Source organism: Lissotriton helveticus, chromosome 5_1 (assembly GCF_964261635.1).
Source record: "Lissotriton helveticus chromosome 5_1, aLisHel1.1, whole genome shotgun sequence".
Taxonomy (NCBI): domain Eukaryota; kingdom Metazoa; phylum Chordata; class Amphibia; order Caudata; family Salamandridae; genus Lissotriton; species Lissotriton helveticus.
This window is the reverse complement of record NC_136065.1, coordinates 1,883,095,545-1,883,383,902: the sequence shown is the minus strand read 5'-3', so window position 1 is coordinate 1,883,383,902 and position 288,358 is coordinate 1,883,095,545. Positions and strand designations below refer to the sequence as shown.

The 288,358-nt window shown below is 45.8% G+C and overlaps 1 long non-coding RNA gene across 1 annotated transcript; it reads left to right on the top strand.

Moving 5' to 3' along the window:
• Nucleotides 1-60,524: 60,524 nt before the first annotated feature.
• Nucleotides 60,525-192,827, top strand: LOC144753857 (uncharacterized). The gene is made up of 2 exons (XR_013594569.1): nucleotides 60,525-60,700; nucleotides 190,463-192,827. It is a non-coding gene; the product is annotated as an uncharacterized LOC144753857 (long non-coding RNA).
• The last annotated feature ends 95,531 nt before the right edge of the window (nucleotides 192,828-288,358 follow it).

Sequence of the window (288,358 nt, the reverse complement as noted above, 5' to 3'; positions counted from 1 at the left end):
GGTTACCATTGACACAACTTCAAAGTAGGGATTTTGGGTGAAAGTGACAATAAGAAGGGAAAGGAGAATGAATGGAGGAGACTGGGAGGAAGGAAGGGAGCGAAGGGTGGAGGACATAGTTCAGGGAAGACATTAAGGGGAAGATTAGTTGCCAGAGGCGAAGAACTAAAGTATGGCAATACTGAGAGAAAGGATGACCGTCAAGGGGTCAAAGAGGGAGGATTTAGGTTTGGAGGGAGGATAACTATCTGTATGGCATGAATAGGATGGTTCAAAAGGTACAGATTTCATGCTAATAGAGGCTGGGATAAGGAATGTCTGTGTCAAGAAGCATCAGTACTGCATGGAAAAGACAGGTCAGAAGTATCACCAGAAGCAACTTAAGAATCAAATACAGCCCAGATATTGAAACCCTAATCACTTTAGTAAATTGCAAGCAAGGCCAACTTACCAACCCGGACCAGGGAATCTTGCAAACTGTAACCCACAAGATGAGATGATCAGAGCAAGATTTTTTTTTATTGTTTACAGATTGTAGAATACTTTTTTCTTTGTTGTAAATACAGACCTGTAGTTCACACTTTTGATCTTGGTAGATGAAACCAACAGTTTGCTCCCCTGGAGATCGTTTAGTTGTTGTGGGTGCCAAAGAAATATAGAAAGGGAGGTTGGGTTCCTCCTTGGGCAGAGGAGGAGAAGATTAGGTATTTTTTGACTGATTTCTGCTGTGTTTTGATTAGAATATTTGTGTATAGAAAGGACCTCTGTGTGAGGAGCAAGAGTGTGGTTCTTAAGGTTTTGTAGAAGCATTCATAGAGAACTCAGAGAGGTAGACAATGTTGAAAATATTACATCTAAGGTACTTAATTTTGATGGCAGAGTGTTTGAGCTCGTTACATCTGAGTGAAATAGTCAACAAGGGTGAGGTATGGTGGGGAGCTCAGATGTGCAGTATGGTAGTGAGGTCAGGAATGTAGAATTTAAGAAAATGATCTGCTCATCCAAAGGAGGGGGTGATTCAGAGGTCTACTGTTCCTGTAGAAAATCCATTTGCTTCTGTTGGTGCCATGAGGCAGGTGGGAAATTATGCAGCATTCTCATTATATCATAGATCCGATAATAGCTACAGTGATTATGCCAAGGCTCATATTATATCAGAATTTGTATTCTGGCAAGGTCCTCATTTTGGCACTTTTCCACATATCTATATACATGGCCTAGAAGGAGGCAGGAAGTGGTAGTTCAAGATTGGAAAGGCCTGTGAGTTTGAGTGCACCCACAAATAAACATGTTGTTTAGAAGCTTGTGAAAAAGATTGAAAATAACAGACAAAGGCAGGAATAAAACATTTTTCATGACTGAAAAAAGGGTGTTTGTATGGAAAGTGATTTTTCAAATGCTCAGCAAATTTCGCATGAGAAAATATACTTGCCTTTGTGAAAATTCAAATCACAAAGGTTTGCTAGTTTCCAGACCTACTTCTGTAACCTCTTTAATTTCTGAAAGTCATAAATTTGCATCTATACAGTGTAAACTCTGTCCATAGAGTAAACATTGTTTACAGTACCCACTTTTCTACTCATATCAACTCCATTTCGCAATTTAAGTTCGGTGACTGTGAGATGAAAGCCATCTGTGGTAGGGCATACATTTTGGAACAGATGTTGAGTATCTTGAGGAACTTCGTTTTCTCTGAACAGTTGTATACATATTGAACATGGTGTGCAATGAGGGTTTCCCATATATCTGTGGTTGTTTGTTAATGTGAACAAGGCTACCGTGAAGTGTTTGGTATAGGGTCATTGTTGGATGGGGAACAGCCTTTACGACGCGGCTGTTACACCGCGTGCCGTTACAACGCGTTTTTTCCAACGCAAGTCGTTAGCACGACTTGAGCTGGAGGGCGCTGCAGGACAAGGAATTTTTTAATTTACTATCCAACACCTTCCCTACTGTACGTAGGCTGGTGTTAGAATAGTAAATTAAAAAATTCCGAAGTCCGCACCCCTCCAACGCAAGTCGTGGTAACGACTTGTGTTGAAAAAACCACTTTGTAACGGCACGCGGTGTAAAACCACTCGTTGTAAAGCCGTACAACCGTGCATATAATACATGCATGCTACACCTAAGGGAGTTGTATTTGTGATGGCATTGATGATGCCTTATATTATTCTGAGCTGTTTTGTACTTACTTTCAGCAGGGACGGACTGGGACCCAAAACCGGCTCTGGCAAAGTGCATATCCAGCCCCCCCAGGGGTTTGGGGGTGCAGCCGAGCTGTTTACCAGGGCCGGTTTCTGCCATTTTCGTTACAGCAGCCAATATTGCAGCTATGCTGCAAAAACAGCCCTGTAACAAAATCGGCCCCCAGGGGCCCACAACCGGCCCCCAACCCTGGTGGCCCACCGGGGATATGCCCAGTGGCCGCTATGTCCAGTCCGGCCCTGACTTTCAGGCCTCTCTTTCCGTAGTTTTTAGTTTATAGAGTAATGTGTACAAAAGAAAATTGGATAATGTAATCAGTGAAGCCATCTGTGGTGTCATCAATTATATCGTTTGAGATATCATCAGTGATGTAAATGATGTCATAGAACTTCTCATGAGTGATGTAATATGTGAGGTCATAAGCAGTGCATGGCGAGGATACAAGTTATAGCTAGCTCTTCTAAGTATAACTGTTGAATTTCTGTGATTTTGTGAATTCAAAATGTTAATGCTGTCAATGATATATTCACCTAAGTTAACCTTTGTTTTTTTCAGTGGATTTCCAAGGTCTTTTAAATGTAAAGTAATATTTTTTACCATACGTAAATCCTTCGGCTGCACACAGTGGGGAGCTGGCCCATCCCTGTGGCCAACCCAACCGGAGGCAGTGAACCCCTCACAGACAGTCAACCGCATGGCCTTCCGTCGCGTGGGGTTGACCGCTTCTAACTCCCTGCAGGCAGCCACCCAGAGGCATCCAACCCCACACCATGCAATGCCTTTGGTTATGCATGGTCATGGGATTGGCTCAGGGCTTGTCCTGCAGTCAGGCCTTTCTTGCAACACCCCGCAGGCAGCCAACCCCATGCTGTGCACAGTCTTTGGCCGTACATAGCAGGGATTTGGCCACAGGGCTTGGCCTACCGCTAGGCCCTCTGGCTAAACCCACAGCAGGCTGCCAATCACCCACAGCCTAGGCATACGCAGCATAGGGTTGGCCTTGTGGACCCCATCCTCTGGGGAATAAACATATATATATATATATATATATATATGCTCCCGATCCCGCTGACAATCCGAGGCACTCGCGGGTGGGTGCGGCCTACGGTAGTAGGTTCCCGCAATATCACAATGCTCAGCTCCCAAGAATATGCTCAGAAGAACCGCACTCGTAAACCAAGTAGATGCTCACACTTTAGTTTTTAATTTCAGAGACAACAGACGCGTTTCAGCATCAAGCCTTCGTCAGTGTTAGTTGCACTGCGCAGGTTTGCCAAAGGTATTAATGCAGTCACATGCTTAACTAAACATTAATGATGGACTACTTACAATGCAACTCAGCGCCGCGCCATCTTTAAACATATAAATATATGTTAAAGCCAACAATTTAGGTGCATATTTCCATCTTTGCGGTGCGCCTACTCAGTGCAATTTAATCGGACGTTTAACAACATCTCGCCGTGTATCGGCGTTTCTCCCCGGGTTGTTACCTCCATGGGGAGTCTTAGGGAGCGCAAAGCCTCGCGCCTCCTTTTCAAATTTCTGATAGTCAATAGAGCCATGGATTGGCTTAGTTCCTCAGTTCAGCCAGCAGGTAGGACATCCATTGCATTATACCACATAGATCTTCTATACAATCAACATAACTAAATTTCTCGCAGTTCTGCGCAACGTGTGTTCTCATTCTCATTATAAAATACATTTCAGAATCAAAGATTGTAATTGCCATATATAACTCCATCTGCTGGGGCCAGTTCCATTAAAAAGGGGAGGGGTCCATGTGGCACCCCATTTCTAAGCCATAAAAAGGCCAGAGCTCCCTATACCCTGGGGCCAAATATAATTAAACAGGGGAGGAGGGCATGCAGGCCTTCTCCACAAGCCTTAGTATGCCCCGGGGAGCATATCCCTGGGCCAAATACAGTAAAAAGGAGAGGGTTCAGTGTGCCTCCCCAAGCCTTCTTGGGCTCCGGGGACCCAATGAAGTAATGAAATTTACTAGTAAGTAATGGTTTTTCTACCCCCTCACTGGCCCCCACCATCCCAGTGTTAAGAATATGAGTATTTCATAAGCTGTGACAAAACTTCTGTGCCTTGTCAGGTGATGGAGCTCAGATTTCATCAATAGATTTATGTATTATGAAATGACAAAAAGCTGCTTTAAGTTTCAGCCACAAACTGCATTTCAAAAATGGCACGCAGAGTTTTGGTGCAAGGGAAAACATGAATGAGGCCTGCTCAAATGCTTAATGAGTCATGTAAAACCATGCTCAATTGATTAATCATGGTTGTTTAATTGTGTTTATTTTAGATTTAATCTTACTATAGAATGTACATTTAATTTTAAAAAATGTGTTTTGAACTCTCAAAGTAGCATATATTTGTGCTGAATTAACACGCATTTTACAGTGTAAAAAGGCTGAATTTACTTTGGTAGGCTCAGCTTACTGCGGCCTTGAGATGGAATCTGCTCTTTCCTCCCTATTCCTCTCCTCTTCATGAAAGACCTTTCTTATAATTTACGCTTCCTGTTTCTGTCTCTTCAAGAATAGACTTTCGCTTGTAGCATACTTTTATCTCCATGCAGTTTGTTTAGACAATGCTTTATTCACTTCATAACGTGTAGTGAAAAATTGCAAAGCACACATATTTCTTATAATGTGTATTCTCTGTTTCCGCATAATTAATCCTTTTGGTGCAGAAAATATAATTGTTTTTAGGATGTTAGGAGATGAAATAATTTAGTACAAGACTCAAATGTGTTATAAGAACTGACCTGATTGATGACGTATCCAGTCAGCCCATAGGGTGTCGATGTGTTCTGAATCTCCTATTGGACAAGCTACGAAGAACAAGTCATGTGTTTTTGTGTTAGAAATATTGGTTGATAGTTGAGAGGTGTGTTTTTTCCTTATTCTTACTCTTGCAGAAAGACACTCTTTCTCAGAGTTCTGCGGAGAGAGAGAGAAAGGAGGGGCTCATTTTTGGGCAGCTTCTGTGTCAGACACAGAGAGGCTGAGCTGAACAACACAAAGCCAGAGAGAATCAGCTGAGAGAGCAGGACAAGCTTAGATGCTAAAACTCTACGTTTTAAGCGTTGGCTAACTGGCTTTGCAAAGACTTTTTTGTCCTATGGATTTTATTTTTCTTTGTGGGAGGTTTTTGATATTATTGTTTTATCTTACTCACTCTTGCAATTATATTTTCTTGAAACTCTTTATGAGTCCTGACCGACATTCCATGCCTCATTATCCATCAGAAATAGAGTTTTCCTCCTTTATGGGGTACTTTGTAAGCAATCTATAGTATGTTCAGTATTAAATCTATTTTTCCCCTATTTTTCATTTCTGTAAACCAATTGATATTTGACTAATGAATAAAGAGTCAGATGACCTTGACTTTTGATTAGAAAATAAATATTTTTTAAACTACTCACAACTCTCATTATTGCCTTAAATATTTGTTTGCAATTGATTTTTTATGCTTATGCAAAGTCTCCTAATGGTGATCACACCGTGGCAAAGTTCCATCGCCTTAAGCGTGAAACAAGAGGTAATGATGTTTTGCATTGAGAAATTACCGTGACATTTCCGCTCCATCAGTTTTGGTAGCAGAGTTACTGTTAAACACCATCACCAAAAGGAGCATAGTTTAGGTTAATGACTAAATAGTGCTACAAAATAATTGCCCAAGTTAGATATGTCTATATCCTCAAAAAGTCCTTATTCCTGATTCCAATGCTCAGAACATGAATACTGGCAAAGCAGTACTGGAAGGTAAAGCGAGAAGGCGGTTGCTGGAGTGGTGTGAGTATCATTAGGGTTGTGAATTGTTGTTAATGTGCTAGAAGGTATTATTGGTAGTGTTGAAAAAAGAGGAAGGTTTTGACTGATGATGACATTTTGCTTATTTTGACTAGATGGTTTTATGGATTATATTGGTAATATATAGGAAATAATTATTGATTTTTTGATACTAATATGAAAAGTTAGTGTTTTGTTTTTATGTAGTCTGGAAAAACAGGTACGAAGTTGCCTAAGATCTCGGGATGTTATTTTAAGCCTATGTGGTAGTCATAGTGTGGTGAGAAACCACGCTGAAAGTCACAGTGTAGAGAAATACTCCACTGCTACCGTAGTTCTTTGTCTGCTGTTGTAATATCAAGCGGCGAAAAGCTGTTGATGTTATTTTAGGGACTTACTCTGTTGTAAGAAGAGTGTATGTAATAGTGGAAGGTCTGTTTCTGAAACTCTGGCCTTATACCCAGGGGAGTACCAAGACCTCTTTTAAATAAAAAATTCTCTTGTGAAACTTTGGCTTTATCTCTAGAGGAGTACCAAGACCTCTATTCACTTGTTTGAGGGTAGAGTAGCATTAGTTGTTATTCTGCTGGAAGCAGAAGAAATCTTTGAGTAATTGAACTTTCCTTTACTAGTGGAGCAGACAAAGGCACTGTTTTGTGTCATTTTTAATCTGTATTATTTTGTGAAGGGAGGGTCAGTAGTAGGAGTTAGAAATTGTCAACTGTGACAGGATTGGAGAAAATAAATTACATTAAAATATTGTAGAAATTAACTTGTTTAAATGTTTTAAGAAACTGTTGGGAGGTCAAGTTAAAAAATTGATTTTTAATTGATAATGCTTCTGAAGGAACACCTGTGCATTTAATGTCTACCAAATTGGGACAACGTGCATGTATGTGGGTTCACCAATGGTGAAAGATTATTAAAAAAGAGGGTCCATTGAGATTTTCAAAAGATGGTACTTTTGAATTGCAAATTATTGACAAATTAAGGGAAGTGTTATGTGAAATAAAGACACCATCTAGAGCTGCACAGTTTGAAGCTTTAAGCATGTGGCAAAAGACAGCAAGAGACAAAGAAAGTGAGGATAAAAAGGTAAAGCACCCGATACAGGAGAAGGGAATTAAAGATGACAAAAAAGCTTTACATGAATAATGATTCAGGGGATGAAATATTGGATGCATTGTTAACTGAGTGTCCATCACTTTATGTGGTCCCCACTAAAAATACTGATAATAGTGTACCAGCAAGTGCTACAGTGTCTACTGCTTCTGTTGTACAGAGAGAAATACAGATTGAGAGAACTGTGCAGACATTTCAGATTGACACACTGTCTGTTGATTCAGCACTGACAGCAACACCTCCAGGTGTTACCTCTTCAATTGTGACACATTCAGTACAAATACTATAAACTGCAGTTGGACAGACAGTGCCTAGACAAAGGATGACTGTCCAAATTAATATGATTCCTGCTCAAAAAGTTCAAAGTGCTGCAGAAGGAGTAATTATGTCAGGGTCTATTTCAGAATCTTAGAATTCACAGATTATTGAACAGAAACTACCCCAGACAGTCCAAGCATTGAAAGGTGGGGGGGAAATGGTCTTTACAACCCCCACAGCTCAGGATAAAACGAATATATTTGGAGATGGTATTTTTCAAACCTGCTTTTAGGAAGCAGCAGTAATTAGAAAGATTGAGAGCATGGGGGAACAAATTAACCCAGACCCCAAAAAAGAGTAACAGCTTACTGTTTCAAATTCAGATATTAAATATGAAGAGATTATCAGGTACTGTTTAAATAATGAAAGTGTGAACAAGTGTCAGGACGATGAAGCAAATAAGACAATGAGTTCTTCAGGAATGCAACTGCACATTGCAGAAATGGTGAAATATATTTTCAAATGCAATGGGTTTGAGAAATTAGTAGAGTGGGCAAGAAAACATGAGAAGAAAAAGAGACCTAGCAAGGAAACTGGATAAGAAAAAGAAAACACCAGACCTTACTGAGGGAAATATTAAACAGGACCAGTGAGACGTTGTCGCTTACTCATTGAGAGAAATGGTGGGAGAAGTGCATTTTCATGTGCCATGGAACAAAAGTGATCTTGCAGCATTTCTGAACACATTCCCAAAATTGAGAGACATGCATATGCTGTGGTACCCACAAGTTGATGGATTTGTTGAACTTTTCAAAGAGTTGCATATTGATTTGAAAAAGTTCTTTGACACTACCTTGCAAACTGAATTGTGGTTTGAATCTAAAGTTGTTGTGCAAGGGCCAGATGAGGAGACAATGAAAAATGTTTGCATGAATGCACCACCATTTGCTGTTATGGAGAAAAACGAAGTAGTGATTCCTTTCTCGAAGGGCAGAGTGCCAGCAAAAGATGTTAATTGGGTACAGATTAAAAAATCCACACAAGAGGTAAATTAATTGGTTCATGAGTTTTGTTAAAGTGTGTGTCTGGAGTTTCAACAACACAGTGGGAGAGAATGTCCTGATGCCAATGGCATGAGATTCTTTGTGACTCAGTTGGTTATTGGATTAATGTTCTCTGATCAGATCAGTGTGCACATGCAGAAAATATTGGTTTGTTTGCAAAGAAAGCTAATAGATGGGATTCTGAAGGATTAAGGGCACTATAGTGCTGGACAAGGAATGACGCAGAAAGAGTTTGAGGAAAAACCTATGATGGTACAGAGGTGGTTTGCTCAGAAATGCTTTCAGAATCAGTTGTTTGCAGTGAATGGAAGTGCGTTACAATGCGTTGTTTCACAAGCAGAAATAATAGGTGCTTAAGCAAAATCTGGGGTTACACAAGCTAGAGGTAGAGGTGTTTTGGATTGTGAAAATTCAGGTATGCATGTCACACTGCTGTAAAAAGTGTCCTTTTGCCATCTTTGTAATAGATTTGAGCATTGGTAGAAAAAATGTAAATGTAAACCTGATGCAGTAAATGGAAATGCGCAAATACAGAGAGAAATGCAGGTGCAAAATGTGCCAGCTCAGCAAATGCAAATTTCATTTCAGAAAAAGGTACCAATGACAGGAGTTTGCAAGCTCAGATGGTCCCACAAACTATGGAAAAATGCTTAAATTAATTTAAATCAGTTGTCCAGAGCTAGTGTGAATTCTTTCCAGAAACCAAAACAGAACGCATTTCAATAGGTTACTGTATTTTCAAATGAGAGTTTTAGCACTAACAATTCTGAAATTAACAAGTCCATTGTGAAAGCAGTGAAAGGTGCAGACTTAGGGCCCGATTAGGATTGTGGTGAATCCGCATCCTCCGGGCCGGCGGAAGCCACCGCCGGCCCGGAGGATGCGGATTCACTGCTGCGGTGAGAGAAAAGACCCCCCGCCAGATTAGGATGGCAGGGGGGTCATCGACGGACGGGGAGACCGTCCGCTGCTTTATCCGCCATGATCCCCCGGCGTAAAAGCTCTAATATGGTGGCGGTGTCTATAAGACACCGCCATCCATATTAGGATGCATGGGGAAACATGCTTTTCCACGGCGGGTTTTCTGCCGTGGAAAAGCATGTGGTCTTTGGCGTTTGGGGGCCCGTTGTGGGCCCCCAGGGTGTCGGGGGGTGGGGGGTGCACATGGGGGGGTACCTTTGGTACCCCCCAGCCTTTACATGCACAAAGCGACAGGCACCGCGCGGTGCCTGCCGCTTTGTGCATGTAAATGTTAAACATGCATTTTTAACCTTGCGGCAGGTGCTGCTTCAAGCAGCACCCGCCGCAAGGTTAAAGATACAGGATGTGACCGCCAGGGTGGCGGTCACATCCCAATTGCACTGGAGGGACCGCCGCTGCCCCTGCGGACGGTCCCTCCACCTCGGGGGTGGCGGACGGACGCAGGTCCGTCCGCCATCCTAATAGACCCCTAAGATGTAGGAGTTTTAAACAGTGAAATTACAAACCCAGTTTTAGAGAAAGTTGTAGCAAAAACAGGCCCATTGGACAAAAGTTACCAATTTGTTGTTTGTGACTTAGGCCTTACAGGAAAATATTTGTTTTGCGTATTAAACAGCACAGATTACTGTACACTAGATGATGTTTAATATCAGATTGCTGATGAGGATGTACAGTTTAAAATGGTCCAACAAGAGATAGCTGTTGGATTGTTTTCAGAAATGACAGTTGAAAAATTACCTTCTGATTTAAAAGAAATAATAAACACAGAAGTAAGGGAGTTCACAGAGAAAAATATCAGAATAATAAAACGTGCAGAACATGTCTTATTCAAATTAGAACCAGATGACATGTATTCAAGAACACCATCAATTGCAGAAATGTTACCCATAATTGGAGATAAACCGAGTAAAAGATTTTTGATGGAATTGATTGGAAGTTTATGTAACTTTCTGATTACAGGTTTACAGAAACATAATGAAAAGAACAGAATAGTGCAGGAGATTAGCAGCATAACTGTTCCATGTTGTCCAAATGCACCAAATCCAGCCAACAAATTTTCTCACATTTCATGTGCTGAAGAATGGCTTACTGGTATTGATTTTTGTCAAGTTCATGTCATAGTGCCATTGCATGAGAATAGTCAGGAGTATACAAAAAAAGAAGCTGAATGTCTGGGACACATAATTGGAAAAGGAGCTAGAAAGGTGTCACCAGAGAGAGTGGAATTAATTTACCAGACAAATCCACCTCAAATAAAGAAAGAAGTCGGGATGTTTTTGGGAATGGCTGGCTGCTGTAGTCGGTGGTTACCAAACCTTTCCCTAGTTGCTAAGCCTTTACTGAGGCTGACACAAAAGGATGTGTCTGATCTGCTTCCATTGGACAACAATTGTACAAAAGTATTCCTTGAGTTGAAAGAGAAAAAGTGTTGCGCCCTGGCACTAGGGATGCAAGTTTATTTAAAAAAAATATATACCAATGTGCAATGAGAGGGAGGGCTGTACTCTCTCAGTGCCTGTTGAAAAACATGATTGTGTTCAAAGGTCTGTGACATATTTCCCAATGACCCTTGACCCCAACGTCACAGAAATGCCCAGCTGCCTTAATTTAGTAGCTGTGGTAGATGTCAGTCATAAAAAGAGTGAGAATATAATGAAAGCATTTCCAATTACTGAAATGGTTCCTTCCTTTAAGAGTTGTTTTGGGAAAATACTGTGAAGTGTCTAAATGCAAATGTATTGAGCTAACTGCCAGCGAATGAAATTGTTTGTGATGAAACTGAAACTGAATATCTCGATATCATGAATTTATGCATGAAACCAGGGTTAGACTTTAATGATGAACGTCTGATTGAGCCCAACAATATCAATTTTGTAGATGGCTCATGTTTGAGAAGTAAACATGGCACATTAAGAGCAGCACATGCTGTGCTCTCTATACATATTGGGGCCGATTCACAGAACTAATCTGAGACAAAATCCTAAATTTACTACTTTTGGTATTCACATAAGGCATGTAGTAGTAGTAAAGTTAGGATTTTGTGCTCCATCACAGTCAGGCATGATTTTTTACTTTGCCCTGGTCTCGCTTGACTAGATGCCCGGCGTTGATATTTTTATCTTTTAGGCGCTATTTTTGATTTTAAACTTTAAAAATTCATAACTATTGATTTGATCATTGGCATTTTGGTGTCAATTAAATTGTTACTTTGTACTCTGTTTTTTGACTTGCTGCAGGAGTTTTCTAGTGTTATGTTTTCACTTCATTACTGTTCGAGGGCTGCATAAATACTTACAAAATTGCCTCCAAGTTAAGCCTCACCTACCACAGGGTTAAGCACAAGTTAATTTGATGACTTTTGTGGTTCACCCTGACAAGGACTGAGACTGTTGTGGGAAAAGGGGGGCTCACACCTCCTCAACCAACTACCCCCCAATTTCTCATAGGCAGCATATGTTTTCTTTACTGAAGACTCAATTTTTTTATGAATGGGGTCTGACAAAGAGGCCTCTTCAGATGATAGAGATGACAAGGATGCCATCGTTGATGGAATATGACTGACTTTGTCGGCACTTGGGGAAACTGACCCTCAAAGTTCTCAGTGACATATCTCTTATAGAGACAATAGGGAATTTTATGTTTATCTACATCCTTCTATTCTTTCAAAACAATGTCCTTTAGAACATCAGAAAATGGAATGTCATGCACCACAGTCCCACTGTATTGGGCATAAAAATCTTCTTCATTCACAATTTGTGCATCAAACCCCAGTATACCTCTTATATGTGCCAGCATGTCAGAAAATGATTTTCCTTGCACACATGTTCCTTGGGGAGAAGCATCTTGTCTACTATCCTGATCCAACTGTTGTTTCTTTGTTTGAGGGTCATTAACCGCTCCAGGAAAGTGCCATTTTTGTAAGGTCTCCCACTCACTTTTTGCTTCTATACTGATGGTTATGACTCTGAAAGTGCAACGGAGTCAGCTGCCCAGACTCCTGTGCTAGTGCTCTATCCCTAAAACTGTCATGTGTAAATTAGCAACCCATGTTTACTAGGACTTTACCCCCTTATCAGTCCCTAGTATATGGTACCAGTGGTGCACAGGGCATGGGTGGTAGAGGCGACCCTCGGGGCTTGCAGCACTGTTTGTGCCACCCTGAGGGACCCAAGTAAACCGTTGCGGAGTGCAATGTAAACAGCTTAATTTCGACTTTTCCCTCACCATGTGTGTCACAGTCAATGAACTGCTTATTAATATCTGTCAGACACCCCTAAAGAAGGTCTCATGTGCGCAGGAGGCAGGGTGCCTCATATTAAAGGTGTGGGCATTTAAGTGCATGCTTATGTGCTCCTATAGTGTCCTTTACCATTAAAGCACACTATAAGTGAAAGGCGGTCCATAGGATAACATAGGCTAGCACCCTGGCAAACTCGAGGTCACTAACTCCATTATGGTACCAACTAAATATGTCAAGTTAGTATCAAACAATGTCCTTTCTCACCCCTGACACGAATCTTGAGTCGAGGTGATGCAACATGTACTCTAGGTGGCTACCTTAGAGGTTGACCACTGGTTGCTCCAGATTCTCTGTTCGTGCTCTGGCAAATCTAGGATTTTAGGGGCATCCCTGACACTAGAACCTCAGTTCTGAAACAACCTGCATCGAAGAGGACAACAAAGAGACCTGTGTCTGTGACAACAGGACTTTGCATAAGCAAAACCAAAAGCGGGATACTTTGTCCCTTTGGCAACTCTCCTGGAACTGAGTGATTGAGATTTGTCCAAACTAAAGCACCTTTCCCCCAGACAGGGAGACCCCTGAAAAAGCTTGAAGTACCCTCAGACTCCACTAGACTAGTGGCACATGTCCCTTGCAAACTTCAAGTAAAGCAACGCTCCAGATCTGAAGAATTGCTAGCCATATGGCCCTTCGAGGGATCACTTAAATCCAGATGGTCTAGCGCATTGTGGGAACTGTAGTCCTGCCTTCCATGAAGTTTCAGACTTTTACCATGTTCCCTGGGACCACGGGACATCAAAATAATCGTCTGTTGTGCTTGTCGCAGCCAAGGATTGTTGGCCACCAATACGGCAACCGACCTCCACACTTGACGCTGCATTTAGATGGAACACCATCCAACCTTCAGCAGCGACACCACTTTCGTGTTTTTGCATCTTATTCCCCACAGCACCAAGTAAGCGGTAAAAGCAGCTCCCCTGCTGCTCCCGTTCAGCACAAAGGACAGCCAGGACAATTCTGCACCTGGTCTCTCTGGGCCAGGTAACAGTGAAATTAAATAAAATGTTTTGTAAAGCGCTTTTATGCCGAGGCGTCGTTGGAGCTGTCATAACCTGAGCAGAGGAGGTGGACTGAGGTTAAGAATTGGGCCCAAACAACCGTGTTTTCAGCGCCTTTCTGAACAGTTTTTGTTGGTTTGGCATCTCAAGGTAAAAGGCGTGACTGTGCTGATGTGAAGAGAGGGGCCCTATCTGAAAGTGTCAGCTCTTCTGCTCTCCTGTCTTTCTCTCATCCCAAGATGCCCGCCCCTGCAAAGATGCTTCACCAGCAAGGGGGATCTACAGCGCCTGTAGTAGAACCAGTTTGTTCACACGCTACTGCCACACACCTCATCGACTCAACTTATTACATGATAAATACATTGAAAGAATGAATGAAGGGAGATTTATACCGCGCAACTTAGCCGAAGGGCATCAAGGCGCCAAACAGGTCGTCCAGTCTGTAATTCTCCTAGTGCACTACTACGGGTATGCCTCAACAAGTTTTTAATGCTTTACGGAAAAGCACAAGGGAGGGTTGCCCTGCAAGTTTCTGGGGAAGCGAGTTACATATCCTAGGTGCTAAAGTAGAGAAGGCTCTACCTCCCCATGTTGCTTTTGTAAATTGGGGAACTGAGAGAAGATTTTTGTTAGATGAGCGGAGAGCTCTACTGGGGGAATAAAAGTGGAGGAGGGACCTGATATCTTCAGGATCAGAACCATACAGAGCCCCATGAGCGAGACAGAGGATCTTAAAAGAAATCCTAGACTGGATAGGCAGCCAGTGCATGTCTCTTCTGGCCAATGATGCTGAGGAGAGCCTGGGGAGTTTGAGGACCATCTTAGCCGCCGCGTTCTGAACAATCTGCAGGCGATGAATAAGGTTCTTATTGATACCCACATAAAGTGCGTTGCAGTAGTCCAGTCTTGAGGAAACGAGTGCCACGGTGGCTTGCTTCCGGCATCAGGGGAGAGGTAGTGAGCGATCTTTCTAAGGATCCTGATGATACCGCAGCAGGTAGAAATAGTCCTGCTGACTTGACGGTCGAAAGAGAGTGAGGTGTCTATCAATACCCCCAGATTCCTAGCAAATTGAGAGGGAAGGGGACAGTCCCCAAGGGAAGCTGGCCACCAGTCACTTGACCAGATGTCCTGATTGCCCCCGAAGATCAAGACCTCTGTCTTCTCCTCATTTAACTTCAGGAAGTTCTGGATCATCCAGTGTGAGACCGCCTCCATACAGTTCCTGAGGTTCAGGGCAGAATCACTCACAGACTGTGTGAGAGAGACCATGATTTGGGTGTCGTCGGCATACAACAACACCTCAAGCCCAAAAGATCTCACTACCCTGGCAAGTGGGGCCACATAGATGTTAAAGAGAGTGGGACTTAAAGAAGAGCCCTGGGGGACCCCACACTGCACAGGTTCTGGGGGAGAGAGGAACTCACCCAACTTCACCCTTTGTTCTCTTTGGTTGAGAAAGGAGGCAAAGAGGCTCAAAGCCGGACCTCTGACTCCTATCTCCCTGAGACGGGTGACCAAGATAGAGGGAGACAGGGTATCGAAGGCCGCCGTGAGGTCAAGCAGGACCAAGAGGGTAGTATAGCCCTTATCGACCTTCGAGCATATGTCGTTAATGACCACAGTAAGGGCAGATTCGGTGCTGTGGGATCTTCTAAAGCCATGTTGTCACGCATCTAGGAGGGTGGAATCATCCAAAAAGGAGCTGAGGTGGCGGTTAAGATGTGATTCAAGTATTTTTGCAGGGGCAGGAAGAAGAGAGATTGGCCGGAGGTTTTTCAAGACCCCCGGGTCAAGAGTGGCCTTCTCCAGGAGGGGTTTGACGACCGCCATCTTCCATGAGAGAAGGAAGATTCCCTCCATGAATGCGGAGTTCATCACCTCCAAAAGGGGAGGAATAACCACTTTCCTACACGCCTTCAGGACCTTAAGCGGACAAGGGTCCAGCGGGGAACCAGATTTGGTGTTATCGAGAAGCTGATTGATCCGTTCAGGGGTGAGGAGAGGAAAATTCAGGAGGCTAGTAGAGGGTCCATCCGCTTGACACCCCACTGTAGGAAGGGTGGGGGGGAAAGGGGAGCCTAGCTCAAGGGTAAGAGATTCAAGGGTGTCATAGATATCCACAATTTTAGCATGGAAAAAAATCGAGATTCTATCACACACCTCCTGGGTTTCCACTATAGGACCAACTGCCTGAGGGACGGAAAGGGAGTCTATAATCTTGAAAAGGTCTCTGGGGGAGTTAAGGGAGGCAGTCAAGTTAGCAAAGTGGGCCCGTTTTCCCTCAATAATGGCTAGTTTGTATTCTTTTAGGAGAAGTTTATGTTGTTCCTTCTCAGCGGGATCGAGATGAGCCCGCCAGAGCCTCTCCTGTTTTCGGCATCCCTGCCTCAGCAGCCTAAGCCTATCTGAAAACCAGGGGGCCGAGGGGCTCTTTCTAGCAGAGTAGTGCTGCTTAGCGGGGGCCAGGATGTCCAAAGCCGCAGAGATGGTGTTTGAAAATTTAAGAGCAGCTGAATTGGTATCCCTCATTTTAGTGGACCTTAGTCTATTCATGAATGGAGAGAGTGCTTCGTTATTAATCCCCTTAAAATTCCTCCTAAGTTCCCATTTCCTAGCATCCGGAAGGGAAGGAGCAGTGTGATGGTATTTAAACTCCAAAGGAACGGCCATATGATCAGACCAGGCAAGCGGGATAGGTGTGCCTGCCTTCAGTCTGGAGTCATTGGAGAAGACTCAAGCGTGTGGCCCGCCAGATGTGTAGGGCTAGCCACAAGCTGTGTAAGGCCGCATGAGTCCAGAGTATCCACCAAAGAAAGGGTGTCCCTTGAGCTCATGTTTTTTTATAAGGTGATTTAAAGCCAAAAGCGCTTGTGTAGAGTAATAGGCCCTTACTTGAGGGTGGGCAGGGAGGAGCCATTATCTCTGGGCCCTGGCCCGGACTCAGCGCGGACGGGCGCAGACGGGCTGGACTCAGGCGCGACTTCGGCGCGCGTCCGCTGAGCGCGGAGGAGAACATGAAGCCTAAATAGGGTGGCACCTAAGTGCAGAGCAGCGCGTGACCCTCCGTGACCAATCAATCAATCAATCAGAACAATTTGTAAAGCGCGCTACTCACCCGGTAGGGTCTCAAGACGCTGGGGGGGGGGGGTCCGTTACTGCTCGAAAAGCCAGGTCTTGAGTTGCTTCCTGAAGGAGAGAAGGTCCTGGGTCAGCCGTAGGTGGATGGGGAGGGAGTTCCATGTCTTGGCCGCCAGGTAGGAGAAGGATCTTCCTCCGGCGGTGGCTCTGTGGATGCGTGGTACGGTGGCGAGGGCGAGGCTGGTCGATCGCAGCTGGCGGGTGGGCGTGTAGAAAGTGAGGCGGTTGTTGAGGTATTTGGGGCCCAGGTCGTGGAGAGCTTTGTGTGCGTGGGTGAGGAGTCTGAACGTGATCCTCTTGCTGACGGGGAGCCAGTGCAGGTCTCTCAGGTGGGCGGAGATGTGGTTGTGGCGGGGGATGTCCAGGACGAGTTGTGCGGAGGCGTTCTGTATGCGTTGAAGTCTTTTCTGTAGTTTGGCAGTGGTTCCCGCGTAGAGGGTGTTCCTGTAGTCCATTCGGCTGGTGACGAGTGCCTGGGTGACCGTCTTCCTGGTTTCGGTGGGGATCCATCGGAAGATCTTACGGAGCATGCGCAGGGTGTTGAAGCAGGATGACGATACGGCGTTGACTTGTCTGGTCATTGCGAGGTTGGAGTCCAGGATGAAGCCCAGGTTTCGTGCATGGTCCGTTGGCTTGGGGATGGTGCCCATGGCAGGGGGCCACCAGGAGTCGTCCCTGGCGGAGGGGGATGATCCCAGGATGAGGACTTCCATCTTTTCTGAGTTCAGCTTCAGGCGGCAGTTCTTCATCCATTTGGCGATGTCCTTCATTTCCTCGTGTAGGCTGGCTCTGGCGTTGGCCGGGTCGTTGGTGAGGGAGAGGATCAGCTGGGTGTCATCGGCGTATGAGATGATGTTAAGGTTGTGTTGGCGTGCGATGGCTGCCAGGGGGCTCATGTAGATGTTGAAGAGGGTGGGGCTGAGCGAGGATCCTTGAGGTACGCCGCAGATGACTTCGGTGGCCGTGGAACGGAACGGGGGGAGGCAGACTCTCTGGGTTCTTCCGGCTAAGAACGAGGTGATCCACTCCAGTGCTTTCCCTTGGATTCCGATGTTGCTGAGGCGCTGTATTAGAGTGTGGTGGCAGATTGTATCGAATGCTGCAGAGAGGTCCAGGAGGATGAGGGCAGCTGTTTCCCTGTTGTCAAGCAGGGATCTGATGTCGTCGGTGGCTGTGATGAGGGCGGTCTCGGTGCTGTGGTTGGATCGGAAACTGGACTGTGAGGGGTCGAGGGATCCGTTCGTCTCGAGGAAGGCGGTGAGCTGTATGTTGACGGTCTTCTCGATGACTTTGGCATGAAAAGGGAGGAGCGAGATGGGGCGGAAGTTCTTGAGGTCGGTGGGGTCCGCTGTCGGTTTCTTTAGGAGGGCGCTCAGCTCGGCATGCTTCCAGCTCTCCGGGAAGGTGGCGGTGTTGAAGGAGATGTTGATGATGTTCCGGAGTTGGGGTGCAATGATGGAGAAGTGGTGGGGGCAGGGGTCGGAGGGGATCCGGAGTGGATGGTGTTCATCATGCGGGTGGTGTCTTCGGTGCTGACCGGGGTCCAGTTGCAGAGGGTGGTGGTGGGGGGGCGTTGTTTCGGTGGTTGGGTGCGTGGTTGGTGCGTGGAAGCTGTTGTGTATGTCGGCAATCTTGCGGTGGAAAAAGGAGGCGAGTGAGTCGCAGAGGTCTTGCGAGGGTGTGATGTCGTTGTTTCCGGCGCTGGGGTTGGAGAGCTCTTTGACGATGCTGACGAGTTCCTTGCTGTTGTGGGTGTTGTTGTCCAGGCGTTCTTTGAATGATGTCCTTTTGGTGGTGCGGATCAGCTGGTGGTGTGTGCGGGTGGCGTTCTTGAGGGCGGTCATGTTTTCTGTGGTCTGGTCATGGCGCCAGGCTTTTTCGAGGGTGCGGCAGTTTTTCTTGGATGTTTTGAGTTTGTTGGTGAACCACAATGCTTTTTCGCTGCCGTGTCTGCTGGGAGGGTTCTTCAGTGGTGCAAGGTCGTCTGCGCAGTTGATGAGCCACTGTGTGAAGATGCGGGCTGCTTTGTTGGGGTCCGTCGTGTTGGTGGGAGGGTTCTGGCTGAGGGAGGTGGTGAGCTGGTCGGTGGTGATCTTGCTCCAGCTCCTGCGGGGAACTTGTTGCGGGTGGTGGTGGGTCGTGGTTCTCTTGAAGCTGAAGTGGACGCAGCTGTGATCGGTCCAGTGAAGTCTGGTGGAGTGGCTGAAGGCGATGTGCTTGCTGGAGGAGAAGACGGGGTCAAGCGTGTGGCCGGCGTAGTGGGTGGGGGTGTTCACCAGTTGCTTGAGTCCGAGGTTGGCGAGGTTGTCCAGCAGGGTAGTGGTGTTGCTGTCGTTGTTTTTCTCCAGGTGGAAGTTGAGGTCCCCTAGGAGGATGTAGTCAGAGGAGGCGAGGGCGTGCGGGCTGATGAAGTCTGCGATGGCTTCACTGAATTGTGTGCGTGGTCCCGGGGGTCTGTAGATGAGAGTGCCTCTGAGGGTGGTCTTGGGGTCGGTGTGTATCTGGAAGTGGAGGTGCTCAGCGGCGGCGAGGTGGTCGTCGGAGTTGGTCGTGATACGGATGGTGTTCCTGTGGACGATGGCGATGCCTCCTCCGGGCTGGTTGATGCGGTCCTTCCGGGTGATCTTGTATCCATCCGGGATGGCTATGGCGATGTCGAGTGCTGAGGAGGCGTTCATCCATGTTTCCGTGAGGAAGGCGACGTCTGGAGATGTTGAGTCGAGCAGGTTCCAGAGTTTGACGGCGTGTCTGTGGACGGAGCGGGTGTTGAGCAGGATGCACTTGAGGTGGTTGTTGCTGGTGCCTGGCCTTTCGGGTGCGGTGATGGTCCGGAGGCAGGTGAACTTGCAGGTTTGGCAGTTGAAGGGTCCGTGGGTGCGTTTCGGTGTGGCTCGGTAGCAGGTGGGGTTCCGGTCGGGTTTGAGTGCATTGAGGGTGGTGGCATCGTACGTCCATCGTGTTGGCTGGCATCTTCGGGGGCCAGGGGTCCTGGCGCTGGGCACGGTCCAGGCGCAGACGGGCTTGCCTTTGGCGCGCCTTCGGCGCGCATGCGGCGCGCCCGTTGCGCAGTCGGTGCGCGGTCTCCATAAGTGGGAGGGGGAGGAGGGGTCAGCTGGAAGGCGGGAGGGCAGGCTGCCAATGGGCATGGGGGCGGGGCCGCAGGGGGGGTCAGTGGCGGAAAAAACTGCGAGGGTCAGTGGCGGGAAAAGCGGTGGCACGGGGTCAGGGGCTGCTGGCACACGGGTGAGGTGCAGGAGAAGGCTGGCAGGCTGAGGAGGCAGCTGGCTGGCAGGCTGAGGAGGCGCTGTAGCGGCGGGGAAGCGACCTACCCGAGGGCAGAGACTCTGAATGTTTGCCGGCGCCCTCCACAGCAAGCGGGAAAACCCGTGGTGGACCGAGGCGCTGGCACAAGTAGCGAAATGCGAGGAGCGGCAAGCCTCTAACAGGTAGGAGCCAACAAAACAATGTGCAAATATAGCAGAGTTATTTAAAAAACGACAGTTTTAAAAGCGAGGCATCGTAATCATGCACTCGACAAATTACAGCAAAACATTCATGAATATTGCTTGAAAATACTGTTATTTGGAGAAAAAAAAACACACTTTGAGTATGAGATCCCATTTTAATACACTTTTAAGAGATTATCTTCTGTGGTCAAAGTGCCTTAAAAAAATAAGGGAACTGCGATCCTTACTAGAATGGAGGCGGAGCCAGTAAATGTGGGGCAGGGTTAAAGGCGTGGCAAAAATTAAAAAATATTCTGCAACTATTTTCTTGATTTTTCACTTTCAGATAACTGCTTATAAAATAATGCACACACAAAGGAAAAATAAACACAATTTAACCTAATCAGTGAAAAATGCAGTATTTTACATCATGAAACCTCTGTTTGTTAATGCAATCACTGCGGATGTCTGTGTGTGTAACCAGAGAGCCACAGAATTAAATTCTGGCTGATGCAGCGCATGGTCCCAGCCTATTACAGAAAGCACTGTGAATATGTAAGCCATTATTTTAAACTTGCAGTATAAGATATGCTGGTGAAAAATGCTCAAAAAGAGTAAGGTTTAAGATAAAGAAGGTGTTTTTGAAATATAGATTATAGTAATACTCAGACGCTACCTACTGCAAACACGTTTTTTATGTGTCTATTAAAATGATGCACTCAATATAACGTACATCGTTGTGATCATGAAGCTTCAAGTGACTCCATCAAGTAAAGCCGCCACTGGCTTCCAAGAAGCCTTTAAATTTGCAGCTGTTCCAGTTGCTCACATTTACATTTCTTTGAGGTCGTAGACATCTTGGCAGGAAGGCTTGTTTCTTCTTTTAACTCTCTGTCTCTCCCCTGAGCTCCCCACTGTCCTTCCCTTTCAGCCAAAGGATCTCAAACATCAGAATTCACAGTTCCAGGATGGTTGTCTTTTAACATAAAGTAAAGGAACTCTTATGGGTACCTCCTTACCCACAGATCCTGCCCACTTGACTATTGCACTTCAGTAGAAAGGTTTGGAATTTAAAACTATTTTAATTTCAAAATTCTGCTAATGGGTTGAATTATTATTTCTGAATGCATTGGGGAAATTTGTAATGAAAAGCCCAAAGGATTTACTGAAGTTTAGAACACAACAACAAGAGATAGTTACCAAAGGAAAAAGCCAGAAGAAGACGTATGAAGGTTCACGCAGACAAGGAATCTGCAACAGAAGAGCTGGGGTTTACATGCAACTAGTGCCTAATTTGTAAAAAAAAAAAAAATAAGTGCAAGGGCTGTCGTCAGGAGGCCACTGCAGCTTGCACCACACATTGCCCCTGCCATGCTACCAATCATTTTAACAACAACATTGGTAACCATCACACTCCTACAAGTGTGACAATTAGGACTATTTCAGGACCCAAGAATGGCTTGAGCAGCAGGTAATATTAGTTCAATATACATAAAAAAATTACTAACGGTTGTTGTGGTCTTTCCTAAATTATCCAGGAAGCTCCACCTTGTGGCAGATCAGGTTGACAATTATGTGCTTGAGCTGAGAACCGCAAACCACCGGCTCAACTTAAGCACTGCATGCAACATCAGGGCTGGACTGGTCATTTGTCTCAAATGGTATTTCCTTTGGAGCTATTTGAAGACCCGCGCCCTCATCTACTCTCTTCAGCTCCCGGAATTTAAATAGTGAGATCGAAAGAGCGAGAAAGGAGAGGAGGGTAACATCATAGAGGTGAGGGAAAGAGGGAGAGAAGAGTTGAGCGGGATCAGACTGAGAGAGGGAGGAGAGGGAGAGTAAAAGAGACAAAAAGAGCGGATTGAAAGAAAGTTACAGACAGAAAGAAAGAGAGGGGGCTGGTGATTATTGATACCAGGGCTGCCTCGTGAAAGAGAGAGTGTTTACAGGCGTCTGTCGGCTCCATGGTAGAAATGCATCTGTTTGTTTCCTGTTCGAGAGCTTTGATCCAAGTTGGCCAGAAAACGCTGATTCAATACTCTGTGAAGTAAACATGAATAGTGAAAACAGATGAACGCGGACTGCAAACTACCCCAGATAGGAACCACCACGACCTCCAAGTCTGCCAGTCTTTCATCCTTATGCTTCAAAGCTGGACTTGTTAAGCCTTTGGCTTTTTAATTGTTAACCCTTTCTCAAACAAGTACTGTCTCGGGGCAGAGCCCCATATCTTCAGTTCAGATGCTGTCTACATTGTTCTTTTTGACCAGCTTCTATGCACAGATTTATTTTCAGTGCACTCTTTCCGTTTTTTCGAATCAAATCCATGGAATGATTTTTTTTAGAGCAAAACACGAATCTCAGTAACCACTGGTTAAACCACTAATCCCGGGTTCCAGAGTAGCGTGCTACTCATTTGAACGCCTCGCCAGGAGTAGTAGGTGCTAAATAATGCAGTTACATTGTCATGTTATGTAAAGGGTTTGTGACCGGTGAGTACCAAATAGGCGCCATGATGCCTAATACACCAACAATAAAAAATGCTTGGATTAAGCTTCAAAAAGTTCAGGTTTGAATAGTTTCTGAATGTTCGATGTTCTCTCGTGAAACAAAAATAAATTTGGGGAACATTCAACAACCACATAGCCGAGTAGGAGAATGCCGCTGCCCGCGTCCCACGGAGGGGACATCAGCAGGGCAGCCCCCCTAGTGGCCACTAGTCGCAGCCCCCCCTTTCTCCAGGGTTAGGAGGGGAGGCTCTTGGAGCATCCCAGCCCCTCCCCCGGGGGACAACACCAAGGGCGCACTTCCGGGGAGGGCCCTCCAGATCGGCCTCTATTCGATGATTCGATTTCTCGGGGACCGACCTTTTTTTGGAGTACCGGATTTCCCGCTCCCGCCATGGCGCACGTCGGCGTTGCAGCCGGAATGCCGGACATCAAGATGGGCAACTGATTTGGTGACTCGGACGTCGGAGCTGTGTCCCGGCCGCCACTTCTTTCCGGATTCCGATCGAGACGGCGCCCAGAGGACCCGATTTGACCAGCGGATCTTCCGGAGCCGATGACTGCTTCAGCTGATACCCGAGACACCCGGTAGGCGTCATTTTCTGTCCTTTGTGGTAGATCTGGCCTGTTTACACTGCTTGATCAGCTTTTTACTGAATTTTGGTCGGAGCTTTGCTCTGCTTAGTGCTTGTTGATTGTTATTTTTGCTGCTACTGATTGCAATTTGACTTGCTGAATTCTGCCTGACTGACTAAATTCCTTAGCTTGTTCCTGTGCCCTGATTGCTTTGGCATTGCTGCACTGTGTCCAATTAATTTCTACAACGTGATTTTAATAACAGTTTGCACCTTGTAATTGCGGCGCTCTGCTCATTGAACCATTTCCACTGCCAGATTGATTTTACTTTTCAGATTCCAATTGCTCACCTGCGCTCTGCTTGTTGAATCTTTTCTGCTGCCTGATTGATTTGCTTGATTTATCTTGATTTATCCTGCACACCGACACTCGGCCCGGCCCGGCCCGCTCTGCCCTCTCTCCCGCTCCTCTAAGGTGCTGGGCCTGCGTCTCCCTGGCTTGACCGGGGCCAGGCTGCGCGCCATAGAGGGGAAAGAGAAGAGCCCAAACCCCTTAACCCCCCCCACCCCATCCAGCTGCATTAAATGACCACGGAGGCAGACGCCATGGCTCAACACAGCACCGCCGCCGAAGGCGACAGGGAATGGCAGATTAAAATGAAGCGGGGGCGCGAAACGTGCCCAGACTCACCAGAGAAAGCAACAAAGCTTGCCCGCCCTCCCCCCGCAAGCAGCGCAATACCAACCTCAAACCGCTACCTGACTCTCCAAGATACCCAGGACGGTGACGCCCACCCTCAAGACAACACCGCTCCTGAACCCGAGACCTCCTCAGGTCCCACCAAGCGACTAAGGATCCCCCCATCATCCTGAAGAACCTAGCCACTCACAAGGACCTCGTGGAGATGCTGGATGAACACTGCAACTCCCCCTACACGATCAAGCCCAGGCAAGACCACGCCAAGATTATGCTCACCACCCCAGACAACTACAGGAGCGTGACCAGCATACTTACCGACCAGAAAATGGAGTATTACACCTTTCCAATGACCACTGCAAAAGCCCAGCGCTTTGTAATACGGGGGCTCCCAGCAAATGCATCACTTGAGCACATCACTGGGGACTTAGCTGAACGCGGGCTTCCGGTCAAAAATATCGCACAGATTGCCTCTCCAGCAGACAAGAGCAAGAAATTTCCCCTCTTTGTCGTAACCCTGTCAGCAAGCCACGACTGGAAACCAGCAGACCTCTCAGCAGTCACACGGCTCTGCGGCTGCATTGTAACCACAGAAGCACCTAGAGGGAAACGAGGACCAGTCATGTGCTACAACTGCCAGCGCCTGGGGCACACCTCTGCTTTCTGCCAACAGAAGCCAAAGTGTGTACGCTGTGGAGGCGAACACACCTCTACCCAATGCACAAGGAACTGGGAAACCGAACCAGCAAAGTGTGCCAACTGCGCAGGACCCCACCCAGCGAGCTATCGTGGCTGTCCCTACCTACAGAATGCAAAGAAGGTTGAACACCGCAAGCCACCCCCACAACCACAAAGGTCTTCCCAAGAATCATCAGCAACAGACCAGCATCAAAGGAAGACCTACAACCGCAGACCTGCATTGGAACACAGGATCCCAACCCCCAATGCAACCGACAACAGTAGAGATGCACACGTGGATGGAAGGACATACGCGGACGTCACGGAACCGAAACAAGTCAGCTCACCTCCAACAACCGCACCGGGACCATCCTGTGGAACAGGCTCAACCAGCCCACCTCCAACAACTGCACCGGGACCATCCTGTGAAATAGGCTCAGCCATCAACTGGCAGGAACTCATCGCGAAGATTGCAAAAACAGTTGCAGACATGAACATCCACCCGGTGGTGACAATGGTGGCGAATCTTATCGCCTGACTTTTCCAGGGCGAAGAAAACACCAGCAATGGCAGCAAAATCTAAAAGAAACTCCCTCTTCGTGATGTGGAATGCTAATGGCATTCAGAAGAAAACTGCAGAACTCCTGCACCTGATGGAAACCATGGACATGGGTATAGCGCTTATCTCCGAGACCCACCTCCAAGGAAGCCTGAAGCTCAACATAGCAAACCACAGGGTATACCGCACAGATCGCACCACTGGAGCCAAGGGCGGAGGAACAGCGGTGATCGTCAGCACAAAAGTGAAGCACCACGAGATCTCTCTACCACCAGTTGGGAGCATTGAAGCAACTGGCATACAGATCCAGACATCTGCAGGCCCGCTGCGGCTGATCGCCGCCTACTCACCCCCAGGCAAGCTAAGCCCAAAGGACCTGGATGCTTTATTGGACCCCAGCATCCCAACACTAATTGGAGGCGACCTTAATGCCAAGCACAAATGCTGGAATTCTCGGACGGGAAACAGCAAAGGACACGCCCTACTTGCCCACTCAAAGAAGGAGGACTTTCTAGTGGCCGGCCCGACTCAACCAACACACTATCCAGGCTCTGCACTGCATAAACCGGATGTTCTGGACATTGTGGTCATGAAGAATCTCTCCCAGTCTATGGAGCTTGAAACCCTAACAGCGCTGACATCCGACCACAACCCAGTGTTGATCACAGTTGGAGACGTACTTGAAGACCAGCAGCAGGGCATCAGGCACAACTTCAAGAAGGCGGACTGGTGCCTATACAAGAGATGCCTGGAGGAGACACTGGTCCCTGGTCCCCTGCGAAGCACTGAAGACATTGACCAGGCGATTCACCACTTCACAGCTTCAATCCACACAGCTATTGAGCGCAGCATTCCAGAGCAGAAACTACAACGATGCTCTATCTACGATCTCCCGAAGGGCATCAAGCAGTCAATAGCTGACAAGAACAGAGCCCGTAGAGAGTGGCAAAGGAACCGCACCCCCGACCTGCTGAAGAAGTATAATGAACTGACAAGACAGCTGAAGATGCAAATAAGCCAGCACAGAGGCGAAAAATGGGAAGCAGCTACAGCTAACCTAAAGGACTCAGACAACTCTCTCTGGAGAATGACCCGCCGCCTGACTGGGAAGAAGGAACCAAACCCACCGATACAAGGGAGGACTCACCTGGCATGCAGCAACAGGGATAAGGCTGAGGTCTTCGCTGACACGCTGGAGGCATCCTTCAGGCCCAACCAGGTAAGCAAACTGGCAACAGAAGTCAAGCAAGAGGTCGCCAGGCATCACCGGGAGCACCCACCAGAAACAGAAACTGCACACATTGAAGAATGCTCAATGGGCGAATTACTGGCCCTGGCAAAAACACTAAAAAACGGCAAGGCACCAGGGAAGGACCGAATAGCCAACCAAGCCATCAAGATGCTCCCAGATACTGCAGTGGATCACCTTGCTGAGATATTTAACGCATGCATGTAGCACCAGTATTTCCCAAACGCCTGGAAAGAAGCAAGAGTCGTCGTATTCCCCAAGGCTGGGAAACCACTGCGAGATCCTGCAAACTACCGCCCCATAAGTCTGCTATCTGGCCTATCAAAACTCTTTGAGAAAGTTATCCTCGCCCGTCTCCTGGACTTTGCGACAAGCAACAACCTCCTTGCTAAAGAACAGTTTGGGTTCCGGAAAGATCACTCAACCAATCACCAACTCCTCAGAGTTGTGGACATCATCAGCCATGGATTCAACATCAGCAAGTGCACCGGAGTAGTCTTTCTGGATGTAGCCAAAGCATTTGACCGAGTATGGCACGAGGGACTGCTTTACAAACTTATCAAGCTCCAGTTTCCCAGCTACCTGGTCAAGCTACTGATCAGCTACCTGACAAAACGGACCTTTCACGTGGCAGTGCGAGAAGAATGCTCATCGCCACGCCCAATTCTTGCTGGAGTGCCTCAGGGATCAATCCTAGGACCATTCCTCTTCAACATATTCACAAACGACATCCCCACGGACCTAAAGAAGACTGATCTTGCCCTTTACGCAGATGATGTTGCAGTCATCTCTCAATCCTTCAGCGACAAAGAAGTGGCTAAGAACCTGGAGACATCGCTATGCAGACTCTCCGAATGGTACAGCGACTGGCAGATCACCTTAAACACAGGCAAAACCACTGCAACATTATTTACCAGGAAGCAGAACAGGAAACACCCACAGATCCTCCTCAATGGGGACGAGGTCAAATGGGAAAACAGCAGCTCCTACCTGGGGGTGACTCTGGACTCTAAACTCAGCTGGAGAAACCACATAGAGAAGACCTGCCAGAAAGCAGCATCCAAACTGGCTGCATTATACCCACTCCTGAAGACTAAGTCGATGCCCATGCAGAGCAAGGTGCGGGTAGTCACTGCAATAATTCGACCAACTATGACATACGCTTCACCAGTTTGGAGTGGCTGCCGCCCGCAGCTTCAGGAAGACCTACAGAGACTACAGAACAAGGCCTTATGGATTGCAGCAGGTGCACCTATGTTCACACAAACAGCAGACCTCCACAGAGACTTCGGCATTGAGATGTTGGACGATCATCTCCTCAAACTCAACAGGAAATTCTACAATGGACTGGAACAAAAAGAAAACCCACTGATCAGGAAACTTGCAGATATCTCTACAAACCCATTTGACCGCTACCCGCGTCCCATTGAAGCGCTAACCTTGCGAAACTGAAACAGCAACGCAGCATCCAAAAACTCATCACTGCCTGAAGGCAAACACCGGCAGATACACATAACTCACCGCTGCCCTGATGGCATAATAGCCTCGGCAAGCAACTAAAACCCGCTCACTGCCTGATGGCATAATCGCCGCGGCAGGCACCCAAACCTCAACACTAACAGAAGGTTCTAGACGGACAAAGACGAGACTCTCTGAGGAAACATGCTGACATATCTGCAAACTCTACTGACCGCTACCAGCGGCCCATCACTGAGCTGACCATGTGATACAACCTCAACTGTGACAAAGCGTCACACACCAATAAGAAAACCTAAACAGCGACTACAAAATTCTAAATGAATATGGAGTAATGAGGCTACTGCCTCGGTATCCAAAAACTCATCACTGTCAGAAGGTATCTGACAGGAGAAGACATGACTCTGACTCAGATCGGCCTCTTTTAAAAATGTTGCCCCGTGGAGGTTCGCTGCCTGCCTGCCGCGCTGCACACCCGAGGTGAGCCAGTGAAGCCCCCCTTGTGCCCGCTCCCCCTCTTCTGGGGGTTGCAGCTAGGCCGGGCGGACCGCTTAGCGCGGGCCGCTGAGGCTGGTGGCAGGCAGGTCTTATACTGGGCTGTGCCTATCCCCCTACCGCTGACCGTCTGTCGCTCTGTGGCGCCAGCCTGCCATCGTTTTGCCGGTAAATGCCACGTTCTGCACCCCCCCTCTTGCCCCGCCCCCGGGTTGAGGCCAGTTGGCACAGGGGTTTGTGGTCCGAGTACCACGGGGGGGAGAGGTGGCACATTGCATGGTGGGCAGGTTTGGCTTGCGGGGGGCAGGGCGCGGTCGGGGCGGTCGCATGGAGGGAAAGAGAGCCGCACAGGGGTCGGGCGGACAATACCCCGTTGGCGGAATGTCAGCCTCCGTTGCGTCGCAGTTTCCTTACAAATACCCCCCTTTGGCTCCTTCGGTACGCGCATTCTAGCTTGGGTGGGCCCTCGTTGGCCACACATCCGCCCCCCCTCCCCGAGGTGCTAAGGCTGTATGCTGAGGGGGAAGGGGGGGCATTAGGCCTCCGTTACATTAGGCATTGGGGCTACCGACTGGCAGGGGAGCACCGCAAAAGTGGGGGTGCCTGGAGGCGGGGCGGGCTCCCGTCCTCCTTTCGTCACCGGGGCTCCCCCTGTACAGGATACCGCATCAATCGCGGCGCGTGGAGCCGGGGTGGGCTCCCGTCCTCCTTGACGAAGGCACCGGGGTTTCCCTCGCTATACGGGAGCCACGCAACATTTAGGCTGCGTAGGCCTCCATTACAATAGGCTGGTGACATTGGGGTTGCCTCGCTTGGAAGGGCCCCCCCCATGGAGGCGGGGTAGTCTCCCGTCTTCCATTATGAGGGCACCAGGGCTCCTCCCTTGTCATGACTGGTTAGCGCCGTGTGGTTAGATCGCGGTGCTAATCACGCCAAGGGCGGCGGTGCAAGAACCGTATTGGCCAATGCTGGGAGCCTCGCAACGGTCAGGCCATGTGGAGGCCGGGGGGCTCGTGTCCTCCATTGCCTTGGCTCCGGGGCTTCCTCCCTGTTAGGGCCCCTCATCGCTCGCGTCACGCGGAGGCGGGGTGGGCTCCCGTCCCAGATGAATAGGCCATCAGGGTCCCCTCGCTTCAGGGGGGCCCCGCAGCATACAGGGCGCATGGTGGTGGGGTTGGCTTCTGTTTTTTCCTTTTCGGGCACCAGGGCTCGCGCTGGCAGGGAGCCCCGCAACGATCGCGGCACGAGGAGGCGGGGTAGGCTCCCGTCATCCATTGTGAGGGCAGCGGGGCCTCCTCTCCCTGGGGGCCCCTCGTCGCTCGGGTCACTCGGAGGCGGCGGGGGCTCCATATTTAACAACCATCCCTGCGGCGTATGGTGTGTTTAGCATGTAGCGCAGCATTCTATCCGGGTGGTCCAACCTGAGATCGGGCAGATATGGACAAATATTTACGAATATAATAACGAGCAGCTGCTACTACATACATGTGCATTAATTCGGAGGCTTAGTAATGCGTTTATCTCTCCTTAAGTTACGAGTGGACTAAAGGGTCCTTACGGATGCCTCACCCCTTCCCAGACCGAACCCCCTCATGGTAGGGGGCGGAGGTTAACATAGAGTAGGCTGGGGATTCAATTCCTGGGATAGTGAATTGATTCATCATACCACAGATGTGAGCAGAACATTATGGTCACATGGTTCGCTGGCGGTTGAAAGCCTATCTTTGAATGTGGGAAGGCAATTAAAAGTCAAGTAAATCTCTATTCTTAAGCAAACTGTAACTTGCCTGTTTGGTAATTCGCCCCATCCTCATCTGATAGTTTGTACGGACAGAATCGTACGTGACGCAAATGCAGATGTTTCAGGCATGGCTTGTTATTGCCGCAGTAAAAACCTATTCACATTTTCTGCACAAACCCCCCCTGACGATGATATGAACCAAATACAAACGTCAAGGCCAGGTGCCGGGAGCCGAGAAGCTTCCACCGATGCCCGCGATAGAATTCCAAATGTCGTGTTAAGGGACCTGTGCTTGATTGCTTCTGCTTTTCTTAGAGAGCTTAATAACCAGCTTCTTGGCTGAAGGTGAGTCTGGGGTGCCTGCCCAGACATGCTCGACTGCTTCTGCTTTTCTTAGAGAGCTTAATAATCAGCTGCTCAGCTGAAGGTGAGTCCGGGGTGCCTGCTCAGACACGCTCTCGGTCACGTGCGTGTCTTGCAAAGGTGTTTGTTATCCTCACTGGAGCTTAGAAGGCGGATCCGCGACGGGGGAAGCTTGCTTGGCCCTGGTCGAGTGAGACATCACATTGTAATGAGGCAACATATAAATCTGTTAGAATAGCTGCAGCCTCTTATCACGCACACATCCAATTCTAAAGCTAGCTGCGTATGCGCTACTGTGAACTTTCATTTAATTGCAGAGCTGTTATAGCCCAAGGAACCACGAAGACACAACACAAATAGCAATATAATGCTGTGGGCTAAGTACTAACAGCCCCTGCCAAAAAAGCAAAGACTGTATTGTAGGGTTTACTTGCACCAGGAGAAAGATAAACAATTTGCAATGGATAAATACATATGCACCCATGTCCGGAGCTCCTCTAAGACAGACACCATCAGGCATTCCTCTGACAGCGGACCTGCTATCTTTATGCCGAGCTAGCAGGGGCAGGGCGGGTTCTCCTCTCCACACAGCCCCCACAAACCACTAACTTTACCGAACCCACCTGCATTATGATTCCCATAGGCGGGACGGTTAATTAGGGTCATGTTGCCTATAACATGTAGGGTGCGAGTTGGCCAAGTTCTTGACAACAGTGTGAACGGACAGGTCATTTACCAATCAACATAACCATACATGATGGATGGAGAGCGTTAAATTTGGCTTACTGAAGCATTTCTTGGGCAGATCGTGACACACGTGTGTATCTTTGGATGCAAATTCTCATCTAGTAAACTAGACACAAGGGGATGATGGGCGGAGCACTGAAACTTTTCAGACACTCACCCCAGTCACAGATCTGGGTTGAATTCATCATCGTTCTTTAGCTCGCTTCGCCAACTCAGTCCAGACACAGCTATATGCAAATCAGTCTTGACCCTGTTGCTCATGGGAATAGTCCAGCCCAAACTGCCAAGCCTGGCCTTCACTGGAGCGGAAACAAGCATCCTGGGACCGGTTTTGGGCTAACTGCCCTCACCAGCCAGGCTACCTTGTAGGTGTATTGTTACTTGATGTATTATATATCTGGATGAAATGACAGAAAGAGCAAAATGCCAGTTGGGCGGCACATTATGGCCACACCCTTAATCGTATATGCCACGTCCCTGTGAGACACCCAGCTAATTTTCATCCCATGTGTTGCATTGTGAAAAATGAGTAAATCTAATCCACAGACTTTTGTCAGAAGTAGGTCGCATGCTTTACACATATTTGAATTATCAAGCTCTTACGACAAAAGATGCATGTTTCACTAAGCCCTTGCAAGGCCTGGTGAGGATTCAAGTGAAAAGGCTTTGCACACCGGTGAGCTAGGGTTTAAGAAAGCGTACTGGCATCAGAGATCTTACCTCCAGTCAAGGTCTGACTGCACATGCCTGCTCTCCCTAGAGTACATTTGAAAATTCCCATTCTTAAGTCAAAAGCGAACACCAATCCTTCCATCTTGTCTATTTGGTAGATCCATCTCCATCGCAGACTCAGATCTCTGCGCTCATTCAAATTGATCAGATTAAATAATTCAATGGGCCTTTTTAGGTCAAGTTAGACAGCTCAGCTGTCTTTTTGAGACCTGCTTTGATCAGTCTGTGTGTTTAAAGTCCATCCCCCCTTTCATGCTATTGCTTTTCATTTGTCTATGTCAATGCCTTTAAAAATCCCTGCTTGCAACTGTTCAGTGTTGCCTCTTTGTCCCGCCTTACAATTGAGTACCAAACTCAGGGTGAAGGACCGCACTAAACGATGGGCAAGCTCAAACCACGGGTTCACACTGGAGGGACTCTCCCAGAGTCAAGGAGATTATAATGTCCAGTTGTAATGTCTTTCTTCAGATAATAGAGAGGACCCGTGTTAAAATTGGGGATTGTGAAGGTAATGGAGACAAACAAGTCATCAAACTCCAAACAGGCTTGGCCTGGTCAGCGTGTGGGGCATTATGGGCCCCTGTCGCAGTGCAAAAAAAAGAAAAGATTGGTAGATGAGGGGTGGGCAGGCCTTCTAATGAATGTTTTCTGTCTCTAATGCAGGAGCCACGCTGGAGAACCGCCCTACTAGTTTACTGATGAGTCCGGACATAGTAGGTAGCCCCGTGGAAATATTGTGATGTTCTCTCTTCAAAGATCATCTGTTGAGCCTGGACATCGGGTGGTTTCACTGGGCAATAATTGGGGTGTTTTTCCCTGGAAGCAGTGGCAGACCAAGGGTGATTAATGCATTCCTCCATGATAAATCGAAATGCGTTTTACTTAAAACAACTGGCTGATCAGGACGTATTATGCATCCCGTGTGCTTTATAGAATGTGTTGTGTGGGACAACAGCTGGTGCGCAAATAAGGGGCCCTGATCCTGGCGATCGAGTGAGCGATAGACGTACCTGTCATCACGGGTTGAGGGATGTTTTCGTGGATCTGTGCCTTCTCCCAGAAACGCGCGGGTTTGCCCTAGAATAGCAAATCACGCCTAGCCGGCTGGCATGCCAGGGCCGGGAGTTGGTACACGGGGAGGACACACTGGGGCCAGTGTGTTGGGGCTGAGTTAGAACGACCGGGATTGGATTTTAACCTTTTCTAAATTGCAGGACAAGCGGATGAAATACGCAGGCACCAATCTGAGAAGGTCAGGTGGTAACGTAAGCAGGTATAGCCAGGGCGTTCTCCGAGCTGGGGGCCTGAATGCTGTTCCTGGTTAGGGGCTCCAGGGGGCGAGGTCATAACCAAGTTCGGATTGCTGGTAGGGGAGTATAGGTAGTGTTAAGCATAGCGGTTGCGCAAACGACCATGACATTTGCCCCAAGTGTGCCCAAGTACGATAGGCAGCTGCTGGCATCTGCACATAGGGGACAGGAGGAGTAACCACAAGGGTAGATTGTCTCCCTAAATATTGTATATATGTCTGTCTCACGCATTCACACCCCAAGATCGGGTATCTCACAAAGGCTGCCCCATAACATGGTCTTCTTAGAGTTCCTTGCTGTTCTAAGGGGAGTAATTACTGTAATGGGCTCCCCCATCCTCATTGTTTAGTGCCAGCAATAAGTGTAATTCTTAGTCGTTGTCACCTCATAGTGCATCAAAAGGCTGGAAATGTCACACAGGGCAGTTGATACCTGGGCAGACATGGATGGGGGTGGTGAGCTCTCAGCTGGCGAGGCGAGGAAGCTAAATGGTTGCTGAGTAGTTTATGCAACTAGTAAGCATGGACTAACGCAACAGCTGGCCTGGTTTCAGATGGAGTGCTCCTTTTGTAGATGTGGGCAGGTAATAACAACAGTCCTAATTCGAACTGCATTGTTCACAACTAGTGGAGGGCCCTGGGCTGGTGCACTAGTAAGCGTGCGGCCTGAGTCAGATCTATTTAGTGGTTATTCAGGTTCTGTATTCAGGTTCTGAGGTGGGGAGCTCTTAGGCAGTATTTCCATGCCCGAAGGTGCACAGTGAGAAAGCTAGTGTCCCAAGTTGCCCAACTTGATTTCCATTTGGATAGGGTGCTTGTTAATAGCCGCCGGGGCCCAACGAATGCCCAACGGGGATGACTGGTCATGAGATAGTGGTAGTAGTTACCCTGCAGAGGGCATTAGAAGGGGATTGCTAAGTAGGTCTCTAAATAGCGTCAAACGCATGAAGGAGACAATTAGTGACAGGCCTATAGAGGTAAGCCTTGGTTAGGGACAGGACGCCTAGTTAGATAGCTGGGTCGGCGTACACAGGCAGGTGATTTCAGCAGGGGCTTAGCTAAGCTTGCGACAGGCAGGGGCTGGCAACCAAGGTGATCATTTAGGTTGCAAGCATGCACCTGGAGATGGAGGCCCAAGCCCATCCAAGACAGACAATAACACCTGTGCTAGAGCCAGGAGCTACGCAGTGGTGGTAGCTGCTAGTTGATTGTGGGTTGTGGTGCAATAACCTGTGGAGAACGTGGTGTCAACAGAATTTGGCCACAAGGATTGCAGAAGGTTTTTCTGGTGTTCCGACTGCCCAGAAAGGGATGAGTGTTTTGCGTTCAGGTGTCCCACCCCCCACACCCCTTTTCAAATATCAAGGACTCAGGGACACCCGTTTCTAAGTCTCTTATACCATGGCAGGATAGTCCCCAAGGTGGGATATGGCCATTGTTGTGCCCCGCCTGGGCAGGGACAGCCGCCCACACCAGCTGGAGCCGGTAAGGGAGATAAAAAGGTTAGACACATAGACTGGGGGTGCGGGGCCCATACCCCCCTCACAAGGCCAAAGTAAGGAGACTTAAAAGCGACTGGCTAGGGCACCATAGGGCTGAAGGGGGTGAAACAGCTCCAGCAGGGACACAGATGGGTCCCCAGCGAATCTTCCAAAAGGACTATAGCTAAACATGTGACCCGCTAGCGTGCAGTTCAACACCTTACTGGTACAAGTATCAAGGGCCACAGGTGGATAACAGGGCCCAGCCATCTGCAGGTTGGCACTTCGCAATATGTGCAGTGTCTAAGGATGGACACCTCACAATTATTCCCTCTTACCTGCTGTGACACATGGGCACCAGGGATAATTTGAACATAATTACGAAGTTGTCTGGTCAATATGGCGAAGTCGGGATGGATAAAGACCTCCTTGAGGTGCGTGAGGCACTGAAGCTGCTGGAAGGAAGTAGGTAACTCTGAGGTGGGGGGCTCTGTCATCGACGGCAGCCACCTCCAGAGCTGTGGCGGAGTTACAGGGCGATCTGGAGGCAGACGGGTACAGTAAGGGTACCTCTGCGGCAGACTGGTACAGTAAGGGTACCTCTGCCTGTCACAGTAAGGGTGCCTGAGCCAAAGACCTGGAGCCGCAGGAGGTTCCGGGAAAACCGCGATGGTGCCCCGTTAGTCCTTCAGGCGTTTGGGGGGCCTTACCAACCGGGGTTGTGCCATACCGCTCCGCACTGAAAGGGGCGGGAGTATAAGACGCGATCACGTGATCCGGAAAGGGATCTACAAAGGTGCTGCACTGTCCGGGAATCAACCCACCTTGCTGGCTGGCTCATTAGGCAGGCGGGGCGGCGAGGGGCTGCCGCCTTGTATCGCCCGTAAGATAACCCATGAACGTCATACTGTGTAGTATGAAAATAAACCTGCAGCAGTTCTTTACCCAAAAGATCAAAGTAGAAGGAGAAGGAAGACGTGATTCGTTCAGCTTCCTTAGTTTCAAATTAACAAGATCAAGTAGGGAAGGATCACTTGTCCTGCATAACCAGGGTATGCAGGTTGCGTACCGATATGTCCCAATGTTTGGATCTTCTCTCAGATCGAAAATTCTATAAAGTAATTACCATAGACCCCACACCGAGACTACAGAGGACAATTGCTCTGATGGTAAAAGAGGCAGAAACAAACAACTGGATCTCAAAAAAGGAGGCAGAGTTTCTGGAGACCAATACCCCGAGAATTCCATATTTGTACTCCCTACCAAAGACCCACAAGGCACGCAATCCACCACCGGGAAGACCTATAGTCTCCGGCATTGGCTCTGTACTAGAACCGCTGTCACAATTTGCGGACCAATACTTAAAACCACTAACGCAAAAGATGCCCACTTACTTGAGAGACACAAGAGAGCTTTTGAACCTCTTACGGGACATCACCTGTTCTAAGGAGAAAATGATTTTGGTGGGGCTAGATGTAGAGAGCCTTTATACTAGCCTCCCCAACAAAAAACGCTGGACACTCTGGAAACCCTGATTTTTGATACTGATTGGAACTACAAAACTCCCAGACATTTCGAACTTGAGTGCTGCAGGCTGGCCCTTACTGAAAACTATTTCCTATATGAGAATATCCAATACCAACAGTGCCACGGAACATCGATGAGGAGCACGTTTGCTCCAAGCGTAGCAGGGCTCTACGTCAGCAATTTTGAGGAAGAGCACATTAACAACCCCAACAACCCCTACCAACAAAAGGTTTTATTCTGGCGGCGTTATATAGATGATATCATCTTGATTTGGGAAGGTGACATGGAAAGCCTCAAAGACTTCCACTCATGGATCAACAGGAGAGATGAATGGCTCAAGTTTACCTATACAGCTGATAAACAGCAGCTCGACTTTTTGGACATCACCATCTACGCTGAGAATCAAACTTTGTAGACTAAAACCTATTACAAACCGACAGCAAAGAACAGCTTACTCTCATTTCAGAGTTTTCACCCTCGTCCCCTCAGGGAAAATCTCCCTTACAGTCAGTTTTTAAGACTACGCTGTAATTGCAGCAAGACTAAAGAGTACAAGAAACAAGCAAATGAGCTATGTGAAAAACTTCAAGACCGTAACTATCCCCAAAGAGTCATTGATAAATGCAAAAAAAAGGGCAAGGAACCAAAATAAGGATAGTCTTCTGGAACCAGTACAAAGGCCGCCAGATTCAGATCTAATGAGATGCGTAACTACATACAGCACCGCAACCAACAAGGTAAAAAAGATCATTAATAAGAATTGGAGAATTCTCACTTCAGCTAACATTAATTGGCCAAAACCACGGTTCACCAATAGAAGAACCCGCCACCTGAAAGATATACTGGTCCATACAAGACCACCCCCAAAGAAATCCACAGCAGGAGCCTGCCACCTATGGGACCTCCATCCAGTAACAGGACACTTCCCTTGCGGATCCTGTTCAGTATGTCCACTAACAAAGACAGTGAAAGAAATACAACTGCTACCCGACCTAAAATGGACAATAAGGAATCATACCAACTGCAACACCAGTCATGTGATCTATATGATCACATGCCCCTGCGAGAAGCGTTACATAGGTATGACATGCAGAAAGGTGAAACAGCGCATCTGCGAGCATCGCAGCAATGTCCAATGTAAAAGGGGCACCACTAAGATGTCAACTCACTATCTAGAAGTAGGACATACCACTGAAGACCTTAACTGGATTGTTTTAGAAACCTTAAATTACAAGGACCATAATGCTGAAAAAATCCGCTTTGAGAAAGAGCAAAGGTGGGTGCACAGACTCAAAACTGACTCACAAGGATTAAATTATAACATCCCCTGGTTAAGTCTAAATAAATAGAAAGTGAACTGCAGGAATGTCTATTTTTCGGTCTTCATTACTGTGCACCCCATCAGAATAGAAACTACAGCGATAGAAGGAAACTTACTTATTGACAACCCCCTTTTTTGAACTACAGAGGTACACTTTACATTTCTGAGTGTAATTATAAATCCATATGAAATTATTTTTTACCTCCGAAAAAAGACAAAAAACTGAGAACAGACTTCCGTTCTCAGTTGTGAGTCTTTCCACTGTGGCTAACTCCCTTCCAAGATATCACGGCACCCGGAACAGTTTTCGACATCCGGGCCCAGAGTGGTGGAGTCAGCACAAGTTGTGACTAGAGAGAGACCGCAGGTAGCATTTGGACATAACAATGCCGCCTCAAAACCGTAACGTATTACCCCAACCCTTGTATTTCTGAAACTGTAGTATTGTTTTAGTAGGCCTCCTTGACTCACTGGGACCCCGATGAGGCACTATATTTAAACCACGAAAGGTACGTATCCACATCGCCTTTGTCAAAACTGTATGTTTAACCTAAGAGTGAACGCATGGTCGCCTCCATTTTTCCTGAATATCAGATCACTAACCAGCACCTAGAATCTGGGGCTCAAACCACCGAATTAGATTCCCTGTAGGTTCCGTAGATATTCACAGTGTGCAAATTAACAATTGAGAGTGATTGATAACATAAGAATTGAAATGCATAGCTGCCTAGATAACACCGTACAACCTATATTGCCCTTCTGAATACTGGTATTTCACACATGAAACCCATAGAATGAGTAGAGAAATTTTGCCATGTTTCCGACTCAGAATAATTAGTGGGTGAGTGGATCTTTGCCATTATTGTGTATGGTCTTTTTGAAGTATTGCCAGTCAGTCAAATACACTTTATTCGATTTATAAAAAATCATAAAAGGAGATAAAACATTTATATACATACATAAAAACATTTATATACATGCTTAAAAAACACATCTACTTCATAGGTTACGAACACCATAAATTGCAAAGACCATACGGGGACATCATGAATAAATAAATGCAATACACCTGATCCTAATGTGCACAAGCATAGATAATACATTTCAGTGGTAAAATTAAAATTCATGATACTGAATTGAGGGACGCTGTATTTGCTTTAATTCTGATTGCTACCACTAAAAAACTAGCCACGCAAAATATAGTGCGGGTACTATTCAAGGACTGAAGGTAGACTAGGGCAGGCCTCACCTGAGTGAAGCCAGCCTCCCTCAAAATTGGTACCAGATGTTTTTGCCTGATGTCCGAATATAACCCGCAAAACATAATGAAATGCATGGTATCCTGTGGTGAGAATTTGTCACAACTACAAGGTGGGCCCTTATCCGGTTTGGCCCATGTTTGATAACTGCCCAAAGAAAAGTGGATCAAATAGGTGTCTCTGGAGGGGCTTAGTTACAATCATGAGGTATGGCTCAAGTGAGGGTGAAATTGTTAACATATAATGTGCTCTTACTAGGGGTTTTATCAATTCCTGCTCCTCACGAGCCAGTCTTGCCCTCTCCATGAAATGTGTTTTAATCCAATTATTATCCTCCCTCCTGATACTAGATGGTAATAGGAAGAGTTCAGGGCGTCCTAGTTGTGCGAAGATGTTTCTCAGATATTCCAGCCAAGGTATTTTCTTTACATGATCCAATGACATAACGTCAGTCAGAATTGCATGATTGAGAGATAACTCATGGTTGAGCCAGGTCTTTGCCCAAAATATTAAAGGTGCCAAGTTAAGCTTGTCGGTTACGTAGTCCAGGCCGACCTCACAGTGAATTGAAAGGGTAGGTGTGGACTGCGGAACAGACAAAAGATGTCTCAGAAACCTGTTCTCCACTCTTTGGATCAATTCATTTGACGTATAGCCCCATAAAGGCATAAAGGTGAGCCATACGTGGCAATAGGGATACATTTGGTGTTGTAGACTTTTAAAAGGGCCTCCATGGGCCTAGCCCCTAACCTTTTTGAGAACCCCATGAGAGCTGACGTGGATCTAGCCATAGATATACTCTTAACCTTTGCCTGGGGACCTCACGTGCCCTTCTCATCAAAGAGAACCCCCTAAGTAGGGGAACACAGCGACCCTGGAAACTACATCGCCCTTGCACGTGAAAGATTTAGATTTACACTTTTTTCTATGGTGACCAACTACCATCGTGTGAGATTTATTAGCGTTTACTTTTAGGTCCAGCCGATCCATAAAAGCACCAAATGAATCCAGCAAACGCTGGAGATCCACCCAGGTGCGGGCTATTAGAACTACATCGTCCACGTATAGGAGAGCCAATATTCTTGCTCCTCCTACACGCGGAACGTCCCCCTCCACTGACTCTAGATGGTTGCCCAAGCCGTTGCTATAAATAATAAAGAGGAGGGGGGCCAAGATACAGCCCTGGCGCACTCCTTGCATGGATTTAAAGCGACTTGTGCACCTCCCCCCTTAGTGACCCTAACTGTGGCAAACAGGTCCTGATGGAGCGACGCCATAAAGTTTACCAGTGACTTATCGATCCCAATCTCCAAGAGAATTTCCCATAATTTGGGCCTGTTCACCAAATTGAAAGCTGAGGAGAGGTCCATGAATGCCAAAAATAACGACCCCTCCTTGGCTACCGTGTATTTGGAGATTAACATGTGAGGTTAGAGCATTGATCCAGGGTGCCCCTCTTGGCTCTGAAGCCATACTGGATGTTTGATAAACCCCCACTTCTCTCGATGTTATCCCTTAATTTAAACAGTAAGACTCTCCCTAGTATCTTGATCGCAGAGTCTAGGAGAGAAATGGGTCTGTAGCACCCCGGGTCGTCTCGCTGCCCTTTTTGAAAGATTGGCACGATAATTGATGTGGCCCGAGTAGGTGGGGTGGTGATTCCATTTGCAGCCGTGAAAACATTAGTGAGCACCTTAGCCCAAAGCTTTGGGGAGAGTCTATAAAGATCGTCCGGAACACCGTCCGGTCCCGGGGCCTTATTCTTAGAGGTCTCTAAGATGACTCTCTCCACTTCCCCTTGAGTGAAAACAAGAGGGGCAGACCCGACTGCCACCATCGGGCTACATTGTACTCCAGAATCTATGTCACCGTACACCTTTCTAAAGCGCCGAAGCCATATGCCATCCGGGATCACACAGTCCGTATCTATATTATCTAGATCTGAGAAAAATGGCTGATTAATTTTTGACCAAAATTGATTGCTATCACGCAATACGTCAATAGAAAGTAATTTTTCCCAACCTGCGTGTTTTATATCGTTCTTTCTCCTGTTAGTTATTGCCAATAATGCCCTGTGGGCTCTTGAACAATCGGAATCAAACCATCTGCGGTGTTTAAATCCCCCCGAGCCTGATTTAGTGGTCAGTGCCCTAGAAATTTGTGTACATATGGATTCAAAGGCCCCCATAATTTCGTGGTTAGTGGCATTTTGGTCCTGGCAGATCAGCATATTTGCCTCGATTTTGGGGAGTAGTTCTTCCATAAAGTTTACGGGGATCACCTTTGTCCATTTTAGCCTTCTCCCTTGGTCAACAGGGCGTATGACCGGCCCTGATTTTGCGGGGCAAGACTTGGTGCCCATTGAAACTCCCCAGTACACCTCAAGCAACACGGGATTGTGATCACTATATATCGATACAATAACTCTATAGGACACAGCTCTGTGCAGGATGCCTGGGGTCAGGAAAATATAATCTATTATGGACCCGTGCTCAGTACCTTTAAAAGACATTTTTCTTACCCCCAAATCAGTGTTAATTGATTCAAAAAGGTTAACATTGGCCAGCATTTCCTCAAGAGCCTCTCCTGCCTTTGTGTGCTCATAGTGTGGGGCCATTGAGCATTTTTGGCCCTCAACTTCTCCAATGTTACACAGGTCCTTGCAGGGGTGAATGTTAAAATCGCCCATTAAAATGAGCTCAAAAGTAGTATGGGTGTTTTGACTGAGCATAGATAAAAAGTTTTCCAAGACAACGATGTGTTCGTTTCCGTTGTCCCTATCCCATGAATTATAGAAATTAATTAGGATACTTTTGCGGCTAGGGGAAACTATCCATTCCACAATTAAAAGATTCGGTGAGCATACTTTGACCATATTTAGGGTCCCCTTAAGTTTTAGTGAAAAAAGAGTAATAAGACCCCCCTTGGCCCTGCCAACAGTGTTTGGGACAGCCGGGATAGCAAAACTAGTAAAGCCATCCAGCCAAAAATTGGGGCAAGTATCCCAAGATTCCTGAAAGTCTATAATATCGTGGCTAGTAACGAAATCGACCCAGGCTGCATCTGCCCTCTTTGCTCTGATTCCGGCAACATTCCAGCTAATAATTTTACAAACTGCTGGTACATCGGGATAGGTAGCATTGGGACTAGCAGACGTGAATGGAACTGACTGTCAATCTATTTCCTCAATTTGTCTGAGAGAGGGGCAAAACAGTTACTCAAAACTAGGCCCTCACCTCTTGAGAATATGGGTGCTGACCAGTGGCGTCACTAGGGGGGTGCGGGGGGTGCGGACCGCACCGGGTGACACCATTACATGGGATGACACCGTCGATGCTCTCTGGAGGGTCTCCTGCCTAGCTTACAACCCGAAACGCCTATGTAAATGTACACCACCTAAAAACAGGGAGGCAGAAAAAGAATGATGTCCCCGCCATGGTTCAAGTCTAGTGCTACGGACGGAGCTCAAGTCAAGTGTAGCTCTCTCTGCGCAGCTCGCATCCGATGCTGACTGCTCGGCTCACATCCGAGTCTGGAGGTGAAGCACCTGCTGTTGGTCTCAGGGCCGGGCCGACACTGCGCGCTCAGCAGTGGCTCCGGCGCTGTGAGGCTCAGGGACAGCTTCTGCGGCGGGCTTCGGGCATGATGAACTGTCTGTGTTATATAACAGGCCCAGGGCTAGAAGAGGAAGAGAAGGCGTGCTAGGAATAGACACAAAAACCGGCCCGGATTACAAGTTATACACACTTCTATTCAGCACAGCAACCTCCCCACCCATTCCTTCCTTCTCATTGTAGGGATTGCATTTAGATGTTGTTACAAAATATAAAAGTTGTGTTAAGTGTGCGCATAGTGGACTTCGATTAATTTACAGTGTTTTTTTTTATTTAAAGAAGATATTACTGCCTTGAGAAATGTGGTTATAACTGTTTTCTGCGCTGGAAAGCGATTGCCTGTTATCACTTGCAAAAGATGCATACTTTTAGGAGCTCATAACAAGTTTTGACATTAATTCATTTGGAATTACCAATACCACATTATTAAGTATTTACCCATTTCAACATTACCTCATGGTTACCAGGTGGAGAGATAGAAATCGGACCTTACAAGCAGTGTTGAAGTGTGCACAAATGTTTATTACACACGTTCTACTTTTCTGACCAATTTTCCTGATTCAAACTTTAAAAAAAATTCTTGCAAAATGTGCGTGGTGAAAACAATTCAGGTGTTTGGGAACTCCACAAAACGTGTAGTCCGACTCCCGCTTCAGGAGGAAACCCTTTTCCACAGGAATTGGGAATAGAACTGGACACGGAATATGCCCTAAAGTCGACTCTCAAAATCCTGATAGCTGAAAGTGCAGCAACAACTACTGAATTAATAAGATGTTGTACCGCCCTAGGAATACATACACAGCTGGTGCTACAGGGGATTCACATACCACCTGATAGTTAAGTGGCATAGCAGGGTGCCAGTGGCCCTATTGTGTGAATGCAAATGGGCCTCCAGACCACTGCATATGTGGGAATATTCTTCATTATTCAGGATGCAGTGGGCGCCTCAGGCAAATGGCCCTGGTGCCACCGCACCTGCTGCGCCATTGGCAGATTGCTAGCTCATGTGAGAGGCTTATGTCAATCCTGCTCTAACAACCAGCCTCCTTATTCGTGTAGGATAATTCATGTGACATTACATTGCTCACTAGCGCCTGTTTAATTGTAGTGTGTAGTGTAATATCACATGCAACAGTACAGCAAAGTTTCACACCTTGGAGAGCAATAGGCCCTACTTATTATCCACGGGGATATATTTACTCTTACTCTGCCAACTGCTGCCGCCTATGCGTAACTAATAGTTAACAGGTGCAATATACCACATTCTCGCTGCTGAGTGAAGCAGAAACACCTTCATTTCTTAGGCACCCTCAACAAACAAACATCACAACGCACACAGTTGACAACACACAAGTGCTATTTCATTCAAAATAAGCATTTACATCTATGTATTGCCTTTGTGAATGTTTCTTTATTATATTAGTGTCCCCTCCCACGAGTTCTGTCCCCTGCTGCAATGGTGCAGCAGGTGCATTGACACCGATGCTCAATGTATGATGGACTCAGTTCACCCTTATTTATTTATTTTCCAACAAAACAGGAGGTGGGTGTGGTAATTTTACTTCTTACATTAGGGCACCCAGTGCCCTTGGGAGCCGCATCTCTGTTGTATGAAGGTGGTACGCTTGGAAAACTGATCAAAACTTTCTCCTAATAGAATAAACAATACTGCTGCTGACCTCACGGGAAAGAAATCTTCAGAAACATGCATTTTATAACTGAATGTTTTTTATAGGAAAAAGCCGATTTCAAGGCGGGGAAGTGATCGTAAAAGGTGCCTCAGACTCTGGCCGGCAGCTTCTTCCACTGAACCCCCTGTGCCAATTAAGGAACCAGTGGCTCCGTAGGGAGTAGGGGGGCATTTAACTGGAATTGAGCCTGACAGCTGTGCACGAATCTAAAAACTGCCATTGACAAAACACAGCTCAACAATGGGCGTTTTCTTCTCCGCGAAGTGCAATCATTGGCACTGGCGGACTCGAAGGAGGTCCATCATGGATTCGGGATAAGTCGTGAGGGGGTGACACCATGAGTTACCCGCACTGGGTGACACCAACCCTAGTGACGCCGCTGGTGCTGACAGAGGAGAAGATACTGCCCGTAATCCTAGCCCTCCAATAGGAGGATGTGTTTGTATGTGCCCAATTGCTCTATCCCCTCCCACAACCCGATTCGGGCTCCTCCTTACTGTTGCAGGGCGATGGGCCCCAAGATGGGTTGCTGAGGGCGGGTAGAAAAAACCCAGGGAAACCGGTCTCATGTGGCCTGAATGTATGATCTCCGAGCCATCCCAGAATAGTCTATCGGCCAGATCATGGCAATTAAAGTTTACAATCACACAGTCCCCATGAACAATCTTTGGGCGCTTCCCAATCCAACCCACCCTTCTAGCCATGATAATCCTGTTTGAAATGTGTGTCCCACCGCTAGTAAATTCGTCACACCAGGATCTGGCCTTATATAAAAGATCCAAAGTAGACTCACCTTGGCCTTCATTAAGTGGGGGTACGCCAGTAAATATGGCAACTAATGGTGCTGCCTCAGGGGGCAGATCTAATTTTACTTGACAACCACTTGCCCACTTACTTGCGACAATACTGGGGGGCTGTAAATAACTACCCGGACAGCATAGACTTGGATATATTGCCTCTGTGCTAGGGGGGGCTATATCTAGGTCCCGGGGCCCGTTTTTGGCTATGGCCTCCTCTTTATCACACCGCAGCGGGCCAGGTTTGCCCACAGCCTTGCTAAGGTTTATGGCCTGAGTATCCGTGTCCGCTCTAGGTAGTTTCGGGGCTAATTTATGGTCATTTACTATTTTATCAATGAGTGAACATTTCTTTAACAGACCAGTGAGACAGGTATTTAAGGTTTTAACAATGTCCTTTGCAATGCCCACTAACATAGGCTCGATGCGGTTTTCCAGTTTTTTTATATTCTGCTTCAGTTCTGGACGGGTCACATGGGTGCTCTGTCCCGGGATGTTACCAGAAGAGGGACCAAACGTTTGTGCAACAAGCGAGATGGAATTTACCACGATCACCTCTGGTTCAAGGGGGATATGCGGTAAATGTGCAATGTCAGCGGAAATGTCAGCGGAAATGGGGCCCTTTGTTGTCATATCGGGAACCAAACTCAGCTCCTGTTCAGCACTCGCGATCTCTTTAGTAAGGGCTCCCACAGCTGAGGACAGATAGGAAATAATAGTCTCAGAATGTCTTGGGACCTTCGCGCCCCCCCCCCCCCCATAGCATGTTGGGTTTTTTGCGCTTACCCATGAGACGATCGATGTCAGAGGGGTTGGCCCAGCCCTGCCTCCTCCTGCCCCGGACGGCCACAGATGGCCCGCGCGCGTCCGCGACGCGGAGGTAGCTCCTGCTCTTTATGCGCCTCCGGGCGCGCTGTCAGGCGGGAGTGGGGACAACACCAAGGACGCACTTACGGGGTAGGGCGCTCCCGTGGGGGTGGGCGGGCCGGGTACATATGCCCCGACCGCCTCCATATCGGCCTCTTTTAAAAATGTTGCCCAGTGGAGGATCGCTGCCTGCCTGCCGCGCTGCACCCACCCTATTCTTGTTCCCAGCAGCTGGGCAGGCGGCGCGCATATGGAATGTTTTTATTTTTTCTCTTGTGTTGCAGGCGGAGTTACAGGGCGATCTGGAGGCAGACGGGTACAGTAAGGGTACCTCTGCGGCAGACTGGTACAGTAAGGGTACCTCTGCCTGGCACAGTAAGGGTGCCTGAGCCAAAGACCTGGAGCCGCAGGAGGTTCCGGGAAAAGCGCGACGGCGTCCCGTTAGTCCTTCGGGCGGTTGGGGGGCCTTACCAACCGGGGGTGTGCCATACCGCTCCGCCCTGAAAGGGGCGGGAGTATAAGACGCGATCACGTGATCCAGAAAGGGATCTACAAAGGTGCTGCACTGTCCGGGTGTTGACCCACCGTGCTGGCTGGCTCATTAGGCAGGCGGGGCGGCGAGGGGCTACCGCCTTGGATCGCCAGTAAGATAACCCATGAACGTCATACTGTGTTGTATGAAAATAAACCTGCAGCAGTTCTTTACCCATAAACAATGTGTCCTGTGTAGTCATTATATGGACAAAATGTGTAATATGTTTGGTGGGAGCGGATGACTGTGTGGGCACTATGAGGTTCCTTCTTGTTAGATCTTTGGAGGGGTCGATGTTGCAGAGCCTAAATTTCGAGCAGGTGAGGAGATTGTAATTAAACACAGAGGCGCAGCTACACCCGAACTATGGGTAGGTTAACAGTCATACACAGTGCAACAGTCTTTTTTGGCACTCCCTCCCCCATTTCCTCCTTCTCCATGAATGCCCTCACTACCACTCGCCAACAATGCACCTCATCTCTCTATAGCACCTTTCTGACAAACATTTAATTTTGTTTATAGCGCTACTCATAGTTTACTCACACTCAGTTCTGTGATCAGCAATACGTTCACCCCTCTAAGCTGTGTGGGTGGCAGCTAAGCCCATGTGAGTGCACAGTGAGTGGTGCAACAGTTTGAGAGTAGGGCAGGAGAAGTGACTGCAGGTCAAGTGAGGTGACCATATGAATTTGGGTGCGGATGTAAATGCAGAGCGGGGCTAATGAACGCATGGTTAGTGATGGGCTTGTTTGATTGAGATTGCAGATTGAGCAGCGTGGGGGACAGGTGAGTGAAGTGTCACATGAGTGCAGGGTGAGTAGTGTGTTCATGTGACTGCAGGGTGAGGTACAGGGTGAACAGCGCAAGTGCATTGTGAGTGCAGAGTGATCACTGTGAGCGCAGGGTGAGCAGGTGAATGGTGTGAGTACATGATAATCAGTGGGAGTGCATTGTGATCGCTGTGAGTGTAGGGTGAGTGTGAAAGCGAGGGGCAAGAATGAGGAGTGATTTGCCTGAATGCAGGGTGCATTCCTAGACACTTGAAGTAACTCAGCATGTTATTGACGGTGGCATATGGTTTCAGATATAAGAAACTATTGCTATTATGGCATTAATCAGGGATCGAGGGTGGAGTAAATAAATAATATGCTGATCCTGAAACAAACTTCCAATCTTATGATTATGTAACAGTCACCTTAAGCCCTATTTTCAGCATTTATCTGTGCATACTTTGAACAGCAAATATAAATAGAAAGCACTTTTAATTGTGTTCTAGGGCTACCTAAATGATCCATGACTGATAATTAAAGAGAGCAAACAGTGACAAAAATGTCACATTACAAATGAATAAATACTTTTTTATTTATAACCCTATTTAGTGTCAAGACCAGGTCATTGCAGGCTTTTTAAACAACGCTTCACAAGGTATTCATCACGGTAAAGAGAGCCAGTTCTGTGGGGAAACATCCTTTACAACGCAACTTTTACCACGCAGTGCCTTTACGACGCAACCATTACAACGCATTGCACTGGCAGGTGCTCTAGGTTAGGGAATAGGTTTAATTTACTATCCAACACCTTCCCTACTATCCACGGGGACTGGAGTTGGAATAGTAAATTAAACTATTCACTATCCAGCGCCCCAAAGCACTATGCGTTGTAAATGCATGCATTGTAAAAACAGCGTTGTAAAGGCATGCGTGGTAAAAGCATGCATTGTAATGTCATACATCCGTTCTGTGCCCTGATGAAGAGAAAATCCTACCTGAAAGTTCTTCCATTGCCTATTATCATTGATGAATTGTGAGAGCTGATTGTTTAGAATGTTCTCTTTAGCTTTGGACATAAATGGTGAAAAAACAAGATTGGCCAACAATTACAAGTAATTTGGAGGCATATTTATCATTAGGTTGTGGGCTCCCTTGTGCCATGCATTCGGGGGACAAGGGCGACACAGCTACTAAGTCAGAATTATCGAGCCACGCAAGGCCACCTTGTATGGGCCTGAGTGGCTTGATAAATATGGAGTAACGCAATGCATGCAAATCGCTGCGTTACGTTATTCAGCCCCAGAGAGGCGTTCCATGGTTGGAGCATGGGTATTCCTGTGCATCCACCATTCAATTTTGGCGCATTCCCAGATTGACCATTACAAGTAGACCTGGAAATTCTTCAAAATGCTACATCTCGTAGTTGAGGCATAACAAGGAGAAATATCTTTATTTTTCCTCGTTTTTCCTCCTTCTATGTGTGCTGCATTCTGCCGCACACATTGAATGAGGAAATTGCCTCAGTGGATTGTTATTGTGCAGCAACATGCCCCTTCCTGCACAAAAACAATCCTACCTGTAACACAGGCATCCTTGCACCATGACGCAAGGGTGCCTGCTTTGACACAAGGCGGCACATTGTGCGACAGCGCAAGGAAAAGACAGGAATGTGCCATCCAATGTTAAATACAGCACATTCTTGCCCCTCCACGCAGTGCAGCAAGAGGGCTTGCTGCATTGTGCTTGGTGAAAGTTTGATCAATTTGGGCCTAAGGGACCAATTGATGGTTTCTTCCTTCCAATATGGCACACTCTTGTGGTCATATGTGATTGTGCCTCAAGGCAGCTGCCTCAATGACTTCAGTGTTAGCAGCATTTACTGCCTGTTATTTCTGTGATGACTTTGCAACCTGTACCAATCATGCTTTTTGTGAACAGCGCTCCCACAGTACAGCCATGGGAAATGATGGTGCAATCCTTACATATTGTGCACATGGTTAAAAACCTCAGTCACTTGGGAAGATTGGAGGAAAAAGGAAGTGTCGTTTTGCATGTTATTGAGTCTGTTATTGAGTCTTCATGTGCATCATTCATGCCTTCGAATCTCTGCTGTTAAGGTATCTGGAATGAGCCTACCAGGGGCAAAAAACACACCTACTAGAATAATGCATAGGATGAAAATTATATGAGGGGGAATTCTCATGGATCCCCATAATCATGACTAGCATGGCCCTGGCTCGTTCCCTTCTTTTGATGCCTTCAAACAACATTGAGTCTGGTCCCTTGCATAACATTTCTTATCTGATGATATGCCACTATGTTCCACTGGAGTACCCTCTCCTGCTGCTCCTCTCATGATCAGTCACAAATAGCGCTTAAAACTGTTGAACTTTCAACGCTTCACTTTCTTGGTGGTCTCATGAGGCAAACTAACCACTTTTGCCTTTAACCCTGCACCTCTTCTGAATGAATGGATGTTTGAGCACTCTCATCTGAACCTCAAAGCCCTGTGCATTTCTTAACGACGTTTCTGAATTGGAAATCCGTCAACACGTGAACCAGAAGCCCTTTCTGTATCTCTGGCCTTACTGTCAGATATATCTTCAAAGCTGTCAATAGGCACCTCTCTGATCCTTGTTTCTGCTCTAAATGACCCACACTTCTTTACCAGTCTGAACTATCTTTGACATTGGAATTCTAAAGTATATCCTGCCATCCTCCATCCAGCACTGAGTCCTCTGCACCACCCTAAGGGCCTAATTACAAGTGGGTCTTTGTTTTCTGACAACCTACATACACCCCTGTTTAGGCAGGGGTCGGAATTATGACTTTGGTTGTTTTTAATGCATCTGATAATTATCAGATGTGTTAAATACCTCAACCTTTGTTAAACTTCAGAGGTCAAACCAGTCAAAAGCTAACGGGAGAAATATGTACAGTATTTATAGTACAATGCAGATTTTGGTACGTTAAGCACCAAAATCCACATGTTATTCCCAAAAAACACATAACAGGTGCTATTTCTCGCACCCAAAAATAACATACCCCAGCGTATCGTTATTTATGAGGTCATGTGATAAATAGTGTCTTTACAAGTAATCAGGCCCTTACTGTTTCTATGCCTCTTTTCTTCACTCTCAACTCACTAACTTAAGCTTCTCCATCAAAAGTGCATTTATGCCAAACGAGGAACCCAGTAATGTTACACTCAGTAACTCTCCACAATAGAATAAACTATGTTTTTTCTTGTAAAACCCTCACCCACCAAGGTTACCCTTTGGTGGCATATTTCCTCATCGGGTCCATCTTGATCCACTGCGGATCAGGCGTGATGAAAACTACGAACTATGTGGGAGCACTTATTGATCTTTATGTGATGATAAACAAGATGTTATAAGTGGGGGAGAGGGGGATAGTGTAGTGCTATGGTGTAGTTTAAAAATACTTGTCTAGTGGGTATATCTCATTTTTATTCCTGCCTCTAGTCAGTATGGTTAAAGAGGGTTTATTTTTAGGAAAACAAGGTTATAATGTACCTGCAATCGTAGAGGTCAACATGTTTCGAGCCGTACCCTTATTGGCTCTTTTTCAGGACTACGAGAACCTGGTACCACTCCTGTTGGTTTTCTCAGTGAAAAACAGACTACTTGCATGCAATATCATGCCATATCACAAATGTAACATATATGTGTTTACCACCTACTTGGTGTTCCTTATTTGCTTCTCTGTGAAAATCCACCCTGTGGACAATTTTCACGCCTGAGGAGGAACTGCAACAACCTTATTCACTACGATCGACAAGCAGATGATCTGAGTAAAAACCTGAAGGCCAGACAATATCGTACAAAGGTGATCAGCAGCGCGAATAAGAGAGAGCACTTTACAACCAACGTGAAGCCTTACTAGAAACCTTTACAAACCCAAAGATTACACCATGACATGTATAACAACCTTTACCCCGATGTCTAACAAAACTAAGAACATCATCTTGAAAACACTGGAAAATTGTCAATGCAGGGGAGCTTAACTTGGAACGCACTAGATTTGCCCTCAAAAGAACCCAAAACCTAAGGGACCTGCTAGTACATACAAGACTGCATCCCAGACCATGACACAACAAACCACACTTTGGAACTTACGAGAGGTGAAATGTCACTATCCATGTGGCAGCTGCAGTGTCTGTACCTCGCCAAGTCATACTAAAACCCCAGAGATAGGAAATTTCAGATGGACACAAAAACAACACGCTCATTTTAATACATAGAACTGTGTTTACCTTATCATTATCATCAAAAACTTTATTGCGGCCATTACAGCCATAAAAGCACATATAAGTTTACACACATTAAAATTCAAGTCAAACGAGAGAAGACAAAAGCATCAAATACACTAGGTGCGCAGTGGGAAGTAGTGATATAAAAAGAGGCCAACATTGTGGGAATTTGAAATTGTAAGATATAAGTTAAAAATATAAATTAAACAAAAAAAAGATTTTAAAATAAACAATTCATATTCATATTTATAAAACACCCAGGATCAATATAGCAACAGATTAACAGGTATTGTTATTTACCCCTAGCTTAATCAACAATTACCTACGCATAGTAGTTACAGAGTACATATCACAATGTGACAAATAAATAAAAGCTGGTATTGCCTAAAATCATATAATCATAGGAACTACTTTACTAAATACCTCCATTTACACCACATAGCAAAGAGAAATTTCGAGACTGCAACAACATAAATCGGGTTAGTACCTGATTTTAGGATCCTATAAAATTCTATATAGTCCCTAATACCCAGATTTCTGCAGAGTTGGATAACCCACTTGCGCCTCCCCTGCTTATATGCCTGGCAGAAGAACAACACATTAATTACTTTTTCTTCCTCCACCAGGCACCCAGGACAAAGGCAAGTGGTTGCTCCTATCCATTTATTCGTTATTGTGTAAAGCGGGAGCGACCCATATCTAAATTGCAAAAACAATTTCTTCGCTAATGGCGGCTGTATTGAATCCAACACCAGCTCAAATTTATAATGAGCTTTAAAATCCAGAAACCCGTAGGTTAAACTAGAAGGATTTACTGTCATGACAATGCTTGTCAATTTGTGCTCTTTCCAAGCAGTGGTTAAAGATTTCTTTGTGGTAGCTACACACACTCTTCAGGTGTGGACCACAAATCCTCCCTCCCTATTGCACGAAAATTATCCCTGGTAAAAGACAACCAGGGTATACTACCTACCCCCATAGTCGCCATTACTACTTTTAATTCCTCCCTGTAGTGGACCAACTTCGGAGTACTCCATAACCGACGCCAGTATAGCAATGGGTGTAAGGAGATTAGGTCCGCAATTGGGAGGATATCCAAATCCATTCTTATTGGTACCAGAGGTGTGTTTTTGGGTAGATTCACGATTTGTCTTAAAAAAAAATCTGTTAATATAAGGGGTTTTGATAGGCTATGACCCCATAGTTCTGCCCTATAAACAATTGCCCCTCTAGCTTGGACATTATAGATTTCTAACAGGGGGGGCAATAACCTGTGATGCACAACTCTTATGAACTTTTAGAATCCCCCCAATGGCCTGACGTAACTTTAAATTAGCTTTATTGATTTGGGGTCCCCACCCCATGTTATCATTTAAAGTGAGACCCAAATAGTCGAAAATAGGACCCCTCACCAATGGTCTGTCATCCATTCTTGGATGTGGACAGTTTGTGGAATTAGCATTAAAGACCATATATTTAGTCTTTTCGATGTTAACCACCAAGTTTCTTTTTGTGCAAAACTGGCTCAATTCTTTCAACACAAGCTGCATCCCCATTGGTGTTTTCGAGAGGAGCAGGGTGTCATCTGCAAACATTAGTGCAGGAAATGTACGATGCGCTAGCTCTGGAGAGTCAATATCCTTAAGGGCAAGTAGGTCTGCAATCAACCCGTTGAGAAAGAGGGAGAAGAGGGTTGGTGCAAGCACACAACTCTGCCTCACCCCCTTCTCAACGGGAAAGGGGGTCGTTAATTTTCCATTCCTGCCGAACCTTACTCTAGCATATGTTCCCTCATGGAGACGTTTCAGCTGATAACAAAGATATGGTAGAGCACCCATGTCCAGCATGATACCCCACAGGTTGTCACGGACCACCATATCAAATGCTGATTTGAGATCCACGAAGGTAAGGTACAGGCTCCCTCCCTCCAAAACTACATGCTTCCAATAGATGAGCTGTAACCTAAACAACTGCTCGATAGTAGACGTTTTGCATACAAAGCCAGCTTGCAAGGGGTTAACATGTCAAAGTCCTCCATCCATTCCTGGAGTCTTCCCAGTAACACTCTTGCAAACATTGTGTTACATCAATAAGGCTAATTGGCTGATAGTTTGCTGGATCTATGGGGACCCATTTTTATAAATAGGGATTATCTCCGCACCGGCCCACGTCAAAGGTGCTGGCGCGCCATAAAGAATTGCAGTAAATAACATAAGGAGGTAAGGAGGCCACACATCTTGTTCACTTCTATACAAATCCCCAGGGGTTCGATCTAACTCCGGTGCTTTATTTGATAATAGCTTGGCTAGGGCAGATAATACCTCAGCCTTGGTACAGGGTGGTATGTCCCGTGAGGGATCAATGGATAAACTGCAAACCACAGTATCACTCGCATTTAATCCATTCAATGGGCTTGAATATAAATCCCTAAAATGAAGGCGCCAGGCCTCCTCTCCAACATTAGGCTCTATGGCAGTCCTACCCTCAGTTTTACCTGTGTGGACTAAATTCCAAAAGCCTTTAATATCTTTTGAGTCTAATGCCTTCTTAATAGCCTGCCATCTATCAAATTCCCATTCCATTTTAGCTTGTAAAACTGTTTTTTTTTAAAACCTCTAGCTTCCCTTATGAGCAAACTATTACCCACCTTAAGACAACTCAACAAGGCTTTCTTAGCATCCTTACACTTCCTATTATACCAGGGGTTAGTTTTGCTTTGGTAATTACTCTTAACATTCTCAGTACTGTAAAAGAAATTCCCCAGTATAGTAACCATGTCCTGGTGGATTTTCTCCATGTCATTACCAAAATCTGGATTAGCACTAGTTCCAGTGACGGAACTTGCCATTTCCAGAAGAGGAATAATGCTATTATATAGGTGTGACATTATTTCCGGGGATTGGAGTATAGTACCCCAGCGAATGTGTCTCCCACCCTCGACCACGACTAAATTATCTAGTTCACAGTTATCGGGGCCTTGTTCTATTTCTGCTAAGTGGAAATCCAGCAATACAATTAAAGGATTGTGATCACTTTCTTCTCGCGGATTAACGTGAAACTTTGCGACATTGTGCCAGGTTTCAACACTTAATAGAATATAATCAATAATGGATGCCTGGCCCAAACTCTCAAAGGTTGAGTGCCCAGGGTTATCATCGGGAAACCGACCATTACAAGCCCTCAATGAATAAGTGAGGGTAAGAGAGGTCAGTTGCAAGACAAGTGGGGTCCACCTCTTTATAGGATAATCGTTAGACGCAGGGATTAACCAAGCTGAATCCTCATCACTAGTGATCGGTGTTATGAGCCCATTGAGGGGTTCGAAATGGCAACTAAAATCCCCACCAATAATAAAAAGCACTTTCCCTGTGAGTGTATTAAGAAGGCTAAACAGGCAATCTATTGTCGGAGATGTCCCCCCATGCTGTACTGGTCGAGAATAAACATTAATAATCGCCAGCTTTGGGAGATCTCTGTGGGTCAAAAGAATACATAGGATGTCCGGTGAGTGGGTTTCTATTCTCTTCACCGTTCATCCAAGATGGTTTCCCACCCATAAGCATAGACCCCCCGATGGTCTCCCCCTAGGTCCCTTCACTGCTGCCTCACAATACGCTGCATAGCCTACTCTATAAGGTGAACTTAATGCCCAGGTTTCCTGGAATAGGCAGATCTCGTGGGAATCCATAAATTCAAGCCCATTCTGGCAGGTCTAGTTTCGCCACGAGTCCTGCAACATTCCATGACAAGATCCTTGGGCCATTGGTTCTTAAATCCAGCCCACTCTCTGCTACTACCTCTATGCCACAACTAGGTCTGACTTCAGTAATCTCAAGATGAGTGTTGGCAATGACTAACTTTTGTGTGTTAGGTCCAGCCTCACATGGTACAGGATTGTTTAAGATGGCATCTGTACGCTTGCCCAACTCCTTAGCCTCTATAGAGACTATACCAGTTTCAATATTCCCTGGTGCCTCACTTATCACAAGATTTTGTTGAGTTACCCCGACCCCCAGGGACAAAATATTGACACACCGCTGTTTTAGCGATGTAAGTGGGCAACAGTTGCTTAGCGTCAGTCAGTCCACCTGATATAACACTCTGAATCTGTTGCTAAGTGGGACACATGATGAAAAGGCGATATTGTCCATCCCTTCTCTGTTATTAGTAAAGCCAGTTTGGGTATTCCAGACACTATCCTTTTCTTGATGTCTATATTTAGTCATATGGTTTGGAGGGGAATAAAAATATCATAGATCGAGAGTGTGTATATTAGATCTCGTGGTTCCATTATGCCCCTCACAAACATATTGAACCACCCTACGGTCTCTGAAGTTACTAAATATACAATCACCCACTATGTCCTTTGGTCTACGTCCTACCCATCTCACTCTGCGAACAAACAGGATTTGGCTGTGTACATGTGGCGGGAGGGGCCTGTTATTATTCAACCAGTGAGTCATTTTATTTTTCAGTTCAATTAAAAATTCAACTCTACAAGTTTCCAGTTCGGGGACCCCAGCCAGAACAACAACATAGGGTGAACAATCAGGGGGTAAATCAATCAATGGCAAAGTAGTCCGAGGCTCAATAGAATTGTGGTTCCCCGTAGGGGTCCCATTACGATTTTGTATCAACCCCCCCCCCAATGGTTGTTTTGATACTCTGTCACCCTGGGTGCGGTCTGTTTTCCGCTGTGCCTCTACCCCACCAACGTTACTAGGACCAGGTACGTCGATCCTACACGCCATAACGTCCGTTAAATTTGGATGGGGGAGATGAGGCATTAGAGGGTTGGTATCAGTGGCGCCCTGAGGACCATTCATCATAGAATCCTTCAATTGGCTGCCGTTCGCCAACACTTTCTTAATACATTCCAAATTGATGGAGGTCAAATTTTCAAATTTTGATAATCTATCCTCAATTGCCAGAAGCCTTTCAAGTAGGGGCTGTAAGGAACAAGTATCTTGGCAAATGGTGTATCTTCCGGATCTCCTATGGATCCTTTACCCCATAGACTGTGGAAGATGTTTCGAGAGGAACTGTTTCCGCCTCTGTTCTTCATCTGCTGTCAATCTCTTAACACGGCTACGGTCCCGGACAGTTGGAAACTTGCCGTGGTCTCTCCTCCCCTGAAGAAGGCAACATTGGACCCCTCCTGCTTGGGTAATTATCGACCAATTTCGTTGCTTCCTTTCCCTATTAAGATCCTGGAAAGGTGGGTCACAAAACATCTGTCCAGCTTCCTGGAAACGAATTCCTGGCTGGACATGGCCCAGTTCGGTTTCAGGCCTGCCCACGGCACTGAATCTGCGATTGTGGTCGTCCTGGACGATCTTCGTTCGCGGGTCGGCTTAGGTCATGCAGCATTTTTAGTGCTGCTTGATATGTCGGCCGCGTTCGACACGGTCAGCCACGCTATTCTTATCAGCAGATTGGAAGAGGCCGGGGTGGCGGGTCTGGCCAGAGATTGGCTGGTTTCCTATCTTCGGGATCGACATCAAGTAGTGACTCTACCGCCTTTTAAATCTGGCACAAAAAGAGTGGGGCAAGGGGTACCCCAGGGGTCGGCCATCAGTCCCATTTTATTCAACCTTTACCTCCGTCCTTTAGTTAAGCTGATAAAATCATTTGGTGTCTCGGTCATTAACTACGCTGATGATACTCAGCTTATCTTTTCACTGGAAGGTAAAGAGGCTGTGTCTCAGGAGACGTTTCATAGATGTATGACATCTAATGCGAATTGGCTGCGTACCAACTCCCTTCGTTCAATGGCTCTAAAACTGAGGTGTTGCACTGTTCCCTGGATCGCATTTCTTGGCCTTTGCCGGTGGATTTTTGGCCTACTGCTTTCCAGGGTACAGTTGCGGCAGCAGATTCCGCCCGTAACCTGGGCGTTATGATTGGATCTAATATGCAACTGAATGTTTTTGTAAATAAAACCATCGCTGCTTCGCATTCTGCGTAAAATCCTCCCTATACTCCCGGCTCAAGCTAGACCACAAGTAGTGCGTAGTTTTATTCTCAGTAAGCTTGACTACTGCAACGCACTGCTTCTGGGTGCCCCAGGGATTCTGATCAGTAAACTGCAGCGTATCCAGAATATGGCCGCTAAATTGGCCCTTTCTCGCCTGCGCTCGTCCTCTTCATCCCTGGCGCTTAAGGACCTCCATTGGTTACCTTACCTGTCTATCAGCGTATTTGTTTTAAATCACTGTGTATAGTGTTTAAGGCCCTCCATGATCAAGGCCCTGTCCCGTTACAAAAGCTTTTCTCCTGGTACTCGACCTCCAGAACCCTGCGTTCTTCATCTGCTTATTTAGCCACAGTCCCAAAAATCTGGAGGATTCGGATGGGAGGCCGTTCCTTCGGATACACTGCGGCCAATCTCTGGAATTCCCTGCCAGTGACTCTAAGGAGCACGGGGGAATTCTGCCCATTTAAAAAAGGTCTGAAGTCCCATCTATTCCCTAGGGCAGTGTAGTGAGGTGTTCCGTGTTGGTCTGGATAAGTCAAAGCGCCAGGATACCCTTTGGGTGACAGTCTGCGCTATACAAGTACGCAATACATACAATACAATCTTTAACCAAAGGCCCTCTTCCAAGTGGGGCAATGTATCCTCAATGACAACTGTCGACAAGATGTTAGGTGCAGAGGCAATTGACCCAGAAGCTTCAATACTCATGGTAACTATATTCGCTAAATCGTCAGGCTTGTTGAGTTTTGGCATCTTTGTTTTTTTCCCCCTCTGCAAGGACCCTCCACGCTTCCTCTTCGGAGCCGCTCCCGTGATATGCTCAGGTGGTTTAGGCAGATCTTTTGGTGGAGACCCTCTGCAAGTATCTACCGCTGGTCATGATTAACAATGAGGTAGCAGACTGGTATGACTCTCTAGCCGAAGGTGTACTCCCTATATCATGCGGCAATTGGCTTTGAGTCAGTCCCAAAGTTCCAGGATCAAAATCTGTGCGCACATGATGTTCCGGTGTGCGTGCTTTCATCAAGCTTCCCAGCGAGGAACGTTAAGAGAAAGCCGGGTCCTGGCAAAGGCGACGTTCAGTAATGGCTATCTCATGCTCCAATACTGAGGTAGCCCTAGTTATGAATTCATCCAGTGTCCCGGTTACATACCCACCCGTGGCAACTTTCCTCCCTTTTCCCTCGCGTCCAGGCATAGCTATCAAAAAGTGTCACTATGTATTACCACAAGAAAATAATGATAATGCTGGGAATTATAGGGATGATGACCAACCTTATTAACTCGGAAGTTAGAGGGGGGGCCCGGTCTGGTCTCCTCCGGTCACCAACGGGCTCAAGCGGGCCCGCCCTTGGCCCGGGCTTTGCCTGGCGCGCGCCCGCGTGCGCACCGTGGAGCGGATGCCGCAAACAATTAAATACAGACAGCAGGAGGGGCTAATGCGCCTCAGGTGTTGCTGGCGCAGGGCTCTTGGGACATGTAGTCCGTCCCTCACGACAGGCAGGGGAGCAAAGTGGCAGTCTCTCATGGCAGGCAGTGGAGCAAGGTGGCAATCTCCCTCGGTCTTCCACGGCGTGCTCTATTTACAAAGGGCAGTCTCCCTCGATCTTTTCCACGGCGAAGCAGCACTCGCAAGGCGGGTGCCGCGAGAAGTTAAATGCTGGAGGGGTTAATGCACCTCAGGTGTTGCTGGTGCAGGGCTCTTGGGACACGTAGTCCATCCCTCACGGCAGGCAGGGGAGCAAGGTGGCAATCTCCCTCGGTCTTCCACGGCGTGCTCTATTTACAAAGGGCAGTCTCCCTCGATCTTTTCCATGGCAAAGCTTACCTTATCACTTATCCATGCAACCTACAGTATGTGGGCATGACCACAATACCAGTCAAAACTAGGATCAGTGAACACAAAAGCAACATATCCGCTGCGGCCGCAGCGCTACAAAAATTTGCAATTTGAATCCCAACATACCACTGATTACCTGACCTGGACTATTTGGAGGCTATCCCAACCTGGAATACCACTACACTGTTTGGAAAGAGCAAAATTGGGTATTCCGCCTTCGTACACACATACATGGTCTGAACAACGATATACCTTGGGATGAATTTCAGTAGCACTTTCCATATGGGTGTATCTGCATAATACACCATATTGCTCTATACTCGATCAATAAATGTCTCCTCACTCTGTATATCACTTTCCAGACTACACAGAGTCTTTCTTTAACATATGATAAAGATAGACCCTTTAAACTTACATTGTGAAAGCACATACAAATTATTTCGTGAATACTTCTTGAAGGAATGGTACGAGCCCACACCGTAGTGATGTCTGTTTGTGGGCACATTTTGCCTTGCACACACCCACACACAGCTGGACTCTTAACTATTATGCCCCCAACCAAACTTGGAACTGGGTTCTTTCATATGTCAGTCTCCTTTTATGACATCATTTCCATCTTAACATGGCAGCCACCCTTTACCGATTCTGGTGAGACTGTGTAACCAGCCACTTTTTAATTTAATTGTCCGTTTTTCTCACTATCCCTCATTACATCTTTCACTGATTATAAATTCTGTTTGTGAATTCCCAACTTATTGGACTGAGAAATTAAAGGCACTTTGGCATCTTGATGCGGCATCCTTACCACATCAACAGGGCATTAATCCTTTACCAATCCTGTCGGGCCCACGCGAACAGCCACCTTTTTATTTAATTGCCCGTTCTACTACACCCTATTAAATAATTCACTGACTACAAATTCTGTCGGTGAATTCCCAAATTTATTGGACTGAACAATATGCATTTTTGTTTCCTGACACGGCACCAGTTTACAGCTCCAAGATGGCGACCTCTGACTTAGCTATCACACCCTCTCTTCCGGTGACGCTCGAAGCCGTGCACTATAACACACTATAACACCGTGAGGCAATACGCCACCAAACATCTACGGGCGCTTCAGAGGATGAGTAGGTGCAGCCGCTTGTGCCTTTTACCGAGACTGTGAGTACTTTCCTGGCTTGACGATACAAGCACTTCATGCGCCGAAATGTGCACAACAGTAACTGCCTTTTCTCAATACAGATTGTAATGAAATGCACCCTCTCGTTTGACTCAAAGGGACTAACAACTATATCTAATAGGTAAGAGGTCCCTCCTTTTCCTCACTCCTTCCCCCCACCCCTCCACGCCTGGGCATGAATTCCCTTTATGTAAAGGTTAATGGGACAAATAATGATAACGCTTGATTTACAATTACTCAGAGCCTGCCTAGATTGCAAAACTCTGAACTATTTTGATATTTCTTACACATTATGCTGGTATATGGCATATGATTTTCTACAGAGTTGATGTGAATACTAATCATTATGATATACACAACTAACTATGATACCGTATTGGGGTACCCATACTCTTATGCTTGTTTTTACTAATCATGACTACCTCCCCATTGGTTTAACATTATGCACAGCATTCATATGGCTCTATTGATCAGTCACCTCAGTGACTGCATCTGGCCACCTTTCAAAGACCAGGAACATTAACATGGTCCACATATAAGGTGTAATCTGGTTGTATCAGGATCCATACACAAGAAACATGATTCTGTTTCTATGTACTGTCTGTGTGGACCCTCCTCCCCTTTCCCTCTTATCATTTTAGATTGGACCACCACTAGGGTCCTACCGGTGGCACCTCTTCAATTTGAAGAGGCCATTGGCAATACACCACTATTTTGTCTAACTTTTCACTTTTTACTTTGGTCCTGAAGAAGCGCTAAGGATCTCCTCCAGAGATCATCAAGGGCGCGAAACATGTCGACCTGACCTATACACAATTTCATTCACACACTTATTTATCATAGCTACTTAGGGTCATCATAACCCTCCAACAGCCATAACCTATTTGTTTTTTTTATTTATGACAGAGGAATCTTTTCATTAAATTTGACGAGCATAAATATCCTCTAGCCATTTTAAAACTAATTTACCACTACCTCGCACTCATCATATGGCGTACATGCAAAAGATCTCCACTAAAGTGATGCTTCTGGGGACCTGTAGGGCATTGCAGCGCCGGCCAGATGAGGAGCACCGCCCTATGATAAAGCATGACTTCCCTTGAAATGTGTGAGGGCACCAAGTAAAAGTCACTTTGACTTTCCTTCTCATTTTTCTGAAACACCTCTTGTTTTCTCTAAGGAACAGTGGCCCATTGATTTGGTTTGTTCATTTCCAGGGGGCACGGGCACTGGACTTTTATTTGGCTCCTTATCCCTCACCTCCTTTATTTAGTGTTAGTTAAGCACCGTCAAGTAAAGGTCTTCAAAGGTTAATTTCATCCTTCGCCAATGAAAATAACAGAACTAAATGGAATTACAATTACAGCACTTGTTGAAAGCAGAGTTATAACCAGGAATAAATTGCACTACCAGAAACTCAGATTTGAGGTTTTGAGAGATGTTTCAAAGCACATCGTAAATAGCAGAGTTGGTCATTATTAAGAGTTTCAACAAAGACTGCAGAGTGAGAGAATGCCTGAAGAAACTGTATGGTACAATGGGAAAGCAGAATATTTAACTTTATAAGATCTACAAGAGTCTTCAAAAAACAACTTTTGTTAATTGTCAGTTTTTGTTGCAGCTGTTACAGATGGAAATTCACTTCAATGCAGTTAGTAGTGGGGAAGTTACATTGCCCTGCAAACTGGGAGGGGTGTTGGCGAGACCCATGTGGAGCCGCACCTATTCCTTTGACTCGATTCCAAGCTGTCTCCACCCATGTGTTCTTGTCTGCTTTTTAGGTCTTGCTAGAGCCAGCGCATGCGCTAGCCTGGAGAGACATTTAGTAGCTGGCTTTTAAAAGTGCTACTTTTGCCGGCCACCAGCTTGCTGTCACGAGCACAAGTGCGCGTGACGTGCACAGCTGCCATCTGACTTTCGCGCCACACGGCCGTGTCCGTTTCACGGCCGCGCGGCCATTGCTTGTTCTTGCAGTTCCATGACGTGCTCTCCGGCCGCGCGGCCATTGCTTGTTTTCTTTTCCTTTACTTCCCATTTCGCATTTTCAGTACGTGTAGTATTAACCACACAAACAGCCTACGCTCAAGCCATGAGTCGGATATATCAGGACAGCGCCCTTCAGAACAAACCAGTGAATTACCACTGACTTCCAGCTCAATGGAATCCCTCCACCAACCAACGGTACGGTGGTTTGTAAGCCAGCCTGACTAGTTTTCGGTATTTAATATTGAGGGCCGCTGTTTATGTTGTGGGATGGTGCTCTCTGTGGGTCGGAATGATAAAAATCATAATAAAAGAAGCGGCAGCCTTCACAATATAAATCTGCCTGCGTGTGCCCGTCTTATTCCTTGGGCATGAATCTTTTCAAGCATGGAGAACAGTATTGTTTGTATTCTCGTCCAATTTTGTCTGTGTTGGGGTTCTAGAACTGCCAGAAGCTTGCGTTTCCATATTAATAAAATCGCCTGCCATTTGTACATTTTGCTGTTCAGGAACAGCAAAGAGCTGGCAGATGGAAAAAAAATTCAAGTAAAATTATCAAAATTAATTTGCTAAATTACCATTATCAATCTATTTGGTTTGACAGTTATTGTGTAATGATTAGACCGTTCTCGAACACTTTTTGTCCGATTTCTTCTTTTTTTTTTTAATTTTAATTTTTTATTTCAAAAACTTTTATTCACTTACAGAGTATTATACACAGCGTGTAGCCTACAACCCTGGGGCCGGCAGCGAGTGTTCGACAGTTCATCCGCATTGTGCGAGTACATTGTACACAGCCCTGTAGCCGGCATCCCGGAGGCCCGGCGGCAATTGGTTATGATGTAAGACAGTGATCTCCAGTGGCACAGAGTACTAGCAATTATATGAGTCACAAGCACCCTAGACAAATGCGTATTTCCACACACATGCAAGTATCATGCCAGGCCCAGTAAGCCGTGTATCAGCGAACATATCATTATGCAATACAATCCTAAAGTCCTACCCCAACAAACCCCCCCCACCCACAACACGCCAACCGTTGCACTCCCAAGTTAATTACCTAGTAGCTGCCTATCAGCAACCCCCCCTTTTACATTAGGAGGACGAGATGTCCCGTGTCCGGGCCCTACTCCACAGTGTCATGTATGGAGAGCTGATCAGCGTTCTCCTCCGTTATGTCCCTCACCAATTACGTAGGGAAATTAAGTATCACCAGTCTCTACCTCCCCCCCCCATTGGGACAATATCCCTCCCATTTCCACAGTACTCAGTACCTTCTCTTCGTGTGGTAAGGACCCCCATTAATCAAACTCAGCAAGTTCCTCATGAGTTTCAAGTGGATTAATCGCTTCAGTCTGTTCTATCTCCTCCTCTTCCCCAGAGCGTGCATGCGTCTGATACAGACCCCAGAAATTTTTAGGCCGACTCTTGGGTGGAAGCAATTCACTGTATATTTCCGACTGAGTGCAACAATATAACATGTCTCTAGCCCATCTCTTCTTGGTTGGCGTGGACCTCTCATCCAACAAGTAGCCACCACCCTCCTGGCCATCAACAAAGCCATATCTGCCAATCGTCGTTGTGCAACCGGCAGGGGCTTGGAGTATCCCAGGAGAGCTAGCGCCGGGTCGGCAGGCATCTCCGAGTCCAATATTAGACCGAGTTCCGAGAAAATCTCCTCCCAGAACTTGTTGACGCCAGGACAGTTCCACGCCATATGGATAAAATCTGCAACTTGCACATGACAACGTTCACACTCAGCTGATTGTCTAAGCCCGTACCTATGCAGTCTCTCTGGAGTATAGTAAACACGTTGCAGAAATTTAAAATGAACTAATCTGTGCCTACGTGCCTACGATTGAGAGATAGTTTCCTAGTGCTAGTACAGCAATATTTCCACATCTCGTCAGTAATTTGTATTTGCAGATCATTCTGCCAGTCTGTCCTAGCCTTGGAGTATTGGAACTGCATATGTCGGGGTTCCAGTTTATTGAGATTGGTAACTAGTTTGCGAGATGACATAGACTTAATCACATACGTAAATTCTGGACATCCGGCGGCTCCGCCATGTCCGGGCCTAAGAGGTCTAGCAACGCACTACGAACCCTGTGGAACTGGAAACGTAATAGAAGCGAGGCCTCTGGCTGCAAGGGGGGAATCTGCTCCCAGGATTTAACCACCCCATCTATGAACAGGTCTTCCATCTTCGTGATTCCCAGGTCATGCAATGCTCTCGTGACTCCTTTCTCTTTCAGCGGCGCCAGCCATACCCCCCAGTCTATCTGCATAAGTGGGGAATACAGTAGTTCACAGCCTTGCGCCTGTACCAACGCGTGCCAAGCATGGTTCGTAGCCTTGATCGAATCTAGTCTACCAATACTACGGTCTACTGGGAAGCAAACAGTGGCCGGTAGGGGGGAGGGGTCCGCGAACAATCGCTCAAGGATTACATGGGAGATATCGTGGTCTCCATGTGTCCAGGTATGCAGGTGAGCTGCTTGCGCCACTCTATAGTATCTTTCCATGTCCGGTGCACCCAGTCCCCCCATTTCATGGGAAGCATCAATATCGTCCACCGAACTCTGGGTTGCCTGCCTCCCCATGCCAGCTTGATGAGCACCTGAGTCAGCTGTTTAAAAAAGGCCTTGGATAGCACCACAGGGATGTTATTAAATAGGAAGAGGAATCTTGGCAAGACAACCATCTTCATAATGGCTATCCTGCCCATAAGGGACAATGGGAGCTTGCACCACACATCAACGTCCTCCACTAGTTTTGTGTATGCAACCACATAATTTTCCCTTACCAGAACATCTGGGTCCGTGTGAAGTTGTATCCCTAAGTACCGTACTGAGTCGGTAGACCACTGCAATGGGTATTCCATCTCAAATGGCAGGGTTACAGGTGTCAATGGGAACGCAACCGATTTCGTCCAATTTACTTTCAGCCCTGAGAGGGCCCCAAATCGGACTACTTCTCTTAAAACTGAGGAAAGGTTAGTTTCCGGGTCACGAATATACAGCAGTGTGTCATCAGCGTACGTAGAGATTCCAATTTTGTATGTTGGAAAGCTGATACCCTCCAGGCTATGGTATTCCCTGATCGCACATGCCAGAGGTTCCGCGACCAGTGTATATAGGAGGGGTGAGAGGGGGCACCCTTGCCTAGTTCCCCTACTTATTTCAAAGGCATCTGTGACCTTGTCCCCCATTCTTAGTCTCACTGTGGGTTTGTAATACAAAGCCCCCAACATCTGTAGGAAAGGTTCTCCTAGTCCCAGCTTCCGTAAAACCCTGAGCATGAATGGCCACTCCACAGAGTCAAAGGCTTTCTCCATGTCTAGAAAAATTGCCAACGCTTTATTGTCTTGACATACGTGTTGCATGGCACATAGCACCGTTCGAATATTGTACGTACTATCAGGTACGAATCCGGCCTGTTCTGGTGCCACCAGCACCGGCACTAGAAGTGCCAGGCGCATAGCTAGTACCTTAGCGAACAATTTGGCATCGACATTTAGCAGGGATAGTGGTCTATAGGAACTGCATGCATTGGGAGGTTTCCCCGGTTTTAAAATGGTAACAAGCATTGCTTCCCTCATAGAGGGAGGCATACTGCCCTCCTCACAGATGTCGTCAAATAGGGTTATCAGGTGTGGGATCAGTTTGTCTTTAAATGTTTTATAGAAGCCCACAGTCAACCCATCTGCCCCAGGGGCACTGCCAGATCGCATCCCCTCCAGAGCCTCTAAGATCTCATCTTTCTGTATGGGCGCCATTAAAAATTCCCTTTGTGAGTTGGGCAAGAAGGGCATCTTAATGTAGCTAAGGTAATCATCTATTTCCCCCTCGACTTGTGTGGATCTGGACTTGTAGAGACCAGCATAATACTTTTCAAACTCTTGGAGGATCTCCACCTCGTCTGTGAGCACCTCCCCTGTGGACGTTATCAATTCGTCAATTACCAGAGGCCGTCTGTCGTTGCGCATCATTCTCGCCAACAGAGAGCCAGGCCTCTCCCCTTCTCCATACGTGCGCGCCGTAGAGTACTTGCCCATATGTTGCACCTCCCTGTCCGCCTCCTCATGATACTCTGCTAGTAACCTGTTGATGTGCGGTGTAGTTTCAGCATCGGGTCGGCCAGTAAGCGTCCCTCCAGGTCCGACAGTTGGGTCTCCAGCAGCCTCAATCTGATTTGTATAGATTTAAAAACACTCGAATGTTTGGACATAGCCATACCCCTAATATATACCTTAAACGTGTCCCATATAGTCTGAAAACTATCAACAGAACCCAAATTCGTCTCAAAGAAAGTGTCTATGTCCTCAGCCAATTCTCCCCTGAACACCTCATCTAATAGGGAGTAAGGAGGGAACCGCCATGTAAATGGGGGGGATTCTCTTTGCCGGTACCTCTATAACCAAAAGTAGAGGGGAGTGGTCCGAGAGGGTGCGCGGCAATATCGCGCACCGTTTTATACTATTGAGCAGTGTCTGAGACGCCAGCCAGTAGTCTATTCTCGTGTGAACATCATGATAGGCCGAGTAATGTGTGTAACCGCCTTTCATGGGGTGTTTATGTCTCCAGATGTCCACAAGATCCAACCTAATCAATTCCGCCTGCATATGTAATGCCGAGGCCGCTAGCCGACGTGCCAGACCCGCAGATCTATCAAGGTCCGGGTCGAACACAAAATTGAAATCACCCCCCCACAGCATCCTAGAGTTAACATACGATCTGCAATTCGTTGCCAGGGCAGCGTAAAACTCGGGGTCATCATAGTTAGGCCCATAAACATTCACCACAATAAGATCGTGCCCTTTGCCAACACATCTGGCAATTAAGTAGCGGCCTTCCGGGTCAGCCATAAGCTGTGCTAACTTCAGGTTTGATTTGGGGTTGACCCACGTGACCACTCCTCTGGAGTGTGTAGTGAACCCAGCCGCAACACTATTTCCCCCTAACCCCTTAGCTGTTAGCATTTTACTTGTAAGTGGGAGTTGGGTTTCCTGGAGAAGGGCAAGGTCAATATGGTGCCTGTGTAGATAATTCAACACCTTCCGAAGCTTGCGATAATCGTTAAGCCCTCTCACATTCCGAGATAGTGCAGTCAAAGTATCCGAGTCACATATTGTATTGACTTCGCCTATATCAGTGATCCCAGTAGGGTGAGTAATAGGCAACCGACGGAGTACCACCGGTTCTGTAGGCTAGTCTCTGTGAAGTCGTATCTATCGAGAGACGTCCACAATAGGCAAAACTGGGCAACACAGTACTTGGCGTCCCCTTGAACTTCCCCCTCTCAAAACCATACCCCAACCACCCCCCACTCCAAACTTCCCCTCCCACAGCTGACCTCCCCCAACCTGGCCTGGCAGCACCCTGTCCCTCCCCCCTTTCACCCCTCACTGAGACGAACCCGAACAGCCCCTAAACTGGCCTCCATAGGAACCATTATAGCCGAGGGCACCCTCGCGTCCTACATCGGCGCTGGCTAGCTCCGCCCCCCTTTTGTCCGATTTCTTTAAAAGTTTGGTATTTTAATTTTTTTTTTCCAGAAGATAAAAAAAAAAATATGTTTATTTCACGGGTTTCCCCAATATTTCCAGTGGCCTGGATCTAAAATTGCAGGCCAGCTGTTAAAATACTGGCTAGATGGCAGTGGCGCTGGAACAGTTTTCAGAGTGGGGGTGATGTCCATGTTATAACAATGGGGTTGTGAAAATGATCCATGTGCTATACAAAGTGTAGCGAGTAAACCACGTCCATTCGGCAGAAGAATGATTGGAAAGTAGTCCAGTGATACATTTTGAAACACATTGTCATAAATGTATTACTAAAGCATGGCGTGCTACATTGCTGCCTTTTACAGAGCGCACATTTCCATTGAAATGGCCACTTGACTTTGATATGACCAGTCATACATATATGTACTATACATATATGTACTATAAAACCTATTTGGAGCGCAACCGATGAGTGTGTAAATTGAACTTCTGTGCGTATTTATCATTTGTACATAACACATGTAAAGTGCCTAGGTATGTTTTAATCCTATGAAATCTTTTTTCACGCTTCAGAATTACCTCTCACCTCTACTTCCAGCGCCCCATGCTAGATGTCAATCCTTCCAGTAGCCTATACACGAATAGAAGGTTGTTTAAAATCACCTGCATTCTTTTGTCGATGCAGCAACTAGAATGACATATAGGCAGAACTACCAGAGTCACTAAAGGTAATTCAATTAACATATCTTTCTCAATGCATAAAGTACCAGCGAGGTCTTACTCGGTGGTGTGTGATGCTACCAGATGTTCGCAAAAATATCCATGCGAAAAGTGCCATAAGGCGTGCATTGTTGCAGGGTTTCTGTACTCACACAGAACTGTGCACAGAGGAGTGGAACCTCGGCAAATTAGGGTGTCCCAAAACTTACCTTAGCAACCAACTCACCCCTTACCGAGCTAGCTACAGTGTCTCATTGGACATATCAAACACCCAATGTTTAGACAAACCAGAACATGAACTTACAGTACCTCAGGGTACGTGGGACTCATGAACACTCTTTCGTTATATTATCATTACAAACCAGAACATGGAGTAAAGAAGACACATGTGCATTTGAAATGTTTATTTACTAATGCCGTCTTCTCAGGCGCAGTATCTTAGATAATACAAGTATACTTATTATCAGTAGCAAAATTATCAGCATAGTTACTAAGACATAAAAAGCGAATGGTGACAGCATGTTAACATGCTGTAATGAATAAGAGTTAACAACACTTATATCTCACCCTCCCTAACACATATATTATATTATTAGCTAAGAAGGTCTCTTTGGGTTGTTTTAGGGCGGGCCCATACCTTAGTGTCCTAGCATGAAAGGAATCACATCAGCATACACCAGCTCTCTCTGCATGTGCACCGCATCAAGTGTGTTAACAATTCTCGTGCAAAGCAATATCAATCCCGCCTCAAGCCCAAGTTGGCAAAGGCTGCACTTGTGTTATGACTATGAAGGCGTGGAGATCAGACCTCATAACAATTCCATATCGTGTTGCTCCTGAAACTTCAGCACTCTCCGTGCAGACATGGTTTATTAAACAAAACTGATATCAGAGCAATAACATATTATTCTCACATACACCACGGCAAACCACTAGGTTGAAAGCTAAGTCAACAATTAAGGGTCGTGTGCAGAAGTTGCAAGAAAGGAAAAATGGCGTTTAAATCTCAAATGTACCTATGCTAACTTAACACGATATAAGGATATATAGGAGCTATACAACACCCCCCCATGATCCGAGAACGGACTAAATAAGATAACAGAAGTGCCATCACATGAGAGCAGAATCCAATTATAAACGAGCATGAATAAAAATTCAAATATAAAAACTAATGCCAAAAATTAGCCCACAAGTATAATGTGGCTCAAGCCAATAGGCAAGCAAAAATAAAAAGTCTTGACCAAAAGTCAATAAAATCAAGGAAATGCTATCAATCAGCATGTCAATTTGAGGCATTGTCTATGATAAGACTGTATATGAAAAGTAAGCCGCAACAGCCTCCAGGAGGAAGTCACTGTCCTCATCCGAAAACAGTTCAGCCATCCAATTTAAAAGATGAAAGGAACATACGTGATCTTCCAGCACCGGATCCTCTATAACCATCAGAGGACAGCTCGGTGGGTTTTCAAGAAAACTTCGTTCCAAGAAATTTCGCGCTGCCGACAACACATCCCAGGGACTCATTAGTCCATGTGCCACCGCCAAGGCCATAATCCTTTCGTCAGAACAAACCAACTCGTGAGCAATGATAGGACTCATCAGTTGATCAAAATCGACGTCAGAAGATATTGGTCCGCAGAGACACAAATCAATGGCCCAAAGGAAATCACAGGTCAGGCAGCGAAATACAGGCTGGACACAGGTGAAATAGGAGAACCGAAAAGATAATCCAAACGCCGTGCTTAGAGTCGCCAACGGCAGTGTGCCATAATAATCAAGCATGCGGTTGCGAAACCGCGTCAGTAGCAGCTGAGCGTGGTCTTGCACAGGAAGGGCATCCATATTTAAAAAGGCAGAAAACCACCAAAGCGCCAGCCGCTAATGCAAGTAAGAACGGGAACCCTCCAAATAAGGATGAAAAAATAGAATGGAAGAAGGCAGGGATGACTCCAAAAATCTTCTCAAAGGAAGTCACGAGACCACCGCTAACAACTTTAAAAAAATGTGCTAGGCCCGTTGTGGAGGATGCGTTAAAGATAGAACGGACCATGGCTCCGAAATGCAAAGGCAAATCAGTATTTAAAAGAGCCTGAACCTCCGTACGGGTGTTAGCAATGTGAAGCACGAAAGTTTCACGGGCCGAGCTCAAGGCCACCTCTTTCTGGGACAATAGAGCTCTTATTCTAGCCATGCCGCTGAATTATGCTCCCAAGGTCGGTATCTGTGGCCAAATGGAAGACTCCCTATGTTCACGTGTGGGAGGATAAAGAACATTTCTGCAGCAAATAACTCGCTCACTAACTGTTACTATGAAAGCTATACCTTTAATTAAACCACAACAGTTTTCATTATTGAGCATTAAATAACTACCATTCTCTAACAATTTAAACGTGGGGATGATAGCAGAATGACCTGGCGTCTCAGTACACTCATCCCCTGTTAGATAAACTTCTTGTTCATCCTTGAAACATCTGTATGTGTATGGGAGTGACCAGACCTCATGAAGAAAACCGCTACCTAAGGGTTCAAAACGACCTATTGGCACATATTTCATACAATTTGAAAACTTATATAAAGCAAAAGGCAGTGTTATTAAACCGTGGATAAGCCACGTAGCAGTAGTGGCTTCTGCCACAGAAAAAGGTAAAGACTCCAATCTTTCAATATGGAGCATAGAAAAGGAAGCATCACGCATTGAAAGCAAGCGTTGTTTGTCTGTCAAATTAAACGGGGAAAACAAAGAGGAAACGTTCATGTATCCCCAGGGAACTTTACCCATTTTCAGAGTCTGAAGTGTCCATGCAAACTGCATGATTGACCGTAATTGATTTTGACCATGGTATAATACTGACACTTCATCATGCACAATATCAACAACAGACGACACAATATTATCTAATGTGTAAATTCTAGAGGAAAGCACGTTAATGCTATTGTCAACAACTGCAAGCACTTTCTCAAGATTCGCCTGATCAATAGCCCTAAGGCGCGAAGCGGCCTCAATCTGTGAGAGTTTCCAAATTTCATTGTAAACCCCATATAACCACCTTTTTGACCTGCCACTTGCTGGGCCTTTAATGAAATCATTCAAATCCACGTCTGCATTCAGTTTGGAAAGGTGATACTTAACCGCAGGTAAAGTTGAATGTTTCAGCCAAGCTTGACACAACTTGCCCACAGAGTAAGAGGTGACAGTATGACTCAAATCAAACCGGGGATCAGATCTAACAGTCTTAAAACCGTTAGATATATTCAAAAATCTTTTTTGGCAAGAATCAGCACTACGGTGCCAAAGCAGCCAACCCTTGGGATTCATACTGGAAATGTTAAAGGAGGAATTAAGAAGCAGAGCCTGTATATCTTTAATGGACAATTGAGTAAAATTACTCCAATCCTCATATTCCTCCAACTCCGGGAAAGACGGGGTGTTTAACCTTTTAGATGTAGCCAATCCAAAGCATGTGGTCTGGGAAATTGTTTCATTTAAAAACAACATATGATTCGGGATGAGACATGCACGGTGCAAAGCCTCAGTGCCTCGTACCTGCCAGGCCCTAGAACCCCAAACTGATTTAAGGTCTATTGTTTCCTTCCATAATTCATAGCCCCCAGTAACTAATTGATCTAGGAAGGCCTTCGAGTACAACAATTTTGTATCGGTAAGTCTAACCTTGGACAGTGGCTGTTTGTGAAATTTAAAATAAAAGGACTCGGGATTGGACTGGTTAAAGTCAGTGAAATAAGTATACTTTTTAAGAAACGTTTCTGAACTCCCTTGTGTAGGAGCTGGGCAATGTTCCCACTGAGTAAAATTAACAGCCACCCTTCGGGAAGATGTTTTGTGTAAGAAGTGATTGCCATAATGTTGGTAACAGAACAATTCACCATAATTAGCAGATTCTAAATATAAATCCTCAGCATCAAAAGCAGCATAGTATTTCAAATCAGAAAACAAACTATCCACAGCATTAACATCCCAATCATCAGAACGAATGTTTTGTTTCACCACATCCCCCATATTAACTCTTAGTACATTAGGAACATTAACGACTTCCGTTGGGCCATGAATCTGAAAACGAACTGCATCCCACGCGATTCCATCCAGAACAGGCCATGCTGTGATGTTAACCAAAGTCAAGTCTCTTTTTAATCTGTGTGTAGAATGTGAAGAGGAAAGTGGGGCCAATGTTCCATTTAAATGAGTAATGCAAGTTCTCTCCTCGACATAATGTCCATTCATAATCCGAAAAAAATAAAACACAAAACCAATTGACATAAAAAGGTAAACCGAAAAAAGGACCAGCCAAATGTATATCCAAGGAGGAATCAAAAAATGTTTTTTAAATAGGCTAGCATATACCGCAATGTGAGAGGGTTTTTTCGAGGCAAGGGAAGCAGAGTCAAATGAAAATCTGGATTCCGTGGCTAAACGAGCTTGCAGGTCAGGCATGGACAAATCAGTGGGGTATGTATAGTCTGTCTCATCCATGTTAGTTCCGGGCAAATTATTTAATAATGGACTGGAAACAGCAGGTAATTCGATGGCCACTTCAGGTTCAATATTAGAAGCAGTGGGCATAATTGAATTTCTCACAATGGAAGGACAGGAAACAGCTGGTGTCATGCTAAGAAGAATCGGCCACTCTGTGTATCTTGACATTGTCAATAGAAATAAACCTGTTTTCCTTACGACCTGGAAGTGGTGGTAAAATGACTGTTCTTGTGCCCTTCACTCCAAGCACTGGGACTGGAGCTCGATAGGAGGGACCAAACTCTTTCTTGTTGACGATCTTCTCTCGAACCAGTTCTCCAACTTGGGGTAGCCAGCCAACAACCGGGATCTGCAACGCATCATCCGATGTGGAGGGCAAATGTTCCTTTGCAAGACTGTCTCTGGTCTTTTGTAGATTCTGTAAAACATTGCAATGTTCATCTGCGTCAAAGGAAGTGGCGCGAACCACAGAGTCTAGACCGTCAAGGTCAGGGACGTACATCTTGATGCCAAAGAGCATTTCGTATGGGGTCCGCCCACCCAGAGACCTTCTAGGGAGATTATTAAGAGCACGCTGCACGCCATAGAGGTGAGCCAGCCAGTTTCTGCCAGTGCCTATAACTCGGGCTGTCAAAGATTGCTTTAAATCACGGTTCATTCGTTCAACTACACTATTACCCTCAGGTCTGTAGGGTGACGAAAACTTGACTTGGACCCCCATCGAAGTCATGGCATCCTTATACGCCTTAGAGGCGAAAGCCGGACCCTGATCCGAATGGAAGGTACCACAGGCAAAAATCCCTATAAAGATACGCAAATCTCTAATGACAGTCCGTGAATCAGCGCTGCGATGTGGCCATACCCACACAAAGCGTGTGCATGAGTCAACTGCTACTAAGATGTACTTATACGCAGTATCAGATGAAAAAGGACCGCAGTGATCTAAATAAACACAGCCTAGTGGTTTATTAGAAATGTACAACTGAGTCTGTGGCGGACGCGTAGCAGTTGAAGGTTTAATCTGCTGGCATATGTCACAAAGAAGGACATAATCACGCGTCTGTTTGTACAGTCCCCGCCACCAGAAACGTTGTTGTAGTTGCGTTACAGTGGCTGAGACGCCCGCATGCGCAGACGCCACACCTTCATGAGCCGCTGTAATCAAGTCTGCTCTGCGATCCGAGTTGGGAATCAGCCGTTCCCCAACATCAGGAATTGTCACAAAAGGAACCTTTTCGGGACTTAAGTGGTATTTATACTTCGAAGGGAATCCCGCAGGATGTTTACTTCCCTTCTCAGAGGCAGCAATCGCTGCCAAGATGTCGCTATCAATCTTGGTTTTAGACCTAGTAACTGCTGCAACTAAGTATGTAGATACTGCTGATTTCGCTGCTTCATCAGCAAGCGAGTTGCCAACAGCGTGAACTCCTACGCGCTGATGACCGAGAGTATGAATCACATAAACGAGTGGCAACATAGCCTTAAGCTCTGCCACTCGAACCCAGATCATTTTATGTTTTATTGTGCTACCCTTGGAATCATGAAAATCATTTTGAATCCAAAAGAACAAGTTTTCATTGTAAGACTGGACACAGTAGTAAGAATCACTTACAATTAGAGTAGTAACACTTGGATCTGCGTACTCCAGAGCTAGTAAGAGAGCACGAAGCTCTGCCAATTGTGCGGTGCAATCGCCCAGGGGCAACGTGTGTACCTCCCTGGAAATGAACTCATCATTCAACATAGCACCGACCACAATGGCGCATGCGGAAACGTAGGCATGTTTAGAGCCATGCGCAACCTGCGCCGACCCATCAGTGTAAATGATGCAATGGAAGTAGTCCTCCAAAGGTCGCATCGCCAGAGGAGCAGGATGAACGAATTCATACTGCAAGTACTCTTGCGACCGTAAGGAAGCGTCAAAAATAAACATGACATCCGTGGATGACAATGACGCAGCCCACTGAATCCACCGAGGGTGCAAAGCCTTTGAATTTGGTACACTGGCTTTCGTGACTGCCTCCAAATGAGGACAGGGTGTTACCACTAGCATGCGTTTCCCCTGTGACAGAGCTCGTTCTTTTAGAATTGCCATCTGTACAGCAGTTAAAACTTTTTCCACTGTGGGAAACCGCATCTCAGCCGAAGTGTACAAGTGTGACTTGTAAGCGATAGGTACTGTGTCACCTTCATTAAAAGTGAGGTATGTGAAACCCACCGTCCCGGGAATTATTCTTATTACCAGGTTGGTGTGGTTATCACGAGTCAGTAAATATTTAGAAGCGAGCAGATCAGCCTGCAAGGATTGCAAAATGGCTGAATGCTCAGGCAGCCAGCATGATTTCGAGAAAGTTGGTTGTATCAAAGCATACAAAGGCTTGATACGCTGGGCATAATCCGGAATGTAAGTTCTGCCGAAATTCAAAAAGCCCAGTAAAGATTGTAATTTTTTCAGTGTTGTAGGAGCGCGCAATTGTGCGCACTTCTCTAAGAAGTGAGGAGCCAAACCTCTACCTTCATTGTTGAGCTCATAGCCCAAAAACAACACTGTGTGTTCAGCAATGTGCGATTTTGCAAAGTTAAATTTGTAACCCATGTCTGCGAAGTTGCAAATAACAGAATTTACACGACACAGATGCTCCCAAATATCGTCGTCTGTGAGATATATGTCATCCACATACGAAAAAGCATCAGGGTCGAGTGCCTCCAGAATAGAGACAATACGAGCGGTAAATATACCAGGACTATTCTTGTAGCCCATTGGAAGACGCCGGAATTGCTTTTGGACTCCAGCGCTCGTAAAACTGGTCCATTGGGAGCTAAAGCTGTCCAATCTGTGGGCATAAAAACCATTGGATATGTCAAGCGTTGTCTTGAAACGCTTACGCACGAGACTATCCACTAGGGCAGAGCCGTGGGTATTCTGTACAGCACAGTTACGGCAATGCGAGTTTAAATGCCGGTAATCCAAAACCAAACGATATGATCCGTCAGGTTTGTTCACAGTAAAAAGGGGATTATTCATCGGTGACACACACGTTTCAATAACTCCCTGATATTCCAATTGTTCAAGGATTTCTGCGACGGCCGCTTTAGCTTCACGCCGTATGGGATATTGAGGCTGAGGCTGCGGCTCAGACCGCAAAGGAATTTCGTGGCACGGGGACAATTTGTCCCAACCACATTGGTTGCGGTAGAGAGCCGGTGCTAGAGCACGAGCCCACTCTTCTGCAAAATGCTGCGCATGCTCAGTTGAGACAGTGTGCGCGAAACTGGGAAGGATTACCTCCTCCCCTCGCGGCGCTGCGAGCACAAAAGGTGGGGGCCAGTCAGCCTCGGAAAGCAAAATGTCGTACGTAGACGAAAGGTTCTCCCAAAATACCCCTCTGACAGTACGCTGTATGTCACCTTCAATTAACAGGACAATTTCAAAAAGTCTTTCAGGGGGAGCCAATCTCGTATCGGCTGTTTCTATAACAACAAAAACTTCAGTCGCTGTCACCCTCAGTAGTGGACGGAGCGCCTCTCTGACTATGGTAATCTCCGCCGCGCTGTCCAGCAAGGTCAGAGCCCACGTCAGATTCCGAAGCCGCGTTCTCACTATCTGTGGCATATCTATGCGCTGTTAAGGCCGCGACTTTCTTCTTCGCAAACTGCGGACGCTTAGGCGTAGAATCCTCCTGCTTCACTGCGCCGTCTGTCTGGCGGGACTGACCACGTCCTTGCTGGCCACCACGTCCACGTCCACCCCCTCCTCCACCACCGGTCTTCTGGGCCGTTGTTTCCTGAAAGGAACGAGGAGAGCGTTGATCAGAACCCTGAAAACGATCAGGTGATTTAATCATCGCGCGATCGCGCAAATCATAAACTCTGTCTGCCGGCGCAGGAGCTTGTATTGCAGGAACAGGATCCAGAGTTTGCCTAGTCTGCTTCCCCTGTGTCTGTTTTTTAGGCCAATTCTGTTTTTTGGACTTGGGCTGGACATCTGTCACTGCAGATTGTCCCTGAGGTTGTTTTTTATCCTTCACTGGAAAATATTTCAGACCTCTACTTGTGCGGCCAATTGTCTTATAAGCGGCCACCACAATCTTTGCTAACTGGCGGGGTTTGTCGGCATCGGGCAGAGCAGCCAAAGCATTCGACACCTGAAAGTTAACTGCATCTCCTTTAACATTGGAGAGAATGAGATCACTTACAATCTCAAATGAACCACACAGGCGCATACCCAATTCCACCGCTGCCTCTGGACCGTGATCATTCTGAACACGTCTAATGATTTCAGGCAGGGCATTCATAGACGGGGTGCCGAAGCACCTCGTATAAACTGCCGCAAAAGTTTTTCCCCAGCTTTCACAGTCAACAAGTTCAGGAGTTATATCCTTCGGTAGAGTAATCGTTAACATTCTATGTTTATCAGCAGGAGTAGAATTCGGAAAAACCGCCTCCAGTTGATCAAACTTCTCTGCTAGCCAGAATGGGAAGTCATCGTTGTCAACAGGACGCGCACCAAAAACCGAATTAACCATCACTGGATTGAGACGCATTCCGCCTCGTTCCATGGGAGCGGCCGCACCCCCCTGGGGACCACCAGGAAGATGACGACCGATGTATTGCACTAAAGCACGAATCACGGAAATGGAAACTACATGTAGCCTGCGAATTTCTGCCAGGGTACAAGCCCCGTGATTCGGGTGCGGGGTAAAGCCACCCAACGCAGGCCAATTTGTACCTGGAATTGAGAGTGGACCTAACCCCGCAGGGGACAAAGAGTGGGGGAGGGCGCCATCAAACCAAACTCGATGCTGCCAATGATCAATAGGTATTTCCAATGCCCTGTACGGCGTATATTCAGCCGGGACATCCGAGGCGGTGTAGGAGCGGAACAAACCAGAATTAGCGTCCACAGCCGGAAACGTAACCCAAGAGTAAAACAACTCGTAAGGAAACGCCGGACCTGCACATACCACGAAAATCACAGCCATCCCATCTACTGGGACCTGGTACGTCTGAAGATGGTTGCGTACCGCTACGCGACTATGCTGCGCAATAGCCACCGCCGCCATGACAACACTGGAAACAAGAACACACAAAGAATACTTTGTAGCACAACTGGGTAGTAATTCAAAGAAACCGTTTAAGAAAGAATCAAGCTTGAATAAAGACCTATTTCAAAAAATAGGTAGGTTTCACCGACACCCCGTTTTCCGGAAACGGATGTGAAGGGGTTAAGGCATGAACGATAAACTACTCGAGTGTCATGATATAAGACCACCGAAACCGTTGGGCGCCATGTTGCAGGGTTTCTGTACTCACACAGAACTGTGCACAGAGGAGTGGAACCTCGGCAAATTAGGGTGTCCCAAAACTTACCTTAGCAACCAACTCACCCCTTACCGAGCTAGCTACAGTGTCTCATTGGACATATCAAACACCCAATGTTTAGACAAACCAGAACATGAACTTACAGTACCTCAGGGTACGTGGGACTCATGAACACTCTTTCGTTATATTATCATTACAAACCAGAACATGGAGTAAAGAAGACACATGTGCATTTGAAATGTTTATTTACTAATGCCGTCTTCTCAGGCGCAGTATCTTAGATAATACAAGTATACTTATTATCAGTAGCAAAATTATCAGCATAGTTACTAAGACATAAAAAGCGAATGGTGACAGCATGTTAACATGCTGTAATGAATAAGAGTTAACAACACTTATATCTCACCCTCCCTAACACATATATTATATTATTAGCTAAGAAGGTCTCTTTGGGTTGTTTTAGGGCGGGCCCATACCTTAGTGTCCTAGCATGAAAGGAATCACATCAGCATACACCAGCTCTCTCTGCATGTGCACCGCATCAAGTGTGTTAACAATTCTCGTGCAAAGCAATATCAATCCCGCCTCAAGCCCAAGTTGGCAAAGGCTGCACTTGTGTTATGACTATGAAGGCGTGGAGATCAGACCTCATAACAATTCCATATCGTGTTGCTCCTGAAACTTCAGCACTCTCCGTGCAGACATGGTTTATTAAACAAAACTGATATCAGAGCAATAACATATTATTCTCACATACACCACGGCAAACCACTAGGTTGAAAGCTAAGTCAACAATTAAGGGTCGTGTGCAGAAGTTGCAAGAAAGGAAAAATGGCGTTTAAATCTCAAATGTACCTATGCTAACTTAACACGATATAAGGATATATAGGAGCTATACAACAGTATGTATGTACGTTATTTTGCGACTGTCCTTAGGGCATACATTCCATGCATGCTGTGCAGTTTGTTTTTCTAACTTTGTAGAATGCGAAGTTTTTCCTGAAATACGGAGAGAAATTTCACCAGTCTAATTTTCAAGGCTGCATGTGCCGGTTTCACGTCTGCACCTGCAGGTTGTTTAAAAAAATATACGCAATAACTGCCTGTGAACTTCTAAGAGCAGGGGACAAAGGCATACAATGTGCACAGAAGTTTATTTTCCTGTTTTACACCATGTGCAGGTTTATCTCCACGTGACATAGAAAGGGTAAGGTACATGTGCGCACATGAAACATTAAAACAATACAGATTAAACACACACAGCCGTGTGTGCAGTCAATGCGAGCATTTTGTCTGTGAAACTCCTGCACCATTAACTGTGCTGCAGCGCACAGCTCATAGCCGGGGCAGACGCTATCTGTACACATAACCAAGGGCGAGCACATCATTGCTATTGAGTGAAGTTCAGGGGTGACTAAGAGTCTGGGCCACAGCTGCTGACATTGTGCAATGTCGTCTTGGAAGTTCATGCGAGTCTGCTTGTCATGTCCTACTTTAATGTATGTTTGATTACGAAGGGCCTGTGCACAGGGTGCTGATTGGGTGGACCTTTGCTCTCCTACAATATGGTGCTTGAGTTTTTGAGTTGCATTCTGCTCAGTCTGATCCTTCTCACAATTATTCCCATGCCACTTAACCATGCAGGATGTTTCCAAAATGATCTGTGGCAGTCTTGAGTATCCTCCTAGCCCTAGTCTTGTTATCCACTGTGCCAAGCTCTCCTCTTCCCATCCACTCGTACACAAAGTCCAATCCCTTTCGGGGAGTAACAAAGTAGGGAAGGAGTCTTTGAACTGCAGGACATGACATCCAAGGAGTGGTTCCAGGCCCCCCTCCTCATGGTGCTGTGTGGATTCCATGACCATAGTGCGATGTGCTCGCACCTAACGTGTCCCCCTGCTAGACTGCCAAGCTCTTGGCCCCTTGGTGTCCTCAGCAGTTTTAAGGGGATTGAGTGATTTGAGGATTTATATAAAACACTGGTACCCAAAACAGGAGTCCAGCTGCTATGAAGATGTTTCCGGTCCAGGGAGGACCTGGCTTGGCAGTTTGGTCTGGACTGTTCCCATGAGAAGCAGGGTCAAGACTGATTTGCACATGGCTGGGTCTAAACTGGGATGACTTGGTCAGCAAAAGAACAATGGATTTAACCCAGATCTCTTGACTGGGGGTGGATGTATGGTTTATTCAGCATTCCGTCCATCATTTGTTTGCGTAGCACTTCTACCCCTAAGTGGGATGGATATGCCCAGATGTGGATCCCTTGCTCACTGTGCCACTGAATTCAAGCTAGCCTAGGTCTTGTGGGTACATGACTGGCGAGTCCTCCACGGAGGTCCCGCATCATCATTTTGGGACTCAGTAACTACTACAGTCTGTGTAGGAGGAACCCAGAGGCTTCTGCGGTCTACATGGCGTATTGGGTACTGCAAAGGGTATAATAGGAGCGTAAGAGCGCTATGGCCTGTGTTTTTATGGTGATATATGCATTATGATTCAAGTGTTTTTATTCCCTAAACTGCTGCATCGCATCCCCTGATACTATGGCGCATATCGTTTTGATTTTTGATTATTCAGGATAATGAGTACCATTTCCGGACCTGCACTGTACTAATAATACATGGTGATTTATATGTTTTCTGCTATTATTATATATAAGGTAACAAAAATGCTTATAATGCTTTTTATTATAACGTTGCAACATGCTGCACAACAGCCACCCTACTCTACAACATAGCTTAAATACACTGGCAAAGCCAATAGCTCTGACTAAACACTTATAAGATCCAAAAGGTGAGACCTATTGGCTATGCCAATGGTTGTTTTCAAAGGCTTGTGGATGTGAAGGGTGGAGGGCAGCACGTCAACCTTCCCACACCAGAGCAAGTGGGCTTGACAGCTTTTATGCAAAGGCGCCTCCTCTTCTTGGGTCAGAGCAACCACCCCCCTTCCTCGTCCAATTAAATCCTTAAATGCCCCCGTTGCCATAAAAGTTTCACCTGGGAAACAATGATATCAACACACCCCTTGGAAGCGTATGGAGAAGGAGCAGCCCAGGTACATGTTGCAGACAAAGCCCCAACTTGCTCATTGCCTCTACCTCAGGTGTATGCTTTTTGTCGCTGGGCATTCTGCAGGCTGTGCTGCTGAAGGGGTTACCCAGCCCCTGGATGGTCACTTTGGGGCCTAATAATTAAGGTATATAGTAATATTTTTGTATTACTCTTTTGCATACTCTTAAATGCCTCAGTAAATTGTCACTAAAACATCAAAAAAGACTAAAATCTGAATAAAATTTACGTTTTAATATTCAATTAGTATCAATAGAATTAACTGTTCGGTACCAACATCAACGTCATGAGTGGCTTACAGACACATCATTTTAGTTCTTTTGCAAATGCATTAGAGGTTCAAGATTAATATTGACTGCTACAGAAAATAATAGGAACTTGGAAGTAGATAAGTGCTTGCTATAAAGTAAACTCTTAAGCGCCCACTTACACCTTTTATCTCACATAGTTTCCCAATACTGAGAACCCTAGGAGACAGTAGGCGAATAATATGGAGTTGTTACAGACAATTCAGGCAAATCACATTACTGTACTGTGGGGAGTCCCCCAGTGTTATCTTGCAAAGGAAGTACAATATGAAAACCATATGGTACACTGTATCGTGGGATGTTCTTCAGTGTTATTTTGCAAAGCAAGTACTATATGAAAACCTGAACTGCATTGTTCTGAACAAGCAAGGCTTTGCTTTCTATATTACTATGGGGCACATGCATCAAGCTAGGCAATTCCGATTCCTTAATAGCGAATATTAAGGAATTGCTATTAAGGACTCGCAATTGCCAATGCATGTAGGTTTTGCAAAAATATTTGCGATTCCTACACATTCCCTAATTGTGAATCGCAAATTGCGATTCGCAATTAAGGAATACCTTCCAATTTATTCCTCTGAGCCTAGAGGCCAATAGGAATGAATGGGAAGCCATTCGCAATTTGTGAGTACCAAATAGGAATTCGCAAATTGTGAATGCAATTTGAAGGGTGCTAGGGGGCCTTAAGGGCCACCCTGAAGCACATCCAAATTTAGCATTTATGCTCATGTGGCGCACACATATGCCCTAAGGGCATATGTGTGTGCCACATGGCACTTCGAAAAATGCACTTTTGTGCATTTTTGAAAGTTTTTGCAATTTACCATCAACTTGCAGTTTATGGTAATTAGCATTTCCTAAATGCGAAGTCGCATTTAGGAAAGGCTTTGATGCATCCCAAATAGGGAATGACAATTTGTGATTCCCTGAAAGCATTCACAATTTAGGTAATCGCAAAATTTGCGATTACCTATAGTGCGAATGGGTTTTAGGTTGATGGATCCCAATTGCCTAAATACCGGACGCAAAGGGGATTCTGTGAATCGACCTGTTTGCGATCGTATTTAGGTTGATGCATGTGCCCCTAAATACCTTAGTATTGTATGCCACTGTACCATGATAGTCCATTAATCTCGCACTGCAAAATTGCCCTACCCCAAGATAACATATACTGGTGATTAAATCCATACGTAACGTGTATTCAGAAAGGTAAATTACATAAGAGGTAAATCTAGATGTATAAGTATACTCTTTTTGTAATTATTGCTTTTAACAATTCACCATTTAGGAGTGTGAATTTACTACAAAGTGCAGACTTACCTGTGTCTCACCACTGAAACCACTTCTAACATTTCACATGAAGGCAGAGCTATCCGCCACTGAGGCGCAGAGCTCTCCATTGTAAAGTATAGGGAAAAGTTAAAAAGTTTATGGAATTGAAAAAAAAAGTAGTAAAGATATTTTATGTTAAATATTATTGTAATCTAATTTACTGTTTATTTTAAATGTAGAGCAAAATACAGAAAAGCTACAGTAGTATTGACTTAATCGCAAATCAAATTTGACATTAATTTAAATATGTTAAATTAAAATAACTAAAGTACCTAAAGTAAAATGTTTATAAATTATGCATTAAAAATGACTAGACTTTATTCAAAATTTAAAAAGAGTGTAAAAATTGGTTAAAATAAAAACTATTTTATTTAAAGTTTTGATTTACAAGTAGAAATAAGTTAATTCATTTTAACATTATTTTCTCTCCGTTTCTAGTTTGTTTGTACCTCCTTTCAGTCCACGTTGAAGTACAAGTGTCTGAGAATGTGTTGAACTAGACTTACTCCAGCTCTGAGATGGAGAACATTTGCGACTACTATGGGTGCTTTTTGGCTGCATCGATTGTGAATAGGAATGGACTCATTTGTAGATGGATGCATGTTTCTCCCTAAACCCTGCCCTAGTCCTCACTTAACCCTCCTTACTCCTCTCTAAACTCTTCCCATGTAGTCGTAAATATTACCCATGTTCCAGCCACTCCTCTCTACTTTAAAAAAAGTATGCCTGTGGTTGCGCAGATCTCCGCAGACTAATTGGATATCTCTGCAGATAAAAGGTAGGAGAGGCTCCACATGTAGGGTTGTGGATAAAATGTTGTTGTATGTGAGTACCACTATTGTAGTACTACTAAACGTACTATAAATAGGCTCCTACATGTATAGGGAGTGACTTTTTAATGGCCCTCTTGCACCTCGCAGAGCACTGGACCACACTGAGAATCATAAAAAAGTAATGTGTATATGGCTTCTATTTTGCTGAACTTAATACAACTCAGAAAGCTCCTTTTTAGGGCTCGCCTGGCGTTGGAGCGCGAAGCGCTCCCGCCAGCGAGTTCTATAGTCACTATCCTCCCTGCCAAGGGAGTGAGAGCTGTGAACGAGCAGCTCCAGACCTGTGAACGAGCCGACTCAGGTCCGTGAACGCGCGGGAACGTCAATGTGCACGTTCACGCGCGTCACGCTCCTGTCCTCCCGCGTCTCTGCCGAGGCGCGCTCCAGGCCGACTTGCGGTGTGCGTCACAGCGTGTTCCAGCGGCCGGAGGTAGGTAAGTGAGGGCCGGGGGATTTGTTTGCTTGTTTGTTGCTAGCTTGTGATTAAATGTACTCGCTGGCCTCCCTTGCCCGTTTCTGTGTTTCCCGCTATGGAGTTGCTGCCACGGAGCTCGCAGGAGTTCGCCTCGGCCCAATACTGGGAGCGATTTTTCCGTCGCCGGGGTACACGCGCCTTCGAGTGGTATGGAGGCTACACTGAGCTTTGCGGGGTGCTGCACAAGTACATCAAAACGAGGGACAAGGCGTGTTCCTAACCCCAGAGACTTTTGCTTGTATTCTGTCATCGTGTGCTGTCATTTCTGTTAAAAATCATGATAATACTATGCAAGCGCTACTCACTTTTCCTACCACGAAATGGTCCTGTTGACACATTTTTCTGCCTCAGGTGTTTTACGATCTCCCTCAAACCCAACAGTCCCTGTTTCACGTTCAATACATAGTGCTATGCGCTGCCTCAAGGTTTCCTTCAGTGCGCTGCACAATTAAAAATGAAAACCCAGAATTGTGAAGCAGGAATCAAGTCACATTTGCGGCCGGATCCCCCTGTCTGATGTTTCTTACTCTCTACCATCAGTTCTGTGGTCTAGTCAAAGGCTAGCCTGTCCTGAATAACTCATTTTTATTAGATCGAGCGTTACAGAAAATACAGCTGTCTGTCAGGTTTCAAAAGGCATATTGCAGCGGACTTACCAAGAATATACAGGTGCTTGGAGGCTGCTCAATGCTAAACATTATTTGGCTTCCCAGACTCTCGTATGCCGGTACCTTATTCGTGTCACAGTTTGTCAATCTTGTGTCGGTCCCTCTCATGGAGCTTATCTTCTTAACCATCTCTTTTGATTGGCTGGCTTATATGCCTCCGCTTCTTGCTTTTCAATCACTACTTTATTCTTTTAGGTTTAGCAAGCCACAAGAGTGCATGTGTTTTCAGCTGTCTCCCTCATGTACTTCTCACCTTCTGCACTGTCCTTAAAATGAAAATGCACTTCATTAGAACACCTTTTGTTTGGAGCTTTGCTTCCATGCCACTTCTCTGCAAGTCACTGAAGAATGTGCCAGGATAACATAAGAGAAATAGATAAGTAGATAAGAAATAGATAAGACAATAGAGAAATAGATGAGATGGTTTAAGGTTTTTAACTGCGTTTTTCCGATAAAATGTTGTGCACGCAATTGATACAACGTTTGGAAGCTCATTTATGTTGGAGGTAGACTTGTTTGTTTTGTGTATTTTATGCCCCTAAACTAGTTACCATGTGGATGCATTTTAATGCATTTAAAATTTTCAAGGTATAAGTTGACGTGGTGTTTAGATCTGCCACCTGATAATTTTTCATTTAATTGCTGTTTATTATTTTGTCAATTCATTACATTGTGATGAGTTCTAGTGTAATTCTTATATATAATTATATATGACTGAGTGGTTTCTTTAGTCCAAATGCATTAGATGGTGTTTGTTACCAATTAAAGTAGAAACGCAATGGAAAGTTTAGTGACCGACTTAAGTGGTTGTTTCATGCCTGCTTGAAATGTGTGAGGATTACTGATGCTTGTCCATTTGCATAGCACAGCTAATATCTGCTACTGTCTGTGATGCTTAGGACACCAGCTAGTATAGGCAATTGCTAGGATAGAACAACTCTCTAAAATTATACTGGATTCCTGGTACGTTAGTGATTATTCTTTTAGAGCGAGCCTGGGCAGCGCATGCGCTGCTCTGCGAGGCATGCTGTATTCAGGTATGGACTTGAAACTCCGCCCACGCTCTGGCATATTTTTCATTGGCTTGTGTCGTCCTTTGGAAACTGTGGCTTTTCATTGGTCAATAGGCTTAGTCGTCCCTTCTAAGTACTGCCTTGTCTCATTTTGTAACCTCTCATGAGGATACCCCCTGTTAAATGTGTTGTTACTCAGTAGGCTTTAATTACAGCCCGAGCACTATTTACTTAAATGGGTTTTAAATAGGACATGCACGCCCCATTGCTTTAATTTTCTTTTTTTATAGCACAGCATCATCTGTGTGTCTTTTGCTTTGGTTTATTTGCGGCACCAAATGCGGCCGCATGTTGCTTTTTAAAAATGTTTTTTTTTTTAGTTTTATTAACTTTTGTTTTCAAACTACCCCATGCCGCACTTTCACTTTAATGGCGGCCATGCCCCTTTTCTTTGATGAGCCTCATCTAAGGAAAGGGGTGCAGCTGCAATTAAAGTGAAATTGCGGCATTGGGGCACTTTTATAATAAAAAAAAAACATTTGTTTGTTGGTTGTAAGAGTTTTGTAAATGCGAGACCTATTGCATTGCAAATGCTTTTTTCGAGATGGGTTCAGAATACATACCTATTTGACGCTTGAATTATTAGGACCTGCTTAGGAATTCGGTGAAACTCGGGAGAGTGGGGTGTAGTACTAACACACCAACTTAATACCCATGCCCTGGTTGGTTGTCCTATCCTAAGTTTGCAGGTGAAAAATTGGGTATTTTCCTCCCCTAATTCTGCTAATATTACATATTTTTAGCACATCATTCTAATACATTTTGCAAGGTGTTTGCTTTTTTGATCAGCCAAAATTACAGGAAAGGAGGGGGCAGGAGTGAGGGACTGCATTAAATAAGCACCATTGGGAATAAGGGCAGGTGCCATTCTATATCAAGGCTTAGATATTAATCTGGTAGGTAGCTTTCTTAGTTCAGTGCATCTTACGCAGTTACATCTCGTTTTGGCATTTCAATCTTTAATTATTTGATATAATATTTTCCGACAGATATCCCTTGCTAAGGACTGCCGCCTGTGCTTAGTTTGTAAAAAGAATAAGTGCCAGTGCTCTCGGTCAGGAGGCCACTGCAGCTTTCACCACACATTGCCTTTGCTTTGCTACCAACAATAGTAATCACACAACTACTAACCTTCACTTTCCTACAAGTGTGAAAATTCGGACTATTTCAAACCCCCAAAGCTATAAGAATGGCTTGGTTTGTTGGTAATAGTAATTTTTAATGTATAATGAATTAATAATTAACTGCTGTTGTGGTCATCTCTAAATTAGCAAGATAGCGCCACCTTGTGGCAGACTGTCACAAGCGCCGGTGTGGCCAATAAAGTTCCGGTGCCAAGCACCAGGAACCACCAGCTCAAATGAAGCACTGACTGCCGCCCCTCCTGCTGCCGTCCCTGATTTGCAGGTAGCTTGCATGGAAGGATGCTCTGGCGTCTGAGTGGGCTTGTGTTGTGAGCTTGTAGTGTGGTTGCGGACATGAAGAATAAAATCTGAGTCTGTTGTGCAAAATGAAACACCCAAATCAGTAATGTGTTTCAAAAACGTTAATAGAATCAGTTTTATGTCAAATGTCTGCATCTCAGAATGTGTGTGACGTCTGCAGAGGTACTATCTTTCCTGCAATGAACCATACATGTGCAAAATACATTGATTTAAATCTCTCCTTGGTGCTACTCGCTTTTCATTGTAGAAAAACAAATCCTATGTACGAAAAGTGTTTAAACTGCAGCTATGCTATTGTCATGGTAGTCCCTGAGGTAACGGGTTTTTAGGAACCCGCTGGTGTCAGGGGATAACACCCGAAGACCTCTGAGTTCCCTTGTTCCGGACCACAGAAACACGTAGTCTTCTAGTCGCAGTCAAAGATCAAGTTTTATTGGTAGCTACCAAGTAACACGTGTCCCAGAAGTACACCACACAGAGAGTAGGTTCTTGGGAGACTGTTCGTTTTTACAGAACCAGCCGTCTCCTTATATATCAAATATATGTCTTCAAGCAAGAATTCTTGAGTTTATGGTATGGCAACACACATATTTCTACAACAATACAAAGAGCGAAGTCATGTAAGCAAGCCCATATTTTAGATGTCCAGTTTGCTGATAGATTACCCAGTTGGATTGGGAACTCCCATCAGATATAGATGAACCACCAATAAAGGAAGGTACAACCCAGCCATAAAAGGGCCATAAACAAGATACGGGGACAGGTGCGTGTTTGAAGGAAACATGGGCTGTATGTAGTGAATGGTTCGTGGAATGTTATGCGTAGATGCTATCGTATTCGGCCACTGGGCGAGGAGCTGCCTAAACAGGTTTGGCCGAAGACAGTGGAGTCAGTTGGGACAGGTCAGGGGAAAGTCACGAAAGGTGGACGTGTCCATTTGGATCAAGCCCGACCTTTAATTGACTTATCATGAGGGCAAGATGCAAGATGGATGCCGTTCACAAAATGGAGTTTAAGGGATGGGACGGAAACTGTGATTTAGGGGTGTTGACAACCCTCGATTGTAACGCAAATACATAGGAATGATGTCCTAATCATTATCGGTTCGTAGACACCAAAATCGTCTCGGTACGTGGAGGTTTCGTGACACGGGTATTGGACCTCGATATCGGGAAAACCACAGGGTCCGGATTTTGGGAACCACAGACCCTCCTTTTGCCCTCATATAAGGCAATAACTCATGCTAATCTGAGTCCAAATCGGTATGAAGAAATTCGTGGAGATGTTGCTGGAGCATCATTCTGCTACTCAGCTCGTCCTGTGACACAGGCTTCCGTACACACGAGGTAGCACAGAGGCCACATAGTGCAGGAGCACACTGTATACACAAGCAAAACATGAACAGAAGTGCCAAGATCATCCCGATGAAAATCAAAGTTTTCCATCCCCAGGCAGTGATCAGTTCCCAGAACCACCCCAGCAGGGACCAATCCCCTTTCTCAATGTGAAGGGAACCAGATATTTTGTGTAGTTTGGAGATGGCCTGGTATACTGTTGGTGCGTTATCAGGGATGAAAATGCAGCAACTGGATTGGATGACTCTACACACACCACCACGATCGGCGAGTATAATGTCTAAGGCAATTCGGTTCTGAAGGGTCATAAGTCGATCCGACTGAAGCTCTGTTGTCAAATTGCCAAGTGCTCCAGCCGTTGTGGTCACGGCGGATTCAACTATCCTCGCTAACTGGCGAATATTCCTGCTGTTCACCATAGGCCCCCAAAATGGCAGAAAACCCTTTGCGAAGTCAGCGAATTCCTGACCCGCGGTGTCGTCTTTACTCACGACACCTCTAGCTGTCCTTGTCCGGTGGTAATCTGCTCGGGCCGTGTAGGTAGGAGGCAGCAGAAATGAAATAAAACATATACCTGAGAAATCAGGGGGCAACCACGTGTAGGCTTGGTCGTGGCAAACGAAATACGTGCCTTTAGCTGCCAAGAGTATAGGGGAAGTTCGGGAAGCAAATACCTATGTTTCCGTGCAAATGCTCTTTCCTAACTGTGCTGTGGGGTTCCTACCAATACCCTGTAAGCATAAGTGACCTCGGTGGGGAACTATCCAAACTGGGCGAGATTTCTGTGCTGCCTGGCTCTTGACCAGGTAAACCCCATGTTTGGTCACGTTCCAACGGGTGTAGGGACTCAGTTCATCTTTGGGGATTGTCAGATAGGTGTCGATATCCCTACTCATGTTCCTTATCCCTGCAATTAGTGCCTTGTTACTGGAGTCGCTCGCAGCGGAACGGGTCGGGTATGGTTCTAGGGCGAATAGGAACATGGTCTGGAAAGCCCACAGAGAACCATAGTAGCTAAATGGCAAAACGAAGTATGGGATACCCTTATCGGTTGTGTGTGGCATAAGTCCGCATATCCAACAGTTTGACGTGTTCATTATGGACTGGTGTTGGTGTAGAAGCTGGATGAAAGAGTTGTTTACAAATTCAAGTCTTCGGGCAGACTCGTGTTCAGGTAAAGGGTGAAAGTAGTGTGGAGAAATAGTGGGAGGAGGTGGTGTCTGGGTGTCATTCGAAAAGGTAACTTTAAATACGAACAAGGTATAACCAATAAAAAACACAAGTATGCTACATAACATTAAAACACATAATATCAGGAATCTTCTTCTGGACAGTATCATGCATAACTGTTTTTCGAAGTTCGTGAGTCTGACAGGTCTCTCTACCCTTGGAAACTCCATCCTCTAGTTGCTGCCCGCGGTGGTTGATTGATTCTCCCAGGGAGCGCGCTCTGCTCAGTCCGGGGTAACTCCCGTGGACCAATCAGAACCGTGGACCTAGAACTTCCCAGTTGCACTCCCCAGACTTCAACCGCGACCCTAGCAGCAGAACCGGATGGCGGTTCGAAAAATCAAAAATGAGCTAGTTCCCTTGGGACGAGAGAGCTGAAAATTCAAAAATAGTTCTTAGGGGAGAAAAGGAGATTACATTAGATCAAGCTTTTATTAGTTCTTTTGTCTAGACCGCAGGTTGTATCGTCGTTTCCCAGGTACGGTGTGATCTTCAAACAGCGTTTCAGGGTCAGTAGTGTCCAATTGCATAGATGGTGACACAAGTCCTTGCAAAATATGATCACTCTTCTTTTCGGTGCTAGTTTCTTTCAAACGGGCATCGCTGAAAGGGATGAAGCGAATTACGGATTCTGTCTCAGAGTCAGCAAGTCCTTTGTTGACCCACCGGTCGTATGGAAGGGGTAGAGGGACCCGTTTGCAGTGGGTCCCATGTACCCAGTTCTTCTTGCCTTCAACCCGAACAGCAGATCTTGTTGAAAGTAGTACCAGGTGCGGTCCGGTCCACCTCGGTTGTCCGTTGTTGGTGCGCTGAAAATTCCGCAACAAAACCCACGAACCGGGTTCAATGAGGTGACCTGGATCGTCAGAGGCTGGTGGAGAAGAACTGTGAACCTGTTGGTGTAAAACACGCAATTTAGTTGTCAATTCGCACAAATAGTCAAGCAGTACGGGGTGCTCTATCTCGCTCAGTTTCTTGGGTCTTGGCACGCCCCAGACGTTGGCTGGGCGGCCAAACACGATTTCATGGGGGCTAAGTCCTAACCTGGAGTGGACAGTCGTCCTGGTTGACAAAAGTGCTAGAGGCAAGGCATCAGGCCATTTAAGACCTGTACTGGCTTGGATTTTGGCTAGTTTGAGTTTCAGAGTGCCATTGTAGCATTCTACTAATCCAGCTGATTGGGGGTGATTCGCAGAGTGGAATTTTTGGTGTATGCCTAGACACTCACACACTCTCTTCATCACGCATCCTACGAATTCACTTCCGTTATCACTCCAGACAATTCTAGGCATACCGAATCTAGGGAAGAACTCTTTGACAAGGGCTTTGGCAGTTGATAAGGCGGTGTTGTCCTTAAGGGGGTACGCTTCCACCCACCTTGAAAAGGCGCAAACAACAACGAGAACGTATTTCAGGTTGTTGCACCTCTCCATGTGGATGAAATCTAGCTGCAAAACCTCGAACGGGTACGTTGGAGGCGCAAAATGACCAGCTGGAGTTGGCGTTCCCCTACCGGGATTGTACTTCAAACATACCATACACTTTCTGACCACGTTTTCTGCGTACTTTGGGATATTGCTATTCTGCCATACTGGGGCCAATAGTTTACATATTCCTCTCGAATTGATGTGTGCCATTCCGTGAGCCATCGTTACCACTGCAAGTACGTATGCATTAGGTAGTAACCATCGCTGGTGTTCCGATAGTTCGACCCAACAACCATTCGCATCTAATCTACCTGTGCTTTCTCTCCATTCATTCATCTCGTTCTCAGTGGCCTCGGCTTGTATTGATTTTACGCTTTCAATGGTGTCCTCACACATTCCTACATCAGCAGTCCATCTAGCGGGACCCATGACATACATCCGATTCATTGTGTTCCTTGCAGTTCCTTTCGCAACCTCATCTGCAAATGCATTTCCGCGGCCAGCATCATCCTGAATCTTTCTGTGTGCACTACATTTTATAATGGCGACTTGTAGGGGCAAGGTGAGTGACTCAAGGAGCTCATTAACTAGCTGGCCATGTTGTATCTTTGCACCATGGGACGTAAGGAACCCACGTTCACGCCATAATCTCCCAAAACTGTGAGCCACACCAAAGGCATATTGGCTGTCAGTGTACACATTCACTCGCTTTCCTTTCGCCAGCACACATGCTCTAGTAAGCGCTATCAACTCTGCAGCTTGTGCAGAACTGTGGGGAATGCGTGCAGTCTCTACAATGGTGTGTAACGTCGTTACGGCATATGCTGTAGTCGTATCACCATTCGGCAACTTGAAACATGAACCATCAACCCATAGAGTATCATTGCATTCGGGAAGGGGAGTGTCCTGTAAGTCTACTCTCCCTTTTGTCTCTTCCTCTGTCCTGAAACAGCAGTCATGCTTGTCAATCTTGTCTGTCTCTGTCGGGATGGGTAATAACGTAGCGGGATTGAGTGTATCACACCTCTTTATATGGATGTGACTTGCTAGCAGGGTAAGTTCGTAACTGGATAGTCGAGCGCTAGTAAGGTGTTGTGTCTTTGTCCTATTTAGTAAAATGTCTACTGCATGCGGAACCATAACGATCAGAGTGTTATTCATGACTAATCCAGCAGACTGTCGAATGCAGACAGCTGCTGCGGCTGTTGCTCTTAGACAACTTGGCAGTGCCTTAGCCACTGGATCCGGAGTTGCCGAAAAATACGCCCATGGGCGCTGTTTGTCCCCAAAGAGTTGCATTAAGACTGATAATGCACAACCTTCTTTTTCGTGGACATACAATGTAAAAGGCTTACTGTAGTTGGGGTTTCCCAACACAGGAGCCGAACACAATGCATCGCGCAACTCGCGGAAACTCGTCTGACAATCTTCAGACCAAGGCATAGGTTTAGGCGTGTCTTTGCGGAGTAGTGACAGTAAGGGTTTGGCTAGTAGTGAGAAATTCGGTATCCATTGTCTACAGTACGATGTAATGCCCAAAAAAGCTCGGACACCTCTCAGTGTCCTTGGGGCACTTAGTTCTGTGATTGCCTGTATTCTTTCTGGTGTCAGTCTCCTTCCCTCCTTCGATAAGATGTGACCTAGGTAGGTTACTTCTTGTCGACAAAATTGCAGTTTTGAAAGGGAGACTTTGTGCTTCATGTCACACAGGTGACGTAATAGCGACAACGTAGCTTCCTTGCAAATCTCTTCAGTGTCTGCAGCGATCAGTAGATCGTCTACGTACTGAATCAATGTTGACCCATCTGGCAGTACAATTGTGTCTAGTTGTGTTTTCAGAGCCTGACTGAATATTGATGGACTTTCGCAGTAGCCTTGAGGAGCGCATTTGAAGCGGAAGCTTCGTCCTCCTAAATTGAAGCCGAAAAGGTCTCTACTCTCTTCGGCGATCGGGATGCTGAAGAAAGCGTTCTTCAGGTCAATCACCGAGAACCAAGCTGCTGAAGCTGGAACCATTGTCAATAAAGCAGTAATGTCGGGGACGACTGGAAACTGCGGTATAACTACCTTGTTTACTTCTCGGAGGTCAATCACAAACCTATACACAGGGGGCTGTGAAGGATCAGTACGTTTCAAGACCGGTAAAACTGGACTGTTACAAATGTTTCCTGTTGTTTCCTCGATAACATCTTTATCGACCAAATCATAAACGATCGTTAACAATGCCTGTTCGCAGTCGTTAGAAATTTTGTATTGGGGAATACGTGGCAATCTGACGTTTGCTTTCAAAGTTATGACATACGGTGCTATCTCTAAACGACCTACATCGTTGGAACCATTAGCCCATAGTATATCTGGAAGTGATGACAATTCGGTTGGGATACCTTCTTTTGACAAGTACATTGGAGAAATGACTTTTCTCCCTAAAGTAAGCTGTACTCCCGAGGGAGAACAGTACAAAGTCGCGTACAACCTCTTTAGCAAATCCAATCCTAACAAATTTTCACCGCAACCTGTTGTAAGAATGAGGGGTGCTTCTAATTCACAGGGGCCAACAGAAACGGAAACAGTACTAGAGATCGGGTTTCTAACAGGGGCGCCAAAGAAGCCTACTGAGACATTCATTTCGCCAGACAAAGGTGCGCCAGGAAGTTTTGAGTGCATAATAGAACTTTTTGTAGCACCAGTATCCAGCAGAAATGGCTCTGACACTCCTGAGGTAATTACCTCGACATAAGGTCCATCCTGATCTACTGGAACTGAAACAACTCCCTCTCTTTGTCCATGGCTGTCCTAGCGATCGTTACCCTCATTGTCGTGTTCGGTGTAATAGTCGTCAGCATAGTACTGAGCTGACTTGGACGATGAATTACCCTGTTGATCAAAGCTATTCATTGATTTCTGAGGTGGAAAAGAAGTTATATTCTGAGTGAAATTTCCACGGCCTCTACCTCTAGAGGCATGCTGAACACCTCTTTCCCTTACACCTTGTGCACCGTTTAAACGTCGTGCAAGTGCCGGACAATTATTCCTAAAATGGCCCTCTTCTTTGCAATACGCACATTGATTCGGGCCATACGTAGGACGCTGATGGGAAAGCTCGTTTCCTTGCGCGTCTCTAGAGTACTGCTGATTCTGTTGATAATTAGGCTGGCTAGCCATACGAGGCTGATAGGCCTGTTGGAGAAGAACTTTAGTTTTCAAATCTTTCGTCTTTTTGTCTGCCTTGTCTAACTCGTCTTTACGCCTATTTTCATAGTACTGGGCTGTTGCTAGAATCTGCGCTGACGTAGAGACAGCCCAAGCACTTTCTGAGTCTTTTAGTTTAGCACACAATTCAGGAAGCAAATTGTGTACAAACTTGTCTACAAACAGTCTTTGGCCACCCTCGGTAGCCATATCCTGACCACTATGGTCAGTGAAGGTTTCCTCAAATCTCGTGAAGAAGTCAGACACATTATCGTCTTTCTTCTGCTTGCACGCGGATAGCTTGTCCCAGTTTACACGTATTTCAGGCATAATTGTCTTCATGTATGCGATAATTCTACCAGGAAGTTCAGCTATTAACGGCTCAGGCTTGAAACCACCGATTTGTCTAGCATCTGTAGTCGCAATGTTTGCCCATGAGTCACCTAATTCTTGGTCATGATCCGTATGACGTATCTTACTCCATAAAGGATGTGGAACAATGTTCCCGAACAACATGTCTATATCCGCTAAATTCATTATACATGAGCTTGCAGTTTGGGACAACTCCTTATAATACCCAGTCGGGTTTTTACGGGGATCGGGTAGTGTCTGCTTGAGTGCTAGAACTTCGGATCTTTTCCAGGGGACATGTACCCATACACGCTGGAAATTAGGCAGAACCGGTGGAACTGCGTTTGCATCACCTTCCCTCCAAACCGGAGGAACCTCTCTCATAGGGTACTGTCTCGCTCTTTTCCTACTATACGTACCACTGTCAGAGGATGACCCAGAATTACCACCTGTACTTCGATGTGATAATAATATCTCTACTGCTCTTTCAACGTCTGGACCAACTATCATACCCTCCCCAAATTTAAATCGTAACCTACACAACTCCTGCAGGTTGCTCTTCTGACCATTATCTTCCAAATCCTCACACAGGAAAACACACATCTGCTCAAAGACGTATCTTTGCGTTGGTTCATCCCATTGACGGAAAACGTTCATGACAGACTCTACATTATATCTCGCTGTATCCATAGCCCAATTTCGTGCTAACTTATTCAATGTTTCCCTTTCCTGATAATCAGGCATTTGGCTTCGTAATTGTCTTCGTTCCGTGTTAGGGGTCGTTTTAGGCGACCGAAAAAGTGGTGAAGGAAAGTTAGTAACAATGCTGGCCATTTTATGCCAGACGAAAGGTGAAAGTGGAGGAATAGCTGGTAGTAGAACAGAGTCACGCAAAGCAGAAACAGAAATGTTCGTAGAACGAGTATCAGAGAGACTAGAAGGTGCGCTAGGCGAAATTTTAGAAGGAACGGTAGGAGAAATAGATGTGATCGGTGAGCCTTGAGGAGGCTGTGCCAAAGAAACAGGAGCCAGCTGAAGAGTAGCTGGTGAGTGCGGTAAAGGAGCCTGTATTACAGCTACCAAAGGTGCAACGAAAGGTCGCAGAGGTGCTGTGGCATTTTGTGCATAGGGTGGCGGAGAATTTAATAGGTGGGACATCAATGGATCTTTCTCGGATCCTTCCTGTTGACCTTTTCCTCTATTTGGCAGCATTGGGTAACATTTATCTATCGCTAGTTTCTTGCTCCTAAGCATCTGTTCGCTCTCCTGCTCTTCCTCGTTATCTCTGTATGCAACGGCAGCTTGCACCATTGACATACCTCTTTTATTCTTTTTTGCTAGTCTTATTTCTTTCTGTTTGGCTTCCTTGCGCCATAAGCGGAAAGAGTCAAACATTGCCGGCCGGGCTTTCTTCTTGAACAATTTGACCTCTAAGTTATCTAATATTTCTTGGTCGAAACTACCATATTGGGGCCATTTTAAAACACCATCCTTGCGGGTGTATTTTATCCATACCTCGTTATATGTGATAGGACCTACGCCGTGCTTCACATAGAGTTCATACATTGGAGTTCCAATTGGAGGAACCGGACAAGAATCTTCCAATTGGAAGTCCTTACTACAACCAAGACAAAACTAGTTTCCAAGTTTGCTAAAACCAGGCATCTTCGCTCACTGGTCTAGCTTCAAACTTCAAAGGATTATCTGTTACGATATTTCTCGTGAATACACGAGTCCTTCGGCTTTGGGGCTTGCAAGTTCCAAATCAAGTCGTATCTCAAGGATACCAAAAACTAAGAACAAACTAAGGACTAGGAGACGCTCCACTTATACTTAACTGAAGTATTTGAAGATCGATGACGTCGCTAGAAGACTCGTCTATCGTTTCGCTCTACCAAGGATCACTGGGTCCAAAACAAGGCGATAGTCAGGGCAGCAGTCCTTCGTAGCCGTCGGGACGCGGGGAACCTCGCAGCAAAGACCTTCGGAACCACGTCGACATACAGGGGTCGCTGAAGTGGCTGGCCGTCCTCCGGAATTTTCACACGAAGCTCCTCACGAACATCTGGCTTGGACCGTCACCGCTTGATATCGCCCCACGGTGGGCGCCAACTGAGGTAACGGGTTTTTAGGAACCCGCTGGTGTCAGGGGATAACACCCGAAGACCTCTGAGTTCCCTTGTTCCGGACCACAGAAACACGTAGTCTTCTAGTCGCAGTCAAAGATCAAGTTTTATTGGTAGCTACCAAGTAACACGTGTCCCAGAAGTACACCACACAGAGAGTAGGTTCTTGGGAGACTGTTCGTTTTTACAGAACCAGCCGTCTCCTTATATATCAAATATATGGCTTCAAGCAAGAATTCTTGAGTTTATGGTATGGCAACACACATATTTCTACAACAATACAAAGAGCGAAGTCATGTAAGCAAGCCCATATTTTAGATGTCCAGTTTGCTGATAGATTACCCAGTTGGATCGGGAACTCCCATCAGATATAGATGAACCACCAATAAAGGAAGGTACAACCCAGCCATAAAAGGGCCATAAACAAGATACGGGGACAGGTGCGTGTTTGAAGGAAACATGGGCTGTATGTAGTGAATGGTTCGTGGAATGTTATGCGTAGATGCTATCGTATTCGGCCACTGGGCGAGGAGCTGCCTAAACAGGTTTGGCCGAAGACAGTGGAGTCAGTTGGGACAGGTCAGGGGAAAGTCACGAAAGGTGGACGTGTCCATTTGGATCAAGCTCGACCTTTAATTGACTTATCATGAGGGCAAGATGCAAGATGGATGCCGTTCACAAAATGGAGTTTAAGGGATGGGACGGAAACTGTGATTTAGGGGTGTTGACAACCCTCGATTGTAACGCAAATACATAGGAATGATGTCCTAATCATTATCTGTTCGTAGACACCAAAATCGTCTCGGTACGTGGAGGTTTCGTGACACGGGTATTGGACCTCGATATCGGGAAAACCACAGGGTCCGGATTTTGGGAACCACATCCCTGCCTCTGAGGGGAACTTCTTTTTATGAGGATGTGCTCCTTATGAAACATGGGTTAAGGGGGATGGCTGATAGTCCCTGTATTAAAATGGTTTGTCACAAGACCTTAAAAAGAATTTGAAGCTCTTTTTTAGGGAATTTCACTTGTACTGAGGCAACAGCTCATCCTTAACTATGTGCACCATCATGGACTCTTGAGGAAGAAGCATTGGCAATGCTAATAGGTTTCACTTATGTAAGATCTATTGGCTTTGTCAGTTTTGATTTAGCTCGGGTGTACAGCAGTGCTCAAAGTGAAAAAAAAATAAAGCAAGCATTGGCAAAGCCAATTCGTCTTCTGTATGTGAGATCGATTGACTTTGTCAAAGTTTTTTAGATCGAGCCTAGCGGCAGCGCACATGCACTGCCCGCTCTGTGAGGCATGCTGTATGCACTGGAAGCCCTGCCCGCTCTCCGCCCATATTTGTCATTGGGTTGTATCATTGTCCTTTGTAAATGCTGACATCTGATTCGTAAATAGGCTTCTTAGTCCCTCCTTATCTGCATTTACCTTGTCTGCATTTGCCTTGTCTGCATTTGCCGTTCATAACGACTGGACCTTGTACTGTTACATGGTCTGCTTTATAAGTTGGTGAGCTCTATTTTCTTTAATGCTCTTCCCCTATTCCACCCTTGACATCCTTCTTTAATGCTCTTCCCATATTCCACCCATGACATTGCAGCACCTGCCCGCTTTTATATTATTAATGGATTTATTTAGTTTACAGTGTGGTCCACTTCAACTATTGCAGTCGCGCTTATTTATTTATTTGATTAACGACACGGTCCGCTTTCGAGCGGCCACGCGCCTTTAATAGCTATTTATTTAGTTTACTGCACGGTCTGTTTTCAAGCGGCCATGCACCTTTATTTTCTTCTGAACTTGCCCCTTTTAAAATGTATTATGTGCCTATTTATTTTGCAAGCACGGCATGCTTTTATCATAGTGGCCATACACCTTACTTTCCCCTGGAGAAGCAGCCAAAGGCAGCCCCACACCTTTTTTTCAACAACCTCCCATAGCCGTCGGAACCGGAAGAAGGCATCTCCGTTGCCATCAGTCCCATTCGAAGTACGATTTCACGTCTATTGGTAAGTAGAAATGCTTGTTGTACAATGCAGTAGGTCTCACATTTACGCAAGTTTCAGCTATTAGCATTGTAAATGACAATGCCTTTTATGTTTTGGTATTCAAAACATAAATAAAAGGTATTGTCATTTACAATGCCAATAGCTAAGACGCGTAAATGCGAGACCTATTGCATTGCAAATGCTTGTTTTAGTTGGTATTTTCAAACAATATCAGATTCATTACAAACAACGTGCCAGTTGCTTATTAAGACATCACGTTTTTTAATCCATGTATATCCATCATCACAGTTAGCAATACATACGTGCATTTTCCTCCTTGTAGTGTGAGCAGGTGGTAGGCCGTCCGCCCGATGTACAGCCTTCTATAACAATACAGTCAAAGGACACACAATATACAGAAAGGGGCACAGCTGAAAGCACAGTTCAACCCTCTCAACTCATCCCATTCCCGCCCCTGGTCACGTCACACTTGCCTAGGTCACCCCGCTTGCAATGATCCCCAACTCCTGGCCCTCATTTTCTGCATAAACTATAGCTGTGTATTCACTGCTGACCCCAGTATCTCACCACTCTCCCCCTGCTGTACTCGAGCCCATGACACAAATGGTTCCCATATATCTTTAGGTCTGGATGCAGACTGCATTCATTCCCAAAACATGGTTAACTGAATGCCAGGATGTTACATCACGCAGCCATTCTGTTATGCTGGGTTTCCGCTTCCTCCCCCAATGTATTGCTAAAGAATCTTTTGGCGAATAGAAGTAGCATTGCGTGTAGCTTCCTACTCTTTGCTGGTGTATCTTTTACATAACCCGGCAATCCCTGAATGTGGTCCGGGGCATCCTGTGTGCCTATGATCTCATATATGTTTGTAAATATATTAGCCCAGAACGATGCAAGTTGTGGACAGCTCCATGCCATGTGTAACAAGCATTTGCAATGCAATAGGTCTCGCATTAGGAAAGTTTGAGCTTTTGGCATTGTAAATGACACATTTTTTATTTATGTGTTGGTTTTGAAAATAGCGAAATTAATAGCTTTGTCATTTACAATGCCAATACTTTTAACTTTCGCAAATGTGACACCTATAGCATTTGTAATGCAATATGTGTTGTATTTACGTGACTTAGATGTGTTGCTATTACAAATAACAATGGCTTAGTTTTTTTAAATAATTAATACTTAAATAAAAGTTAATGTAATTTATAATGGCAATAGCTTAAACTTTTGTGAATAACTTTTGTGAAGATTATGTTCAGTGTATTTTATTGTGAGGAAAATCCAAGAACAGAAGTGAAATATTAACATCTTTTTGTGACATTTTTAATAAAGCTTGAAACATTGAGCGAACATATTTGAAACACTTGTTGTTGAATGGTTGCACAGATTGATGCTGTGGTGGCGTTGAGAGATGTTGTGTTGTTGACGAGTGATGCTGTGGCGTTGAGTGATGCTGTGGTAGCACATATTGATGTTGTGGTGCCCCTGAGGGATGTTGTGGTGCCCCTGAGGGATGCTGTGGTGCCCCTGAGGGATGCTGTGGTGCCCCTGAGGGATGCTGTGGTGCCGCTGAGTGATGCTGTGGTGCCGCTGAGTGATGCTGTGGTGCCGCTGAGTGATGCTGTGGTGCCGCTGAGTGATGCTGTGGTGCCGCTGAGTGATGCTGTGGTGCCGCTGAGTGATGCTGTGGTGCCGCTGAGTGATGCCGTTGTGCCGCTGAGTGATGCCGTGGTGCTGCTGAGTGATGCTGTGGTGATGCGATAGATAGAGAGTGAGGGCGATAGAGAGTGACGGCGATAGAGAGTGATGGCGATAGAAAGTGATGGCGATAGAAAGTGATGGCGATAGAGAGTGAGAGAGATAGATAGATAGATAGATAGATAGAGGGCGACAGATAGATAGATAGATGGAGTGAGGGAGATAGATAGATAGATAGATAGATAGATGGAGTGAGGGCGATAGATAGTGGGGGCAATAGTAATACAAAATCCACTTTTTCAATGGAACTATTTCAAATGTAACAGAGAAAATACATAGGGACTATTTTGGTTGAATACAAAGTAAATTAAATTGACAGAACCAGACCGTAACCATTTAGATAAGGTAGCGACCTCACATTTTAACTTTTGAGTATCTGGTTGAGCATAACATAAATAATTACATTGTGTTTTCGTTAAAGCAGAACAAACTTATTCAGCAGCAATGCTGTTTCACCTAATATTACACAGTTGTAAATTTCCTTTTGCAGTTCTAAGAAGGGGGTATTCGCCTGCATTTAAATAAAAAAGGATTAAATGACTTTGATAAATAAAATGGGCCAAGTTGTTTGACCGCAGAGCTGTAAGATAGTTGGCCTTTAAAGTTGTTGTGGACTCAGTCAGTCGAGATGAGGCGACCAGATTACCTGCGCGGCTTATTTTGCATTGAGAAAGATGTCCTCCTTTATCTCTCCACGTGAACACGTGCGTAACCGGGCCTCAGGACTAGTCAGAGACCACGCCAGTCTGAGCAGGCCTGCGCAAAAGAAAACATTCTTATTCGAGTCCTCTCATTTGGAACAAGTGAAAAGGAAATGGAGATATAATCACACTGGACCCAGCCGGCTACTGTATGTGTTAGAAAAAAGGGGGAAAAATGTTGGTAAAGGGGGTACTGAAAATCGTGGAAATTAATGAACAACTGTAGGTGAGGATGCTTTCTTCTGTGTGAGGGTGGGATGGAAATGAAGGAGCAGAAGGAAGGCTGGCGGTGGACGATGAGATAGGGCAGATGCGGCTGTCTATGGATCAGAGCCTGAGAGCTATTACCTGCAAAGGAGGCGTGGTACATGAAGGGAATAAGTGCACCATGTATTAAAAATTTATAAAACGACAAGTAGAAACTTGAAAAATTCTTACCCGTGTAGGCCTCCATTAATGTAGGCCAAGTCACAGGTAGCAATAAAATGGGCGCGGTAACTGGATATGTTCCGTCCTGGGATATCTGAAAGGATGCACTTGTCCATCAGTTACAGAGTTCAGGAAGTTATGTGAGATTAAATCGGGCGCGCGGTCATCGCGCATTAATTTGCTGCACATTGCTGAGTTACTGTGATGTGTAGATGCTCCGTGTTAAATGACCGGGTTATGTTCGCAAGAGGGTGTGCCGCACCTTAATAGCGCATTTAGTCACTTTGCTAAGCATTCAGTGCCCCAGTGTGTGGCATTTCATTCAAACTATGAAAGTAATTTGCGCAAAATATTTATGCGCACGACAACATCCCCATAAATTGCTTAATAGTCGTGTAGACTATACCTGCACCACCCTCTTATTGGCTGATAGTGCCTTAGTGGTACCAGAGTTTGGGAAACAGATTAAGTTAGTGTACGGGTGGTGTGCAGAATAACGAACTGTGGGCCAGCCGTTAAAGAAAGTTGATTGTGCGTGAGGCTTACCTTCCGAATTATTCGGCAAAAAAACGCCTGGAGCTGCTACGCGTCGCCTCTGAAGCCTCTGTCTGGATGTGATAACAGCGCGGTAAGCTTCGAGGTACACTTAAGTACTGTCTTGGTCTAGTCCAAACCGGTTCGCACGGCAGGCATCTTAGTGGATTGCCGTTCGTGAGAGGGAGCAGGACGGAAAGGAAAAGGGTAATAAAAAGGGTGAAACGCTGCAGCCCGGCTTCAACAGGAAGCCAGGCAACCTTTGTTGGGATGGGGGCGGGGCCAGACAAATACAGGAAGCAGACGGGAGTCTACCCCGTGGTCCTGTGCCCGCCGGAAGATTTGCGTCTCAGCGCGGCACCCGCCTGTTGCCCAGAATGACCGGATGGCTGCCGAGGGACACGAACGAAGAACCTGGTGAGTGGGGTGTGAGGGGGATGTGTGCGCGCTGCCATGCTGTCTGAGTCAGAAGCGCACGCGCCCAACGTTATCAATCCTTAGTTGTAGGGGGGGGGCGGCGGGGGGGTCTTGGTGCGCTTGTGTGTGTGTGTGCGTGTGTGCGTGTGTGTATGCGACGGCGGGGATAGGTTCTCTGTATGTATGGGTGCGTGCATGCATGGGCGCTTGTGTGTGTGTGTCTCTGTGTATGCGCATGTGTGTGTGGTGTTGGAGCTTCCGAGACAGGAGATGGGCACGGCGCCGTGCGCGCCCACAAGGGCAAATCTGCGCTCGTGCCACTCTCGTATCTTCATTCCCCAAGACGGCTGACAATAGTTGTCGAGCAGACAGCAATCAATGCTTCGCATTGAATGCAGGTAGAGCTCGACCTAAAAAGGAGGAGGAAGCAGAACCACATCTCCAGCAACCATCATCTTCCGTTAGGCCCATACGATGCAGGTTGACTGGGGTTCTGTAGAACTGTTGCAGGTATTTAAAGTGTATTAAGCGAAGTTTGTAATTGGGTAACAGGGCCGTAAGCTGGCTACAGCAGTACGCCCATTGTTCTTCCGTGAGCGGCGCTGGCAGTTCCTCATTCCAAGCCTGTAGTGCCATTGGTTGTGTCAGTGGGGCTGAGTGTTGCTGCCAAGCCATGCCTTCCCTGGACCGGAAACAAGCTTCCTAGGACCGGTTTCTGGCATTTCAGAGATATAAAAGGGGCATAGAGGGTTTGAATGATTTGCTCTTTTCTTTAGTCCATCCCATGCCCACCTCAGTTTTGACTGTGTCTATATCCCCACGCGGACGTTTGCCGGTTTTGTATAGTGCCACTTGTAGAGGGGTGGGTGCTGCCGCATCTGCCTCCACCACCACATGGCGTTGGAAAGGGGTTGGATGCACCCAGAAGTGCAGGAATTGTGCCGGTGCACTCAAGGCAAACAATTGTATGTCCGGTGCCCCCAAACCCCCTGTTGCAGTGGTAGGGTGAGATGCTCCCACGAGACTTGGGACTGCTTGCCGGCACAAGCAGGGATCTCACTGTTTCAAAAAAGGCTTGAGTCAGAGGAAGTGGTATAGTATATTAACAAATAAGTAAAGTAGCTTAGGTAGCACCACCATCTTGGCCAATGCTATTCGTCACAGCAACAAGAGAGGGAGTCCAGCCCAAGCAGTGATTTTCCCTTCCAGCCAATTTATGGTTCGTCCGTAGTTCATTTTCCATATGTCCTGTAGTTTCCTGCTGAGCTATTTTCCCAGGTATTTAATCAGGTCATTGGCCCACTTAAGGGGAAATTTGGTGGGGGTGTGGGTGGTGGTGTCTGTCAAGGGAAAAATTACTGACTTATTCCAGTTGCTGGAGATCCCGGACACGCCTCCAAATTGTATGAATTTGCGCAGCAGTAGATTAAGATTACACGCCGGATCGATGACATACAATGTGACATCGTCAGCGTATGACAATATTAAAAGGCTTCTGGTGCTGAATCCAATTCCCCTGGAGGTGGGATGCTGTCGAACACGGGCCGCAAGGGGCTCCGTGACTATTACAAAAAGCAATGGGGAAAGTGGGCAACCCTGCCTCGTACCCCGTGAAATGGTGAATGGTTGTGACACAAGGCCGTTCACTCTTATCCGAGCTGATGGCTTCATGTAAAGCAGACGTATAAGGGTAAGAAACATGGGGCTGAACACCATGCGCTCCAAGACTCGAACCAGATAGGGCCATTCAAGCTTGCTGCGGCCTGCACATCAGGATGGAGATTATGTACCATGGAGAAGAAACTTCTAAAGTTGTGGGATGTAGACCTCCTGGTGATAAATCACGATTGATCCGGACGTGCAATGAGCAGGAGTAGGGGTTGCAGCCGATTAGCAGCCAGTTGCCGTCAAGCGTGGCGCTAGTTCCTCCACGTATGTCTTGTAAAACGCAGTAGTTAGGCCATCCAACCATGGGGCTTTATTTAATGGCAAGCTTTTTATAACCTGGGCCACATCCTCAACCGTGAATGGGTTGTCCAAGTATTCCCTGAGCCCCCGTCCTAGCCAGAGAAGTTCTAGTGATTCCAGGAAGGGCTGCAGGTATTCCGGGGCAGCAGGTTGAATAAAATTGGAGAGAAGGCATCCAGAATATTTGTTTGGCCTCGAATCACTGTGGTTTGCGAGCTGTTTACTTGAGTTACGTAGGGATTGATGCGAGGCACTCGTAATATTGATGCCAATGTCCTCCCTGGCCTGTCCCCCTCACCGTATCTCCTGGCCTGGGCATATTTCCCTAGAAATTGTATCTCCCACTGTGCCTCCTCCTCAAATTCCAGCAACTTTACTTTCAATTGAGCCAGCGTCTTACAGTCTACTGTTGTATAGAACTCGTCTCTAACTCACCTATTTGTTTCTTGACCATTGCAATTGTGCCTCGTATCGATTTTAGGGCTCATGCCTGCGGGCTACGCAGTTGCCCCTTATTACTGTCTTGAATGCCTCCCATAGTGAGGCCTGAGTGGCAACCGAACCCTCATTCAGGATATAATAGTCAGTGATGTCATTTCTGATTTCCTCTCTAAACAAGTGGTCTAGAAGGGCTTCCTGCTGCAATCTCCAAGTAAACATGTGCGGGGCCCAGTTAGGCAGTGTCAAACACGATATACAGGGCGCATGGTCTGATAATGTTATGGGGAGATGCTGTACCTGACTGCTACATGTGGCCACATCCCTAGACACTAACCAAAAATCCAACCTGGACCAAGCCTGGTAGTGTTCAGATATGCATATCCCTTCCCTAAGTGTTGGGTGGTTGCGTCTCCAGATGTCAATGAGATCCACATCTTCGATAATTGCATTCAACGCGGCATTGGCTGCTGGGTGTAGCGACCTAGATATCCCCTTCCTATCCATTTCATCGTGCAGTATAGCATTGAAGTCCTCTCCCCAAATTATAGTGTCACAGTTTATTTCCCTCACTTTAGCCCATATATCTTGGAAAAAGTCTGGGGCATCAACGTTCGGACCATACACTGCAACAATAAGCACCACCTGCGACCTCCCCAATTCGCCCTGTATTATAATGTACCTGCCTTCAGGATCCTCTTGTGTTGTAGCCTCTCTCCATTCTATCCCTTTCCTGGTCAACACCGCCACCCCTCTTGAGTAGTTCGAAAAAATTGAGGAGTATATTGACCCCCAACTACTGTCTTTTAATATGGGAGAAGGTGTAGCATGTAAATGTGTCTCCTGTAACATGCATACGTCTATCTGGTGCCGTACTAGATATGAGTGGACTAGTCTTGACTTTCTACAGTCGTTTAAACCACGAATGTTCCATGTTAGAAAATTTAGCGTAGTCATTTTGGTGAACAGCCCTACGTCATATATAATTATAAGGGGGGCAAAGCACTGTTCAATGGGCCTGGTGTTCCAATGGATGTGTCTAGGACAGCATAGCATACATCTGGCAGTAAACATAACGTAAGACCTCCCTTCCCCCCCCACCTCCCACTCCAACCCCTCAATCAGGTTGCAGTAATCCCGACCTAAACAACATAACAGAAGTGTCCTTTGTTGGGAGCTCTCCCATGAGCGCGCAGTGAAGCCGGCATACTTCCCTGTGTTTTACAGGGTGGCCTGGAGCACTGCAGCGAGTACTACCATTTAACTACTAACACGGATAATTGCTGAAGCGCTCCTACAACCAGGTTCAAAGCAATAATGGATAAACATTGTAATCTATAAGATAAAACAATGAGCTGTTACACTCAGAGTAAGCCCATCCTGTAATGAAATATGCAGTTTAGGAACCAGCATAATACCCATGTCATTCGTTATCGCTTAGGCGATCAGCTGATGAGGCTGTAGAGCTTTGGACCTGCTTGCCTCTTCTCCCACCAATGTACTTGGTAAACTTCAAGGCAGACTTTGCATCTGTGAAAAAGTGAACTGTACCATCATGTGTCACTTGAAGCTTGGCGGGATATAGCAATGAGTAGGGATACGTTTTGCAGGCAGGAACTCGTGCCTTGCCGCCTGCACAGCTGGCGTGAAGTCAGGATAGAAGGAGATGGTATTTCCCTTGTGTGAAATTGCCCCTTATTCTCTGGCTAGCCTTAGGATGAGATCCCGGTCTTGGTAGTTCCGTGTTTTTGGCGAGGATGGGCCGAGGTGTGGCCCCGACCGGAGGTTTGGGACCTAGGGAGCGGTGTGCTCTCTCCACCACGAACACTGTAGACAAGTGGGGATCAAAGAGTTCATGTAGCAGGTCCGCGATGTAGGTCTCCATCTTGGAGATGACTGTCGTTTCTGGTATCCCAGTAATGCGCAAAATTGTTCCTTCGGGATCTCGCTTCCAAGTCCTCGTTCTTGACCCAAATGATACCCAGCATTTTGTCCATGTGCAGAAGCTGTTCCTTTGTTTCCACTTGGAACTCATGGAAGTCCGAGTTCCGATTCTTAAGTGGGTCTCATGCGATCCTACCTGCTTCTTGCCCGGGTCTCGTTGAGTAGTAAGCGTATCCAATTTAGTGTCTATATTGAGCAGACTAGATTGCATCTCCAGCATAAGGGTTTGGATGTCCTCCCCTTGGTCCTCCGTCTGAGTTTCGGGCGTTCTCTCCGTGCTGGCTTCCGTATCTGATTCTGTGACCATGTGTATCTTTTGTTTTCGTAGGTCAGCTTTGGTTGCTTAGCGTCTTGTTTGCCAATTTTCCCTGAATACAGGAAGGGTATGTCAGGTATGTGTACAGGCCAACTTGCCCGGTGCCTCGGGCTTTATTTCTACGTCTTGCCGCTCCGCCTTCCAGGGGTCGATCGCTCGGAACCCCAGTCTCCAGGCAGCGCCTCGGTGCAGTTTCTGCCCCGTTGTCCCTCTCCGTTTGGCCGGATAATTTCAGGATTGATTCTCAGCCGGCGGAGCACGCTTAGCTCGCCCCACCGCCCCCCCCACAGGTCGGCCCCACCACTTCACAGCTCTTACCTGCATTGGCCGCGGCTGGTCTCTTATTGTCTATCCAGTGATTAGCAGTCAAAATATTTTGGATCCTGGCACACAAAATGGTGCTGTTCTTCATAAATTATCTATTGAACACAGTCAAGTCTAGATATGCCAGATTTAATAGGTATAAGTAGCAATTTTGTCTTTTTACAATCATCACTCTTCTCGTCACAGCTATATTCAGAGATTATGGGGCATATTTAAGTAAAAATCATGCGGTGCAGTGCAGCAAGTCGCCTTGCTGCACTGCATGAAAGAGAAAGGGCAGGAATGTACACTAATTTAACATAATAAGGCACATTCTTGTCCTTTGCTTTGTGCTGGCGCCCCTTTGGCTGCCTTGCACCAACACAGGCACCCTTGCAGCGTGGTGCGAGAGTGCCTGTGTTGCAGACAGGATTATTTTTGTGCAGGTAGAGCACCTTCCTGCACAAAAACTATCCTCTAAGGCATTGTCCTCTTTCTATCTGTGCTGTAAAAGGCAGAACACATAGCCAGAGGAAAAAACAAGGAGAAACAAAGATATTTGTCCTTGTTACGACTCACTTGGGGAGGCATATCTTTTTAGCACATTCCTAGATCTACCTGTAGTCGTAAATCTGTGACTGCTCTAAAATTCATGGGTGACTGCTTGGGAACACCCACGCGCAACCCATGGAACGCCTCCCGGGGGCAATTTGAGCTGTGTTGCATTACTTTGGATTAATCATGCCACGGAGGGCAAAGCAAGGTTACCTCGCGTTGCTTGATAAATTTAAATTAGTAGTTGCATCACCGTTGCGCCCCTTGGTGAGGTGCAGGGGCGACGCAATTACTTGATAAATATGCCCCTGAGTATGCATGCCTGTAGCAGTGTAGTAGGTCCGTCACCTCTTTGTGCTGATGTGAGGTTATGCATTTGCACCTTACTGAGGTTCACCTGGGTATCTATGAAACTGATCGCTGTCAGGTATGTTCTTACATACCGTCTATACTTCATGCAATTAAATCAAGATTTAAATGGATTTATACAGTAACATTTGCATGTTTTACCATTCTGCACATACGGTCAATTGCTGCATTGTTCAAACGAAAATTGTGGAGGCGGGTGGTAACTGAACCGGGGCAAATTAATACATAATGAAATTGGGGACCAGCACTTGTGCTTCCCAAACCCATCCTCCCCTTTGACGTTGGGTATGACTCTGCTCCAGTAGCAAGTACAGGCGCAAATGCAGGGCATACGCTGGGATGTATACTATCTTGGGCATTGTCTGTGGGTGTCTCCGCGGGTCGGGTCTCGGTTTCTTCCGGGGTTTAAGGCAAGGCTATGGCATACTATCGGGGGTTAAAGCCACCAATTCTATGTTCCAGTGTGGCTAGAGGTATCTTACACAGGCCTAATGTGTCCTCGCGTCTTAATGCAACACCTTCTGCTTTGGCTCAGGTGCACATTGAATATCTCCACATGTCGATGTTTGTCGGGTGTTTCCAGCGCTTAGTGATCAAGCGTTTTGCTACTGCCTTCCCAGGTCTAAGAATCTGGATGTGACTTTCAGCCAGATGCATCATTCTCCCGTTTTGCGAGCCCCTAAAAGCGATTCATAAGGAATCGCTATTAAGGACTTGCAAAACGGGATTCATGTAGGAATTGCAAAAAATATTGCGATTCCTACATGTTCCTTATTTGCGATTAGCAAATTGCTAATCGCAAATAAGGAATAACTCCCCATACATTCCTATGGGCCTACAGGCCCATAGGAATGAATGGGGAGTTATTCCTTTTTTGCGATTAGCATTTAGCTAATCGCAAATAAGGATGCGATTTCAAGGGTGCAGGGGTGTCCAAAGGACACCCTGTAGCACCCCTGAAATGTAATCTACATTGGTGTTGCGCACACACATGTCCAAAGGACATGTGTGTGTGTAACATGCAACTTAGAAAAATGCATTTAAATGCATTTTTCTAAGTTTTTGCTATTTACCACGAGGTCTGACCTCTAGGTAAATAGCGGCCCAAAATTGCAATTTCGCAATTTTAAAATGATTCATGAATTGCATTTAAGGAATCTCAAATAGAGATTCCTTAAATGCAATTCTTCGCAAATGTGCGAATTCTTTAATAGCGAATTTTGCATTTGGGATGATGAATCCCAAATGCAAAAATTGCACTCGCAAAAGGCAAGATTCTGAGAATCTTGCCCTTTGCAAGTGCAATTTAGCTTGATGAATCAGGCTGTTTGTTACTACGACTCCTGTGATGCAAGTGCAGTAGGTAGGTGTGCCACTCAAATGGAATAGTGTGGCTAATGCATTGAGCCAGCGCTTCTGCCACTTCGAAGGATCTTTGTCGGAGCTTCTAATACTAAGACCCATTCAGGCTCTGTGAGCGGGCGACCCAGATCCGCTTTCCAGTGTTGGCAGAGGGGTGTTAGAGTGATAGCTGTGTGATACCTGAGCGACGTGGCGTACCACTTAGTGAGGTGTCCCCCTTGGTCCATGTCATGTAAATACTGTATTGTGAGATGTGTGGCGGGTTAGGCTGTTAAATCACCTCATTTTCTCTGTGAGTGCTGCTATTAGAGAGCGGTGGAGCAGGAACTGACCCGGGGGCACTTCATCTTCTGTCACGAGTGTAGTGTACGGGATCAGTGTGCCTTCATTGTATAGATCTCCTAAAGTCTGCACACCTGCCTCGTGCCAATCTTTTAGTTCTGCTATTGTTGTGGTTTTGATGGCGCTGGGTGGTCCTTCCAGTGGTAGTGCTGGTGCATATGGGACTGTTTTATGAGTGATGTATAGCTCCCTGCGGTAGCTTTTATATGCTACCATCATTAGTAGTGAACTTGGCGACTAGACGTTTGAGCATGGGTGGAATAGCATTGTTAGTTCTGCCGCAGATAACGGTGGCTGCATAGATGTTGTGTCACCATTGTGGCGCCCCACCAACCACGCAGATATCCATTGGAGCGGTGTTGCCAGATAGTATTGCTCCAGGTGTGGGACTGCTAAGCCCCCCTGGTCTGTGGGTAAGTAAAGCTTACAAATGGCTACCCGGTGCCTGGAGCTGCCCCATATGAAATCCTTGATTAGCCTTTTCAGGGGCGAAAGAATGAAGGCGTAATATAGTGTGGAAGGTTCGTGTAGTGGTATAGAAACCGGGGTAATATTACCATCTTTATTAAGGCTACCCTCTTGCTATTTTAAGTTTTATGATACTGTCCATGTTAAAAGTTTCTGAGTTTTAAATATTGTTTATATTGTTTTCTTTTGTTTTAATGTGTAGGAAATTTGCATAAATATGCTTATAGATATGTGACAAGTTATTTTTAAATATAATGTTTCATTTGTTTAATATATTTTTTTGTGATGTGAGTTTTATTGAGGAATTGGTTGGGTAGTAGTTTAATATAATTATTTTAAATACCCTTTTAATTTGTTCAAAGCTTCTAATACTGTTCTCATTGCATAGAGCCACCATATGTCTACAACTCAGTCTCTTCCATATTTGGTATTCCTGATCTTGAGTGAATGGGGTAGCCCGTGTTTCTGCATAGACGCGTTATGGGGGAGGGGAAAGTGGTCAGCCTCCTTCAGTTACAACCTTATCCCTGATCTCTAGTATAGTTCTCATCACTAAAGAGGCATAGATCCCTTCAAGGGCAATGTTTCTGTGGGAGCCAATGCACTTTCCAGATATGGATGCCGGCAAAAAGCTGATAAATAAAGCACCAGGGTTTATCAGTATGCCCCCGTTGCTGCTCAACTAGATAACAGAGCTGTACCACCTAGTAGTACTTAGTAAAATCGGCGATACTCAGTACTCCATCGTCTGGGTGTCTGCATGCCTAGCCTTTTGATTGGCCATCAGCTCATATGAACTAGTCAACTGCTTGCTGTAATCTCTGGAGAATCTGTTGTGGGGGAGGGAGTAGGGGCTTTTGGAACGGGAAAAGAATCTTGGGAAGGTTGTCATTTTAATTGCCCCATTGCAGCCGATCCAGTACCAACTTGTGAAATGCCATGATTGTAGGTCTTTTTTAACTGCGGACATATGGTTCATGTATTTCAGTGTTGGATGCCTCTTCCAGGGAAGTGGCTATTTGGAGTCCTAGATGCGTGGCCTCATCTTAGGCCCCTTGGAGGGGGTATAGTCCCTAGATCTAGTCTTGTTCATCAGGAAGGTATATGCTGAGCATGACTGATTTCTGGAGATTCAGGCTGAAGCCCGATGCTTCTCCAAAGGCCTGTATTTCATATTCAGTTTCGAGCAGGGAACACACAAGGTCCTACAGGGTTACCAGTACTTCGCCTGCCTACATAGTGAGGGTGTGTAGGTCATGCCCAATTTTAATTTTAGTTATTCTCCTTCTTGTTTCTCGCCTTCTCCTCCATCAGCTTGATGTATGCAAAGAGCAGCAGAGAGTAGGTCTCTATGTCTGGTCCTCCTCCATAAAGGCAGCTTGAGGAGCATGTGGTCTTCCCCCTTAACTGCCACAGTTGATGGTTGGTAGCTGAATGTTTTATATCTCTTTATATAGTGAACACTGAAAAAGTGAATTGCTTCAGGCGATGCCTCTCCAAAAGTAAAACCATGTTGAAGGAATGTTATGCCAAATTGAATAAATGTTATATTTTGACTGCTTTATCAAAAATTGTCAAGGTCAAGGTATCTTCAAGGTATCTTCTATTTCTGTTATTTCTAGTGTTAGTACTTTCCGTAGCCTAGGGACTAGAATCCAGAATCTGTGATCGGCTCTCCATCGGAAGCGAGTTATGTTATGGTTCGACAGCAGTCCCTACACCTTTAAACTCAAAGTTCAGTTCTGAGTGTACGGAAGATTCTCCTACAAATATTCTAGCCCCCACCTCCAAGACCCATTTGTAAAACAGACACAGCAGTTCTAATAAATATATTTTGTATTACACGGAAAGATGGCTCAATTACATATTGTCAAACATGGCAATTATAGGCACCAGAGGAGTTGCAGCATTATGTCTAGCAATCCTACAATGAGTGAGCCGCACTAGAAATGCATTGGTGTCGTCTAGTTAAGAAACAATTAGGGAGCCAGTTTGCTTTGGCCATACTTGGCTTGATGGACTCAGACCAATCTAGTTTCATAATGGCCAGGAACTGTTGTGATAATACCAAACTGCTTCCCCACATTATAGACTAGGCTAAAAGAACTCCTGCGTGTACACAGCCCATCATTATGGATGCCAATAAGGCCTTCAATGGAGTACACTGGCCTTATCTCAACAAGTTTCTGATCTAATTTGGACACGGTTCACCTTATTGGATTTTTGACATTTTGCTCATAAAACGTTACTCTATACTTGTAATTCGGCTTGGGATGTTTATTGTTTTGCATTTTGACTTTATTACTGTTTTTGGTGCTGCATAAATACTTTACACATTATACTAAGTTAAGCCTGTCTAAGCTTTGCTATAGGTACCAGGGGGTTGAGCTCAAGTTATCTTACTGACTTTGAAGGTTCACCCAACCCAAACAACCAACCAGTTTCTTTCTTTCAAACTCTATTTTTTCTTCAACAAGCTATTCATTGTTATCCCCTCTAGTCCTCTGAAATAATCAAAATTTAACTCACAGCGCTTAACAACAAGTAATAAATCATCAAATATAGGTTCTGTAGTCAAGAACACATTGTAAAGTTCTTGAAACACCCAATGTTTGGGTGACTTAGACTGCCAGTATCACTTATATCGGACTGATGTTGTGGTACGTAAGATGTTATGTCACAATGGCTTGCAGATGTGCTTGCAGAGTCAGTGACCTCATACCAGAATATAGACCCTTCTGGGCATTAAATGATGCCTTGTGGAATTGGATCAGTTGAGACCTGGCTTCCTTATTGTCTGGTTGTTAGTCTTTGTACTCTGCATCATTACCTAATAAATGTTTGAAGAAATCATATGGGAGCACTAGAGTATTTTTTGAGTACACAGCTTAACAAATAGGTTTTTAAGTTCTAACATTACCAACATTGTAGCATGATCTGTAAATGGGAAAGGGGTTCTGCAGAAACAGTATGCGCTTTGTACTATGGTAAACTCTGTTGTATTTGGAATCTGGCCAACAACCCATAAGGGAGTAGTACATAAGGTTTGTCCTAACACATGGCTTGGCTACAGTTCTTCGCATGTGTAGTAATTGTCTCAGTCTGTGTGGCAGGTCTCTGGCAGAGTCCAGTCATCTATGTTTCACCACATGGTGATTTGCTAAAAGGCAAAAACACATTCTGGCGGAGAAAGTGCAATTTTAAACTTGAGGAAGCACCCAGAAGGGTTCTCCGGGGTGGGGGGCTGCAAGGGATAAATGGTCAGATTGTAGTGCCTCCAAACAAATTTAAACAAACCTTTGCAATGTGAATACATACAACCAGCTGATGTAAGGAGCTGCTTGCTGCCAAAGCAGGGAGTTGCTAGACTGGGTTGATCTCCATGCCTAATATTTTGAGTGTAAGTGATTTTTTTTAAATCCAACTTTTATTTTTCTTATGGTGACTACTGCAGTTTACAAACTGCTGCGAGAGATCTCCGCACACTCAGGTACACATTTTTCTAGTAAATGTGGAAGAGAGCAGGGGCAGTAGTGGGAAAATGAGGGACATTTACTACAAAATGAGTGGAGTTAAGGGACAATTATAGTGGGGTTTAGCGAGGCACATGCTATTGCTGAACACACTTCTAAGTTTACTGCAACCCTAGTATTGTCAAAACTGGCTTAAATGTACTCCAGCTCAGTCTTGGAGTAAGTTTATCACCACAAATGCCCAGTCACTGGTACTGCAATACATTCTCAGGGAGGAAATAATTAAACTAACCCCCTATAAAAATTAATGTTAAAATAATTAAAGTATTTCTCAAATATATAGTTAAGACCTAGTTACCATAGGAAAAGCATTTTTTGGCTTGCCTATAACTTTGGCGTTGTTTGACCAATCTTCATGAAATGTTACCAAAAATGTGTCAAAGTAGGTTCCGTGTGTCATGGAATGTTTGGGGGTGATCCGTGCAGTAGGGACCGAAGAATAGATGCACGAAAAAAGGGTGAGTTTGTAATGTTAATTCCCATAGGAACGCGCTGTTGAAGCTACAGACTGAACCGCTGGACGGAAATATGCCAAATTTGGCAGAAAGGTAGATGTTATTACACAGATTGGGCTTTTTGTTATTTGGTGCAAATCCGTCCAGTAGTTTTTGAGAAATGTAAGCCGAAAATGATAGACATATCTTCACCACAGATATTTTGCGGTGGTTCTCGCGGATGAGGCCATCAAGAGTTCACTGATTGGCTGGACGCAACCTGAACAGAAAGTCACGGCTGACCATTATACCTCCTGGGAACGGTTGCCGGGGCTGAACACTTGTGTGAAAGAGAACATAAGGGGTCAGGATGGAGATACTCTGACCCCATGTTTGAGAAATGGGTGTGTTAGTGACACAAATTATGTTTCCATAATAGATTTTTTTTAATTCCACGTGTTAAAGAGGCAGGCGGCGCGAAGGGTGCAGAAAGAGCAAGAGAAGTGCAGAAAGAAGCAACCGAGGTACAGAAAGAGGCAAGAGGTGCAGAAACAGGCAGTAAAGGTACAGAAAGAGGCAAGAGAATTGCTGAAAGAAGCAACAGAGGTGTAGAAAGAAGCAAGAGAAGTGCAGTAAGAGGCAAGTGAGGTGCTGAAAGAAGCAAGAGCAGTGCAGAAAGAACCAACAGAGTTGCAAAAAGAGGCAAGAGGGATGCGGAAAAAGGTAGGAGGGATGCACAAAGACGCAAGAGAGGTACAGAAAAAAGCAGGAGGGGTGCAGAAAGAAGGAAGAGAAGTGCAAAAAGAAGTAACAGAGGTGCTGAAAGAGGTGCGAATGGTGCAGAAAGAGCAAGATAAGTACAAGAAAGAAGCAACAGGGGTGCAGAAGGAGGCAAGATGGGTGCAGAAGAAGGCAAGAGAGGTGCAGAAAGAGAACAAAGGGGTGGAGAAAGAGGCAAGAGATCTGCAGAAAAAAGCAACAGAGGTGCTGAAAGAGGCAAGTGAGGTACAGAAAGAAGCAAGAGAGGTGCAGATAGAGGCAATAGAAGTGCAGAAAGAAGCAACAGAGGTGCAGAAAGAAGCACGAGAGGTGCAGAAATAGGCAAGAGGGATGCAGAAAGAGGCAAGAGAAGTGCAGAAATAGGCAAAAGAGGTACAGAAAGAGGCAAGAGAGGTGTAGAAAGATGCAGGAAAGGTGTCGAAAGAGGAAACGGATGCAGAAAGAGGAAAGAGAGGTGCAGGAAGAGAACAGAGAGATACAGAAAGAGTCAAGAGATCTGCAGAAAAAAGCAACAGAGGTGCTGGAAAAGGCAAATGAGGTGCATTAAGGGGTAAGAGATCTGCAGAAAAAAACAAGAGGTGCAGAAAGAAGGATAAGAAGTACAGAAAAAAGTAACAGAGGTGCTAATGGAGATGCAAAGGGTGCAGAAAGAGCAAGAGAAGTACAGAAAGAGGCAAGAGAGGTACAGAAAGAGGCAAGAGAGGTGCAGAAACAGGCAGGAATGGTGCAGAAAGAGGGAACAGGGTGCAGAAAGAGGCAAGAAATCTGAAAAGCAACAGAGGTGCTGAAAGAGACAAGTGAGGTGCAGAAAGAGGCAAGAGATATGCAGACCGAAAGCAACAGAGGTGCTGAAAAAGGCACAAAGGGTGCAGACAGACTCAAGAAAAGTACAGAAAGAAGCAACAGAGGTACAGAAAGATGCAAGAGAGGTGTAGAAAGAGGCAAGAGATTTGCACAAGGAGGGAAAAGGGGTACAGATAGAGGCAAGAGGAGTGCAGAAAGAAGCAACAAAGGTGCCAAGAGAGGTACAGAAAGAAGCAAGTAAAGTGCAGAAAGAGGTCAAAGAGGTGCAGAAAGATGCACAAGAGGTGCAGAAATAAGCAAGAGAAAAGCAGAACGAGGCAAGAGAATTGCTGAAAGAAGCAACAGAGGTGTAGAAAGAAGCAAGAGAAGTGCAGTAAGAGGCAAGTGAGGTGCTGAAAGAAGCAAGAGCAGTGCAGAAAGAACCAACAGAGTTGCAAAAAGAGGCAAGAGGGATGCGGAAAAAGGTAGGAGGGATGCACAAAGACGCAAGAGAGGTACAGAAAAAAGCAGGAGGGGTGCAGAAAGAAGGAAGAGAAGTGCAAAAAGAAGTAACAGAGGTGCTGAAAGAGGTGCGAATGGTGCAGAAAGAGCAAGATAAGTACAAGAAAGAAGCAACAGGGGTGCAGAAGGAGGCAAGATGGGTGCAGAAGAAGGCAAGAGAGGTGCAGAAAGAGAACAAAGGGGTGGAGAAAGAGGCAAGAGATCTGCAGAAAAAAGCAACAGAGGTGCTGAAAGAGGCAAGTGAGGTACAGAAAGAAGCAAGAGAGGTGCAGATAGAGGCAATAGAAGTGCAGAAAGAAGCAACAGAGGTGCAGAAAGAAGCACGAGAGGTGCAGAAATAGGCAAGAGGGATGCAGAAAGAGGCAAGAGAAGTGCAGAAATAGGCAAAAGAGGTACAGAAAGAGGCAAGAGAGGTGTAGAAAGATGCAGGAAAGGTGTCGAAAGAGGAAACGGATGCAGAAAGAGGAAAGAGAGGTGCAGGAAGAGAACAGAGAGATACAGAAAGAGTCAAGAGATCTGCAGAAAAAAGCAACAGAGGTGCTGGAAAAGGCAAATGAGGTGCATTAAGGGGTAAGAGATCTGCAGAAAAAAACAAGAGGTGCAGAAAGAAGGATAAGAAGTACAGAAAAAAGTAACAGAGGTGCTAATGGAGATGCAAAGGGTGCAGAAAGAGCAAGAGAAGTGCAGAAAGAGGCAAGAGAGGTACAGAAAGAGGCAAGAGAGGTACAGAAAGAGGCAAGAGAGGTGCAGAAAAAGGCAGGAATGGTGCAGAAAGAGGGAACAGGGTGCAGAAAGAGGCAAGAAATCTGAAAAGCAACAGAGGTGCTGAAAGAGACAAGTGAGGTGCAGAAAGAGGCAAGAGATATGCAGACCGAAAGCAACAGAGGTGCTGAAAAAGGCACAAAGGGTGCAGACAGACTCAAGAAAAGTACAGAAAGAAGCAACAGAGGTACAGAAAGATGCAAGAGAGGTGTAGAAAGAGGCAAGAGATTTGCACAAGGAGGGAAGAGGGGTACAGATAGAGGCAAGAGGAGTGCAGAAAGAAGCAACAAAGGTGCCAAGAGAGGTACAGAAAGAAGCAAGTAAAGTGCAGAAAGAGGTCAAAGAGGTGCAGAAAGATGCACAAGAGGTGCAGAAATAAGCAAGAGAAAAGCAGAACGAGGCAAGAGAATTGCTGAAAGAAGCAACAGAGGTGTAGAAAGAAGCAAGAGAAGTGCAGTAAGAGGCAAGTGAGGTGCTGAAAGAAGCAAGAGCAGTGCAGAAAGAACCAACAGAGTTGCAAAAAGAGGCAAGAGGGATGCGGAAAAAGGTAGGAGGGATGCACAAAGACGCAAGAGAGGTACAGAAAAAAGCAGGAGGGGTGCAGAAAGAAGGAAGAGAAGTGCAAAAAGAAGTAACAGAGGTGCTGAAAGAGGTGCGAATGGTGCAGAAAGAGCAAGATAAGTACAAGAAAGAAGCAACAGGGGTGCAGAAGGAGGCAAGATGGGTGCAGAAGAAGGCAAGAGAGGTGCAGAAAGAGAACAAAGGGGTGGAGAAAGAGGCAAGAGATCTGCAGAAAAAAGCAACAGAGGTGCTGAAAGAGGCAAGTGAGGTACAGAAAGAAGCAAGAGAGGTGCAGATAGAGGCAATAGAAGTGCAGAAAGAAGCAACAGAGGTGCAGAAAGAAGCACAAGAGGTGCAGAAATAGGCAAGAGGGATGCAGAAAGAGGCAAGAGAAGTGCAGAAATAGGCAAAAGAGGTACAGAAAGAGGCAAGAGAGGTGTAGAAAGATGCAGGAAAGGTGTCGAAAGAGGAAACGGATGCAGAAAGAGGAAAGAGAGGTGCAGGAAGAGAACAGAGAGATACAGAAAGAGTCAAGAGATCTGCAGAAAAAAGCAACAGAGGTGCTGGAAAAGGCAAATGAGGTGCATTAAGGGGTAAGAGATCTGCAGAAAAAAACAACAGAGGTGCAGAAAGAAGGATAAGAAGTACAGAAAAAAGTAACAGAGGTGCTAATGGAGATGCAAAGGGTGCAGAAAGAGCAAGAGAAGTGCAGAAAGAGGCAAGAGAGGTACAGAAAGAGGCAAGAGAGGTGCAGAAACAGGCAGGAATGGTGGAGAAAGAGGGAACAGGGTGCAGAAAGAGGCAAGAGATCTGAAAAGCAACAGAGGTGCTGAAAGAGACAAGTGAGGTGCAGAAAGAGGCAAGAGATATGCAGACAGAAAGCAACAGAGGTGCTGAAAGAGGTACAAAGGGTGCAGACAGACTCAAGAAAAGTACAGAAAGAAGCAACAGAGGTACAGAAAGATGCAAGAGAGGTGTAGAAAGAGGCAAGAGATTTGCACCAGGAGGGAAGAGGGGTACAGATAGAGGCAAGAGGAGTGCAGAAAGAAGCAACAAAGGTGCCAAGAGAGGGGCAGAAAGAAGCAAGTAAAGTGCAGAAAGAGGTAAAAGAGGTGCAGAAAGATGCACAAGAGGTGCAGAAATAATCAAGAGAAAAGCAGAACGAGGCAAGAGAATTGCTGAAAGAAGCAACAGATGTGTATAAAGAAGCAAGAGAAGTGCAGAAAGAGGCAAGTGAGGTACAGAAATAAGCAGGAGCAGTGCAGAAAGCCCAACAGAGGTGCACAAAGAGGCAATAAATATACAGAAAGAGGTAGGAGGGGTGCAGAAAGGACGAGAAGTGCAGAAAGGCATGATTATTGCTGAAAGAAGCAACAGAGGTGTAGAAAGAAGCAAGAGAAGTATAGAAAGAGGCAAGTGAGGTGCAGAAAGAAGCTGGAGCGGTGCAGAAAGAACCAACAGTGGTACAAAAAGAGGCAGGAGGGGTGCAGAAAGAAGCAGGAGGGGTACAGAAAGAGGGAAGAGAGGGGTATAAAGGCAAGACAGTTGCACAAAGAGGGAATATAGGTGCGGAAACAGGCAAGAGGAGTGCAGAAACACACAAGAGAAGTGCAGAAAGAGGTAGGAGAATTGCTGAAAGAAGCAACAGCGGTGTAGAAAGAAGCAAGAAAAGTACAGAAAGAGGCGAGTGAGATGCAGACACAGGCAAGAAATGTTCAAAAAGAGGTAAGATAAGTGCAGAAAGAAACAACAGGGGTGCAGAAATAAGCAAGTGAAGTGCAGAAAGAAGCAACAGAGATGCAGAAGGAGGCAAGAGAACTGCATAAAGAGGCAAGAGAGTTGTAGAAACAGGCAAACGAGGTACATAAATAGACAACAGGGGTGCAGAAAGAGGCAAGAGGTATAGAAAGAAGCATGGAAAGTACAGAATGAAGCAACAGGGGTGCAGAAAGTGACAACAGTGCAGAAAGAAGCAAGTGAGATGCAGAAAGAGGCAAGAGAAGTGCAGAAAGAGGCAAGAGAATTGCTGAAAGAAGCAACAGAGGTGTAGAAAAAAGCAAAAAGAGTACAGAACGAGGCAAGTGAGATGCAGAAACAGGCAAGAAAGGTACAGAAAGAGGGACGACGAGTGCAGAAAGAGACAACAGTGATGCAGAAAGAAGCAAGACAGGTGCAGAAAGAAGCATGGAAAGTACAGAACAAAGCAACAGGGGTGCAGAAAGAGGCATGACAAGTGCAAAAAGAGGCAAGTGAGGTGCAGAAGGAGGCAAGAGAACTGCAGAAAGAGGCAAGAGAGTTGCAGAAACAGGCAAAGGGGTGCACAGAAAGGGAACAGGTGGGCAGACTGAGGCAATAGCGGTCCAGAAAGAGGGAAGAAGGGTGCAGAAAAAGGCAAGAGGGATGCAGAAATTTGGAACAGAGGTGAAGGAAGAAGACAGAGCAGTGCAGAACCAACGGGGGTGCAGAACGAGGCAAAAGGGGTACAGAAAGATGCGAGGGAAGTGCAGAACGAAGCAAAAGAGGTTCAGAAAGAACCAACAAAGTTAGAAAAAGAAGCAAGGGGGTGTAGAAAGGGGTAGGAAATGTGCACAAAGAGGCAAGAGGGGTACAAAAAGAAGCAGGGGTACAGAAAGAGGAAGAGAACTGCAGAAAGAAGCAACAGAGGTGCTGAAAGAGGCACACATGGTGCAGAAAACAGCTGAAGAAAAAAGGAACAAACAGAAGTACAGAAAGAGGCAAGAGTGGTGCAGAAAGAGGTAAGAGGTGTAGAGAGAGGCAAAAGAGTTGCACAAATTGGGAAGAGGGGTGCAGAAACAGGCTAAAGGGGTGCAGAAAGAAGAAAGTGAGGTGCAGAATGAGGAAAGAGAGGTGCAGAAAGAGGCATGAGAGTTACAGAAAGAGGCAAATGAAGTGCAGAAGGAGACAAGAAAACTGCCAAAAGAGTAATAGAGGTTCAGAAAGAGGCATGGGAGATGCAGAAAGAAGCAAGATATGTGCAGAAAGAAGCAACAAAGTACAGAAAGAGGGAAGAGCATTGGAGAGAGAGAGGTGAGAGGGGTACAGAAAGAAGCAAGACAGGTACAGAAAGAAACAAAAGAAGTGCAGAAAGAAGGAACAGATGTGCAGAAAGAAGCAAAAAGGGTTCAAAAAGACGTAGGAAGGGTACAAAAAAGGCAAGAGAAGTGCAGAAAGAGAGAACAGGGGTGCAGAAAGATACAAGAGAGGTGCAGAAAGAGAAAAGAGGAGTGCAGAAAGAGAAAAGAAATCTGCAGAAAAAGCAACAGAGGTGCTGAAAAAGGCAAGTAAGGTGCAGAAAGAGGTAACAGATCTGCCGAAAACCGCAACAGAGGTGCTGAAAGAGGCAAGTGAGGTGTAGTAAGAAGCAAGAGAGATGCAGAAAGAAGGAAGAGAAGTGCAGAAAGAAGTAACAGAGGTGCAGAAGGAGGCACGAGGGGTGCAGAAAGAAAGAAGAGAAGTTCATAAAAAAACAACAGAGGTACAGAAAGAAGTAACAGAGGTGCAGAAAGAAGTAACAGAGGTGCAAAAGGAGGCACGAGGGGTTCAGAAAGAAAGAAGAGAAGTTCATAAAAAAACAACAGAGGTACAGAAAGAGGAAAGAGAGGTGTAGAAAGAGGAAAGAGGTGTAGAAAGAGGCAAGAGAGTTGCACAAAGAGGCAAGAGGGGTGCAGAAAGAGGCAAGAGGGTTGCAGAAAGAAGCAAGAGAGGTGCAGAAAGAAGCAAGTAAAGTGCAGAAATAGGCAACAGAGGTGCAGAAAGACGCAAGAGAGGTGCAGAAATAAGCAAGAGAAAAAGAAGAAAGAGGCAAAAGAGGTGTATAAAGAAGTACGAGAAGTGCAGAAAGAGGCAAGTGAGGTGCAGAAATAAGCAGGAGCAGTGCAGAAAGAATCAACCGAGGTGCAAAAAGAGGTAAGAGGGGTACAGAAAGAGGTAGGAGAGGTGCACAAAGAGGCAAGAGATGTACAGAAATAGGCAGGAGGGGTGCAGCAAGAAGGACGAAAAGGACGAGAAGTGCAGAAAGAGGCAAGAGAATTGCTGAAAGAATAACATAGATGTAGAAAGAAGCAAGAGAAGTGCAGAAAGAGACAAGTGAGTTTCACAAAGAAGCAAGAGCAGAGCACAAAGAACCAACAGATGTGCAAAAAGAGGCAAGAGGGGTGCCGAAAGAGGCAGGAAGGATGCAGAAAGAGGGAAGAGAGGTATAGAAAGAGGCAAGAGAGTTGCACAAAGAGGGAAGATGGGTGCAGAAAGAGGCACAGGGGTGAAGAAACAGGCAAGTGAAATGCAGAAAGAGGTAGGAGAATTGCTGAAAGAAGGAACAGCGGTGTAGAAAGAAGAAAGAAAAGTGCAGAAAGAGGCAAGTGAGATGCAGAATCAGGCAAGAAATATACAGATAGAGGGAATATAAGTGCAGAAAGAAACAACAGGGGTGCAGAAAGAAGCAAGACAGATACTGAAAAAAGTATGAAAATTGCAGAATGAAGCACCAGGGGTGCAGATAGAAGCAAGATAAATGTAGAAAGAGGGAAGAGCGTTCCAGAGAGAGGCAAAAGGGGTATGGAAAGATGCAAGACAGGTACAGAAAGAAACAGAAGAAGTGCAGAAAGAAGGAACAGAGGTGCAGAAAGAGGCAAAAAGGGCACAGAAAGACATAAGAGGGTTATAAAAAAAATGCAAGAGAGGTGCAGAAAGAGGGAACAGGGGCGCAGAAAGAGGCAAGCGATGTATAGAAAAAAGCAAGAGAGGTACCGAAAAAAGGCAAGTGAGTTGAAGAAAGGGGTAAAAGATCTGCAGAAAAAAGCAATAGAGGCAGTTGAGGTGTAGTAAGAAGCAGGAGAGGTGCAGAAAGAAGTAAGAGAAGTGCAGGAAGACACAACAGAGGTGCATACGGAGGCATGAGGGGCGCAGAAAGAAGGAAGAGCAGAGCACAAAGAGCCAACAGATGTGCAAAAAGAGGCAAGAGGGGTGCCGAAAGAGGCAGGAAGGATGCAGAAAGAGGGAAGAGAGGTGTAGAAAGAGGCAAGAGAGTTGCACAAAGAGGGAAGATGGGTGCAGAAAGAGGCAGGAAGGGGGCAGAAAGAGGAAGAGAACTGCAGAAGCAACAAAGGCACAGAAAGAGGCAAGAGTGGTGCAGATAGAGGGAAGAGAGGTGTAGAGAGAGGCAAGAGTGCACAAAGAGGGAGGAGGGGTGCAGAAACAGGCAAAAGGGAAACAGAAAGAAGCAAGTGAGGTGCAGAAAGAGGAAAGAGAGGTGCAGAAAGAGGCACAAGAGTTACAGAAAGAGGCAAGTGAAGTGCAGAAGGAGGCAAGAACACTGCAGAAAGAGGCAATAGAGGTGCAGTAAGAGGCAAGTGAGGTGCAGAAAGAAGCAAGATAAGTGCAGAAAGAGGGAAGAGCGGCGGAGAGAGAGGCAAGAGGGGTGCAGAAAGAAGCAAGACAGGTACAGAAGGAAACAAAAGAAGTGTAGAAAGAAGGAACAGAGATGCGGGAAGAGGGATGCAGAAATTTGGAACAGAGGTGCAGGAAGAAGCCAGAGCAGTGCAGAACAACCCACCAGAGGTGCAGAAAGAGGCAAAAGTGATACAGAAAGAGGCAAGTGAAGTGCAGAATGAAGCAAAAGAAGTATATAAATAACCAACAGAGGTAGAAAAAGAGGCAAGAGGGGTGGAGAAAGGGGTAGGAAAGGTGCACAAAGAGAACTGCAGAAAGAAGCAACAGAGGTTCAGAAAGAGGCAACAGTGGTACAGAAAGAGGGAAGAGAGGTATAGAAAGAGGCAAGAGAGTGCACAAAGAGGGAAGAGGGTACAGAAACAGGAAAAAAGGGGTGCAGAAAGAAGCAAGTGAGGTGCAGAAAGAGGCAAGAGAGGTGCAGAAAGAGGCATGAGAGTTACAAAAAAAGAAAAGTGAAGTGCAGAAGGAGGCAAGAAAACTGCAGAAAGAGACAATAGAGGTGCAGAAAGAGGTAAGTGAGGTGCAGAAAGAAGCAAGATTAGTGCAGAAAGAAGCAACAGAAGTGCAGAAAGAGGGAAGACCGGTGGAGAGAGAGGCAAGAGGGGTGCAGAAAGAAGCAAGACAGGTGCAGAAAGAAACAAAAGAAGTGCAGAAAGAAGGAACAGAGGTGCAGAAAGAGGCAAAAAGGGTGCAGAAAGACGTAAGGGGAAAAAAGGCAAGAGAGGTGCAGAAAGAGGGAAGAAGGGTGCAGAAAGAGGCAAGAGGGTTCTTAAAAGAAGCAAATGAGGTGCAGAAAGAGGGAATATATGTGAAGAAAGAGGGAATAGAGCTGCAGAAAGAAGGGGAGAAGCGCAGAAATAGGCAAGAGAAGCGTAGAAAAAGAAAGTAATGTGCAGAAAGAGGCAAGAGAGGCTCAGAAGGAAGCAAGAGTGGCTTGTAAACCATTAGTACCAGTTTAACACCCACATTTAGCAATAAGTAACAAGTGAACATTCTAGGTTTGCGAAAGGCCTTCCTCCACACTGTAACACTAGTCACTGCATTTTTGGTAACGTTTGAGCTAGAAACAAGGCTTTTTTGTTCAAATCTGCAGATTAGGGAGCAGATGATGAATTATGTGATGTGGCTAGTGCAGAAAATGTATAATTGTGCCAAAGTCAGTGCAGCCACACAGTCACACAATTCCAGTGGCCCTGCTCATACCACTGGCTAGGCCCACAAGTGCTCCTCAGTGATTTCCTTCTTTTTTGGCCTCACTGAGTTCATAGTTGAGCTTCTATGGAAATGACGAAGACTAAACCTGAGGTTACCACTCCACAACACAGACTACCATACCAAATTATTACTCTCCATAACACATAATCCCACTCTACATAATTCCTATACACTAAATACCACATAATTTCTATCCACATAATTTCACTGCACAACATACCACATAATTCCACTACACACAATATACATCCACTCCACTCCAAAAAGCATTAGTAATAAACATTTGCATTTACAATGCCAATAGCTCTAATTCCCGCAAATGTGAAACCTATTACATTGCAAACACTTCTTTAACTAGTAGTCGCGTTTGCAGACTGGCGGACAAAGGGTACTGGGCCTCAGCCCAGAACTCAGGAATTCCGCTGCGTAGGACTTACAGGAGGTACCAGGAGGGCTTCTTGGCCCCCAAAGTCCCTCAGGAGTAAATTGGACTTCATCCCCCATCCCGTAGTCTGCCAGGAGGCGCGTTTGCAGAGTGGTGGAGAAAGGGGGGCATGGCCTCCGAAGACGTCTTAGCAATCCCACTGTGTGGGACTTACTGGAGGTATCAAGAGGAGTAGTTGGTCCCCAGGGACATCCTTGGGGGCCAACTACCACTCCTATTACCTCAAGTAAGTCCCACACAGCGGGATTGCTAAGTTCTCATAGCATGCCCCCTTTGCCCACCACTCTGCATAGGTGCTCCCTGGTGCGCTCTTGGATGATGAATGAAGTCCCCTCCGCTGCTGGGGGTCCTTTAGGGGCCAACTAGCCTACCTCTTACCTCCAGTAAGCACCACACAGTGGGATTGCTGAGAGGTAGACAAAGGCCATGTCCCCTTTCCCCACCACTCTGCAAACACGCGTCCTGGCATGTTCTAACTTGGTTTATTAAGTACCCTTCATTCCTGAAGGTCCCTGGGGGCCAACTAGCCCACCAGGTACCTCCACTAAGCACCACACACCTGGATTGCAACGAGTGGTCGAAGGCCGTGCCTCCTTTTTACACCACTCTGCAAACACGGCTCCTGGCGCACTGCTGCTTGGGGGATGAAGCCCACTTGTGTCCTGAGGTCCAGGAGGGGGCCACATGGGCCCCCTCCTAATGTTTGCAAAGCCCCAGGAAGGTGGTGGTCCCCAGGGCCAGGGGGTCCGCAACAAACCACCATGTGTAATTAAAGTTTGCCCCGGGGGAGGTGGTGGTACCCGGGGCAGTGTGGGAAGGGGCAGGAGCCCCCCACACAAATGCTAATTATTGAAGCCCCGAGGAGGTGGTAGTCCCTGGGGCAGTGTGGGGAGGGCCAGGAGCCCAGAAGATACAGGACACTCCAAGGTGCTAAATGCTGTTTATTGCAGTACAGATACCCTACTGCCAACGCGGTTCATGTTTATGGCTTGGTCACGGGGAGGCAAGCAATTCCAATTGATGAATAAGGCCAAACAAAATCAACAAAATACCGAACTGGATTTTTGGAGAGGCCGGGGGCGCGGGCTTCGCGGTAGAACCAGAGGAACAAGAGTAATAAGAAAGCAAGGTGAAGACGGACAGGAAGATTCCAACAAACCACCGCCAATGCAGACCCGTGCCAAGAGAGGGATGAAATGACTGTTGGAAATCTATCAAAACGTGAGTTAACAACTATTGATGTAGACTTATTAAATTTGGGTCTCTCATTCTGTCCCACTATGAAAATGGATTATGTGCAAACGCGCATTGATGTATTTTGTTTTTGAGGCACCCAGAATCAAACAAATGGGTGCTGCAGCGTTGGATAATTTGTGTATAAACATGCTAAAACTCCTATACTCTACCTACTCCCCAAATTACAAAATTACAATTACAAAAAAAAAAGGTTACTGCACCGTGTAGGCCAATAGTGTCCTCCATGGGTTCACAATTAGAGACAACGTCTAAATACATTGATTTCTATTTAAGACCATTTGTTATTGGCCTACCGGCAATCTTGAGAGATACGATGCACTTCCTGAACATGAATGATGGATTAGTGTGGGAACAGGATTATCTACTTATCACACTAGATGTGATGAGTTTATACACATCTATCCAGGCCATTTGCCACTTTCTACGGGCAAGATCAATATCACTGTTACTTGATACAGAGATGTTGATCGAGACTGATATGGTACTGCTTGATGAATAACTTTTTTTATTTTGATGGAAAAGTGTACAAACAGGCACAGTGTTCGGCAATGGGCACCTGCTTCACCCCCAGCTATGCAAATCTTTTCATGGACTGGTGGGAGGAGCAGATATCCAGTTGCTGTGACATGTATGGGGAACATATTGTATTATCGACAAGATTCATCGACGATATATTTTTAATTTGGAAAGGTGAAGAATTAAGTGCCACAGAATTTATATCGTCTTTGAACAATAACATCTTAAGCATAGAACTCACTTCACAGATGAGTAGGACTTTGATTGTCTTTTTGGATGTGGAGGTATCAGTGCAAGGTAATCACTTGGTGACAAAACTCCACAGGAAAGAGACTGTGGGCAACAGTCTCCTATCCGCCTCCAGTGCTCATCCATACAGTCTCATTCAAAGTATCCCCTATGGGGAACTCATTCGAGCTAAGAGGAACAGCAGTAGAGGTCAACAATTCATGTTAGAAAAAGCAGAAATGTGTAAAAGATTCAAAGCCTGTGGTTACCCAAAGAAAGTAATTCAAGTGGCAGCAGATAAAGTAGACAGTTACAGAGAACAGCTTTATTGATCCCTAAACAAGGGGAAGACACACAAGCTGGGAATCAGATCGGGTTCATAACTACATACTCTAGCCAGGCGTATAAAGTAAGAAAGATATTGAACTGCAATTGGCATATCCTAAAAACAGATGCGGTTCTGGACAAATACCTACATGAATCCCCACAAATAACGTTCAGGAAAGGGAGATCTCTCAAAGATGAATTGAGTCAAAATGTAGTAACATCTCAGACTATCACAAAACAGCATAGTACAACAGGGTTTGCATATTGCATGCATTGCAAGGCGTGTGTGAGCAGCAGAAACTGTACTAAAATAAGGGTACAGAACAGCAGCAGGGATTTTGAAATCAAGGGGTGCTTTGATTGCAACACTAAGTTATGGTTATATTGTTTGATCTGCCCTTGCAAAAAATTCTACATTGGCAGCACGATACGCAGAGCCAGAAAAAGAATTTTAGAGCATAAACGAGCAATACGTCACAATAACGAGCAGTATCCTGTAGCTTGTCATTTTAAACCTCTCAATGGCCAAAATGACAAATTTTTATCATTTGTAGTCTTGGATGCGGTACTACCACAGGTGAGAGGCAGTGATAGAGAGCGTCAACTCAGAATCTTAGAATCAAAATACATCATTGAGCTAGCTATTCACCTTGGGTAACTTGGGGAAAGTGAGATCATGATATTAGCAAAAATAAGCTGGTGAATCACAAATTTAAAATGGATTATGTAACAAATTGATTGTGGTATTGATGGATCTTTATGACAATGAAATTATGTATTCAATGTTTTTTAAGTGTACATAGGGTTTTATGTATTATTGTTGTTTTATATTTTCCGTAAACAGGATCTCGCACACACCGGGGATAACTGTATAATTTAACAGCAAGGCTCATGGATAAGTCACACACGAAGAAGAGTGCCAACAACTTTCATTAGACACATTCGTCGAATAAGGGATTATTGAGCACACATGGCCATGGCCACAGGCCCACTTGGGCTGGACTGAGTATTGCAAAACAGAGCCACATTGTATGTTGAAAGGCCCTCTAGGGCAGGACTGTTTTGCACTTGTATTCGATGAAGTGTTGTTAATTGTGGATATGTTTGATTATATTTATAATCATGTTTTCACTTGCACTCGTAATATGCCGTAACACAAGGAATATTAATGGCTTGTTTTAAACTTAAAGGTAGATACAGTTTTAAACTGAACTTTTAACAGATGTATTTACATCTTTAAAGCAATGTTTCCATTGAGAAATCGTATCTGATTCCTTATTTGCATTTTTACTTTGCCATATAATAATGCATATCAACTGTTTATGTTTATACTGTATCAAATGTGTAAATTGAAACAGCAAGTGAAATGTATGCACTTGCACCTTATTTTCTAATATGAGCCTTGAAGCGGTGAGTGAGCAGTGGCAGGGCTCACAGCTGCTTTGCGCGCAGACATTGGTTTTAAATTGTGGTCTCGCTGTGTTTTTATCACGGACTGTGCTGCACAGCTATCTTAATTTTAATCAGTTCTTTTGTTGTAGCGGCTGCACTTTTAGCGGTGATTCCGCTGGGGTCAAGTCCTTAGTGGGCTGAGGCTTTCTAACTCCCCCTGCATTCCCTGACTCACCGGACGCATTCGGGGTGACTGTCTTGTCTTCCCTCCTCCACGCCTCGGTCCGACAGGGTGGCTAGCACCGTTGAGCGGAGGGCGTGGAGGTGAGAGACAGTCACTTCCGCTTCCGCTTGCGAGTGACCGGTTAGCGGTCTAGTGGCTGCGAGGCAGACGGGCTGAGGGATACAAAAGGAGGATGTCTTACCGGAAGCGCAGCGGACGGGCGCAGCGGGCGCGACGAAGGCGCGCCGAAGTGTCGCCAAAGTCGAGCCCGTCTGCGCCCGTCCGCGGCCGACGGCGGGCTAGGGCGATAACCCCTGGTCCGGCTGTTAAGATCTGCTGGGATAGGGAGCAGCTCCTTAGATTATGTCCGTCCACTTTACCATCATGCAGGCACGGTATGTCTAGTGATGACATAGACTGTTCTCATTGTGGCTTTTGCTTTACCACCATGCTGCCAGACGCCGGGGAGCTAGCTGCTCTTAACTGTGGTCTCCTTAACGTGAGGTCACTGCGCAGGCACAGAATCGACATTTTCGAGTTGCTTGCGGAGAGAAAGTATGACCTATTGTTCATCACGGAGACATGGTTAGACCAGTTTTATGATTTGGACATCATCGAGGCTATGCCTGAGAGCTACTCGATGGTTAGGCAGGACAGGCCAGTAGGGAGGGGAGGGGGGATTGCAATTATTTTCAGGAAACCTTTGGGATGTTTGTTGGAAAGCACGTTGGTTGCCGAAAGTGAGGTGGGAGCTTTCACTATACAAGTCAATGGGGGCAAGACGATCAAAGGCTTTTTGGTTTATAGACCCCCAGGGCCTTGCGCCAAGTTCAGGGAGAGTCTGTTAGAAAACTTAACAGAGGCAACGTTGCGTAGGGACACATTCCTCCTATTGGGCGATTTGAATTTGCATTTAGATTGCCCAGAGGATAAAGGAGTGGAGGAATTTTGCCGGGATATTCAAGCCCTTCAGCTTGAACTTAAGTTCTCGAGCCCCACGCACCGGCAGGGGCACCTCCTGGACCCGGTTTTTGCTAACTGGGAAGGGGTTGAGGTGTCCACTATTGAACCAATCCCCTGGACAGACCATTCTCTGGTGGTCTTTTCTATAAAGACCCCTAAAACCACTAAATCCAGTCAGGCACCCTTAAATTATTTAAGGAGGAAGTGGGCTAAGTTCTCATTGGAGGATTTTAATCATGCTCTGATTAGAGACGGCCAACCTGGAGGGGAGGATATTGAAACGGCGGTTTCGAACCTCAATAAGCGCATTATTCGAGTGCTGGACCAGACCGCCCCACTCTGTCGAACATCTGCATCCGGCCGTAAAGAAAGATCTGCCCCTTGGTTTAGTGGAGAGCTGATGCAAACAAAGGCGGAGTGCCGGCGAGCCGAAAGAGTGTGGAGGGTGTCATATGATACCCAGGCTAGGGAACTGTTCCTAGAAAAAAGGCATCAGCATCATAGGCTGATTAAAAAGTCTAAGGCAGCCTTCTATGCAGAACAAATTTTAGGGGCAAAAAACTCGGCCAAAGAACTTTTTAGTATCTATAAGTCTTTGACTATTCTAGACTCATCGGCAGACCCAGAGAGTTGTTCGCCCGAAACTTGCGATCGAATCGCCGAATATTTCTCCACCAAAGTCGAGAAAATTTATTCGACTTTTCCTAATCCTCCCCCTGTAGGGGTTGAGTTTGTGGAAACATCGGAGGGCATGGAGACAGAGGGGTCCCTCACGAACTTTAGCACCCCTCCTCCTGAAGAGCTAGTCAGGGTATGCCTCTCTGTCAAATCGGGTTCCCCCTTGGACCCGGTGTCCCCTAAACGTTTGGGGGACAGCCTGGAAGTGTTGGAGCCTTACATAAGGCATGTCCTGGATACCTCCTTCAAATCGGGTATGTTACCTGAAGGGTGGAAACAGGCTGTGGTACTCCCTCTCCGGAAGAAATCCCACATTGGTTTTGAGGTGTTGGAAAATCTGAGGCCCATCTCTCTCCTGCCTTTTCTGTCCAAAGTGGCGGAAAAGGTGGTTAACACCCAAATCATGAAACATGTGGAGGAGGTGGGATTGCTCCATGCCACGCAGTTTGGCTTTAGACCGCGCCATTCTACCGAGTCCGCCCTTCTTATGGCAACGGAACATCTGAGACAGGGCGTAGATAAGGGGCAAACGATGGCCTTGATCCTGTTAGACCTCAGCGCGGCGTTCGACACTGTAGCACATACCACCTTGCTACAGTGTCTGAACAGAGGTGGTATCACCAACACCGCGCTGAGGTGGATCCAGGCCTTCCTCACGGGAAGAAGCTTTCAAGTGAGGCAAGGCGACTGCTATTCAAAAGGGGTACCTCTGGGCCAGGGCATGCCTCAGGGCTCGTCCCTGAGTCCAACCCTTTTTAATTTATATGTAGCGCCGGTAGCCTCCATTGTGGAGAACTATGGTCTCCAATTGGTATCATATGCCGATGATACGCAACTGGTCATCTCCCTGTCGCACGCACCCTGTCTTGCTGCAGATGGCTTCCGGTCGTGCATGAAAGAACTTGCCGACTGGATGGCCATCAATTGTCTGAAACTCAATGGCAACAAGACAGAGGTGTTGGTGGTAGGGAGAGCCCAGTCTGCATGGTCATCGGCATGGTGGCCACCCTGTTTAGGACCAACCCCCACCCCTTGCCAGGAGGCAAAAAATCTAGGGGTATGGTTTGATGGAGGTCTCACTTTCGGGCCCCAGATCAACCGTGTGGTTGGCGTGTGTTTTGGGGTACTGAAAAGATTGAGGAAAGGCCTGGACCTACTGCCGATGGAAGCTCGCCAAACCCTGGTACATGCTTTGGTAACCGCCAGGATGGATTACGGGAATTTGCTTTACCTGGGGGTGCCAGAGAAGAGCATGGCTCGCCTCCAAGTGCTGCAAAATGCGGCAGCTCGTCTGATCCTCAGGCTGCCCAAAAGGGCGCCTTCGAAGGCGGCACTGCAGAAGCTACATTGGCTTCCGGTGAGGCGCAGAGTTGAATATAAAGCCCTCTGTACGTGTCACCGTATCCTGTATGATAGGGCTCCTCGACTACTGAGGAAACTGGTTGAAGTGTATATACCTGCTCGAGCGCTCAGATCCGCCGATGGGGGTCTGCTTAGGGTCCCCAGGGTGAAGAAAGCGCGCATGGGAGGCAGATCTTTCAGGTGTCTAGCGGCTAACTACTGGAATAAACTTCCAGTGGACTTGCGTCTGGAACCTGAAGAAGCGAGGTTTCGAGCGAAATTAAAAACCCACCTCTATGCGAAGTAAATGGCTACTAAGCTACTGTGCTCCCTGTTTGCTGCCTCTCTCACTTTCAGCGCGTGGACACGCCGGTGCGCGTAACGCAGCGCTTTACAAATGTCCCAATAAATAAATAAATAAAACGGACTGAACCATTTATAAGATGGCGTCTTTCATTTTTCTGCCAGTATCACCAGGTCCACTTTCTATTTTTAATCATCAATGTATGTATATGGAAGTGAAACATTGCTTGCCTCACTGTGACCAAGCCGTAACGGCTAAACGTGTCAGCAGGAGGCTATCTGTACTGCAGTAAACAGCATTTAGCTAGCACCTTGGAGCGTCCTGAATCTTCTTTCTGTATTTGAAGAATAAGCTGATGTTATTTTAAGGATTTCTGGAATCCATTCAGGACCGCCGCGTGGCAAAGCCCTGTACTACCGGACAAATGCGTATGATATATATATATATATATATATATATATATATATATATATATATATATATATATATATATATATATATATATATATATATATATATATATATATATATATATATATATATATATATATGATAGACAGATAGATAGATAGATAGATATATATTTTTTTTGCATTTTTAGGGAATAAAGTAAAGAGTAATAATTGATTTTTTTAAGTGTAACAATATGGCAAATTAAACATTTGTTTACTTATTTTTAAAATGTAAAACATACATAAATTAATTACCTTTGCAACTTTTTAACTGATTTACTACAAATTAAATAAACATAAAAATGTTAGTGACTTTTTTTTATCATTCTTAACAATTATGTTTAGAAATTAAAAATATACATGTATATCATTTTATAATTTACTACACATTTTATTTGAGGAGTTAACGTGTTAATGTATTCCCATTTTTTTTTATATTATCAATTCCAGGTAATATTGAATATGCTTATTATTTCACATTTATATTTTACATTGAAATATTTGTAATTAACTTGCGGAAAAAATGTACATACTTTCTTACTCCGCCCAGCCGCGGAAATCTCCAGTAACTTACTAATAGTAACTTTAGACTTGTCATTTCAGTCGTAGGAGGGTCCACAGCCTCATTAAAGGGGTGGAGTCATATAATTCTACAACTCGGAAATGATAATAGCAGAAAAAGTGGTAAGGTACACCTTGGCATAGATCTACGTGTGAATTATTCTAGCAATGTAAATTTACCTTTGTGAATCAGGCCTATATTCTAGGACTCGCACAGCTGGAGTTATATAGTACGTGCATATCATCTTAGTCCTTAAACACAAAACCACACAAGGTACCTGTTTGTGCTCTGAGACTGGCTAAGGGACAAATTCTAAAGTCTGTACACTCTTCTAGATGGAAAACATGAAAGACCTTTTCTGTAGGGGGGTCCAGAAATCTTCCTGCAGCCCTCAAAAACGATTTGTGAATAATTCTTAAAAATCGTATGCAACCGATTGACACTCCAACTCGTAAAGCCACTCCAGCCCAAATGTACCCATAACTACATGCACCAGTGTGAATCCACAAACCAACACAACATATTGTGTCATCCAAGCCCATTCCAACTGCTGGTTATTGTGAATGATCAACTCAACGGTGTCATCACCCCTAATCACTTCTCTTCAATGCATATCCCTAGTTTTACATCCGGATTTATAATGTATGAAGTACAAACAGATAATACAGGTAACAAAACGTATACAATTTCCTCAAGACACAAAATGTTATATCATACAAACATTTTCGTACTGCAAACATTGAGAAAATGCATTGATTTGTAACCAGAATTTGTACAGCTCTTTTTTTCCTTTTAAATCATTTTATTTGTGCATTTTTCAATAAAAAAGACTACTTAGTGAATAGTCTTTGGTACAAAATAAGCAAACTTATACAAAACGCCTCGCGTTATGTGTTTTATTATTTCGAAAGATAAATGTTGCAAAAGAGCGTTTGCACTATATGCACAACAGTGCTTATGTTCCATGACTCGTGTGTTATGGTTCAAGTGTTTGCTGCCCTCACTGGGAGCAGAGCTGCGCGGAGGCCAAATCCCAGAATGGAAATTTTATTTGGGAACAAATGCCCTTGCTCCAGTTAGAATGCTGACTTAATAATTGCAAGAATTCTCTAGTCACATAGCTATTGCTTCCAGGTCTCAATTTTAAATGTAATACTTTCCTTCCATATTTCCATCTCTCACCACAGAACAGGTTCATTCCACGGGTATTAGCAAAGTGACGTTTTGCCTACTACTTAGATGGTCGAGGCAGTGGCCATATTTGATGCTTCTCAAATGAGTGTGGTGGTCTTAGCTCATGGCGTCCAAGGTGACCTCCTGGGCTTTGCTTGTAGCCTAAGCCATGTCTGAGAGTGCATAACACAGAGAAATAGACAGTGTACAGCATGTTGCACAATAGGCATCCCGTGTGCCTTTCCTCTCCTCTCCTTGAGACTGTGTTATTAAACTGTCAGCACACACCATGCGCCTGCCAGCTGGAACAGCCTCCCAGTTTCGGACACTTTCGTTGAGGTTTTGTGATAAATGTTAGTGCGTTTTGGCTGCTTATTGTTTTCGGTCTGATTTCTGTGACAACAGGGCCATCCCAAAGCAACTGCTGTTTTCCACTTTTGTGTGTGATTCTCGCAGCTTAGTTTTCTAGTGAGTGGAAAGCATGCCAAAGCCCCTCTTTTACTTCTTAAACATTGCCTCACACTTCCCATTATTATTATTTTGAAGTTTAGAGGATTTTTTGTAACCAACCCATATTTTGCGTTATTTCTTCATAAACAATTGTATTCCACTGTTTACTCGACCTGGGTAAAATTTTAATTACACTGGAGTAATCAGAGTCGTTTTAGTTATTTCACATTACTTTGGTGACACAAAATTACTGATAACTACGCCCGCTTACGTAAATCCGAGTAATCTGGGGCACAAATGGCTATTGCAAGAGCACAGGAACAGAGAGACAGAGGGGCATATTACCAAGGCAGGTGAAATGAAATTATCGAGCGGCCGTTTTCGGCCACAAAGCGGCGATAATTTCATCGTCCTATTAGCAAGCTGTCGCTAACATCAGTTAGCGACAGCTTTTAGGTGATAGCAGCGGTTTGGGGCCCGCTTTGCATGTCAGTGATATTTATCGCTAATGACATGCAAAGTGGGCGTACCCAACCTGTTAGCAACTGAAAGCAGTCGCTATCATCACTATCGCCTATTATCAACGCAGGCGTAGCGACAAAAAAATTTGCGCTAAGCGCGAATATCGCTGAACACTAACGCCTGCTCAGACCAGTTCTTAGCCTGTATATCCAATGGGAGGTGAATATTCAGGCTAAGTCCCTATTAGCGATAATGCCTGAATATCGCTGGATTTCCAGCGATATTCACGCATTTCGCCTCTATCGCTGGATACTTTATCGCTTGGGAGATAAACGTTGCTAATAGCACGTTATCTCTGCGATAAAATCCGGCGATGCGCGGCGATAAATAAATGTTGCTAAGCTTATTTAGCGATAAATATCGCTAGTTGTTGATAATATCCCCCAGAGAGCGAGCGGCTGCAGGCTGTTTCTCTTTCTATTCAGTTGCAATTAGTGCTATTTTCTTAGCACACAATGCATCTTCGGGTCCATTTTGGACGCAAGGGTGCATTTTGTTCTATTAAAATAGCTCTAAATGTTGGGCCACACACCTCGCGTAATTTTGCATAATTGTGCTGTAATTTAACATAATGACACTCCAGCAAATTGTGCAAGTTACGCCTGCCCATATTGTTTACATCTTGCTTAACTCTGATAGTCCCAGGGACAGCCGTTTGAATGGTACATGAAAGTATTGCACAATGATTGAACTCAAAGGTCCTGCATGAGTTAGTAGATGAAGAATGGCCTCAAACAGCAAAATATTCGGGGAACGGATGAGCTTTTGTCTAATTTTGTCTATTCTCAATTTCTAAGTGTAAAGTTACTACAAAGTGCAGACTTACAGCTCACAATCCCTTAAAAGTGTAAAGTTACTACTAGTGACTTTTCGCATGTAGGTGGAGATTTCCATTGTCAGGGCAGAGAGCTCCCTAAGGAAAGTATAAGGAAAAGTTAATATATTCAATGCATGTATAAATATTTATCTAAAGAATTATTTTCAAAAATCCCAGCAACAGTAAAATGTTTATTTTATTTCATATGTAGTAACAACTATATATAATTAGTATTAATACATTTATATTTGTTTAAAAATGTAACAGTTAAATGTAGTTCTAAATTCGGAAAAGTTTATTTAAAAGTTATAATAAAATACTGTTAGATCTGGGGGTCTCTAGTTGGCAGAGGTAGGTACCACTGTCCAAATAGGGACCCTTGCTTCTAGTCAGGGCAAGGAGATAACCCTGTGAGATAACCCCTGCTCACCCTCTAGGTAGCTTGGCACGAGCAGTCTAGGCTAACCAGAGGCAATGCGTAAAGTATTTGTACCAACACTCACAGTAACACAGTGAAAACACCACAAACTGACTCCACAACAGTTTAGAAAAATAAAGGTATTTTAATCTAAACTACACAAGACCAAAACGACAAAAATCCAACATACACAGTTCAAGATTATGGTTTCAAAAAGAGTTCTTAAGGTTGCGTTAAAGTTCTTCAAGTTGCGGTAAAATAAACCACAGATGCGTGAAAAGTTCACAGTTGCGTCACGTTTACTCACAGTACCTTTAGTTGCAACAAAGTTCCAAAAGCAGAAGCTGGTGCGGTGGAAAACAAGCGATGCGTTGCTCCTTAGACCCTGGGGAGGCGATGCGACAGCCCCGCTGCAGCAGCGGGCGTGTTGCGACGAATCCGGTCTGTATGGGGAGGAAGGCCACTTGTATGGATTCCGGTGCGTAGGTTCCGTAGGAAGTCTGTTCACGCAAAGGCACGATGCGACGATCTCGTAGGGGCTGCGACGATCTCCGGGGCGACGATGCGCGGTCCAGCGGGGATCCTCTCTCTCGCAGCTCCTCGATGCGTTGATTCTGTGACGACACTCGCAGCGACGTGATGCGACCCGCAAGCAAGCGGTGCGGCGATCTCACCCAGCGACGACAGGCTCTGCGACGATACTCGCAGCGATGTTCGATTCTCCCGCACCGGTCTGGTGCGTCCCGCAAACGAAGGATGCGACGTCTCTGGCAGCGGCGTCAGGCGCTGCGACGATCTCGACCTCCGTAGCGGCGGGAAACTTCTCGCACTGTCGGGGATGCGCTCCGCAAGCGAGCGATGCAACACTTTTCAGATTCAAAAAGTCTCTCAAGCTTAGTTTCAAGCTTCCCAGCTCAGGTCCAACCTCCAGAGGCCCCACAACTGGATCAAGCACTCTAGGAGGGACAGAACTCTCTCAGCAGAGTTCAGGGAAGCTGGGGGTGAAGTCCTTTTGTTCCTGGGACTTCAAAACAGGGAGCCAGCTCTTCTCAGGCCCTTGGAGATTCCTTCAAGACAGGGGACACAGCACACAGCAAAGTCCTTCCCCTCTCCTTGGCAGCAAAGCAACAGGTCAGTCCAGCAGAGCAACAGCAGGACAATCTTCCTTCTTCAGTTTCAGCTTTCTCCTTGGCAGAGGTTCCTTCTTGATTTCCAGGATGATCTAATTTTCTGTTGTCAGGGGTCCTGTACTTATACCCCTAAAGTCTTTGTTCTCTTGGTGCATGTGGGCCCTGAGCCCGGTCTGAACCAGTTCTGGGTGGATCCTGAGCACTTTGTTTTGCTGGCTGCATCTTTCCTTTCAGAGTGAGGGGCAGGGTCCTCAGCCGCCCAGCAGGGGGGTGGAGGCAGCATTGTGGAAGGCAGGCACAGCCCTATTCAGCCCAGGTGCTAACTCCTCCCACCACTCCAGTTGCAACTGCAGTCATTCAGCCTAGTGCTGACTCATCCATCCTGCTGGGGAATTCCCCAGCCCCTGTCACTCACAAACCAGACAGTCAATACACAAACAGGCCCAGGCACACAGAAGGGTTAGACAAGAGAACAGCAACTTTCTAAAAGTGCTGTTCTCAAACCCAGGATTTAAAAACAATCTTTCCTAAAAGATGTGTTATTAAATTCTGAGTTCAGGGATACTAGATACTTATGTCCTATCTTGTTCCTATGAGAAGAAATGCTGTTAACCACTGTAGCCAGCATCCCTCATGTTAACCTATGGAGCAAGATAGCCTTACAATAGTGAAAAACGAAAATGGCTGTAATTCACTACCAGAACATGTGACCTGCACCAGTACATGCTCTACCTTTCACATACACTGCACCCTGCCCAGGGGGGTACCTTGGGCCTTCCTTAGGGGTGACTGATGTGCACAAAAAGGGAAGGGTTAGGCCTGGTCAGTGGGGACACTGACCAGGAGGACATGGCAGTTCTAAACTGCACACAGGCACTGCAGTGTCAGGCCTGAGACATCATTTTAGGGCTACTCCTGTGGGTGGCACAATCAGTGCTGCAGGCCCACTAGTAGCATTTGTCATCACCGGCCCTGGCACACCCAGTGCACTTTACTAGGGACTTCATGGTGATACAAATATGCCAAACATGTATATCCAATTAGAATAACACTTTACATAGAGAGCATATGCCCTTTAGCACTGATCAGCAGTGGTAAAGTGTGCAGAGTCCTATTGCCAACAGCCATGGGTCAGGAAAAATAAGGGAGGAAGAAGCAAAAAGTTTGGGGATGACCCTGCAAGAAGGGCCAGTTCCAACACAACTCCCTTCCAGCCTAAAGCCAGGGTAGACCAAACGATACCTCGATGGTATTCCCTGCTTAAGGCGATTGAACACAGAAACTGGCCCACACAGCAGGGCAGTCCTGTTCTACGCGGTCCTAAACCCAGTTGGATCACTCTATCCATACTCTCAGAGTCCACCATGCCAATCCATGTGGAAACCTTCTCTTCACCTGTGGACACCACCTGTACAGCACCTAACCTTAATTTACTCACAGGGGTGTCCCAACAGACCGAGAAGCAAGCCACAGTGACCACCAACAGTGATCAGGGATGAGACCCAGGCCTCATGCCTCTCATGGCTCTCAAACCCCTGTGGCATCAGACGGTGGGGGGCAGTAGCCCCAGGTGCTTGGCACCCTTTGTCCTCTCCCTCTCTTGTCAGGTCAGGTCTGACATCCTGGCACTGACCCACCAGTCCCGGACCAGTATCCGGCGGCTGGACAAGAGGCTGAGGTGGGCTTCCCCACACCAGGTCCTCCTCTTCCTTGGGGCTCTGTACCCTCCCACCTGGAGCGGTACCCCCTTCTAGAATAGCCAGGGCACCTGTGGCAGGTGTCCCGCACCATTCATCCACCAGTTCAGGGGTGCTATCCTGCAAATGGTTTTCCAGGTCAGGGGGGATACCCCGGGCCTGGCCCTCAAACCTAGGCTCCCAAGCCTCCAGGTCAGACAACACCTGAACCTGGCTTCCCCACCTAGGGTTTAACCCCTCAGGTTGTACCGGGGTCAGAGGCGAGGACTCCCTCCCTCTGTACCCCCTTCCAGAGCGCTGCACCCTCCCTACTGGAGGGGTACCTCTGGGAACCATATTGGTCAGGACACTGGTTACAGATGTCCTTCCTTCCAGGTCAGGCAAATCCTGAACCTGGTCTCCCAACCCAGGGACCAAAACCTGCGGTTGTGCATTTGCCTGGCACGCCAGGACTTCTGGGGACTCACATAGTACCCCCTTGAGGGTGACACACAACTCATGTGTCCTGTGACAGTCTGCCTGGCGCAGATCTCCCGACCCCTGTCCACCTGACAGCGCGGGAAGATCCCCCAGGACAGAAGTGAGGTCACCATGGTCACTCACTGGGGACTCAGCCCTTCTGACTGGTCCCTGACCCACTGGTTCTCCCACTGGGGACTCCTTCCCCTCTCACCCCTCAGTCTGGACTTCTGTACCCTCCCAAATGGAGCGGCACTGCCAGACACCAGAACCGATGGAGGCCTGGTTACAGGCACTCCCCGTTCACCAGACACTAGGAGATCCTCCTCAAATGGCCTACAAGTACAGTCTAGGTCCCCAACCTGGTGTTCCCTTAAGGAACCCTCCAGGCCCTGAGACTGGGTTTCGGGCACCATGGGACACACCGTCCCACACTCATTCCTTCTCCGCTGAGTCCGGACATGAGCCCCTACACCCCTCCCACTACACTGGGACCTAACTGGGCTACACTGAACCTCTTCCACCTCACAGGTCTGAAAGATATCTAAGCCACTCCTTTTGGGATCACTCCCCAATGCCTCTTCAGACCCTTTGGAATCCACCAAGAGGTCTGCCTCCAATGCAAGCTCTCTGGGGTCAGAGAACTCACACTCCACCGGGTGTTGGCATAGCTCTGGAAAACAGGGACTTGAAATATGCTCTCCAACAAATGAATCACACAGCCCCGCACAGTTGTTAACCAAACTACCCTTTGCCTCACCCTCCAGTGCCTCCCACAAGTACCCCACACCACTCTCCTGAGACTGGCAAGACAGTATCTGACTGTCTCTGTCACACAACCCACACTCTTCTGGCTGGTCTTCACATACACACACCAAGGTTTCTACCATGGGGGAACCCCTCTCCCTGTACCTCTCATCTAGAGTCAGTAGAGTGTCCCTCCCACCACTAGGAATATGGTCCCCTGTGCCAGTCCCCCAATCTAATTCAGGGACACTGCACTCCAATGGAACTACATCATAAACCTGAACCCCCTGGTGTATGTCGACCCCCTCCCTCAAGTCAGGCGCCACATCTCTGGGTGTTTGTACCTTTCTCTCAGCACTAGATATCATAAACATGCTGCCACCATCTGAGCTGGACTCCACCTCCAACTCGGCAAAGCTCCTTCCTTGAGCATCCCATTTTTCTTTCTGGGCTAAGGCCCACCGGATCATACCTTCCTTGCTTAGCCGGTCTAATTCTCTGCACCTTTGCTCAGTAGCAAGGAGCCACTCATCTTTCTCTTCCTCACAGTCAGAGAAGTCCTCCTCCTCAGAATCATCTGCTAATGTTGCTTCCCAAATTCTGGCCTCATGGGAATACAGGCATGCCTCAAGATCCCTCCTTGTGGAACCTTTCTCCATGGGCAGCCCCCTCTTCTTGCAAAAGTCTTTTATCTCCTCTTCTGAGTAGATGCACAGGTGGAAAAAGTTGACTTCCATTTTGGCAGGATTTTACAGGTGCAACACTAGCCAGAGTCTCAATATCCAAAAATACTTCCAGGAGGACACCGAAAAAAACAACAGTATGTGGTGGCGTAGTGGTCTGCACTCACTAGTGATGTACACCAATTACTGTGGGTCAAGTACAAATACAAGTTCAAATCCCACCGCTGCCACCAATGTTAGATCTGGGGGTCTCTAGTTGGCAGAGGTAGGTACCACTGTCCAAATAGGGACCCTTGCTTCTAGTCAGGGCAAGGAGATAACCCTGTGAGATAACCCCTGCTCACTCTCTAGGTAGCTTGGCACGAGCAGTCTAGGCTAACCAGAGGCAATGCGTAAAGTATTTGTACCAACACTCACAGTAACACAGTGAAAACACCACAAACTGACTCCACAACAGTTTAGAAAAATAAAGGTTTTTTAATCTAAACTACACAAGACCAAAACGACAAAAATCCAACATACACAGTTCAAGATTATGGTTTCAAAAAGAGTTCTTAAGGTTGCGTTAAAGTTCAAGTTGCGGTAAAATAAACCACAGATGCGTGAAAAGTTCACAGTTGCGTCACGTTTACTCACAGTACCTTTAGTTGCAACAAAGTTCCAAAAGCAGAAGCTGGTGCGGTGGAAAACAAGCGATGCGTTGCTCCTGAGACCCTGGGGAGGCGATGCGACAGCCCCGCTGCAGCAGCGGGCGTGTTGCGACGAATCCGGTCTGTATGGGGAGGAAGGCCACTTGTATGGATTCCGGTGCGTAGGTTCCGTAGGAAGTCTGTTCTCGCAAAGGCACGATGCGACGATCTCGTAGGGGCTGCGACGATCTCCGGGGCGACGATGCGCGGTCCAGCGGGGATCCTCTCTCTCGCAGCTCCTGGATGCGTTGATTCTGCGACGACACTCGCAGCGACGTGATGCGACCCGCAAGCAAGCGGTGCGGCGATCTCACCCAGCGACGACAGGCTCTGCGACGATACTTGCAGCGATGTTCGATTCTCCCGCACCGGTCTGGTGCGTCCCGCAAACGAAGGATGCGACGTCTCTGGCAGCGGCGTCAGGCGCTGCGACGATCTCGACCTCCGTAGCGGCGGGAAACTTCTCGCACTGTCGGGATGCGCTCCGCAAGCGAGCGATGCGACACTTTTCAGATTCAAAAAGTCTCTCAAGCTTAGTTTCAAGCTTCCCAGCTCAGGTCCAACCTCCAGAGGCCCCACAACTGGATCAAGCACTCTAGGAGGGACAGAACTCTCTCAGCAGAGTTCAGGGAAGCTGGGGGTGAAGTCCTTTTGTTCCTGGGACTTCAAAACACGGAGCCAGCTCTTCTCAGGCCCTTGGAGATTCCTTCAAGACAGGGGACACAGCACACAGCAAAGTCCTTCCCCTCTCCTTGGCAGCAAAGCAACAGGTCAGTCCAGCAGAGCAACAGCAGGACAATCTTCCTTCTTCAGTTTCAGCTTTCTCCTTGGCAGAGGTTCCTTCTTGATTTCCAGGATGATCTAATTTTCTGTTGTCAGGGGTCCTGTACTTATACCCCTAAAGTCTTTGTTCTCTTGGTGCATGTGGGCCCTGAGCCCGGTCTGAACCAGTTCTGGGTGGATCCTGAGCACTTTGTTTTGCTGGCTGCATCTTTCCTTTCAGAGTGAGGGGCAGGGTCCTCAGCCGCCCAGCAGGGGGGTGGAGCCAGCATTGTGGAAGGCAGGCACAGCCCTATTCAGCCCAGGTGCTAACTCCTCCCACCACTCCAGTTGCAACTGCAGTCATTCAGCCTAGTGCTGACTCATCCATCCTGCTGGGGAATTCCCCAGCCCTTGTCACTCACAAACCAGACAGTCAATACACAAACAGGCCCAGGCACACAGAAGGGTTAGACAAGAGAACAGCAACTTTCTAAAAGTGCTGTTCTCAAACCCAGGATTTAAAAACAATCTTTCCTAAAAGATGTGTTATTAAATTCTGAGTTCAGGGATACTAGATACTTATGTCCTATCTTGTTCCTATGAGAAGAAATGCTGTTAACCACTGTAGCCAGCATCCCTCATGTTAACCTATGGAGCAAGATAGCCTTACAATAGTGAAAAACGAAAATGGCTGTAATTTACTACCAGAACATGTGACCTGCACCAGTACATGCTCTACCTTTCACATACACTGCACCCTGCCCAGGGGGGTACCTTGGGCCTTCCTTAGGGGTGACTGATGTGCACAAAAAGGGAAGGGTTAGGCCTGGTCAGTGGGGACACTGACCAGGAGGACATGGCAGTTCTAAACTGCACACAGGCACTGCAGTGTCAGGCCTGAGACATCATTTTAGGGCTACTCCTGTGGGTGGCACAATCAGTGCTGCAGGCCCACTAGTAGCATTTGTCATCACCGGCCCTGGCACACCCAGTGCACTTTACTAGGGACTTCATGGTGATACAAATATGCCAAACATGTATATCCAATTAGAATAACACTTTACATAGAGAGCATATGCCCTTTAGCACTGATCAGCAGTGGTAAAGTGCGCAGAGTCCTATTGCCAACAGCCATGGGTCAGGAAAAATAAGGGAGGAAGAAGCAAAAAGTTTGGGGATGACCCTGCAAGAAGGGCCAGTTCCAACAAATACAATTTATTTTTAATTACATGTAATGTTTTTAATATTAAATCCAATTTATATTTTAAAATACGTTTATTTCTTTTTACATTATTTGCTATGAGCTTTATTGTTAGACCCTGCCACCATTATTTTGTATAGGTGTGTGTTGCAGAACATCTGAGAGGCCATCTTTGGTGCTAGATTTAGGATGGTCTCAGATTGAGCATGAATACATTTAAGAATGTTTTGAGCCCACTTTGGCTCTAGAAACTTTAAAAGTGCATTTTATTGTTAGTAGTTGGTTTACTCTTTTGCGGGTGCATGCTTGTCCCTCCCTAAACCCATCCTTTGAGAAGATGTGGTAAAACGCTAGAGTTGCCGACTTTGGACATGGCGAACCAGGTTTGAATTTCGGCGTTAGCTCAACATCCTGTGATTCTGGGCAAATCACTCGATCTCTGCATGCCTAAAAGGCAACAAAACAAATTAATGTCTCCTTGTGTAATGTAGCTGGTGCTTATGTAAAGCGCTCCAATACCTGTGGGCTGAGTTTGCGCTATATACCACTGCTTTTATGTAAAAAAATAGGTTTCAAATAAAAAATAATTCTTAACCCTTCTTAAAATGCTCTCAGTTTGAAGTAAGCATACTCTAATTGCTAGCCACTTCAGACGTCCCTCCCGCATTTTCTACTAAAACACAGGCGTACGTGCGGAGATATCCAAAATTAGGATGGGAATCTCGACATAGAAAAGAAATGAGAGACAGAGGGTTAGTGAATATCATTTTGTACTATGTGAGTAGTACTACTGAAGTACTACAAAACATACTATAAAGTACAGTATGCCGTTAGGCTCCAGATTTCTTTTCTTGTGCCATTAAAAGAGTGTTTTAGTATTCTAATTTTTCCTTATTCTTTTCCCCTTGCTTATGATGGTTTAGTGTCTGGTTGGTCAGTAATTTGTATCAATATATTTTCCCATTGTGCCAGATCTTCAGCTAATTCATCATGTTCCCTAGCAAGCTTTATATGTTGCTCATCGGCTATGGCAAATTTCACCCGGCCCCTCCTCCATTGTTCAGAACTGAATGCTACTGGTCTAATCCATCTGGATTAAAAGTTAGAGACATAAATGGATTCCTCATTTTTCAACATTTCTTCTGCGGAAAAATACCCAATAGGCACCGTTTAACGTGTTTATTATCTGGTTTTGTTGCTGTTGCGTGTTAAAGCTGTCCTAACACTGTGTTCCAAAAGATCAATATTTTAGGGTGGCTACCACTATGCCACACTTACTACAGGTTTGGGATTTCCCTGGGTATATTCTTGACAATGTTGTGGCTTAATGTAGATTTTGTAAAGATAATGGAATGGTATCGGTTTGAATCTTGCTCTGATGGAAACCTTTTTGACTTGCCTTTTTTCAGTGTCTTCTCCGTCATATGCGAATGCTGTGTCTATGTTCATAATTAATCTCCTAATATCTGCTAAATTGAGTATCATTGCCATCATAGTGGTTACCTTTGGCATGTTAGGAATGTGCGGTTGTTTTGTGTATTAGAGAAAATGACCCAGGTCCACCACCGATACTGCTTGTGTTTTAACGATGGTGAGGAATTTGTTGTTTTCATACGTGTTCCATTGTGATAGATACTCCCTCCTGCCAACTCCTCATTGACATTACTTTGGTTATATTTTGGCAACCACAGCACTGAGACCGCTCTACTCACCGCCACAGATGACATCCGCACCCTCCTCGACCAAGGCCACACCCCAGCCCTGATGCTACTCGACCTCTCTGCAGCCTTCGACACCTTCTCCCACCACACACTCACCGCCAGACTCCACAAAGCCGGCATACAGGGAACTGCCCTCGACTGGCTCCACTCCTTCCTCACTGGCAGAACCCAAAGAATCAGGCTTCCACCCTTCCTCTCCGAGCCCACTTAAATGCGGAGTACCCCAAGGATCATCGCTCAGCCCCACGCTTTTCAACATCTACATGGCCCACCTCGCCGCCATAGTCAGACAGCACGGACTCATCGTAGTATCCTACGCCGACAACACCCAGCTCATCCTCTCCTTCACCAAGGAGCTCATCACCACCAGACTCATCTTCCAGGAGGGAATGAAAGATGTTGCATCCTGGATGAGCAGCAGCTGCCTGAAGCTCAACTCAGAGAAGACAGAGGTCCTTGTCCTCGAAACCTCCCCCACTGCATGGGACAACACCTGGTAGCCCACCACCTTTGGCAGCCCCCCCACCCTGACGGACCATGCCCGAAACCTCAGCATCATACTCAACTCCTCCCTCTCCATGACCCAACAGGTCAACGCCGTTGCCTCCACCTGCTTCAACACCCTCCGCATCCTCCGAAAGATCTTCAAATGGATCCCCCCTGAATCAAGGAAGACGGTCACCCACGCACTCATAACCAGCAGACTGAAATATGGAAATGCCCACAAGTCTCAGCTCCGTAAACTCCAGACCCTACTGAACACCGCAGCCAGACTCGTCCTCGGCATCCTTTGACACAAACGCATCATGCAACACCTGCATAACCTCCACTGGCTCCCCGTCGAGTCAAGTCAAGTCAAGTCATAACATTTATATAGCGCACTACATACCCAGAGGGTTTCAAGGCGCTTAGAGAGGCGGACTCTCTGGGTTCTTCCGGTGAGGAACGAAGTGATCCATTCCAGTGCCTTTCCTTGGATTCCGATGTTTCTGAGCCGTTGTAAAAGGGTGCTGTGGCAGACTGTGTCGAAGGCTGCAGAGAGGTCGAGGAGGATGAGGGCGACTGTGTCTCCATTGTCCAGCAGAGTTCGAATGTCGTCTGTTGCTGCGATGAGGGCGGTCTCAGTGCTCGAGAAGAGAGTAACTTTCCTAGATACTCACCCACGCCTACAAATGCCTCCACAACATCGGACCCCAATATCTTAATGATAGAATCTCCTTCCATGTACCCAAGAGGAACCTCCAATCCACCAACCTCGCCCTCACGAACCCTGCGCATCCGCAAAGCAAGAACGGATGGAAGAACCTTCTCCTACAGCGTGGACAAAACCTGGAACGAGCCCCCACCCTGAACATAGGAAGACCCTCAAGACCTGGCTCTTCGACTGACCGGAGCTGCTCCCAGCGCCTTGATACCGTCACAGATGAGTAGCATGCTTAAAAGACCCTGATTGATGGATTGATTGATTGCTTAGAGGAAAACGGTGGTCTCCTGCTGTTTTTAATATCTTTTCCCAAGATACTCAACTTGTAGGACCATATATGGATAAGTATTGGATACATTGAGCCCCATCATCAGTTGGATTTCTCCCCTGCCTTCCGCGGGAGCTACTTTAGATGCCCTGAATCTTTTTTAAAATACTTGCTCTGAAACAGCGCTCGCCTCGCGCTTTTTATCTTAACTCACCCTGCATTCAGGGACCTCTCCCTTACCTCACAGTTCCCGTGCAGCCCAGGCAGACGCTGCAGCGGCCCCAGGATCCCTCGCTCGCCGCCTCCAGCGAGCCGCTCCCCCTAGCCACGCCCACTCTTCCTGGCCACGCCCACTTTGGGCTCAAAAAGAGGAGCTGAATACGAGCTCTCCAGTTGGATTTCTCCCCTGCCTTCCGCGGGAGCTACTTTAGATGCCCTGAATCTTTTTTAAAATACTTGCTCTTAAACAGCGCTCGCCTCGCGCTTTTTATCTTAACTCACCCTGCATTCAGGGACCTTACCTCACAGTTCCCGCGCAGCCCAGGCAGACGCTGCAGCGGCCCCAGGATCCCTCGCTCGCCGCCTCCAGCGAGCCGCTCCCCCTAGCCACGCCCACTCTTCCTGGTCACGCCCACTTTGGGCTCAAAAAGAGGAGCTGAATACGAGCTCTCCAGTTGGATTTCTCCCCTGCCTTCCGCGGGAGCTACGTTAGAAGCCCTGAATCTTTTTAAAATACTTGCTCTGATCCCTCGCTCGCCGCCTCCAGCGAGCCGCTCCCCCTAGCCACGCCCACTCTTCCCGGCCCCGCCCACTCTGGGCTCAAAAAGAGGAGCTGAATACGAGCTCACCAGTTGGATTTCTCCCCTGCCTTCCGCGGGAGCTACTTTAGATGCCCTGAATCTTTTTTAAAATACTTGCTCTGAAACAGCGCTCGCCTCGCGCTTTTTATCTTAACTCACCCTGCATTCAGGGACCTGTCCCTTACCTCACAGTTCCCGCGCAGCCCAGGCAGACGCTGCAGCGGCCCCAGGATCCCTCGCTCGCCGCCTCCAGCGAGCCGCTCCCCCTAGCCACGCCCACTCTTCCTGGCCACGCCCTTAACGGTCCTCTAAATCATGTGCTTCCCCCGTACGCGCAGCGGACGGGCGCAGCGGGCGCGCCGTTTGCGCGCCAAAGGCGCGCCTAAGGCAAGCCCGTCTGCGCCCGTCCGCGACCGGCCGGGACCAGGGGCCACATACCCTGCTCAACTTGTGTCATACACCTCTGCACAATTATCCGCACTTATGGCTCCTACTCCCCTCCCTCCTTCGTTGGCTTTACGCCTTGATTCACTTGGTGTTCTTGCGCCTTTTCATCCTTGCCTACCCCCCCCTTCCCTCCCTCCCACTTCCTCCCCTGCGGCTTATCAGGCAGCCCCTCCCTCCAAACCATCATTCTCCGCTGCCTCCGCTCTTCTGGTTAACACCCGGTCGGCAGTCAAGCACCAAATTGAACTCTTCAACCTTTTATCCTCTGATTGCCCCGACTTTCTTTTCCTCACGGAAACCTGTTTTTCTACAGATTCACTTCCTGACCTCCTAGCTATTCTTCCGGATACACATTATGCCCTCCGTATGGACCGCCCGGCCGGAAAAGCGGGTGGCGGCGTGGCAATGATTATTCGATCCACGCTGAGATTTCAGCTTCTCGATCATCCTCCAATAGCCAACGTGGATTTTCTGGTCGCCCGGTCCACTAATCTTATTGACCCCCTCACTTTCGTCCTTGTCTATCGGCCCCCTCTGCCTATGCCTCAGTTTGTTCCCCTACTACAAGACATCCTGGCCACCTTGGCAGTAAACAACTCGTCAGTTGTCCTACTAGGGGACTTTAATTATTGGCCCGACGATCCTAGAGAAAGTCCAGCTTCTAAAGACTTCTCTGCAACCCTCCAGTCACTAAACTTCATTCCTCACATTTCCTCCCCAACTCACGTTAAGGGTCACACCTTGGACCAAATTTGGTCACTGCGTCGCCCCGTTTCTGCCCCTTCTATCCTTCCATGCATTTGGTCGGATCACTTTTTGATCTCTTTCAATATTCCCCTCCCCCTTCCTGTAAAACCCCCCCTTTCAAAGAATCTGATAGCCCGCTGCTGGAACCACACGGATCTCTCTCTCCTCTCCTCTTCCCTGGCCTCAACAGTGCCCGACATGACGGATCTCCCTCTTGAAGCTCAAGCCGACGCTGTTCGTACCTGGCTTTCTTCCTCCTGTGACCTTGCCGCCCCCCTCAAGAACATCAAATCTGTTCGGCCCCATGAGGCCCACAGATGGTTCACTAGCGAACTTAAAGAGCTCAAACTTAACCTTAGGCGTTCGGAGCGTCACTGGCGGCGCAACTACTGTCCTCTACTCCGAACTAAATACAAATCATTGCTCAACAGCTATAAAAAAGCTATTTTATTGGCCAAAACTGAATATTTTTCCGAAAAAGTTGCCCGTTCCGCAAATAAACCTCGAGAGATCTTTTCACTTGTCAAGCAACTTGCCACATCCGACCGCACCAACATTAGTTCTGCTCCATCTCAATTGTTTTGTCTTTCACTTAATAATTTCTTTATTGATAAGATTGCCACCATTAAAGCCAATATTCCCGCTGCCCCTCCTACCCAGGATATCCCCCCTCTCCCACCGCCGCCCTTTTTGCTTGATCGCTTCCCCCCCATCTCTGTTGCACAATTTCTTTCCTTGCTTGCTAAGATCAAGTCTGGCTCTCCAGATGACTGCGCTCCGGCCCGGATTCTTCAAACCCTTTTTGCTCACTGCCCTGGGCCCCCTCTCACATTGCTCAATTCGTCCTTGGCTCACGGATCTGTTCCTTCCTCCTTTAAAGCCGCAACAGTTCTCCCTATTATAAAAAAACCTGGCTTGGACCCTTCTTCCCCCTCCAACTTTAGGCCCATTTCCCTTCTTCCCTATTTGGGGAAGATTGTGGAAAGCTATGTTACATCTTGCCTGTCTTCCCATATTGAGGAGCATGGCCTCTTAGCTTCCCACCAGGCGGGTTTCCGCCCGGGCCACTCCACCGAGACTGTTGTCACCGCTGTCTTGGATGAGCTTAAGGGAAAGGATGATTCCAACCTCCTCCAGGCGCTGGTGCTCCTCGACTTGTCGGCTGCGTTTGACACGGTCGACCATGCCATTCTTCTCGACCGTGTCAGCGCAGCCGGCATTAGGGGAGTGGCACTTTCCTGGCTGACTTCCTTTCTCCAGGGCAGGTCCCAGGCAGTCCAGCTCGCTGAATTCTCTGCTCCCCCCCGCCCTCTTGTGTGTGGGGTCCCCCAAGGTTCTTCCCTTTCCCCTCTTCTTTTTAATCTCTATATTTACCCTCTTATTTTGTCCCTCCGCGAGCTGGGGGTCTCCGTGTACAATTACGCTGATGACCTCCAGCTCATCTTTGATCTCTCCACCCCTGATTCTTCTCTTTTTTTCAGTTCCACTTTAGTCTTTATTTCGGACTGGATGATCACGAACCACCTTAAGTTGAATCCTGACAAGACGGAGCTTGTCCTCACAGGTGGCCCCTCTAACCCCTGGTCCCCGACCCACTGGCCCCTCTCTCTCAGAACCCCCCCTCTTCCAGTTCCCTCCGTTCGCACTCTAGGCATTAAGGTCAGCAATGACCTTTCTATGCATACTCAAGTTAGCTCTGTTATCTCATCTTGTTTTCTATCCCTCCGCCTCATCCGTAAAATCTCCCGGTTCTTTTCCACCGACGCCCTCAAATCCATCATTATGGCCCTCATTACCTCCCGCCTCGATTACGGGAATGGCCTCTATGCTGGCATCCCCGCCTTCGAAATGCGCCGGTTACAGGCCATTCAAAATCAGGCCGCCCGGCTCATCTTTCACCTCCCCAAATTCTCTCACATTACGCCCGTCCTCAAGTCCCTTCACTGGCTTCCGGTTTACTTTAGTTCCTTTTTTAAATTAGCTTGCTTAGCCTTCCTAGCCTACACTCATTCTGCCCCACTCTTTATTGTTTCTCTGATCACTCCTTATATCCCAGTTCGCACTCTTCGCTCGTCATCTCTACTCCTTCTTCAAGTCCCCCGTTATCGCAAAGCCCGAATTGGTGGCACCCATTTTTCGGTCTTGGCCCCCCAGTTCTGGAACAGTCTTCCATTATCCATCCGCTCTTTCCCTACTTACTCTTCCTTCCGGAAAGCTTTAAAAACTTTTCTCTTTCTCCAGGCCTTCCCGGGTTAGTTCCCCTGGTTGCTGTGTAGAATCTGATTATCCCCCCCCAGCGCCAGGAAGCCGCTTGGCCACAGTGCGCTTTAGCAAGTTTCTTTTTCATTTCATTTCATTTCATCATAAACGCTTCTGGTAGTGTCCCTTGTAGGAGGTTCTGGCCAGTAGGTCTTCTCCCAGTTATTGTCTTGCTCAAGCCAGTGTCTTCCATGTTTGTGTTGCTAAATAATACAGCACAGTATCGGGACTATTCAAACCTCTTGTGATCTATGGAAATTTGGGAGTGGCCAATTTACCTGGGCTGTGCGTATCTGCCCACACTAGTGAATATAAAATAGCATCCAGCGCCTTAAAGAGTAACCTTTTTTATTTCCCTTTATGTTTTTCTTGTACATGCCCTGTAGTTTGCTGAATTTCCCCCTGTTAGTAATCCCTCAACTTCTCCAGTTCTTTGAGAAAGGGAGGAACTAACTGTACAGGGTCTTTCAAAAAAATCAGGGTGTCATCCACATAAAGAGACACCAAATGTGCTTCACTTGCCACCCGTACACACCACTGGGCCAGAACTGAGAGTAATCTACCTGCTGCTGATGAGCGCGTAAGTGATGGCCTTTCTGGATTAGATGGGGATCCATCTATGGGTCTTACGCAGCAGGAGGATGTTATTGAAACAGGCTGAGGATATTGAGTTGATCTGACAGTCCATAGTGAATAATGCGTCTAGTATGATGCTGAGGTTTGGTGCATGGTCCGTCGGGGTGGGGGGAGTTCCTAGAGCAGAGGGCCACCAGGTATCATTCCATGCAGAGGGGGTGGATCCCAGGATGAGGAATTCTATCTTTTCTGAGCTGAGCTTAAGGCAGCTGTTGTTCATCCCGGTGGCAATGGCTTTCATCCCTTCTTGGAAGTTGTGCCTGGTGACGTTGGGTTCGTTGGTGAAGGAGAGGATCAGCTGTATGTCGTCTGCATTGATTCTGTGGTTTCTGACGATCGTTGCCATGCAGATGTTGAAAAGGGTAAGGGTGAGAGAGGAGCCCTGGGGCACTCCGCAGTTGGTCTCTGTCAGTTTCGAGAGGTGTGGTGTAAGCCTGACCCATTGTGTTCTGCTTAGAATCGGATCTAGTCAAAGGCCTTGTGGCTGCCGGCGATGTGGAGTCTAGTGGCTAGGGTGCCGTGGAAGGCGGTGTTGAATGCTGCTGAGAGGTCCAGGAGGATGAGGGCTGCGGTTTCACCCTGGTCGAGGGGGGAGCGGGTGTCATCGGTGGCGGCGAGGAGGGTGGTATCTGTGCTGTGATTGCTTTAGAACTGGATTGGGAGATGTCCAGCATGTCATTTTTTGATGAAGTTGGCTAGTTGGTTGTTGATGGCTTTTTCCATGTCTATGGCTGGAAAAGGGAGCAGAGAGATGAGCCTGAAGCACTTAAGGTCTTTCAGGTCCTTGGAAGGTTTCTTTAGCAGTGGGTTGATGTCAGAGTGTTTCCAGTCATCGTGGAAGGAGGCAGTCTCTAGGGAGCAGTTGATGATTCGGCCTAGCTCGGGTGCAATGGCAGGAGCTGCTGTGTGGAAGATGCGTTGTGGGCAGGGGTCCAATGGTGCTCCAGAGTGGGTGCTTTTCAGGGTCTTTAGGGTGTTGTCTGTGGTGAGTGGGGTCCAACTGAGCAGGGTCTGTTTGGGGGTGTCAGTTAAGAAGGTTGCTGGTGCAGTGGGGGGATCCTGGTTGGCAAAGTTGTCGTAGATTGTTGTGGTCTTGTGGCGGAAGAAGGTGTTGAGTCTGTTGCAGCGGTCTTGGGAAGATGGGAAGTTTATGGTTTTGCTGTTGGGTTTGGCGAATTCCTTGATGATGGTGAAGACTTCTTTCCTGTTGTGTGCGTTGGTGTTGATTCTGTCTTGGAGGCCTTCTTCCTTGTGTTATTGATGAGGTGTTGGTGTGTGGTGGTGGCTGCTTTGAAGGCGGTGTGGGCTTCCGGGGTTTTGTGGTTCCTCCAAGTCTTTTCGAGTTACCTGGAGGAGCGTCTGGACTTTCGGAGGGCAAGCGTGAGCCAGCTTGCTTTCTTGAGGTGTTTGCCAGTGGCTTTCTTCAGGGGGGCCAGGGTGTCGGCACAGTTTGCGATCCATTGTTGAAGGTTGTGTGCTTAGAAGTTGGGATTAGAGTTTGACGATGGTGATATGCTGTTGAGGGCAGTGATAAGCTTGTCCTCAGTGACCTTGTTCCAGCTTCTGTGGGTAAAACAATGTGCATGCTTGGGTGTGGCGAAGACGGGGTCGACTTTGTGCTGACTACGTTGGGGCGGTTACTAGCTGTTTCAGTCCTATGTTGGTGAAGTTCTCTGGGAGGGAAGAGGTGTTCGGATCGTTGTCGTTGTCCAGGTGGAGGTTGAGGTCTTTGAGTAGGATGTATTCTGTGGATGTGAGGACCTGGGGTGCGATGAGGTTAATGATGGCATTGGTGAATGGAGCACTGGGGCTGGGTGGTCTGTAGATGAGGGTGTCACGGAGGGTGGTTTTCGGGTTGCTATCGATTAGGAAGTGTAGGTGCTCCATGTGGGTTGTGTGGTCATCTGGGTGGGTGGTCAGGCAGAGGGTGTTTTTATGGATGATTGCGATGCCTCCTCTTGGCCGGTTGGGGTAGTCCTTGCGGATTATCTTGGAGCCCTCGGAGATGGCGATATCTGGTGCTGAGCTTGAATTTGCTCAGGTTTCCGTAAGGAGGGCGTTGTCGGGTAAGGCAGCGTCTTGGTATTCCCAGATCTCTGTGGCATGTTTGTGGATGGATAGTAAGTTGAGGAGGATGCAGTTTAGTGGTTTGGGTGTACTGAGGTTCAGTTGGTTGGGTGATGGAGCTGTGGTACGAAGGTGGGTGAAGGTGTGGCTGCAGTGAAGGCAGGAGAGAGGGCCATGGGTGTTGCTCAGCATCGAGAGCTGGCAGTTGTTGTTGCATTTGGGGTTGAGATAGTGGATGCTGCTGGAGTCGTGGCGGGGCGTTTCAGGAGGCCAGGTTTCCTGGCGCTGGGCATGGTCGGGGCACGGACACGGACAGGCACAGATGGGCTCACCTTTGTGGGCCAGCAGTGCACCCTGTGCGCACAGCTACCATTAGGTAGGGTGAGGAAGGAGGGAGCGTGAACGACACAATGGACGGGGCATGGTGGTAGCAGTGGCTGGAAAAGGCCGAAGGAGACCCCGGGGGAAAAGAAAAAAGGGCACAGAAAAAGGAAACAGGAAAAAACTGAAAATGGGCACAGAGAAGGATAACAGACTAAAGGAAAAGAAGACATAGAAGAAAGACAGAGGGCAGAACAGCAGCATAGCAGAATGCTCTACCACTTGAACACCAGGGATGAGGTACAGGTGTGAGCCTGCGGGTGGAGGAGGGCCTTGAACACCCTGACACAGAGGTCAGAGCGTGCTCAGGGGCAGCACTTAGCTGGTGGAGCTGCACGGGAGGAGAGCAATTTCACTGACTAGGTCAGTGGGCTTGGTCTTCTTACCGCAAGGAGCCGCCATTAAGTAGGGTGAGGGGAAAGGACAGTTCAGCTGGGAGTCAGGAAGCAGGGAGCAGAAATGGTCCAATGTAGGGAGGAGGGGCTGCGGGGGCAGCAGCAGTGGGGAAAAGCCAAAGGAGGCACGGGGAAAACAATAGGGGATATAGGAAAAGGAAACAGGAAAACAGGCAAAAACAGAAAAAAGGCACAGAGAAGGAGAAAAGGCAAAAGGAAAAAAGGCAGAGAAGAAAAACAGAGGGCAGAACAGCAGAAGAGCAGAAGGATCGATGAACTGTTGCAAGTATGAGACTTGAGTGTTGAGGTAAGAGTTGCCATTTTGCGTTATATAATTAAAACTGGGGACGTGGCTTGGCCGGCTGCAAGATGGCCGCACTCTAAGTGGGCTCTGCCAGCCAAGCTAATCATCCGGCATCATCCTGCAGCAGACAGCACCAATTCTGCCATCAACCAGCTTGTCTGGAAACGGTGTTACCTTCGGTGTCGACCGGTACAACTCTTGCTCCCAGGCGACTTGTGAAGGCTGAGATCTGCGGCCCGCTCGCTGCGCTGGGCCTGGTCCTCGAGGTAGGTCCGGCCCAGCCCTCCGTTGTCTGAATTCCGGCTGGACGCCTGGGGGATCTGCACTGCCTAGAGGATGCCGGAGGCCTCTACGCTGCCTGCTCTGGTGAGTGCGGCTGCGGGGCTGGGGGTCCGCGAGCTGCACCGCCCGGCCCAGGCTTTCCGCGATCCTAACGCCATACTGCTTCTCTGCAGGCGCCTTCCCTGACAGCCACTAGAGCCTGGGCCTGGTGACTGGAGCAGTGTACCCCCCGCGCCTCCCCGCTGCGGCTGCATCAGTCAAGCGCTCGCTCCCGGCCACCACCCGCGGAATTGTGTTGGGCGCACTGAGACCTGCGCCCCAGCCACCTCCACCAACGGCCCGACACGCCTTGGCCTTGTTGTTCCTTTGCCCTTGGAATCGGCTGCACTCCCTGATCTCCTGAGGACTGTTGCACACATTGGGCTGGTCGTTTATTGCCCCTGATCGGCCCAATTTTTTGCTCTTGGTGATTTCCATACAGGGATTGAGTCAGGCAGGAAGCCCTGAGCCCGCACGCACTTCCTGCTGTTTCTCTCGGTGTGCAGTCACGTCTTCGCCCCATTACCTCCGCCTTGGGTGTCAGGTGCTACCCTCGATATCCGGACATGCCTGGCCCCAGGCTGTAGTGGTTCCGACTCCCTGCTCTTGGTGCTCACCCTACTCCGCAGTCTGGTGTTGCTCTGGCCCCGGGCCTACCTTAAAGCAGCAGTCTCGTGCTCCAGCGTGGCCTCTGGACAGCCTTCCTGCATGCTGTGAGTTCGCCCCTGCTGCGCTACGAGGCGGCGATATTCTGTGACTCCCGGGTGCCTGTGCCTCCAGCCACTTACCTTTGGCGCCCCTCTTTATTTTATTTTATAACGTTTTAAATAGCGTGAACCAGATCCCAAGGGATATCAGAGCACTTTACAAAATGATGAAAGGTAGAGTACTACTCCAGTAGCGATAACAAGTAAGAATGCCAAACAGTTGTAGTCACAAAAATCACATACAGGTGAAATCGCCTTTGACCAGCGCAGATGGACTCGACAGGACGGCGCGGGACCAGACGGGGGCGACTCTGCAGCCAACATGGAGGCCCCTCCAGCGCGTGATGATGACCTGAAGGCGGTTATGCTCGACATGAAGTCCATGGTAACCGGAATCGCGGCACAACTCGGCCAACTCTGCGCACGCTTGGTCTCGGTTATGGACCGGATGGACTCCCACGAAAATCGCTTACTTCACGCTGAGTCCTGGATCTCAGACATTGAAGACGCCACCACTCAGGATCATCAGAAATTATTGCAGATGGACAAAATATTGGACAATATCCAAAATAAAAATGAGGATTTGGAGGCGAGCTCCCGTCGGAGCAACCTCCGCATCACAGGCGTACCAGAATCAACCAATATTTCCCACATGGAGGATTTCGTGGAACAGCTTGTCCGGGAACTTTTCGGTGACATCCTCTCCTCAGTCTTCATTGTTGAACGTGCCCATTGCTCTCTTGGTCCATGCCCTGGTTCCGACTACCTCCTCGCCCCATTATTGCAAAAATCTTGAATTTTAGGGATTGACATGCTATTCTCCGTGCTGCATGCGACAAGGGCAAAATCAATCATCAAGGAAACTCACTCTCATTTTACCCTGACTATACTCTGGCAGTCTAGGTCGCCCACAACGAATTCCTCCCAGCTAAACGGGTCCTTCAAAAACATGATGTTGCTTACTCACTGGGCGCAAAAACGCTCATGTTTCCCGATCCCAGAGACGCCCTCGCATTTGCCAAGAAACTTGATAAATCATCCTGCTTGTCACCATCTGGCTCTCAGCTTGCTACAACCGACCACCTCAGTGACAATGATTGATCTGTTGTGACTCTATTTGGTGAATTCTGACCTGTTGTCCCTACAGCTTGGCCACCCTGCTTCACTGCGGGGGAGTACGCAGGGCCCTGCCATGCCCTCACGGGATAAGTCCCTTTTCTAAAGTTGTCGCCCTTCTTCCAAGTTGTGGGTTCCTGGGGGGCTAGGGGGAGTCTCTCAGCCTGATTGGGGAGTTGGAGTGGGAAGGGGGTGGCGGGTCTACTGGTACTGTTTTTGGGTTTCAAGGGTGGGGTTGGTTCATGGGTGTGTTTTGGGAAAGTGGTCACCTGCATGTTGTCTGTTATCGACTTGCCAGAAATGGGTTTCCAGATTGCATTTCGTGCGGTGGGTTGGTTTGGGTTAGGGTGGGGATTTTGTGAGTTTGCATATCATTCTATGGGGACTCTCTTGTTTTTGTGTCCTTATCTTCTGCTTTTAATCAGAATGCTTCACAGCTAGCAATTGTCCATGCAGCAGGACTGTTCATGACACCCTCCTCTTCTCGACTGTCACTGCTTCTCCTCCCCTTTTTGTCCGTGGCGCACTGGAGGTTCCCTCCATGATTTTGTCTTCTACCATTGCAGGCTACCAGTCAGTTCCACTATCTGCTTTAGGCGACTGCCCTGCTTTCCCTCCGGTCAGGTCCTGCTTGCCACAGCGCACTCACTGGCTTATTCCGTTGTCTTGCCTCTTACTCTGCAGCCCATTTTTTACCTAATTATAGAATAACATGACTGACACCAAATGTTGGACCTGGAATATCTGCGTTCTCAATGATCACCGTAAAACCAGGCTCATTCACTCTCACATTGGCACAGGGTCGACATCTGCCTCCAGCAGGAGACCCACCTGTTGCCTGCAACCTCCTCCAGACTACAGTCGCGCCACTGGGGTGAATCGCATTCTTCTTTTTATTCCTCATATTCTAGGGGAGTGTCTATCCTGATACGAAGGGGGCTCCCCTGGCAAACTACTCAGATACTGACGGACCCAGATGGGTGGTATGTGATTTTGCATGGTTCCTTATTGTCCTAACCCATGACGATTGCTGCTGTGTATGACCCAAACTCAGACAACCCCGATCTCTTCACTCAGATATGGCACCTCATATCTTCCCTGGGCCCTTCTCTGCGGGGGGGAGGGGATTTTAACGTCACTCTCTCTGCAGACTTGGACCACTCTGGCCACCCCTCCTCCCACCCTCGCTCCACTGCTCTACTACAGTCCATACTCACTGACAATTCGTTATATGATGCCTGACGTCATATGTGGCCCGAGGCCCGTGAGGGCACTTGCGTCACTGGCACTCGGGCCGCTGGTCCCGTATTGATGTCCTGACTTGGCTTTCCTCCGTCAATCATATGGCATGCTCATTCTCAGATCACGCGCCAGTCCACATTAGTTTTCGTCTTCCTCACCCCCCACAGCGCGCTTTCACGTGGCGGCTTCCTCCGAACGCTCTCCGTGATTCTGTCTTCTGTGACGAGATTCAAACAGCGATTAACAACTATTTTGAATTAAATGTCAGTTCTGTAGGACTCTGCGTCCATCCTTTCGGAAGGCTTTTCTAAACAAGCCGGTGCCCTTCGTTCCATCTGCGCCACATTGGACAAGCTTGAATCGGAGATTTACGGCTTTGGACGCCACCCATGCGGCACACCCCAGGTCTGAGACCCTCGCGCACTTGCGTGAAAAGCATACTGAATTTGCCGAGGAGGCCGACAGGGAGCTGACCTTTCATGGCAGAGAGGCCCGAGCCCGTCACTTCGAAGAGGGCGATCGGCCTGCCAAGACCTTGGCCAGCCTCCTACGCCCCCCGTGCTGCATCGTATGCTGCGGCTCTCCGAGATGGTGGCCCCACTAGAACCACCTCCCCCGGTCGAAATTAAGGCCTGTTTCATGGACTACTACTCGCAACTTTACACCGCAGCCCCCCCCTCGCGAGAGGCCTTTGAACAATACTTTGACACTCTTGCATTGGTTTGGCTAGAGGATTACCATCTTAAATCTTTGGATGAGCCCTTCACTAAGGAAGAGATACTTGCTGCCACAAATAGTCTACCTAGTGATAAGGCCCCAGGTTTGGACGGCCTACCCGCCTCGTTTTATAAGACTTTCACTTCGCTCCTAGTGCTACATCTGGCCGCCATGTATAACGATTTCTTTGACAACGGCCTCTTCCCGCAGTCTCTTCGTGAGGCAATGATAACACTACTACTCAACCCGGACAAACCAGCTCACTGCCGCAATTCCTACTGCCCCCTCTCTCTAATTAATATTGATAATAGGATTTTTGCTAAATTATTGGTCTCCCGACTTCTCCTCCTTATGCCCCTCATCGCCCTCCCCTATCAGTCTGGCTTCATCCCTGGCCGGGCTACCTCGCATAACCTTCGGACTATTTTTTCGGTCATTCATCAAATCAACCCTAGCCTCCCCACCGTGGCTGCTCTTCGATGCACTGGAATGGCCTTTTCTATTTTTTCTTCTACTGTGCCTTGGCTTCAGTAACATTTTTATCTGTAAGATATCTCTCCTCTACACTCGCCCCTCCGCTTGTCTTAGGATCAATGGCCAGGTATCAGATCCTATTCTGATTTGTTACGGCACATGGCAAGGATGCCCGCTCTCTCCTATACTCTTCCTCATTGCAATGGAGCCTCTCGCAGCCAGACTCCGGCAACACCATACTCAGAAAAGTATTGGTTTTTCGCCCCGCGCCCTACTGGTTTACCTGTATGCCGACGACATTACATTGTATGTCCGCCAACCCCAAGACAACCTCAACCCTCTTGTGCGAGAGATAATACGATTTGGCGGACTGTCTTGATTTTGGTGCTGCCCCATATTTACGCTACCCTAGTAAATATGGGGCTGCATCAAAATCCAAGGGTGTTGCTGTGGAACGCAATGTTGTGAAAAGTGTTGTTGTGGTGGTAAAAGGGGCTTGCAAATAATATATTGAGAATTACCCCCTACCTCCCAATGGGTATAGAATGGAAAAGAGGTAAACTGGAGTAAGTCAGTGCTATTACTGATGCCACCAAGCCATTCACACCGGCCCCACCCGTTAACTAGGTATTTGGCTGAGCAGGGACTTGGATGACCTATGGAGGGACAAGTTTGGGCGTGCGGTGGACTGGCTGGAGACTAGAACACCCCATTGGAACCGACTACCATTGTGCCTGGCTGGTCGCATAGCCATCGCCAATATGGTGGTCCTTCCGAAATTCCTTTATCTCTTTTTGAATATCCCCATACCCCTCACGCCCATTTCTTCCATAAACTCCATTCCATGATCATTTCATTGGTCTGGGCTGGCAAACAGCCCAGGATTGCATATGACATCCTCACTCTCCCCATGTTGGTAGGCGGCATGGGCTCTCCTAAATTCCAGCTCTTTGTCTTAAGTGCCCAGGCCAGCTTTTTACATTTCTGGATTCACCCCTCTCCCTATCAGCCGCATGTTGCGGTTGAAGCCGACTTTGCAACTCCTTGGCCGCTGACCACTGCCCTGTTTGCCCTGGTGAGTTGCCCACGTGATGAGGTGGACACCGTCGAGACCCTGCCCTGGGCCTGGTCGGGACTGCGCCGCCTCTCCAATGCTCCAACATTATCGGCTAACACCATGCCAATTGTACGTCATCCTGCTTTACCTCCTTTCCAACCAACTGGCATGTCTAAACATGCCACTCGCCTGGGGCTGACAACCTTGGTGGATCTTTATCCAGGAAACACGTTTTATTCTCTTCCTGCTTCTTCTGGTCCGCTGGATACATTGCTTTTCTACCAGCTGCGAGCTATCTGTAAGGAGCTGCATCCAACGTTCCCCCAACCTCTACCTTTGATGCCGGCTCTTAACTTTATATATACATCCCCCACTCCCCGCAAGTTGGTTACCAAACTGTACGCCCTTACGCTGTCGACCACCTGCACTTCCATCTCCACTGATCGTGCACGTGCGGCGTGGGGCAAAGATCTAGGTGTGGACATTGCTCAAGCTGATTGGCTTTATTGCTGCCATCAGACGAAGAAATTATCTCCCAACTATCGGCTTTGTTTCATACATTTCAAATATCTGCACAGGCTATAATGCACCCCTGTTCAGCTACAGAAACTGGGACTCATACCTAACGATAGTTGCATGTGTTGCGCCGCCCCTGCTGCGGATTTTACTCATCTCGCATGGTTGTGCCCTAAGGTGTTGGAGTTCCGGCAGGCGGTTTGTGCCCCCATCTCTGAGATTACCTCCGCGCAGGTTCAGCCTGACCCACCAATGTACCTGCTGGGCTTTGTCAAATTTTGCATGGACTCTTCTCGCGGCCTAATTGCTATGTTGCTCGTTCTTGCTTGGTGTAGGGTGGCCATGTGTTGGGGTCACAGACCGACTCCTAAGTTTGCTCACTGGCTTGAATATGCTTGAAGATGCCAGACCTTGCTATTCGAATTCTGGGACCTTCTGCCTGTGAGATCCCGCCCACCTGACATATGGGGTCCCCTTGTGACATACCTCCATTCCCGACCACATATGAGCCGTGCTACCCCTCCTGCGCTCCCCGCCGGCTCCTCACCCGCGGCGGTCGCCGGCCAGTAACTGCCTCCCCCATGTCCCCGTCTCCCTCTCTGACCATGTTATGTTATGTTATGTTATGTTATGTCCACTTGTAGCGCGCACGGATACTCATGAGTATCCCGGCGCGGTGCCTGAGGGGAACAAGAGGAGATTAACAAAAAAAGAAGTGAGTCTTAAGTTTCTTTTTAAAAATGGCAGGGTTCTGAATCGACCGCAAGGAAAGGTGGAGGGCATTCCAGGCTATGCTGACCTTCACGGCGAGGGAGCTGCCCCCCATCCTCTGAAGCCAGAAGCGAGGCACCCGGGCAAAACATTGAGTCGCAGAACGAAGAGCACGAGCCGGGACATAGAAGGAGAACCGCTTCTGAAGATAGAGGGGACCAAGGCCATGGAGGGCACGGTGGGCCAGAACTAAAGATTTAAACCTGACCTTATCGGCAACAGGAAGCCAGTGAAGAGAGAGTAGTTGAGAGGTCACACTATTCCTTGCCGAGAGGCCCAATAGAAATCTAGCGGCTGTATTCTGGACAACCTGAAGTTTTTTAAGCAGATATCCAGGGGACCTAGCAAAGAGAGTATTGGCGTAATCCAGGCGGGAAAGGATCAGAGCACAGATGACAGTTTCTTTAGCTGCTTGGGGAAGAAGCGGGAAGAAGGTCCGCAGGGTCTTAAGGAGACCAAAGCAGCAGCCTGCCAGTTTCTTAATATGGGCAGAAAAAGAGAGACTCTCGTCAAACCATACTCCCAGGTTTTTTGCAGGCTGTCCCGACACAGGGGGGAGCGGGGAGTCAAGGGCCACAGCTGCTCACGAAAGTCAGTGGGAAACCTGCCAAACAATAAGATCTCAGATTTCTGTTCATTACATTTCAGCTGTGCGTCAGCCAGCTGTTATAATCTGATGTCGGTCCTCTTTAAGGAACCATATGATGTCACCTAGAATGTGAGCTTCAGGCAGGACAGTTCGTGTTAGCCTGGAAACTGACTGGACGTTGATGCTGTGTCTAATAAAAGATACTTAAATTACAAGAAATGGAGTATCTAACTTTTTAACAATGGCGACGAGGACGACTTAACTTGATTGGGGACAAGTGGATAGCAGCATCAATTCTCCTACATCTTTAATTGGATTTATTCGTTTTTTTAATCTATTTTCATTGATAGAAAAACAAGGAAAACGGAATTTTGGACTGTTGTAGAATTACAGCCTTACAGCCTGGACAAAAATGTTCAACATTTAAGGTATTTTATTACCTTTTGCATACTTCGTGTGTTTCGTAGTGCCTACAACCGCCCCGCATTTTTTAACTCCGAGGAGGGTTCCATACCTCGTGAACCTGGACTTTCCCTCGAGAGCTTGAAGACATTCCCTGCGCGCTTCTCACCGGAATTCTTCTTTGAATGCGAAGGGTGATGGAGCCTACGTCAACACGCCTGAATTGAACCCAACGTGACCCCGCGCTGAAACGTAAGCGCCATCTTGTGTTTACTGACTCTCGAAGGAAAAGACTGTGCACTTTTAAATACGATTATCGGCTTATTAGATCTGTCATCGCTGCATCATTACGAGCTGGCTGTTAAATACGAATCGTGTCACATTTCTCTTCTAAACTTGGATTTTGACATTTCATCTCATTATTTTACGGTATTATTTATTTCGTTTTTTTTGGGGATTTACTTTGAGCTTAACATAGACTGTTTACCAAGATATAAGACTGTTTACCAGGATATAAGACTGTTTACCAGGATTACCACAAAAGCATTATTTTAAAACCACTTGGGTCATCATCACACATATACTATTTATTTTTATTTTAGGACTGCTCATCAATTTTTATTTTTATTTCTTTTCCTTTATTGTTCCTGACTATTGTATCTGCCTCACCATTTAATAATTTCTTTAATATGGCTACGTCTACTTCAATGTCACAGCCTCCTCCTTTCCTTTCAGAAAAAGGAGATCCAATATTATCTTGGAAGCGATGGAGAAATCTTTTTGACTCTTACATCTTGGCTATTGGTGGAGAAAAAATTTCTGCAGTCAGAAAACAGGCTATTCTTTTACATAATTTAGGTGTAGAGGGACGTAACATATATGATAGCATGGCCTTACTTATGATTGGAAGTGGTGAGGGTGAGCCTTGTGATGTATATGAAATGTCAATGATGATGTTACAAACATATTTTGGTCCTCGCATAAATATTGTTCTAGAACGACACAGGTTTTTTACAAGGACACAGGGTTCTACTGAACGAGTCAAAAGTTATGTAGCTTCTCTTAAACATTAGCACGTACGTGTGAGTTTGAAGAACTATCTGATTCGTTAGTCAGAGATCAATTAGTGCGATGCACAAATAGTTCTTGAGTGCAAGAGAAACTTTTATCAAAAAAATCCTACTCTTGATGAGGCCATTAAAATTGTTGAAGGAATGGAAAACACCTCATCTTGGGTAAAAGAGATAAAAAGAGGTCATGAAGAGAAAAGAGAATTAGAAAGTGAGATTCATGTTGTTAATGATGTACACAGTTCTGAACAACGTGTGAGTGTGGGTAAAGTTGTTGCTAATGACAAATTAAAAAGAAAAATGACAAGGATGAAGTCACGCGCAACTTTGTAAAGCCTCAAACAAATAGTGATGAAAAAGGGAGTAAAGATTCACTTAAACCTAAGTGTATGAGATGTGGGAGTTTCACACATTTTTCGAGTTATCCACAATGCTATGCAAAGGATGCTGTATGCATGAAATGTGGTATTAAGGGACATTACGCTCGAGTCTGTAAGTCAACACGGGCTCCAGAAAAAATAAATTCTGATGCAGTACGCATTGTAGTGTCTAGCATCAGGGAAGAAGATGGAATGATTGATGCTGACAACATTTTTATGCCTGAATGTGACATCATGGTGAATAATTTCAAATTTGTTGTCTTGGCTGACTCAGGGTCTCCTTACACCATGATAGGCAACAAAGAATGGGATGAAGTTGTAGGGTTAGATGAAACTGCTTTGATTCCACCTGATATAAATCCAGTTGGCTATGCTAAAGCAAAAATGAATGTTCTTGGTTATATAGAGGCTTGTATTAAATTTAAAGACAGAAAAACGTTTGGTAAAGTTTATGTAGCTATGAGGGGTGACAACCTGTTGGGTTGGAGACATCAGCGTGACTGGGGATCACGCTTAATCCATCTGCTAAGGATCCTAAAGAACAAGTTATGTTGATTGATAGTGATAGTAATGCTTGTGCTGTTGACAATCAGAATTGTGTGTATTTCAAAAAATTTCCTGAAGTTTTTTCTGAGGAGTTGGGGTGTCTTAAGGGTTTTGAGCACAAGATTATTTTGAAAAATAAGGCCATACCTTGTGTTTACAAAGTAAGAAAGGTTCCAAACATGATGATGGATCCCTTGAAGCAGGAGTTGGAGAGATTACTGAATTTGGATGTGATTGAGGAGATAGAGGCATCAGAATGGTTGGCCCCCATTGTTTTTGCCCCTAAGGATGGGGGGGGGGCAAAATTAGGATGTGTGTGGATTTGAGGGGGTTAAATCAGTGGATTTGGGTTGACAGGCAACCGTTACCCAATATTTCAGAGTCACTTAGTACTCTCAAGGGTGCGTGTGTTTTTTAGTGTATTGGACTTATCGTCCGCTTATCACCAGATTGTTTTGCACAAGGAGTCTAGGCATCTCACATTGTTTGTGACACCTTTGGGTGCATATTGTTTTAAGAGAATGCCCTTCGGATTGGCATCGGCAGCTGCATGTTTTCAGAGGGTCATGAAGAGGGTTTTAGATGGAATTGGCAATATCTTGTCTTTTCAAGACGATATTCTAATCTACGGAAAGGGAGAGGTTGAACATAGTAAGACATTGCTTGAAGTTTTGGAAAGATTGAAGGAGAAGAGATTGACTGTAAAAAAGGAGAAGTGTCGAATTGGTGTGGAGACTGTTACGTACCTTGGTCACGTGATTTCTGGTGCGGGAATACAACCAAAGTTAGAACTAGCAGAATGTGTTAAGAAAGCTCCAGTACCTAGCGATAAAGATCAAGTGAGGTCATTCCTTGGACTTGCGGAATTTTACGCTAAGTTTGTTCAAGGATTTGCTAGTGTGACTGAACCCATGAGGATGTTACAAAAAAAAGGTGTGCATTTTGTGTGGTCAGAAGATTGCCAGAAAGCTTTTGAGAAGATCAAGGAGGAGATTGGGAAGATGCCTACCCTAGGACATTTCGATGTGAATAAAAAAACCATTTTAACCACTGATGCTAGCCTCAAGGGTTTGGGCGCAGTACTTTCTCAGGTAGTAAATGATGAACAAAGTACAGTTGCATTTGCTTCTAGGGCACTTAAGCAGGCAGAAGCAAACTATTCTTGCATTGAAAGGGAAGCACTTAGTGTTTTTTGGGCGGTTCAACACTTTAAGTTTTACTTATGGGGAATTCCATTCTTGGTAAGAACCGACCATAGACCCCTTGTTCAGATTTTTTCTTGCAGGCATAGTGAACACTTAACGCCAAGAATTAAACGTTGGAGTGAGGGATTACAAGAGTATAATTTTATTGTACAATATATACCTGGGTCGAATAACAAATCTGCTGACTGTTTGTCGCGATTACCACTGGAGGAAAGCAGTGGTGATGACAAGGAAGAATGTGTATTTTGGGTTGCTGAAAATGCTCTGACACAAGATGAGTGGAGGGATGGTGTGACTAAAGATAGGATTCTATCTGAGCTCAAAACCTGGATAAGTCAAGGTTGGCCAGACTATAAATCCTTGGATCAAGAGATGAAAACGTATTGGTCTGTCAAAGATGAAATTTCCTTTGTGGGGGACAATTTACTGAGAGGCATGAGGGTTATTCCCCCAGTTGAATTTAGAGACAAAATTATAAACACTGCTCATGAGGGTCATCTAGGAAGGAGTCCCACCAAGGCTAGAGTGAGAGAAAGATACTGGTGGCCTACTATGGACCGTATGATCAAGGATGTAGTTAAAGACTGTACTTTGCGTGCATCTAATGACCAGTCTTATGCGACCAATCACACACCATTGTCACCAGTAAAAATTCCTGAGACTGTCTGGACAAAGTTGGGTTTAGACATCATGGGACCATTCGATCTGTTACCACCAAGTGAACGTTTTGTCATTTTAATGATAGATTACACATCCAAATGGGTAATAACGAAGTGTACTTCTTCAGTGAATGCCAAATCTGTTATTGAGTTTCTAAAGGGAGTGTTTGCTTTTGAAGGTTTACCAAAATTTCTGATAACAGACAATGGCGTGCAATTCGTCTCTAGTGAGATGAATGATTTTCTCAAAAGTTGCGGTGTGATTCATCAAAAAACTGCATTATATTCTCCTCAGGCTAATGGTTTAGCGGAGAGAATGAACCGGTTGGTCAAAACTTGCCTTAAACGTGCATTGGATACCAAATTATCTCTGAAAGAGATCTTGAGAGATACCTTGTGGGCACATAGGACCACACCTAATGCTGTTACTTTGACATCCCCTTTTGAAGCCTTGAGGGGTAGGAAGGCGAGCTCCAAGTTAAATCCTGTTTGGATGCCAATAATGGACAGAGAAGCTTTATCAGCTGATGTAAAAAAAAACAAGATCTTAAAATATCAGAGTCAATACAAAACGAGATATGATTCTAAAATGTGTGTGAAGGGGAAGAAGTGGAATGTTGGAGACAAAGTTTTGATAAAGAATCCTAGGCACACGCTTAAGGGCAAAAGTACCTTCATGGGTCCTTTTACTATTGTCTCCATTAATAAAAATGTCGTCAAAGTTAGCAATGGTAGTGTTTGGAGCATGTCCAGGTTGGTCAAATGTTTGAAGAATGATTCTAATTCTTCAAATTCTCAAAGCTGTTCTCACAATGATGTTGATGATGTTGGGTCATTCTCTCATGACCAATATGCTGGAACTTCTTGTACTGATTCAACATCTGCTGGTCCTAGTTCTAGCCACCCTTCCAGTAGACAACATCATTTGCCTCTGAAATTTAAAGATTATATTATGTCTTGAATTGCAGTTTTTTTTAGATTCTTGTTATGTTATTTCCACTGTATCTAATTTGACATTTTCCTTTCTTTTATTTGGTCATTCTATTTCAGGTTTCTTGTTCTGCTGTTTCTTTTAATTTATTGGGGAGGGGATGTGTTATAATCTGATGTCGGTCCTCTTTAAGGAACCATATGATGTCACCTAGAATGTGAGCTTCAGGCAGGACAGTTTGTGTTAGCCTGGAAACTGACTGGACGTTGATGCTGTGTCTAATAAAAGATACTTAAATTACAAGAAATGGAGTATCTAACTTTTTAACACCAGCCATTTAAAGATGGAAACTAGGCACTGCAACTGAGCTGGAAGTCTTATCCAAGGTGAACAGCAACTGCGTATCATCAGCGTAGGCCATCACTTTGGCCCCTTGCTCCTCTGCCAGATGTAAGAGAGGGGTAACATAAATGTTAAAGAGGAGAGGGCTGAGGGAAGAGCCCTGAGGGACTCCAGTGGTGACCAACTGAGGGGAAGAGGAGAAAGGGGGGAGCCAAATCTGCCCAACCCGCTCTTCCAGAAAGGACCTAAGCCAGCCCAAAACCGCTCCGCATACTCCAATCTCAGCCAGTCGGGCCAGAAGGAGGGCATGAGGGACCGTGTCGAACGCGGTCGAGATGTCAAGCAAGATTAATGCTGCCCTCCCGCCCGCATCCAGACACTCCCGAATAGCCTCCTCCACCTCCACTAAAACAGTCTCAGTGCTGTAAGAGGTGCGAAACCCTGATTGTGCAGGATGCAGGAGTCCCTCTGTCTCCACATACTCTGTGAGTTTGTTGTTAACAACCTTCTCACAGACCTTAGCAATGGCCGGGAGTAGGTATATGGGACGATAGTTCCCTGGAATAAAGGGATCAAGAGAGGTTTTCTTAAGAAGCGGCAGTAACTTCGCCTGCTTCCACCTCGGAGGAACCGCTGCAGTCTGAAGGGACAAGTTGACAATACAGTTCACCTCAATATTCAAGCTCTCAGCCACTGACGCCAGGATCCTGGCCGGGCAAGAATCGGAAGGAGAGCCCGACTTGAGCCCCCTGAGGATTTTAATAGATTCTAAGGGAACAACTGCTCTAAAAGCTGAGAGGGAGCAGGCAGGGGCGGCAGGTTGAATAGGCAAAAGACCCATGCAACCGCCATTACCCGAGGAGAAGGAAGCCTGGATGGCCTGAATTTTCTCTCTGAAACAGCGGGAAAGTGTATCACACGAGGCGAGAGAAGATGGAATAACACTCGCCTGGGCCCGGGGTGACGTAAAATTCTGCACTATGGAGAACATTTCTTTAGCATTGTTCCTAGCTGAATCAATGCGAGCAGCAAAGAATTGCCCTTTATCCACAGCGATAGCCTCATAGTAGATTTTTTGCATTACTCTCAATTTCCTCTTAGCTATAGGGTAGTTTCCGCTCTGGCGCCAGGCACGCTCCAAAACCCTGCAGTCATGCTTGGCACTTTTGAGAGTCGCTTTAAACCAGGGTTTAGACGGGGAATCTCGGGCATATCAAAAAGGCTGAGGAGAGGCAGCAGAAGCCGCTGCTTTGGCAACCCAAGTGTTGAACCCTGACAGACACTCCTCCAGTACTCCAGACAAAACAGGTCTGGAATGGTCAAGAGCCAGTTTAAATTCCAGAGGATCGATACTACCAAGAGCAGGTTTCTGGTATGGAAGGGCCCGTGGAGCAGCACTAGATAGCACCCATGAAAAATGAGATACAACATGATCGGACCAGGGCACAGGACAGGGATCTCCTATGAGGAGGGGGAAATTAGAGCAGATAGGGTCTAAAAGATGGCCCGCCTGATGAGTAGGGAGACGGACATGCTGGACAAGTTGGGCCAGATGGAAAATATCCAGCAGGTCAGCCGCTTCCCTAGTGTCAGGGCAATCCAAGTGAATGTTGAGGTCCCCCAAGATCAAATAATGCGTGAACCTAACCGCCCTAGAGGCAATAGCATCCCCACAGCTCAGAAGAAATGGGCCCGCGGGGCCAGGAGGTCTATAGATCAAAGAGGCCCCCAAAGTGAAGTGTGCTCAGAAGCGCACACTAAAGTCAAGCACCTCAAAGTTAGCCCAAGCAGAGGAGTCCCCTAGACGGAGTTCCCAAATATCTTTAAAAACGACGGCCACGCCGCCCCCTCTGCCCCCCAGGCGGTCGGCTCTAAGAATCTTATAGCCTGAAGGAATGGCAAAGGAGACAATAGGGTCGGAGGAAGCATCAAGCCATGTCTCTGTAAGGAACACTATGTCTAAGGAGTTATCCTCCAAAAGATCATGGAAATCAACATGCTGTTTCCTAAGGGAACAGGCATTGATCAAAGCAGCCCTAATGTGAACATCCTTTGCCCTCTGAGCCAAAGGGCGGCCCTCAGTATCTCGAGAGACAGGCTTGCCCTTCAAGTAAAAGCCACATTCTGAGCAGGGGGCAAACGGGGACATCGTCGCATCCCAAGCCTGGGGACGACAGTGAGCCAAGCAATCAGAGATGTTCCACAGTAACTTCTCCTTGGCTCATTACCTGGGGGCTTTAGGGCAGCATAACTGGCGCTGGCCGCTTCCTGGGCGCAGACGGGCTAGTCTTTGGCGCGTCTTCCGCGCGCCTGCAGCGCGCGTCCGCTGCGCGCCCGTTCAGCGTGCATTTAAATGAGCCCGTGATCCCGAGAGCTGGAACACCAACTACCCTAAAATGGCGTCTCTCGGCGGCACCACGGGACAAACAGGAAGTTAATCGGAGCCCTCAGCCCGATTGCAGCAACAATGGTAAAATGTGCAAAAGAGTCAAAGACTCAAGTATTTTTGAAGTGCAAGTATGCGGACTGGATAATTAAAATACAGTTTTTAAAAGCAGAGTATTAAAAGGAGCAAGGACACGTACGAATCACGCAGCCACACGTAGAAAACAGGGAGAGCCCCTCAAGCCATGCCTGCTCCTATCCCTACAGTGCTATCTTCATCTCCCTTAGCTATGGCACAGATGCTTCAAGCTTAAATCCGCTCGCAAAGGGGCAGATTCTCAGAATCTGCCCCTTTGCGACCAGTATTTTTGCATTTGGGATGCATCATCCCAAATGCAAAAATCGCAATATAAGAAATCGCAAAATTGCGATTTCTTAAATTGCTATTGCATTTAAGGAATCTCAAATTGAGATTCCTTAAATGCAATGCATCAAAGTTAAAAAAAATTGCGATTTCGCTAATAGGGGGCGCAAATTACCATGAAGTTGAACTTCATGGTAATTATTAAAAACTTTGAAAAATGTTCTAAAGTGCCTTTTTCAAAGTTTCATGTTGCGCACGTATGTGCACAGATCAATTTCAGGGGTGCAACAGGGTGTCCTTTGGACACCCCTGCACCCTTGAAATCGCAATCTCAATTTGCGAATCGCTATTTGCGATTCGCAAATTGAGATTGTCTTCCCATTCATTCCTATGGGCCTCTAGGCCCATAGGAATCAATGGGAAGGGATTGATATTCCTTAATTGCGACTCGCAATTTGCGAGTCGCAATTAAGGAATTTTAAGAAATCGCAATTTTTTTTGCAATTTCTTGATTCATTGCATTTTGCGATTCCTTATTTGCGATTACTTATTTTTCGCAAATAAGGAATCGCAAAATGTATGCTTGATGTGTTTATGGTGCCAATGCCATGCTGTACAGAATAATGCTCTAATCTGTTAGTATTTCATTATGTCCATGATATTCCGCAAATGGCTTGCTGTGTATGATGCTCTTATCTGATGCAAAAGTGTATTTTGATTATGCTGAATTTGCCAATAAAGGTTTTGAAAAAATAAAAAGTAAATATATATATATATATACATACATATATATATATATATATATATATATATATATATATATATATATATATATATATATATATATATATATATATATATATATAAAATTAAAACTGGACACTTACACATATTTGGCCTAATTTTGAGTTTGCTAGTAAAGAAAAAATCTTTCCAGTTCTGGGTGGCTGGAGGGGAATCCTTAATGCAGCATACATAGAAGTTGCAAAACGTTATTTTTCTAAATCGATGGTGTCTTGCAGTTTCCATGTGTGCTGCACAACGCATTACAATTGGAAACAGCAAGAACGCTGAGAAATTAAACATTTTTCCTCGTCTCACCCCGGTGAGACCGGGTTTTACTTGGTCTTGATTTTGGTGCTGCCCCATATTTACTCTACCCTTGTAAATATGGGGCAGCATCAAAAACAAAGGGTGTTGCTGTGGAATGCAATGTCGTGAAAAGTGTTGTTGTGGTGGTGATAGGGGCTTGCAAATATTATAATGAGAATTATCCCCTACCTCTCAATGGGTATAGAATGGAAACCCTACTTTTTCTGCGCAAAGTTGTAAAGGACTTCCAACCATAAAGTCATGAAATTATTTTCACAATTTGCAATCCTTGTGAAAATCGCAAAGGTTTGATTATAACATAACATAACATAACATTGTTTGGAAAGAGAACATTTGCAAGAAGAAAATCTTGCAAAAATAGGCAACTTGGCGAATAACCGGAAGGTTTTTATATGGGAACATTTTCTTACTAATAGAATTTCCTGGCAAAAATCTTCTTCAAAAACTTTGCACACATTTCTAACTGAAGGGAAAGTTTTGTAAAGTTGACATACTTTGTGACATTTAAAGTGTGTCTCCTTCACAAAAGTTTACAGTCAAACTTATGAGTTTATAAATCTATTAAATGACCTTGACGCATGTATCTCTTATTTTAAAAGTGCTAAATTCGTTTCCAATTTCTCCGACTGTACTTTTCAAATTGATCTCCTTGAGTCACCTGTTGAATAACTTTAAGCTCCATCACTAACCTAGAACTAAGGTGACTTGTAATACCAATGGGCTGTGATCAGATTCAAGCACTCGGGTTTGCGGAATAACTACTCTTCCCATGTATGAAAAAAACCAGATGAGCTAAGGGTGAAAAGAGAACAAGTTTTCATTCTTTTGACATTCAAAGAAATTAGCAAACTACTTGGAGAAAGAAAAAGGAAACATCTGAGCATTCCTGGCCAAAGAATGAAGGATCCTCCCTACTGTGAGAAAGAGCTGGTCCCTATGCACAGAACTCTGAGAAGCATACCTAGCAATTTTCAAGGAAGATGTCTGCGGGAACTCCCCACCAAGTCGCAGAGCAGATTATTTTGTTTTTTTATTCTACTGAGTTACTTTAAAGGAGTTTCCATGTTGTCGGGAACAAGAAAATCAGAATGCTTACATGTAAGAAGGTATCACACTGAAATAATGGACAAAGCAGATGTGAGCTAGAGACGCTTAAAAAGTCATGGTACACGCTTTATTAAAATTAGGATGTAGTATACCCTCAAACAACTGTTTATTGCACAATGAATTAAGATCATTGTAATCACACCTAAAGAGCAGTTTAAAATAAGAATAAATTAATATTCAGTTATTAACTCATATACAGTCAGCACAGAATCTAATAAAATTATATGTAGTATATATGTCTTTGTTTTGAAAATGATTCAGCTGATAAATTACAATTGCTGCCTGGGTGTCGTTTTGTGTTTTTTGGGGAAAAAGATCAGCAGTAAGAGGAAGGGACTTGTAAGACTATTCACACCATCACCGTGATGTGCTAAATTCGCAAAAAAGCAGTAACAAGTACTGGCAATACCAATAGCTCTGCTTTGTAAATGAAAGTGCCACTCCTGTCATTTGTGGTTTAAGCACTCAGCAAGCCATTATACTCTTTCAGTCATCCTTGCACTCATGCATCTATTGATCCATCTACTGACTAATTATTGCAATCACTCACTTAAATAACCGCAATAAAACACACACACAAATTAAACAGCATATGTAAGATAAATTAACAGAATAAAAGTTAAAAAAAGAAAACATGCTGCTGTCTAAACATGACAGGTGCATGCTTGTTATAACAAATAAAATTAAATATAGCAATCTATGACCACATTGCAAATGGAATATACATAGTGTCATATGTATTAAAGCTTCAGCAGGGCTGCCATGTATAAAATGAATGTGTTGCTCATCTTGGAATGGTAAAAGAATCATACAGTATGGGTCAAACCACTTTATGATGGTCACCTGGTTTAGATAAAGTTACTGCATGGGATATGGTGCACTGCTGAGGAAAAAGTGGTAATCAAGGGGTGATTACCTCAGTCAGTAGTTGTAGTATGCTCTAACAAAAAAAATAAGAGGAGAAGAAAAGAACAAAAGGGGACAAATAAAAGGGAAACAAATGCAAAACCTAAAGGAATGGTTGTAAGAAATGGTATCATTATTTAGGGTGGTGACTAGCCACCTCAAAGAATAGCAACAACCCTTGTCAGGGTGAACCCACAAAGTAACTAAATTAACCTGAGCTTAGTCTCCTGATAGCTATCGCACAGAGCAGACAAGCTTAACTTAGGGCAATGTGTAAAGTATTTATGCAGTACTGAAATAGTAGTAAAGCCAAAATTATACCATAAATGACAAAAATCCCATAAGAGGTACCAGAGATATGGATATTTAAAGTTTTAAGTAGGAATAGCGCCAAAAAGCATAACGAGCCAATGATAACGGATAGTCACTGTAGACTGAGACCTAAGAGCAATTTGAAGCTGACTGTGATGGAAAATGTGCTGGATACAACAGCCAGGTGTGTCCAGGTCAAAGATTTTACCTTCTGAGTTCAGTCCTTTAATTCTCAATCCCCCACAGGAGTACACTTCTAGAGCCCCCCCCGGGTCCTCGGGGGAGGCACTTAGAGAACCAAAGGGTGTCAGGTAGAGGCCAAATAGTCCAGTGCAGATCCAGTAGCCACTAGTCAGTAGGGTAGTTGTGGGAAAGGACTCATGCAACTTGGTATGTCCTTGTAGCTTTAACAGAAGGTTAGCATGTGGACGCCTTGAAGTGTACCTCTATGTTCTGAGTACAGGAGAGAGCAGGTCCAGTCCTTCAGAGCAATTCCATTGCTGCAGACTGCAGGTTCTTTCCTATTCTGAGCTTCCTCAGGTCCTGGAGTTTTGTGAAGTGGGTGCCTGGAGTTGCCATATTTACGCCTGGCACTAGCTAGCTGGTGGGAATGACTGCTGGCTGTGCCCTAACCAATGGGATAAAAATTATTTTGGCAACCCTACCCACTTGTCTACAGCTACACTGGCATGCCAGGACTGGGGGTGTGTGTGGGGAGTATACTTTGGTAACCCTAGTGTCTGCCCACATCTAACACTAAAATCCAGTTTTAGGCAGTCACTATACCTCCAATAAATAGACAGACGTCTGGTAGAACAAAGCAGGGTTTTCAAGCAACGAGCCAGTTAAATACACAAAAATTGTTGTGAAATACTGTATCGTCTCCTTACAAGTGCGCCCCCAAGTATTGTAAACCCAGCAGAAGTGTCAAGCAGAATTTAACTCTGTAATGTCAAAAAGGATGTCCACAGCCCCACCCTGCATATTATGTCAGGCTCAGACAGGCCATCTTTGCTCAGGCAAGTCAACCTATTAGCTCCTGGAAGGCACTTCGTATCTTTATAACACATTTTCAAATGCTAATTACTGGCTGCCAGAAGCCACAGAGCAAATGCAAATTTCGACTCCAGGACCTTCAAACTGGGAAAAGGTAACTTTCTACAAGCTACTTTGATTTAAAATTTACAAAAAATCTGACTTCCCAATTGAATTGCATTGAATGTTTTCTAGCTAGTCCCATTTTGGAGAAACAATATTAGGATTTTTAATCTTTACACTAGTTTTCTTCATGACAGATAGGTTGGCCACAGTAAAAAATTGATTTTGGCCACAGTAAAAAATAGATTTTGGGTGCGAGTCACTGAAATGACATGTTAGCATTACATTTCTTCATGTCATACGTTTAAATACCATGCCCCCTGTCTTAGGGGCAAAGGGGCTTGCATAGGGGTGACTTGTTAATATTTAAAGGGAGGTTTTGACCTTCTAAATGTGCTTAATTTGACAAGTCAAACTGCAGAGTTTAAACTGCCACAGTCAGACTACAATGGTAGGCCTAAAGCCTTATTTTATACAATAGGTTCAGCACTCTACTGATGACATTTAACTTACAGGCCCTAGATACATCATGTCCCACATAGTGGAGACTTAAAGAAAAGTCATTTTTACCAATTAGCAATATGCCAATTTAACCTAGTTTAAAGGTAGCACGCAGGCCCTTTACTACTGGTTAGCAGGATTAAAATGCATAGAGTTAAACAATCAACAACAATATAAGGTCCAGCAGAAGGTGTAAAAAGCAGAGTGACCACGCTGATGAATCAACCTAGGCATTGAAGTGCACTGATTTTCGGGCAATGTGCACATGACATTAGATAGATGCTAACAAGGAAAAAGAGGGGACCAGTGGCAAAAAAATCCAGCTTAGGTGCCCCAGGGGATAAACTGTGAGAACAAGAGGTATGCTTTTTCTATAAAGAAAGGGGTGTTAACATTTATCAGTGCAAATTAGGCCCTGAATGGGCTATCACAATAATTTTTACATCCATCAGGTAGTAAAAAAAAAACAAAGGTTAAAGTGATGTCATAATTAGGTGGAAATATCAGTTTATACATACTGTTTTAAGCAAACAAAACCACTGAAATTCACCAGTTATAGTTATCTCAAGTAACTATAACTTGTGCCCTAATGTAACTATCGCCCACGATACACTGTTGTTAATAAGCCTGGGTGGAATTTGCGGAGTTCCGCGAAGTTAAAATCCGAGAGAAAAAAACAAAACTCTGCCATGCTATGATGAGCTCCGCAAGCAGCGGAGTGCATTAGATAAATGCCTCTTGCTGTGATTTTCAGTGCCAGGTATTTGTCCACACTGTGCAATCATTGCAAACGGCACCATGCACAGCGTTATCGGGCGCTGCTTCCTTTCTGCCGCTTAAGTAGATTTTTTAATCGAGCGACAGCTTTCTCAAAGTTAATGGACGGTTTCTCAATGCGAGCGGTTGCGAGCATAAGCGAACAATCGCAATGAGAAATCCGACCGCCTGCGTTGAAAAACCTTGCAGAGAGGTTGATTTTCCTCAGCAACTTGACACTGATGATCGGAAATGAGGCAAAATCTCGCAGGGAGGTGGATTTTCAGCGCTCGCGCTCGCCAACTAGATGTTGACGGGCGTGAGCGAGGAAAAAAACTGGGGGACTTCGTGAGCTCTGCGTAACAAGGAGTGCACAAAACTCTGCAAACTCCGCAAGCAGATTGGAGTTCACCACGCAGGCTTAGTTGTTATCAGTGTCAGTTCAGATGTTGCAGTGATGTTATCAATTATGTCATAGAATATGTCATGAGTGATGTAATATGTGACGTAATTAGCAGGGCATGGAGAGGGCGTGAGATTTGTTACAAAATTCCTTTCTACAGCCTGTAGCATAGTGTGATTACAATCCCTGTTAAAGCCCAATTTGCTTTAGTAAATGTTTTTCAGAATCATTAAGCCAGGCAAACTGTTTTTGTCTTAGCTTTCAAAATAAGAAATTAGATCTATTATATCAACATAACTTTTACCAGTGATCCATTCAGGTCTACATCGTTTATCAGCGTTTAACCATGCCCACTGAGCAAACTGAACTAATTGTAAGCTTTCCTGCAAGCACAAGGCAACCATCAGTCGTCATAAAATTTGAAATGTTTACACAATTACAGTTGGCAAAGCAAAACACTGCGTCTTCTAAGATGACCTAACAAGGATTATCACAGTACAAATATATTTCCAGAGTTTTTCAGAAGCGGTAACCAACACGAAAGCCTCCGACCATTATGCTAATCTGTGAGATTCTATGTATTATACCTCTCTGCAGTCTAAATAACAATCCACCCTCAATTGCCTATTATCTTTTAAATATGCTTTTCACAATGAACTTGTCAAGTGTACTGCATTTTTCTTAAATTTTTCTTAACAAACCTATCAGGCCTATAGACCAGTCCACTAGAATTATGTGGCAGGGATGGACCACATAATGCTGCAGAATTGACTAAATTATGTGACAAGATTAGGCAAATTATGCTGCATAATGCAGAACATTGTGTGATAGTATTACTTAGTACAGCTGAAAGATGCCCAGTCAGCTTTTGTGAAGGGCCTCCCACTGCGTAGAGTATGTGTCAGCATGCTTTCAGTAGCTTTTGATTAGTTTGAGCTAGAAAATATTTCTGTTAAAACCTGCAGTTAATTCATCAGATGATGGAATATTGGGCAAGTTCAGCAAATCCATTATTATGTAGAAAGGACTGCTGCGTAAAATATAATTACAGTGGTCTGCCTATATTGTATTTATTTGTGAAGTTCACTATCACCTGTAAGGTATCCTGGCGCTGAGCAGGTGTATGTGCCAAGCCCTGCCTATGGTAGTTTGATAGGTAGGGACACTGTAAAACTTTGAAAGACTCCTTGCGTGTGGATGGGCTTGGTGGAGCCATCGACCCTTAATTGAGCCATCGACCCTCATCTGAGGCAGCAACTCGCCGGACCCGCTGCGCGGGTCCCGCAGCGCATCAGTCTCTGTGGGAGGCTTCCAAGCGGAGGGGCTGCTCTTTCCATCAGCAAGCGTGATTTGATCGGGGCTGCGAGCAAAGCGGGGACTCCATTGTCCAGGAGTCCCTGCGAGCCCAATCAGTAACACCTGGGCTGCTCTCCCTGATCGACACGCCCCACCGCCGACGGAGGCAAAAGCGGACGACTGGAGCCGCTCCTTGGGACACTGTAAAACTTTGAAAGACTCCTTGCGTGTGGATGGGCTTGGTGGAGCCATCGACCCTTAATTGAGCCATCGACCCTCATCTGAGGCAGCAACTCGCCGGACCCGCTGCGCGGGTCCCGCAGCGCACCGGTCTCTGTGGGAGGCTTCCAAGTGGAGGGGCTGCTCTTTCCATCAGCAAGCGTGATTTGATCGGGGCTGCGAGCAAAGCAGGGACTCCATTGTCCAGGAGTCCCTGCGAGCCCAATCAGTAACACCTGGGCTGCTCTCCCTGATCGACACGCCTCACCGCCGACGGAGGCAAAAGCGGACGACTGGAGCCGCTCCTTGGGACACTGTAAAACTTTGAAAGACTCCTTGCGTGTGGATGGGCTTGGTGGAGCCATCGACCCTTAATTGAGCCATCGACCCTCATCTGAGGCAGCAACTCGCCGGACCCTCTGCGCGGGTCCCGCAGCGCACCGGTCTCTGTGGGAGGCTTCCAAGCGGAGGGGCTGCTCTTTCCATCAGCAAGCGTGATTTGATCGGGGCTGCGAGCAAAGCAGGGACTCCATCGTCCAGGAGTCCCTGCGAGCCCAATCAGTAACACCTGGGCTGCTCTCCCTGATCGACACGCCCCAGCCACCTATCACTCCCCTATTAAGGGAAAGCATCGGTCCCGCTGCGCGAGAGCGCGCGGGAGGGCGTCGGGAGAAGCCCGGGACAAGGGCGGAGCTGTTTTATGGCCGTTCGGAGGCCGGGCTGGGCCAGCCCTCTAACCTTCATCGTCCCCGTTCAATCATTGTTTTTCACAAGTAAGCTTGTTACTAGTCTATGTCTGATTTACACTACTCCTGTTGCGTGCTCACATTGTATCTACTTTAGCTGGTTTGCTTACATTTAAAATTGATTTTTACACATTGATGACCATAAACCCTATGGCTGCCATGCATGGAAAAAGTTTGTCACCTGACTCGGGGGGGGAAACAACAAAGGGACATTGGACAAGTATTTCAGAAAGCCGGTTGGGGACACAGACAGGGACTGTGAACTGGCGGAACGAAGGGCAGAGCACCGACGCTCCATTGAATCTATTAAAAATAGATCCTCCAGGGTTTTATCACCCGAGAACAGTCAACTGGGAGCGGATCTGTTACAAGTAAATGAGGACTCGTTATCGTTGCAGGGATATCCCTTGCTCCTGCGAGAAATGACCCCTTCATTGTTTGTTACTAATAGTACGGAAGAAAGTAATATTGTGGGTACTAGTGATATCACCACTGTAATTGAAACCGTACCTGAAAATTCACGAGTACTACCTGGGAAAAAGAAAGTCGGAAAGCAGGGGGTTGTTAAAATTGTTGGACCACCACCAAATAAGAGACAGAGGAAGGGAGGGGTACAGCAAAGAGCCAAAATCAGTTACACCGATTTTGGAAAGGGTAGAACGGTTACTGCCATCCCCGCTCCCACAAAAAATGTAATTCTACCTCCTGATTTGGACCAAGTTGCCCCACATGAAATGCCATCCTCCCTAAATATGCCCATATTGACTGCAGTCGGACCTAATTTAACACCTAGCAGTATTTCTCCCCCTAACGATAATTTGTCAACACTCTCCCTCGAAAATATTGAACACCTACTTAGGGCATTTACATCTCCCATACTAGAGAGGTTGAAGAGGTTAGCGGACCGATTGGGGGCTATAGAAACGGCTATTACTATCAAAGCAGGTCAGTTGGAAGTACCTGCAAAGCCAGCTTTATCCCCATAGCTGTAGTGCATACCTCCTCAGTTCTTACACAAAAGGCTTTAAATCCATTAAGCAACCTTGCGAGCTGTTCTCAGCAAGGGGCAAATTCATCTAAGACAGTTCATCAGCCTACCCAAATTAGTAAGAAGGACACTCATAAAGGGGTTAGCACAGTGGTTGCTGGAAATAAGCAGGAGGTAGGGGGGAGAGCACACCCAGTTAGAGTAGGAAACCAGAGGGGCCGCCAAGTCGAACTACCACCAGAGGCGGTCCCCTATGTGGTTGTACTCACGGGGGTCCCCAGGTTGGCAGACAACAAGAGGGAAGGTTTCAGCCAATTAAAAAATAAAACCATACATTGGCTCGGCCAGCATAGACCGCTCCCATGTTCTATTAACAATGAGATTGTTCACGTAATGCGACTCCCCTGGCTGGGGAGCAGAGTAAAGGATATAGAGGGGGATTTAATAATTATAAATTTCAGAGATCCAGGGGCAGTGACACACATCCTTAATTGGATGCCAAGGATCACTGGTTCACTTATTGTTCCCTGCGATCTAACCTACTTCTATCCTAGATCTCAGGTGCCTGTCATAACATCTGTTGGGGTACCTTTTGGCCCTTTGAATAACCCTCCCGGAATGTCTAACAATCAATATATGTGGCAGGATCCAAATCCCAAAATGTCAAAAAAATGTATTTGGATGGAATATTGTACCACATAGGGAGAATAGGAACAACTTCAGAGGTATGGACCAATCGCAAAGTGCTGGGGGAATGAATCATCTGTTGCCTTTCACCCCTTTTGAAACATCGAATAGATTTGAAGCATTCTCTGGTCTAGATGACTGTGAATGACGGTCGGGGTCCTCCATTAATAGGTCCGACTTGAGGCGAGCCCCCAGTACTCGTTCTATTTCCCCAATTGCCCCCATTACCGGGCCTATGCAGGAGGAGGACACAGCCTCATGTAAATTCCTTAGTTGGAATATAGCTGGCCTAAGAGCTAAAAGGGATGACCCGTTATGGATTAATTTTATTACTTCCTTTGATGTCATAGCTTTTCAAGAATCCTGGGAAACCTCAGTAGATGTCTGGCTGGATGGCTTTGCTACTTTCTTTGTTCCTGCAACACCCAGCCAAGTGGGGAGAGCTAAGGGGGGTTTAATTTTTCTTTTTTCCCTTAATCTCGCGGGGTCTTTTAAGCAGTTAGATTCAGGTTCCCCTAATCTTTTGATTGTGGAATGAACTGTTTCTTCAATTCATTCCATTTTATTAATTAATTTGTATAACTCCTGGGAGAGGGCAATGGACACTGATCACATTGCACACCTAGAGACATTTTTATACAATTTCAGTCTTAACAAGCACACTGCATTTGAGCTCATCGTGTTAGGTGATTTTAACACTCATTTGTGCAATCTTCCCTGTCACTTGGGTGAACAATTGGGACCTCCAGGGGTATTTACACCACATTTTGAACACACAAAAACTGGTGAGGCCTTGGAAGTTCTATTGGCTAGTCTTAATCTTTATGAATCCATAAATACAGATGGGAGGGAAAGAGTTCCCACCTATAAAGGAACACCACAAGGGTCTATAATTGACTATATATTTACCACGCCGGTGCTACAATCAAAGGTACTAACCTACAGAACAACCCAGTCACCCTACAGTGATCATAACCCTGTGGTATTGGAGATGAGTTGGGGGGACCTTAAACGTGAGGGCCTGGGCCGCCTACAGGCGCAGGCGGTACCGGTGCCCTCTGATCAAGGCAGAAGGCTCAAGTGGGGTAAGGTGATCCCAGATGATTTTATGGCAATTTTATTGCCCAAAATTGAGGGAGACATAGAGCTATGTTTAGATCAAGAGGCCTCCAATAGTACAATTGTTCGGGCTTTTGAATCCATGTGTGTTCAAATAACGAAGGACCTGACAGTAACGCCCACTAAGAGATTCCCTAGCACATTAAAGTGGTTTGATGTTGATTGTTCACGAATACATACCCGTTTAATGCATGCATTAAAAGCAATACCAAGGGATAGGCTGCTTATTGCCAGTTTGAGGAGGGAATACAAAAAGACCTTAAAGGGGAGAAAAGATGAAATTAAAAGTGAAGCGTGGGACAGACTTCTCTCTGTGGATGTCCTGCGTGATAGCAAGAAATTTTGGGAGATTATTAATTACCCTTTTTTCGCAGGAGAACAAAATGTAGCCACTGACTGTATCATCCCGGATGAGAAGTGGGTCGATCACTTTAAAGACGTCTACGGTGATAAGAATGGTATAGCCCCGTCCCGCCAATCGATATTGCGGGTCTCTCCCCGATAGTCTTTTTAGAGGAGGAAGTATTAAAGGCTATCCTGGAGACCTCAAAAAATAAGGCCCCGGGGGCTGACGGCGTACGTGCGGACCTATATAGATATTCTCCGAAAACCTGGTCCCAGGTATTAACTAAAGTCTTTAGGGCAGCAAATGATAAGGTGTTCCCCAATACCTGGGCAATTTCCATCATAGTGCCAATTTTTAAAAAAGGAAAACGGGAGGATCCGGGGTGTTATAGACCCATTTCCCTCCTTCATTCGGCCATTAAGATCTTGGGCAGAGTTTTATTGGCTAAACTTAGTGAAAATTTGGAGGCTTGTGGAGGGCTCTCAAACATACAATATGGGTTCAGAGTGAAACGAGGCACCCTGGACCAATGTTTGAATTTGCACCTTTTAATTGCTAAATATGTGGTGGCCGGGGAGGGGTTCCTGTATTTGGCCTTTATGGACCTCTCCTCGGCCTTCGATTTGGTAAACAGGTCCAAATTGTGGTCAATCCTTCTTGAGATGGGGATAGACTCCTCACTGGTTGCTTTTATAGCCTCCTTACACCAGGAGTTATTTGCCAAAGTAAGGGTCACAAATGAGGGGAGATGTACGGGTACTTTTAGGTCAGAAAAAGGGGTCTGCCAAGGGTGTATCCTGGCCCCCCTCCTTTTCACCATTTATATAAATGGGTTAGAAAAACATCTGGAGGAGGGAGGGGCAGATGTGCCGCGTGTGGGAGGTCAGCCGATCTCGGCCCTCCTATACGCAGATGATGCGGTACTGATTGCTCGTACGGGCATCGGTTTACAGACACTATTGGACTGTTTTGGCTCCTTCATGGAAAAACTTGATCTAAAGGTAAATGCGAAAAAATCCCATTCCATGATAGTGGGCAAGCAGAGAGGAAAGTTAAGATCCAAAACTTTCATATGCAAGGGTGAGGTGGTCTCCAGGGTTCCGGTCTTCCCCTATCTGGGGGTCCTTTTCGATGAAAGGGGGTATTGGGCCCCACAGTTAAAGGCGAAGAGTTTAGCCTTGGCCCGTTCAACAACCGCCCTGTTGGGTTTCACCAAAAGGCTGGGGGCCAGGCCAATTGAAGCACTTTTGAAGGTTTATAACACTAAGTGTATTCCCATTGCCACCTATGGGGCCGCCCTGTGGGGTTATGTCACTCTAGATAAAATCCAAAGGGTAGAAAATAGGTAAATTAGATTATTGCTCTCAGTTCCAAAATCGACCCTTACGTTCTCGATTCACGAGGAAGTAGGTCTAGGTTATATTACAGACAAGCTGAATCTGGCACCTCTTTTACTTTGGGCAATGACATGGCTGAATCCAGAATTAACTTTGAACCACCTTATTCTGGAGGACGTCATGTCTTTGGACCACGCCATGAAAATACCTTGGTTGAAGTTTTTAAAAAACACATTTTCAGCCTTAGGTAGATTGGAACTTTTTCTATCTCCTCGTAACATTAAGAGAGAGGACGTAAAGTGGATTAAAGTCCATTTTACAGACAGGGTCCGCCTTAACAGAGAGGGGAGGGAAATAATGAAACCATCTATAAGAGCTCACTCTATGTTAACCACTACCCCAACCCTGGAACCATACCTGAATTTTGTTACAAGACCCCTTCATAGATTTTTGTTAACGAGATTCAGGTTTAATCTGATTCAATTTTCTTTAGGTTGCTATCCATCATGGAACCATTCGAAAGATGCCCCCCCTTGTGACTGTGATAATTTCTCTGAGCAAGATACCATGCATTTTACTATGTTTTGTGGGTATTATACTGCTGCTAGGAAAAAACATCTGTTACCTGTGCTGAGGGAGGCGGGTTTCATTCAAGTTAGACCTGCTTTAATTTACCTCCAGATGTTGGGCAATATTTACATTACTTTTAGTGTCGCCAGTTTCCTAGCAGAAGCTTTTCGTTTTAGAAAAAAACGAGCTCCACTGAACACTTTATTGTAAATAAGGTATCTTTTAATAGTGTCAGACATGATGTAGTTTAGTTAATTCTGGGTTTGCCCTGTTTTTGTATTAATTATGAAATGTGATTTTAATGTATATGTACTGTACATGCTTTTTATGGTTTTTTTTAAAATCGAATAAAGCGTGCTTTGACTGACTGACTGACTGATAGGTAGCCTTGATCATTGGCTTCCCAACATAACCAACACATTCATGCTGTATTGAGTACCAACCTACAAGCCATTAAGTCTAATCCAAACATTCTGTGGAAGACAACAACTCTGGCTAAATCAAATGCTGTAGTCAAGGAAACCAGCATGTGAGCGAAGCCTAAGCACCTTTTTCATTCCTACTTACAAAAAATGTGTTTCTGTTGATCACGTAAGGTCAGGTGACCAGTGTGCTGTCAAGTAAGACCTAAATACCTTCATGACAAAAACAAAACAACGCTGCAAATACCTCAGAACCTTTAATTCAAATTATTCATAAAAGCAGCTGTAAAACTCAATAAAGTTAACAGTGATTCGTATTAAGCGAAGATTTCATTACGGGCATGTTGATGGGTTTCTGTTGGAGAGAAACCAGGGGGTCTCTGACATATGGGAACATTTCTTTAGTTCCCCTGCAGAACCGATAGTAACACCTCTTTGTTAAAGTTTTGTTTGGATATGGATTGTTTAGCCTCAATTTTTTAAAATCTGTGTTTTCAGGGTGTTACAATCGCTTGTGCAATTTAGATTTATTTTCCAGGACTGCTTTTGGCTCAATGTCTGGCTCTGTTTGTAAGACTGACTGCTGAAGTCATCTCTGGGGAGTGTATTCCGCCGAGCTGCATCCAGATTCCTGGAAGATCAGAAACTGCATACCTGAAAGAGGGTGTGATCACTGGAGTCATAGATGGTTGTGGCTGTATCCAGTGCGTCTATGTAGGAGGCTCTGCGTGTGTTGATTAACACTTGCAGATTTATTTGTTATGCATGTCTCTCACTGAGAGCCATTAGCTTGAGTATACATTTGGCAATTCACGTTTGTGATGTAGCAACGTTGCTTACTGTTCCTACATCAAAAGGAATTCCAGGCTGTTCTGGCTGGGCTTTGTGAGAGGCTGTCAGAGCAGCACTGGAAGGAAGGAACCATGGCTTCTGAAGGAGAGGACAGAGAAGACACAGAGAGTGGTGGGGTGGGTGGCAGGAGTTCAGGTATTTCCTTTTTCATTTGAGACTGGGAGGAGAGGCCATTGTATGTATGACTCCCCATTAGTCCTCTGCTTAGCAGTGGAAAGCAGGGGCAGATAAATTGGTGGTCCATAATTAAGATACAATTATAGGTGGGTAAAAAGGAACTACAGGTTCACCTTATTCTTGTTGTCTATTTCATGTCTCTCAGAACCCCTCAGTGAATAACATCCACATAATTCACTGTTCAACATCTGTAATTCTATATGGCTTGATAAGGGAAATGGTACTTGTATTTTTTGCAGCCCTTATATTCAATAGATCCACAAGTAGCACACTGAGCAATCTAGATTTTCCTTCCATAATTGCAAAGACCATTGGAGCTTGAGAGTTTTCACAGAGGAATGATGGTTTTACAAGCTTTGGCCTTGCAGCATGGGTGATGATGTTCATGAGTGGTTAGCAGGGGCAGCTGGAATGCATGAGCACTAGGGGCAGTGCCCCATCAATTATGGGAGGAGAAGGGGAAAATGCATGAACACCAAACAAGCTCAGGGCAAAGGTCTGGCTGCTGTCAGTGCTTTCTGATAATCTGGTCGGAAATCATTTTCTTTTGGGGGTGGGGGGGCGGAGGGGGTGATGGGGAGTGGTGTTATCTGCGCATGTGTGTATCGACCGAGGTCCAAAACTCACCGTTATGTAAAAGGCCAGAACTGTTACGTTGTATATGGGGGTCTGGCCAGCTATCAGCGATGTTGGAAATATGTTTCCAGGAATGCTGACAGCTGTAGCCCAGGGTGGAGTCAGAAAAGCTCCTTTGCTTTAATTGCAGGGGGCAGGACAGGCAAGTGAAGTTAAGGAGGAAGTTAGAAGCACTAGGCTGAAAGTGGGCTGCAGGCTCCACCTAACTTTTTTTGTCACCACCTGGTTGGTTGTAGTTAGGCTCCGGGGATTAGTCGGGAAGGCAGATTGGCTCAGCCTATACTGCATCTGATTACAAACTAATGTAGTGGTGCAAGGGGACCTCTGCCGATCAATGTACTCCCTGCCAGGATATATTCTCCCAGAGGTAACAGGTAACTGGATTCGAAGTGCCAGAAAGGAGAATTGTCTTTTGTTGCCTTCAAGTGTAGTTGGTGTCTGGCTTTTTTACCTCACACGGGTTGTGCTCTTGCGCCATCAGATTTGTAGGTATTTTGCTAGTGCTGGGCGCAGATGGTTCTTAGGCTGATTGAGGCACCAGTGCGAGTGAGAGGATAATTGTGGTCGCTGATTGACGCTGGTATTTTTTTCTGCTTGTGCTTCACCTGGACCTGGCGCACATAGTGATTGTAACTTAATTAGGACCATACGAGTCATAAGAAGGGCAGTTTCGTCTGCTGGGTGTATTAGCAGTGGTTGTGAGAGGGCACTTCTACTGCAGCGTGTAAAGGGCGTTGTTCTCTTTTTGATGTAATAATTACACATAGAGGGGTAGCTTGTTATACTAAAGAGTGTGTGTGACTACCTTCCTACACATTAAGACCCAATCCTCATGCCATGTACTTGTTTTTAACCTCTGCTTTTACCACCATGTATTGTGCTTGGAAAAAACAACAAATCAGACTTGAAAAAATGTTAAACAGGCCACTTTGTACTCAACAACATGACAGACCCAGACATGGTCAGATCGGTGAGGACTCTTTGAGCAGCAAATGCATTTGCGCTGCATGAGCTTTCAAAAGATTAGCAGACTAGACTTTAAAACAAGTACATCTGATAGTCACATTGATGTTTCCCGTGGATCTAGGATCTTTTAGCAGAGTCTAAGTCTTGCGTATGCTGCAAATCTGTTTTGTGCTGACTGCTGCCATAGGTGGTGACATCCAGTAGTACTGCCTTTTTCTTTTAAATCAATAGCACAGTGTGTTCTGGGATGTTTAGTTTCACATTTCCCAGTGTAGGTAAGGGCCTACAAGACTTAGAACACTAGTGGCCTCATTTTGATGTTGGTGAGCCCACCGACATCCATGCCATCGGTCTGACCGCGGCATTACGATGCCGATGGCTGGACCGCAGTAGCCGGGGGGAAAGACCGCAGCCTCTGACATGCTCAAGGAGCCTGTTGGGGTGGCGGTCGGACACTAATCCTTACAATGGAGGAGGTGACTGTGCAGGCACCACCATAGAGATTAGGAAGTCCATTTGCCAGAGCCTTTTCATGGAATTCCCACATCCAAGAAAAGGCTGTCTGAAAGGGACTTTGGTGACCCCCAGCAGGGCCCCTGTCCCCTGTGGGCCACTGCTTAGTGGCCAGAGGGGCACATGTGGTGCCCACTCACACATCCATGCACCGTGTGCAAGACACCACATGCCTTTTTCTGCTGCGGCTTATGCTGCAGCCCTTTTTTGGGTTACAGCACAAGCCACAGTAGAAAATAGGAGTTGCCTACACAGTGGTCTTATCAAAATATGGTGGGTGAGACCGCCGACTACTTGTCGGGCGGTCTCAATCCCACTGTGAAGGCGGACAGACGCTTATCCAAACGCCATTGTAATGAGGCCCTAAGTAAGGCAGATACATAGCTATACTTGGTGCAGCAGGTGTTTTGGCACCAAGGCCCACTGCAGAAAGGGACGTGCTGCAGTCCTATGTTTGACTATCTTTTTATTCTATAGCAAGATTGTGTTAGATCACATTAAGAACACCGGCATTATTGCTAAACCGCTGAAGACAGAGCGTGCTAAAGACGTTTTAAAAGGCTTGGGTTGTCTTTGCAGCTTTATACTAAATACATCATTACTAACTCATCATATTTGAGGCAGGTCCTTACGCCACACCACTTTTAAATTTCAGCAGCCACCACTGGTGGTTAGATACTTACAGTGGAATCCGTTGTCACTTATGGGGCATTTTCTTCATTTTCAATGGGTGCATACCTGCCAACTTGAACAAAAATCTCACCATGTGAGGAAGGAGGGAGGCCTTAAAGGGGACGGGCCTCATTCCGAGATGTACCTAAGAGACACTTTTGCCCCCAAGCACCCTCCTCCAAAAACAAAAAAAAGTTTGCTAAGGCTAGTGCTGATGGCCTCGGGTGTTTTCACACCCATTAATGGACGTCAGCAGTTCAAACCCTGTTTACAGTGCTTTTCAGCTCGTTTTCCCTGCCAGTGTGTGATATGGGCTCCTCACCAGGTGACCGTGTGATGGGAGTCGATATTGTGTGTCACAGGTTGGTATCGTGTGAGTTGGCAGGTCTGTGGGTGTTTGGTTTCAGTGGAGGTTAATGGATTGTTATTTTGAGTCTTTCTATAGAGGTTTTGTTTGTGGATGTTTAGATAAACAAATATTTGAACAACACCATGACCATTCCAGAGTGCAAATTCTTTTCTATATCAGCAGAATCAATAAAATATTTCTAGTTTTGCGGTGGCACATATCTTTCGATGTGGCATCTGAGTATGACATTCATGTTAAAATGGGCTACTGCCACAGCTTGAATCATTCTCATGATTAAATTCATCACAGTGCAGTTTGAATATTAGCTAATGATAAAAATGAAAATTTTAAATAATATGTTTAAATGTTTTTGGAAAAGTGTATTCAATTTCATTATCCTAGTAGAGGTGGTTCCACAAAATGTTTGTAATTTGTGTTCGTTTTTTCAGTGTTGTACATGCACTCAGTGATTCTGCTGTTTAGGACTCCAAGTGTGTCATCGGGTATTGAATCAGCAGTAACACCAGTTGGACGAGAAAGCTGATATGAGAAGTACCTTTCTACAGTTTGTGATGCACACCTGAGCTGATACCCAGTAAAGAAGAGAGGTTTAATTGCTGCATCCATTGGACATCTTTACACTGAGTGTCAAGGTGGGAATATGAATGTGTGTTGAACCATGGCTTCCTTTTGAAGATGTTCATGTGTTATCCGTGAGTCCAGTCTTGAAGAAAAAGAAGCTCCATATTTGAACAGCGAGACTCCTGCCTGGTCCCTGTGTACAGAGGCCTTCGTTGCTGCACCACAACTGTTAAATAACCACTGCCATATACACGACGTGGTGACCCTCACCAGGTGGCATGGCAGGGTCTTTCATTAAGACAGTTCAATGCTGAAGACAGTACAATGTATCCAAACAGAAATGTTACTAGAAGGAACAAGTAGGTTTGCAAGTTGATAAGAAAAATGAAACACTGGAGTGTTGCCCATACTGCATCTGTTGTGTGGAAGAAAAGCTTGCACTGATGCTATGTATGAAGCCTGGACTGCTTCTGTGTGTGCTGTACCAGTTCTGCATGCTTGCGGAAAGAATGCACTGCTGCTCCATGTTCTGTACCAGTTCTGCATTCCTTGCACTGCTGCGCCCTATGCTGTACCTGTTCTAAACTCCTGAAGTCCGCGTGCACTGCTGCCTACTCTGTACCAATTCTGCATCCACGAGGAAAGCATGCCCTGCTGCTGCATGATCAGTGCCGGTTCTGCATTCCTTGCACTGCAGCTGCCTATGCTGTACCTGTTCTAAATTCATTATGATAGCTTGCACTTCTGCTGCCTGTACTGTACCAGTTTTGCATTCATGAGGAAATAATGCACTGCTGCTGAATATTCTGTACCTGTTCTGCATTCCTTGAGGTTAGCTTGCACTGCTGTCTAGTCTGTACCAATTCTGCATCCACGAGGAAAGCTTGAACTGCTGCTCCTGCACTAATCGTGCCTATGCTGTACATGTTCTAAGTTCTTGAGGTTCGCAAGCACTGCTGCGTACCCTGTACCAGTTCTGCATCCATGAGGGAAACATGCAGTTCTGCTGCATATTCTTTTCCTGTTCTGCATTCCTTGAGGTTAGCTTGCACTGCTGTCAACTCTGTACCAATTCTGCATCCACGAGGAATGTTTGCATTAATGCTGACTATGCTGTACATGTTCTACATTCCTGCAAGCTTGCATTGAAACTGCACATGCTGCACCTGCTCTAAATTAATGAGGAAAGTTTGCACTGCTGCTGTATGATCTGTATCTGATCTGCATTCCTTGCACTGCTGCTGCCCATGCTGTGCTTGTTCTAAACTCATGAGGATAGTTTGCACTTCTGCTGCCTATACTGTACCTGTTCTAGGTTCCTAAGGTTCGCATGCACTGCTGCCTACTCTGGACCAGTTCTGCATTCATGAGGAGAGCATGCACTGCTGCTGCATGTTCAGTACCTGTTCTGCATTCCTTTCACTTCTGTTGCTTATGCTGTACCTGTTCGAAGTTCCTGAGGTTTGCATGCACTGCTGCCTACTCTGTACCAGTTCTGCATCCATGAGGATAGCATAAACTGCTGCTGCCTGTGCCGTGCCAGTTCTGCATCCTTGCGGAAAGCATGCATTGCTGCTGTATATTTTGTACCTGTTATGTATTCCTTGAGGTTAGCTTGCACTGCTGTCAACTCTGTACCAATTCTGCATCAACGAGGAATGCTTGCACTGTTACTACTGCACTGATGCTGCCTATGCTCTACATGTTCTACATTCCTGAGAGAAAGCTTGTATTGATACAGCACATGCTGTGCCTGTTCTAAATTCATAAGGAAAGCTTGCACTGCAGCTGCATGTTCTGTACCTGATCTGCATTCCTTGCACTGCTGCTGCTTATGCTGTACCTGCTCTAGATTCATGAGGGTAGCTTGCACTGCTGCTGCCTGTGGTTTACCAGTTCTGCATGCATGAGGGACGCATGTACTGCTGCTGCATGTTCTGTACCTGTTCTGCATTCCTTTAAATTCCGCTGCCTATGCTGCACTAGCTCTAGGTTCCTGAGGTTCGCATGCACTGCTGCCTACTCTGTACCAGTTCTGCAACCATAAGGAAAGCATGCACTGCTGCTGCCTTATTCTGTACCTGTTCTGCATTCCTTGAGGTTAGCTTGCACTGCTGTCTAATCTGTACCGATTCTGCATCCATGAGGAATGCTTGCACTGTTGCTCCTGCACTAATGCTGCCTATGCTGTACATGTTCTACAATTCCTGATTAAAGCTTATATTGATTCTACACATGCTGTACGTGTTCTACATGCATAAGGAATGTTGCACTGCTACTACTACATTGCTGCTACTGCTTTTTACTGCTGATGCCTATGCTGTACTTGTTCTAAGTTCCTGAGGTTCACATGCACTGCTGCCTTCTCTGTAGCAGTTCTGCATCCATGAGGAAAGCATGCACTGCTGCTGCATGTTCTGTACCTAATCTGCATTCCTTGCACTGCTGCTGCCTATGCTGTACCGGTTCCAAACTCGTGAGGATAGGTTGCACTGCTGCTGCCTCTGCCGTACCAGTTCTGCATCCTTGAGGTAAGCATGCACTGCTGCTGTATGTTCTGTACCTGTTCTGCATTCCTTGAAGTTAGCTGGCACAGCTGCCTACACTGTACCAATTTAGCATCCAGGAGGAATACGTGTTACTACTGCACTGATGCTGCCTATGCTGTACATGTTCTACATTCCTGAGGGAAAGCTTGCATTGCTGCTGCATATTCTGTACCTGTTCTGCATCCCTTGAGGTTAGCTTGCACTGCTGTCTACTCTGTACCAATTCTGCATGTACGAGGAATGCTTGCACTAATGCTCCTGCACTGATGCTGCCTATGCTGTACATTTTCTACATTCCTGAGTAAAGCTTGTATTGATTCCACACATGCTGTATGTGTTCTGTATGTATAAGGAGTGGTGCCTTGCTGCTACTACACTGCTGCTACTGCCTATGCTGTTCTTGTTTTTAAATCATGAGGAACTCTTGCACTGCTGCGACTCCCTTTGCTGTACCTATTCTGCAGTCATAAAGAAAGGTTACATTGATGCTGCACATGGTGAACTTGCTCTGCATTCACAAGGAATCTTTCACATTTGCTGTTCCCACACTGGTTATGCCTATGCTGTACGCACTCAACATTCATGAGAAAAGCTTGCACTGATATAGCATATAGCCTTATAGCCCGCCGTAGCGGGCTATACCGGCTATTAAAGGCCTGCTGAATCGTTAAGGCCCGAGCCGAAGGCAAGGGACTTTAACGAAACAGCGGGACTTTAATAGCCGGTATAGCCCTGCTACGAAGGGCTATAAGGCTATTAGAACATTCTGCCACTAGAGGGCAGAATGTTCTAACAAATTAAACAAAGGGTTCTCGAAGCTCGAGGGGATATAAATCCCCTCGAACTTCGAGAAGCCTTTGAAGAATATTAGAATGATGCTCTGCGGGCCTTTACCGGCCCGTAGAAGCAGGGAGCACTCCATTGTCTGCAATGGAGCTCCCAACATTCCAATGTTCTAATAAGCTGTAAATGCTCTACTTCCAAAAGGTACCTTACACTGTTACTGCTGCTTCTGCTACTGCACTGTTGCTGCACATGCTGCACCTGTTCTGTATTCATAAGTAACGCTTGCACTGCTGCTACTTCAGCTACTGCCTATGTTATACCCTTTCTGCAGACTACATTGATGCTGCATATGCTCTATGTGGTCTGCATTCATGAGGAAAGTTTGCACTGCTCTGAACATTCTGTAACTACATGAGAGGGTTTTCAGCGCTGAAGCTGACATACCTGCGTTGTACGTGAGGGGATCCTGCATTATTGTTACATGTGCTTTATAAATTAATATGTGTGAGAAAAACTTCCATGCTGCTTCCCACGCAGGACCTGTTGTGTGCATGAGGAGACTTTGTACCACCTGAATAGGGAATCAAAAGGGGAAACAGCCTTTACAACACTTTCTTTACAACGCAATGCCTTTACCATGCATCTCTTTACCACACAAATATATTTTGTGTCTTTAGAGGAAGCAACAAAGATCCAGACCACAAGATGGAGATTAAGGCAATCCCCGCCCCTAGTGGAGTAGACTGTTGCATCTGGGCCTGCCACCGGAGGCGAAGTGCAGCCAGTAGATCATAGCCCGCCTGCTGCACTTCCGAGATTTTATCCTGCACCTGGTGCGAGAAAAAGGAGAATAGCACTTAGAAGGTAAAATGATTTTGCTGTTTCTTGATTGCACCTTGGTCATGCAGGCTGCATGCTGGGAGTTTCTGCCCGCCAAGAGATTGCTCAAAAAGCAGGCCAGCCCTACTCCCTAGCCTATCCAGCAACGTTATGTATCAACCATTATTGGCAAAACTCACCTGTTCACAAATCCTAAGCTGGCTTTAAAGTGCTGCCACAGGCACGTGCCTATGTCCTGTGAGAGATGAGCAAGCGTTGAGCACGGCCCTGATGACCGCCTCAGTGGCAACAACTAACCCTGCCTGAAACAGAGCCTCGAAGTATGACCATTGCTGCCTTGAGTGATGCCTAAGCCCTTGCCTTCTGTGAGCTCCTTGGATGCAAAACACTTACTTATCTGACTGCTTGGACTGTTTGGTCTGGATAAGTCATGTTCCCATGTGATCCACTTGTTGTTCCTATACCATTGCTTCACCTGCCCAATCATTCCACCTTCAAAATGAGCTGTCTGAGCTCCCCCCATGATGGTTCCCATTTGGCCAATTGAAGGTTCCACATAATGTATGATGTTGGGTTCTTTTGGAAGGGATGTTTCTTCAATGGGTTCAGGGTGTTGAATTGGGTGGGCTGGTGGTGGGAATTCCGTTGTTGGATGTTTCACTGGCAGTACTTCCAGACCATGGTCGTGGGGTCACTCCTTTCCTATAGCGCACTCTCGCCTCTTTGCCGATCAAGACTAGATGGCCACCCTGGTGGCTGAGGGGCTTATACGTGCCTCCTTCTCTGGTTATCGTAATCACGGGGGACACTATGCTTACTTGGAATGTCAAGGTTATAATCCTCGCGGTTAATGCTAACTTTGGTTTGGCTTTATCAAAACATGTTGTGTAAGGTGTCAAACACTTTGGAATACTACCCCCCCACGAGTCCTGGTGGTGGGGGTAGCATTCCACCCTTCTAGAGGGAGAAGACATGTAGTTACTGGTTTACCCGGTTAAAGTTAACCAGAGCTTCAGCATCACAAAATGGATGCTGCTGCCACAGACACGAGTCTGACCTCCTGTTGCTGGACAAAACTCCGGCAGGGGAGGCCTGGACAATAGGTTTCCTGTCCAGAGAGGTGCCAGCACCCCCCCAGACAGGCTTTTGTGTTTTGGGGCAGGGAGGGCTGCATTCAGCAAATGCATTTCCAGACACTGCCTGGGGCACACAAGGTGCTCCATGCATAGCCCGGTTCAAAGCAGTTGCTGGGGCACTCAGCCCCAGCTCTGGCGCGAAACTGGACAAAGGGAAAGGGGTGTAACCACCCCGTTCTCAGGTCCACCCATAGAAGGGACCTTAAAGGTAGTCCAGCCCCTAAACTTAGTATAAGTATAGGAACACAGTCCCTAGGACTTTAGATCACCATGGACAAAACTCTGAAACATAAATCTTGGACCTTCGACATTCCATTTTGACTGGAAGATGGAAGACATCTCCCTTGTGGTCAAGGAGTGACCACCCTGTTCAAACAGGTACCAACAGCAACTTCGTGGTTCTGCCTTTTTGAGGCTCCTGCCGGATCCCTAGGAATATGCAACACAGGACATAGACTTCCAGACATCTCTGACCTTGACCCACAACCACAGCAAAGCTGAGACCCGTGGCGGACACGAGACACGTGGGACTGGAACTCCTGGATATTCTGCATTTTGCTAACTGCATCCACTCTCGAGGTAACTTGCAGTTGTGCATTGAGGTACGAGAAGCCCCAGCCCCAAGCACTATTTGCACCGAAGCTCAGTTCTCCACACTCCACGAGTGTCCCATGGGACTCGCTCCCGCATTTCAGCTTGAAGCGTCTTCCTGGTTCCTAGTCTGTTGGCTAATGAGCCCCCAAAGACTCCATTTTGAATCTAACTTGCTTTCCTGGTTGCTCCAGGCTTGCTCTAGCTTTTCTACAAAGGATCAGCACCACAGACCTTGCTGGTCTGCTCCGAAGCCAATCTTGTCATCCTGCAAGGGTTGTGTTTGCCAAGGCTTGTTGGATCCAGTCTGGATACCGACACCGCAGTCAACTAGATTGTTTGTAAGACAGCTTGAATCCAGCTCCTGTTTGTCGTCGGCCCCTCCTGGTCCTTGTGGCTGAAGAGACAACCTTTACTTCTTCACCTGAAATCACTCAACATCGCCTGATTCCTTCCTGGTTCCATCCTGGACACTGGCTAGTGACCCAGACTCTGTCCCTTCCGCTTTCACCCGGACACTTTTCCTCTGGTCGCCTGCAGCACTTCATTGCAGCTCTCCATTGAAAACGACGGCGAAACCCGACACAAAAAGACACCTATGCACCTGGCTTCCCTGGGTGAGGTAACACGAGTACTCCGGTGCTCCCGTGAGTCTTGACTCTCGAAGTGACCTAGTTTAAAAGGGTTCCATCCTAGTCCATCCGGAAGTGTCCTTAAATTGTATATTTGTAACTTCTACGTTTCCCATAGAAAGTCAATAGTAACCCGCGGCTGTGTTTAGACACTGCATGTGTCTCCCGTGGGCCTCCTACTTCCTTATCTTTGGTTGTTTAGAGTAGCCCCAGCGATTCCACAGGCCCCAGGCCTGTTTTCTAATTCTCTCGTGGTTCTTATACCACTATTTTAGTATATGGTTTGTGAGGCCCCCAGGGCATAACGTGTACCGTGCAACTTATCGTATATTAACTCAGTGACTTGTATTGTATTTTTACCTCTGACCTCATAAAGAGTGCAGAGGGGGGTGTGTTTAGAATAAATACATATTATATTTGATCTATACCTTGTGTGGTGTCCCTTCATTTGGTTCTCAAGGTATTATAATTGGTTAAACAACTTGCTTAATACGCTCTCTGAAGTCTTAGCCTGATTACTGCTGGTCCATGCTACCACTAGGATAGCTTTCCATAAGGTTGACTTTACAACCACCATCAATAAGTGTGGAGAAGTGTGGCTCACTGGTTAGAGGAGGCAGACCTGGAAGCAGAGGTCAGCCCGGGACCAGGGTTCAATTCCCGGCTCGGCGGGGTCTTGAGTCCTAAAAAAATGTCCATGGACTCGACAATTCTCGCTCCGGTGCCTACTCGATTCACGGGTTCACATTCTGCGACTCTGGGCAATAGCTTGCTTAATCTCCACAACGGCCCCTCGCGGGGGGATGCCTGGCTTTCACCTTGCGGATACCCTGCCGGGGTTATCTCACAGGGGAATACCAGGACGGGTTCCCTAAGCAAGCGCTTAGAAACCGCTTGGTGATTTGCGCTATATAAATTCCTGTACATTTACATTTACATTTACATTTACAATAAGGGTCGATTAGACTGGTGCAAGTTGCCCACTAGAACTAGTGGACATCATATGCCAGGCTACCATCTCACATCCACTACCTACAGAAAGAAGTAAGGCCAATCAATACACCAACATCCTTCTGAGTACGGGGCACAGGTGTATCCAAAATAGTTTGAATGCAATCTGGTGTGAGTGCACATTCCTCCTTAGATAGGAGGTGACCTAAATAGGTAACCCGCTGTCTACAATATTGCAATTTCTTCCGAGAGACTTTGTGATGATGAGAGGCAAGGAATGATAGCAACAAGAGTGTACCTACTTCACATTGTTCATAGGTATCGGCAGCCAGCAAGATGTTATTGACATATTGAATAAGAGCCACCCCTTTCGGCACCGGGAAATAAATAAGCTGCCTTTTCAATGCCTGACTATAAATGCTAGGACTCTCTGTATACCCTTGTGGAGCTCTACAGAACCTGAAGGATCGATTATTCAAAGTGAAGCCGAACAAATAGCTGTCAGGGTGAATAGGTATCGAGAAAAATGTGTTCTATAAATCAATTACACTGAATGTAGTGGCAGTAGGAGGAACCATAGTAAGAAGTGTCATGATGTCAGAGACTACTGGAAATAGGGGCACTACGATTTTATTAACCTCTCGCAAATCAATAATGAATCTGTACATTTTAGTGTAAGAGTTTTTTTTCAAAATAGGAAGAATAGGACTATTACAGGGATTCTAAGGGACTTCTTCCACAACCCCTACCGTGATCAAATCCTGAACAACGTGTATTAATGCTTCATCGCCTGCTCAAGATATTTTATATTGGGGCAGTCGAGGCAACGAAGAAACTTCCTTCCCTGTCCGGAAGCGGATAATTTTTAAGACTCTCACCCTGGCACACAAAGCCTTGCACGCCTCCGGAGCAAAATACCTTCAGAAAAGGTTGACTTTTTACCTTCCTGCCAGGTCGCTCAGGTCTGAAACCCTGTCTCTTGCGGCGGTTCCTCGTGTGAAGAGAGCTCGCATCGGTGGCCGCTCCTTTAAACTACTAGCGCCTCAGTTGTGGAACAAACTGCCTGTGCCCCTGCGCAGCATTCCTAATTTGTTGGCCTTTAGGAAAGGGCTCAAAACCTGGCTTTTTACCTCTTAGTTCTGGCCCCTATTAGGTTTTCTCTTTCTCTGGTTTTTTTTTTTTTTCTTTTATTCACTTTCCCTGTTGTGTTATGAGATTAGTGTGCAATTCAAAGCGTCGGGACACTCCTTCGAGTAGCCGCACGCTATATAAAACCCTTGTATAACATAACATAACATAACTTGAATATGTACTGGCGTAATAACCATGTGTCCCACATCGGTATCTGATGTAGCCCACAAAATACTAGGTAACGATGCCAGGGCAACATCCTCTTTAATGAGACAAGACCTCTCAACCATTGGATAGTTATCATTTAAAATAACATGCACACCTTCTGGAGAACAACGTATTGTAGCACGGAAATGTTTAAGCATATCGATACCCACAATGTTATCCGGCGTGTTAGGGGAAAGCAGAAATGGACATGATGCAGCGAATTTATCAGGTCTAAATGCAAGTGGCTGTGACAATGGGCTAAGTGTAGGTGTCTCATCGAATCCTATCGATGTTATCATTGCGCCAGACAGGGGAGCCCTAGGAACCAATTGTTTAGACAGAGCACTACGAGTAGCTCCTGTATCAACCAAACCAATCAGTTTGCATCAACATAGGGACCCTTCTGATCTACTGGGACCTCAACCGGTTCCTTACCCCACCCTAGGCATTCCTATGCATAATCAGAATCCTTAAGACCATCAGCCGAATAATCAGACATTTTATGTTGGTTTAGTCTATTAAAGGTATTAGAAGAATTTGGGCGGCCTCTCATACTTTCTCTATCCCGATGATACTGCTGACATCGCAAACCTGATACTGCTGACCTCAGAACGCCAATGTCCAATCTCCTTACAATAAGCACACTGATGAGAAGACAAAGTTGCTCAAGGGAAAGGGGGTATACACCAGGTGATACATCGAACGTCCGCCTCTACAATTCCCTCTAAATGGTGGAGCATAGACTTGAGCCAACATAACTTTCATCTTTAAATCCTTAACCTTCTTATCCTCCTAGCTTATTGCTTCCAATTCCTGATGCTCATAATACTGGGCCATTGTCAAAAGGGAGACTGGGGAAAAATGTAGTCCATGAACTCTCGCTGGCCTTTAGGTGACTAGCTATTTCTGGCAATATGTTAGCGACAAATTTCCCAACAAACAGATGCTTACCCATGTCATCTCTCAATGACTGCCCACAAAAGTCATGGAATGTCTCTTCAAGTCGCTTAAAGAAATCAGAAACGGACTCATCCGCTTTCTGTTTACAACACGCTAACGTAGTCCAATCTATTTTCTTAGGGGGTATAAGGGTTTTTAACTTAGTTACAAGAGCTTTGGGAAGATCTAATATCATCTGTTGCGATTTCTGCCAGGCTCTCTAGCCGTTTCTATTTCCTCTAAATGCACCTAGTATCACCATAAGCTGCAATATCGTCTACCTTCCGAATTGTTCACCACATATCGGGGGGCAAAATAAGTCCAAAAACATATTGATATCTGACAAGGTCATAGTGCAGGAGCTAATGGCTTCTTCTACTTCTTCATAAAAAACAGCTGTTTTTTTCCGTGGATCAGGCAAAGCAGCCTTGAGAGCCATAACATCTGCTCTACTCCAAGGGGTATAGACCCAATTATAAATAAAATATCCCTTTACATAATCTGAGGTTTTATCCTCATTCGTTCCCGCTCCCTTTGGGGGAACATACAGAGCTGCTGCTTCACCCATTGGTTTCATAACAGCTTCACTACTACTAGGTTTGTTTGCAGCTACTGAAGCATATACTTCCTTTGTCTGAGATGGAGCTATTTCTACAATGTTATTTTTTCTAGCTAACTCTTTCTCTTTTCGTAAATGCAATGATTCATCTCGTAATTTGACCACTCGCCTAATCATAGCAGGTAAGTTTGAAAAAAGGAAATTCCCATGAACTAACTGCTTATAATCAATACTTTTATCATCTTGCTCTGTTTCATTAGAATTATGCCGCCAACCATATATTACCTCCCAAGAGAATTTTTCTAAAAAATATAACTGTTTGGCGTCTTCCCAAGTCTGAACTGTAACTGTGAGGACCGTCGCTGTACTAGTACGACGCACTTCCTCTCTGGCAATATCCCGTAATGTATCTTTCTCTTCCTTGGTCAAAGTAGAGCGAGTTTGCTTATCTTTATCTTTTTCTTCTGAAGACAAATGCTCCTCATTAGAAACTTCATTCTCAGGGGCACTAGGGAATTTATACGGGGTGGAGGTCTATCTAACAAGATGAAATCATCCTGAGGTTTATTAAGTATGGGATAAATATGGCACCTAATAGGGTACTGGCCAGTTACCTCTAAACGGCGCTCCCTATCTTCTTTTTTTTTATTTCCTTCATTTCCTTATTATTCAATTCCAATGCTTTTTGATATACTGTTTTTTGCTGTTCTTTTTCTGCTGTAGCTTCTTCTTTCCTCACTCTCTCTTGCACTTCTTTCTCCCATCCTCGTACACAATAAAACATATCTTGTTGACTTTTTCTTTTAAACAAACACTGTTCTACATATTGAATCTTTTTAAAGTTAAATGACCCATTTACTGGCCATTGGAGATCAGGACCTTTTTTCGTATATTTGTTCCACAGTGTACTATACATTATGGAAGAAATACTGTATTTAATGTACATATGCCTATTAGGTGTCCCCTCTTGGGAGCCGGCTGACTTCTTTCTAAATCCATTTTGGTACCTCCAAGACAGCAACACAACCTACGGAGTGTGCTAGGAACAGGCATGCTACCACATTTTTGTAAAATATTACCTTTCAAAAATATTCAAAAGTAGAGAAAAATCTCCACATTACCTGCCTTTATCTTTTGCAAAGGACAAATCAAACAAACAAAACCAGAATCTTTGCCAAGCAAATCAAGAGTGCCGCTTCAGCAACTTTACCAAACAAAAGTCTCCAACCTCCAACTGCCATTGACCTAATGATCACTGCAAATACTTGCGCCAGAGTAAACCTCAGTCTGGACCGGCCACCACCCGGAGGGTCAGATCATGAAAACCGGTAAAAATCACTTCGGTTGCAAAGACAAGGGTCTCCTCATGCAGGACGTCTCCTCAGCAAAATTCCACTCTTCCGTCACGACCACTTATTTGGATGGCAGCATCTCTGATGAGGCCCCAAGCCGGGCACCAACTGTGGAAATGTGCCTTTTATTGGGCACAGCGGTGCTGGGTTCACCCTTCTCTGTCCATGGGCCCATAGACCAACAAAAAAGAGATTGGCACTTAAGCTGGACTCTTCAAATAACAAGTTTATTAATTACTCATGAGTGGGACTATGGCAATACAACACTCTCCAGTGCTGCCTGAGGTTGTACATTGAAGTCACAGACAATGGTGCTTATATACTGAGTTTGTTGCAGAGTAAGCATGTAGTTACAAATAGAAGGTACAAGCATACACAGGAATAACTACCGACAAACATGGGCAGATGGATATCACTTAGTCAGCAAAGTGGGAGGGGGAACAGAGCTGCTTACAGCAGCCAAAAGACAGTTGACAGTTACATTTTTAGCCGGGTGCATTCAAGCAGCTACAGTCCTTTTCTGAGCACGTCTTGCTTTGGCTCAGTACAGAAGGAGTTAACTCAAGCAGAATAGAAAAGCAAGCAACAGTGAAGGCAGAAGAATCACAAGGCTAACACAATGGATGCTGCAAACAAGATGGCTTCAGCTCATGCTAACAGCAATTATTTTCGATTTCCACAAGACTTTTTATGCAATGCCACATGGCCAGATCAGACATTCAGCCTCCCTCATCTCTCACTGTCAGACTAAGGTGCTTCTCTCACTTTGCCCACCCCTGAATATTTCTTGCATCTCTAGCCTGTTTTCAGAGTCTCACTCTGGCGGCCAAGCATATAGCACTAGTGCTAAATCTAGGTAATTATATACAGATGCCTCACAATGACATTACATAAGACCACAAGAGGGTGCCCGATTGAAACAAATTGCATCAAAATGGCCTTGTGGTTAGAGAAAAGGTAGGAACCCAATACCGAAATATGCTTATGCCAGGGACTTCCAAAAACCTAGACAATCTTAGAAGAGGTCTTTGTGAAGTGAGTTTGCTGCATAACTAGATACCTCCTTTACTGGGGCTTTCTTTGACCCCATTCACATCAGGGACACTAGAAATGCTTGCCACTGCAAAAATAAGAGTGTCTAGTGTTTAATGAATGAGCTTTCTCCTCTCCCGCTTCTGAGCTATACAACTCTGCCATGAGACAGACATGGCTGCCTACCAAAACACAAGGCTTTGGCTACGGAACACGAGACAGTCGCCTTTGTCTTACTTAATTTACTGGATTTCACTGAGCCATTCTCTTTGAGGGATTTCCGGTAAATGACGTGTTCTTGAAACCCCACGAGGCAGCACAAGTACACTGTAAACCCTGGCAATAACAAAACACACAGCAGGGAGCTAGGTCACCCGCCATGAAGTATACCGTACCTAGAAAGTAATCCATACCAGAGTCTGAAAGATATTATGGAGGTGATTATCCACTCTGTAAAAGTTCTGATAGAAATAATTGCAAGAGGAAACATTTTAAAAGGATTAAGGGGCAGTAATCTAGAACAGGAATATACTGCAGCAGAAACATTTGATTGAAAACACACTGCGCCAGCCCAATGTCATTACATCACACCAGGCAATTTGGTGCACGTGAATCATTCTGAAACGAGGGCCCTGGGATTAAAATCTTCTTTAATTTAACATCACAGCGGCAGTGCATTAACAGCAGCAGAGAGCCCTTTCCCACACAAAGTCCTCATAAAATACTAGCAATGTTAGGATGAAAAGTGGACCGGTGTCCAACCCTGTGTGATGCAGTTGAGGCCCATATTCTGACATTTAATTGAGAAATTGATATTTTGCAATATATCTGCTGCTCTTAAAAGTTGATATCTGCACAATAATTGTTCTTTCTTTGAAATTACAGAACAGTTGTTGAATTGTATTCTTTCCTCCTCTACAAAGCTATGCAGCTGTCCCTAAACATTTCACTTACTTTACTGGGTGAAGTTTGCAACGTCTGCATTTTTGTGAGACCTAGAGAGTTTGCCAAATCGGCTAGCTGTATAGCAGAATTAAAGTAATGCACTACAGTAGGAGAGAAAAGGCGTTCAATTTTGCACCCTCCTGATGAGAAAGAAATAGTGAAGTTTGAACATCCTCAGAAATTAATGTATGCTGAAGAATTGTTTTTATTAATCTAATAACTTTGTGATGTCAGAGTGGAAAAATGTTCACCTGAATCACCAAGCAGCTCACCCGAAGACTACAAAAGCCTACAAAACATTCAGAACTCTCCAACCAGACTTCACAGGCTCCTGATGGACATATACTCACAATTCAAACACTTCACTCACACATTTACAGCCCTACACAACAGTCCTTGCCTACCTGAACAATCTCATCTCCAACCACCCACCCCCTGAACATCTGCGCTCTGCCAGACTCCTACTTGCACACAACCCACAAATACACAAAAACAGATCTAGAGGCAGGTCCTCATCATACATTGCTCCTAAAGCGTGGAATAACCTCTCAATTCACAAACAGAGCCTCCCCCTCTCTTCTTGAGTGCCAGATGAAGCTGAACATTTCGCTTTTTTGATTGACCCTCACTCCCCATCCTAGGCTAAACTATATACACACCTGCTCATCGTAAGAATACTCTCACACATGCTACTGTACTCTTAAAAATACACATGAGGCTTTATGCACTGCATTTAAGGCACTCCACGGACAAGGCCCAGTCTATCTGAAGGAAAGTTTCAGATTGTATTTGCCTTGTCAGGTTCTTCATTCCAGATTTGTAAGTAATCTGGTAGCTCCCTCCAACAAGCGTTGGTCTTGAGGAGGCAGGAGCTTTGTTATTTGTACCTCAAAATTAGAATCTTCTTCCCCAGGATTTGAAAGTCGCCACCTCTCTATCAATTTTCAGGAAATCATGAAAAATGTTGTTATTTAGACTTTAGAAGTTGTGGTTGGTGCCTGATCTTTGTCATATATAGCGCCAAGACGCCTCCAGGTATTCGGTACACTTTATAAGTTTATCATTCATTGATTCATAATATAACATATAATAGGGCAATATAATCGTGAGATACATCGTGGAGGCTATGATATATCCACATGTTGTGCACACAGTGATCACTGTAGGAACTAATGTGCTTATACAAGACTTTGAATGTGTATGAATGACTGTAAATGACAGTGAAAACTCCCGAGGGTGCATGTATATTTATATATAGATTTTCATACAACGTAAACCTAATCAGTAGGCAGCACAACACTTTACAGGGTCTAAGGCAAGGATACAAGCCAAGGTGATTGGAGGGATTCAGTTTCTGAGAGTTTCATCTCTGCTTTCTTCCGTTGTCACTGTTTCCCTTTGTTTCTCTTCCTCCTCCTTTCTCCCTTTTCTGCCTTTTTCCCTCTTGCACTAAAGAAAAAAGTTTGATGATGAAAAATAAGTCCCGGTCCCCAGGAAAGATTACCAGTGCCACCACCTGTAACCACATAAATTAATCACTTAGGCACAATGGCCTCCCACGTACGTTGATTGTTCGAATGAAACCTGTTTCTACATGCAATAGTGATGGACAAAGGGGCCAAAAGAAGCATATGCAAATCGATGGATTGATGGACGAGGCAGGAAATTGATTTGGCAGGAACATCTGTGCCTTTATTGTCTTTGGAAGGCCGCGATGGTCCATCTGAAATTAGTGAGTTTGGGCCTGCTGTTGTTTATCTGCTGTGCACTCGTGCCCTGCGGCACGTTCTAATTTCATGCAACAAAGGAGGAAACGAAGCAACACAGGGTGCAGCATTGCGTAATATCAAAGCTGTCAACAGCAAGAGACTGCCTTACCAAGCCATATGAATAAAGAATATAGCCTTTCTGTAAAAATATATATGTGTTGTTAATACTCGGTATTTGTGTTAAATGTACCGAAGGCACAATTCCTAAGAAAAATAGTGGTGGGACTAATTAGCATAGTGACATTGTAATAAGTTATGCCATGCGCTTTCAATATTTCTCACTTATGTGGAACGTCTCTATTTTACAAAAAAAGTTAATATAATCATGCAAAAATGTGAAAAGAACATGTTTTGGTTTGTTTAGTTTTTATAATGTATGTTTTCCACATTTTAGTGTATAATTGAGCCGAAAGCGAAACGATTTTAAATAAACTCGTGGAGCTAGGGATTACATTTTAAACTGTATTTAGAGAGTAAACAAAACGTGCTTTCTGCATGTGTTTAAAAGGTCAAACTTGCTGTTCATGCAGGTTTGCTTTCTGCTGGTTTTCTTTGCCCAGCCTCAAGCACAAAAGTGCTGCACATTAGAAACACTTCAGGAGACAGAAGGGTTTAATAGTGTGAAGTTGCCTTTTACTTCTCAAATAATACATTTAAAGAGAAGACTTTACTTTGGCTCTCTTACAAATCGAAGGGGTGATGCTACTAGTGGGAAGGAATGTTTACAAAGACCCTGGGCCCATGTTACATGAAAGTACTGCTTGGTAATATAAGTAGATGCGAAGCTGGGGCAAAAGTGACCCCTCTCGGCCCCTGTGATGGAACGGAGGCCCCTCTCTAAGAATAGTGGTGGGACTCCGTCCACCTCGACTGGTGCCCTGAATGTACCGGCAGATATCTACATATTAACGGGACAGCATGCATCTTACATTAGTCTGTAAAGTAACAGTAGTGAAGTCTGCTTTTAATATGTAAGTTTTATGATAGATCCATCAGGCGCTGATTCAGCTATCAAGACCCTCTCTAAAACTATTCAAAAGTCAAACCAGATGTCTCTGAATCTCAACAGCGTGCGTGATGATTGCACTATGGGGCTTAACTGGAAGTAGATCTAACAACTCACATCAGGAGAGTTCATATGTCTTAACTTACAAATATACGTTTTACATAAGTATATATGCTCATTGGATTTTAATTTAGGCCACTCATATTTACAGTTATAGAGACTGAATATCAAATAAAAGAGGAACATTAATGTTAATAAACTTTACTTACCTATGATCTCTGCAAAGTCACTTTTTTCATCACATTCACAATCATCACAGAGCTTGGAAAGCTAAAGCAAAAAAAAAACGGATTTCCGTATACAGGCATGTAAGAAATTGAGTTACTGGTTGAGGGGGGTGAAACCCTTCTCAAGCAGCAACCCCAATTTTTCTCAGGGTGAATTAACAAGCAAACCCGAGAATAACCTGTGCTCAACCACCTGGTAGCTTGGCACAGAGCAGTCAGGCTTATCTTAGAGTGTGTTCTTACACGTCCGTGAAATGTCCTGATGGGTTGTCCTTGGTGTTGATGAGTATCCGTAGTATCCCCAACAGGAGGACAGGTCTCTCGCCTCATGAGATCTTGATGGGGAGGCCAAAATGCATAAGGTGCTAACCTGGGACATCTGGTTGTGCTGGACCAGGTCAAGTCACACTTTCAGGCCAACCACGATGGAGCGCAGGTCAGCTACAGTCACTAGGTTAGGCCTGCTACAGTTTACCTTTTCAAAGTTCGTTTCAAGAGTCCCGTTCTCGTTGGAGGGGGCCTCGAAAAGCAGGTGAAGCATTGCGGGAGGCTGCCGGCATAGTGCGTAGAGCAGGTTGGGCGTTGAATGCAGGCATTGTTGTAGCTTCTCCGAGGTGGTTCCTGCAGCGGTTGATGCTGTAGTGCGAAGAGTCGGGCTGCTGGAGCTTTGTGCTGAATCGCTGTGCATGATGATTGCACTATGGGGCTTAACTGGAAGTGGATCTAACAACTCACATCAGGAGAGTTCATATGTCTTAACTTACAAATATACGTTTTACATAAGTATATATGCTTATTGGATTTTATTTTAGGCCACTCATATATACAGTTATAGAGACTGAATATCAAATAAAAGAGGAACATTAATGTTAATAAATTTTACTTAACTATGATCTCTGCAAAGTCACTTTTTTCATCGCATTCACAATCATCACAGAGCTTGGAAAGCTAAAGCAAAAATAAAAGGATTTCCGTATACAGGCATGTAAGAAATTGAGTTACTGGTTGAGGGGGGTGAAACCCTTCTCAAGCAGCAACCCCAATTTTTCTCAGGGTGAAGTAACAAGCAAACCCCAGAATAACCTGTGCTCAACCACCTGGTAGCTTGGCACAGAGCAGTCAGGCTTATCTTAGAGTGTGTTCTTCCGTCCGTGAAATGTCCTGATGGGTTGTCCTTGGTGTTGATGAGTATCCGTAGTATCCCCAACAGGAGGACAGTTCTCTCGCCTCATGAGATCTTGATGGGGAGGCCAAAATGCATAAGGTGCCAACCTGGGACATCTGGTTGTGCTGGACCAGGTCAAGTCACACTTTCAGGCCAACCACGATGGAGCGCTGGTCGGCTACAGTCACTAGGTTAGGCCTGCTACAGTTTACCTTTTCAAAGTTCGTTTCAAGAGTCCCGTTCTCGTTGGAGGGGGCCTCGAAAAGCAGGTGGAGCATTGCGGGAGGCTGCCGGCATAGTGCGTAGAGCAGGTTGGGCGTTGAATGCAGGCATTGTTGTAGCTTCTCCGAGGTGGTTCCTGCAGCGGTTGATGCTGTAGTGCGAAGAGTCGGGCTGCTGGAGCTTTGTGCTGAATCGCTGTGCATGATGATTGCACTATGGGGCTTAACTGGAAGTGGATCTAACAACTCACATCAGGAGAGTTCATATGTCTTAACTTACAAATATACGTTTTACATAAGTATATATGCTTATTGGATTTTATTTTAGGCCACTCATGTATACAGTTATAGAGACTGAATATCAAATAAAAGAGGAACATTAATGTTAATAAATTTTACTTAACTATGATCTCTGCAAAGTCACTTTTTTCATCGCATTCACAATCATCACAGAGCTTGGAAAGCTAAAGCAAAAAAAAAAGGATTTCCGTATACAGGCATGTAAGAAATTGAGTTACTGGTTGAGGGGGGTGAAACCCTTCTCAAGCAGCAACCCCAATTTTTCTCAGGGTGAAGTAACAAGCAAACCCCAGAATAACCTGTGCTCAACCACCTGGTAGCTTGGCACAGAGCAGTCAGGCTTATCTTAGAGTGTGTTCTTCCGTCCGTGAAATGTCCTGATGGGTTGTCCTTGGTGTTGATGAGTATCCGTAGTATCCCCAACAGGAGGACAGGTCTCTCGCCTCATGAGATCTTGATGGGGAGGCCAAAATGCATAAGGTGCCAACCTGGGACATCTGGTTGTGCTGGACCAGGTCAAGTCACACTTTCAGGCCAACCACGATGGAGCGCAGGTCGGCTACAGTCACTAGGTTAGGCCTGCTACAGTTTACCTTTTCAAAGTTCGTTTCAAGAGTCCCGTTCTCATTGGAGGGGGCCTCGAAAAGCAGGTGGAGCATTGCGGGAGGCTGCCGGCATAGTGCGAAGAGCAGGTTGGGCGTTGCATGCAGGCATTGTTGTAGCTTCTCTGTGGCGGTTCCTGCAGCGGTTGATGCTGTAGTGCGAAGAGTCGGGCTGCTGGAGCTTTGTGCTGAATCGCGGTGCATACAGCAAGGTCTTGGTGCGAAGAGGCCCATTCACAGTCATGAAGATCCCAAAAGCTTGAGTTTAGCTCACTGAGCTACACCAAGAGCCCAGGGCCTGAGAAGCATCACTTGGGGGTCAGGAACCCACTGCAGCTGAGTCCAGGGCTGGGGCGGGATGTTGGGGAGCCTTATATGTCCTCAGATCAGCAAGCCATCAGACTAGCCCTTGGAGTCACTCTGGGTTCCTGGGTTCAAGATCAGATTACAGGTCCAGCTCTTCATCCCCAGGCAAGAGGGCAGCAGGCAGCAGGTCTACACTTCAGGGATGCAGTTCCTTCGGAGTAGCAACCAGCAGGGTTGTAGTACTTACAGCAGCACAGCAGTCCTTCTTTCTGGCAGAGCATCCACAGATCCAGAGGTATACTGGAGAGTTGATGTCTGAGGTTCAGTATTTATACAAAGTTGTGCCCTTGAAGTGGGCCGAATCTTCTAGAGGCTTGGCTTTGAAGTGCACAGGGGCTCTGCCTTCCGGGCCCTGGTGCCAGACCAACCACAGGGATTATGCAGCCCTTTGTGTGGAGGCAGGAAACACAGCCTGTTCAAGTGTAAGTCGGACTGGGTCCACTTGCCACTAACAAATTAGCATCAACATTTAACTAGTCTAAGGACGTTGACTATTTCCTGTGTGAATTACATCCAACTCACACCCATATTTAAAGAGCAATATGTGATAGAGGTACTAATTATACACTTCCAACACCAAAGAAAATCACAAAACCCAGCGCCACCACCACTAAAACCACCTCTCCTAACCCCTCCCCCTCTACTACTTCACAGGCAGCGCAAAACAGGACAACGGATCTTCCCAAAATAATATATCCCCTCAACAGCACGCTAGCTCAGTGTTCAGAGATGTGGCAACTAACTATGTATAAGGGAAGAAACTCGCACATCAACAATAATTTACACAAGTATGGTATGCCAAGACTACCAGTGAAATGCTATACACAACTCACTACAGAAACCAAAAACTATTGCGTGTGTAGATATACTATTGATACGTGTAGTGTACTGCAACCATATTATCTCAGACACTGGGGAATATATCTCGGTCATGTAGCTGTGTTTCCCCCCTTACCCTCCCCCCTTGAAACAGAAGCAGAATGGGCTGGTCCAACGCACGCAACGTCAGCGTAAAACTATAAATAATTAGGCTACAACTTGGGCGTGGTTCACTTCTGCAAAGAGAAGAAACTCCACCACAGCAAAGGGCCTCACCTTGCCACGTGGCTGCTGCCATGACCACGTGCCTTCTTGATACAGGCCCATTGCAAAGTCAGCACCACAGCACCGCAGACTTATGTTTGTATCGACTACTGCCTTCAATCTACACTGCGGACAGCAGGGTTCACAACTTGAATTCAGCTTTGGATCTACGCTACGGACAGCATTGAAGTTATCCTTGATTTATGTAAGGCAGGGACAGTTTTACTCTATGTCCTCAGACTTTGTTAATATAAGTGACAAAAATTATTTGTAAATATCAGTGCTGACTACTGCCTTCGATCTACAGTGCGGTCAGTAGACTTTACAACTTGATACCAGTTGCGGATAAGCACTACAGACAACATTGAATTCAGTCTCGATTTATTTAAGGCTGGGACAATTGTACTATATGGTCAGATTTTGTTAAAGTATGTGACAAAAAAGCATTCCTCAATTTCTGTGTCAACTACTGCCTTCGATCTACACTGGGGACAGCAGGGTTCACAACTTGAATTCAGCTTTCCATGTGCACTACGGACAGCATGGAAGTTAGCCTTGATTTATGTACGGCAGAGACAATTTTGTTAAATAATGCAACAAAAAATATTCTTCAATGTCTGTACTGAGTACTGCCTTCAAATGTACACTGCGATCAACAGAGTTCACTACTACATACCATAATCGCAACAGCACTACAAACAACATTAAATTAATTCTCGATTTATTTAAGGCACATACAATTGTACTGTGTTCTCAGATTTTGTTAACTGTGACAAAAAAGCATTCATCGATGTTTGTGTCGACTACTGCCTTCGATCTACACTGCGGACAGCAGGGTTCACAACTTCAATTCCGCTTTCCATCTACACTACGGACAGCATTCAAGTTATCCTTGATTTATGTAAGGCAAAGACTATTTTGTTAAAGGATGTGTTAGAACTGGGATTTCTGGTTGGCTAAGGCTTACGCCAAAGCCAGGCAGAAACCACCACTCTAGTCAGGGCAAGGGAGTTACACGCCAAAGATAACCCCTGCTCACCCCCTTTGTAGCTTGGCACGAGCAGACAGGCTTATCCCGGAGGCAATGTGTAAAGCATTTGTGCATGCACATATCAACAACATCCCAGGCACACTACAAAAGGAACTCCACACAAGGTTATATACAAATAACTTTTGTATTCTTAAAACACATCAGATAGTAATCACACAATATACATTGTGCCAACTGGCACGGGCAATATTCACAAGGGATTATTTCCACAGGACAGGGCCACGTGGGCCACTGTCAGGATCAACACTTAGCAGACATAGCACTTCTAGAACATAGAATAATTGTAGCACAAACTAACAATGGTAGAACACCACCAGTAACCACTGGTAAAAGGTAGGTACACACTACGCAATACTAATCACCATAGGCATATTTCACGCAGGGACACATAACCTCACTAGTATACACTATACTAGGCAAAACAACCTCCTAAGCATGAAAACACAGTTAGAGGTATCACAGGCATAAAGGCATTGCACATTACGCATAAATCACATTTGGCCTAACCAGTATAAATACAGTAGGCAATCACCTGGCGCCACATATAGAGCACATAAATCACATTTAGGGCCTTGCGCCCTATCCATAAACCAGCCCCCTGGCCAACTGGCCATCTCATGAAGGGGCTCAACTGCCCTGTGTCCCGAATGTCAGGGCGTTCTGCCACTGCAGCCCCAGTCAGTGGTGCGCCATCTGCGCCAGCCTAAACGTTGCAGCTGCCCACTATTTGCTGGGCAGCTGAGGACAAAGAACAGGGCCTAAACGCTGCAGCTGGCACTAAGTGCTGTTCAGCTGGGGAGGGTCATGGTAGGGGCGAAAGAGTGCAACTCACTCCTGAGTACAAGAGAACACCTGTCCCTAGAAAGAAAAACCTAAGCGGAGCAGCTGCCCACTACTTGCTGGGCAGCTGGGAACTCAAAATTGCGTCATGGGCCCTCACTGGCCCTTAGGCACAACGACTGTGCCAAATGCTGGAGCCACATTGGAGCCATCTTGGCTCTGTAAATAAATACTGCGCCTTTGAGCCCTCTAGGCTCTGAAAACAAACCTGGACCAAGTATGGGTGCCACACGGGGCTCAGTAAATAATTAACAATCAACTGGAGCCATCTGGCACAGGTTGGAGCCCAAAACGTGCTCTAAATTAGGTGTGCCCACAGTCCCTCATGGGGACTCTAAACAAGACTAGGGAGCCTCGTGGGAGCGGCCCACTGCTAGCCGGGGTCACTCAGTAAATGAGGAGGGGGGCACTATGCCTCGAAGGCACCATCAACATAGAGCCCCCTTCACCGGGACTTTGCATGGGACAACCGTTGGGCAGCCCTCTGTCGAGCGGGGCTGCCCTAGGGAGAATCACCGGCCATGTCTCCCACCCCCGCCCTCACTCACCGGCTCGGGCAGGCTCTGGGGCAGCCTCGTGCAGCGCTACATGGGGCTCTCTCCTCCATACCGGGAGCCCCACGCTGCTGTCGGCGGACTCGGCCGCTGCTTCGCTGCTTTCCCCCGGGCTCTCCTCAGGCGGCGGCGTCTCCCAGGCTTAGGGAGCCTCTCCGAACTGCCACAGCACCTCTCCTCAGGCTCCTCTTCTTCCGGGGCTCCCTCCTGGTCATGGGAGCCCCGCAACACTCGGACTGCTGGCGGCCCCGGGGCTCTCCCCAACTCACGGGAGCCCCGGGCCGCGGGGGGTCATTACTCGGCCACTTCCCTTCCCAGCATCTCCGTGGGCTTCCTGTTGACGGCGGAAGTCACGCCCCACGACAGGCAAGACGCTGCCTGACTTCCGGCCCGGGCCGATAGCGTTGATTTGAATCACGGCAAAATGTGGGGTGGGCACCCGTATTTTAAATTAAATAACCACAGCGGCCATGCGGGGTTGGCACCCGTATTTTGCATAAAAATAAGTGTGGTGGGCACCCGTTGCCAGCACCACCTCAGATGCGGCCATGACGCGGGGTGGGCACCCGCTGCGGAGGCGGCGAAAGCGGGGGAATCCCTATGTCGGGATTCCTTCGAAGAGCATCTCAGCTCAGCGCTGCAGGACAAACACAGGAGTGCTTCCTCAGGGCCACCACGGCGTTTCTGGAACTTAGAAAGCAAGGCACTCACAGGGCGCAGGGGCCCTCCAAAGTAAGTCCCCATAGGGGAAGGGGCTCTGTAGACAAATCAGTCCTTAAAGGAATAAGGGGCAATGCAGGGCCCAGGGAGACAAGCTCCCCTGGCAGCCCCCCCTCGGCCCCAGCAGCAGCACGCCCCACCGGTTCAGGATCCAGAGTCAGAACAACCTACATGGGGTCACAGCCCCTTTTTATATACAGAAAGCCTTTGTTTCCAAAAGTGCAGGCAAGGGGCGAACCAGATGCAACAGGTTCTGGAGCACTTTGTTGTGCTCAGCGCCTCTGCCTATTCACAGGATGGATCAGGGACATCAGACACACCACAGGGGGTGAAGCCAGCATTGTGGAGGGAAGGCTCAGCCCTATTCAGGTCCCAGGTGCACACCTCCCTGCCATCAACATGAAGATCTCTCCATTCACCACTGAGGCAGACCCATCCTAACTCCTGGAGCCAGGCACACCAGCCAGCTCCAGCCAATCACAAGCCAGACAGTCAATTCACATTCACTGCACAGACATGCCAACTTCTATTAGTGGCACTTCCACACTAGACACAATAAATCCACGCACATCATCGCGCAGCATTTAATCACACGATCGCACATACCAAACTCGACCCTGCATTCCCCACACATCAGGAACTACCATGGACACACATATCCCCATGCATTCCTATGGGAGGGCAGGCCACTCTCACCACACATACACAGAGAGTGCACGCACTTTACAATGGACCACAGTGAAAAAGTGTGCAGAGGCCTAAAATCACCAACACCAGGTTACAGAAACAGGCTAGGCAAATGCAAAACAGTTTCGGGGTGAACCTGCCAAAAGGGCTAAGTCCAACATAACCCCCTTCCAGCCAAATCGCAGGGTAGCCCAATTACTCCCTTGATGGGCTTCCCTGCTTTGGGCGATAGAACACGGACGCGGGCCCGCACGGCAGGGACACCCTCCGGTTCTACGCCATTCTGAACCCACATGGTTTCCTCCAAATTAGAACTCTCTGGCCCAACTAGGATACCCCACTGGTACTCTCTAGTTGTCCACGGTCAGGAACAGGCCCAAGGCCATCCAGATGTCACAGGTCCTGGCCAATCCACAGAGTGGGGGGCAGTAACCCCTGGCACACAATAGCCATTCTCCACTCTCCTTCTCAGTGTAGTTCCAAACTACCATTGATCCTTCAACCTAGGGTCCACACCCTCAGGCTGACCAGAGGTCACGGGCAATAATGCCCCACCCTACCTCTTCTTCTGGGGTTCCGCACCCTCCCAGGGAAGCACCCTCCAGAACACAACTCTCCCACCAGTTCAGAACCTCTCTCCATCATTGGTCTACCGCCTGGGATACACAATCACCGGATGCACTGGGGTCAGAGGCAAGGACTCCCTCCCTCTGCACCCCCTTCCAGAGTTCTGCACCCTCCCACTGTAGAGCAGGGTCCATTTCCTTTAAGATTCGCCCTCCCTGCTCTCAGGGCAGTACTACCCTAGTCAGCCAGGGACCCTGAGGATCCCGGCGAGGCCTGCACCACCCCTTCTGGGAAACACAGGTTCCCTCTCCTTTCAGATGGGTCCTTCCTATGTTCACAGGGGTATCCGTAGAAGGCAACCCGGCCAGGACACTGGTTACAGATGCCCTGCCTTCCAGGTCAGGCTACAACCCGAACCTGGCTTTCCCCTCCTCAGAGGCCCCAAAAATGGTCAAGCACTCTGAGCGGTCAAAATGCCCAGCGAACCAGGACTTCATGGGGAGCACGAAAGCCCCCCCTTGAGGGTGACACATCACTAATGTGTCATGCGACAGTCTGCCTGTCACTCAGAACAGAAGTGGCGTCACCATGGTCACTCACGGATGGCTCAGCCCTCCTGGCTGGCCCCTGACCCACTGGCTTCTCCACTGGGGTGTTTGGCACCCTCTCACCCCTCAACCAGGACTTCTGCACCCTCCACTTAGGAGCGGTACTGCCCAACACCAGGACCGCCGGAGTTCTGGTTACAGAAACTCCCCATCCTCTAGACACAGGAAGATCCTCTTCAAATGACCTGTAACTACAGCCTAGGTCCCTGACCTGGCGGTCCCTTAGGGAACCCTCCAGGCCCTGAGACAGGGTTTCGGACACATGAAGACACGCAGTCCCTCCCACTCCTCCTCAGAGACAAGACGTGGGCCCCTACAACCCTTCCCATTCTACTGGGACCTAGCTGGGCTACACATGAACCTCTTCCTCCTCACAGGGCCGGAAGATACACACGTCAATCCTGTTTGAATCACTCCCCAATGCCTCTTCAAGACCTCTAGCACACCAGAGGTACACCTCCCATGCAAGCTTCTTGTCAAGCAAAGAACTCATACCTACTCCTCCAGGACCTTGGTAGGAACTACCGCACACCACCAGAGGTACACCTCCCGTGCAAGTTTCTTGTCAAGCAAAGAACTCACACCTACTCCTCCAGGGCAACACACCACTCATCCATACTCTCCCCCTCCAGACTGGTGAGACAGTTCCTCACTGCCTCTGACTCTCAACCTGTACCCCTCTTACTGAGCACCAGGCACCATACTCTGGGAATGGGACTTCATGCATTGGACACATTTTAGCTGCCACCACTGGATCCTACCATACTGGGGAATCCAGACACACATACTACACTCAGGCGATAACCACCCTCGTGAGCTAGCCATTTCTCCTCCACACTCCCTCTCTCCTTTCTACCCACACCTGTGGGGGCAGGAACAGGGATTGGACACTGGACCCAGGAAGGAACTCCCCATCTACTGGCATCCCGCCCTGTCATTTTCTCTCTTCTGCCACTAAACATTAAGCGCAGGAACACCATTTGATAATGACACTCTTGAGGAAAAACAAAATCTAAAACAATAATCCCCAACATGTGACTATCTAAAATGCAGAGTTTTGTAATGTAGCTAGTTGTCGCTGTGGTACTGCGCAAACACAAATCCTAATCCCACCGCTGCCACCAATCTTAGAACTGGGATTTCTGGTTGGCTAAGGCTTGCGCCGAAGCCAGGCAGAAACCACCACTCTAGTCAGGGCAAGGGAGTTACACGCCAAAGATAACCCCTGCTCACCCCCTTGGTAGCTTGGCACGAGCAGACAGGCTTATCCCGGTGGCAATGTGTAAAGCATTTGCGCACGCACACAGCAACAACATCCCAGGCACACTACAAAAGGAACTCCACACAAGGTTATATAAAAATAACTTTTGTATTCTTAAAACACATCAGATAGTAATCACACAATATACATTGTGCCAACTGGCATGGGCAATATTCACAAGGGATTATTTAAACAGGACAGGGCCACGTGGACCACTGTCAGGATCAACAACTAGCGGAAATAGCACTTCTAGAACATAGAATAATTGTAGCACAAACTAACAATGGTAGAACATCTCCAGTACCGACTGGTAAAAGGTAGGTACACACTATACAATACTAGTCACCATAGGCATAGATCACGCAGGGACACATAACCTCACTAGTATAAACTATACTAGGCAAAACAACCTCCTAAGCATGAAAACACAGTTAGAGGTATCACAGGCATAAAAGCATCGCACATTGCGCATAAATCACATTTTGCCTAACCAGTATAAATACAGTAGGCAATCACCTGGCACCACATTTAGAGCACATAAATCACATTTAGGGCCTTGCACCCTATCCATAAACCAGACCCCTGGCCAACTGGCCTTCTCAAGAAGGGGCTCAACTGTCCTGTGTCCCGAATGTCAGGACGTGCTGCCATTGCAGCGCCAGTCAGTGGTGCGCCATCTGCGCCAGCCTAAATGTTGCAGCTGCCCACTACTTGCTGGGCAGCTGAGGACAATGAACAGGGCCTAAACTCTGCAGCTGGCACTAAGTGCTGTGCAGCTGGGGAGGGCCAAGGTAGGGGCGAAGGAGTGCGACTCACTCCTGAGTCCAAAAGAACACCTGTCCCTAGAAAGAAAAACCTAAGCGGTGCAGCTTCCCACTACTTGCTGGGCAGCTGGGAACTCAAACCTGCGACATGGGCCCTCACTGGCCCTTAGGCACGAAGACTGCGCCAAATGCTGGAGCCACGTTGGAGCCATCTTGGCTCTGTAAATAAATACTGCGCCTTTGAGCCCTCTAGGCTCTGAAAACAAACCTGGGCCAAGTATGGGAGCCACACGGGGCTCACTAAATAATTAACAATCAACTGGAGCCATCTGGCACAGGTTGGAGCCCAAAACGGGCTCTAAATTAAGTGTGCCCCCAGTGCCTCATGGGGACTCTAAACAAGACTAGGGAGCTTCGTGGGAGCGGCCCGCTGCAAGCGGGGGCCGCTCGGTAAATGAGGAGGGGGTCACTGTGCCTCGAAGGCACAATCAACATTGAGCCCCCTTCACCGGGATTTCGCATGGGACAACCGTTGGGGCAGCCCTCTGTCGAGCGGGGCCGCCCTAGGGAGAAGCACCGGCCATGTCTCCCACCTCCGCCCTCACTCACCGGCTCGGTCAGTCTCTGAGGCGGCCTGGTGCAGAGCGACGCGGGGCTTTCTCCACCATCATTGGAGCCCCGTGCTGCTGTCGGTGGCCTCGGCCGCTGCTTCGCTGCTTTCCCCGGGCTCTCCTCAGGGGGCGGCATCTCCTCCTTCAGCGCGGGGCTCTCCCAGGCTTCGGGAGCCCCGCCGAACTGCCACAGCACCTCTCCTCTGCTCCTCTTCTTCCGGGGCTCCCTCCTGGTCATGGGAGCCCCGCAACACTCGGGCTGCTGGAGGCCCCGGGGCTCTCCCCAACTCATGGGAGCCCCGGCCGCGGGAGGCCATTACTTGGCAATTTCAGTTCCCAGCTTCGCCGTGGGCGCGGGTTTACTGTTGACGACAGAAGTCACGCCCCACGACAGGCATGGTGCTGCCTGACTTCCAGCTCGGGCCGATAGCGGTGATTTTAATCGCGGCAAAATGTGGGGTGGGCACCCGCATTTTTAATTAAATAACCACAGCGGCCATGCGGAGTGGACACCCGTATTTTACATAAAAATAAGCGGGGTGGGCACCCGTTACCAGCACCACCTCAGATGCGGCCATGACGCGGGGTGGGCACCCGCTGCGGAGGCGGCGAAAGCGGGGGAATCCCTACGTCGGGATTCCCTCAAAGAGAATCGCAGCTCAGCGCTGCAGGACAAAAATAGGAGCGCGTCCTCGGGGCCAACATGGCGTTTCTGGAACTTATAAAGCAGGGCACTCACAGGGCGCAGGGGCCCTCCAAAGTAAGTCCCCATAGGGGAAGGGGCTCTGTAGACAAATCAGTCCTGAAAGGAATAAGGGGCAATGCAGGGCCCAGGGAGACAAGCTCTCCTGGTAGCCCCCCTGGGCCCCAGCAGCAGCACGCCCCACAGATTCAGGATCCAGAGTCAGAACAACCTACATGGGGTCACAGCACCTTTTTATATACAGAAAGCCTTTGTTTCCAAAGGTGCAGGAAAAGGGCGAACCAGATGCAACTGGTTCTGGAGCACTTTGTTGTGCTCACCCCCTCTGCCTATTTACAGGATGGGTCAGGGACATCAGACACAACACCGGGGGTGGAGCCAGCATTGTGGAGGGAAGGCCCAGCCCTATTCAGTTCCCAGGTGCACTCCTCCCTGCCATCACCATGCAGATCTCTCCATTCACCACCGGGGCAAACCCATCCTGACTCCTGGAGCCAGGCACACCAGCCAGCCCCAGCCAATCACAAGCCAGACAGTCAATTCACATTCACTGCACAGACATGCCAACTTCTAGAAGTGTAACTTCCACACTAGACACAATCAATCCATGCACATCATTGCGCAGCATTTAATCACACGAGTTCGCACATACCAAACTCGACCCTGCACTCCCCACACATCAGGAACTACCATGGACACACATATCCCCATGCATTCCTATGGGACGGCAGGCCACTCTCACCACACATACACAGAGAGCACATGCACTTCACACTGGACCATAGTGAAAAAAGTGCGCAGAGGCCTAATATCACCAACACCAGGTTACAAAAACAGGCTAGGCAAATGCAAAAAAGATTCGGGGTGAACCTGCCAAAAGGGCCAAGTCCAACAGGATGCCACAAAAAACATTCCTCAATGACTGTACTGAGTTCTCTTTTCAAATGTACACTGCGATCAACAGAGTTTACCACTTGATACCAGTGGCGCATCAGCACTACAGTCAACATAAAATTCAGTCTCGATTTATCTAAGGCAGAGACAATTGTACTTTGCCCTCCGATTTAGTTAAAGTATGTGACAAAAAAAGCATTCCTCAATGTCTCTGTTAACTACAGCATTCGATGTACACAGTGGACAGCAGGGTTCACAACTTGAAGTCAACTTTGCATGTATACTACGGACAGTAAGGAATTCAACCTTGATTTATTTAATGTAGAGACAATTGAACTGTATGTGCTCTGATTTTGTTAAAATAAGTGACAAAAATCATTTGTCGATATCTCTGATGACTACTGCCTTCGATTTACAGTGAGGACAGCAGGGTTCCCATCTTGAAATTAGCTTTGAATCTACACTATGAACAGCATGAAATTTAGCCTTGTTTTTTTTAAAGTAGAGTTAATTGTACTGTATGTCCTCAGATTTTGTTAAAAGATACGACAAAAAGAATTTCTTGATGTCAGTGATGACTACTGCTTTCAATCTACATTATGAGGGCTCACCATTCAGGTAGAATGACGATTGTACATGATGCATTCCAGTAGATAAGAGATATTATACCACTGCGACCCCCCCCCGAACCACGAATCATCGCAGGGTATGCACACGCTGAGTTATTTCGGTACCACTAACTCACTGCACCACAAATCATTTCCCCGGAGCCTTATTAAAGCAGAATTCACTTGGCAAAAAACATTGCTCCCAGTACAGCCCCCCTGCATTAGGTATTATCGTAGGGTACGTACAAACTCAGCGCCAAAGATACTAATAACTCAGTGCACCATAAATCATCGGAAAGAAGAGTGAAAAGTTTTATGTCAGCAATGAGGCATACTATCACTTTTAAGGGGAATTCATGAAGAATCCAATCAACAAAATACATTACTCCAATTACTGTGCACCCCTGCCCCCCATGCATCATCGCAGGATACGTACATGTTAAGCACCAAAGGTACTAGTAACTCAGTGTACCAAAAATCATTATCATGTGGCCTTACTAAAGCAGCATTCACAACACAAAAATCATTACTATCAGTACGGCCTGCCCGGACCACGCATCATCGCAGGCTCCACAGAACCTTGTTGTTTCAGATACCACTAACTCAGTGCAAATCAAACCAAGTATAACACCTATTAAACCTACACAAAATCCCTTTAGTATGCTTCCATCAAAAACTTCTTTTATATCACTGTTACATTTAGTTGAATAATAAAATTTACGCTACATACATGTTCTATCTTTCATTTCAATCATGATTGCAGATAATGCAGTCCACCCTAAGATCTACCCTGCGGACACCAGGGTTTACAACTTGAATTCAGCTTTGGATCTACACTACAGACAGTAGGAAATTTAGCCTTGATTTATTTAAGGCACAGACAAAAAATACTCCTGTGGCACTGCTAGTATGTGCAAGCACCTTTAATCCCTACATCCTGTGAACTATGTTTACAAAAAATGTAGAACACAGCGCCAAAATGTACCTCCACCACCGGCAATACCAAGTACCTCTGGGGTAACACCTTCAACAAAGCCACCAGACATACGTCCCCATTTCGAGAAAGTTAGAGTGCACTGCGTGAAATGCAATCGTTTAATTTGTTAGGGGGCAATCAGTAGACCTAGTTTGCAGCGCAATTGATAACCATTGATGGTAGTTTTTTTTTAACCTCAAAGTTAATACAGACCAGTATGCAACACTCAGTATTTTGAGTACAGACCGCTAGAACCACGCATCATCGCAGGGTGAGAACACCCTGAGCACCACACGTTCCACTAACTCAGTGCACCATAATCAAACGCCACGTGGCCTTATTAAGACAAAATTCAGTTGCCAAAAGACATTTTTACCAGTGATTTCTGCTTGAACCACGCATCATCGCAGGCTCTAGACAAACTGCCCCTACCTCAGAGTACCACAACTCATAAACCCCTTATGATAGAATCTTCTGTGTATTATTTCACATATAGTGCTCCTACCTGATTGAATGTCTGTGTATGATATCATGATTACTATTCTACTTGTTACCAACAGAAACGTATTAAAATGTAGTCGAGCACAAGTGCCCGTACCCACTTCAATTATCTATCTGTGTCAGTGTACTTATTATGTTTCTAAAATGCTGCTCCTGCGCCCTACCACATTATATTGTGCTGTAAACAGTGTGCAACCATCTTACCTCTGCCAATAACAAAAACTTTGATTATATAACTTTCTCTCGATCATTCTACACGTACGAACATACAAAATGGATCATTATAATACTGCAAAGAAACTGTATAGTCAATTTATAAATGTGTTCTATTTCTTGTATTTTTTTTAGCACATTTTTATAGCGCAAAGTCAACCCAAAACTATATGAACACTTTACATGACCACCGAATTTACAGTACATTTTCAGGCACGAATAGATTACATAATTTCTCTTCAATAACAGAATGTGGACGCGACTTAGAGGCTCGAACACTGATTTCCAGCACCAACTTCAACAGTATACCCGAATGACTAGATACGTATATATATTAGCTGCACTTCATGTGCCAAAAACTGCATCCTAAAGCTTTCATAGCCCTGTATTACTACAGCTATAACACTGAATGTACAACAAACATTCATATACGCAGAAATGTATCATGTCCACCATCTTTTATGTATGCAACTATGAATAAAAATAGAGTCAGTGATACCCCGTACCTCCCATGTTGGCCATGCTGTAGGACTTTACAGATATAATGACACATTTGCGTATAAGGCCCGGGTGATGTTAGCACTACAAGACGGACACCCGAATCACTTGATTTCTCATATAGCTCACAACCGAACCACACCCATAGCTCCGTAATCATGGTTCGGAGCCTCGCGCAGCACTGCCATACGTCAGTCCAGCCCACTCCGCTTACGCTTCCAGGAAAAAACAAAAACGCATCATTGCCCAGATTTCCATTGAAGTGATTTTTTAGTTCCAGGTCTAGTTGTCAGTATGGCACACACACACACACACACACTCCCTCATGCCTGGTATACACCCACACCACACCCATCCACCACAAGCGTCACTACACACGTGACCTACCAATAAACAAGACGGGGGCACTTGCCCTATGCCATTTTAGAGTTGCTCCCATCCCAAGCGCTGAGATGGCCCGTCCTAGTGGTTCAGACGCCTCAAGTAGGCCCAACCCACCGAGTAGAGGAGCCCACCACTACTTGCATAGCCTCTTTGGTCACTGAGTTAGTGGTACCGCAAGGACCAAGCGAGTGAGGAACCTGCGATGATGATGGGTGTACGAGTATATCCTTAACCATAGCGATATCAAGACTCAGCACCATATTGTAATTGTCACGAGGCGTCAAAGCGCTTTTTCGCCGGGTAGCACGCTACTCCGGGACCCATAGAGGATTAGTGTTGAATTAGTAGAGTGAAACATGCAAGTACATTTTAAGTGGTGGATAGGTCAGTCAGTTATTTGGATTTGGAATGATAGCAGAAGGATAAAGGGGGAAAAAAGGTTTGTATTTGTATAGCGCTTGTTACCCCTGATGGTGTGTTGAATCACGCTATTCAAGAAGCCCATGAAGGATTAGTGGTGAATTAATATGGTGAAATATGAAAGTAATTTCAGAGGTGGATATGTTAGTCAGTTATTTGGATTAAGAAGGGTTGAGGCGGGGTAGAAAAGAGGGAAGAGTTTAGAAAGGTTTGTTTTGGGGATAGGTATAGTAAAAGAGGTGTCAGATGATGCAAGGAGGGGTAGAGTAGGAGAGAGTCTAGAAAGGGTATGTGGTTAGGGTTAAATGAGTGAGTGGATGTAGAGGATATATTGAGTGAAGTATAGGCTGAGAATTATGAAGTGCATTGGAAATGCAAAATTAGAAGAAAGTGATAAATATATACATCCATAAGTACATTGAGGTATGTATGTTGGGCAGCATTTCTGACCCTGGTCCTGGTCAGTCTCGAACAGGCTCAAACAGGCAACTGGCCTTGTCCTCTCCACCCTTAACAGGCTCACACAGGCAACTACCATTGTCCTCTCCGCCCTTAACAGGCTCAAACAGGCAACTGCCCTTGTCCTCTCCGCCCTTAGCTGAGACGCCCGGGCTGAGACGCCCTATCCCAGGCCTTTTATAGCCCTAGTAATCAGGTGACCCTTCAGCCAATGGGAACCCTAGCCCTAACACTATCCAATTACAACACTAGCCCTAATAATCTGGAACGGGTAGGAGACCAGGACCTTACAGCCAATCTTAGCCCTAGTCCAAGCTCCCAATCAGTTCAAAAACCCTGATCTCTACGTCCAATAGAGGCCCTGGCCCTACCAGTAGTCCCACCCCAAGTCCAAGCAACAGATGGCACAGGAAGCCCTAGTCCCTCCTTCCAATAGAAAACCGAACCCTACTCATAGTCCCACAACCAATCCAGCAACCAATCACACCAGAAGCCCTAATCGCTACTTCCAATTAAAGGTCTAACCCTAGCCCTAGTCCCACCCTAGTCCCAAAAACCAACAACACAGGAAACCCTAGTCCCTACTTCCAAAAGAAATCCTAACCCTAGCCCTAGTCCCAACCCTACATTGATTGAATCACAGACCCAGAAACCAATCAGAACACTCAAATACCCAACGAATGAGGACACTAACCCTAATCCAATAGAAACATCAGATACCACCACCAATCAGTGTATACATGTACCAACCACTAGCAGACCATATAAGGTCCCAGCGACCTCAGACAAGGTTTGCTGGCCAGGGAGTTGGAAGCTGCTTCTCCTGTTCAGAATCTCCTAGGAGACAGACAGGCTCAATCCACACTTTGGACTTCTGCAGGTAAAGGCCTCACTAACTTGAAATCTAACAATACTGTTTGAATAAAACGTTACTCCCTCTCCTGGCCAAAAAACGAAGTGCACAGTCCCTAGTAAATACAGTTTAAACAGCTCACAGAAGCACCCTCTGATGTAGAATATCCCTGTTGCTGGGGGGGGGGGTAGGGGGCTGGTTTCACTGGCTTGTGAACACAAAATGGTGGCTGCGGGGTACACTGTTTTAACATACAGGTCTTAGCACAGAGCAAAGGAGAAATTTGGATGGAAAACTGAATAGTCACCAGGAATGAGAGGGGAAAAACTACAGAGTTTGGACTGCAAATCCCACAATTCAACAAGTTAAATGGAAGCAATCATGGGCAGGAAAAACCACAAGTTTAAAACACAAAACAGGTGATAAAATTTGCAATCACAGGCAGGTTAAAACTACAATTTTAAACTGTAACAACCACAGGCAAAGACAGTAATCACAGAAAGGGAAATAGTTTTTTTTAAAACTTTTATTTTGGGGTAGAGACAGCACTAGTCAATGAGGCCTGGGTGCGCAGCGGAGGGAGTAGATGGGGTGCAGCAGACTGGATACAAAAAGGCGATGCAGCTATTTAGGTGTACGCAGTCCTATATACCTTATCTTATTGCATTTGTATTTTTTTTCCAATAGCAGGAAAGCTTTTATGCTCGGTCAAATGTCCGCTGCTTGTGATGATCGAAAGCACGTGTATCACTGCGCACCACTTGCTTTCACAACCGGATAAAAAACATTACTACTATAGTAGTTTTTCAAAAATCTAAGCCTATTAAAAAAGTTGAAACTGTACAAATAGTTGTTTTTTAAATGGGGGAGGTAAGGTGTGTGAAAGGGCGATGTAATTCTACTCCACATTAAGATAGTAACAATTACCAATCATAACATCTTTCTTTGACTATCTTTTAGATATAAAGCTTCAGGGTGCATTATGTCCTGGCACGTGGTGAAAGACACACTGGTCACAGAAAGGTGAGCTGCGAATATTCTTTTCAGTCACTCTTTCACTTCCTCACTCGTTTGATAAAGAAATGACGCACAATATTAACTTCTTTTTTATCTTACAGGTTGTGTTTCACAAATTGGCGTCCCCCCAACATCTCCAAAGCTCAACATTCGAGGATTCTGCGATGATCCGTGGCCATCATAACAACGTCTGAGAAGGCTGCTTCGACACGTGGTGCACCCTCTTTGAATCACACCAATGGCGCAAGGTGAGCAAAGAAGCTTGTTTCTGAAGCAATGACAAGTCACCTGTGGGCGGAGAGAGTGGGTGTTGTGTAGCAGTTTGACTGCATAGGAATGTACAATTACCTCCGGGCAGTGAGAATAGATAGGTTGCAACAGTCTGAGGGGCAGATTTAAAAGCCACTCTTGCGTCACTTTTAACATGGGAAAAGTGACGCAAAAGTGGCTCAAGGAGCTTATAAATCTGCCCCTGAGTGCGCAAGAAGAAGCACTCACCTCCGGACTCTGGGAGTCAATGGAGTGCAACAGTCTGGGTATGCTCTCTGCTATACAGTGGGAGTGCATGGGGTATAGTACTTTAGAAGAAAAACATCTCACAAACACCTCCTTGCAGTTGAAGTTGTTGAAATACAGTATCCTGAGTGTACAAAGAAATAATGCAAAAATATACTTGTGCAGTTGTTTGTACTATGCTATTACTAACTCTATATACTATCTTTCAGATCACTAAACTGGAGGGTGCACTATGAACCGGCACGTGCTTGGACACACAACGGGGGCAAAAGGTGAGCTACTTCATCTATAACTTTCTCTCTCTCAGTTTTAATGTCGTTTTTTCTCTCTTTCTCTCCCTCACTCTCTCTCACATTGTTCCTCTTTCTCTTTTAAAGTTATGGACGCTGCTGTCCACTCTGCCAATAAAAAATGAAAGGCTGAATTTAATAGTCTGCAGTGTAGAACCAAAGTTGAGTTGAAGTTGTGAAATCTGTTTGTCACAGTGTTTACAAAAGGTAAGCAGAGCAGCCTAGATACACAATACCTCCGATTAAATGCGTGGAAAAGAATCAATATTGTCCTGCATAATGACGTGATGCCTCACCTAATTCTGTCTCATCTCTGAATCATTTTAAAGACCTGTTGGTCCATACTGTAAATCTGACGCAATAGGTACTTCCGAACAGACACCGCTTTAACGCTGTCATATAAGAGAGGTGGAATGTATCAGGCACACTGCAGACATGCAAATTAACAAATGTTGGCAAGTATTACCTTAACTTGTAATCTTTGATCTCCTTCAGTCACATCGATCTAATTTTAAACACTTATTTTCATTTTTGTTTTGCAGATTACCCACCCTACTGCTATTGGAGTCCATATCACATTTTGTTTATTATATTGTTTTGTTTAAATTATGTTTCTAGTTATTTATTATATTGTTATCTTAAAGTTATGTTTCTAGTTATTTATTGTTGTTTTAATGAAAGTTAATTTTTTAAAAGTATATACGTCTTCTTTTTCTGACAACATTTCACTATTATTTAGTATCATATGCTTAAAAAACATTTAAAAATAGAAATGATGTTTATAACTAGAAGTACGATACTGAGGCATACTCTTTACCAGTTCATTACCAGAGTCTATAGCTGCGACTAACGGTTCCTATAGAAAAAATTTAAAACTACAGCACAGTAACTGTTTCGATTAGCAACATGGTGTGGTGAACTTCCAACCTGTGTGCTCACTTAAGTATTCCATGAACTGTTACTATGGTAACAGGCAGTAAGCAGTTTGGGGGTAGGGTTGAAAGGTACTGGCTGTACAGAAACCATTATATTTACCCAGGATCCTCTACATAACAGAAAGGAAAGCAAACTAAGACAGATTTACAAGACCCTTCCGCCACTTTTGCATCACTTTTCCCATCTGAAAAGTGATGCAATAGTAACGCAAGGAACTTGTAAATCTGCCCCTATGCAAATTACAAGCAAAAGAAGTACACAACTCTTTCAATTCTTTATCAATCACAATTAGACAGTGTTGCTTCACGATTCACAATGCACTTCACTAAATACTTCGTGCCTATTTAAATGGCAGACGGGATTGTCGACATTACAAAACTTAGGGGCATATTTACAAAGACAGCGTTCAAATTGTCGCCGCTTTAACGACAGCAAACTACAACAAAAACGGCGAAAATGGACTTTAAAATCCTTTGTTATCTTACCAGTAGATTTTTTCAACATTGCTGTTTGCTATGCAAGAGTGAGAGCCGAAGCTCTCGCCCTGCCATAGCAAAGTTGGGGGCATATTATCAAGGACAGCGTTAACATGTTCTGGTGTAAACCTGGGCTTCTATTGGAATTGTCACGAAGTCTCAAAAGCTTATTATTAAACCATTATGGCCGCTTTAACCACACTTTCATAACGCTAAAGCGCTGTCCTTGTAAATATGCCCCAGATATCGCGAGAAAGACAGCGATATTTTATGTTCGCAAGTGAAAAGCTTATTAATATAAAACTGTGGACTCTACATATCAATCCACCTGGCATATTAAACATGCTTAAGTCTACTTCAGAACAGATGTTAGGATCCGACATAAACTGCAATTAGCGAGAGCATTCCTATCGGTCCTCAAATCCAGGGCCGCCTTGCAAATACAACGCTATTGTCATACCTCCCTCTTCCTTTTAATATTCTCGTAGAAACACCTACCTTGCCACTGAGAGCACCTATATTGCAACTCACTGGAGATACAAAGCAAGCCCTTAGCAAACCGGCTGATAACATGCATTAATGCATCTTAGCGTCGCCTGGTAAATAGGGCGATATCATTTTCACTGCATTTGTGGCTTTTTTTTAAAAATTGCGATGAAATGGCACTTCTTAATATGCCCTCTAGCTTACTATGACACAGCGGGAACCTCAACTCCCGCCCTGCCATAGCAAACAGCAGTGTCCCAGGAGTAGACACACCGAGACACAGCAGGAGCTGCCCCTGGGGTGGTGGTGTTCCCCAAGGCTTTCGACTGCTCCAGAATGCAGACCACACGGCTACCCTCTCAAAATATAAAAAGCCCAGGAGGGTGGTAATCCCCAGGGCTTAGCTGGAACTTTGAGCTCCCTCACCAATTTATTTTGTAGCACAGAGAAATGGCGGTTCCTGGGCTACAGGGCCCCTCTGATCCCCCATCAAATGTAATATTTTAGACCCTGGGATTTGGTCCTCCCAGGTATTAAATTTATAAACAAGCAGGAGCCCCCGCTTCCTTTTTATTTGTATTACAGCGGATTCATTCACCCAACGCCCATTTCTTAGTTTTTCCCCCCCAAATTGGGGGGACCCCCTAAGCAGGTCTAGATGATCAAAATATTTCTTACATGCCCCCTTTATACGTTTTGAACACTTGTCCAACTATTTTCTAGATCCTCGCTTCTACCGAGGCACAAAATGGCTACCAACACTTCCTGGTATCGAATGTTGACAACCACTTGACAGCCAATTAGCATTCAACGCGTGATCGGCAAGGTGAGCTTAGAGTGTGCACAAGATGCCCGGATCCACCGAGGTCATAGATATATATGTATTTTTAATTGTAATTTTCACAGGAACTACTGAACAGATTTACACCATTTAAGCAAACGGCATAAGTCTGAACCAAGGACTACCACTTTGCCAAATTTGGTGTAATTCCGTTAAGCCGTTTGGGCTGTGGCAGTGATGAACGATTCCTATGGAAAATTGCATGAGGAAAACACGTTTTAGGACCCCCCTTTTTTCTCGGCCCCCGCTTCAAATTCAATATTTTAGACCCCGGGATTTCTCCTTCCCAGGTAGCTAATTTTTAAACAAGCACAGGAGCCCGTGCTTCGTTTTTATTTTTTTTACGAATCCATGCACCCAACGCACATTTCTCAGTTTTTTTCAACAAAAAAAGTAGATCTGGAGGGTCAAAATATTTCTTACCTGCCCCCTTTATACGTTTTAAACACGTTTTGCACTAATTTCTAGATCCTTGCTTCTACCGAGGCACAAACTGGCTGCCAACACTTCCTGGTTTTGAATGTTGACAACCACTTGACAGCCAATCAGCCTTCTGCGCGTGATCGGGATGGTGTGCTCATAATCCGCAGATCCACCGAGGCCATAGATATATATGTACTTTTAATTTGAATTTTCGCAGGGACTATTGAACAGATTTACACCATATAAGCAAAAGGCACGAGTCTGAACCAAGGACTACAACTTTGCCAAATTTGGTGTAATTCTGTTCAGCCGTTCGGTCTGTAGCCGCAATGAACGGTACCTATGGAAAAATTTTACTCAGCCCCCGCTTCACGAATCACCCAAAGACTTTCCGGATAGGAGCAGACTGGAGCGCCCCACCAGTTTTGAAAATTTCGCGAAGATTTGTCAATCGGTGCCAAAGTTATTCCAAATAGAATGTTGCGGATTTTCGATGGAAAATGGGTCCTAACTATAACTACCTACTGGCGATACATACATACACCCTTTATCCAGAAAATTACCCATACCCATACCCATCTGCCTCAGCGCAAGCGAGGTAAAGTCTGTGTAAGCGGGTAGGGAATCTCTGCGCCAGATTGCACACTGTGGAAAAACAACAAACTCCCAAATGCACCGTACCCCTATGCACCGTACACCTATGCAGTGTACCCCTATGCACCGTACCCCTACGCACCGTACCCCTAAGCACCGTACCCCTACGCACCATACCCCTGCAATTAATGGGTGTACTTGCGTACCCACGGGGGTTCGTTTCGTACGCAGTTCGAGTCGAAATCTGCTTTTACAGACGTGACGAATCGTACTTGCTGGGTCGGAAAAATCTGCTTCAATCCGTACGGACGTAGCGTACTGCATGTTCCGAATGCGATTCGTAGGTATTTTTAAGTCGTATGGTCTCTCGTACAGAGATCTGCTTTTGGTTCGGATCGTACTTCATCGTACGTACGGGGACGTTTAAGGTGTACGATTCGCGTGGGAAATATGCTCCGTACGGCTATTCGTAGGGGATTTTACCGAATCGGAATCGGCCCCTTAATATTATTTAAGTTAATATATATTTAATTTATTGGTATTTGTTATTAATTTTTTAGTTAATTCATTATAAATATGTTATTTATTTTACAAAAATTATTTAATTAATACGTATGTTAATTTAACCCCTACGCTATCCAACACTTTCCCTACTGTTGCACTCACTAGGGTGGGAATAGTAATTTTAACCCTATGCTATCCAACACTTTCCCTACTGTTGCACTCTCTGGAGTGGGAATAGTAATGTTAACCCCTACCTATCCAACACTTTCCCTACTGTTGCACTCAGTGGAGTGGGAATAGTAGTTTTTACCCCTAAGCTATCCAACACTTTCCCTACTGTTGCACTCACTGGAGTAGGAATAGTAATTTTTACCCCTACGCTGTCCAACATCTTCCCTACTGTTTCACTGTTTGGAGTTAGAATAGTAATTTTATTCCCCACCCCGCTATCTAATATTTTATGTATTATTTCAGTTAATGTAGTATATAATTAATTTTAAAAGGATTAAAAATAATGATACTTTTTCTTAATTTGTTATATATATTTTTTTTTTAATTTATACTATTGTTTTATCTGTATAGATGTATTTGTAATTTATAAGATATTTTTAAACACGTTATAAGTTATTAAAATAGTTATAAAAAATATTAAGCAAGTATATATATTATATATTATATGTATATGTTTAATACATGTTTACATTATATATATCAGTTATAATTTTTAAACATTGTAAAATATTTCTAACGATGTTTTTTTAGTTATATGTATTATTTACTTTATTTTACATTATTTTTGTAACTTTAAATAAAAACGATATTTTTGACATCTATATTTTTTCCCAATATTTTTGTACTTACCATAATGTTGATAGGATGTCGATATTCTTGTCTTCGATATTTTTACGTCGATATTTCTGTAGGTCGATATTCTGACTCTCGATATTCTGTCAGTGATTCGTATGACTCCTGGCTCCCAAAAAGCCTCCTTCCTGGTGATTCTCACATAATTGTCGAGCGACATCTGCCATGTCAAGCCAGATCATAAAAAAGGACATTCTATGAATTTGTTTCTATGAAATGTCATTCATCATGATTAATGAGTACATTATTACCTTTTATTCCACTCTCAGCATGCAGAACAGTAATCCAAGCACTGATAGCATCTAACTTAGATTACTGTAACTCCCTGTACCTGGGTGTGAATCAGGTGCTGCGTACCTGACTGCAGACTGCTCAAAATGTAATGGCAACATTGATTCAGGGGATTACCAGACATCAATCAGAGCCTTTGACGGACTGTGTTGGTTTTCTGTCCGTGAAGGGCCCATGTTAAAGACTCTGTGCATGGCACACAAGGCTTTTCAAGAGATTGTGCCTTTCTCTATGAAGACTAGGTTGAGATGGTGTGTTCGAAGGAGATCTCTAAGATATTTGGGAAAAAAGGGTGTGGTCATTCCTAGAATAAGAAAGAGTAGGTGGGGAAGGAGATCTTCTTTCCGTCCTCACTGCTAAACTCTGGAATTCTCTTCCCTACAGAATTAAAGCCATTGATAATCATTCTTGTCTTAGGAAGATTCTTAAAACATGGCTATTTCGATTCTGAGGGCCCCATTACAATGGCGCCAACGTAACGGACAAGGGACTGACCGCCAGAGGTGTGGTGGTCCCACGGGGCCAATTAGGGTGTGACCGCCACCCTGGCGGTCATATCCCGCATCTTTTACATTGCGATGGCCGGTGCTGTAAGCAGCACCTGCCGCAATGTAAAAGTTGCATGTTGTACATTGGCAACCACAACGTGACAGCCACCACGCGGTGCCTGCCACCTTGTACGTGCCAATGAAGGGGGGTACCATGGGTACCCGCCAAGCGCAGGCCTCCCCCCATCCCTCCGGGGCCAGAAACAGGCCCCCAAAGCCATTTACCATATGCCTTTTCATGGCAGTGTCGCCGCCATGGAAAGGCATACGCACCGCATACATCATAATATGGATGGCGGTGCCTGCATAGTGTGTGCCTTTTACGCCCGTCCGGAAATCCGACCAGCAGAAAAGCGGCAGATGGATTTTCCGTCCACCGTGGTACCCCCGCCATAGTAATATGGCTGGGGGTAAATTGTGGTGTGATGTCATGCGGATCGCCACCGCCCGCCACCGCCGGCAGGGCGGTGGGGATCTGCATGACATCATAATGACCCCCTAAATTTGAGAATGTTCCCCCACGCTGTCATGGAAAGGCTTTTCTGAGCACCAAGATGCCTAGGGGTAAACACTGACTTTAGTAATGTCTTTCAATCATTCATTCATCTTGCACATTTCCATTAAACAATTTATGTGAAATTGTTTCTCAGTAATAGTATACCATGATATCGTTTTTTCTATGAAATCACAAACAACCCATTGGCCTAACCATATGAGGCCCTTACTATTTTGCTACTCATAGTCTTTTCTAATGATTTTCACATTCACTTTGTACACTTAAATTTGGTGCCAAAAACTATTTCCTCCAATAAGCTAGAACTTTTCTGCTCAGAAATCCATCAATGTACTGATAGGCCCACATATAAATATCTAGGATTTTCATACATTTCTAAAATTAGATTCCAGTATTATTGTCATTCCTACAAAGGGACTGTGTGACACTTGTTGGTGTAAGTCTACGAATTATAAAGGTACTATTTTCTTTGTTAATTAGCACAAACTCAGCACAGTTACTGAAGTCAACTACTGAACTATTACAACCATTTTAGTGCAAGGTGTCTCAACACTGGGGTAGGGAAACCAAATGGGTTTTGATCGAAATATGAGATCATGGGTAAATGTCTGGAGCAAGATATGTCAACTACATGTCTCAGCTAATTTTATAACGTTAACAATAGAGGTTACAATACTGCCAAACAATGGGCACTATAACATTTAGTTAAGATCGATCAAAATTTCATAATCCATGCTATAATAAAATATCTCTCACTTCAATTTGAGGAGTAAATCTATGAAATTCAAGAACGGCATGCTTTAATCAATGAAAAAGTCAAGAGGAGATCATGGAATAGATATTGACAAATCAGTGTCTCCAGGAAAATAGAATTACTGCTAAAGAATAACAGCCCCTCTAATAGCTCTGCGGATGTATTGCTCTGTTATGGGAGCATCCAATTATTCCCTGTCTGGTGGCTAAATAACAGGTAAGATAACCGAATGTATGACGTTACAACGCATACATTTACAATGCATGCCTTTACAACATAGTGTTTACATCACAACATCTTTTACAACGCATTCTTTTACATTGCATGCCATTACATTGCATTTTCAGAAACTAACTTTACAACGTATCCCATTACATCGCATTATACCTTTACAACGCATACCGTTACAATGCATACCATTACATCGCATTTAAGGTAAGTGTTGGATAGTATAGGGGTAATAATTGCTATTCTAACTCCAGTGAGTGCAATAGTAGCGTAAGTGTTGGATAGTGTAGGGGTAAAAATTACTATTCTAACTCCAGTGAGTGCAACAGTAGGGTAAGTGTTGGATAGTGTGGGGGTAAAAATTACTATTCTAACTCCAGTGAGTGCAACAGTAGGGTAAGTGTTGGATAGTCTAAGGCTATTATGCGTTGTAATGGTATGCATTGTAATGACTTGCGATGTAATGTCTGCTTTGTAGAGACATGCGTTGTAATGACATGCGTTTTAGTGACATGCAATGTAATGGCTGCGTTGTAATGAAATGCTATGTAAATGATGTTGCGATGTAATGACTGCTATGTAAAGGTAGTGCGATGTAATTACTGCGTTGTAAAGGTTGTTTCCCAGATAACCTCACTGAGGAAGTCCAGAAACTGGGGCTGATGATCTACAGGGGGGTGGGGAGGGTCATAGCTGGCGCGATAATGAGTAAATGCCACATGGATGTCCCCCTGGAGGTGACTAGAAGGGTCGGGGTCACTCGGATCATGATGATGGGGGCAGTTGGCACAGCGCTTGTCAGCAGCCACACCAGCAACTGGCCTGATTTGATGCCCTTGCTGTGCATTTTGGCCTCATATGCTCTAAAGGGCAAACATTGCAGCTGCTGAAGCAGTTGAGCGTGTTGCTCCTGCGCCGGTGCTAATGGCAGACCCCAGCAGGAGCAGCCGCCCCACCAACTGCAGGGCTCCCAGAGTAGCCTCCATCTAAATTAGCTCTCAGTGTATGTCAGCCCTTACACCAACCACTGCATCTATGCAAAGGCCCCTGAACACCACCTTCATGGCCTCCACTCAGCGTCGGATTGGTAACGTGAGCATTCGGGCAATGCCCGAGGGGCCGGTGTCCGAGTGCTGCTGTGAGCCTCTTTTTTAGCATCCTTGGGGGCCATTTGGGCGCTGTCTCTATTGTTCTAATACAGCAGTCGGCCCAGTAGGTGTCTGAGTGGCCTTTCTAGTGGCAGATGGGCGCTCATTACTTCTGTTTAGCAAGAGGTGTCACTCCTTTTCTAATGGGCTGGCCGGCCCATTAATATTTGCACATACCGGCAGGGCGGTGGGGATCTGCATGACATCATAATGACCCCCTAAATTTGAGAATGTTCCCCCACGCTGTCATGGAAAGGCTTTTCTGAGCACCAAGATGCCTAGGGGTAAACACTGACTTTAGTAATGTCTTTCATTCATTCATTCATCTTGCACATTTCCATTAAACAATTTATGTGAAATTGTTTCTCAGTAATAGTATACCATGATATAGTTTTTTCTATGAAATCACAAACAACCCATTGGCCTAACCATATGAGGCCCTTACTATTTTGCTACTCATAGTCTTTTCTAATGATTTTCACATTCACTTTGTACACTTAAATTTGGTGCCAAAAACTATTTCCTCCAATAAGCTAGAACTTTTCTGCTCGTAGAAATCCATCAATGTACTGATAGGCCCACATATAAATATCTAGGATTTTCATACATTTCTAAAATTAGATTCCAGTATTATTGTCATTCCTACAAAAGGACTGTGTGACACTTGTTGGTGTAAGTCTACGAATTATAAAGGTACTATTTTCTTTGTTAATTAGCACAAACTCAGCACAGTTACTGAAGTCAACTACTGAACTATTACAACCATTTTAGTGCAAGGTGTCTCAACACTGGGGTAGGGAAACCAAATGGGTTTTGATCGAAATATGAGATCATGGGTAAATGTCTGGAGCAAGATATGTCACCTACATGTCTCAGCTAATTTTATAACGTTAACAATAGAGGTTACAATACTGCCAAACAATGGGCACTATAACATTTAGTTAAGATCGATCAAAATTTCATAATCCATGCTATAATAAAATATCTCTCAATTCAATTTGAGGAGTAAATCTATGAAATTCAAGAACGGCATGCTTTAATCAATGAAAAAGTCAAGAGTAGATCATGGAATAGATATTGACAAATCAGTGTCTCCAGGAAAATAGAATTACTGCTAAAGAATAACAGCCCCTCTAATAGCTCTGCGGATGTATTGCTCTGTTATGGGAGCATCCAATTATTCCCTGTCTGGTGGCTAAATAACAGGTAAGATAACCGAATGTATGACGTTACAACGCATACATTTACAATGCATGCCTTTACAACATAGTGTTTACATCACAACATCCTTTACAACGCATTCTTTTACATTGCATGCCATTACATTGCATTTTCAGAAACTAACTTTACAACGTATTCCATTACATCGCATTATACCTTTACAACGCATACCGTTACAATGCATACCATTACATCGCATTTAAGGTAAGTGTTGGATAGTATAGGGGTAATAATTGCTATTCTAACTCCAGTGAGTGCAATAGTAGCGTAAGTGTTGGATAGTGTAGGGGTAAAAATTACTATTCAAACTCCAGTGAGTGCAACAGTAGGGTAAGTGTTGGATAGTGTGGGGGTAAAAATTACTATTCTAACTCCAGTGAGTGCAACAGTAGGGTAAGTGTTGGATAGTCTAAGGCTATTATGCGTTGTAACGGTATGCATTGTAATGACTTGCGATGTAATGTCTGCTTTGTAGAGACATGCGTTGTAATGACATGCATTGTAGTGACATGCAATGTAATGGCTGCGTTGTAATGAAATGCTATGTAAATGATGTTGCGATGTAATGACTGCTATGTAAAGGTAGTGCGATGTAATTACTGCGTTGTAAAGGTTGTTTCCCAGATAACCTCACTGAGGAAGTCCAGAAACTGGGGCTGATGATCTACAGGGGGGTGGGGAGGGTCATAGCTGGCGCGATAATGAGTAAATGCCACATGGATGTCCCCCTGGAGGTGACTAGAAGGGTCGGGGTCACTCGGATCATGATGATGGGGGCAGTTGGCACAGCGCTTGTCAGCAGCCACACCAGCAACTGGCCTGATTTGATGCCCTTGCTGTGCATTTTGGCCTCATATGCTCTAAAGTGCAAACATTGCAGCTGCTGAAGCAGTTGAGCGTGTTGCTCCTGCGCCGGTGCTAATGGCAGACCCCAGCATGAGCAGCCGCCCCACCAACTCCAGGGCTCCCAGAGTAGCCTCCATCTAAATTAGCTCTCAGTGTATGTCAGCCCTTACACCAACCACTGCATGTATGCAAAGGCCCCTGAACACCACCTTCATGGCCTCCACTCAGCGTCGGATTGGTAACGTGGGCATTCGGGCAATGCCCGAGGGGCCGGTGTCCGAGTGCTGCTGTGAGCCTCTTTTTTAGCATCCTTGGGGGCCATTTGGGCGCTGTCTCTATTGTTCTAATACAGCAGTCGGCCCAGTAGGTGTCTGAGTGGCCTTTCTAGTGGCAGATGGGCGCTCATTACTTCTGTTTAGCAAGAGGTGTCACTCCTTTTCTAATGGGCTGGCCGGCCCATTAATATTTGCACATACCGGCAGGGCAGTGGGGATCTGCATGACATCATAATGACCCCCTAAATTTGAGAATGTTCCCCCACGCTGTCATGGAAAGGCTTTTCTGAGCACCAAGATGCCTAGGGGTAAACACTGACTTTAGTAATGTCTTTCATTCATTCATCTTGCACATTTCCATTAAACAATTTATGTGAAATTGTTTCTCAGTAATAGTATACCATGATATAGTTTTTTCTATGAAATCACAAACAACCCATTGGCCTAACCATATGAGGCCCTTACTATTTTGCTACTCATAGTCTTTTCTAATGATTTTCACATTCACTTTGTACACTTAAATTTGGTGCCAAAAACTATTTCCTCCAATAAGCTAGAACTTTTCTGCTCGTAGAAATCCATCAATGTACTGATAGGCCCACATATAAATATCTAGGATTTTCATACATTTCTAAAATTAGATTCCAGTATTATTGTCATTCCTACAAAAGGACTGTGTGACACTTGTTGGTGTAAGTCTACGAATTATAAAGGTACTATTTTCTTTGTTAATTAGCACAAACTCAGCACAGTTACTGAAGTCAACTACTGAACTATTACAACCATTTTAGTGCAAGGTGTCTCAACACTGGGGTAGGGAAACCAAATGGGTTTTGATCGAAATATGAGATCATGGGTAAATGTCTGGAGCAAGATATGTCAACTACATGTCTCAGCTAATTTTATAACGTTAACAATAGAGGTTACAATACTGCCAAACAATGGGCACTATAAAATTTAGTTAAGATCGATCAAAATTTCATAATCCATGCTATATAAAAATATTTCTCAATTCAATTTGAGGAGTAAATCTATGAAATTCAAGAACGGCATGCTTTAATCAATGAAAAAGTCAAGAGTAGATCATGGAATAGATATTGACAAATCAGTGTCTCCAGGAAAATAGAATTACTGCTAAAGAATAACAGCCCCTCTAATAGCTCTGCGGATGTATTGCTCTGTTATGGGAGCATCCAATTATTCCCTGTCTGGTGGCTAAATAACAGGTAAGATAACCGAATGTATGACGTTACAACGCATACATTTACAATGCATGCCTTTACAACATAGTGTTTACATCACAACATCCTTTACAACGCATTCTTTTACATTGCATGCCATTACATTGCATTTTCAGAAACTAACTTTACAACGTATTCCATTACATCGCATTATACCTTTACAACGCATACCGTTACAATGCATACCATTACATCGCATTTAAGGTAAGTGTTGGATAGTATAGGGGTAATAATTGCTATTCTAACTCCAGTGAGTGCAATAGTAGCGTAAGTGTTGGATAGTGTAGGGGTAAAAATTACTATTCAAACTCCAGTGAGTGCAACAGTAGGGTAAGTGTTGGATAGTGTGGGGGTAAAAATTACTATTCTAACTCCAGTGAGTGCAACAGTAGGGTAAGTGTTGGATAGTCTAAGGCTATTATGCGTTGTAACGGTATGCATTGTAATGACTTGCGATGTAATGTCTGCTTTGTAGAGACATGCGTTGTAATGACATGCATTGTAGTGACATGCAATGTAATGGCTGCGTTGTAATGAAATGCTATGTAAATGATGTTGCGATGTAATGACTGCTATGTAAAGGTAGTGCGATGTAATTACTGCGTTGTAAAGGTTGTTTCCCAGATAACCTCACTGAGGAAGTCCAGAAACTGGGGCTGATGATCTACAGGGTGGTGGGGAGGGTCATAGCTGGCGCGATAATGAGTAAATGCCACATGGATGTCCCCCTGGAGGTGACTAGAAGGGTCGGGGTCACTCGGATCATGATGATGGGGGCAGTTGGCACAGCGCTTGTCAGCAGCCACACCAGCAACTGGCCTGATTTGATGCCCTTGCTGTGCATTTTGGCCTCATATGCTCTAAAGTGCAAACATTGCAGCTGCTGAAGCAGTTGAGCGTGTTGCTCCTGCGCCGGTGCTAATGGCAGACCCCAGCATGAGCAGCCGCCCCACCAACTCCAGGGCTCCCAGAGTAGCCTCCATCTAAATTAGCTCTCAGTGTATGTCAGCCCTTACACCAACCACTGCATGTATGCAAAGGCCCCTGAACACCACCTTCATGGCCTCCACTCAGCGTCGGATTGGTAACGTGGGCATTCGGGCAATGCCCGAGGGGCCGGTGTCCGAGTGCTGCTGTGAGCCTCTTTTTTAGCATCCTTGGGGGCCATTTGGGCGCTGTCTCTATTGTTCTAATACAGCAGTCGGCCCAGTAGGTGTCTGAGTGGCCTTTCTAGTGGCAGATGGGCGCTCATTACTTCTGTTTAGCAAGAGGTGTCACTCCTTTTCTAATGGGCTGGCCGGCCCATTAATATTTGCACATACCGGCAGGGCGGTGGGGATCTGCATGACATCATAATGACCCCCTAAATTTGAGAATGTTCCCCCACGCTGTCATGGAAAGGCTTTTCTGAGCACCAAGATGCCTAGGGGTAAACACTGACTTTAGTAATGTCTTTCATTCATTCATCTTGCACATTTCCATTAAACAATTTATGTGAAATTGTTTCTCAGTAATAGTATACCATGATATAGTTTTTTCTATGAAATCACAAACAACCCATTGGCCTAACCATATGAGGCCCTTACTATTTTGCTACTCATAGTCTTTTCTAATGATTTTCACATTCACTTTGTACACTTAAATTTGGTGCCAAAAACTATTTCCTCCAATAAGCTAGAACTTTTCTGCTCGTAGAAATCCATCAATGTACTGATAGGCCCACATATAAATATCTAGGATTTTCATACATTTCTAAAATTAGATTCCAGTATTATTGTCATTCCTACAAAAGGACTGTGTGACACTTGTTGGTGTAAGTCTACGAATTATAAAGGTACTATTTTCTTTGTTAATTAGCACAAACTCAGCACAGTTACTGAAGTCAACTACTGAACTATTACAACCATTTTAGTGCAAGGTGTCTCAACACTGGGGTAGGGAAACCAAATGGGTTTTGATCGAAATATGAGATCATGGGTAAATGTCTGGAGCAAGATATGTCAACTACATGTCTCAGCTAATTTTATAACGTTAACAATAGAGGTTACAATACTGCCAAACAATGGGCACTATAACATTTAGTTAAGATCGATCAAAATTTCATAATCCATGCTATAATAAAATATCTCTCACTTCAATTTGAGGAGTAAATCTATGAAATTCAAGAACGGCATGCTTTAATCAATGAAAAAGTCAAGAGGAGATCATGGAATAGATATTGACAAATCAGTGTCTCCAGGAAAATAGAATTACTGCTAAAGAGTAACAGCCCCTCTAATAGCTCTGCGGATGTATTGCTCTGTTATGGGAGCATCCAATTATTCCCCGTCTGGTGGCTAAATAACAGGTAAGATAACCGAATGTATGACGTTACAACGCATACATTTACAATGCATGCCTTTACAACATAGTGTTTACATCACAACATCCTTTACAACGCATTCTTTTACATTGCATGCCATTACATTGCATTTTCAGAAACTAACTTTACAACGCATTCCATTACATCGCATTATACCTTTACAACGCATACCGTTACAATGCATACCATTACATCGCATTTAAGGTAAGTGTTGGATAGTATAGGGGTAATAATTGCTATTCTAACTCCAGTGAGTGCAATAGTAGCGTAAGTGTTGGATAGTGTAGGGGTAAAAATTACTATTCTAACTCCAGTGAGTGCAACAGTAGGGTAAGTGTTGGATAGTGTGCGGGTAAAAATTACTATTCTAACTCCAGTGAGTGCAACAGTAGGGTAAGTGTTGGATAGTCTAAGGCTATTATGCGTTGTAATGGTATGCATTGTAATGACTTGCGATGTAATGTCTGCTTTGTAGAGACATGCGTTGTAATGACATGCGTTGTAGTGACATGCAATGTAATGGCTGCGTTGTAATGAAATTCTATGTAAATGATGTTGCGATGTAATGACTGCTATGCAAAGGCAGTGTCCGAGTGCTGCTGTGAGCCTCTTTTTTAGCATCCTGGGGGGCCATTTGGGCGCTGTCTCTATTGTTCTAATACAGCAGTAAATTGATACTTGTATAGCGCACTACTCACCCGCAAGGGTCTCAAGGCGCTTGTAGGAATACCGCTGTGGAACCCATCCTGGCTTTCCCTGTGAGGTGTCCACCCCCAAGGTGGAGGCCAGGCATCCTTAGCGTTGTGGGGGCCGTTGTTGAGATTAAGCAAGCTATTGCCCAGAGTTGCAGAGTGGGACTCCATGATTGGAATAGACATCGAGGCGAGAATTATCAGGTCCGTGGAATTTTGAGCCCAAGACCCGTCGAGGCGGGGAATTGAACCCTGGTCCCGGGCCAGACCTCTGCATCAGGGTCTGCCGCTCTAACCATTGAGCCACACTTCTCCACTGTCAGCTCAGTAGGTGTCTGAGTGGCCTTTCTAGAGGCAGATGGGCGCTCATTACTTCTGTTTAGCAAGAGGTGTCACTCCTTTTGTAATGGGCTGGCCGGCCCATTAATATTTGCACATACTGAGTGGTGGCAGGGGGCCTGAGTAGAAGTGGCCTAACTTGTTTCACCCCTGTAAAGTAACGCGTGCATTCCCCCCCCTAAAGTTTTTTTTATAAGATTACACCAAAGCAATGATTTGAGGAGTGGTTATGCAAAAGTGGGCCGATTTTTTCTTTTGCGTGCCCGGGCCGATTTTCAATCCCAATCCAACCCTGCCTCCCCTCCGTTGGTTTTGAGGTGGCAGTGCCTCAGTTTTCCACCAGATAGTTAGAAAGTGCGGTGCTCGTTGAATACCTAAGCACCTGGTCTTCTAACTTGGTAGACTGCAGGTGCCAAATAGGAACCTGTGGATGTGTCATCCCCCAGTTTATGTACAATTGGAGTGGGTTAGGATCTGACAGTGTCTTCTCTAGATATTTGCAGCTCACCGATTGCAGTTGTGTGGGGTGATGTCAGAGGATGCAATCCAAGCAGACTTCTAAATCACGTGCTGGTGAATAATAAGAGTATTCCCTGCATTCAGGTTCAAAACATGCCAACTATCCAACAGGGACCAGTGTGCGAGCCTCTGAGATAGGCAGGTGGCTGCAACCATCATAGGGGAGGTCGCAGGGGGGGTGCGGGTAGTTCAGCTGTGGGTGTAGAACACAGTTAAAGTCCCCACCGATAGTCCAAGGGATGTGTGCCCAGCGCACCAGGAGAACAGAGAGGTGCACCAGGAAGGACCGCTGCGCCTCATTGGGGACATATATGCTCTCAAGCCGGAAGGGCCATCTATTTAGGTGACCCTCCATTAGGATATAAGGCCCCTCAGGGTCAAACTCAGTGGTCACACAGTGAAAGGGCTTGACCCATATAAGGGCTTCTCTGGCAAAGCTGGAATATATAGTGCAGTAACATTGGCCACACCAGCGTTTCAGTAAGTGCATGTCTCCCCCTTTAGCTACGTGAGTATCCCGCCTCCTAATGTATTGCTAACCTGTGTCTTTTAAGTAAGTGTGGCCGGAGAGTTTTCTACACTCCGCGTTACACGAAGCTTGCGGAGTTCCAAAAAACTCCCTCGCTCGCATTCATCAATGTCAAGTTGGCGAGCGGAAGCGTGGAAAATCAACCTCCCAGCGAGATCTCTACACGTGGGTGGTCAGATTTCTCATTGCGAGTGGGTGCGCATGCTCGCGATCGCTCGCGTTGAGAAACAATCCGTATGCGCTCAGAAAGCTGTTGCTTTGAGTAAAAATCAACTTGAGCAGCAGAAAGGAAGCAGCACCTGCTTGCGCTGTGCATGGTGCAGTTCGTGATGATTGCTTAGTGCGCACAACCACCTGGCACTGAAAATCACTGCGAACTGCATTTATCTAACGAAACGCCACCGCTAGCGGAGCTCCGCTGAGCGCAGTGGAGTTTTCTTTGCACTTAACGGAGTTCCGCGTAGTGGAATTCCGCAAACTCCGCCCAGGCTTACTTTTAAGTGGTGCCCCCATGCCCCGGATGTTTCATTTTATAAAGCACAACCTAACCATAATGTACTCGCTATCGGGGGCTGAGAGCTACAATAATACACCCTTCCAGGGCGCCAACACAGGGGGTACGCAGCAGATAGGGCCAGCTGTAGGCACAGAGCATGGCTATATCAAATGGAAAAAACAGAACCCCATCTGATGGACATTAAACTGCCCAACAAGCAACAAACTGTTCCATTGGTGAGGATCACCAGTTCATATGTCTGTAGACAGTACTTCCCTCAAGGAAAGTGTCTGGGGGTGACCAGCCTATTAGGCTTAACTAACTCAATGACAAAGGGCATCAGGCTGTAATATGGAAACAGATAAGAAAAAGAGGGAGGTGAGACGAGGCCCTCGTGACCCATTTCTTCATTATAAGTCAAGCAGGACCAAAAGTCATCTAGAAGAGCATCACTTGACTCAGTGCAGTGCCAAGTCTGCCCAGGCATCAGTCCAACACAAGGAGTAATGAGCATTAAAGTACATCTTCCAACATCAGGGAGGCAGTGAGCACCTATATTCTCGCCTCCCAATATAACGGGCAACCCTCGGACACAGCCCCCCTTTCCTTCCCTCCAATGATCTCAAACTATTGTCAAAAGTCTATGGCATGACCTCCAGCAGGGTCATTGAGGATACACTTCTTGCTGAGGCACTGGAACCTGCCTCGAAGAACATGTCATCAAGAATCTTAGCTGATGGGGGTTGTCTCTCTGACCTTAAGTTAGTGGCAGTCGATAACACCAGCTTTTGCTCCTCATGGGCCTACGTCAGGGTGGGGGCGCCACTGATTCCCGCTCCGCTATTTCCATGTCCTTGGCATCTACGACCCCATCGGGCTGAGTCCGACAAAACCTGTGTGATAGGCGCGCTTGGTGTTGAAGAATTCATATAGCTGGATCTGTTGACATGACCTTCAATTTAGAAGGGAACAGCAGTGAGAAGGTTAGGCCTGCCAATCTCAGGTACGTCTTCACTTCCAGAAAAGAGGCTCTGTGGCATTGTACCATAAAGGTGTACTCCAGAAATAGAAAGACGCATGCATTCTTGTGCACAATGGGTCAAGTAGCATGCACTGCGTGGAGGATGGTCTCATTGTCTCTATAGTTCATCAGTTTGGCCATGATTGGCCGAGGCAGTAGAAACCTCACTGGCACCTGTTTGGCCAACCACTAAGCCACTGGAGTCAAGCTATCCTGGCTTGATTCAACACTCCATCCGTCATCTTGTGTGTTTTGCTATTCACACTATGTCGGAAGGGTATGCCCAGACGTGGGTCCCGTGCTCACTAAGCCACTGGAGTCAAGCTATCCTTGCTGAAGATGGCTGATAGCTAGAAACCAGTTCTAGGATGCTTAATTTCAGTCCAGGGAAGACATGACTTGGCAGTTCAGGTTGGACTGTACCAATGAGGCACAGGGCCAAGACTGATTTGCACATGGCCATGTCTGAACTGGGGTGGCTTGGTGAGCATAATAACGATGGATTAATCCCAGATCTGTGACTGGGGTAAATTTGTTGCCATTTTGCAACATTCCGTCCATAATCTTGTGTGTTTTGCTGTTCACCCTATGTAGGAAGGGTGTGCCCAGACGTGGGTCCCGTGCTCACTAATCCACTGGAGTCAAGCTATCCTGGCTGAAGACGGTTGAAAGCCAGAAACCGGTCCTAGGATGCTTGATTCCCATCCAGGGAAGACATGACTTGGCAGTTCGGGCTGGACTGTTCCCATGAGGAACAGGGCCAAGACTGATTTGCATATGGCCATGTCTGAACTGGGGTGGCTTGGTGAGCAAAATAACAATGGACTAAACCCAGATCTGTGAGTGGGGGTGAATGTTTTGCCATTGTGCAACATTCCGTCCATCATCTTGTGTGTTTTGCTGTTCACCCTATATGGTAAGGGTATGCCCAGACGTGGGTCCCCTGCTCACTAAGCCACTGGAGTCAAGCTATCATGGGTGAAGGCGGCTGATGACCAGAAAGCGGTCCTAGGATGCTTGATTCCGGTCCAGGAAAGATATGACTTGGCAGTTCGGCTGGACTGATCCCATGAGGCACAAGGCCAAGACTGATTTGCATATGGCCATGTCTGAACTGGGGTGGCTTGGTGAGCAAAATAACGATGGACTAAACCCAGATCTGTGACTGGGTTGAATGTTTTGCCATTATGCAACATTCCGTCTATCATCTTGTGTGTTTTGCTGTTCACCCTATGTGGGAAGGGAATGCTCAGACGTGGGTCCCGTACTCACTAAGCCACTGGAGTCAAGCTATCCTGGCTGAAGACGTCTGATAGCCAGAAACCGGTCCTAGGATGCTTGATTCCCATCCAGGGAAGACATGACTTGGCAGTTCAGGCTGGACTGTTCCCATGAGGAACAGGGCCAAGACTGATTTGCATATGGCCATGTCTGAACTGGGGTGGCTTGGTGAGCAAAATAACAATGGACTAAACCCAGATCTGTGAGTGGGGGTGAATGTTTTGCAATTGTGCAACATTCCGTCCATCATCTTGTGTGTTTTGCTGTTCACCCTATGTGGGAAGGGTATGCCCAAAAGTGGGTCCCGTGCTCACTAAGCCACTGGAGTCAAGCTATCCTGGCTGAAGAAGGCTGACAGCCAGAAACCGGTCCTAGGATGCTTGATTCCCGTCCAGGGAAGACATGACTTGGCAGTTCGGGCTGGACTGTTCCCATGAGGCACAGGGCCAAGACTGATTTGCATATGGCCATGTCTAAACTGGGGTGGCTTGGTGAGCAAAATAACAATGGATTAAACCCAGATCTGTGACTGGGGGTGAATGTTTTGCCATTGTGCAACATTCCGTCCATCATCTTGTGTGTTTTGGTGCTCACGCTATGTGGGAAGGGTATGCCTAGACGGGGGTCCCATGCTCACTAAGCCACTGGAGTCAAGCTATCCTGGCTGAAGATGGCTGATAGCCAGAAACCGGTACTAGGATGTTTGATTCCAGTCCAGGGAAGACATAACTTGGGAGTTCGGGCTGGAATGTTCCCATGAGGCACAGGGCCAAGACTGACTTGCATATGGCCATGTCTGAACTGGGGTGGCTTGGTGAGCAAAATAACGATGGATTAAACACAGATTGTGACTAGGGGTGAATGTTTTGCCATTGTGTCACATTCCGTCAAACAGCTTGTGTATTTTGCTGTTCACCCTATGTGGGAAGGGTATGCCCAGACGTGGGTCCCGTGCTCTCTAAGCCAATGGAGACAAGCTATCCTGGCTGAAGACGGCTGATAGCCTTGGCTGAAGACGGCTGATAGCCAGAAACCGGTCCTAGGATGCTTGATTCCGGTCCAGGGAAGACATGACTTGGCAGCTCGGGCTGGACTGTTCCCATGAGGCACATTTATTTATTGAGCAGTCTCTTTCCTCATACAAGAGAAATGAATTGCTACAATTGCAATACTTATAGTTAAGTAAAGTGCATACAGTAAAAGCAGGATTATGAAATAATACTGTAAAAGCATGGATATGGTTTCTTAGCCATATGATACTTTAAAATGGATAAAATAGATACATACATATATACATTGACTAATCGTACTCAACTGGTGCTTCTAACTACGCCTACCCCGGTGTACCTGACCTAAGCCTAATACGTGGAAGGGAGTAAGTAAGTAGCAGTCTAAGTTAAGTTTGGTTTGCCAAGAATCTGACTCAAGAATTCTCTGTAAGGGTTTAGTCTGTTCAGTACCTGGGTTTTAGAAGGCAGGAGGGCTGGTATCTCTCTCTCAGGACTCGGTATCCCAGTCACCCGCAAGGGTAGGCTGGAAACGCCGGAGGCTGGATTTCTCGGCAAGAGAAAAGACAGCGTCTTTCTCAGCGCGTCAAAAGGGAGGGGCAGCGTCCGTGGGCTCTCGCATCAGCTGGGCTCTCGGGCAAGTAGTCGCTGCTCCAGATTCACCACCACCGTGTGTTTGCTTAAGGCAGCATTGGTATATTTATACCTGAAAGGTGCCGGGTTTGACGTAAGGATGGACATAAGACGTCAATAAAGATGTCACTAAGGACTGGTTGTTCTTACAGTGCTTTACAGGAGTTCTCGGACGAAATCAAAACAATAGCAGCGGGGATTTCCCAGGTTGCTGGAGGCTTGGATTTGTTTAAGAACTCGGTGTGCTTTCTAGGAGGCTGGGGGAATAGGCTTGCTTATTGTGACAGCAAGCGCTATGACCAAGTTATGAAAAGGGTTTCTGTGCCGTTGCAAGGATAATATTGATTTATAACCAGACAAGGGCAAAGAATAGGATATTGATTCAGGTACCTAGATAAAACACACTACAGTTTCCATGAGGCACAGGGCCAAGACTGATATGCATATGGACATGTCTGAACTGGGGTGGCTTGGTGAGCAAAATAACGATGGATTAAACCTAGATCTGTGACTGGGTGTAAATGTTTTGCCATTGTGCAACATTCCGTCCATCATCTTGTGTGTTTTGCTGTTCACCTTATGTGAGAAGTGTATGCCCAGACATGGGTCCCGTGCTCACTAAGCCACTGGAGTCAAGCTATCCAGGCTGAAGACGGCTAATAGCCAGAAACCAGTCCTAGGATGCTTGATTCCGGTCCAGGGAAGACATGACTTGACAGTTCGGGCTGGACTGTTCCCATAAGGCACAGGGCCAAGACTGATTTGCATATAGCCATGTCTGAACTGGGGTGGCTTGGTGAGCAAAATAGCAATGGATTAAACCCAGATCTGTGACTGGGGGTGAATGTTTTGCCATTGTGCAACATTCCGTCCATCATCTTGTGGGGTTTGACAACTCCACAAGGGCCACTGTGCATGCCAACCACACCTCAAAGAACGCCACTGGGCCTGCACTCTGCTCCTTCAGGAAAGCCAACAATTTGCAGACTCTTTCGGCGTGAATGCCCTTCAGAGTCTTCCCTCTTGTTCTCAAGCTTGTGCACTTTGGCTGTGAGGTTCTTGACCTGTACCTCCAGATCGGTCACTGTGGGTCTGAATGTTTCGAGGGTGCTTTCAGCCTGTGTGACTCGATTGGGGAGCTTTCAATAGTCATCCCGCAGTAAGCTGAGCTCCACTGCCACAGCGTTTACTCTGCTCCACAGATCTTGTCTTGTCTCTGCAATGTCGTCAAGTATTTGGTCTAGTTTGACATCTGCCAATGTTGCCAGCGGCGCACCATGTGATGTTGTTAGGTCAGCTAGATCAGTGATCTCAGGCTTCTTGTGCTCCAGCTTCTGGGGGCCCCCTGACCCTGATGCCCAATGATCACAGCAAGTCCACAGGGGTGTGGGCCATTAAAAAAGCAGAGGCATGCTTACAGCAAACCACCATCAACTGCTTCTCATGGACCCACCAGTCCCCTGAACCCCGCTACAGTGGTTGTCAATCAGGGCGGCACAATGGGGTAGCCGTCAGCAATCTTCAAATGAGACCATCACAAACCAAATAAACACTGTCCAGTGGGGAGGGTCAATGGTGCCACCGTCGGACATCCTCAGTGGCAGCTCCAATGCCAATGGCGGGGTTGTAATAGCCGCAGGTAACCCCCACCAGCCAACCAACAATTCCAACAAGTGCTCAATCGACCTTCGTGAGCGCCACCCCAAGGCCCTCCTACCTAGTCCAGCCCGCTGGGACACTCAAGGACCCACCTTACCCATCCAGCCCTGCTACATCAGAATGAGGAGGCATGAGCAGTGGTAAAGACCGCGGGTGAGGGGGGGGCAGCCCGGCCGATCTGGGTGTTAGATGCACACCCTTGGCCCCCAACACTTCCCAGTGCTACCAAGGTGACTTGCCAATCCAGCCTCTCATCAGCAAGTGATATGGAGGGGGAGTGGGAAGAAGCAAGACCCCGCAAGGCCCCACAAAACAGTGTCCCTTGGGCGGGGACCATTCCACACGTGGGGGTCTGCAACAAACTCTATTCCTGCTTAGGGCTTACCGTTCATTCTTGGAGGCCGGCCCTTATCCCTGAAGGCGAGCACTGACATACTGCTTATATCTGGCAGTCAGGGTAGCGTCCTCAGTTTGCCGTGGTAGACACCGCTACTCCTAAGCCCTCCCAGGCCTCTTCTCTCACAGCCATTCTGTGAGGCAAGCGCCTCCCCACCCAATACCACATTGCCAAAAAGGGGGCGGCCAGCAGGGACAGAATGTGCGGGCCGCCACCTCTATACTCCCAGCCCCCTGGGGCTCACTGGTGAGGCCTAGTGGCTGGGTCAGAAACGCGATGGGGAAATTCTTCACCCCGTCATCACCCAATAACCCGGGCGCAGGCTGTTGGCAGTGCAGCTGGCACCGCAACCTAGCCCTCCTCTGTGCCTGATGGCCACAGATTTCACACCATATGGCCACGAGTCAATACCAGCCTCCGTGCCACCTTTGTGCCTAATTGCCACCCGAAAAGCAGCTCGGTAGAGGCCGCTCGTCACTTCCTCCTCTTTGGCCGAGGCGATTACGGTGAGGATGGCTGAGCTCTGTGCCGGATTGTGGGACGCCTGGCTGGAGCGCTCTTAGGATGTGTCCGCCATCTTGCTGGCCACACCCCCTGCACAGAATCATAGTAATCATGAGCCCAATTATTTATTTCTGCCAATTTAGAAAACAAATCAGTCTCTCTCTACTACAGGAAAATGGTTACAGTCAAGAGAATATTCTGCCGTGCAGCTCCTCAACTAGCCCTGTGCTGTCATATTAGTCTAAATTAAAGGTTTCTAATATAGCGTAATCAGGTAACATTTTGTCTAGCCATTGGTGAGTACTTTTCACAAAGCTTTAAAAACAAATTCAGTTGAGTAAGATAGGGAATTTCCAGAGAGTTGTACGCAGAGCAATTACATGTATAAATATCCTATTTATTTAATTGAATAATGTATATATATGCTATACAAATCAATACATTTTGTAATGCATAGCAAAAATGAACAATTTGGTTGATAAAAAACAATATTACATGAATACAGTAGCGTTACCAGTAAGTGAGAACATCCAAGATATTGAATGAATTAATAGATTTTACTTTTTGTATATTTAACTGGGGACATGGTGCAAGTAGTGTATAGAACTAAAGTGACATGTAAATGTGATTCTCAGGAAGGATTAATTGGTCTTTCTCTTCTGGATCTGGATGTTGCTTGACCAAAAAACTGAGGGCCTGATTCAACAAGCATTTACAATGTAACGGTCTCGCCTTTGGCTATTGGCTATTGGCATTGAAAATGACAATTTTTTTATTTATGTGTTGCTTTTGAAAACAGATAAATAGATGGCATTGTCATTTACAATGCCAATAGCTTAATCTCTCGCAAATGCCACACAAAAACACACAGACACACACACAGAACCACACACACAGAGCCACACACACAGAGCCACACCCACACAGAGCCACACACACCGACCCACACACACAGACCCTCACACACAGACCCACACACACACAGAGACCCACACACACACTGACCCACACACAGAGAGAGCCACACACAGAGCCACACACACACACAAAGCCACACACACACACACAGAGCCACACACACACACACACACACACAGAGCCACACACACACAGAGCCACACACACACACAGAGCCACACACACACACAGAGCCACACACACACACAGCCACACACACACACAGCCACACACACACACACAGCCACACACACACACACACAGCCACACACACACACAGCCACACACACACACAGCCACACACACACACACACACATACACACAGCCACACACACATACACACAGCCACACACACACAGCCACCCACACACACACACACACACACACACACACACAGAGCCATTCGTATTAAAAACATAAATAAAAGGCATTGTCATTTACAATGCCATTAGCTTAAACGCGGGTAACTGCGAGAACTATTGCATTGTAAATGCTTGGTATATGCGCTATTTGCCCAAAAGGATTTTGTCGCCACCTTTCTTTAACCTGGCAGACTGTTACCGTTAATGATGGACTCGGGCTGGAGAATTTCTACCAGTCTTGCATGCTATTTGTAGATGTTGTATCCCCAATTGACCGTTATCATCCAGTGAGAAAAAACAGAGAAGAATTTCCTCTCCTAACTAAAACTTTGTCTGGTTTACGTGAGCTTGCATTAAACACTCTGCATAACGTTCATAAATCAAAGAGGGAAAGCAGAATAGAGTGGTGCTCATATAAGGGAATCAAGGCATTCGCATTTCAGAGCTCACAAAAAGTTATTAACCAGATAAATATAGGGCGCAGGTTACTATGACCTCACGTATAAACAATCTGGGTTTCTGTGGGCTGTAAATGCCTGTTGACTCAGATGATCATGTCCAGCACCACCTCAGACAGGGATGTGATGCTTGACTGGGTCACCTGGAGTGGCAGCACCTCGGATTTCATTCGCCTAGAAACCAGATGGATATTTCCATGTTTATGCCTTCAGGTAAGCAAGGCTCTGGGCTTATAGACACGATTCGAAAATGTATTGATCGCTTCCGGGTTGCTTACAGTAGGAACTAAACAAAGTCTACGTCGGACGACTTCGTCCATTAGAAGCTTGTGTTTTTCACTTAAAGTGAGAATGGTCGCTACTGTATATACACAGCCGACGCTGCCCAGCATTTCTATACACAGATAGATAGCTGAATGCAAGGGCCACGCTGTTAGATGTTTTCTTCAAAGGTGACAGCTCCCCTTCCACGCAGGGGGCTCCAGGGCCTCAGGTGGTGGCCATGAGCTGGGTGAGAGCCGAGGTTTTCGTCACACCTCATTAAACCGGTGAGACAGCGTTGTGATCTAGGAATGCCTTGTGTGAGCCTGGTATGTGCCAGCAGGCTGCCTCCGAGTGTTGATATGGAGCACAGGATGGATGCATTCCTCGATATAATCGGCCACGCTGCTCCCGGCAGCGGTGTGCGAAGGCATTCCCACGCAGGAGCTGAGGGGTGAAACATTCACAGAGAGCAAGAACATGTGCTTCGAATAAAACTAGGGTAAAGCAGAATAACTGGCACTTTAAACCAGACTTGGCCATCGAGCAGCAAAACCCTTGTGTGCCGCGAATTAAGCTAACTGAGCTCAGCCACCGTGAAGTGCAGCATGTCTCTACGGGCTGCGGCAGCGACCGAGTCTCTCTCCAGGTCTGGGCTGACCACAGGGCGGAAGCAGACGGTGCGCGGAGCCGGGTATTTTGAAAGTGTACTGACGCTTGCCAAGAACTCGGTGTCAAAGTCCAACAAAATATAAGTAAATAAATCACACGTACTCTGAGACCTGAACGTATGCCTCGTGTCCCAAAAGATACGCACCTCATAATGCAAATAAACAACTACAGCAACTTAAATATTTTCCTTTGTAGTCATATCACCGCCAGTATTCCACCATCACCGTTATATCCGTAGAAGTGCGTCATTTTATAAAAATAAAAACAACATCTAAATACAATTATGGGCACCTGTGTTCATACAACAGCACACACCTTTATATTATTAACAAGGGACGGGGCTGCGGGAGGAACGTAGGAAGCCTTGCGGAAAAAACATACAAGCACTCGCCATGACGTTCTGTTTTCGCTGTAAGCCACGTCCTTTTCAGACTGGGGGGCGTGTTTTTTTATTGACTGAAGACGTCACAGAGAGAAAGGACTGAAAAAACACGCCCCCCTAATCCAAAATGGACGGGGCTTAAATTGACAGACAAACCTCTTCTCCAATGGCTGGCCGCCGTTTAGTAAGCTAGCCAATGGAGAAGAGCTGGCGGGTTTAAGCTCCATAGTAGAAAACATAAAATCTCGCCAGCGAGACTGCGCAAGCACAGCCTACGCTAGCCGAGACCTAAAAATGGCCTCTACACTCGTGGCGGGGCCCCGCAGTCGTGGGGGAGTCACCGAACTCGGATGAAATTTCCACAATGAGAATTTCCATTCCGGCAATTCCGCCCTGAGTGTAGAGACTCACTCAAGATTGCAGGGCCTCCACCACGACTGCGGAGGCCCTTTGTAAAGCAGGCCATGAGTCTTTTTTCTAACCAATGGCCGATGGGTCATTTCAGGAAGTGCCTTGACTTAAAAAGATAGAGTGAGAATTCTCACACTGGTTCAAGATCTTAAGGCCTGGCCTGTCCTGTGAGGACTTTGTAACAATGAACAGATTTCCCTGATATGTCCAGTTGTGTCTCGTAAAAAGACTGCTGAGTTTCTGAGAAGAGGATTTTGCTCAGCTCCATATAAACACCAGGAAGTCATTAAATTGAGTGGAACTCCCCCGCATTAAGCAGCAAGAGCATATCTGTGAAGTCTTCCTGCCTGTAAAGTAACATCTGTGTAACCTGAAATCTCTACTCTTACCAACAGCATCTTCTCTGCTCATCCTTGCGTGCAGTTCAAATGATCCCTAAGTCGGTATTTTACAACACAATATAGTGTGAGCTCTGAGCAAAGAGAAGTAGATGGATGAACGAAAGAATTGTGGAGCATATCTACAAGGGGATTGTGACCCTCGGAATGTCACCTTTATTTCGACATTTCATTTTGCATGACTTAACGCTGCTTTTTAATATGGTACACTTTTACGCAGGTATCTGTGTGAAAGGGGCATGTAGTGGGTGTTGCTGTGGGCTTTCCACTGCAATATCAATTGCTTTTTGATGCTGCCCCACATTTACAAGGATCTGTAGATCTGAGACAGCGCCAAAAACTAACACCATGCAAAAGCAGGCATTAGATTGGCGCAATGAGGAGAAATTGTTTTATTTCTCCTCGTTTTTGCTTTTTCTACGTGTGCTGCACATTACAGCACACATAGAAAGAGCAAATTGCCATTATTAATTGTTTATGTGCACCTTCCTGCACATTAACAATCATCCCTGCAACGCAGGCACCCTTGCACCATGGCGCAAGGGTGTCTGTGTTAGCAATAGACAGTTATTTTTAGGGCCAGTGCTAGGGAAAACACAGGTGTGCCGTATTCTTGTAAATACGGTTCATCCCTGCATTTTGGAAAGGACACAAAGCGGGACTGCAAAATTTGCCACAGCGCCGTGCTGGGCTATTTCTTTATTCATATGCCCGCAAGTGCCTTTATAAGGGGATCATTTTTCAACTATTTGTGGAAGAAGAATTTGTGGATTCAGTTTAGTCCCAAGTGGAAGAGTGGCCTAGCTTTGCTGTGGCTGTTCACAAAGGGCCTCATTTACAAGACAATGGAGCAGCGCTGCGCCGTAAACCATTTAGCTTCGCGGTGCTGCACCATTTTCAAAGCACAGGTATGTGCTGTATTAACAACAATATGACACATCCCTGGGCTTTCCCCTGTGCTGGTGCACAACTGGCTGACATGCGCCAGCACGCGATGATTGTTTTTGTGCAGGAAGGGAAACCTTCCTGCACAAAAACAATAATTAATGGCCTTTTCCTCTTTCTATGCCTGCTATAGAATGCAAGGATAAATAAAAGTATTTCTCCTCAAGGCACCATTCCTACTTATCCCTGGGGGAAGCGAAGGATTATGACGCATTCCCAGTTTTATAAAATACTATCAATCTGGAAATGCGTCAAGTTCTGTGGATGTTGCATGGGAACACCCGCGGAAACCCATGGATCACCACTTTCAGACAGAGTAATGCGTGAAAGAGGCCCATATTTACAAGGCAATGAAAAGTCACGCAGGGTGACTTTACGTGGCCTTATAAATAAGGGCAAGACCATTGCACCACCAGTGTGTCAATAAAAGTAACGCACCGCCGGCGCAATGGGCTTGTAAATGAGCCCCAAAGTTTTTCTAGTTTTCGGAATACATATATGGGTCTATTCCGATTCGGGGAAAAAAACGTCCGTACGATTTGTATTCGGAGCCCTCTCCGCACGAATCATACCCATCCGTCCGAGTCGCAAAGTACGATCCGTATTCCGTGAATCCGTCCGAATCGTCGCGGTCCTTACGTATTGCAAGGCTGAAACCGTGAACAGTATGACTCATGCACATACCGTACGACTTGTACACATGCCGTACGACCCGACGAGTACGATCTGGAACGGGGTATGAGGACGCGATTCGTACGGTCCACACAAACACATACACACCGTACGGTCCGTACCCCCCATAATTGTAGGGGTATGCACCGTACCCCTGCGATCATGGGGTGTACGAGCCGTACCCCATTGTACGATCGGTTTACGAGCCGTACCCCCATTGTACAATCGGTGTAGGAACCGTACCCCCATTGTACGATCGGTGTACGAGCCGTACCCCCATTGCACGATCGGCGTAGGAGCCGTACCCCATTGTACGATCAGTGTACGAGCCGTACCACCATTGTACGATCGGTGTACGAGCCGTACCCCCATTGTACGATCGGTGTACGAGCCGTACCCCCATTGTACGATCGGTGTACGAGCTGTACCCCCATTGTACGATCGGTGTACGAGCCGTACCCCCATTGTACGATCAGTGTACGAGCCGTACCCCCATTGTACGATCGGTGTACGAGCCGTACACCGATCGTACAATGGGGGTACGGCTCGTACACCGATCGTACAATGCGATCATGGGGGGTACGCACGGTACCCGGGGCCGTTCCGTACCTGTTTCGGCCCGAACTCTGCTTTTACAGCTGTTTTCAGCTCCCATAGAAAAAGGGTCGTACGGTGTGTACCCGACACGTATCGTACTTGCTGGGTCGTAAAAACCAGCCACGAACCGTACAGATGTCACGTACAGCGGGTTCCGAGGGAGAATCGTACGGAGATTAGAGTCGTACGGTGTCTTGTACCACTCGTACGGAGTACGGCTCCTGGTACGAATCGTACTTCGTCGTACGTACGGGACGTTTACAGGTACGTTTCGTACAGGGAAAAAACGCTCCGTACGACGATTCGGAGCGCTTTTTACCGGATCGGAATCGACCCCATGGTGTACGGATCTCATATCCTGGGTTGGGTACAAGGACTTTATCTAGAGTCTGACAGCGAGGGTATTGTCCACTAAACTTGTGGTTCCCCTCCTCTATTTAGTCTTGGGAGACGCACACCATGTTTCTGCTGTTTCCTGTTTGGCACCGCCAGGTAAAGCCTGTTGGTCCCTATCAGGAAAACAAATAAATGAGCCCCCTAAAGCTGGAGAAAACTTCCATTGTGTAAGAGCCTTATTTCTTTTGTTCATTAAATACAATCTCTGAGAGTATGTTTTAAAATATCTTGAAACTCTGGGCTTCATTTATGAGGCTGTGCGTCACTTTTACGGTGCGTCACTTTTTGTGACGCACCAGCAGCGTAAAAAATGTACCTTGTTGCACCATATTTACAAAGTGACGCATCTAGGTAGATGGTTCACTTTGTAAACCCCTGCGCTACATTATACCTGCGCCAGGTATAATGTATGCAGGGGGGCGTTCTGATGCAAGAAAGGGTCATAGAAGTGACGCAGTGACATCTATAAGATGTCACTGCGCCACTTCTAGTATGCAAATGCGTCAATTTCTTACGCCTGCCTCACAGCAATGCGTCACTTTTGTGCCACACAGATACGTCAGAAATACTGGATCTATGACAAAATATAGAAAGACAAAATATCGACCTACAAAAATATCGGAGCACTAATATCAATGTCAACAATATCGACATCCTATCTACAAAAAGGTAAGTACAAAAATTTCGAAAATAAACATTTCGATGTCAAAAATATTGGTTTTTATTAAATATCGTTTTTTAAAAATAAAAAATATGTAACATTAATTAAAAAATACTTTAAAATATAATAAACATAGTACAAAATATATTATATTATTTAAAATTAGTAAGTAATATACATAATGTAATAACAAAATAATTAAACATATAAATATAATATATAATCTATATATTTAATAATCAGTTGTAATATTTATTGCAATATCTTATAAACAATTAAAAATATTATATATTACAAATTCATCTATACACATAAAATAATAACATAAATAAAAATTAAATAATTATACAAAACAAATTAAAATAAATAAATGTATTTTTAATATTTTTTACATTAATTATATACTACATTAACTAAAACAATACAAAAAATATTAAGTAACAGAGAGAATAAAATACTATTCCAACTCCCAAAAAAACAACAGTAAGGAAAATGTTGGATAGTGGAGGGGTAAAAATTACTATTCTCACTCCAGAGAGTGCAGCAGTAGGGAAAGTGTTGGATAGCGTAGGGGTAAAAATTACTATTCCAACTCCAGAGAGTGCAACAGTAGGGAAAGTGTTGGATAGCATAGGGGTAAAAATTACTATTCCATCTCCAGTTAGTGCAACAGTGGGGAAAGTGTTGGATAGCGTAGGGGTAAAAATTACTATTCCAACTCCAGTTAGTGCAACAGTAGGGAAAGTGTTGGATAGCGTAGGGGTAAAAATTACTATTCCAACTCCAGAGAGTGCAAGAGTAGGGAAAGTGTTGGATAGCGTAGGGGTAAAAATTACTATTCCAACTCCTGAAAGTGCAACAGTAGGGAAAGTGTTGGATAGCGTAGGGGTAAAAATTACTATTACAACTCCAGAGAGTGCAACAGTAAGGAAAGTGTTGGATAGCGTAGGGGTAAAAATTACTATTCCCACTCCAGAGAGTGCAACAGTAGGGAAAGTATTGGATAGCGTAGAAGGTAAAAATAACATACTTATAAATAAATTAATAATTTAAAATAATACAAAAATTAATTATTAAATAAATATAAACTATTTACAAATACCAATACATAATTATTAAAAACATGATTAGCAATAAATAATTAAGTAAAAATGAATTAATAATAAATACCAATTAATAATAATAAATTACAAATTAATAATTAATTAACAATAATATAATTTACAAAACAATGAATTAAAATAAATATTACTTAATTACATTTAAATTACTTCCCACCTTATTCCCCTATAAACCCATAACCCGCTACAGAACATAATTATCAATTAATCAAGTAATTAAAATTAATTATCAATTAATTAAAATTAATTACCAAATAATTAAAATTAAATTTATAATTCTTAATAATTAATAATTAATTTACTATAATTAAATTACTTCCCACCCTATTCCCCTATAAACCCATAACCCGCTACACAACATAATTATCAATTAATCAATTAATTAAAATTAATTACCAATTAATTAAAATTAATTACCAATTAATTAAAATAATTTATAATTCCTAATAATTAATAATTAATTTATTATAATTAAATTACTTCCCACCATATTACCCTATAAACCCATAACCCGCTACAGAACATAATTATGAATTAATCAATTAATTAAAATTAATTACCAATTAATAAAAATTAATTTACAATTAATTAAGATTAATTTATAATTCCTAATAATTAATCATTAATTTACTATGATTAAATTACTTCCCACCCTATTCCCCTATAAACCCAGAACCCGCTACAGTACTAAAATACAAAATGTACTTAAATTACATAAATAAAAATTAAATACATAATAAATACATAATAATATACATAAAAATCATACAAAAATCTATATTAGTAACATCGATATTACTAACATCGATATTAGTAACATTGATATTAGTAACATAGATATTACTAGCATCGATATTAGTAACATAGATATTACTAACATCGATATTAAACATATCGATATAACTTACCTTCTATATTATGTCCCTTCGATATTTAAACATCGACATTATTGTATGTCGATATTTAAAACTCTATATTTTGTCTGCCTACCGAAATACTGACGTATCTGTAACTCCGTGCGCAATGATGCGTCATACTGTAAATATGACGCATCATTGGTGTTGCAAGGAGGGCACAATGAAAAGTGACGCATCGCTGTTATCACGCAGCGATGCGTTACTTTTCATAAATGAGGCCCTCTGTTTTGCACCCGACGCCTACACTGCAGCGCCTTCAGAGCAGCCACTGTGGCATCTGTTACTCTAAATATGGTGGGCTGTAGTCTGGCAGGGCACTAGAGTGTACCGCTCGACTGCCCCGTCTGAACAGAGTGCAGCCTGCCAAACATTAAATAAAGCTTTAAATGTCGAATTGTCCGCCACAAAAGTCATAGAAGAGTAGATTGCCTTAAGTACTCGACAAAGTGCTTTAAAATGCATTCTGTGACATAGAAAGCTGGCAAAGACAGTGAAGATGCAAGCAAAATATAAAATCCCAATCAAGGCTTTTGCTATGGTGTTTTGCATGCCCTCGAAGCTTGGCATTACATTCTGCAGACGTTTTGTTAATGGTTTATGTATAAGAATGTAAAAATGTAATATCAGGGGAGAGATAGCTGATCCCCATGGCCTCCCTGGTTCACTTGTGTGGAACATGAGCACAATGAGGCCTGGCCATAGTCTGAGTCCTATCGGATCTGTTGTAGTCAAATAATAATATTTTACATGTATCGTTGGATGGAGAAAGGCCCCATGCATACTCTGGAGCCATCCCTCCTACCTCAACACTAAAGACAATCATGCATGTGTGCTGAGTCCCTTCTGTGGTATGGTGTGGGAGGGGAGTCATGCCAGGTTTCTGCGGATGGAGGAACACACCTTGTGCATTTTCTATTAAAAGCGACTACTGTTATCACGCCGGTTTGATGCTAACCGGTTTATTGGCGATTTTAGTTGCAGAACAGGCGTTTTTACCTGTTACTTGCTATATTAAGCAAGGCCTGCTGGCCTCTCCAGTGTTTTAAATGTTGTCGTTCAGTGCCCTTCAACCAGGTCCTTCGCCCATCCTTGTGGGACATGGATGTCACATGTGTGAATGAAAGAAAGCCATGGAAAGTGTAGAGTGCTTATGGCCATGGCCACACTGGATTCCATTGTGTATGTTACAGACTCCAAATGGTACGAAACAATGAAGGGTCGGAAAGCGCTTAGACAGATATTGTGAATTAAGGAACTTTTTTAGACATTCCAAGGGGTTTCTGTAGTAAGCATCACAGGAGAGTGTTTAAGGGAGGAGATAGTTTCACCCCGCCCTTTCCTGGCCCTTTGATCTCTGGGAGGGCTAATCTCCAAAGGCTAACGTGCAGATAATTGGAACATCACAAATGTATAATGTATTCCCTTGTTTTGGGTTTCTCCAGACAACACACTTCCAATTCCACTCTGGATAAAGACTACGACTATATTAGTCTCATGAAAATAAAAAAAGTGAAGCATTACCCAGAACCAGTGACAGACATGAACAGCTGGGCTACGGAAAGTCAATTCCTGCATGTTGAAGGGCAGAAACGTTCAACCAGTGTGGCAAGATTCCTTGACCAGAAGTCTACACCAGTGTAGCTCAGAAGAATATGATTTTTACTAAGATTTTGCTCTGTGCTTGCATGACAAAAGTGACGCAAATACTTTTTTCCCCTGTTTACTTTCCAGCGTAAAACTTGTTTAGCACTGGAAATAAATGAGAAGTAATGCAAAGCAATACTTTGCAGCATGGGCCGTACCAAGGGTGGAGCATGGGCGTTCCCATACATCCACCCAAAGTTTCTCACGCTAAACCCAATTTACTAAATAAAGTAGGTTAGGTTTAGTGTGAGAAAACTGCACCCTTTCAAGTAGGCGCAGGGAAGGAGAAATGCTTTCATTTCTCCTTCCTTTTCCGACTTTGTATGCATGCTGCACTGTGCAGCATGCTTACAAAGTGAGAAAACTTTGCATTATGTCACGGCATCGTATTTTATACAAGAAGGGTACCCCTCCTGTACAAAACATATGCTAGACTATTGCACACATACTAGAGCTATGGTGCTAAGGTGTGTGCTTGGCTGGTGCATGGCAGCTGTAATCAGTGCCGGCGCAAGGGAAAGGGGAGGAGAGAGCCATATCTCTGCAGATATGGCGCTCTCCTGCTCCCTCCCTGCCGCGCAACGCAGAGAAGCCTCACGGGGGGCCTGCGCTACGTGAATTATTTGTAAATCTCGACCTTGGAGTGCTTGGGTTAGGGGCAACGACTGAGGACTCCTTTTTCTAGGTTCAGGATCGGAAACCTAGGGAAATAAAATGAATCCCCCAGGAGGGTGTGCATATACCCTTTTTCAAGTATAGAGCTAACCAGAGCTAACCATCTGCTTAGGAGGGGCGCTGGCGGTGTGCTTACATGAGCAAATGCTCTGGGAAGGCTAGGTGCTGTGAATGAGCCTAGGCAAGGTGACTTGACTCCATTGCTAATATGAAGCAAGACCTTTACCACTGTGGGTGAGACTCGTGCCCAGTGAAGGGTCCTCAGCAAAGACGACTTTATAAACTCCTGAAATTGAAGCTGCCGGAGGTAACTCAAAGAAGCAAGTTCTGATTCTAAAGTCCAGTATCTAGTGCTGAGATGCATTCAAGCACTAGAGGAAGTCGACCACAGTCACGGTTGACGTACAAGAGGAAACTGACCAGTACCATGATGAGACTGCTTCTTTGCATGTTGGGTTGTGGCTGGGCCCAAGGGTGAACCCAAGCCACAAGAACGCCAAGAGGATTTTGACTCAAATACAGCCTCCTTTTCACTGGTACTGGCATTGCAGCTTGTGATCTAAATAATGGGTGTTGGCACTCTCATGCAAAAGTGAAAACATGTTGGATGAGCTGGGGAAGAGCCAGCATAACTTCCGCTTGGTGGGCTGTGCTATTACACACAATATGGGCAGCATCCCTGCTGACAACGACACCGGCAGGTGTGCTCTGCTAACAAAGAATTAAACAGCCTGAACCCAGGTGACAGGAGGAGGGCAACCTATTGGGACTATTGCATACTTGTGAGCAGCCACGGCCGGCAATTGGAGGAAATGCAGGGCGGTGACGTGGGGAGGGGGAGGGGCAGGGTGGGAGGTAGTAATGTGTGGATTACAGAGTTTTACAGGTAAGTAAACATTTAAATAAATAAAACGAATTTCGTTGAATACACTGCATCCCAAAATGCGATACAGTGCGCGCAACGAAATTCTTTTTATTTATTTAAATGTTTACTTACCTGTAAAACTCCGTAATCCATACATTGCTCCATGATGATTATGCTTAATATTTCTAGTTGTGTGAGTAGTAATATCTTACTTTTTTTTTTAATAAACCAAAGTTCTGGCTGGACAGTGTTTTAATGAGTGCTATCCGATGCTTATAGAATGCTGAGTTTTTACTCCATGCCATCTCCATAAGTAGCAAAAAGATGCAGTGTTGAGCAAACAACACTGTTCCCTTGGTGGCACTCCTACTGAGACCGTCTGTTTTACCCCGTTTCATTGAGAAAATAACACGTGTATACAAAAGTTTTAGTCTTGCGTCCTTTATTTTTAAAGAGTTCATAGTGGTTTGTAACATTTCAAAGGATTACTTTCATCCATGAAACAACCGATCATTTGTAATTTATTCGTTGATGAAATGTCTTATTGTGATAACTGTATCCCTATGCATTTCGGGCCATTTGCCCTTCATCGGGGATCGATGAGCAATCTGTGAAAAAAATAATAAAACGGTTCTCAGGGGTGTGTACTCTGCCCCTAACTAGCACTCAATTGACTAAACGAAACATGCATGATCAGGAACATAGTTTTTGCGTGACCCAAAACAGTAAACAGGTCCAGTGTGTTTGTGCAACTCACAGTGTCAATGGTGGTCTTAAGTTGCTTCGTGAAGTGAACTATTAACGTGCGCGTATAACGAAAGTTAGGTGCTCAAGAAGGAAAGCATTGTGACACAGTTCGTAAAAAGCTGGATTAAAAGGTACGTGCTCCAAGCAAAAAAGGGAAGATAAATCAATCGTGTTGTTAACGGTGGCTTGTGTACGAGATGCACGGCGCATAAATAAGGACCGAGGTGCATGTACATAGGAAGTGTGAAGCGTAAAAACCGGCTACATCACCAGTCAGCATTATGTTAAACTTACCGCATAAATAGACATATCAAGTCACTGAAACGGTTCCCGTGTTCTTCCGTGTGTGAGTGTGCATCAAGCCCGGGCGTCTCAAATGTATACAGCGGCACTCCGCCACTTTGCCCAGATACCAGCCTCTACTGGCTAGGTCAGTGATATATTAAATAACCTAAAATAAAATGATAATGATAACAAAATATCAAACTTTGGCCTGGGATTGATTTACTATATGCATTAGCGACAATTTCAGGGTGGCCCCAATCAGTCAATCTCACCATAGACATACCAACAGACCTAAATCAGGTGGGAGACTTGTGATTTTTTCAGCCAAAAAAAGCCTATATTTGAGCAGTCTCCTATCTAAAATTGCCTCTGCTTCAATAAAAGTCAAGGGGGAAAACACTGTCACTTGATTATTTTCAACATCTGCCTCTTTCCAATTTCAATATGGTCAGGGACTACCAACCATCCCCCTCCCCTGCCTTGTGTTTCACCGACAATTATTAAAAATGGACATGAGAGAGGATTTTCTTTGGAAGGCGGGGGGTCTTACAACACCCCTGCCGAATTTATTAAAACATGGAAGCAAATAAAAATTTGAAATAAACAATATTTACACAATTATTTATGCAGAAAACGTACTTGACATTAGATTACAGTTCGTGTAGACAGGTATCAAATGGCTAACCTTAACATACTTCTAATACAAAGTATTTCCTATCCGAAACTAATCTTTTGAATCATAATCACACGTTATTAACTTTTCTGCATATCCTATTTGGGCCTACGGCAAGGTCGCTAACTGGTGTCAGATCCTTATCCAATCAGCCACGCCCTCATGTATGAGTGCACATGCGCAGAGGGCCCTTTTACCGAGACTCAGAGGGTACTCCCTCCCCTGGTTACCCCCGTACGCTCCATGAACTCCATTAACAAAGGGGAGCCCTTGCACTCTGCGCCGTTTAGTGACGTCATAGTGCCCGTGCGGCCAACCAGCCTAAAGAAAGCGTGACTCCTCCCTCCCCCACACCCATCCATCCAACCGGATGTACCGCCCCTGGAGTTCTAGGAGAGAACACTTGTCCCTCCCACTGGGCGACCCCATTCAAGAATGGCGCTGCCCCCTAAGGACTTTAAATTGACTGCTCACCAATCATGACCTTACCGCCACAGGCCCGACTATCTGCCCCCCCCCCAATCCTCCTATACTGAAAGGTCATGCCCTGCCCTAAAAGCTCCTAGCCAAGCCATGATGTTTTCCAAGAATATGTCGTTGCCCCCCCTAGTCAGGTCAACCCCGTCTTTTAAGAAGCACGGTTCCCCCCTGACACACCCATGTGCTATGTTTTGCAATTGAGGTGACCTAAATAATTTTGCTATTTTATTGTTGATCCTCTTTACCGAGTGATTCAACGCTTTGACAGAATCCCCCCCCCATCTGAGTCTGGGTATCATCTGGGACCAAACTATGGTGCAGCCCTGGCATGTCTTAGCTAACCAGCCTACCGCAGAGATTATCTCCTCCATCAGGACCCTTCTCCCCAAGTTTAACAGATCGATCCCGCCCAAGTGCAAGATAACAACTGTGGGCGGCGGGGTGTGCCTGTTCAAAAGCTCTGTAACATACCCCTTAAAATGACTGAGGCAGAGACCCCCTCTTCCATGGAATGAAACCTTGAAACCTCCCTGTTCGGCTCTCTGTCTGTAATTACCTGCAAGAAAAACTAAATTGACACGCCTTACTTTAAGAATGACCAATAACCCATACAACATGTGCATCCTTGTCCTGTGCATGCAACCGCGGTGGTGAAGAAACTTGCTGGTGATGTGTTGACAGCAGTTTCCGCCCTGCGTCACAGGTTCGAGAAACTGAAATATAAGCAAAAAAACAAGACAGGCATCAGTCTAATTGTTCTGCCACCCTCACAACATGTGCAGCCGCACATAACATTTGTAACAATTAGAAGACCATCTCCCAGTCCTTTTCACACTGCTATTGTGCAACCCTCTAGCAGTTGCCTCCATGGCAGCCCCTATTCGGAACGAAAGTGTCCCAAAAGCTTTTGGATTTAAACCAGTCCTGTCAATTGCCATGGCCAACACCCTTTTGAAATGGAACCTGGTAAGTGGGGTATGCATTAATAGTGTCACCCCTACTGCACCTACCCTCTGGCGGAGGAAGGCCTCCAAGTGCATCACTGGGCAGTATGGGTTAGTTTGTGCCTGATGAAGTACCAGCCCCTCATCACGGGCTTCTTGATCAGTTTTTTATTTCTTAATAGTAATCAACAGCGCATCACCCTGTATCTGTGCGTGTTCAAGCTGGAGTCCACCTAGCAAATCTTATATAAAAGGCAGCTTTAAACAGCAGCACCTCCCCTGTTGAACTGCAAATAGCACTCAGGGCTGTTAATAGCGCTGCTAGCCGTTCTAAACCTATCGGTTGTCTCGTGTCAGGGGCGGTCCCCTGGAGGTGCCGCCACCCCTTCAGAGTCTTCCTCACAATGAAGCTATTCGTGGGGTCCTTGGTACCCCTGATCTGTGCAAAGAAAGAAACAGCTGCCACGTGCCAGCTGGCTGTCGGCGCCGAGCGCCCCTCCCTGCTCAATGTGTCCAAGTACTGTTGGAAGTTCCATGACTTATCCCAGCTCTCTGCCCAACCCTGTCCCAAAAAGGCATAGTAAGACCAAAACGCCCCTTCGTATGCACTTCTGGTCCTGGGCGCTAGGCTAGCAGCCACGAGGTCTGTAGCTGGGTGCATCAATCTGCCAGAGTGCTTCCGGGAAGTGTGATGGCGTCGCCGCCGCAAATGGTAGATGTTCCCTGAAAACATGCATCTTGAGCGAGAGAGAGCGTCAGCTGCATTGTTTAGCACCCCCGGAACATGTTTGGCCATAAACTGTATGTTAAACTTCATACACACCAGCACTATCTCTTTCAACAAGCGGAGTATCATTTTACACCGGGCCGCCTGTTGATTGATACATTCCACTACTGTGATGTTATCTGACCAGAAAATTACAGATTGATTACACAATTGTTGAGGCCAAATGGTCAGTGCAACCAAGATTGGAAATAGCTCGAGGAAACCTATATTGGCTGTCAGCCCATTCTCCCCCCACCAAGCCGGCCACTGCTGTGCCACCCACTTGTTTCCAAGTATGGCACCAAATCCCACACTGCCCGCAGCGTCAGTCCATAAACCTAACTATGCAGGCGTAGTGGGGGACCTAGCCACATACCCTGCCGTTGAAACCCTCCAGAAATACGATCCAAATCCACATGTCCTGGCGGACCTCGGACGACAGTATCCTTTGGTGGTGCTTCTCCCGCAGACCAGTCATGGCCTGTGAGATCAAGCGGGAAAATGACTACAGACTTCTTCATTGATGCCGTCATTTAGTGATGTGCCTCTAGGTGCTGACAAATTATGAATAAGTCTGAACTCGCCTTCCTCTTTCTTCGGGACCACGCCCAAGGGTGAGCAAACAAAACTGTGCACAGGGATGTGATCAAAGGGACCTGCTATTCTGCCCAAGCGCAGTTCTTTTGTAATTTTGGCCGCTGCCACCCCCGGATTGGTCCTAATAGACAGCTGATTTCTACACTCTGGAGTCCCTGTGTAATCCACCGCTGGGATCTTAAAACCATACAAAAAACCTTCTTGTAACATCCTAGCAAAGGCATGGTCTGGGTACTTGTTCAGCCAAGGAGTCATAGCCTGAACGTCAATGGGTGAATGTGACACCAGCCGTACATTTTCTTTATTCCTGTTTCTTTCTCCCCCTTTTTCCAGAGGATGTGTTACCTCTTTTGCGGCATGTTGTTTCAGGGTGGGAAGGTTGATTACATATGGAGCATGCATGTCTACATTTACACGTGCCTTGTGCCCTGGTGCATGATCATTTATTAAAATCCCAGCAGACCTCTTTCCTCCCCCTACTGCTCCCTGCACCAGACGCCGAGCCCCCGGCCTGCGCGGGCCGAGATGGCTGAGATGATTTGGGGGTGAAACCTCTGTTCCCGCTTTGGCCTGGAATACTCGGTTGGCCTGAAGTAAAGTGATTAAACCATGATATCGAATCAACCTGGTCCCAGGTAAGTGGAGTCAAATTCTTTAGCTATCCTGAAATTCATGTCATAATCTTTCCATGCTACACCCCCATAATTCTCATGCAACATTGTGACCCTGCTATGGTAACACGCCATTTCTGCTTGCAAGTTAGGTGAACGCTCAGCTATAATAGCCATAAATACTAAGAAGGCCCTAATCCAATTGGTCAAAGTTTCTTCAACCCTGAATCTCACCATTTCCACCCGCCATTCACTAGGCGACATCCAATCTTTCTGCTTCCTAGCATACACCATTTCCCTGTTATCCACAATCAAAGAAAACATATTAATATATGCACCAGCCCAAATTAATTCCTTTACTTCTCCTGTTACATGTCTTGCCAAATGGTCCCTCCTAGAGGGTAGTGTACCTGCGCCTAGCAATGGTAATGCCACCTCCTTACCTATTTCCCCAGCACCCGCTGGCTCCACCATCTTGTCTTTGTCGCTGTTGCTCACTTGTTGCGCTGCTAGGGGTTGACCGGGAGTACTTAGCCCCAATACGCTTGGGGCAGCCATAATCTTCACCACATCCTATGCGCCTCTGCTAAAGGATCCTCCCCTACTTCTTTGGCGCCTACTGAAGCCGGTAACATCCCCCCTTTTCCTAGCCACGGGAGAACTGCCGCTATCTGCGCCGCTAGCTCCGGCGGGACCTGACTAACCACTGCTGGTGGCAAGACCGGGGTTGGGGCCGCTGCGTTCGGGACAGGAACCCCCGGGAATGGCATGGGGCTCGATGTGGGTGCCACCGGGCTTACCACTGGGTCCAGCGGAGGCACTGGACTAGGTGTTGGCACCGGCGCGGCTGGGATTATAGGTATATCTGCCGGAGCCTGAGGAATAGGTGTAGGGGTCACTGGCGGGACTAAGCTCCCTGAGGGATCCTCCCCTGAAGGACCCTCCCCAACAGGCTGCTTTGGATCTTGAATCTTATCCTTCCTTGATCTAGCCCACTTAGGGAGTGGTTCCAATTCTCCCCTAGGTTGCGGGGGCACTATCGTTCGCTTAGGCCTGCCTGCTGGCCCGGTCTGCTCATCCAACCTCTGTCTGAGCTCCGCAACACTTTTCCCTATCTGTTCCACTTTTCCCCATCTCCTATTCATTGTCGCCATACTCCGCATCATTCCTTCCAGCATATGTTCCATGCTGGAACGTTTTGCGCTACGTTTACTGGCCATCCTCTTTCAACCAACAACTGACAGGTAACCTACACCCTGACCTGTACTAACACTGTGAACACAATGTTATTTGCTACCTCCAGGACCTAGCCCGGCCTTTACCTGCAGATGTTGGGGGTACACAGACTGGCTGAAAGCACCACACGACTGGGACCACGCCACACCAGCTAGCCTAGGGGATTGGGCGAGCGCACTCTAGCCCGGCGGCCCTCAGAAGCAGTGAAGTGCAGGCCTGCCTGTGTCCCCTGTTAGCGGTGTCCACAGCCTCGCTCCTTGTCGTCCCAGTATGCAGTGCAGCCCTATGTATTCCTATGATGCAAAAACAAAATTTGCATATATTTGTGGACACACAAGGGAGATATACTTATTCAACCCTGAAGTTATGGCATTCACAAAATTAATTCCGATCTTAAAGAAAGAGATTAAGCTGGTTTATATATAGGGCCAAAAAATCTCAAATGTAGGTATCAGAGCACTTTCCATGAGCACCAGTAACAATCCATCAGCATTAAAGGTACAAGAATATTAAGAATCACAGTAAAATCGCTGGGCTGCTGCCCGTGTGCCCTCCTATTCCTCGCTTCCCACTTGTTTATTGCCACCGATGCTACCTGTGCCTCTGAACAAGTCAGATAAATCAATGCCCTTTTTAGAAACAGATCTTCAACTGAAGTGGTCCCGCTGGGATTCGAACCTGTGACCTTGAGGAACACAACATAATCTTCAGCAAGCCTGATACCTCACCACTATACAATCACGGCGAGCTACTTGGCCCTTCACAGAGCTGCTACAGTATAGCACAACACGCACTTTACAGAAAATCACTGCCCTTTGTTTCCGGGACTAGCACCGTGCTCGAGCCGTCGCGCTACTATTTGCATATGGCCATGTGTGAACTGGGGTGGCAGAGTGGGCTAAAGAACGGTGATGGATTAAACCCAGATCTTTTGACTGGGTGTGAGTGTTTGATTGGTTCAGATGCTCCGTCGATCACCACCCACTTTTTTACCGCTTTTGGCTGCCATAAGTGTGGCAGGGTATGCTCAGACGTGAGTCCCTTGCTCACTTTGCCACTGGATTCAAGCAAGCCGGGCTGAAGACGGCTGGAATGCCAGAAACCGGTCCTCGGAAGCTTGTTTCCGGTCCAGGGAAGGCATGGCTTGGCAATTCGGGCTGGACTGTTCCCATGAGGCACAGGGTCAGACTGATTTGCATATGGCCATGTCTGAACTGAGGTGGCAGAGTGGGCTAAAGAACGGTGATGGATTAAACCCAGATCTTTTGACTGGGTGTGAGTGTTTGATTGGTTCAGATGCTCCGTCCATCACCACCCCCTTTTGCACCACCCCCTTTTGTACCGCTACTATTGGTAGCGTGCTTCCGATTCCTGCGATAGCGCTCCCCCCCCCGCTCCCGCCCTTACAATACCTCTATTCCACCTGCGTGTGCCTTATTGCACTCGGATCGGTATCGCTTACGACTCCAACACCGCACGTCTTTGCCAGCTCCGGTTCCGCTCCACGCCACAACACCAGAACTGTAGCGACACCTTCTTGTTCCCGACGTCCTTGCCGGCTGCCGATCCTGCCAAACGACCTGTAGTGAATATAAGAGAAACAAACACCGGTCGGTACATCCACCTTGGTCTTGACGAACCTGCCGGTATTCTCCACACCTCTGCAACCTGGAAGAGAAAGGAACAAGTAAAAAAAAAGATCACAACCTCCTAGAAGGCTGGGGCAAAGGGCAGGCCTGAGGAGCGTGGGAACAAGAGAACGCCTCCCAGGCCTTTTAAACCCTTTACCAGTCAGACCAGTTCTAACTGGCCTGACCTCTGCTCCCCCCCTTTGACCCGGAAGCGATCGCTTCCGGGTCAACTGGGAGCTCTCACACCAACCGATGGTGAGGCGCGCTTACCGCGTCATGATGACGCGGCGAGGCGCGCCCCACCATGGGTTGCAGACAAGGGGAGGGGGGGCCGGTGCCCCGCCTCACCTGCGGGGGTGCCGATGGGGCCCTCGCCTTTCTCAATGTACACATATAGAGCACTGGGCTTTCAGGTGGCAAACTAATGTCTTCTGATAGTCATCTTGACTTGCTTCAATCGATCTAATTAGATTAAGAGACTTAATAGGATGGAGTTGTGTTGTAAATGAAGTGAGTAGACAGATGAAAGGCTTAACACTTATTTATTAAGCACCATAGAGAAAAGCTGGTGTTCCCATCAGAAAGCAGGAGCTAACTGACAAGACAGAACATAGGGGAAAATGACATCAGGGAAAATGGAATGCATGACTTAAAGGGATACAGAGAAACATAAGTGCAGAGAATACAACATATCCTCTTCCCTTCCCATGGAGAAACATAAAAAAAACATAATAAGGCTATGCCCTTCGTTACAGGAGAAGACCTTACTTGCAAACAAAGTCGTGCAAATGGGCTGGGGGTCTTCTCACTCTCTGGGTTCTACTAGTACGAAACTCATTGGTGCCACTTGCCCTGTGCTCGCTGGACCTCACCGGTTCTTGCTCGGCTTTCTTATACAGTGCCACACGCCTCAAGTTCCAACTTTCGCCGTTAAATAAAGTGACAAATCTCCTGTGTACAGACTTCACCTTAAATGGACCCCTGAACTTCGTCAGTCCGACACCCACTCGACCGGGCTTGACCTTAACCCAATCATTCACAGTAAACTTACACGCGCCATCAGATTCGCAAACAATGTCAGGCTCACCAGGACTGGCAGGGGGATCAGCGTTCAGGAGTTCCTTCATCCATGCAGCCACAAGTTTGGTACCCGCTGGACGTCCCCTCATGACAGAAAACGGGACCAAACCAGTCACACCATTTTCAGTGGTCCTGTAGGCCCACACCAGGTCATTAACCAGACTCTTTACATCTAACCGGGAAGAAATCGCCATCTGAATAGCACCTTTAACCATTCGGTTGGCCCTCTCCACTATGCCATTTCCCTGGGGGTTATAAAGCGAGGTCCTTGAGTGAATGATCCCACATCTTCCCAAGAAGTTAGCCATCTCCAAGGAGGTGAGCTGCGTCCCATTATCAGTAATAATCTTTGTGGGGAAGCCTTCCTCCCTAAAAATCTCACCCAGTACGGCAATAGTGCTGCTCGTAGTGATCTCCCTCATGAATTTGACTACTAACCATTTAGAAGAGACATCAACTACCACCAGCCCAAACCTCAAATCCTGGTTCAACTGGTGGAATGGGCCAATGAAGTCGAGGCATATGGTGTGCCAGGGGCACTTGGGATCCGTTATTGAGCCACAACTAGTATGACTACCCACCTTAAGTCTCTTTTCACTTTCTAAGCAATCGGTACATCTCTCCACCCACTGCGAGATTTCAGAGTCCATCCCGGGCCACCAAAAATTGTCCCTAATTCTCCTCTTGGTAAGGGACTGCCCTAAATGGCCCTCATGACCCAGCTTAAACAAGGTAAATCGCACGTCTTGTGGAGGAATGAATTTGTCATCCATTAAGATCAAGAATCCCTCATTGTCCAAGATAGATAATTGATCCAGAACCTTCAAATAAGGACGGAGTGCAGGAGATATACAACTCTCTCTCCTTGGGCCCTTTGCTATCAAATCTTTGACTTCACACAGCACTGCATCTTTAATCATTGAAGTGTTCCACAAACTTCTAGTAATTGCTCCAGCACACATATCTACTACTTCATCTACAGCAGCAACAGAACCCTCCGAGTTGAGAGATTCAACCCCTAACTTGTCTACTCTCTCCCAAGGTAGTGGAAGTCTAGAGAGTCCATCCGCCTGGCAATTCTTCCAACCGGGAATGTATTCCACGGTGTATAAGTACTCTTGAATCCTGGCGGCGAGTCTCGCTAACCTGGCGGAGCCTTTACCAGCGCCACCAGGCGAAAGTATCTTAACCAGGGGTTTGTGGTCTGTCAATAATGTAAATTTAAACCCCCACAGGTACATTCTATAATACTCGCAACCCCATGCTGCAGCTAAAGCCTCACGCTCGATTATAGAGTAATTTCTCTCGGCTGTAGTAAGTGTCCTTGAGGCAAATGCTACAGTTTTAAGACCGGAATCGTGTACTTGAGCTAGGACCGCACCAACTCCCACAGCACTTGCATCCACTGTCAGAACCGACTTACGGTTGGTGTCAAACGGTGTCAGAATACCCGCCTCACAAATCTCCACCTTGATTCTTTTGAAGCACTCATCTTGTTCCACACCCCACACAAACTTACAACCACTCCTCAACAGCACCTTGATCTTTTCGGTTTTCTCTGCAAAATCCCTTACAAACTTAGCGTAGTACTCGATGAGGCCGAGGAAAGACCTCAACTGATCCTTATCACCTGGAGATGGTGCATTTCTAATGGAGTCTAATAAATCTCTCTTGGGTTTTACACCATCCACAGACAATGTATACCCAAGATATTCAACCTCCTCCACTGCAAATTTACATTTCTCTTTCTTGAGAGTTAAACCCGCTTGTTCCATCCTTTCTAAAACAGTTTTCAAAATCACATTATGTTCTTCGACAGTCGCTCCAAATATTAGAACATCGTCCTGAAAATATACAACATTGTGCACCCCTTTTAGTACAACACCCATCATCCTCTGAAATACCCCAGCTGCAGAGGCAAGTCCAAAGGGCATTCGCGTGAATTGGTATATTCCTTCGGTTGTTATGAACGCTGTAAGTGCTTTAGAGTCTTGGTGTAGTTTTATCTGATGATAGGCGCTGCGAAGGTCTAACTTGGAAAAATACTTCCCACCTTTTAGTGATAGGACCAACTCATTGATGTTTGGTAAAGGAAAATTATCTGTCACAATGTTTTGGTTCAGGGTGCGAAGGTCCACACAAAAACGAAATTTCCCATCAGATTTGGTTGTAATAACCACGGGGGAAATCCAAGGTGACGTTTCGATCTGTTCTATCACACCCTGATCTAGCATTTCCTTTAACATCTTCTTCACTTCCTCACGTGCGATAAATGGAACCTTTCTGACTCTGTGTTGCATGGGTATGGCATCATCCCTCAACACAATCTTATGCACATAGCCCCTTAACTCTCCTATATGCTCATCAAACAAACCATTCATCCCTTCCACTATCGAATCCGTGGTTATACTGTCTACTACCATTACCTGTTGTGCTGCTCTTGGATTTATTATTATCCCAAGGTCATACTGCTGTCCCCATCCTAAAATTGCAGGACCGGACTTGGCTACGTACACCTTCCCTTCAGCTGAACGATCCTTGAATGTTATTACACACACCATGAACCCAATCACATCTATGCTTTCACCCTGAAAACCACAGGCATTAATGTCGCTGGGAGACAATTGCACGTCCTTCCAATTGGTTTGGAACATATCTTTGGGAATGATGGTCCATAAGGATCCAGGGTCAACCATCAGTTGAACCTCAATTTTATCAATAAGGAATAGAGCTTTTGGTCTGAATCTCCTCCCAGGCTCACCCTCGTTCACACCGTCTCCACCTAAGCACAATATTTTGTTCGCACCTTCAACACTAACAAAGTCTCTTACTTCATCCCTGTTTTCAACAACAGCAACTTTATCGACATTTGTACTTCTACACATCTTCGCGAAATGTCCTTTCCGCCCACATTTCCTACACATCTTGTCAATTGCAAAACATTTTCTAAAGTCTGAATTGTGAAAAGTGCTCCCACACCTACTGCACATTCTTCCTTGGAATCTATTTCTATCGTTACTTGAAAATGTATTGTTAAATTTTTTCTGACTACTTCCTCCCAGATCCACACTTCTCTTGTTTACAACCGCAACTTCGTCATGGTCAACACACGAAACATCATTGCCTTGAGCATTGCCTTTTGCGTTATCTTTCTTTTCCATCTCTTTCATGCATGCATTCGACTCCTCAACCACTTTTGCTATGTCAATGGCCATTTGTAGGGTTGGGTTTTTTGCTGCCCACAGTTTTTCTTGCATCTTTTTATTTCGACACTGTACTATTAGTTGGTCTCTTATCATTTCATCTCTTATTTCTCCAAAACTGCATTTTATCGACAACTCACGTAGTCTAGCCACGAACTGATCCACAGACTCTTCATTCCTTTGAGGCTGAGTGTAAAATTTGTGTCGCGCCATAACAATATTTACTTCTTTTGCGTATTGTTTTTTCATCCGAGCTTTAGCTTCTGTGTATACATTAGTTATTGCTCTACCATCTTGGTTGACTGCCACAGGAAGGTATTTAAAAGAATGTTGACCCTCCTTGCCCAAAGCACTTAACAAGAGAGCTTTCTTCCTAATTGCACTAAAATCTTTCCCATCAAGTGCTTCGATGTAGTTCTCGAAAATGTCTATCCATTCATCCCACTCAATGGGTGGATCTCCTGTGGCTTGTAAGAACAATGGGGGTGCAATGATATTTAAATTCTCCATTTTTTTTTTATTTTAAAAAAAAATGTATTTTATTTTTTTTTAATAAAAAAATGAAGAAATAGTCAGACTGGGATAACAATTACACTCCTTAACATATGCTATATGCAATTCATTGCTCTTTCTTTACCCGTCTAATGTAAAGAATAAAGTCATTGGTAGCTTACGCTGTGTCTAATAGAGGAGCTCTTCCATGGGGCTCCAACACTTCAACTTGCAGCTTTCGTTGTGCACTGCCTAAAGTCTCAAAGCTAAACTGTAAGTAAGGTTCTCTCACCCTTCACTTTCTCTTGTTAATGGTGCACTCACCCTCCGTTTCCTCTTGTTGACGCGCTCACCTTTCAATTCCTTTTTCTTTCGTTCATTTAGAGTTACTGAGATTTTCAAGCTACTCGGTAAATTTTTTTTTTTTGAGTAACGATCTTCACTCGGGATGTCTGTAACAATTTCTACTCGCGTTGCCAAGATACGCGGTAAACAAAGATGGACGCTGCGTGGTTGCGTCACTGCCGGCACTTTGCTCTCACGCGATGTCGGTTGCTAGGATACGCAGTGATCCGGATGAACGCTGCGTGATCGCGTCACTGCTTCACTTCCTGCATTGTTGGATGCGCAGCTCGGTTGCGAAAGAAAACAATGGTTGAAAATGGAACGGTGAGTCTCCTGCGCTCGTGTGTCTGCTGTGCTTCTCTGTTCAAGAAGTGCGCTCGTGTATTTTCAAAAGATGCAACACGTATGTTTGTGTTGAGGTTATCAGTTTGAGCAGGATTACACAGATAAAGTTAGATTTTGAGCATGAATGCTACACCAGTCACTCCGTTTTCGCTCTAAAGGTCACGTTTTTCATCTCCTTAAAATTTTATAGTCAACAGGAATTTCTCTTTCTTTTAAAAACGGAGCTTTCTCAAACGTGGTATTTCTGTGGCTGTAGCCTTTAAGCTTAACGTTCATCAAAGTTAACCAAAGTTACAACGAGACACACAGCAAGGGTTTGTTAATGATTTCCCCAACTCACCAGTTGCTTTGGAGGCTTGCAGGTTCCAATTCAAACGTAGATTCTTGCAGTTTTCACATCAAAACGTAATATGTCCTTCTTGCCTGTTTCAATAGATGTGTAGCAATATATTTTCCTCTTTTTTTTTAAGACTTGCGTGGTTCTTTAGAGTTGTTTTCTCTGTTTCCTCAGAAATTCGCGTGGTTCTTTTCACCAGTGGAGTTCTCCTCCCTCTATGGTTGTTTAGCTCCTTCTGTTCATCGTCGCCATGTGTTGTAAATGAAGTGAGTAGACAGATGAAAGGCTTAACACTTATTTATTAAGCACCATAGAGAAAAGCTGGTGTTCCCATCAGAAAGCAGGAGCTAACTGACAAGACAGAACATAGGGGAAAATGACATCAGGGAAAATGGAATGCATGACTTAAAGGGATACAGAGAAACATAAGTGCAGAGAATACAACAAGTTGTAGGTTAACAGACTGTAAACAGTGGCCGTTATGGCGTAGGACGGGAGTAGCTCTAAGTGACATTATCTTTGCTGTGCAGTCACGGACATTTGCTCTTCTATGTGACCCTCTTCCAAGGTGCCCGGCCCTCCCAGTCCCCAGGACTGGGCCTCAGCCAAGCCGATGTCGGTTTATTCAAGTACCACCCCGATACTCCACTCCTAGAGGGAGGGGCGAGCCTGGGCTAAGGGGCGAGGCCCGCAGCGCGCACAACCCTGCCTGCTGGATACAGGAAGCTCAGAAGCAGCACATCTGCTTGACCCGCAGTGGAACGGACGCAGCAGCCCGTCGCCTGACCTGGGTGGCAAGCTTCGCTTTCCTTTCCTTTATTTCCTGTTCTCAGTTTATATCTTCCTGGCCAACTCTTGCTTTTTTCCACTGCAGGGATTTTGGGAGTTCGACTTTGGTGACTGATGGGAAGCATTTTTTTATTCTCTCACTTTGCTGTGAGACAAGGTTGCTTTTGAAATGTATTCTGCCTAAAGTCAGTTGTCTGTTCTACTCTAACCCACAGTGCTGCTGACATTACACATCGGAAGGTTAAAAGGCCTACACATGAACGGAGAGATGGCAATCAAGTTATATCCAGTGTTGGAGGGGACTGTGATAAAGGGTGCTTTAGTATGTGCTCCCTGTATTAAGACTGCATTTAACAATGTAGCAGACAGTAAGCAAATAATAGCTTAAAAAACCAGATGTGGAACAAACGATATTATTTTTAGTTAAATCAGTAAAAAACAAATGTATCAAAAAATACAATAGTACTTGAATGAAATGTTTAACTGTAAATTAGCAATACAATTAAAATAAATTGTGTTTGAAAAACAAGAAAACTGACAATCTAAAACTGAAAACAAGAGCTGCATTCAACGGGAAGTGAGAAGACTGAATTGCTTACAATTAATTTTCTGTCGCCTAAATTAATTACACTTTAAAGATGTGAAAGAAAATATTTATCTGACCATAGAGTGAAGTTCTTCATGTAGAAGAGCGTGGGGAGACTGTGGGAGGAAGGAGAGTAGGAAAGAGAGAGGATGTCATCCAGTTCAATCCAGTATGTCGAGAAAACAAAAACACTAAGGGGCAGATTTATGAAGGCCTTGCGCCGCCGGTGCGTCACTTTTTCCCATGTTAAAAATGGCGCACCGGCGGCGCAAGGCCTTCATAAATCTGCCCCTAAAAATTCCATTCAGACTACTACAATAAAAATACGCCTTAGCAAAGCCAATAGGTCTCACTACCGCAATCTATTGACTTTGCCAATTTTTCTAGCCTTGCTGTACAGCATCCCCATCGCTCTGCAGCATGGCATTTCCAAAAGAAAACAAAAACCTATGAGGTGACCAGTCATGTAAGCAGGTGCCTATAAGTTGATGGCGACGCTTTTTTTTCCTTTTTCATTGGGATCCGATTTGGATCAGTAAACAAAAACTGTAAATGAAGATGGACTTTCTTTGCAGGTTGTCTACGTTTACACCAAGCAGTAAACATGCATAAAATGCATGGCAACTGTGATTTTTGGTGCCCTGACCCAAGGTCAAAGACATGACCAAGAGTCTAAAAATAAAAATTTCTCATTGCATCCTCGTCGCCAATGTTGTAATTACTAAGGCTCACTCTTGAAGTCAGGTAGCCAGTTCATGTAGAAGAACAAGTCGTAGGTCTACTGAAGAAGTTATAAGTTACATATTAAAGTACCCCTCCAGAAGCAGCATCCTCTTTGATCAGCCTACTCTAACCACTAACCAACTTGCAGTCACACACCAACATTCCATGACATCACACGCTGGCTGAGCAGAGAACAATGGAGGTGTGAACAGAATTGCATCACAAGCATAGCAGATTATAACACATTTTCTTTAAGTATTTGGTTTATTCGCCATTAGCTAACTGAATATAAAATTAAGGCACATAGTGTAAATGGAAAATAAATTAAAATTAAAATATTTATTGGAAACATTTTCTGTTTTGTTGTGAAATCTCAGTTGGCTACTGTGTTCACTCTAGATGCCTGTCTGGGTGACCAGAGAGTCACCCAGTTGAATCCTGGTTGGCATCCTGTGTAATAGTGGCTTGTGCATTTATAAAGCTATGAAGTCACAGCCTGTAGCACAAAGCACTGTGAATATGAAAGTCATTATTTAAAAGTTGAACTGCATACAGATAAGCATGGCAACTGGAAGTATGTGGCAGGGTCGGTCTAAATGATGCAGCATGGCTGACTAAAAGATTTGGGGAAAAAGGGCAAAATATGCAGCTTATTGTGCCACTCTTTGTAATAGTATTACTTCATTATTTTGTCAGTTTTACACATTCTAATAATGTTTGGGAAAAAGTTTCTCCTCATTAGTTCCAGTTTAGAACCCACATACATCAATAAGCAACAGAAAGGTGACTAGTCAACCTTTGCGATGGGCTTCCCACATCACGGCAATATGTGCTGCTACATTTTAAGTAACCTTTGATCCGTTTGAGCTAGAAATAATTTTTTTTATACAATCTGCAGATTATGCAGCAGATGGTGGATTATGATACACATCCAAAATTATGTGGAAAATTCTGCAACGGCAAAAATACATATTTCCAGTGGTCCTGAGTATAAGGCTGGCTGCCACAAAATGATTTAGTGTTTAAGATAAAATAAGTGTCTTCAAAGAATACCTTTTAGTAAAGGTAATTACATTGAACATAGTGCAAACATTTTTATAAGCCCAGTTTTAGATTTGGGGGTCTCTAGTTGGCACATGTAGGTACGTGTGACAAATAGGGACCCTCTCCTCTAGTCAGGATAAGGGGATTACACTCCTAAAATAACCCCTGCTCACCCACTTGGTAGATTGCCACGAGTAGAAGGGCTTTATTTCAGAGGCGTAGTAAGTTAAGCAGTTGTGACCACATACAGTAACCCAGCGACAACACTACAAATGGACACCACACAGGTTTTATATCAAAAATAAGTAGACTTTATATAGAGTTACCACAAGACTATAAACAACAAAAATACACACTATGATTACTTTAAGAAGGTAGATTTAATCTTAGTTCAGTTCAATTCTTAGATGCAACACTTTGCGTCAATGTACCTTAAGTTGCGTTGCGCTTCCACAACAAGCAATGTCGATGCGTGGACTGCAGCGGCGACACCCTTACGATGCAACGACCACAGCTCCAGCGGCGACGCTCTTCTCCCACGATGCGTGAAGCTTCCGCTCGATGCGACAACTACAGCGGCGATATCCAAGATGCGATGCCAGCAGCTCCGATGGTGGCGCGCTTCTCGGGGATGCGAGGTGCTATTGGTCGATGCGGTGCAATGCGACAGCTCCAGCGGTGACACCCTCCTTCGGAGTTGCGACGGCAGGCACAGCGACGGCAACATGCTCCGACCTCGTTGTGAGATTCTTCTCCTGATGCGGTGCAGTGCAACAACTACAGCGGCGACACCCTCCTTCGGCGTTGCGACGGACGGCACAGCGACGGCGACACGCTCCGACCTCGTTGTGAGATTCTTCTCCTGATGCGGTGCAGTGCAACAACTACAGCGGCGACACCCTCCTTCGGAGTTGCGATGGCAGGCACAGCGATGGCGACACGCTTCTTCTCGTTGAGTTGCGCTTCCAGCTCCTTGCGACAAGCAGTCCCTCAGAAGTCCCAAAACAGCAGCAGGCACTTCCAAAGAACTCTGGGGAACTGGGCGGTGAAGTCTGTTGTCCCTGAGACTTCAGCAGGAGGCAAGTTCTTTTCCAAGCCCTTGGAGATCCTTCAGAAGTTGAAAGCAAAGTACACAAAGTTCCTTTCTCCTTCCATTGGCAGTAAGGCAAACACTGTAGGCCAATCCTCCAAGCAGCACTTCAGTTTGGGAGTAGTCTCTCCTCTGTTTCTTCAGGTTCCTCTCTTCAGTAAAGGTTTCTTCTTGTAGTCCAAAGTGATCTAATTTCATGGGATCAGGGTCCCAATATTTATACCCCCAAATCCTTTGTTCTCTGATGGGAGAGGAGCCTTTGCCCAGTCCAAACCAGTTCTGAAGCACTCTGTTTACCAGACTTCTCCTTTCCTTTCACAGTGCAGGGCTTGCACATCAGACGCCCCACAGTAGGTGGAGCCAGCATTGTGGAAGGCAAGTACAGGCCTGGAGCACTTTGTTTACAGTACTCCTTTTCTTCTTTCAGTGTGCAGGGCAGAGACATCAGCCGCTCCCCAGGGGGTGGAGCCAGCATTGTGGAAGTCAGGCACAGCCCTATTCAAGGTGCAGGTGCAACTCCTCCCTCCCATCTAGATGCAGATCTCTCTATTCACCACGGGGTGACTCAGCCTGTCTCCTGGAATTCCCCAGTCCTGTCACTCCTAAAACAAGACATAGGAATACACAACCTAGCAGAGGCAGGTTTAATGGTTAGACAAGCAAATACCTGCTTTCTAAAAGTGGTATTTGCAAACACAGAATATTAAAACCAACTTCACTGAAAGATGTATTTTTTAATTTTGATTTCAGGTATACTAAACTTCTACCATGTTCTCTGAGACAGTTATGATTATAAAATGTAATCACTCTACACAGCCCATTCTGGCCTATGGAGAACAGGGAGCCTTGCAATAGTGAAAAACGAAATTGCCTGTAATTCACTATTAGGACATGCCACATACATCAGGACCTGTCCTACCTTATACTTACAATGCACCCTGCCCTTGGGCCTACCATAGGGGTGACTGATATGAAGAAAAGTGATGGTTTAGGGACTGGGAAGTGGGTGCACTTGCCCAGTTAGCATGACAGGACCTTAGTGCACGCAGTCTCTGCAATGGCAGACCTTAGACACATTTTACAAGGCTGCTTCTGTGGGTGGCACAATCGGTGCTGCAGGCCCACCAGCAGCATTTGGATTTACATGCCCTGGCCCACTCAGTGCACTAGACTAGGGTCTGACAAGTAAACCAAATAGCCAAACATGGAACCACTGATGAATACATCAATTTACAATAGGGAGCACTTGCACTGTGGCACTGAATAGCAGTGGCACAGTGCCCAGAGCATATAACACCAGCAAAAATACACCAGGCAACAGCAAAAATGGAAGGGAGACCCACGTCAAAGGTGCCAGGTCTAACACCCAGTAAAAGAATACTTTCCAAAACGTAACACCCCTAGATCTCCTCTCACAAAGAATACATTTTTGTAACTGTAAAGCTTCATGTGACTCCATAAATTAAAGCATGTACTCTGTTCCAAGCAGTGTTTACATTTGGTGGTTAAACAATTGCACACACTTATCTTCAGGCACCCTGGTGAGAAGGCCTGTTTCTTATTTAGCTGTAGAGGGCCTGATTCCTCCCTCCTGGGCTATTTCAACTATAATCCCAATTTTTTAAAAGGGTAATAAATCTGACCTGAAATGTTATCAGCCGATTTCCCTCCTAGATTCATTAGCTAAACTAATGGGAAAGAGCCTCCTTCAAAGAATTGAGAACTGGACTGAAGCTAATTCCATCATATGTGTAATACAATTTGGGTTCAGGAGAGGGTGAGGGACAGTAGAGCAATGCGTAAATCTTGAATTACTCACAGGGAAGTACACAAAAGCCAAATCAGGCATCCACCTATGTTTTGCCGACCTAAGCAGTGCCTTTGATCTAGTGGACCATTCAATACTCTGGTCTTCTTTGATTTCCCTAGGCACTCCGAAGAATATCATTAGTTTCCTAGCTAGCTTGTGTGAAAATGTATTGCTTATGGTGCGGTATGGCCCCATTGGAGAATGTTCTCCTCTTTTTAAGGTCCAAAGGAGCATCAGACAGGGGTATGTACTGGTGCCATCTTTGTTTTCACTCTTCATTAATGAGGTGGATGACACCCTACAGTCTTTGCAAGCCGATGCTCCCACTGTCAAGGTTGATTTGGTAACAATAATATTGCATGCCAACGATACTGTCCTGTTATCCAGGACGCCGGTCGGCCTACAAAAAATAATGGCCACCTTTGGATATTTTATCCCATCTAGGAGAATGAAAATAATTAAGGAAAAAATATTCACAATGGTGTATGGGAAAAAGTTGCACAAGTGCAGGAACTTTTATATAGAAGGTTCACAGATTGCTAGTGTAAACTCCTTTTGCTATCTAAGGATTTTCTTTTCTAACACAGGATCATGAGTGCAACATGTCTCAAACACTCAGTTAAAATTGAATTGAATATGTGAGGGAGTACATAGTTTTACACATATAGTTAGTTGCCAGCCAATTAAGGCGATGGTTGATATACAAAAAGCAAGAGGTGTATCAACAGCCACCTACAGGGGTGGACTTTTGGGTTACACACACAGTAAATCCCTCCAGATAGAAGAGCCTCATTTCCTCAAATGTTTGTTGTGCTCCTAGCACTGCATCTACTTTTATAATACATAAGGAAACTGGTCTGTGCTACCTAAAGGAAATTTGAGCTATAAAACCTTTACTATTATGGCAGTCTATTTCAGCAAAAGTTGAAACCAGTTTCGCAAAGTATGCTATCTTAGAATGCCTTGCCTTAGACTAAGGGCCTACGGTTCCGTTGTTGTCCTATTTAAATGACTCCTTCTCACTGTTTGATCTACCTGTAATGAGAGACCCCGACAGTAGCCTCTCCATTGAGAAGAGTGTCATCAAGGCCTCCCTTATGAATTATAGATAGGAGTGCAGGATGCAGAAAGAAACCAGGAAGCAAACATTTAATATATACTTATCGAGCAATCTACCAGTTGGGTGCCAATCATATCTTATCTGGGTAAATAAAGGGCAACATCATTTAGTCCTAACCAGATTGCGTTTGGGCACTGCTCATCACCTGGTTGCCTTTACTGATATAAATAAATTCCCTTCAAGTTTGACCCCCTGTCCTTGTGATGATGTATCGACACAAAGCACACAACACTTTATTTTACTCTACAGTTTATTTAGGTTTGAGAACATTTTATTTAAAACCAATCTTTCTTGCACAAAATGTCAGGGATGTCATATATTTGCACTTGGGAACCCGTTTGTATCTTTTAGTACTGCACTTTATATTTGGGGAGCTATACATCTCAGGAAAAGCACTGTATTGTAACACACATTTTTAGAACTGATTTGATTGTTTTAATCCTATTGTTTTTAAATGTTATATTCATGCATGATATATATTATGATCTTTTATGGTTCTACTATTTGTGCTGAATAAAGAATTTGATTGATTGATTGATGCAAATCCAAAATTATGTGGAAATTTATGCAGCCACAAAAATGTATATTTCCAGTGGTCCTTAGTATAAGGTTGGCTGCCACAAAATGATTTAGTGTTTTACATAAAACAAGTGTTTTCAAAGAATGCCTTTTAGTAAAAGGTATTTACACTGGACCTAGTGCATACATTTTTATAAGCCCATTAAAAGGATGCTTTCCACAACTTAATACCCCTAGATCACCTCTCGAAAATAATACATCTTTGTAACCATGAAGCTTCAAGTAATGCCCTAAATGAAAGCCTGTACTCTGTTCCAAGCAGCTTTTACACTTGGTGGTTAACCAATTGCACACACTTACCTTTCTTTCATATAGTAGGCCCCCTTGTGAGAAGGCATGTGTCTTCTTTAGTTTTCTGTCCAGGGATAGTGCCAAAGAGATGACCCAGAGGAGAGGGTTCAATGTGGGGCTAATTTCTTTGCATATAAATGGACAGACACAGCTTCCTCGGGGAGATCCCCTGAGGAAGGTGGATCCCTGAGGAAGGTGGAGATTTTGTTTTAAATGGCCATCAGTGCAGCTGGTGCAGTAGCACTGTGGCACTGCTATGAGGGACCAGTGCTCCCAAATTACTAGCTCAAAGATGACTGTGTTAGCATTATGGCCCAGGTGACCCTGGCTGTGCAGAGAAGATGTCCAAAGCAACAAGGAGCGAGATGTGGGGTTTTCCCCTCTTTTTTTATGCAGAGAGTCAGGTAGCCTGCTTCGGGACTCAGGCGTAGGAATGATGGCCAGCGGAGTGGGTAGAGTAATAGGTATCATTTGTGCAGCAGATGATGTGTCACAGGAGCCAAGGGGTGTGAGACACTATCTAAACCCTAATTAGGATGATTTTAATATCCTTCCTTGCTTACCTTAGGACCCAGTGCACCACTGCTGGGCCAGTGTTACTTAGGAACTCGGAATTACAGCCCAAGAGAGGGGAACTTCATTGAAGCAAGAGAGACACCTTACTTGAGGCCGCAGAGCAGGGGCCTTCAAACTGGGGGTGCCGCCACCCCACACCCCTTTCCCCCCAGTCTCCCAGGGGGGCCTCAAGGGATCTGGGGCACTGGCTCTGGCTAATAGAAGCGTTATGCTGATAACAGTGCTTTGTTTTCAGTGGAAAAAAAACGAGTGTCTGTGAGTCACTCTGTAATGGGCTATCACCAACATCGTTTGTCATTTATATCCTGGCTGGGAGAAGGTGACAAAAGAGAGGTACTCCAAATATTTTTCAAAAACCCTCAACCCCAGTTTTAATAATCCCACTGTGGATAATTGTTCACATCAGTAATGCCTGCCTGAGCAGAATAGTATGTTTGGCAATCATGTAATTCATTGCATTTTACAACAGTAACAGAACTTACCTCCAAAATAAGTCTAGACATATTCTAATATTGCCAGTTTAATAAAGTCATTGTGACAAATTTTGAGGGGGGGCCCGCTGATTTTTTTTCTCACTAGGGAGTGCGGCATACAAAGTTTGAAGACCACTGCTTTAGGGTAAAGGGAAGACTCAGTCCGTCAGTATTAAATGTGGCCATTAACTACAGCTGTGTCCTGTTTGCCTGTGTTTAACCCCACTCCCCCCTCCCCCACCCCAGCCCTCCAAGCACTGGGACAGGGCAGAGCAAGAATACGAAGCCGCCGAGGAGAGTAGGGTGGAGGGGAGGATGCCGGCAGGGGGGCTTATTGCTCCTCACGCTGCCAGGCATTAACAGCTGCTAATACTTAAATACCGGAAGCGGAAGAACACAACCTCAACATCAGGAAGCATGAAAGCCTGTATTAGCTATGGGGATCATTTGTAGGTGCCCCACAGGGCACATGATATTGAGCTCGGCAGTGAGGAGAGCGGTAAGGGTTACCCCATTCGTCTTTTTCCTGCTCCTCAGTGCAATCAATAGATTCAAGCAGGGAGAATATGAGGGGACGTAGAAAGAAGGGTTACACAACACGCGTAAGTATAGCAATTGTTGGCATTTGCAGAACTTAGCAAATGAAACACCGCTATAAAAATAAGCTCGAACTAATGGGGCGAGTGAAGACCTTTTGTCCCATATGTTGAAAACAAAGTCACCTCTTTGCAGCTTGTGTGAATTAAGAGGGTGAGCTTATTTGTAGCGCTTGTAAAAAGTGAGAGACTGAGACCATTGAGGAGGGGTGTGCCCTTGTGCTGTAAACTGTCCTCCCAAGACATACGAAGGTTGCTGAGGAGAAGGAGCGTTATTTACACTCCTCGCTCATTCGATTCTTGGCCTCTCTGGTGAGACTGCCATCAACCGAGACAATTTGTGTGCCAAGTTAGGAGGTGTTTTATGTGGACTAGCCACAGGCCACTTCCCATCAGCCAATCGTGAAGTTGCCAGGCGATAGTGAGTTGTATTCACAATATACGGTGCCAAATATGAACGCGGGGCACAAAGCCGGAATAATGTTCTGGAACAGTGTTTAAAACTAAAAGAACCACCGAATCGCGCCGATATCTCCTATCGCTCAGTGTAAAGAATATATGTTTTTAAAGCGTTAGATGGATATGTGTGACTTTGACCTCTGACCTTGCACAGTAGATGCTATAGTACACATGGCCAGGGAGACGATTTTCTGACACACCCTGGAAAGCCTAGTTCCACCCAGCACAGATCACTTTCGATCCAAGTGGCCTGATTGCTGGGAGGGAGAGGGCTGCAGGGAAGATGACAGCGGCTGAATGTCTTCAGAATTAATAGTCCCCCATGCGGCGGGTTACATCAGTGGGAGTTTCTCTGGGAGGGACATCCAGCTGCTAGCTGGTCTCCAGCTGTGCCGTGTGTAAAACAGGGACATTACAGAATAATGGGGTAACCCAATGATCTTCACCAGACCTGGGTACAATGCGAGAATGAAAAAATTGGTCAGTGACAGCTATTTAGAGGAGAGATAAATCACAATCTGTCTATGGTGTGTTGTGTAGGTAACCAACACTGATCATTAATATCATATAACGAGATAATTGTTTTCTTAACCCCTTGGGCGCGGCCGCGATTCTGCGCCTGTGCGGCACTTCTAAAGAGTGGGCGGGATCATGAAGGCCCCCAGCCGTGATCAGCACAAGCCCACCGTGTTGCATGACGGACGGGGGCCGTCATCAGCATGGAAGGGGTTAAAGGCATACAATTAATTTGAGAAACATGTTGGAGCGCCAACTACGCACCAAGAGAGCACAGTAAAGCATGCAGTTAATGTAAAAAAGAGCGAGAAGAGCGCCAAAAAATGTTCAATTGCAGTATATTTATTCCATATACTTAAGAGCACTTTATGCATTTGCAGTTGTAGTAAGGTTGCACCGAAAGAGGGAAGGGTTTGGGATGGTTGTGCTCGTGGTGGAAGGGGTTGGTAGAAGTCACTGGTTAAGGAATACACATTATTACAATCAGAGTGAGTCTTTGACCTGTGTGCCAACCAAACATAAAGCAAAACAAACACCAAAACTGTCCCAACCAGAAAACATGTGTAACCCCCCCCCCCGCCTCCCCTCCCCTCCCATCCTCCCTCCCCCTCCCCCATGATTCCCTCCCGGCAATGTGGCGGGAAGTGGACTCTAGGGCAGGCAGAGGTCTGTCGCCCACCCTTTCCCAACTCCCACCACAAGTTCCAACTCCTGTGGGTGTCCCAATACCATCAGTGCAAAGTTCAGAGATAAGTGTTGTCGTGAGCTTCAAGACAGGAAGAAAAGAAGAAAAGCTCGGAAAATACAGATATCAGCAAACTAAGAAGGAAATGAGAGAATAGAAAGAAGAGGGAGTGCGTGTCCATCTCGC